Source organism: Ovis aries, chromosome 1 (assembly GCF_016772045.2).
Source record: "Ovis aries strain OAR_USU_Benz2616 breed Rambouillet chromosome 1, ARS-UI_Ramb_v3.0, whole genome shotgun sequence".
Taxonomy (NCBI): Eukaryota; Metazoa; Chordata; class Mammalia; order Artiodactyla; family Bovidae; genus Ovis; species Ovis aries.
Window position 1 is genome coordinate 172451318 of NC_056054.1, and position 288358 is coordinate 172739675.

General features: G+C 38.1%; 1 long non-coding RNA gene across 1 annotated transcript; it reads right to left on the reverse strand.

The window, feature by feature from the left end:
- Positions 1 to 69938: 69938 nt before the first annotated feature.
- Positions 69939 to 235843, reverse strand: LOC132659955 (uncharacterized). Its single transcript, XR_009601048.1, has 3 exons — positions 235544 to 235843; positions 77122 to 77264; positions 69939 to 70810 (listed from the first exon to the last, which is right to left on the reverse strand). It is a non-coding gene; the product is annotated as an uncharacterized LOC132659955 (long non-coding RNA).
- Between the last annotated feature and the right edge of the window lie 52515 nt (positions 235844 to 288358).

The window sequence follows — 288358 nt, forward strand, 5'->3', positions numbered from 1 at the left end:
ACAATAGGTTATCTTTTTTTCTAGTTACAGCAGGGAACAGAGTGAGTGTGTGTTCTGATAGTTGTTGTTCAGTCGCTAAGTCATGTTTGACTCTTTGTGAACCCATAGACTTCAGCACTCCAGCATCCTCTGTCCTCCACTATTACCTGGAGTTTGCTCAAATTCATGTCCACTGAGTCGGTGATCCTACCTAACCATCTTGTCCTCTACTGTCCCCTTCTCCTTTTGCCTTCAATCTTTCCTAGAATCAGGATCTTTCCAGTGAGTCAGTTCATACATCCGGTGGCCAAAGTAGCTTCAGCATCAGTCCTTCCAATGAATATTCAGGGTTAATTTCTCTAGGATTGACTGGTTTGATCTCTTTGCAGTCCAAGGGACAATCAAGAGTCTTCTCCTGTGCCACAATTTGAAAGCTTCAATTCTTTGGTGCTCAGCCTTCTTTATGGTCCAACTCTCACATCTGTACATGACTACTGGAAAAATCATAGCTTTGACTACATGAACTTTGTCAACAAAGTGACATCTCTGTTTTTTTTGTCAACAAAGTGACATCTCTGTTTTTTAATATGCTGTCTAGGTTTCTCATAGCTTTTCTTTCAAGGAGCAAGTGTCTTTTAATTTCATGGCTGCAGTTACTGTCACAGAGATTTTGGAGCCCAAGAAAATAAAATTTGTCATTGTTTCCACTTTTTCCTTTTCTATTTGCCTCCTCAGACAACCACCTTGCCTTCTTGCATTTCTTTTTCTTTGGAATGGTTTTGATCACTGCCTCCTATATTATCTTGCCAATCTATATCCATACTTCTTCAGGTAATCTATCAGATCTAATCTCATAAATTTATCACTTCCACTGTACAATCATAATGGATTTTATTTAAGCCACACCTGAACTGTCTTCATTCTTTCTGGAGTTATTTCTCCACTGATCTCCAGTATCATATTGGGTACCTACTAACCTGGGGAGTTCATCTTACAGTGTCCTATCTCTTTGCCTTTTCATATTGTTCATGGGGTTCTCAAGGCAAGAATACTGAAATGGTTTGCCATCCCCTTCTCCAGTGGACCATATTTTGTCAGAACTCTTCACCATGACCCGTCCATCTTGGGTGGCCCTAGACCACATGGCTCATAGTTTCATTTAGTTAGACAAGGCTGTGGTCCATGTGATTAGATTGGTTACTTTTCTGTAGAGTGAATGTCAACATTCCAGGAATCAGCAAACTAAAATTGACTGGAATGGGTGAATTTAATTCAGATGACCATTATATCTACGACGGTGGGCAAGAATCCATTGGAAGAAATGGAGTAGCCATCATAGTCGATAAAAGTTCAAAAATGCAGTACTTGAATGCAGTCTCAAAAATGACAGAATGATCTCTGTTCATTTCCAAGGCAAACCATTCAATATCACAGTAATCCAAGTCTATGCCTCAATCAGTAATGCTGAAGAAACTGAAGTGGAATGGTTCTATGAATACTTACAAGACCTTCTAGAACTAACACCCTAAAAAGATGTCCTTTTCATTATAGGGGACTGGAATGTAAAAGCAGGAAGTCAAGAAACACCTGGAGTAACAGGCAAATTTGGCCTTGGAGTACAGAATGAAGCAGGGCAACAGCTAATAGAGTTCTGCCAAGAGAACGCACTGGTCATAGCAAAACCCTCTTCCAACAACACAAGAGAAGACTCTACACATGGACATCACCAGATGGTCAACACCAAAATCAGATTGATTATATTCTTTGCAGAAAAAGATGGAGAAGCTCTATACAATCAGCAAAAACAAGACCGAGAGCTGACTGTGGCTCAGATCATGAACCCCTTATTGCCAAATTCAGATTTAAAGAAAGTAGGGAAAACCACTAGATCATTTATATATGAACTAAGTCAAATCCCTTAAGATTACACAGTGGAAGTGGAAAATGGATTCAAGGGATTAGATCTGATAGACAGAGTGCCTGAAGAACTATGGATGGAGGTTTGTGACATTATACAGGAGACAGGGATCAAGACCATCCCCATGGAAAAGAAATGCACAAAAGCAAAATGGCTGTCTGAGGAGGCCTTACAAATAGCTGAGAAAAGAAGCAAAGCAAAAAGCTAAGGAGAAAGGGGAAGGTATACCTATTTGAATGCAGAATTCCAAAGAATATCAAGGAGAGACAAGAAAGCCTCCCTCAGTGATCAATGCAAAGAAATAGAGGAAATCAATAGATTAGGAAAGACTAGAGATCTCTTCGAGAAAATTAGAGATACCAAGGGAACATTTCATGCAAAGATGGGCTCAATAAAGGACAGAAATGGTATGGACCTAACAAAAGCAAAAGATGTTAAGAAGAGGTGGCAAGAATACACAGAAGACCTATACAAAAAAGATCTTCATGACCCAGATAATCACGATGGTGTGATTGCTCACTTAGAGCCAAGACATCCTGGACTGTGAGATCAAGTGGGCCTTAGGAAGCATCACTACGAACAAAGCTAGTGGAGGTGATGGAATTCCAGCTGAGCTATTTCAAATCCTAAAAGATGATGCTGTGAAAGTGCTATGCTCAATATGCCAGCAAATTTTGAAAACTCAGTACTGGCCACAGGACTGGAAAAAGTCCGTTTTCATTCCAATTCCAAAGAAAGGCAATGCCAAAGAATGCTCAAATTAATGCGCAATTGAACTCATCTCACACTCTAGTAAAGTAATGCTCAAAATTCTCCAAGCCAGGCTTCAGCAATATGTGAACCATCAACTTCCAGATGTTCAAGCTGGTTTTAGAAAAGGCAGAGGAATCAGAGATCAAACATCCATTGGATCATCAAAAAGGCAAGAAAGTTCCAGAAAAACATCTATTTCTGCTTTATTGACTATGCTAAAGCCTTTGAATTTGTGGATAACAACAAACTGTTGAAAATTCTGAAAGAGATGGGAATACAGACCACCTGACCTGCCTCTTGAGAAATGTGTATGCAGGTCAGGAAGCAACAGTTAGAACTGGACATGGAACAATAGACTGGTTCCAAATAGGAAAAGGAGTACATCAAGGCTGTATATTGTCACCCTGCTTATTTAACTTCTATGCAGAGTACCTCATGAGAAACGCTGGGCTGGAGGAAGCACAGGCTGGAATCAAGATTGCTGGGAGAAATTTCAATAACTTCAGATATATAGATGACACCACCCTTATGGCAGAAAATAAGGAAACTAAAGAGCCTCTTGATGAAAGTGAAAGAGGACAGTGAAAAAGTTAGCTTAAAGCTCAACATTCAGAACACAAAGATCATGGCATCTGGTCTCATCACTTCATGGCAAATAGCTGGGGAAACTTGGAAACAGTGACAGAGTTTATTTTGGGGGGCTCCAAAAATCACTGCAGATGGTGATTGCAGCCATGAAATTAAAAGATGCTACCTTTTGGAAGGAAAGTTATGACCAACCTAGATAGCATATTAAAAAGCAGAGACATTATTTTGCCAACAGCAGTCCATCTAGTCAAAGCTATGGTTTTTCCAGTAGTCATGGATGGATATGAGAGCTGGACTATAAAGAAAGCTGAGCACTGAAGAACTGATGCTTTGAACTGTGTTGTTGGAGAAGACACTTGGGAGCTGAAACCCCAATATTTTGGCCACCTGATGCGAAGAACTGACTCATTTGAAAAGACCCTGATGCTGGAAAAGATTGAAGGTGGGAGAAGAAAGGGGACGACAGAGGATGAGACGGTTGGATGGCATCACCAACTCAATGGACATGAGTGTGAGTAAACTCTGGGAGTTGGTGATAGGGAGGCCTAGTGTGCTGCAGTCCATGTGGTTACAAAGAATCAGACACGACTAAGTGACTGAACTGAACTGAACTGAATTGTCTAGTGGTTTTCCTTACTTTCTTCAACTGAAGCCTGAATTGTAATAGCAGCTCATGATCTGAGCCACAGTCAGCTCCACATCTTGTTTTTGATAACTATATAGAGCCTCTCCATCTTTGACTGCAGGAAACATAATCAGTCTGATTTTGGTTTTGGCCATCTGGTGATGTCCATGTGTAAAGTCATCTATTGGGTTGTTGGAAAAATGTGCTTGCTATGACCAGCATGTTCTCTACAGAACTCTTAAATTTTGTATGGCTTCATTTTGTACTCCAAGGCCAAACTCTCTGTTGTTCTGGGTATCTCTTGATTTCCTACATTTGTTATTTCAATCCTCTATGATGAAAAGGACACCTTTTTTTGGTGTTAGTTCTAGAAGGTATTGTAAGTCTTTATGGATCCAGCCAGCTTCAGCTTCTTTGGCATCAGCAGTTGGGGCATAGACTTGGATTACTGTGATATTGAATGGTTTGCCTGGGAAACAACCTGAGATCATTTGGGCTTTTTTGAGGTTGTACCCAAGTACTGAATTTTGGACTCTTCTGTTGACTATCAGGGCTACTCCATTTCTTCTAAGGGATTCTTGCCTGCAGTAGTAGATATAATGGTCATCTGAATTGAATTCTCCCATTCCCATCCATTTTAGTTATTGATTCCTAAGATGTTGATGTTCACTTTTGCCATCTCCTGCTTGACCACATGCTGATTTACCCTGATTCATGGACCTAACATTCCAGGTTCCTATGCAATATTGTTCTCTATAATGGAAATTTTACACAGTTGAGTTTCACTTCTGCTTTGGCCCAACCAGTTCATTCTTCCTGAAGCTATTAGTAATTGCCCTCTGATCTTCCCCAATAGCATACTGGATACTTTCCAACATGGAGGCTCATCTTCTGGTGTCATATCTTTTTGCCTCTTTATCCTGTTCATGGGGTTCTCACGGCAAGAATACTGGAGTGTGTTGCCATTTTCTCCTCCAGTGAACCACATTTTATCAGAACCCTTCACTATGACCCATACATCTTGGATGGCCTTGCATAGCTTCACTGAGTTATGCAAGCCCCTTCACCATGGCAAGGCTGTGATCCACACGTTCTGACAGTAGAAACTGATAAATGGATCCTTGAGCATGTAAGTCAATTTACAATTTAAGATGGAAATGGTGGTTCTGAAACTTCAGATTCCTAAATTCTAAAGCGCAATTAAGTACCCTGGGGACCTTGTTCACATGGAGATTCTGAGGCAGTAGCTGTGGTGTGGGGTCTGAAACTTAAACATTTGTGACAAGCTCCTACTTGTTATAGATGCCACTTATCTGAAGACCATGCTTTGAATAGCAAAGCATTAGGGTACAAAACTTTCACCCAGTGACCTTGGAAAAACTATTGGTTTTCAGCCCTACCTCTAGACATTCTGATTCAACAGTCCCAAAATGGGCCAGTAATGCAAGTAATTTCAATGCAGATGGTATTCAGACAACGCTTTTATAAAGCACTGTTTTATGAGCTTATAAAAATTTCTTCATTAGCAGTCTCCTTCTAAGATTAACACACGTTTTCTAATTCCTGCCACCTGGATTTTTTTTTTTTAATGTACCTTGTAATTTCATGAAGACTCAGAATCAGGCTGAAAAATAACACATTGTACTCAAGGTTAAAATGGAATTCAGGAAACACAGCCAAATCTTTTTGTTTGGAAAAAATATGTCAGCATTTATTATTAATGTCTCAGGTGTTCTACTAGAGGCTAGGGTTACAAGATTGTGAAAAATAAACCCATGTCCTCTTAAATAAGGCTGTTTCAACTGAGCAAATATGGACTGAATGCTGAATGAGGCTCTGTGCGAGGTCCAGGGGCATCTCACAGGCTTGCAGGAAGTAAGCTCATTTGTTTAGAAACTGTAACAAAATTAAGGAAGTTTTCTGTTGGGTCTCCTATGACTTCTTCCAAAATTATCCTGGGATTTTTAAAAATATGTGTGTCATATATAGATCCTTTGGCCCATCCGAATTGTAATCACTCAGTTCACAAAGTACAAAGCACATGCTCAACAAGTCTTGATTTTATTTAAAAGAACTGAATTTCTAAATTTCAAATGGTTATTACACTGAATTAATTATTAAATATTAAGATTTGTGATTCAAGCTTTATAATGTAAGTTTTGCTTTTAAATACCTGGTCTGTTTTACTCCTGATATTCAAATTTCTACAATAGCACTGATATTTTCTTCTCTGTGTTAATAGAACCACACTTTATTTGTAGAAGGATGCAAAATCCACAAGGCATTCTTCCATTCCCCTCCCTGATTTTATTTCTAAATAACTGCTATTAGAGCAGAGAAGACAATATTTAAGATTTAATAATGTTGAAATGACCAAACATAAATTCCTTTTTGTCAGACAGCCATGTCAAATATTTTGGAAACAGAGAAAACGATTCCAGTAAAAGTCATTTTAGTTACAAAAAGAGCCTGGTTTCTCCTGGGAAAAGTCTATGGTCTGCAACACTGCTAGCTCAAGAAAGATGAAGACTATTTTGCTTTCATTTATGTTTCAACATGATCAGTTAACCTTGAAAATACCAAATAAATGTCACAGAAAAGAACACAACCTAAAATTCTTAGAGCAAAAATAATTTCAGGTAGATTTCTATAGTTAAAGAAAGGCAGATTGGATGTTGTGACTGATAAGACGTTGAAGAAGTGCTAAACTGTTGAGAATGTGAAAGCAAAAGAAGGATAGAAAGAAAAGTAGAGCCGCACTAAAAAGTATGATTTGTAATTGCTGCCAGAGCAGCATATCAGTATCATTTTTATCCTGATACGTGCTGTATAGTCCTGGAAATTCCCCCTGCTACAGTTCTTCATCTTAAAGGGTTTTCTAAATATGTCTAGAGAATAAAGTTTTATCTACAGTGGATTGTTAGATATGGTACAATTTCATTTTTGTTCAAACTGATGTATTGAACAAACTGATGTATTGAACAACTGATGTATCAGTTCAAACCGATAGACTTCTAAGCCAGAAAATACTTCTAAGATGAGGTTGCAGGGGCATGATGTGTGTTTGTTCTCATTCTAGCTTATCTGGGTAGCAGCCAATAATTATTTCCATTTTAGGTAATGTAGGACCTGAAGACCCACTTCCATCCCCATCCAAAAAGCTAAAGCTGAATTTACATAATTTCCTTTTTAGTGATCAGTGGGAGGGAGGATGATTTTAATCATAAAGCCAACCAAACAGTGGCTAAATCAATGCATACATAAAACCTAAAAAATGGAGAATAATGTTTTAAATAATGGCCATAATATCCATGTGGATATGCCAAACTATAAATTTGAATGTTCAAAACCTTTAAGAATAATTCTGTCCTTCACTGCAACCCTCCCCTCCAATTTGTAGTAACAGTCAATTAATACCCCTGCTATTTCTACTCTTGTGTTCAAGGCATATTATAATGAATGATAGCTATTAAAATCCCCAAGCCTTATTAACCTTTGAGTATTTTGTTTTTAATATGAGACAAACTGATAGAACATTACTTCCCTGCATATGAAGGGGAAAAAGGAAACAGAAAACTTACATTTTAACACTGAAATATGTTTAGAACTAGAATTTGAAATACAGTAATGTAATTATACTGACATCTTTTGTAAGTGATAACACATGATAACACATAATTGAATGGCTCCTGTACCAGAAGAACCACAACTATGGAAAAAGACAAAGAGCCTAATTTATTCTGACTAATCAGGATTGATGTTAATTAAAGAAGAGTGCAAGATAATGACTTCTCATTACCACCTGATAGATGGAAATAGATTGTTCTTCTTCTAGGTAAAATAGCAATTAAGTAACTTTTTAAAAAGGATTTATTTTCAGAAGACTTTCTTCTATAATTGGTGAAGTGTCTGTAAAAAGATCTTCCCACGAATTCATGTAAAAAAATGGATTTCATCAAAGGCTACTTATTCTATAGTATTTATCACTTTTTGTTGGATGTGTACAAGATAAAGACAACAGTTGAAAAGGCAGTAATCGGGACAAAACGGACTTGCATATTTTGTGGAATGTTTCACATTAAAGAACATAATCTAACAAAGTGATTAAAGCTCAAAGTCAAATCCAAATTCCTTCATCAGTCAACTCTGTGACCTGCTCCAAGTGTTCTGACCTCTCTAATGCTTAATTTTCTCATCTGTAAAATTTTAAAAACTATAGATTTTGCTTCATAAGGCTACTGTATTAAATAAAATTATCTATGTGATATCCATTGTACAGAAATGGATATTACATAGGTGTCCTGTTATATTAAAAGACTTTAATGAATATTGGCTACTGTATTAGTTTCGTATTGCTATATAGTAAACCATCACAAACATAGTAGCTTAATGCAAATTTATTATCTCACGGGTTCCTTGGAGCAGTAGTCTGGACTCAGATGAAAGAGACCCTCTGCTCAGTGTCTCCCCAGGGGAAGTCAAGATATTAGTTGGAGCTGCAATCTCATCTGGGTCTCAGGATCTTCTAAGTTCACCATTTTTGGCAGAATTCAGTTTCTATGATTGGGAGACTGAGACCTTTGGCAATTAAAGGCTGTCCATGTTCCCTGCCACATGGCCCGTCCACAATCTGTTTCTTCAAAGCCAGCGGGAGTGCATCTGCTGCTTTTTCCCTCTCCCTGACTTCTTTCATCTCTGACTTCTAAATCCTTTTTAAAGATTTCATCTCATTAGGTCAGGCCCTCCCATGATAATCTCCTTTTGATTAACTTAGAGCCATCCAATTAGGAACCTTACTTACACCTGCTAAATACTTCCTCCTTTGCCAAGCACAGTAACTTAATTACTGATATAATAATAGCCCATTAACTCACAGTTCTCACCTACATTCAAGGGGCCTGATTCTCACCAGGGAGTACAATTACAACTGCTGTCCTACTAGAGAATCCCTTATAATCAGCTCTCTATCCATGGGTTCCACATCCCCAAATTCAACCAACCTCAGATGGAATGGTACTATTAGAATCCACGATATAGAGGGCTGACTGTATCCCTTGTACTACATCATTTTATATATGGGACTTCAGCGTCTGTGGATTTTGATGTTTACAGTTGCTCCTGGGACCAATCCTTTGCAGATACTGAGGACTATGTCTAATTACACATTGTTTCATTGGTTCTTCCCTTAGACTTTGCTTCCTTAAAGGACTTTGTTCTGAGAAAAACAAGAGAACATTCTATTGGATGCCATTATGACCTAGCTTGGGACTGTCATACTTGTTCCCAATATCTGCCTGGTAGAGGTAGGAGTAGAATAGGAAACACTAGGAAAAAATTAGATAAGAAAAAAGATCCCTCTAAAAATTAGGTATCTCATTATGCTGAAAAAATATACTGATGAAAAATATTAATGCATTTCTATTGTTGCAAAGAATAATGCTCTCTTCCCAAAGATGCCCAAGGCATAATCCCTGGAACTGTTGACTGTGTCACTGTTCATGGCAAATGGGACTTCACAGACATGATTAAGACAAAAGACCATCATATAGTCCTATTCTGCACTATGTAGGTGGTAATCAATCTCACTACATCAGTCATTGAAAACAGGAATCCTTTTGGCTATGGTCAGAGAAAAAGACATTATGAAGAAGAGTCAGAGGGATATGTGTTGGCATTGAACCTAAAGGAAGGGAGCCACCAGCCAAAGAATATGTGCAGCCTCTAAAAGCTGGAACAAGCAAGCAAACCAATTCTCTCTTAGATCCTCCAGAGAAAAACCCAGCCCTATAAACACTAACTTTAGCCCAATAAGACCTATATCAGACTTCTAACATACAAAATTTTAGGATAAAAATTTCAGTGGTTTTAGGCACTAACTGTGGCAACTGATTATAAGAACAACAAAAAATTACTATAAATACTAATGAAAATTTTGCAAACACTACTCAGTGCAAAAAAAAAAAAAACACGGTTATTTCAGCAGAGAAGCAAAACACTATGTGGAAAATAAGGAATTGAAAAAGCAAGCCAATTATTGCTCTGTCCTCCTGTCCTAAGGACTTCCCTGTGGCTCAGACAGTAAAGCGTCTGTCTACAATGCAGGAGACCCAGGTTCGATCCCTGGGTTGGGAAGATCCCCTGAAGGAGGAAATGGCAATCCACTCCAGAACTACTGCCTGGAAAATCCCATGGACAGAGGAGCCTGGTAGGATACAGCCCATGGGGTCGCAAAGAGTCAGGAGCCTGTCCTAGCCTATGTCTATTACAACACCTCCATCAGGTTAATTGCCCTCTGTTTCTTTGGAGGGAATGATACTAAAGCTGAAACTCCAATACTTTGGCCACCTCATGAGAAGAGCTGACTCATTGGAAAAGACTCTGATGCTGGGAGGGATTGGGGGCAGAAGGAGAAGGGGACAACAGAGGATGAGACGGCTGGATGGCATCACTGACTCGATGGACATGAGTCTGAGTGAACTCCGGGAGCTGGTGATGGACAGGGAGGCCTGGCATGCTGCGATTCATGGGGTCGCAAAGAGTCGGACACAACTGAGCCACTGAACTGAACTGAACTGAACTGGACACTTAGAACATACAGACAGGTAAAGTGTTACAATGCTGAATGCCTAGGCTGAGAAATCCAATAAATCTATGTTTGAATTCCTACTTTGAGACTTAGAAGATCTGTGACACTGTGATAAGTAAAGAGTTAGATCCTCAGTTTCTTTATCTCTGTGACTGAAGATAATTATGCCCTAAAGGGGCTTCCCTGGTGGCTCAGTAAAGAATCTGCCTGCAGTGTGTTCGATTCCTGGGTTGAGATGATCCCCTGGAGGAGGGCATGGCAATCCACTCCAGTGTTCTTGCCTGGAGAATCCCCATGGACAGAGGAGGCTGGTGGGTGGCAGTCCATACAGTTACAAAGAGTAAGACATGACTGAGCAACTAAGCACAGACACATTCGTCCAAAGAATTGTCAAAATAATTTCTAGTGAATATCTAAATAATAATCAACATATAGTGTATCAGGGGTGAATTTTCACTATTTATCATCATTGTAAAATGTTCTGGTGAGTGACATAAACCAGAGAGAATTTAGATGCCCAAAGTTCTCATCAAGAAAACCACAGAGAGGTAAAGGGAGATGGGCAAATTGGTAGATTGGGATTGACAAATACACCCTATTCTTAATGGGAAAAGAACCCTAAAAAGAGTGGATTTATGTATACATGTAACTGATCCATATATACCTATACATTTGATTAATAAAAATTTTTTAATTCAAGAAAAATAGGGAAAACCACTATAAAGACTCAATCTCAATGCCTATAGCCTCTATTTTTTTCACAATTGTTTATAGCCTCCATTGATCAAACATGACTTACATGAGAGAGTTTCTCAGACCACCATTTTAAATGTAAAGATACATGTTTGACACATTTTCATGCTCATATTAAGGATAGAATTTTGTAACACTCATAGAATCTGGGTCCCAGATATACAAAACACTCTGTTAATAATTTCTGCCAACTGCACAATACTAAATACATATAAAGAACATTATGAAGTTCTTCTGAATGACTAACTCTTAAACTGTATATCTTATCTGAAGTGTCCTGGGTTGGATTCTGTAGAAGCACAGCATAAAATGAAGGTTCTTGTGAAAGTGATTTACTGGAGGTACGCTCTCTGGAGAAGGGGAATGAGGCAAGCAGAATAGGGCAAAGGAAAAGCTAAGCATAAATGCAGTCTGTCTGAGAGACAAATTTCAGCCCAGTGCTATGAGGAGTTACAGAGCATGAGCTGCACCATAGAGTTGCACCCACCTTGAGCCACGGGGGTTATCTGTGCATTCCTGTGTCAGTCAAAAGAGGGCACGTACGAGCTATTAAAAGTCAACAGGTACAGCTGCTAGAGGTGGTGCAGTGGGATGAGGAGATGGGGACAGTCACAATAGCACCTACCACGGAGAAGGATCCCAGATGCCTGCATCAGAACTAGATCTTAAATTACAACATTAAATCACAAACATCTAGAGCATAACATTAGTTTTAAATCATACTTTCCCTAGAAGAATACAAATGCGTAAATCTTGCAAATAAGCAGTTTCAAAGTCTAGGTTGGGGCTGCGGGCAGACTTTTGAAGAAGGACAACTTTAGAACAAACTAATAAACAATCTAGTAAAACATGCATCGCTAATTATGACAGAAACATTGTATTACTAGTTACAATATCAGCTACATGTTCCTCTAGGATATGTCAATATTTTCAAGGAATATAAATCATGACACTCTGACCAACGTGGGGTGGATTTTAAAACCACCTTGTAATGTTACATTTTAAATCAACCACACTGCTTCAAATAAATAAATAAAATCACCTTTTAGCAAAGTTATTCAGAGACATTTAGACCTTTCATGCATCACTTTTAACTATTGTCCTGCTGGATATATATATCCCATGACAAACCAGATGTCCCACACAAAACCTAAGAAGTAGCCCTTTCAACACATCTCATTACTCAGAAATATAAAAACCAAAATAAGCAAAATAATAAATGTCAGTATTATTCAAATACCTACTTCTTGATAAAGAAGGTTGAAAGAAAGAACAGACCCTAACCAATGCAGATATAATTATATCATGTTTCCTAAGAGGCAATGAGCCACTATTTGATATATGGGTTAATATGTTTTGGGCTTTCCTGGTGGCTCATATGGTAAAGAATCTGCCTGCAATGCAAGAGACCTGGGTTCAATCTCTGGGTCAAGAAGATCCCCTGAGAAAGGAATGGTGACATACTCCAACATTCTTGCCTGGAGAATTCCCTGGACTGAGGAGTCTGGTGGGCTATAGTCCATAAGGTCACAAAAAGTCAGACACGACTGAGCAACAGCCATTAAAGTTTCAAACACAAACTGTCACTCTCCACTGTTTCTGATAAGATCTTTAGGTTGATAAAATAAAATGAACTGTTCTTCTATAAATATACCCTAAAATATCTTTTAATAAATATTTTTGTTTTCTGTGGGCTCAAAGAGTGAAATTTTCTAAGTAAATTTTCCTGTTAGCTAAACTTACCTATGGAGAATTGCAGATATATAATTAAAATGATTATCATTTTATTTTTAAAATCCTTGTTCTTTTTAACAAGATAGTGTTGATACATGTAGACTCAGAAATGAGTCAATTATAAAACAAATAATAATTTATTCATATCATTCATTATCACTGATAATAAATTACTCATTATCACTGATCAAAAATAAAAATAACCTCATTTTTACTTATGAATTCACAAGCCACAAACATTAACTTGCTGACATATATATTAATGCAAATCTCAGCATTTTGGAAAATCTATTTCCAGATAGGAAGATGTGGCAAATAGACAGTATATTTTCTATAGCGCAACTAGATTCTAACATCTACCTCTGAAGCTATACAGATAGAGTTGTTTAATAACATCTAGAGAGCAAGACCTATCCTGGGAGTCTCCCTAGTGAATCATCTCATCTTATATTCTTTGTCAACTATAAAGGAATTAAGTGTTTTACTCACTCATAAGTAGGATGCACCAAAAGTAATTGAATGTGGTAATCAAGAATTTGTTAAACCTGTCACTGTACATCATTATCAGCTTCAAATCCAACATAGCACAATTAGTTTACGATAGTTACAGTGGAATCAAGTCCATGTTAAGGTCGAGTGAGTAATGCTCACTCTTCAGTAAATTAAGTTAGACTCCAAGTTGATGAACAGAATAAAGGATGCACATGTAACTGGTGTAAATAAGGTAAAACACAGAATGTGTGGAGTGGTAAATATGTTTCCTGAGCAATGTGGGCTAAATAGTCTTCATTACAGATTCTTAACTAGCTGGCGTGTCATAGGTAGATCAAGGCCAGAGTCTGAAAATAAAAATCTACTTAATTCAGGATCTTGGCTTATGATTGATACATTAAAATCAAATAGTCACATGTGTAACTATCAATAGATGCTATACATTATGTTCTTCTCACTGCTGGAAAAGTACTGAAAATTACAAGTAAGACTAACATACCTCAGTTCAGTTGCTCAGTCATGTCCGACTCTTTGCAACCCCATGGACTGCAGCATGCCAGGCCTCCCTGTCCATTACCAGCTCCCGGAGTTTGCTTAAAGTCATGTCCATCGGGTCAGGGATGCCATCCAACCATCTCATCCTCTGTTGTCCCCTTCTCCTGCCTTCAATTTCTCCCAGCATCAGGGTCTTTTCAAATAACAAACCTCACTGTACCTTAAATTGTAAAGAAGACTTTGGGGGAAAGAATATCCCATCACTCTCTCATATTAGGTTTTTTTTTTTTTAGTTAAAAATTATGGTTACACTCACAGCAAAAAATTTTACTACATGTTTTATGCATTTGTAGAAAATAATTTGAAATAATTGGTAGGGATATGTTTATTTGCCAGGAAATTAAAGTTATATTGGTGTGTGCACACTCCTAAAAGGGTTTAGGTGAAACTATGTGTTTTAGGGGATGATTGGAATTGGCATAAATATTAAATAAAACCTAACAAATGGGCATTTGTTTTACTGATTTGTTTGGGAAGTTCAGAAATAAATACACAACACTTGTGTAAATGCCAGTTATAGCTCAGGTTGACACTCCACAAGTCTGAAATTTAATATCTTTTCATCCAGGGGTTATGTAAATTTTAAATTATAGCCATGGAATGTACAAGCTTAAGATGGTTTGAGACTAGAAATTTGATTAATTTGAAAGTAAAGGACTGGAATGCCCATATTTCCTACCAACTTTACTTCCTCAGTATCACAATATCTAAAAAAGCAAATTAACAGTTATAATGTTTTCTGGTCAGTATGTCATGAGAGGAAAAGATGCTTGCAGTCCTAATGAATGTCTTGTTTCATTTGAGCTAAGGTAAAACAGATGGGTGCCTTTGAATTTCTAGAGACCAGGATGCATACATCTTTTTACATATTTTAGATAATACATTGGATAAAAATTAAATATTAACAAGTTTTCATTTCCTCCATCTGCCTCTAGTGTAATTTTCTAGATTTCATTTATCCCTGTCCCTTCAGTGTATTTTCATCACATGTCACACATTAAAAGATTTTTCTGTGATCATCTTTTCTGTTGGTCATTTCCTGATGCTTAACATCCAGCTTCATTAATCTCAACAGTAATGTCTCAAATGTCTATATATCTTGGTACAGAACTGATTCCTTCTCAGAAAACTTTCTGAAGATAGCTGACTTCACCCTTTTGGATTTGTAATGCTTGCAATAATAACATGAGAGCTCTTGGTAAGTGCCCTGGTGTTTTTCTGATTTTACTTTTAGGCATGCTTTGGGGTCTTCAAATATATTCATGGCCTATTGACTTTTGAAGAAATGTGTGACATTCAATTGTCATTTGGTAAAGGAATTTCTTTTCATTTGCGATTTGGTCCTGAACAGTTTATATAGAAGGTAGACAGTATTATTATTGTTCAAAAAGTTCATTCAGGACCTATTATACTCATAGATAATAATGCCTACTTTTGTGTACTTTAAGCATTTACCCTAGCAATTAAAAAGATAAACCATGTTTAAGAGAGTATCATTATTTTAGGCTATGAATCCATGTATACTTTTCTCTCATCTATGACTACTTAAGACATAATTTCATCTCATCTTTGTTATCTGGGGCTCACTGGTAAGTAGATGGTTGTTTCCCCAGAGGCTATTACCTTTCATGGGCAAGCTTATGGTAGATATATTGGGAGTGTTGCTGCTGCTGCTGCTAAGTTACTTCAGTCGTGTCCAACTCTGTGCGACCCCATAGACGGCAGCCCACCAGGCTCCTCTGTCCTTGGGATTCTCCAGGCAAGGATACTGGAGTGGGTTGCCATTTCCTTCTCCAATGCATGAAAGTGAAAAACAAAAGTGAAGTCGCTCAGTTGTGCCTGACTCTTAGCGACCCCATGGACTGCGGCCTACCAGGCTCCTCCATCCATGGGGTTTTCCAGGCAAGAGTACTGGAGTGGGGTGCCAATGCCTTCTCCGTATTGGGAGTGTAGGGGGACCTTATGTCCAAAATGGACATCATTAGCTACTGATTCTTTCTCCTGCATAAAAATAAAACCAGTGCCTAATGTGAAAACTATTCAGTACTTTCTACAATAATTTTTTTAAACATCAAAGATTGTATATTTGAGTGAGTTGGTTGTACTATTGACTCTGTGTGAATTAATACTATTTAGTGATGGTCCTGTCCTTACTTAAATATTTCAAAAATGTTTTAAAGATCTACATAATTAACACCATCATCATTTAAGTATCCCTTGTGTCTGTGGTATTGTACAATATTCTTTGGATAGACAGTGCAAAATAAATAGATTGATCCTACATTGAGGAATTTATAATTTAATCAGGTGCACATGGATGAAATGAAAAGCCAATAGATAAATTTTATATATATATATATATATATATATATATATATATATATATATATTAGTTCCAGGTGGTATGCTTTTGTCAGGTTAAATCTTTAACAGTTACAGAATACAAATATATTTCTTCATAAAAGCACACATGCCTTAATCACATAAAACAAAGACACTTTAGGCCATTACACAGACCATGATAGATTGCAAGAAAGTAGAGGTGGTATAATAGTAAATTCAAGCTGGTCAGTTTTCCTCAGTTTTTAGCACTAGAAAAATCCCTATATTATGAGTGAGCCTGTACAAGCTCAACACAGACCCTCAGCTTTCAATGCATAAACAAAACTGGCACTTTGACATCACAGCAAGCCAGGGAATAGTTTGAATAGTTTTAAGAGACAAAATCTAAGATGGTTTTGATCATCTCCATTTTTTTTTCAACTACCTTTAATAAAAATTTCCAAAAACACAGTAAAATTGGGGGAAAATTAAGTGAATAGTTTATTCTAGTCACCAAAAATTCCACAATTAACATTTTTCCAGATTTCTTTATCATATATCTAGTCACCTATTCAACCCTCTATGTGTCCATCAACCCACCTATATTTTGAATGCATTTCAAAATAAATTGCAGGCACCAGTATATTTCCCATCTAAACCTTCAGCAAATATATCATTTTTATCTTAAAATGTTTAAGGTTAGGGGTTTCTCTGGTGGTGTAGTGGTTGAGTTGTCTGCCAGCCAATGCAGGGGACACAGGTTCAATCTCTAGCCCAAGAAGATCTCACATACCCAGAAGCAACTAAGCCTGAGAGCCACAGCCGCTGAAATCCACAAGCCTACAGCCTGTACTCCACAGCAAGAGAAGTCACTGCAATGAGAAGTGTGCACACTACCATGAAGAGTAGTTACGGTTACTCTCTGTAACTAGAGAAAGCCCTTGCACAGTAACAAAGAACCAGCACAACCAAACATAAATAACTCTTAAAAAAATCATTTTAGAGTTAAATGTAGTGCCATGAAATGTACAAATCTTAACAGCACCGTTAAGTAAGTTTTGATGGATGTGTGACCTGTATGACCTAATCACCCATTTTTCAAAGATATACTCTTAGTACTTTGATATGAAATATCAAGAGGTAGATTATTACTATCACCCCCAAAATTTACCTTATGCTCCCTCCCAATTAATTTCCACTTCTCCCAGAGAATACCATTATGTTTTTAGTTTTTTCCACCAAAGATTAGGTTACTGGCTCTCCTCCACCTAGTGATATTCTCCTCTTCCCCCTCTCACTGCTGAGATTTCGTGGGACTCTGCTCAGTCATCACTGCTCACATTTACTCTCAGGCAGCCAGGGAGATTTGGAGGTTCAGTTGCTAATACTACCGAAATTGAAAATTTCATAGCCAAGACACTCAGCATATATCTTACAAGGTTGTTTTGAAAAATGAGTGAGATAATGTATGTGAAAGCACATTGTACAGTCCCTGGAAAATAGTGAGCAGGTAGTGAGTGAGTGAAGTCACAGTCGTGTCCTGCTCTTTGCGACCCCATGGACTGTAGCCTACCAGGCTCCTCTCTCCATGGGATTTTCCAGGCAATAGTACTGGAGTGGATTGCCATTTCCTATGCTTTCTTAAGCGATTCCAATCCTTTATGCATTGTTTCACCTCTTCTTCCCACCCCTGCCTCCTGCTTTCTTTCCCTTTCTTGTTCTAGTCATCAGCCTCCTCATCTCTCACCTTTGTGGAATGTGCCACACCCGCTGACAACTGTATGCCCATCTTGGGTCCATGGCACCAGAAGCACTGATGCCTTCACTCACCACATCTGCTTCTTGCCCCACTGCCTCCTACTCTCTCACACACACACATCCCAGTTTTGATTCTCTTCTACTCCTCTCAACAACTCAGCCTTGAGAAAGCCAAGGCAGCTGAAATACAATAGCGGAATCATCCCTGGAATTCATAGATTGTTACAGGGGTGGCCAGATCCCTGACACATCCTCCACCTGAACAAACACCCACAGAAATATCCCAGATATTATGATTCTGAAAATGTAAAGAGAAGAAAAGTCAAAGAAGGACAGAGATAAGGATAGAAAAACATGACACAGTCAGAAGAGGTACAAAGGAAAGCAAATGAAATGGGAATTAAATTAAAAATAAAGGTAGCAGCTTTTTGGTCTGCTTTGCTTTCAAGAACTCAAGGATTGGAAGGCAAAGTGAAAGTCATTCAGTTGTGTCTGACTCTTTGCAACCCATGGGCTATACAGTCCACGGAGTTCTCCAGGCCAGAATACTGGAGTGGGTAGCCATTCCCTCCTCCAAGGGATCTTCCCCAACCCAGGGATCGAACCCAGGTCTACGCCATTGCAGGTGGATTCTTTGCCAGCTGAGTCACAAGGGAAGCCCAAGGATACTGGAGTGGGTGGCCTATTCCTTCTCCAGTGGATCTTCCCAACCCAGAAATTGAACCAAGGTCTCCTGCATCGCAGGCAGATTCTTTACCAACTGAGCAAAGTCTCAGCCTAAAAGGAGAGTAGAGAATACAAAATTGAGTGACAGGTGCTTGGGGAAGGATTGGAGAATGGACTTTCTAGTGGGAAAAGACTAGGAATCATGTCACAATGAGACATCTAAATTATTTTCCATGGTCTTCAGGTCCCTGCTTCTGAACACACCTTCAAGGCACAATAAAGAATGCCCTGGCTCATTGATTAAAGTGAGGCCACTGAACATATTTTTATCTTGTCTAAATTCCTTCTCACTGTTTTCTACTCTTCTACCTCTTTTTTTTTAACTCCCCCTTCCCGTTTCTGATGAACATCTGGATCAGCTATTCTGGGCACTATGCTTTCAAACTTTCTTCATTCTTCAGTCCTTTCCCTTTCTTCAATTTCTGTTTTTATAATTGGCGTCTTTTTTCTTCAGAAGTAATGGCCAGTATATTCGGCAGAGTAAACGGTGTTTGTAAGTCTAATACATATAACTCTTTTATACACATTTGAGAAACTACTACTCTTATCTTGTATAACAAGTATTATGAAAAATTTAATATATGTAAAAAATGATGGAATAAAAGGAATAAATGCCAAGTACCAGGGAACATTGTCACATTTCTTGTGCTCACTCTGCCATGAAAGCAACTTCATGAACACTTTATGATGAAGGTTGGACTGAATAATGGCCCAAATAAAATTTTAATTTTCTTTCATTTTAGTCTTATTGAGCACTTATGCCTGGTCCTTAAAAAGCATAAAATAGTGCTTTCCACTATTCACAAAAAGAATTACATTTGTGTGGATACTATTGTGCAATTACTCCATCGATCTCTTCTGAGACATTCAAGGAGTTTCAAATATAGCAAATCTAAAATGGGACTTTAAATGTTGATGAAGACACTAAACAATAAGCACAAATGGTTTAGGAAGAATATTCTTTGCTGAGAAACAATGGAAAAGTGTGTGTGAAAGAACTGATCACAGCGTCAAAGCTGGCATTTTTCAGGGGAACTGGCGCATTTTCCCATTAAATTTGTAATGACTTGGTTCCAAAGCATATTTAATTCATGGATCACTGCTGCAGTGTTGTGTCAACATGTACTTAGGGAGTCTTCACTATACGGATCACTGCAGTGATAGACTGTAATGGTTCCTTGTCTACCAAGTTAATGCATATTATCACAGCACACTAATACAAGGGTTATTGATAAGACAATCTATAGCCCAATCTCTTACCTTAAAAGAAATTTCTGACAAACCCTTAACATTATAAGTAGGAGGATTAAAAAGAGAACAGAACTAGTTGCTAAGATTTCTTACAAAAACAATTTATAAAACATAAGTTTACTCCAGTTTCACTCTATGTTTACATGATCATTTTAATATTGAGTTTTTCCTAAACTCTGTATTCTTAAATGATATATTCAGTTCTTCTGCTTTTTCTGGCCACCTCTATGGGTAATTTTGTTTGACCATTTTAATAGTAAAAAAAAGTTACTAATTTGAGGTTGAATAACTAGGAAGTAGAATATTCAGTAAATTAGACAGGTCCAAGATAATCTCAGCAGATAAATCATGTGAAATGCTGGGCTGGATGAAGGACAAATTGGAATCAAGATTTCTGGGAGAAATATCAATAACCTCATATATGCAAATAATGTCACCCTTATGATAGAAAGCAAAGAGGAATTAAAGAGCCTCTTGATGAAAGTGAAAGAGGAGAGTGAAAAATTTGGCAGAAAGCTCAACATTCAGAAAACTAAGATGCATGGCATCTGGTTCCATCACTTCATGTCAAATAGATGGGGAAACAATGGAAACAATGAGAGACTTTATCTTGGGGGGCTGGTCAGGAAGTAGCAGAACTGGACATGGAACAACAGACTGGTTCCAAATAGGAAAAGGAGTACGTGAAGGCTGTATATTGTCATCATGCTTATTTAACTTCTATGCAGAGTACATCATGAGAAACACTGGGCTGGATGAAGCACAAGCTGGAATCGAGACTACCAGAAGAAATATCAATAACCTCAGATATGCAGATGACACCACCCTTTTGGCAGAAAGTGAAGAAGAACTAAAGAGCCACTTGATGAAAGTGAAAGAGGAGAGTGAAAAAGTTGGCTTAAAGCTCAACTTTCAAACAACAAAGATCATGGCATATGGTCCCATCATGTCATGGCATATAGATGGGGAAACAGTGGAAATAGTGTCAGACTTTATTTTGGGGGGCCCAAAAACACTGCAGATGGTAACTGCAGCCATGAAATTCAAAGACGCTTACTCCTTGGAAGAAAAGTTATGACCAAGCTAGACAGCATATTAAAAAGCAGAGACATCACTTTACCAACAAAGGTTCATCTAGTTAAGGCTATTGTTTTCCAGTAATCATGTATGGATGTGAGAGTTGGACTATAAAGAAAGATGAGCACTGAAGAATTGATGCTTTTGAACTGTGGTGTTGGAGAAGACTCTTGAGAGTCCCTTGAACTGCAAGGAGACCCAACCAGTCTATCCTAAAGGAAATCAGTCCTGAATATTCATTGGAAGGACTGATATTAAAGCTGAAATTCTAATACTTTGACCACCTGATGTGAAGAACTGACTCACTTGAAAAGACACTCATGCTGGGAAAGATTGAAGGCGGGAGGAGAAGGGGACACCAGAGAATGAGATGGTTGGATGGCATCACTGACTCAATGGACATGAGTTTGAGTAAACTTAGCGAGATGGTGATGAACAGGGGGGCCTGGTGTGCTGCAGTCCATTGGGTCGCAAAGAGTCAGACATGACTGAGCGACTGAAATGAACTGAAAATCACTGCAGATGATGACTGCAGCCATGAAATTAAAAGACCCTTTCTCCTTGGAAGAAAAGCTATGACCAACCTAGGAAGCATATTAAAAAGCAGAGACATTACTTTTCTGACAAATGTCTCTCTAGTCAAAGCTATGGTTTTTCCAGTAGTCATGTATGGATGTGAGATTGGGACCATAAAGAAACTTGAGTGCCAAAAAATTGATGCTTTTGAACTGTGGTGTTGTAGAAGACTCTTGAGAGTCCCTTGAACTGCAAGGATATCGAACCATTCTAAAGGAAACCAGTCCTTAATATTCATTGGGAAGACTGATGCTGAAGCTGAAGCTCCAATATTTTGGCCACCTGATGCAAAGAAATGACCCTAGGCAGTGGTGAGACATATTAGGGTACATTTAGTCAAGAGTTTCTATTGGCATAACTATTAACATAGATTACCGAGAACCCTCTTTTTTATAAGACGAGCAAAGATTCTATTTGATATGTATGTGGAGTATTTTAAATTCTCTATAGATTTAAGTTCAGATTCTCTTCAATTGACAGTTAGTCCAAGAAAAATTACATTATTAAAGTACTAAACAATAACAGTCATAAAGAAATACATGTGCAAGATAATATATAAAAAAATCTTCCCACTTGTTTTTACTTCCTTCTCATCTACTTGTGTTTATAAGACAAAATCCAATAAATAAACTGTGATACACCCATGCAATGGAATATTATTTAGCATAAAAAGTAAACAACTGATTCATGCAATAGCATGGATGAGTCTGAAGTGCACTTGTTTTAATGCATTTTTAACTGAAAGAAGTCAGACAAAGAAAGCTACATAATATATGGTTTTCTTTATATGATATTCTGGAAAAGGTAAGACTATAAGGATGGAAACATGAGTGTTTGCTAGAGATTAGAGGTGGGAAGAGGGTTAGGGACAAAGGAGAAGCATGAGAGAAAACTTTGAGTGATGAAATGATTCTATAGATTATTGGGATGGTAGAAATATATCTCTATGCATTTGCCAAAAAACAGAACTGTTCAAAAAAAGTGATATACAAAATTGACAGATAGCATTTAACCAAGTGGTCAAGAGTAACATCACCAGTTATCCCTGATAATAGTTTGCTGAGAAGTGATATTTTACCAAAAATTTGTAACCTTAATCTAGTCATAAGAACATTTCAGACTAATCCAAATTAAGGGAGAAAATAGTGATCAATACCTTTAAAAGTATTGAGATAATGAAAGGTATGAAAAATCAGAGAAACTCTCACAGACTGGAGGAGCCTAAAGAGACATCATCGCCGAAGGCACAACAGGATCCCAATGGAAGCATCTGCTGCACTGAAGGGACTGTATTTACGTGAGCATCAAGTTGCCATGAAGCTAAGAGAAACCCAGTAGACACAGAAGCATTGCACTGCTTTTATAAAATAACATCCAAATATCTAATGCGATTTGCGTTAAAAGCCATCTAACTCCATGTCTTCTCAAAAGATTTTAGAATTAGAATCCATTTTCTGCTTTATTCCTCAAAGCAATCCGATCAATCAGCTGCAGTAGTTCTTTATCAGTACTGTTGTAATCTCAGCATTGTACGGGCCAGTTGATATACAAAAGGCACAATCAACCCTTTTCAAATCATTACTGTCAAGTTCTAGTCCATAACTCCATTCCTGAAGAGAATCATGGATTTATAGCATGTTGAAATGTGGGAGACCCCAGATTATTTGGTTCAGAAGTTATCAATATGGTTTGAGTTTGAACATTCCCTAAGAAGTCTGACAACTGCTTCAGAGTCAGGATGGAGGCCACGTGAGTGTTACTCAACTCTCTGGTAACCCAGGCTCTTCCCATTTTCAACCACTGCAACCAGATAACACCTAAGTTTCTTTTATTTTGTCTAATTGGACTCTATGGAATTTTTTTTAAATACATAATTCTAAGGCTAAAAAAAATTTTTTTAACCACTTCTGCATGTCAACTTTAAAAAACAAAATGTGAGGGAAAGATGTGTGCCTGTGGTCATACAGTGTTTTAATGGTAGAGTCTAGAATCTAGGCCTCTTAATTCTAATGCACTTTCTTTTTCTGCAGCCTACATCCTAACTTATATCAAAGTCCCTCCGAAATGTAGTAACTAAGACTATTGCAGAGATCTCCTTACACTGAAAAGTGTTCCAGGATCAACTGGGTAATAAAATGTCCAAGCATGATACCAATGTGCAGTGTAATTGTGATTGTCTTCATCTGACTGCAGTGGTAATCAATGCATGCTTTAAATATATAACACATACATAGCTACACAAAGACACACCGACAAGAATGCTTCAGTTTTCCCTTTAATATGCGTGCACTTTGCTTCTTGTTCGACCAAATGAAAAGTTGTGTCTGAGGAAGAAATGTGTTGCTCATCTTACCTCATGAAATCTTAATTTCCCAATATTTCTTGGGCTCAAGAGTGAAACCAACCAATATTCTAAAGGCAATAGCTGATTTTGAAATTTCAGAAGTTCTTAATAGTGAGAAAGAGAAAGGCAGCCCATGAGAGCCAGGTTTTGGCACAGCAGTATTAATCAAGAGCTAGACTAGCACTCCCTGCTAGCTGATGTTATGTTCTTCTCTTGTGGAATATCAACAGTCTCACAGAACACAAACATTGGAGAAGGCCACTCTGAATCAGTGATTTCTCCAGACAAAAATCAAGACCACTGAAAATCATGTCTGATCACAGGAAATATCACATACATTTCCAACAATAAAAATGGCCAAACATCTTTGTATGCTGGGTAACATTAGTTAATGTTGCTTCTTTGCCAAACATAGCTTTAGCTTTGCTTCATTCTTTTTGATTTTTAGATAAGAATTACTAAGAAACAGAATTACCTCTACTTTCTAATGGCATCCAGTACACAGCAAAGCTCTGCTTCCTTGAATCCTTCTAAAAAACAACAGAAGCTGAAATTCTGCAGGGAGTCCCTCTAAAACGATCTTACTAAGATATTTCACGGTTCCCCATGGTACATGTTTCCTCTCATTGCAACAAGTCAATTAACCCAAATTTGTTCAACTACAGGGTGCTCCTGATGGTCCTGGCTGAAAAGTACTGACAAAAGTGCAAAAAGAAGAAATTTAATCACACACTTGGAATGCCCAATAAACAAGTGACTAGAGGCCATTTGAATGTCAGCCCCCTGTTTTAAAACATCCACCTCATTACCACATGGAAAACAACTGTAAAAAATTGGTGTTTTCATTTTCTTCAAATAAATATCCAGGAGAGGATATTGTTGGGTCATATGGTAATTGTGTTTTTAGCTTTGTGAGAACCTCCATACTGTTTTCCAAGTTCGCTGCCTCAACCCACATTCCCATGAACAATTTACTAGGATTTCATTTTTTTCCAGTATTCTTGCCTGGAGAATTCCGTGGACAGATGACCCCGGCAGGCTACAGTCCATGGAGTCGCAAAGAGTCAGACACAACTGAGCAATTAACACATTTTTTTCACATCCTTGCCAAAATTGTTGTTTGTGGTCTTTTTAATGACAGCCATTATGACCACTGCGAGGTGATATCTTACTATGGTTTTGATTTACACTTCCCTAATGATTACAGATATTGAGTATATTTTCATGTGCCTGTTGGCCATCTGTGTGTCTTCTTTGGGAAAATGTCTATTCAAGTCTTCTGCTCATTTTAAAACCAGTTTAAAAAAAAAAAAAACACCTGTTTGATATTGAGCTGTATGAGTTGTTTATATATTTTGGATATTGACCCCTTATTAGACATATTACTTGTAAATATTTATGTTATCATTATATGTAGAATCTTAAAAAAAGACAAACAAGTGAATATAACAAACATAAACAGACTCACAGAGAACAAACTGGCAGTTACTGGTAGGGAGAGACGTGGGTGGAATGGCAAGATAGAGGGAGGGAATTAAGAGGTACAAACTACTATATATAAAATAAATAAGATACAAGGGTATGTTGTATATGGCACAAGGAATATAACCAACATTTTATGATAATTTTAAGTGGAATATAATCTATAAAAATACTGGATCACTATGCAGTATACCTAAAACTAATATGATGTGTAAATCAACTATATTTTTTAAAAAGAAGACAAGTTATGTGGACAAATGACTCAAAACAAAAAATAAACACTGTAGGTAATATTTTTAGGAGAAAACAGTTTGCTTTCATAAGAATAGACTAATTGTTTGACATGAATAGACTGTTGTCTATGAGATCACAAAGATATGACTTGGAATCTCACTTTACACACAGGCTGTTATTGTTTGCTGTGATCTTGAGAAATTCATTTAATCTGTCTAAACTCAGGTTTTTCATCCCTCAAATATAAGCTCCACTGGGACAGAGATTTTGTCACTTTTGTTCATTGCTATTTTCCTGATACCTAGAACAATTACTGAATCATAGTAGATACTGGGACACAAAATAGCATAATACCTGATAAACAGTGGAAGTTTAAAATATTTTTATTGTTAACTATGATGGTAGTGGTGGAATCATGATTTGGGGCATAATTTTAAAACAAAATATTAAAACACAGCTACCAGTCATGTTGCTGTAAGCCACTCAAAACAGGAGGAGAGTTTGAATGACCCTGTTAGTTGCTGCTAGATAGAGTAGTGCCTTTTAACTGATATATAGGCAAAAAGTCACCTCTACTCAAACATAGAAAGTTACAAGAAAGGAACTACAAATATTTTATTCTCACTTCTACATTTCAAACTCATTATCAAAATAAGTTTTGATAGTATAAGATTTATATAATATAAGAGGTGAAAGGAGAATTTTAGAGAAATATAACAAGATGTACATGAACTTAAAACCTTCTCCTACTAAGTTAAAATACTATACTATTGATCACTGTCTAGCTTTTTTTTTCTAAACTTCAGAAAATAGATAATGTTATCCAAGGTTTCTTAATAGGCATTTGATTTGGGGGAGCTTGCTTTCTATATATCCTAAGCAGTTTGGATTTTTCACTTTTAGACATGGGAGTGAAATTTTAAGTGTGTAGGGTAGCAGAATATGCCAACCCTGTATATGTGACTTTGACAGCAAGGTTATTTTTAGCTAAAGGCAACTGAAAAGCAGGTAAAAGGAAAGCTCTCTGTGTTCCCTCTTTCTGCCTAAAAGCAGGACATAAATTTGCAAAGGTATCCCCTTTCTTCCCTCTACCTGGAAGGACAAAATTTAATCACCAGAGACAACTCTAAACCCTTATCAACCCAATGGCACCAGAGGAATCTCCATAACAAACTTTATTTATTAGACTTTATTTTCCAATAGTTCCTCATATATTTGCTTCGCTATAATTTGTTACCCCTAGAAACTCAGTCTTTGTCTTTTCACTTATCTAAAAACGTATTGTTCCTCTGCTAAGATGCTCTACATGCTCAGGTTCTAACCATTCCTTTGAGTTACTCATCTCTGGATACTCTATGTGTAAAGCATAAAATACATGCTAATCACCTTTTGTTTGTTTTTCTCTTATTAACCTGTCTTTTGGAAGTCTAATTTTCAGGGCCCCAGCAGAGAGCCTAGGAAGGTGGCAGGGAAACATTTTTTCACCCCTGCCAGTACTTTAGGAATGAAAAGCCTCCAACTGCTTGCAAATTCTCCCCAAGTCAGGTAGGTGTGTTAGCTTGGAGCTTGTCTTAGCATCTTGTGTAATTACACCAGACTGCAGGGGAGGATCACTAGGTACACAGTCCTTGTGTGTTCTTAAAAGACCCAAAATAGTCAATTCAATCCTAGGTTTCTTCTTCCTCTAATTAGAAGATAATGACCTACTGTTTGACCTCACATTTTCCAAACCAATTTAGGAACCACAAACTACAAAGGATGAGCGCCCAAGGTAAGTGGCTGGCTAAATAACCATTTAAAACTGCCTGAGGTTATCACTGCTTCAATGACAGTCAGATGCCAATCTCCCAGAACAAGCTGTTCTCTGTTTTGATAACTTAGCCTTTTCTAATACTCTTAAACACTCTCTATTTATAGCTGATAACATTTATTCATTTGCTGGCAGCCTCTCCAGAGGAACATTGCCAAATTCAGTCTGTTAAAAGAGTTGTGCCCTACTACCACTCCCTTCCTACCACTCTCTTATTCTTAATGTTCTTACTCATCTTTTCTATTGAATACTCTTCACACTAGCCCTACAAAGTAGGGGAAAAGCTTTTGTCAATGTCTGACTCATGAAAGTGATTTATTATTTTGTGCTAGGCATTGGGTAAATAATAAAAATATGCCACCATCAAAACATTTTGTTCTTCCTTTCCATGTATATTTGCATTCAGAACAGTGAGAAATTCCTTTTCCCATCTGTCTTTAACTATTTGTTTGTTTTGATCCCCCCAAATTTAGGAGAGGTGAGAGAAATTAAATGAGAGAAAGCTATTTCAACACAAGTGGATATAAGGTCTGCAAAGGTAACAGCGAGACACAGTGAGTTACTTAGAAATTCATTAATTCACTGTTTGAATGCTTAGATTAATTGCATCAAAATTAGTGTTTGCCTCTGGAACAACTAGGTGGTGATAAATTTATTAAATGTCTTTTATCCTGACAAATCCTAAATTGCCAAATGTTGCTTTGTTTATGTGTGTAAATATATGCAAAGTAATTCAAACTTTACTTTGAAAGTCTTTAACTTTATCACTAAAATTGCCTGTCAGCCCTAGAAGAGACAATGAGGCAGTTTGTTAATGGTTAGAAGTAGAGTCCAGGGAGACATGATTAACCTGACTAAAGGCAGTGGGGATTCCTACATGTATATCCACATGTTAACATTCATCTTTCATGATCCTCTAAATTATATCTTGCTCCTAATCATTTAGGATTAAAGTATTCTGTCTCATACTGAAAAAGTCCAATTTATTAGTTCTTCCACCTTAAACTTACAGGACCAAACATATCTTAGCAGAGATGAAGACAATGAGCTATTAAATCACTTATTAACAAAATCCAAAAACTGTCACTCCTAAATTTTGTATAGTAGCTGTGATATAAACAAGCTGTGCTATGAACAACCTTTGTAGGCTCAATAAACAATATGTCTCACATCTAATAACAATATCTAAAATGTATTAAATATTTACTCTGTTCTAACCACTTTCAATGCAGGAGACACAAGAGATGCAGATTAAATCTCTGAGTGGGGATGATCCACTGGATTAGAAAATGGCAATCCATTCCAGTATTCTTGCCTGGAAAATTCCAAAAACAGAAGCCTGGCAGGCTACAGTCTATAGGGTTGCAAAAAGTAGGGTATAACTGAACACACACTTATCTACTTAACAAATTTATATGTTTAATTTATTTAATGCTTACAGCAATCTTTCAGAATTTTCCACAGTTTATTTTGATCCACACAGTCAAAGGGTTTGACATAGTCAGTAAAGCATACACAGATGTTTTTCTGGAACTCTCTTGCTTTTTCAATAATCCATCGAATGTTGGCAATTTGATCTCCGGTTCCTCTTTTCTAAAACCAGCTTGCACATCTGGAAGTTCACGGTTCATGTATTGCTGAAGCCTGGTTGGAGAATTTTAAGCATTACTTTACTAGCATGTGAGATGAGTGCAATTGTGTAGTAGTTTGAGCATTCTTTGGCATTGCCTTTCTTTGGGATTGGAATGAAAACAGACCTTTTCCAGTCCTGTGGCCATTGCTGAGTTTTCCAAATTTGCTGGCATATTAAGTGCAGCAGTTTCACAGCATCTTCTTTCAGGATTTGAAACAGCTCAACTGGAATTTCATCACCTCCACTAGCTGTATTCATAGTGATGCTTCCTAAGGCCCACCTGATTCACATTCCAGGATGTCTGGTTCTAGGTGAGTGATTACACCATCGTGATTATTTGGGTTGTGAAGATCTTTTTTGTACTGTTCTTCAGTGTATTGTTGCCACCTCTTCTTAATATCTTCTGTTTCTGTTAGGTCCATACCATCTGTCCTTTATTGAGCCCATCTTTGCATGAAATGTTCTCTTGGTCTCTCTAATTTTCTTGAACAGATCTCTAGTCTTTCCCATTCTATTGTTTTCCTCTATTTCTTTGCATTGATCACTGAGGAAGGCTTTCTTATCTCTCCTTGCTATTCTTTAGAAATCTGCATTCAAATGGGTATATCTTTCCTTTTCTCCTTTGCTTTTCACTTCCCGTCTTTTCACAGCTATTTGTAAGGCCTCTTCAGACAGCCATTTTCCTTTTTGCATTTCTTTTTCTTGGGGATGGTCTTGATCCCTGTCTCCTGTACAATGTCACGAACCTCCATCCATAGTTCATTAGGCACTCTGTCTATCAAATCTAGTCCCTTAAATCTATTTCTCATTTCTTCTGTATAGTCATAAGGAGTTTGATTTAGGTCATACCTGAATGGTCTAGTGGTTTTCTCCACTTTCTTCAATTTCAGTCTGAATTTGGCAATAAGGAGTTCATGATCTGAGTCACAGTCATACAATAAACTGTGGAAAATTCTGAAAGAGATAAGCATACCAGACCACTTGACCTGCTTCTTGAGAAACCTATATGCAGGTCAGGAAGCATCAATTGGAACTGGACATGGAACAACAGACTGGTTCCAAATAGGAAAAGGAGTACGTCAAAGCTGTATATTGTCACCCTGCTTATTGAACTTATATGCAGAGTACATCATGAGAAATGCTGGACTGGAAGAAACACAAGTTGGAATCAAGATTGCCGGGAGAAATATCAATCACCTCAGATATGCAGATGACACCACCCTTATGGCAGAAAGTGAAGAGGAACTAAAAGCCTCTTGATGAAAGTGAAAGTGGAGAGTGAAAAAGTTGGCTTAAAGCTCAACATTCAGAAAACGAAGATCATGGCATCTGGTCCCATCACTTCATGGGAAAATAGATGGGGAAACAGTGGAAACAGTGACTGACTTTATTTTTCTGGGCTCCAAAATCACTGCAGATGCTGATTGCAGCCATGAAATTAAAAGATGCTTACTTCTTAGAAGGAAAGTTATGGCCAACCTAGATAGCATATTGAAAAGCAGAGACATTACTTTGCCAACAAAGGTCCGTCTAGTCAATGCTATGATTTTTTCAGTGGTCATGTACGGATGTGAGTGTTGGACTATAAAGAAAGTTGAACGCCGAAGAATTGATGGTTTTGAACTGTGGTGTTGGAGAAGACTCTTGAGAGTCCCCTGGACTGCAAGGAGATCCAGCCAGTTCATCCTAAAGGAGCTCAGTCCTGGGTGTTCTTTGGAAGGACTGATGTTGAAGCTGAAACTCCAATACTTTGGCCACCTCATGCGAAGAGCTGACTCACTGGAAAAGACCCTGATGCTGGGAAAGATTGAGGGCAGGAGGAGAAGGGGACGACAGAGGATGAGATGGTTGGATGGCATCATCGACTCAATGGACATGGGTTTGGGTGGACTCCTGGAGCTGATGATCGACAGCAAGGCCTGGCGTGCTGCAGTTCATGGGGCTGCAAAGAGTTAAACACGACTGAGCGACTAAACTGAACTGATAGCAATCTTACAAAATAAGTACTATTTTATGCTAATTGTGCAGATAAGGAAATGAGGCCTGAAAATCTTATATATCTTGCCCAAGGTCACACAACTAATAAGTGGCAAGAGACATTGTTGTTGTTTAGTTGCTACATTGTATCCAACTCTTTTTTGATCTCATGGATATAGGCTTCCAGGCTCCTCTCTTGATGGGATTTTCAATGCAAGAATACTCAATTGGATTGCTATTTCCTTCTCCAGGAGATCTTCCCAACCCAGGGATCAAACCCACATCTCCCTCACTGAAGGCATATTCTTTACTGCTAAACCACTGGGGAAGCCCTGGAAGAAACATATTCATGTTTAAACCTAGTCAGACCATCCCATGATTTGCATGCATAATGTTAGACTGCCTGTCTTATAGTAACAAATATGTTCACAAAGTATGTAGGTGCTGCTATGATTAATAAAGTATAAATAGAAGAAAAGCATGTACTAAATCTTAGAAGCCAACAGATATTGAAACTGAAGGCTAATCTGATTAGGTCCTCCAAACCTAACCTGCCTTGCTTGGTTTTAATCTCTTGATATTAAAATAAACTCCCACTAGCGTCCTTATATATAATAAATCTGACTTTTGGGTCACTATAGTAATGGTTGTTTAAGCTGTTTTTCAGGAACTTGGAGCTAGTTCGTGCCCAGTTCAGACCTACTGAGACTACTGGTCATACAACTGGGCTTACATGAGTGTCCTATGAATGACCTTTTGACTTCAGAGTATCAAAAACTCTAACCCAGGACATGCTAAGCCTGCCATTTTCTGAATATTCCTTACATAAAGAGCTGCAAAGCTTGACTATGTTTGTTCAGATGACCAATTACCTGTATTTCTTACATTCAATATCCTTCCCCACACCTCAGACTACCCTGCTTCCTCATCCCATAAACATCCCTAAACCCTATCTTCAGGGAGGTGAATTTGAGATTTGTTCTCTGGTCTGCTCACTTGGCCGTCTCATAAATAAATCTTTTCTCTAGTGCAAACATTAGCATCTCAGTGTCTGGCTTGCTGCACGTCAGGCAAAGGAACCTGGTTCAGTAACAACACCACTGGTATTGCTACTTTTATGCTGCTGTTTCTTGAAATTATATGGCCTTGAAAATGAGGTTTTTGTTCTCAAAAGTCTGGATACTGTGGACGAAGCATAATTCATCATATTCAGTGAGCCTCCCTTTCATCTCACAATAATAAGTTGATACTGAATTCTCCAGGAATAGCCAGTGGGCTCTGGTTATCTCTGGAGAATGAGTGAATATCACCTGGGCAGAGAACAGGGAGAAAAAAATGAAGACTGAACTTCCAAAAGAGAGAGCAATTACAGACTCATGGAGAGAACAAGGAGAGAAGTATGGAAGGTATGGAAGATTCAACACCAGGGTAGGGATTCACATGGAAGCGTGAGCCAATGCCTGTACAGCTTGGATCACCACCAAGGTGAACTGTGTCTCATCCATTGTAAGGCATCTACCCCACAGATGTGGAGTAAAGGCCTTTTGTCCACAGATGTTTTCAAAGTCCTGGATCATTTAGTTTTTGGCTATCCCACAGAATTATTAAAATCACAGTATAGTTACATGAAGGACAGGGAAGTTATAGTAGTCACTCCCTACTATAATTATACAACCATAATGCATATATTATTTTCAATATATTTGAGAATTCTTTGAAGACAAACTTTTAGGGGGCAAATAATAACTGGGACAATTTTCTTATTCTGTTGATTTTTTTTTAAAATTTCTACTTGCTATATCTCTTTCCTAGTTTTCAGAAATGTGGTAAAGATTATTTATCATAATTAATGGAAATACAATTACATATGAAAACAAGAATAAAGATTCCCGTACAATAAATGAAAAAAAATGGTAGTTTTAAATTTTGACTTAGAGTATTCAGGACATGACTTTAATAACATCCAAGGCTTATAGATACTTGCATAATATTGCCATAATGTATATTTAACACTGGAGAAAAAGTGCTGCCACCAACCAAGCCAGCTATAAGAGTCATCTACACAAGTACTAGTCACCATGACTAGCACTGCTGACATGCCATCTTTACCTTGTGATGAAAGTCAGGGAAACAGAATTGATGCACGCATTCTTCCTGCTCGCATCATTTATTTCACTGATCTAGATACGTATTATTAAAGTCTCATAATTTAGCCCAATATTTACCCACTAACTAGTCTATGAACTGCAAGTGATATGAATGAATAATCAGCCTAAAATATGAGTGCTCCCACTCGTTCTATTCCTACTTGTTTCTTTCTTTCTTTCTTTCTTTCTTTCTTTTTTTTTTTTTGCTGGCTGAGCTTTTGTGAGCTCTTAAAAAACGGCTGTTTGATCTAAAAATGTGTTTTATTTCTAGGTAATGGACTATGTCAACTTCCATTTCTTATGGAATCCACGGCAAACAGTCTAGCATAGCAAGACATTTCTTACATTCCTATTTGCTTGTTCTTTCCCACCACACATATTAACACAACCAACATCCCATTCTTTACTTATATCTCTTGACTTCAGCAACTGGGTTTTCAATTTCTATGAATTTCCTTTTATGAAGTACAGACATTTTCTGTAGAATAGTACATTTAGTTTTCCACTCATAGCTTTGAAAGAAGAAAGTGCACCTGTTTCTTGAGGCCTTCTCAGCTAAGTGAACTTGGCTCCATCTTCCCCAGTTCTTCCCTTAGTGTTAGAGGATGCTACAGTAAAATGCACTTGTATTCCATGTAATTAAGGTACCCGCACTCTCACTTTGATGCTGAGAAGATTAAAACTGGGTTTCCAGAATTGTAATTATAAATATTCCCAGAAAAACCAGCCTCAAACTCACGTTGTTATATTAATGTAGCAGTAGATAATTTTTAAAGAAATATGTGTATCATTACTAACTAATCTGGCAAATACTATGATAATTTTCACCCTGATAGGATCCTTTGGTCAGAAGTAACCCAACTGAGGTGACTCTAATGACGGCACCTGATGTGTCAAGATTCTTAGTTTTCTGAAAGTTAGACTCAGTAATACTTTTAATGAATGGCAAGATAAACATATGTTCTCTGGAGGTCAAAGGGCTACAACAGAACAGACACGTGGATCTAGCTCATTAGGAAATGTAATGAAATTTTTTCAATTCTCATTCATTATGAAAAGATAATTAAAGTTTTAAATTATATCAGTCTTTCTGTATCAAAGATATTACAGCCATTATGTTCCCCACACTATTTCTAAACATGTTGATATTTGCTCAGCTACATGATATTTAAATTAAAATGGGATGTTTAAAACATTTGCTTCCTGTGTATACTTCTGGTCATGGAATCTCAAAATAATACAATGCATCTGTACAAGTAAGAATTTTCCAGAGAAACAAAACCAGTTCCTCAAAACAGATATTTATTACGAGGAATTGGTGCATGCAATTATCGAAGCTGAGTAGTCTCACAGTCTATAAGGTACAAGCTGGAGACCCTGGAAACCTGATGGTATAATTCAGTCTGAGTCCAGAGGCCTGAGAAAGAGGGGAGCTGATGACATCAATCCCTGTCTGAGGGCAAGAGAAGATGGGATGAGATATCCCACCTGAAAAGAGACAGGAAAAAAGAGCAGATTCCTTCTTTTCTCCCTTTTGTTCTATTCAGACCCTCAGTGGATTAGATGATACTCATAAAATTTAGGGAGCATAATCTACTTTACTGAGTCCACCAATTCAAATGCCAATCTCAAATTGGCTGGTAAGAAATGCCCTTACCAGCATACCCAGAAATAATATTTAAATCAGGCATCTCAAGGCCAGTCAAGTACACAAATAAAATTAACCATCACACATTCTATTTTATAACTAAAGAGACAGAACACAACTAACCAGCCTTAATCTCTAAGAATATTAGTGATGGCATCAGATGTAGATATTGGGCTCCTCATTTCCTGGTCCAGAGTTCTTTAATACGTCTCTTTTTTTTTTTTTCCCCCCGAAATATCCTATGGATGCTTGTAAATTTAGACATTTTAAGTGAGAGTTTGAGTTTTTAAAATATGGGTGTTTCATCATGGAGTAAAAGGTCACAGCTGCATATTAAATAAGATTTAAAAACAATTTCAACCAAAACCAGCCTTCTCTGTAATGAATAAGAATGAAAAATAGAAATATTGAAAGCATTTGTCTGGCTTGCTTTGCTTTTTTTCCTATTAGTTCAGAAATAATTTGGCTGCAAACCATCACTTCTTCATACCATGCAAGTCTGTTTTGTCCATTACTTTTTAATTGAAAAAAGAAGAATGTTTAAAGATAGAAATAGGAAAGTGAATTTTGTATGTAGACAAGAGTCTCCTTTGTGGCACTTGGGCTTAAAATTAAAATCAATGTAGTAAGAAAAATATTTCAGTAATAGCTCAGGGGTTTGGGTTGTGGTAAAGAGAAAAAGAGAGAAATAAAAGAGGAAGAGAAACTCACAGGAAGGTTTAAGGCCAGAATTATGCATTATTGGCCAGGTTTCCCTTTGCTGCTTTTTGTACTGTGAGGAACTAGACCTGGAAACAATTTAAATGCCATAAGGTCAGACATTTAAAGATACGGTTCCCTAGCAGAGCAGTGGGCCTGAGGGTTAAGCTTTAGGGTAGGTAACCAAAGAGAGAGACTGAAAAAAGACAGCAAACTAGCATAGATAACTGAATACCACAAATCTTAAGCCATTTAGTCTAAATAGATTAATGTGGCTTCCTGTTAGCAGACTATCCCTCTAACAGATAATAACTATAATATCTGAACATGACATAAAATAATAACAACACCACACTGGAGAGTCACAAAAAAGGCAAAAACTAGAAGGTATTTGATTCTTGAAGAAAAAGAAATACACACGGTAGAGCTCACAATTATATTACTTTTCCCCTGAGAACATTCTCAAGACTGAATGAACTGGTAAATAGAACTCAAGCAAAAAAGGTTTGGTTTTTTTTTTCCACTTTTCTTTCACTTTATATTGTTTTGTTTTCTTACTTGAGATGTCAAATGAAGTAATCTTGGCTATCAAAATAGGTGAAAATCATGGAAAGAAATCTCATAAAGAAGAGATTTACAATGGAGGAAGACCCAAACTATTATACGGTCTTATACGGCATTATACGGTATTTTATTATATTATAAGGTCTTCCCTTACACATTTGGTTGTCCCCTAAATGGCAAACTCACAGGGAAGACTTGGAAAAACCTTAGAGAAAAAACAAGAATTAGAAGGCTGAAAGAATTAAGCAGAGATCATAGGTATTTCCTATCACCTAAGAGTTTGAGTACAAATCCTTCCATGTTAGAGAGACTTGGTAAACATCTCAGGTTTTTATCTGACAGTAAGGTTTTTACATAAAAACATGCCTCACAAATTCAAACTGATCAGGCAACTAATTTAACTGCCTGATAGCACAAAAGTAATGCTTTTCCAAGGAAAATAACAGAATCAACAGTCTACACAAATCAGGATTTCCAGGAAAAAATATTAACAAAGAATTAAATAAGTAGAAAAACATAATCAATTATCCCATTCACACACAAAAGTAGTCAATAGAAAAGGACACAATATGACTAAAATGCTGGGATTAGCAGAAAAAAATTTAAAGTAGCTATTATAATTGGGCTCAATGTAGTAAAAAAAAAATATTGGCATACAGTGAATAAAAAAGCAGGAAGTCTTAGCATAGAAAATAGAAACTATTTAAAAGAGGCTAAATAAATATTCTAATTTGAAATTGTAAAATGGAAAATTACAATATATAATATGAAAATTTTCCTGATGGGCATAAGAACAGATTGGAGATAAAAAAACAACTGGACAGCAAAACCAAAGTGATTGAAAGAAATGACATAATCAAAAGAGCTGAAAAATGAAAGACTGAGTAATGAACATCAGATTCTATGGAACCTGTCTAGCAATATCTATCAGTCTAACATATGAAATAATATTAGAAGGAAAGAAAGAAGAAAAGTGAAATTTTAAAAATTATGCTCAAAAAGACTGGCCAAACATTTACCAAGTCTTGTTAAAGTATCAACCTGCAAACTCATAAACCTAAATTAAATCCAATCTGAGTTAATGTAGAGAAAACCACACCTGTGTATATTACTGCCATACTTTTGAAAATCAAACACGAAGCAAAATCTTGAAAGCAGATAGACATAGAGAGTCAGATAACACAATGGAATAAATATATATATGAAATCTGACTTTCACTTGAAGCAATTAAACCCATAAAATAGGGGAACTATATCTTTGATGTCCTATAAAATATGTAAATTCTGAATTCTTTTTTCCACAAAAAAATGTAATTCAAAAACCAGTGAGAAAGTTATTCTCAGATAAGTCAAAGTTGAAAGAATGCATCACCATCAAACATCAGATCTATATAAAATTTAAGAATGGAAAAGGGAGCATATAGGCTAAAATACAATTTCTATATTTGATGAGGGCATAAACACTTATGTCTCCAAAGTCCTAAGGAATCTACCCCCAAATACACAAGAACTGTATTGTTTTTTCTTGGTTGACCTAACAAATTATTAGTCTGAGTTGTGTATACAACAGAAATGTATTTTCTCAAAGTTCTGGAAGCTAGAATTTAAACTCAAGGTTTGGTTTCTTCTGGGGCTTCTATCCTTGATTTGTAGATGGCTAACATATCACAATGCAAGTGCCTACCGAGTGTCGCTTGGTGTATCCAAATTTCCTCTTCTTACAAGGACGCCAGTTAAATTGGGTTTGGACCTACTCTAAGGGCCTCATTTTAACTGAGCCACCCTTTTCAAGGCCCTGTCTCCAAATACAGTCATCTTGAGTTCCTGGAGGTTATACTTCAACATATAATTTTGAGAGACCATAAGTGAACAGATAACCAGAACTAATAAGTGAGTTTACCAATTTTGAAGGGTACGATCAATGGTATTTCAACAAGCAGCAAAAACAAATAGAAAAAATTTAAGACAGAAAAATTCATTTATAAACAGCAGTAAAACCAGAAAATACTTTATAAAATTGACAAAAGATATGCAATATGACATTTTAAAAAAATGAACTGCTCATAAACACGACACAGATGAATCTTAAAAACATTATGGTGAGTGGAAGAAGCCAACCATAACAGAGTATATACAGTATTATTCAATTTACATGAAGTTCAAGAGGAGGAAAATACTACTCCATGGTAATAAAGATTAGAACAATGTTATCTATTTAACTTTGGATTCTCTAGAAAGAAGTTTTCTGAAGTGACATGTATATTCTGTATCTTGACTGTGTTGTGATTAGACAGATATTCATTTATCAAAACTCACTGAATTGTACACTTAGGATCTGTTCACTCACTATATGTAAATTTTACTGAAAATACATATGTGTGTAAAACTGGAGTGACATATAATGCCAGTTTCTAGAGAGGTGGTATACTTAGAAAATTATGAGAATAAGCTTTGAAGTCAGACAAAGAGAATTGTAATCTCAGGTCTGCCACCTTCCATTTTGTAGCGCTGGATGATTTACATAGCTCATCTGGCCCTGTGCTCTCCAGGCAGAAAACGGGGTAGTCACAACATCTATCACATAATTTTCCTGAAGATTAAGTAATATAATGTATGGAAAGTTTTAGAACAGTGACTAGTATATAAGATGTGCTCAAGAGTAGTAAAAATTGTTACAATTAAGATGCAGGAAATTATTTTTTTTAAAGGGGGAAATAGTGGCATCTCACTTAGACTGAATTATTTTCTAATTGTCTTCTAATGCATGATATCCACAAGCAAAGAGAGAGATGGATGGAGGATAAAAGAATAATGGATCAGAGAAGCTGCTGCAGTTAAAGCAGAATGCTAACTAGCATAATCAAAAGAGACTGAGGAGATTCAGTGGCATTTCTTAGGGATATGGTAAAGATTAAACGAGGTACAACATGAAAAGTTATTTCACTAATGTCTGGAATTGAGTAAATCCTCAATAAATGCTCAAAATGAATTTACTTGTATTCACACCAAACTTTTTCCAAAACACAGATACTAATAAACATAGCAAAGCTTTTTTAAAAAAGCTTTATTTTATTCAGAAAATGTACCATAGGAAGCATTCCCTAATAGTTCATCCCAATGAGCTGGCATTCATGTTTTCACAGGATGTATTTGGAGCAGATTATAAAACTCACTTACATGGTTGCCTGAAAAAATTTATTCTATCATATTCATATAAATCCATATATCTGAGTGAAAGACATTTTCCTTTAATAGTTAATTAGTTATAGTTATTCTACTTTAGTTTTCCTCCCAAGTCAAAACATTTTAATCATTCCTATTATTTTTGCAATCTATTATGCTTTGTGTAACAGTTCTAAAGGTTCATGACAATGCTCAGATCTCAGTCAGTTTTATTAGATTTTTAATTTTTAAACTACTGTGAACTGTCAAATAGTTATACTGAATCGCTACTGAAGGACTTAACATAAATTTCTATCTATTCAGAAATTCTCCTCTTAATGATGTTGCTTATCATAATAGTTATTGGAATATTTGATTTCAACATAATTTTTTTATATCCCCAACAATAAAATGATTAAACATAGATTTTCATTCTATTTTTGATCATTTATAGAATAAATCTGCATTTTTCAGTTCAGTTTAGTTCAGTTCAGTCGCTCAGTCATGTCCGAATCTTTGAGACCCCATGAACCACAGCACGCAAGGCCTCTCTGTCCATCACCAACTCCTGGAGTCCACCCAAACCCATGTCCATCAAGTCAGTGATACCATCCAGCCATCTCATCCTCTGTCGTCCCCTTCTCCTCCTGCCCCCAGTCCCTCCCAGCACTAGGGTCTTTTCCAATAAGTCAACTCTTCACGTGAAGTGGCCAAAGTATTGGAGTTTCAGCTTCAACATCAGTCCTTCCAATGAACACCCAGGACTGATCTCCTTTAGAATAGACTGGTTGGATCTCCTTGCAGTCCAAGGGACTCTCAAGAATCTTCTCCAACACCATACTTCAAAAGCATCAATTCTTCAGCACTCAGGTTTCCTCACAGTCCAACATCTCACATCCATACATGACCACTGGATAAACCATAGCCTTGACTAGATGGACATTTGTTGGCAAAGTAATATCTCTGCTTTTGAATATGCTATCTAGGTTGGTCATAACTTTCCTTCCAAGGAGTAAGCGTCTTTTAATTTCATGGCTGCAATCAGCATCTGCAGTGATTTTGGAGCCCAAAGGAACATATATATCAATAATTACTTTAAATGTAAATGGATTAATGTGCCAACCAAAAGACACAGACTGGCTGAATGTATATACAAATGAGACCCATATACATGCTGTCTACAAGAAACCCATTTCAGATAAAGACACATATAGACTGAAAGTGAGAGGATGGAAAAATATATTCCACGCAAATGGGAAGCAAAAGAAAGCTGGAGTAGCAATCCTCATATCAGACAAAACAGACCTTAAAATAAAGATTACAAGAGATAAGGAAGGATAGAATATAATGATCAAAGGATCAATCCAAGAGGAAAACAAAAACTGTAAATACCTATGCACTCAACATAGAAGCATCTCAATACATAAGACAAACACTAACAAACATAAAAGTAGAAATTGACAGTAACACAATAACAGTAGGAGGCTTTAACACACCACTCACACCAATGGACAGATCATCAAAACAAAAAATTAATAAGGAAACACAAGTCTTAAATGATACATTAGATGAGATGGATCTCATTGATATCTTCAGGACATTCCATCCAAATGCAGAAGAATACACCTTCTTCTCAAGTGCCCATGGAACATTCTCCAGGATACCACATCTTGGGTCACAAATCAAACCTCAGTAACTTTAAGAAAATTGAATTCATATAAAGCATCTTCTCTGACCACCATGCTATGATACTAGATATCAATTACAAGAAAAAAACTGTAAGAAACACAAACACATGGCGATTAAACAACATGTTTCTAAATGACCAACAGATAACTAAAGAAATAAAAAGGGAAATCAAAAAATGTCTAGAAACAAATGACATTGAAAACACAACATCTCAAAACCTATAGGATGCAGCAAAAGCAGTTCTAAGAGGGAAGTTTATAGTAGTACAATATTACCTCGAGAAACAAGGAAAACATTGAATAGGACCTAACTTTACACCTAAAAGAACCAAAAAATGAACAACAACAACAACAAAAATAGTGGAAGGAAAGAAATCATAAATATCCAAGCACAAATAAATGAAAAAGAAATGAAAGAAACAATAGTAAAGATTAATAAAACTAAAAGCTGGTTCTTTGAGAAGATAAACAAAATCAACAAATCTTTAGCCAGACTCATCAAAAGAAAAAGAAGAATCAAATCAACAAAATTAGAAATGAAAAAGGAGAGGTTACAGCAGATAATGCAGAAATACAAAGGATTATAAGAGACTATTATGAGCAACTATATGGCAATAAAATAGATAACCTGGAAGAAATGGACAGATTCTTAGAAAAGCTCAATCTTCCAAGACTGAACCAGGAAGAAATAGAAATTATGAACAACCCAATTACAAGCACTGAAATTGAAGCTGTGATAAAAGATCTCCCTCAAAACAAAAGCCCATACCAGATGGCTTCACAGGAGAATTCCATCAAACATTTAGAGACGAACTAATGCCTATCCTTCTAAAGTGAAAGTGAAGTCGCTTAGTCGTGCCCTACTCTTTGTGACCCCATGGGCTGTAGCCTACCATGCTCCTCTGTCCATGGGATTTTCCAGGCAAGAGTACTGGAGTGGGTTGCCACTTCCTTCTCCAGAGGCTCTTCCCAACCCAGGGATCAAACCCGGGTCTCCCGTATTGTAGGCAGATACTTTACCCTCTGAGCCACCAGGGAAGCCATCCTTCTAAACTATACTTCTAAACTCTTTCAAAAAATCACAGAGGAAGGAACACTTCCAAACTCATTCTACAAGGCCACCATCACCCTGATACCAAAACCAGACAACGACAACAACAAAAAAAGAAAACTACAGGTCAATATCACTGATGAACATAGATGCAAAAATCCTCAACAAAATCTTAGCAAACAGAATTCAGCAACACATCAAAAAGCTCATATACCATGATAAAGTAGGGTTTATTCTAGTGATGCAAGGATTCTTCAATATGTGCAAATCAATCAGTGTGATAAACCATATTAACAAATTGAAAGATAAAAATCATATGATCATCTCAATAGATACAGAAAAAGCCTTTGACAAAATCCAGCACCCATTTATGATTAAAACTCTTCAAAAAATGGGCATGGAAGGAATCTACCTCAACATAGTAAAGGCCATATATGATAAGCCTACAGCAAACATTATTCTCAATGGTGAAAAACAAAGCATTCCCCCTAAGATCAGGAACAAGACAAGGGTGTCCACTTTCATCGCTATTATTCAACATAGTTCTGTAAGTCCTAGCTAAAGCAATCAGAGAAGAAAAAGAAATAAAAGGAATCCATATCAGAAAAGAAGAAGTAAAGTTCTCACTGTTTGCAGATAACATGATACTGTACATAGAAACCCCTAAAAATATTATCAGACAATTATTAGACTTAATCAGTGAATTTAACAAGTTGCAGGATACACAATCAATACACAGAAATCACTTGCATTTCTCTATACTAACAATGAAAAATCAGAAAGAAATTAAGGAATCAATCTCATTCACCATTGCAACAAAAAGAATTAAATTTCTATGAATAAATTTACATAAGGAGACAAAAGAACTGTACATTGAAAGTTATAAGACACTAATGAAAGAAATCAAAGACAACATAAACAGATGGAGAGATATTTCATGTTCCTGGGTAGGAAGACTCAATATTGTGAAAATGACTATGCTGCCAAATGCAATCCACAGATTCAATGTAATCACTATCTAATTACCAATGGCATTTCTCCCAGAACTAGAACAAAAGATTTCATAATTCATATGGCAACACAAAAGACCCTGAATAGCCAAAGTAGTCTTGAGAAAGAAAAATGGAGCTGGAGGAATCAACCTTCCTGACTTCAGATTATACTGCAAAGCTAGAGTCATCAAGACAGTATGGTACTGGCACAAAAACAGAAATATAGACCAATGGAACAAGATAGACAGCCAAGAAATAAACCCATGCACCTACAGGTACCTTATTTTTGACAAATATACAAAAATTCTATATTGTATTGTAGAATATAGAATGGGGCAAAGACAGCCTCTTCAGTAAATGGCGCTGGGAAAACTGGACAGCTACATGGAAAAGAATGAAATTAGAACACTTCCTAACACCATACACAAAGATAAACTCAAAATGGACTAAAGACCTAAATGTAAGACCAGAAAGTAAACTCTTAGAGGAAAACATAGGCAGAACACTTGATGACATAAATCAAAGCAAGATCCTCTATGACCCATCTCCTAGAGTAATGGGAATAAAAACAGAAGTAAACAAGTGGGACCTGATGAAACATGAAAGCTTTTACACAGCAAAAGAAACTATAAGCAAGGTGAAAAGATAACCCTTAGAATGGGAGAAAAATAACAGCAAATGAAACAACTGACAAAGCATTAATGGCCAAAATATACAACCAGCTCATACAACTCAGTGCTAGAAAAACAACAACCCAATCAAAAAGTAGAAAAAAGACCTAAACAGACATTTCTCCAAAGAAGACATACAAACACAGGGAAAGATGCTCAACATCACTCATTATTAGAGAAAAGCAAGTCAAAACCACAATTAGATATCACCTCACACCAGACAGAATGGCCATTATCAAGAAGTCTACAAATAATAAATGCTGGAGAGGGTGTGGAGAAAAGGGAATATTCTTGCACTGTTGGTGGCAATATAAATTGATCCAGCCACTATGGAAGATGGCATGGATTCTTTAAAAAAAAAAAAACACAGGAATAAAACCACCATATGACCCAACAGTCTCACTCCTAGGCATATACCCCAAGGAAACCAAAACTGAAAAAGACACATGTATCCCATTGTTCATTTCAGCACTATTTACAATAGCTAGAACATGGCTAGCAACAATAGCTAGCAACCTAGATGTCCACTGACAGATGAATGGATGAAGTTGTGGTGCATATACACAAGGGAATATTACTCAGCCATAAAAAGGAACACACTTGAGTCAGTTCTGATGACATGGATGAACCCAGAACCTATTATACAGAGTGAAGTGGGTCAGAAAGAGAACAATAGCATATTCTAACACACATATACACAATCTAGATAAATGGTACTGAAGAACTTATCTACAGGGCAGCAACAGAGAAACAGGTATAGGGAATAGACTTATGGACATGGGGAAAGGGGAGGAGAGGGTGAGATGCATGGAAAGAGTAACCTAGAAACTTACACTGCCATATGTCAAATAGATAGCTAACAGGAATTTGCTTTATGGCTCAGGAAACTCAAACAGGGGGTCTGAATCAACCTAGAGGGGTGGGATGGGGAGGGAGAGGAGAGGAAGATTCAAAGGAGAGGGGATATATGTATACCTATAGCTGATTCATGTTGAGGTTTGACAGACAACAACAAAACTCTGTGAAGCAACTATCCTTCGATAAGAAAAACTAAATTAAAAAAAGAAATACTTTTGATGAACAAATATACTTAATTTTAGTACCATGTACTTATGTTTCTCTGATCTTTGTGATCTCCAAACAAACTTTTTGGTGTAAGTAAAGAATATGTTGTCCTGTATGTTTAATATATCAGTGAATTCTATTTAGAAAATCACTCCTAAAAAAAAAAAGAAAGACACATGGTCAAGAGAATATGTTTTAGTTTCTTTTGGAAAAACAAGTAGATAAGTAAATGTTTATCTTTAGACAAATTCTCCCTATATAACATCATTAATTTTTGTTTACTTTATTTATTTTTTTTAATTTTTATTTTTACTTTATTTTGCTTTACAATACTGTATTGGTTTTGCCATACATTGACACAAATCAAGGACGGGTATACCTTGTAAATAAATTTTTACCATATATACCTCTGTGTGCTCTATATTAATTTTATTTGTTTTTCTACTGTGTATATCTATGCATATAGATATAAAAGTATATTTGTTATTTATAAAAGATATTTCAATTCAATTCTGATTTTATATAAAATGATGGCAAAAACTCTAAGGGAATTTGCAGTCATATTTATACTCAGCAAAAACATTGTTGTATTAGTTGTTCATGGCTGCATAAACATTAACACAGAAAGAATAAAATTTTAAGAAAAGTTAGAAAAAACGTATAATTCCTTAATTCTACTTTCCAATAAAATTAAACCAATTAACATTCAGTTTTGGAAATATTTCATGAGCAGATCAGGATGACATATGACATTATTCATACAAGCATATTACTAAAGAGAGATTACTTAGGATACTAGTCACCATTCTATTCCTAATGGTGATGTTTAAAAAGAGATAATAATCCCAAAATGGAGTCCTGTGCTAAGCACACATCACCAGACTAAGGTTTAATACCTAATATCTGCAATTACAACCACCTCCAGGAACATAGACTTAACCTATCAGTCTGGAATCTTCTGATTAGCAACAATGAGATAATGTTCCACACAGGTCCTTTGCCATCAACCAAGGGAAGGTGAGGTCACTGCACTCTCCTTTTCCCTTCACCAACTGCCTTTAACAACATTTAAAGAGTTCCTTGGAGCTAAAGCCATTTTTACATTAATATATTTAAGAATTTTCTTTTAAAAAATGTTTTAAATATACATCATGAGAAATGCTGCGCTGGGAGAAGCACAAGCTGGAATCAAGATTGCCAGGAGAAATATCAATAAACTCAGATATGCAGATGACACCACTCTTATGGCAGAAAGTGAAGAGGAACTAAAAAGCCTCTTGTTGAAAGTGAAAGAAGAGAGTGAAAATGTTGGCTTAAAGCTCAACATTCAGAAAACTAAGATCATGGCATCTGGTCCCATCATTTCAGGGCAAATAGATGGGGAAACAGTGGAAACAGTGTCAGACTTTATTTTTTTGGGCTCCAAAATCACTGTAGATGGTGACTGCAGCCATGAAATTAAAAGATGCTTACTCCTTGGAAGGAAAGTTATGACCAACCTAGATAGCATATTCAAAAGCAGAGATATTACTTTACCAACAAAAGTCCATCTAGTCAAGGCTATGGTTTTTCCTGCGGTCATGTATGGATGCGAGAGTTGGACTGTGAAGAAAGCTGAGCACTGAAGAATTGATGCTTTTGAACTGTGGTGTTGGAGAAGACTCTTGAGAGTCCCTTGGACTGCAAGGAGATCCAACCAGTCCATCCTTAAGAAGATCAGTCCTGGGTGTTCATTGGAAGGACTGATGCCGAAGCTGAAACTCCAACTCTTTGGCCACCTGATGTGAAGAGCTGACTCACTGGAAAAGACCCAGATGCTGGGAGGGATTATGGGCAGGAGGAGAAGGGGACGACCGAGGATGAGATGGCTGGATGGCATCACTGACTCGATGGACACGAGTCTGAGTGAACTCCGGGAGCTGGTGGACAGGGAGGCCTGGCATGCTGCAACTCATGGGGTCGCGAAGAGTCAGACACAACTGAGCAACTGAACTGAACTGAACTGAAATATGTTAACTTTTATATACAAATGTAAAATTTAGCACCGACTTGGAATGAAATTCCACATGTTCCACCTTAATGTAACTCAAATTAACTATAGATTTTTGTAGGGTTTTATTCAACATTGCTAGTCTTTATCTTCCACATGTAGATAGAGTCTAAACTTTTCTTAGTATGTGGCAAAGGATCAGCAAGACATAAATGTTCTTTTCATAAAATACCTTAATCCAATTGTCTTTATGAGCATTCTTAAAGCTCAGAATTCTGACACGTTGACTGAAAACACACACACACACACACGCACACACACACAGTGTAAAATCAGTGAGTAGAGTTTATTCAGTCTCTTACTGAGGACTATCACCTGGGAGACAGCCTCCCAGAGAGCTCTGAGAAACTGTTCTAAAGAGGTAAGGGGAAAACGCAGTACATATATGATTTTGGCAAAAGGGATACATGCAACCAAGCATACTTATCAGTAGAAGGCTGCTGCTAGTCGCAAGGAACAGATATCTTAGTTAACGGTTTTAGAACTTTTCTAAGTGTGGGAAGATAGAAGAATTCAGGTTAATAAAATTTTTCTCCTGAAAATATCTATCTGAAAGTCTGGTTCTGCCAGGTTTTACCAGAGCACAGAGAATGTCATTCCTGATCTCCACCCTGAATTTCTCTCAGGATGTGTTGGTGGTTAGTGGCTACAGTGGCTAAGGACTCAGTCCTTGCAGAGCCAGACAGTGAGAGACATTCTTTAGTTGGCAGACTTTAAAGGACTGCATAATAGTGAGTTAAAGATAAAAATCTGACTAACTTCTGTCCTTCTTTATAGTTCATGTTTTTTGCTCTGTTTGTTTTAGTCTACACTACATGTTCTAAGAAACAATAATATTCATGCATTTCCTTCCCATGATCCCACCATAAGAAAGAGAGATGACCTTTGTGCCTCTATGGTAAAAGGGTTTTTTAAAAGATAAAATCATGGCTCTCGTACAAATAAAAAACTAATGCATGTCAATGTTATATTTAAATCCTTCACAAATGAGGGAACCAATGATGTTTGAATTCTCAAAACTGTCACATGCAGGCAATGGGGAATTCTGAATTTACAGATAGATGCAAAACTGGTCAAATATCTATAGGGCAATAATCAGTTAAATTCAACCTGAAACATCTCACTTGCATTTCTGGGGACAAAAAGTATGTGTATTATCAGTTTTCTGAAAGTAGCTATGTAAAACAGTTCAAAGGAAACAAAAGGTAAAGATGACCAAGAGGGCTCCACTAAGCAAAACAATTAGTAATCTTTTTCAACCATTTCAAAGTCCTTCACAATGTTTTTCTGACACCAAAATGTCTCCTTAAAAGTCTTATTAAACTCCTTAAACATCTGTCTTAATTATTTTTGAAGACTATAAGTAGTGCTAGGATGGCATTTAAAGGCTAACACAGTTTATAGAGTATACTGGAAAAATTAAGTAGTTTCCTATATATAAGAGAGAGAACAAGATTTGGGGAGTTTCCCCTAAGGGTGGATACATGTTCACAAGGGAAAAGGTAATCAGTGTTGATGAAGTGGGAAAGTTAACCCCATGATTTGAAAGCAGAGGTCAAAGGGGCACAGTTGGGCCTGTGTTAGCAGGGAGCATGGCTATGAGGGAAAGCACTAACTCCTGCAGAGCAGCTGAGCAACTGAGTTGCTCAGGATTGCAACTCCCATGGCCTATAAATGAGCCCTACTCCTATCTTGCTAGATCTATGTAAGCCCAGAGTTCTTGATTGGAGAAAGGCATCTTAAAAGCCTGATACTAAATTTTATTCTAACCACAGGACTCAGGACTCAGAGCTGGCTTCATTTGACTTTTAAAAGTAGAATAATGTGACTCTTTTGAAACTCAAATATAGTATAATAAATCCATTCCCACTATAATGTTAAGCCTTTGGTTAGTGGCATTACAAGAAAGGATTATTCAGCAGTTACTTTCATATTCAAGGCTGATTTAGCAAAGATTTCATACTTTGGAAAATAAAGCTAGGAAATATATTAAAACATGTAACTGTATTATAGAGTACATATAATAAACTGTTCCCTAAAAGACTTACAATTTTAGGATTTTTTTTCCAGTTATTTCAAGATTAGAGTTTAATACTGGCTTCCCTGGTGACTCAGTGATAAAGAATCTGCCTGCTATTTGCAGGAGATGCAGGGTCTATCCCTGGGTAGGAAAGATCCACTGGAGAAGGAAATGGCAACCTATTCTAGCACTCTTGCCTGGGAAATCCCATGAACAGAGAAGCCCGGTGGAATACAGTCCATGGGGTCTCAAAAGTGTCTGACACAATTTGGCAACTAAATAACAACAGAGGTTGGTAATCTGTTAAGGAAATTTAATAAGATATGTGAATGAATGAGCTTTTCCTATCAGTCTATGGAATTTTCATCATTCATAGAGCCACTGAAAGATAACGCATTTGTAGGAGAGCCAACATATTTCTACTATAGATATTTCAGAAAACAACATGAGTTATCAGGACAATATTATCACCCTGAAATAGATGTAACATCAATTTTATCTGTCTACATACTTAGTGGTTGATTCATATACGCATTCAACAAGTATCTATCCAGTGATTTCTAGATGCCAGACAGTATGCTGGAAACACAGCAATGGACTAAATAGGTAAAGTCCCTGCTCTCATAGAGCTAGTATTGCAGCAAGGAGAAGAAAAAAATGGAAATAAATAAATGAAGAAAAAGTAAGTGTGCAAACAGGGTGCAAATATCAAGCAACTGAGAAGAAACTTTATTGAAATAGTCAGGGAAGGATTTCATGAAAAAGTCAAAATTGAGCAAAATTCTAAAATTGTGGAAACAGAGATATATACAGATTACTAGGCAAAGAGATCTGCAGAAGGGAGATTAAAAGAATACTAAGCTAATAGCAACAACAAAACAACATGTACCCTGAGGAAGGAACATGAAATGCCTGAAATGCTTCGGAACAGCAAAGTGGTAAGTATGGCTGGAGCCCACTGAGAGGAGAGAGCAGCAGAGAATGCAAAAGATCAGGGATCACACTGTGAGTGTTATTGTAAGAAGTCTGAGTGAAATCAAAAGCCATCTCCTGTAACATGTGATACAGCAGTTTAATTCCAAGACTGCTAGACATTTACACAGCATACTCTCCACATATTGCATTTAAATTTGGTGGTTATAAAATATTAACGTGTGGCATTAAATTTGCAAATTATTAAATTGCACTATATGTTAATTTGCTATAACTGAGACCTAAGTATCAGTGATTACAGCAAAGCAAATATGTATCTCTTTCTCATATAAAAGTCTAGGCATAAGCAAACCAGGGATGGTAAGTCAGTTCTTAGTATCAGGGATCCAAGTTCCTAACTTCTTTTCTGTCTTAAGGATTTTCCCCTTATAAATGTGGTCCAAAATGGAGTATGACTGCATCACTACTCTCATGAGTAGAAAAAGAAAAATGTAAGGTTATACCTTTCCTATAAAGGTGTGGGCCAGCCAGTTGTACACATCATTTCTTCTCCTAACCCCACTGGAGACAACTTAGTCACAGTTACCTAAAACTGAAAGGGAGGCTGAGACAGTCTTTATGCTGAGTGAACATGTGCCAAGTTAAAAATAGAAATACTGTTATTAGATAGGAAAAGGATAATGAATATTAAAGAAAAGTTCAGTTCAGTCGCTCACTCATGTCTGACTCCTTGAAACCTCATGGACTGCAGCATGCCAAGCCTTCCTGTCCATCACCAACTCCCAGAGTTTACTCAAACTCATGTCCATTGAGTCAGTGATGCCATCCAACCATCCCATCCTCTGTTGTTTCCTTCTCCTCCCGCCTTCAATCTTTCCCAGCATCAGGGTCTTTTCCAAAGAGTCAGTTCTTCGCATCAGGTGGCCAAAGTATTGGAGTTTCAGCTTCAGCATCAGTCCTTCCAATGAATGCTCAGGACTGATTTCCTTTAGAATGGACTGGTTGGATCTCCTTGCAGCCCAAGGGATTCTCAACAGTCTTCTCCAACACCACAGTTCAAAAGCATCAATTCTTCGGGGCTCAGCTTTCTTTATAGTCCAACACTCACATCCATACATGACTACTGGAAAAGCCATATCTTTGACTAGATGGACCTTTGTTGGCAAAGTAATGTCTCTGCTTTTTAATATGCCATCTAGGTTGGTCATAACTTTTCTTCCAAGGAGCAAGTTTTGAATTCATGGCTTTGAATTTCACGGCTGCAGTCACCATCTGCAGTGATGTTGGAGCCAAAAAAATAAAGTCAGCCACTGTTTCCACTATTTTCATCTATTTTCCATGAAGTGATGGGACCAGATGCCATGATCTTAGTTTTCTGAATGTTGAGTTTTAGCCAACTATTTCAGTCTCCTCTTTCATTTTCACCAAAAGGCTCTTTAGTTCTACTTCGCTTTCTGCCATAAGGGTGGTGTCATCTGCATATCTGAGGTTATCAATATTTCTCCTGGCAATCTTGATTCCAGCTTGTGCTTCATCCAGTCCAGCATTTCTCATGATGTACTCTGCATGTAAGTTAAATAAGCAGGGTGACAATATACAGCCTTGATGTAATCCTTTCCCAATTTGGAACCAGTCTGTTGTTCCATGTCCAGTTCTAACTGCTTCTTGACCTGCATACAGATTTCTTAGGAGGCAGGTCAGGTGGTCTGGTATTCTCATCTCTTTCAGAATTTTCCACAGTTTATAGTGATCCACACAGTCAAAGGCTTTGGCACAGCCAAACTAAAGTAGAAATAGATATTTTTCTGGAACTCTCTTGCTTTTTCGATGTTCCAACAGATGTTGGCAATTTGATATCTGGTTCCTCTGCCTTTTCTAAATCCAGCTTGAATATCTGGAAGTTCATGGTTCACGTACTGTTGAAGACTGGGTTGGAGACTTTTGAGCATTACTTTACTAGTATGTAAGATGAGTGCATTTGTTCCGTACTTTGAGCATTCTTTTGCATTGCCTTTCTTTGGGATTGGAATGAAAACTGTCCTTTTCCAGTCCTGTGGCCACTGCTGATTTTTCCAGGTTTGCTAAGAACAGTTAATTGCCACTGATTTAAGAAAATTCAAATACGTCCTTGTAGCCTATCTTATATCCAATATAATTTAATTTTAAAATGCAATAAACATCCTTTAAAAGCATAGTATAAAGGAAAGAGTACCTGACAAAAGGTCAAGGATATCAAAAACACTATCACAGAAGGCCAAAATACTATCAGAAATCTACCAGAGTTTAGCTGTGTAACCATGAATCAAAACTTTAACTTTTCTTATAGTCATTATGTCATCTGTAGTACTGGATAGCATCTAAACAAAACAGGCTCCCTAATACTTTTGAGAAGTCACTGTTATCAGTGCACAGTTATTCTAAAATGCTGAAACTTACACAATTATATAAAAACTTAAGAGTAGAAATATCTGGTGTCCATCCCAAGGCATACCAGATGTGTTTCTTACAAGCCAATACAATTTGGCTGCATCCTTGAAAGTTTGAAAAATACAAAAATTAAAGTGAAAATAACTTCTACCTCTGCTGAATGGAACTGCATGACTCACTGACAGGACACAGTGACTGGACTGGATGCACCACAGGATACTGGCTGACATCCCTGTGGTCTCAACTGACATACAAGCCAGATGACCTTTCAGCACTGAGACAAGGAATAAGCAGTTTGTTTTTATACAGTCAATGAATCCACTGCCACATATTCATTCAAGCAAAGTCATCAGTTGCAAAGATGCCAGAGAATCCAAAGAAGTGCCATATTTGGGTTTATAAGTCACAACAGAAGCTAAGATTATCTGTCATGTGTTGGGGCTTCTTAGAGATTCTGTTTTCTTCATTGAATGCATTTCCCCACAGCTCATCTGTGGTTCTAGCATCTTGCCACCAGCTTTCCAATGCTAAGAAAACATTCATTCACAGGATCAAAGCCAGTTAGGTCAAAAGTCTGGTCCTTGGCTCTGTCTCCATGAATGCACTAAAATCTCCTCCAGAAATAGAGAAAGGAAAGTGTTCAATCTTCATGTGGTAGCCAGAGTCACAGTTCCCAGGAAAGCCAATTAGTCTGAAAAATCAGTATCCAGACATAAATGAAAAAAAAAAAAAAAGAAATATTCTAGTGCCAACTGATGCTGTAACCTAACAAACTTTAAATAGAAAAAAAAAATTTATAGGGACAGGCTTCACAAAACGAACAGATAAATAAAATTTTACAGAAACATCTCTCCATTTAGGTGCTAACAACCATAATCTATCTAAAACAAGTAGAGTGATTTCATGCTCCTTTTTTTTGGTGGGGGGGGGGGCTACACTTTTTAATTTCACTTACTTTCATTTTAATCTGCAGGGTGAGGACATGACTAAAATAAGTGGTTAAAACACATATTGCTGTACATAATTCAAATGTTCAATGAGAATCAAAGATGTTGCTTTAATGTGTTAATTTGATGGTTTATTTAAAAGGCAAAAGCTAGTTATGATGACAGACCACAAAAGATAAACATTCATACTTGCAGCACTAACAACATACACAGTAAGCTTGACAGCAGATCTCTGTGAATAATCGAGGTTTAGTTCAAGCACTTAGTTTAATATAAAAGACTGAAATATATACTAGTTAGGAGCATGGTGTCTGGTACCACAAATCTGGCATCTACCTGGGTGTTTTGACTTTGTCACTTTTCCATGGTTTCGTCTTCTGTAAAAATGGGTTAATAATAGTACATACTGTATAGGATTGTTAGGAGAGTAGATTGAATTTATCTGTACTGAGGAGAAAGGATCTAGGAAATCAGTCAATGTGAAAGGAAGTGAGGAAGCTGCATGGAGTTCCAGCTCTTAAGTAAACACAGACAACGCACTCAGTCCGCATGGTTAAGACCCAATAGACAAGATGAGATTGGAACCTCCAGGCTAATCACAGACCAGTTTAAGCAGGACAGAGCTTAGCCTCAGAGGAAAGAGCATGAGCAGGACATCATCAGTCAGAAGATGACATAGCATCTCTCAAAGGCTAACAATATCTGAGGAAGCCGCTTAGGTCTCAGTACCTCAGCAGCAGGGCCTGTTGAAGTCACCAATACCACACAGGCTAGGCCCTTAGGCAATAATTTAGACCTGTTATGATGACAAAGAGAAGGAGGAAACAATGTCTTCTCAGTTCAGTTAAGTTGCTTGGTTGTGTCCAACTCTTTGCAACCCCATGGACTGCAGATCTTTGGAAGAAAAGTTATGACCAACCTAGATAGCATATTGAAAAGCAGAGACATTACTTTGCCAACAAAGGTCCATCTAGTCAAGGCTATGGTTTTTCCAGTGGTCATGTACGGATGTGAAAGTTGGACTGTGAAGAAACCTGAGCACCGAAGAATTGATGCTTTTGAACTGTGGTGTTGGAGAAGACTCTTGAGAGTCCCTTGGACTGCAAGGAGATCCAACCAGTCCATTCTGAAGGAGATCAGCCCTGGGATTTCTTTGGAGGGGATGATGCTAAAGCTGAAACTCCAGTATTTTGGCCACCTCATGTGATGAGTTGACTCATTGGAAAAGACTCTGATGCTGGGAGGGATTGGGGGTGGGAGGAGAAGGGGATGACAGAAGATGAGATGGCTGGATGGCATCACTGACTTGATGGATGTGAATCTGAGTAAACTCTGGGAGCTGGTGATGGACAGGGAGGCCTGGCATGCTGTGGTTCATGGGATCTCAAAGAGTCGGACACAACTGATCGACTGAATTGAACTGAACCGAACTGGACTGCAGCATGCCAGGGCTCCCTGTCCATCACCAACTCCCGGAGTTTACTCAAGTTCAAATCCATTGAGTTGGTGATGCCATCCAACCATCTCATCCTCTGTCATCCCCTGCCCCTCCTGCCTTCAATCGTTACCAACATCAGGGTTTCTTCAAATGAGTCAGTTCTTCACATCAGGTGGCCAAAGTATTGGAGTTTCAGCTTCAGCATCAATACTTCCAATGAATATTCAGTACTGATTTGCTTTAGGATGGACTGGTTGGATCTCCTTGCAGTCCATGGGACTCTTAAGAGTCTTCTCCAACACCACACTTCAAAAGCATCAGTTCTTCAAGGCTCAACTTTCTTTATAGTACAACTCTCATATCCATACATGACTACTGGAAAAACCATAGATCTGACTAGATGGACTTTTGTTGGTAAAGTAATGTCTCTGTTTTTTGATATGCTGTCTAGGTTGGTCATAACTTTTCTTCCAAGGAACAAACAAGTTTTAATTTCATGGCTGCAGTCACCATCTGCAGTGATTTTGGAGCCCCCCAAAATAAAATCTGCCACTGTTTCCACTGTTTCCCCATCTATTTGCCATGGAGTAATGAGACCAGATGCCATGATCTTAGTTTTCTGAATGTTGAACTTTAAGCCAACGTTTTCACTCTCCTCTTTCACTTTCATCAAGAGGCTCTTTACTTTTTCTTCGCTTTCTGCCATAAGGGTGGTATCATCTACATATCTGAGGTTATTGATATTTCTCCCGGCAATCTTGATTCCAGCTTGTGCTTCATCCAGTCCAGCGTTTCTCATGATGTACTCTGCATATAAGTTAAATAAGCAGGGTAACAATATACAGCCTTGACATATTCCTTTCCTGATTTGGAACCAGTCTGTTGTTCCATGTCCAGTTCTAACTGTTGCTTCCTGACCCGCATACATATTTCTCAGGAGGCAGTTCAGGTGGTCTGGTATTCCCATCTTCTTAAGAATTTTCCACAGTTTGTGGTGATCCACATAGTCAAAGGCTCTGGCATATTCAATAAGGCAGAAATAGACATTTTTTCTGGAACTCTTGCTTTTTCGATGATCCAACAGATGTTGGCAATTTGATCTCTGGTTCCTCTGCCTTTTCTAAATCCAGCTTGAACATCTGGAAGTTCACGGTTCACATACTATTGAAGCGTGGCTTAGAAAATTTTGAACATTACTTTACTAGCATGTAAGATGAGTGCAATTGTGTGGTAATTTGAGCATTCTTTGGCATTGCCTTTCTTTGGGATTGGAATGAAAACTGACCTTTTCCAGTACTGTGGCCACTGATTAGGCAGTTCTATAAGGAGATAGACATATGTTTTTCTTTCCTTCCTCTAGCTTCAATACAGTGGGCATAAATCTTGGGAAAAAAACTTAATGAATAAAGTATTATCCCCATACTTATAGACCTCATAATTAGTTATTTAGACAAAAGATGAAATGAAGAAATATTGTACAATTAACTTGAGCTTTCATAAAAGGTATTGCTTTTGTTCAGTCCTAAAGTGAAGGGGAAAAAGTGAGTGTTACTCACTCAGTCATGTCCTTTGTGACACTCAGTCATACTCTGTGTGACTCCATGGACTGTAACCTGCCAGGCTCCTCTGTCCATGAAATTATTCAGGCAAGAATATTGGAGTGAGTAGCCACTTCTTTCTTCTAGGGATCTTCCCGACCCAGAAATGGAACCTGGGTCCCCTGCATTTCAGGCAGATTCTTTACCATCTGAGCCACCAGGGAAGCCCTGAAGGACAGGTATGAATTTTTCCAGGCAGACAAGGGAGACAGAGGAATCTAGAAGTTAAGATCTTAACTGAATATCAAGAAGAAATTCTCAGAGGCATGGAAGTATATGGCGTGTTCCAAAAGAGTATTTAATTTGAACTGGAGTTACCAGCTCTAGGGTAAAAGGCTAGTTTCACATTGGATAGTGAATGATGCTCCCTTTATGTTAAGATAAAGAGTAGGAGATTTATTCCATAGGAAATAGGGAACCAGCAAGAGTTTGAATACAGGAGAGTATGATATAGTCAGATTTACACTTTGATCTGTATCACCAATGGTAATATGGAAAATGCACTGGAAGGGAGAGGCTGAGGTACAGAAAGAGGTTCAGTAATGTGAGCCATCAGAACCACATCCATATCAGCTACAGTTATCAAAAATGAAAGACAATAAAAATGATGAGGATTTGTGAGTCCCAAATACCAAAAATTATCTCTCTTATTTTTAAAAAGTGAAGTCACTCTGTTGTGTCCGACTCTGTGATCCTATGGAATGTAGCCTGCCAGGCTCCTCCATTCATGGGATTTTGCAGGCAAGAATACTGGAGTGGGTTGCCATTTCCTTCTCCAGGGGATCTTCCCAACCCAGGGTTTGAACCTAGGTCTCCCTCATTGCAGGCAGACTCTTTACCATCTGAGCTACCAGGGAATCCCTATTTTTAAATAAGACATGCAAATCAATTAGTGGGTAATAATTGTAACAGTAATACCTGATATAAGAAATTTAGTAAAGGAGATAAATACTATTCCAAGCTTGTAAGAGATCATATGCTTTACTAGACTTTAATCTTGCTAAGCATTAGTAAACCATCATAAAACATTAGTTTAGTGGTTGTCTACTCTGTAAAAACCTATGACTGATGTGCTACATAAATATACATATACAAACATTTGTATATCTTCCCTAGTGGCTCAGACAGTAAAGAATCCACCTGCAGTGCAGGAGACTCAGATCCGATCCCTGGATTGAGAAGATTCCCTGGAGAAGGAAATGGCTACCCACTACAGTATTCTTGCCTGGAGAATTCCATGGACAGAGGAGCCTGGCAGGCTATAGTCCATGGGGTCACAAAAGTAGGACTCGACTGAACACACACACACACACACACACACACACACACACACACACACACAAATAGAATGAGCCACATGAATACCCCCAAAAGAGCTGATACTGATAAGTAAATAGAATTATTTGTTAGAGGTTTGATTTCATATTGACCCCATTTTAGATCTCTATTTGCCCCTTTTTTGTTTTCCAATTGGGAGAAGGAAAATACAGTAAATGAGCCATAATTTTTGGCAATGCATATTTAAAATAAGGTCTGCCAAGTTCAAAACTGAAAATGCAGCAGCTGTTTGTCTAAAACATAGGCCAAGAAATTCCTGCATGACTGACAATATGCTTTTGCTTCCAGCCACACAATTTCTGACTGGGCATTCATTTCAGCAGCTGTTGACCAAACCTTGAGAAGACAGTTTCTCTCACTATAGAGGAAAACAACGGTAAAAGAGAAGGATTGAGAGTTGATACACAATAATGGGAGTGCTTCTAAGGAGGAACTCTGTATATTCAATCAGGAGGAAATCTTCATGGATATGGAGAAACAACCGTTCTCACAGTGTGGGTAGATTAGCTATATAGTATCCCAAATATTTGGGGAAGTGCCTTACTTTGTTTGCACAAGAGAACTCCCAAGGCCAATTCATGGTGCCTGAGACTAAGAGATACTGTTTCTTAAAATGTATGGAATGTGCCTTCCTGAGGCTGGCCATGCCCAAATCTCTGTGATGGCAATAGTGGAAGGGGCAGCAGCAAACACTGAGCAAGTGTCTAAGGCAGCACCGTCCCGCACATCAGCCTGCAGCTGTGATGGGACCAGGGCCAAAAGCATTTGTGAAAGCTGTCCAACAGGGGCAATAGCTATTGCCTGGCAAGACGGCAGCCAGCAGATGGAGAAACAATGCCTATGGCTCAAAATGTAAAGAAATTCCACAATGATAACTGCAGTCAATGGCACTGAAGACACAGCAACAATTTAGAGAGTGAAAGCTTTGAGGAGGGGGGCTACGGCTAAGGGGCAACTAAATAACTCTTTCACTTTCTGTGCTCAACTTCAAAACAGAAAGAGAAAAGTCAGACAGGTGGACCTAAAATCACCACACTTAGTACTGATAAATCTGATTGCACAATGTGGCTCAAGATCTGCAGTTAAATGATATTGCTTAGACTTCATCTTATATTAGACATTGGCACAGCTGGACAACAGCAATCCAGAGGCAGACATGGTAGAGAAAAATAACCAGAATTTTATAACCTGTGGACAAGCAGGCTCTAAAAGGTAAGGAGTTTGGCTGGACACACTAGGAATTAAATGTTCCTAACATAAAGTTATCTAGTCTTTCATCTACAGGTAGCAGTGAACAGAAAAAAGACAGAGGCTCTTCGCCTAAACCCACCATGACTTTTCCTCTAGAACAGTGAATTTTTAATTTTCTATCCTTTGTGGAAATATGAGGGGGAAATATTATTGTTAACTATAATAATAATGGCAACTATTATTTTATTACACATTTGTTGTCTACCAGCGTGATGCTTTGTGTATTATCTGATTAAACCCTCATCACAACGTTATGGAGTAGGAAATGGCAACCCACTCCAGGATTCTTGCCTGGGATATTCCAGGGACAGAGGAACCTGGAGAGCTACAATCCAGACACACACGATTGAGCACTGGCATACACACATTCTATCTTATAGGCAGGTGTTGTTTTTAAACCCCACTTTCACTGAGAAGTACACAGAATCTTAGGATTGGTTTCCTCCCCAGTGTTACATAGTTATGAAGAGCCAAAGTCTGGAGTTTGTGCTTCAACCTCTAATGCCTTCTGCCTCCAGCAGGTGAGGGCTGTGCGCTCCTCTGAACTCCAAGGAGAAAAGAGAAAGTAAAGAACCTGCTAAGGAAGTGAGCTCAAGTCTCATGTATTATCAGAGGGCAGGGGAACTAACAAAATCTCTTGGTTTAGTTGTAATCTCCATCCTCCACCCAGATAGTTAGTCCCACTGTTTCACTGTTAGATAAACTGTTTTATATAAGCATCTTCTTCTTTTCCCCACATGTTATTGAGGCATAATTAATGTACAAAAAACTGCATATATTTAATGTATATGATTCGATGAGTTTGAACATAAGCAAACACTTTTGACACCATCACAATTAAGGTGATAACCATATCCATCACCTCCAAAAGTTTTCTTTTGTCCTTCTGCCTTTTGGTCTGTGTATGTATGTGTGCTTTGTAAGAACATTTAATATGAGATTTACCCTTTTAAAACATTTTAAGTTTGCTTACTACATTTTCTTTATCCATCTGGGCACTTATGTTGCTTCTATGTCTTGGCTATTGATTGTGAATAATGTTGCAACAAATATGGCAGTGTAAATATCACTTCCAGATTCCAATTTCCATGATTTTGGCTATATACCCAGAAGAAGAATTGCTGGGTCATATGGTAAGCTACTTGTGATTTTTTTGAGAACCCTCCATACTATCTTCCATAGTGGCTGCCTCATTTTATATTCCCGTTAATTAAAAGATGCTTACTCCTTGGAAGGAAAGTTAAGACCAATCTAGATAGCATGTTGAAAAGCAGAGACATTACTTTGCCAACAAAGGTCCATCTAGTCAAGGCTATGGTTTTTCCTGTGGTCATGTATGGATGTGAGAGTTGGACTGTGAAGAAGGCTGAGCGCCAAAGAATTGATGCTTTTGAACTGTGGTGTTGGAGAAGACTCTTGAGAGTCCCTTGGACTGCAAGGAGATCCAACCAGTCCATTCTGAAGGAGATCAACCCTGGGATTTCTTTGGAAGGAATGATACTAAAGCTAAAACTCCAGTATTTTGGCCACCTCATGCGAAGAGCTGACTCATTGGAAAAGACTCTGATGCTGGGAGGGATTGGGGGCAGGAGGAGAAGGGGACGACAGAGGATGAGATGGCTGGATGGCATCACTGACTCGATGGACATGAGTCTGAGTGAACTCCGGGAGTTGGTGATGGACAGGGAGGGCTGGCGTGCTGTGATTCATGGGCTTGCAAAGAATCTGACATGACTGAGCGACTGAACTGAACTGAACTAGTAGTGCACAAAGGTTCCAATTTCTAAACAACCTCACCAACACGTATTATCTTTTTTTGTTATTGTATTAGCCATCCTAGCAGGTGTCACGTGATAGCTCATTATGTTGATAAACTCTTCAGTGCAAATATATAGATGTATTTTTCATAGAAGTCAAGGATTATTTAATCATACCATATGTATGGAACACATGCTGTGTGTTTTGTTGTGTCTGATTCTTTGTGACCCCATGGATTGTAGCCCACCATGATTACATATTACAAGCACAGGTAAAGAAAAAAGTTCATAAGTATTAATTTTTGTTGTAGCTTCACTTGTGGCTCAAGTAGTAAAGAATTTGCCTGCAATGCAGGAGACCTGGGTTCAGTCCTTGGGTTGGGAAGATCCCCAGGAGAAGGGAAAGGCTATCCATTCCAGTATTCTGGCCTGGAGAATCCCATGGACTACAGTCCTTGGGATCGCAAAGAGTAGGACACAACTGAGCAACTTTCACTTTTCACTTTTCAGCATCACCATCCTTTTAACTATATTTATAGTCTCTATATATTGCTGGTGAGAGACAGCAGTCTATTTACAAAAGCAAATTCTTTTATAAGTATAGAGCAGCATCATGCCAAATGGAAATACTTATGGTCCAAGATACTTAAACTGCCATCAACCTATAAAAAGCAAACCAAAACAGATTATTTGCATTAAAGCTATTATCCTTAAATGTTAAGTCCTTAACATTTGGTGGTAATAAGAGTAAAAATCAGAAAAAAAAATACCTTTGTCATTTGTGGTTTGAATAGTTAAGTAAGAAACAGAAAATATTGGGATATTTTCATGTGTCTGTAAATTTGTTCTCATATTTAATGGCCTTCATATGCTTTTCAAAGCCCTTTTTCAAAATCTGAGCCACATAATAGTCTACTGAATAAACACTTAAGGAGATATTTAGAGCACTATTTGTTTCTTATTTTGGCAGATTAGGAAAATTCAATATAAAAATAGCATATCAAGAAAAGATTAAATTTTTACAAAAGTGCCAATTACTCATCACTGGTCTTTGGTTTCCCCATTTGTCATCCCTGCTAACCCTGTTCTACCCTTTCTGCTGCCTGTACCACTCTCCAGATATGCATGGTCTCACCTGACCAGATTTCTTCTATCACAAAGAGAAATTATCTATTTCATAAATTGATATCTTTCCCTACATAAAAGGATTTTTAAAGATGAGTCTATGGCATGATTGCAAAACTCAAACAAGGCAGTGGTTTACTACACGAAGAATTCTAGACACAAATAGTTAGAAAGAGGAAAATTTTTGCTGGTTCTCTTAAAATTATACCATATAGATGACACCCTATTGCCGCCCTTCCCCAAAAATCAAATCTGATTCCAAGAATATTAGTTGTGGGAAAAGGATTTAACGTGTGTAGGTTCATGAATAAACAGAATAATTGAGTCAAAGGGCTCCAGGAAGGCCTCCTCTTTCCTTAAGTGGCTTTCATACATAGCTGATTGCTTGACAAAATTCCAAAATTAGTTTCATTTTGGTGTATTTTTTAAATGTGCATACCCCTAAGAAAGATAAAATTTTAAGTTTAATAATGCATCCAACCAACATTTTCTAAAATACTTCTCTCTGCCTGACCATGTACAAGGTGTTATGGATATGAAGATATTTATGAAAGGAACTCAGTATAGGATCCTAGCCCATGTAAGCAATTAACTAAAAGACAGTGTAATAGAGGCTGTAACAGAAGAACGTATTCAGAGCTGTGGGAGCATGAAAATGAGAATGTTTGAGTCACTGTGAAAAAGTCTCAGAAGACCTCTTATAAAAGGTGACTTTTTAAATGGATCCAAAATGAGTACAATTTTGATCAGAGGAAACAGACAGCAAGCATGAAGCTGCCGAGAGTTGAAATGATGCAAGTAGGAGAAGAAACAGAATACATGCGCAAAATAATCTCTATTTACACCTTCTTTTAGGTCATAGAGAAGGAAGTAACTATTCTTAAACTCACAGAATATTTGTGCATCTTCCCAAATTAGCACAGTCGTGTCCAACTCTTTGTGACCCATGGACTATACAGTCCGTGGAATTCTCCAGGCCAGAATACTGGAGTGGGTAGCCTTTCCCTTCTCCAGGGGATTTTCCCAACCCAAGCAGTGAACCAGGGTCTCCCAATCCAGGTCTCCTGCATTGCAGGTGGATTCTTTACCAGCTGAGCCACAAGGGAAGCCCAAGAACACTGGAGTGGGTAGCCCATCCCTTCTTCAGCGGATCTTATCAACCCAGGAATCGAACTGGGGTCTCCTGCACTGCAGGTGGATTCTTTACCAACCGAGCTATCAGGGAAGCCCCGCTAAAGACATATCTGTGCATTAATAAATTTATATGCTAAAACATGAGCTGTTTTTACTGATAAAATATATACTAATAGAGATATAGGTAGAAGGAAAAATTACTAGGTATGTTAGTCTACTAACATACTAACATCAGCTAGAAATTTTTTAATTATGATTTTATTATTTTTCACCTTAGTGAGTCCAGCTGTCTACTTATTTAATATTATTGAATGCTTACCAGCTGCCACGTCCTCTTCAAGGCACCGGGGATTCATTGAAGAATTTCACAGAGCTTATATTCCTAAAGAGGATGGAAAATAAACAAGAAACTAATATGTAACAGAATTCAAAGTGTGACGACATTGAAGAAGTCTTGCAAGCAGCTCAGGTGGAATTACTTGCAGAAACTAACAGTCTTCTAGGGAAAAGTAGACCCAAATAATAAAAAAAATAAAGAAGCTTTTGATTTAAGGCATTAGAAGCTTGAGGAGCCAAAATCACAGACATTGGAACCACAGAGAGGTGTGCAGATATCCTGTTGGTCATTTCTTCTCTCAGGCAATTCTTGGAGTGAGACTAAATGCCAAGAATTAAGTCAGGGGACTACACACCCATTTGTGTGTGCAGGTGTCAACTGGCCTTCTTTGAGTCCACCTCTGAGTGACAGGGGCTAGAGAACTAAGTCTGGAAAACTGTGCTATGACACAGTGCTCATTGCTGTTATTAAAAGAATCTGTCCTTGACTCTGATCCAGAAGTTTCATGACTTCTGTTAAGAGGCAGAGAAGTCAACAGAGCTTTGAAAAATCTCATGGTATAACAGACACCAAAAACATGGCTGTCAATGTATCTAGGAGTTAAGGATCCCAGATCCTGGAGAGAAAGGAGATCCAGAAAATTGAGCCGCATGCTGCAGGTTTCACTTTGATACACTTAATGACGCAACATGAAGCAAGAAATTAAGCTAGATACAAAACAGTTGAAATGCAGAATTCATTTTTCTGTAATCTTCCACTGCTAAAGAGACAGAAATTGTTGTCAAAACCAGCCAAAAAAACAAGAGACCTAGAAAATTCCCAGGCTCTCATTGGAATTTCTAGAGAGCTACATATAAGGTAAAAAGAGAGCCAGAGTCTACAACCATTCCTAAGTCTTCTCAGTCCTTTTAGGAGACAATTCTTCATGGTTTTCTTGTATTCATTCGTATCTTCTAAGTAGAGGGATCCACTGTCTGTTTCATCCTATCTTTCAAGAATATTTTTATAATGAATAGCCATGGAGGAAAGAGACAGTATCTGTCTCTGAAGCAAAGGGCAGGCTGTTTAAAAGATGTAGATGTATTCTATACATAGACATGAATCCACAGAGATCTATAGACCTATTCAAATTGTTTATTTTTCTTGAGTGATAATTGGAAATTTTTATTATTCAAGAAATTTGTCCATTTTATATAAGTTGTTGAACTCATGTGGAATGAATTATTTAAGTAGTCTCTGGCTTATTCTTTTAATGTATATAAAGGTCTGTGGTGATGTACCATATACCCCTTTTCATGCCAATATTTACAGTTTACTGTCTTCTCCCCTCTTACTTTGTTAACCTGACTAAAGGTTCACCAATTCTTTTGGCAGTTTTAAGAGACTGACTTTTGCTTACAGTTATTTTCTCTCATACATTTCTGTTTTTAATTCTACTCATTCTTGCTGTTATTATTTCCTCCTTGATATTTGCTTTGAGTTTAATTTCCTCCTTTATTTCTAGTCTCTTAAAGTAGAATCTTAAATTGTTGACTTCAAATTTTGCATTTCAAATGAAAAGCATTAAAAGTTATAAATTTAACTATAAACTGTTTTTCAGCTACATCCCACAAATTTTGACATGTTGAGTTTTATTTTCACTTGATTCAAAATATGTTTGAATTTCCCCTGTGATATTCTCTTTGAACCATGGGCTACTTAGAAGTGTTTATTTTCAAATATTTGGAAATGTTTAAGATATCTTTCTGCTAATGGTTTCTAGTTTAAATCCATTTGAATTGAAAACATACCTAAAGTGATTTTGATTTTTTATTGGTCTATTGAATAATATCTATCTTGGTGAAAGTCCTATATGCTCTTGAGAAAAAATGTGTATTATACTACTGTGATTTGAAGTGTTTTGTGTGTATCTAACAGATTCATTAAGTAAATAATGTTAAAATCTGTTTCTTTACCAACTTTATATATTTACCAATTTTATATAAAGAAACAATCTATTTCTTTACCAAGTCTCTAACTCTGCTAGTGGATTTATTTTTCTTAGCAGTTCTATCAGTTTTATTCCATATACTTTCAACTCTATTGTTAGATGCACAGGTATTTAAGATTACAATCCTTTCATTGAATTATCCTTGCTATGCTGGGAAAGATTGAAGGCAAAAGGAGAAGAGGGTGGTAGAGGATAAGATGGTTAGATTGCATCACTGACTCAATGGACATGAATTTGAGCAAAGTCTGGGAGATAGCAAAGGACAGGGAAGCCTGGCATGCTACAGTTCACGGGGTCACAAAGAGTCGGACACGACTTATTGACTGAACAACAGCTACAAATGAATACTCTCCCCAATAATATTTCTTATTCTGAAGTCTACTTTGTCTGATATTAATATAGACACTCTAGCTGTCTTTTGGTTAGGGGTTTACATTATATTATTTTTATATTTTCATATCCCTTGGTCAGGAAGATCCCCTGGAGAAACCCAGGGGAAACGCAATCCACTCCAGTATTCTTGCCTAGAGAATTCCATGGACAGAGGAGACTGGTGGGCTATAATTCATGGGGTCACAAAGAGTCAGACATGACTGAGTGACTAATACACACACATTTTTCTATTTTTATTTTAATCTATTTCATTATATTTAAAGTAAATCTTCTTGGGATATAATTGGGTATTACTTTTATCCAATCTGAAAATTTCTCTAATTTTTATTTGGTATGTTTTCATAGCTTAAATTTAATGTAATTATTTAAATGATTGGTTTTAAACCTACTAACTTATCTTCAATTTGGTGTTATTATTTAAAAGTTTTTCACATCCCAATGACTGCCCTAGAGCTTACAATATCCACGTTTAATTAATCATTCACTATAAGGAACGTATAACAATAGAACTTAAGCTCCTTTCCTGTCTTTTGTGCTATTGTTGTCATGCAGATTATACATACCATAATATGCAATACTTTGATACAATGCTTGCCTTTCATAGTTATTCTTTATAGAAATTCAAAATAAGAAAAATGAACTTTATATTTCTCTTCATGAATGCCATTCCCAGCACTCTTCTTTGTATAGATCCTAGTTAATGCTATTATGTTGTTAAGACATCTTAGTGATAAGTATTTTAGTCCTTATTTTTGAAGAATGTCCTTTAAGAAATAAATAATAGGCCTGCTGGTAAGACATTCTCTCAGTTCTTGCTTTTCTTGCAAGAGTCTTTCTTTTTCCTTCAATTCTATAAAATATTTTCTTTGAGTATGAAATCTGGGCTGACATTATTTTTTCTCTTTGTCTTAGTTTGAATAGTTATATTTCTTGGTGTGTTTGGAAGTATTTATTGTTTAGCATTCTCTCAGTTTCATAAATTTGTATATTTTATAATTTACTGACTCAGAAAAATTCTTGGTCATTATATCTATTTAAAATTTTCTTCTGCTGTCTTCCTTCTGTTTCTATGATTCCAATTACATTTATCTTATACCATTTACTATTGTACCTTAGGTCTTAGAAGAATTATGCTTTTTTGTTTGCTTGTTTCATGCTTGTCAATTTGGAAAATGTCCTTTAACCTATCTCCAAATTTACTGGTTTTGTTGTTGTTTTGTTTTGTTTTTACTGTATTGACTATACTGATGAATTCATCAGAGGCATTCCTCCCTTCTATAATCATGTCTTTAACTTATTTCATTTCTATTTGGTTATCATAGTTTTCATCTCTCATCTGAAATTTCATATTTATTCATGCACATTGTCCACTTTTTACTCCAAAATCTTAGTCACGTTATTCAGAGTAATTTTAAATCCAAAAAAATGAGTCATTTGATCTGGTTACGTTGATTGCGTTATCTCTTCATAGCATATAGTTGGCTTTTTCCCCCTGCTTCTTTGTTTACCCTGCATTTTAGCTGAAAGTTGAATATCTCATGTAGAGATGACTGTAAATAATGTTTATACCTGGAACTATGTGTGCCTTTTCTCTTCAGATTATGAGACTTTGCATCAGGTTAGTCAAGAACTGAGCTGAGTCTATTTGTTATTATTTTGGTATCTATGGTTACCATTGGGGCACCACAAGCTTCAGGTTTTCTGGTTTTAAGTTGTATAATATTTAGAATGAGGAAGACTTTTTCAGATTTTTTTCCTCAAGATCTACTCACCTCTCAATTTAAGATTTTTCCTTTATGCTTGGAAATGATCTCTCTTTTCCCTTTACCCTTCTGCTGGTATCTTAAAGCTGATAACTGGTAAAGAAGGATGGACAAAGGGGATCAAGGAGTCATTCTCTATTCTGATTTAACTTCACTCTGAGAAAGGCACTGTGATTCCTTGATCTTTTCTGTAGTCATACTCCTTCCCCAAATGTACAGCTCTAAGTGGTCTAGACTCAGGGTGTTTTCCTGTTTCTCCGCCAGTGGCAGAGGCTATTTCATTTTTTCCTTCACCTAACTGCAATGAATATTCACTTCTGGCTGGACGGTGACAGTGTTTGTGCCCTTCCCATAGCAACTTAAGCTTTTACGCCATATAGAAGATAAGAGAGAAGATTCTAGGTCAGGCTTTACATCTTTCCCACAAGAGCAGTTGTTCGCCTCTCCTATACTTTCACCAATACAGAGGCCTTCTCAGGCCTCCCACCCAGCCCCTGGTCTCTCTTATAAGTGCGTGGTGAGGGCTATGAAGATCATACACATATGTGCAATTTCTCCTTGCAACTACAACCTCCAGGTATTCTATAAACTCATGCTAGTCCAAAGTCAGTCTTAAGTAATTTGTCAGAAATTTTATTTGAATTCTCATGAATAGTTTGTATGGGGTTCAACATTTACCCCAGGGGGGAAAATTGCTCATATCTTGTTTCTCCTTCCAGGAAAATAGCTTTCTTCAGATTTTGGATAGTTGATTACTCTACAACCTCAGCTCTCTGATAAATTCAAGGACAAGTGTGCAAAGATAATCTCTTTTTTTTTTTTATTGTAAGGGTAGGAGTGATGGAGTTTCCATCTTTCTGCATCCTAAGCAAAAGCCAGATGATCACTTCTCTTTTTTAACCACAAAAATACAAAGTTCCTTGGTATATTGAGGAAATATACTAATTCCTGCCACTTTTTATAGCATTAGCTTTTCTTGAAATTAATGTATTACTATAAGAAATAGTCTAATAATGACAAATTTATTTGTGGGAAATAACCTAACATTAATTGAAATGTTGAGCTCATACCTGGGGGCTCTATCAAAATACGTCAGTCTGCTGGTATGTATGGCTTCTATTATGGACATATGTAAACAGATGGCACAGAAGTGTCAGTTCTCACATCATAAACTCATGGAGAGACAGACAAGTTAGTGAGACACATGTCCTTTTCCCCTGATACTAACTGTATCACCATATGATAAAATACTTTAAAATTAAGCTTTATAAGATTCTATTTGCCATGGAAAATTATTTATCTGGAAAAAAGTTGTCTTTAGATGAATTTCATCAATTTAACTATAAGTAAAAAAAATAATAATAAATTAGCAAGTACTCTTAAGTTAATACCAGTTTATGTCCTAAATAGTAAGTAAGTGACTCATTCAATTGTGTTTCATATTTTGTCTAAATAGTAGCTAGTGGGATTTACCCTATAAATATTAGGTGCAGTCGGAATAAGTTGGCTTAGAAAAATTTTTTCTTGAAAATCTTGGAAAATAGAGGATTTGGGGGAAATTTGATAAGCCCAGGTCAATTTCCTACCAGATAAAAAGGCATGTTTATAATTAATCTGATGGTGATAAAAAGGCTTTTAATTAGATTTCTAACACAGAAATGGGAAAGGATAGGTTCAGGGTTTGAAACACAGAAGAGTTCAGCCATCTGCTGCCAACTATCTCTTGCCAACATTTGATTTGCAAGTTAAATTATGCCAGCTGATGACATATGACATTTCTCCCTTCTTTAAATATCTTACTCAAAATGAGTTTGCTGCTCTGCTGCTTGGCTAAACACTAAATGCTCTCAAATGCTGAGGTTGGACTTTCAGAAGTCATAACAGATGCCAAAATTTCCTCAGTAAACAAATCTAAATAAAGAAATTTTACTAATCTCATGAGTAACCTCATGCTCGCTTATGTATTATTGTCCTATGACGTGATTTTGAGTTAGACTTGACCTCTGTGATATTCACATATGGAATTTACAAAATTAAAATTTTCTTCACAGTTTTAGGGTAATGAGGCAGAGGAACCAAGAGTCATTTTTCTAGGTTTTGTTCCATATCTGAGCCAAATGGGACAATAGCTTAAAGAAGTCAAAAACCTATTTGAACTGCTTCATCTCTAGCATGATGAGTTTATCACCCAATAAGAGCTGAAATTTAACTTACACTGCAGAAGCTCTCTAAAATTTAAACCATAAAAATACAGCCAAACAATATATTCTTATTCTTTGTGGCCTAAAGTTGAAAAATTCTGTTTCTCTCAAGGTTTTAGGTTTATTAATAGCTATAGTTTTTCCTTCAGAATTATTGATTCAATCTGCCTTGAATTAAGGCCACAAATTTTTCCAAACTTTTCAATTGCTGAGCCTCCACAGAAATCTCCATAGATAATTTTAGCATGACTTAGCTAAACCGACCTATATATGCCAATAACTCTAATGGCATTTGTGTATGTGTGTGTGTATTTGGTGAGACACTGGTCTATATATCATAAAAATAAAACCACAGACATAAATTGGTTTTGTGGTAAAGAAGGAGAACATTTATTTCCTGAAGGAAAGCTTAAACAAGTGACATATAAGTTCTTGACAGAGAAGATGAGTATCCTAGGCCGCTCTAACACAAATTTCTCTACCTGTGATCCACATGTCCACCTGTAGGCAAAGACTTGACGTGATTATATTGCAAATGATTGAGGCTATTGATTACAGCTTTTGTCCCAGTCGCTTGTACCCACTATGGTGGTGGTGGTTTAGTTACTAAGTCATGTCCGACTCTTGCAACCCCATGGACTGTAGCCTGACCAGACTCCTCTGTCAATGGAATTTTCCAGGCAAGAATACCAGAGTGGGTTGCCATTTCCTTCTCCAGGGGAGCTTCCTGAGCTGGGTAATGAACCCAGGTCTCCTGCATTGCAGGCAGATTCTTAAAGTGAAAGTCACTCAGTGTATCTGACTCCTTTTGACCCCATGGACTATACAGTCTAGAGAATTCTCTAGGCCAGAATAACTGGGGTGGGTAGCCTTTCCATTCTCCAGGGTATCTTCCCAACTCAGGATCAAACTCAGGTTTCCCTCATTGCAGGCAGATTCTTTACCAGCTGAGCCACCAGGGAAGCTCAAGAAAACTGCAATGGGTAGCCTATCCCTTCTCCAGCAGACCTTCTGGACCCAGGAATGGAACCAGGGTCTCCTGCACTTCAGGAGGATTCTTTACCAACTGACCTATCAAGGAAGCCCTATACATCCATAAGTTTTAAATCATGACTAACTTATAGCAGCGGCTGCGCAGGCGCAGGAGGGCCTAGAGGAGGTATCCCACGTTGAAGGTCAGGAACGGCGGCAGTAAGGAGATACCCTTCGTCCAAGGTAAGGAGCAGCAGCTGTGCTTTGCTGGAGCAACTGTGAAGAGATACCCATTGGCCAAGTTAAGAGAAACCCAAGTAAGATGGTAGGTATTGCAAGAGGGCATCAGAAGGCAGACACACTGAAACCATACTCACAGAAAACTAGTCAATCTAATCACACTACGACCACAGCCTTGTCTAACTCAATGAAACCAAGCTGTGCCTCGGGGCAACCCAAGACAGGCGGGTCATGGTGGAGAGGTCTGACAGAGCCTAGTCCACTGAAGAAGGGAATGGCAAGCCATTTCAGTATTCTTGCCTTGAGAACCCCATGAACAGTATGAAAAGGCAAAATGATAGGATACCAAAAGAGGAACTCCCCAGGTCATTGCTGCTGCTGCTAAGTCGCTTCAGTTGTGTCTGACTCTGTGCGACCCCATAGACGGCAGCCCACCAGGCTCCCCCATCCCTGGGATTCTCCAGACAAGAACACTGGAGTGGGTTGCCATTTCCTTCTCCAATGCATGAAAGAGAAAAGTGAAAGTGAAGTTGCTCAGTCGCGTCTGACTCTTAGCGACCCCGTGGACTGCAGCCTACCAGGCTCCTCCATCCATGGGATTTTCCAGGCAAGAGTACTGGAGTGGGGTGTCATTGCCTTCTCCGCCCCAGGTCATTAGGTGCCCAATATGCTACTGGAGATCAGTGGAGAAATAACTCCAGAAAGAATGAAGGGATGAAGCCAAAGAAAAAACAATACCCAGCTGTGGATGGGACTGGTGATAGAAGCAAGGTCTGATACTGTAAAGAGCAATATTGCATAGGTACCTGGAATGTCAGGTCCATGAATCAAGGCAAATTGGAAGTGGTCAAACAAGAGATGGCAAGGGTGAACGTCAACATTCTAGGAATCAGCAAACTAAAATGGACTGGAATGGGTGAATTTAACTCAGATGACCACTATATCTACTACTGTGGGCAGGAATCCCTCAGGAGAAATGGAGTAGCCATCATGGTCAACAAAGGAGTCTGAAATGCAGTACTTGGATGCAGTCTCAAAAACGACAGAATGATCTCTGTTCGTCTCCAAGGCAAACAATTCAATATCAGTTATCCAAGTCTATGCCCCAACCAGTAATGCTGAAGAAGCTGAAGTTGAACGGTTTTATGAAGACCTACAAGACCTTTTAAAACTAACACCCAAAAAAGATGTCCTTTTCATTATAGGGGACTGGAATGCAAAAGTAGAAGTCAAGAAACACCTGAAGTAACAGGCAAATTTGGCCTTGGAATGTGGAATGAAGCAGGGCAAAGACTAATAGAGTTTTGCCAAGAAAATGCACTGGTCGTAGCAAACACCCTCTTCCAACAACACAAGAGAAGACGCTACACATGGACATCACCAGATGGTCAACACCGAAATCAGATTGATTATATTCTTTGCAGCCAAAGATGGAGAAGCTCTATACAGTCAACAAAAACAAGGCCAGGAGCTGACTGTGGCTCAGATCATGAACTCCTTATTACCAAATTCAGACTTAAATTGAATAAAGTAGGGAAAACCACTAGATCATTCAGGTATGACCTAAATCAAATCCCTTATGATTATACAGTGGAAGTGAGAAATAGATTTAAGGGCCTAGATCTGATAGATAGAGTGCCTGATGAACTATGGAATGAGGTTCGTGACATTGTACAGGAGACAGGGATCAAGACCATCCCCATGGAAAACAAATGCAACAAAGCAAAATGGCTGTCTGGGGAGGCCTTACAAATAGCTGTGAAAAGAAGAGAGGCAAAAAGCAAAGGAGAAAAGGAAAGATGCAAGCATCTGAATGCAGAGTTCCAAAGAATAGCAAGAAGAGATAAGAAAGCCTTCCTCAGCGATCATTGCAAAGAAATAGAGGAAAACAACAGAATGGGAAAGACTAGAGATCTCTTCAAGAAAATTAGAGATACCAAGGGAACATTTCATGCAAGGATGGGCTCGATAAAGGAAGAAATGGTATGGACCTAACAAAAGTAGAAGATATTAAGAAGAGGTGGCAAGAATACATGGAAGAATTGTACAAAAAAGATCTTCACGACCCAGATAATCATGATGATGTGATCACTAATCTAGAGCCAGACATCGTGGAAAGTGAAGTCAAGTGGGCCTTAGAAAGCATCACTACGAACAAAGCTAGTGGAAGTGATGGAATTCCAGTTGAGCTCTTTCAAATCCTGAAAGATGATGCTGTGAAAGTGCTGCACTCAATATGCCAGCAAATTTGGAAAACTCAGCAGTGGCTACAGGACTGGAAAAGGTCAGTTTTCATTCCAATTCCAAAGAAAGGAAATGCAAAAGAATGCTCAAACTACCGCACAATTGCACTCATCTCACATGCTAGTAAAGTAATGCTCAAAATTCTCCAAGCCAGGCTTCAGCAATACATGAACCGTGAACTCTCTGATGTTCAAGCTGGTTTTAGAAAAGGCAGAGGAACCAGAGATCAAATTGCCAACATCCGCTGGATCATGGAAAAAGCAAGAGAGTTCCAGAAAAACATCTATTTCTGTTTTATTGACTATGCCAAAGCCTTTGACTGTGTGGATCATAATCAACTGTGGAAAATTCTGAAAGAGATGGGAATACAGACCACCTGACCTGCCTCTTGAGAAATCTGTATGCAGGTCAGGAAGCAACAGTTAGAACTGGACATGGAATAACAGACTGGTTCCAAATAGGAAAAGGAGTACGTCAAGGCTGTATATTGTCACCCTGCTTATTTAACTTATATGCAGAGTACATGATGAGAAACGCTGGCCTGGATGAAGCACAAGCTGGAATCAGGATTGCCGGGAGAAATATCAGTAACCTCAGATATGCAGATGACACCACCCTTATGGCAGAAAGTGAAGAGGAACTCAAAAGCCTCTTGATGAAATTGAAAGAGGGGAGTGAAAAAGTTGGCTTAAAGCTCAACATTCAGAAAATGAAGATCATGGCATGTGGTCCCATCACTTCATGGGAAATAGATAGGGAAACAGTGGAAACAGTGTCAGACTTTATATTTTTGGGCTCCAAAATCACTTCAGATGGTGATTGCAGCCATGAAATTAAAAGACGCTTACTCCTTGGAAGAAAAGTTATGACCAACCTAGATAGTATATTCAAAAGCAGAGACACTACTTTGCCAACAAAGGTCCATCTAGTCAAGGCTATGGTTTTTCCTGTGGTCATGTATAGATGTGAGAGTTGGACTATAAAGAAAGCTGAGCACCAAAGAATTGATGCTTTTGAACTGCGGTGTTGGAGAAGACTCTTGAGAGTCCCTTGGACTGCAAGGAGATCCAACCAGTCCATTCTGAAGGAGATCAGCCCTGGGATTTCTTTGGAAGGAATGATGCTGAAGCTGAAACTCCAGTACTTTGGCCACCTCATGTGAAGAGTTGACTCATTGGAAAAGACTCTGATGCTGGGAGGGATTGGGGCAGGAGGAGAAGGGAACAACAGAGGATAAGATGGCTGGATGGCATCACTGACTCGATGGGCGTGAGTCTGAGTGAACTCCGGGAGATGGTGATGAACAGGGAGGCCTGGTGTGCTGTGATACATGGCATTGCAAAAAGTCTGACACGACTGAGAGACTGAACTGAACTGAAATTATAGCTACCAATGGCAAATTCTCTTCAGAAAAGACTTGGTTTCCTGACATACTTGCAACATATATTTCATAGTCTCACTGTAGGTTACATCATTACAAAATCAAATTTCAACACCTTTCTCTCATTCCATTCATCTGATATAAAGCAAAGGCTTCATAGCTTCCATAAAACAAGGCAACATATCAAAATTTCTGTTCCTGTTTGATCACAAGAGGATGCAAAAGCTATGTAATCAACAAATCAGAGGACTTCTCTCATGTTATAGTGGATAAGAAGCAGCCTGTTAATTCAGGGAACATGGGTTTGGTTCCCTTCTACATGCTGTGGAACAACTAAGCCTATGCACCATAACTACCAGCCCGCACTCTGCAGCTTGTGAGCCACAGCACTTCAGTGCTGCAGCTACTGGGGCCCGCAACTGGAGCCTGTGCTCTGTATTACGGGAAGCCACCACAGTGAGAAGCCTACGCCCCACAACTACAGAGCAGCCCCTGTGCTCCCCAGCTAGAGGAAGCCGACGCACAGCAACAAAGACCCAGTGCAACTAAAAATTAACAAACAAAAACAAAAATGTTTTAAAAAGAGAAAAAACCCACAAATCATTAACACAGATAAATGAATAGACATAAGCAAAATGCTGGTAGAACATGAACAGGTAATAGTCGGGTTTTCCTGGGAGGCCAAAGGTGGTGCATAGCAATTGAGATTTTAGGAAAAAAATGACTGGCAACAACACTGAGCAATCTGAACATAACTTGGTTTTAGAGTGTCCTGGTCCTGGAGACCACTGTCTATGTAATCAACCCTTCAATTGTGGCAAGACGCTGAAATGGCCAAAGCAATAGGGATAGGGAAAAAACTTAAGGCAAGTTGCTATATAAATCTGATCCAAAATCATTTTATAATTAATAATTTAACAAATGATATGGCTATATGTTGTTCAATGCTGAATGTCAGTCCTTATCTATAAATTTGCTTCCAACATTCTCAATAGCAGATTTTTCTAATACTTTGGGTTTCAGAAAATGAACCTTCACAGTTCTATCAGATATGCTAAATCCTGAACTCTAGCATCACTCTTCATACCACCAGTATCAATAAAGCACAGAAAAACTATGTACTTGCTCAAGGAGGAATGAATGTGGGCTGTGTTGGGGGGCACATACACTGGTAATGGCAGGTAAAATCTGAGCATCTAATAGTTCTGAGTGCTTAAATATGAATACCTCAGCTTTACCAGTCCTTGGGCACAGCTATTATAACATTAATAGTAAAGCCTTATTTCCTATATTTAACTTCCACCTTTACTTGCAGGTATTCCAACTCCCTATCAGATCATCTTTAGTATTCTCAGAGTTCCAAAAGAGTGTTTGCCAAAATGCCCATTATGGAGCCATGGGACACCAGCCATGCTCTTACTGTCCTTACTCTCCTACCTTTTTATTGTTCTCTATACAGAGTGTGTCAAGGCTGTATATTGTCACCCTGCTTATTTAACTTCTATGCATGAGAAACACTGGGCTGGAAGAAGTACAAGCTGGAATCAAGATTGCCGGGAGAAATATCAATAACCTCAGATATGCAGATGACACCACCCTTACGGCAGAAAGTGAAGAGGAACTAAAAAGCCTCTTGATGAAAGTAAAAGTGGAAAGTGAAAAAGTTGGCTTAAAGCTCAACATTCAGAAAACAAAGATCATGGCATGTGGTCCCATCACTTCATGGCAAATAGATGGGGAAACAGTGGAAACAGTGACAGAGTTTATTTGGGGGGGCTCAAAAATCACTGCAGATGGTGACTGCTGCCATGAAATTAAAAGACATTTACTCCTTGGAAGGAAAGTTATGACCAACCTAGACAGCATATTGAAAAGCAGCGACATTACTTTGCCAACAAAGGTCCATCTAGTCAAAGCTATGGTTTTTCCAGTAGTCATGTATGGATGTGAGAGTTGGACTATAAAGAAAGCTGAGCGCCAAAGAATTGATGCTTTTGAACTGTGGTGTTGGAGAAGACTCTTGAGAGTCCCTTGGACTGCATGGAGATCCAACCAGTCCATTCTAAAGGAGATCAACCCTGGGATTTCTTTGGAAGGAATGATGCTAAAGCTGAAACTCCAGTACTTTGGCCACCTCATGCAAAGAGTTGACTCATTGGAAAAGACTTTGAGGCTGGGAGGGATTTGGGGGCAGGAGGAGAAGGGGATGACAGAGGATGAGATGGCTGGATGGCATCACTGACTCGATAGCGTGAGTCTGAGTGAACTCTGGGAGTTGGTGATGGACAGGGAGGCCTGGCGTGCTGCGATTCATGGGGTCGCAAAGAGTCAGACACGACTGAGCAACTGAACTGAACTGAACTGATACATAAGATTTCTTAAATGTGTCGTGGATGCTGCTGCTACTGTTTTGAGGACACTGCTTTTTAAATGTATGGTTTCCGCTTCTGCTTGACTAGGACTTTAAGGTGCAAAATCCTCTCTGTGATAAAGAAGAAATGTACCACTCCTTCACCCTGTGCAGCACGCTCTCATCAAGGCTACAAGGTATTATTACTTTACCCTTCTCAAAAAGTTTGTCAACGTCTGCTTTAACCACTATTTGATAATTATTGCTCCAAAACTCAAAGCAATTCTGAAAGGCAATGAACTAAATGGCCCAAAACAGGATGTGACTCAGTGTAGACCATCAGTGTCCAACCTCATGTACTTCAGGACTTACCTCATCGAGGCCAGCTTGAGTCCTTTTCAAGAGTAGACAGGGCCAATGAAGAGATGGTTTTCTCTCTTTCTGTGAGATTATATTATTTGAGAAAGATCTAATTCTGCAGCTTCCAGGAGCCATTGACACCACATGGAGACAGTCTAAAAATAAAGCCAAGGAGAGACAACATAGCATGATTTAGAGTTGTGCTCTGTAACAGAGTAACCATCAGCCATGTGTGGCTTTTTATATTGAATTCATTAAAATTAAGTTAAGACATTCATTTCCTCAGTTGCTATTAGCCACATTTCAGGTGGCTGAAGCATTCTTTAAATATCTGCATTCCATCCTTTAATTAATCTGCATCCTTAAATTCCATTTTGGTTTAAGCTAAATGTGAAAGCTTATTTCCCACTCCAGTACTCTTGCCTCAAAAATCCTATGGGAGGAGGAGCCTGGTAGGCTGCAGTTCATGGATTCACTAAAAGTCGGACACGACTGAGCGACTTCACTTTCACTTTTCACTTTCATGCATTGGAGAAGGAAATGGCAACCCACTCCAGTGTTCTTGCCTGGAGAATCCCAGGGACAGGGGAGCCTGGTGGGCTGCCGTCTATGGGGTCACACAGAGTCGGACACGACTGAAGCGACTTAGCAGCAGCAGCAGCAGCAGCAGCAGTGAAAGCTTATTTAAGTTGTATTTCTGACCTTTGAAAAATTTATGAGCAGAAATTAACCCTCGGGCCTATTCCCCAGAGACAGTCAGGAACCATACAACAACCTTCTTACATTTTCCCAATTTCTTCCCATGACCTTTCCTGACAAGACTGAACCTCATCCTCTCCTTTGGAGAAAACACACACATACCATTAAAAGATCTAGGGGCAGAGGTTTGAAAGACAGTCTTCGTAAACAAAGAAAAACAAAGCCATGAAGAAAAGGATTTTATTCAGTAAATACTAATAGATAGTAGGAGAAAGAGCTGTGTGACTAGGGGCTTTAAAGGCAAAATGAGGGTGTAGAAAAGGGAAGTGGGCAGGAATGCAAAATTACCAAACATGATTAGTGCAGCCAGCTGACTCTGCTACCTGACTATTATTAAAGTTAGGATTCTATGCTTCCAAGTCTAGGAGACAGAAACCCTGGACTTACTGTTTATTACATTTCAAAGGAATGGTTTTCATGTCCCTGAGAAAGATACATCCAAGTTATAGGAAATATATCTATATTTTAAAGGTTCAGAGACAGGATTCACAATTGCAAGCCTTTCTTAGTAAATCCTCTATAAAGAGATTTGGTGTTGGCTAGAGCAAACAGTCGGAGAAGGCGATGGCACCCCACTCCAGTACTCTTGCCTGGAAAATCCCATGGACGGAGGAGCCTGGTAGGCTGCAGTCCATGGGGTCGCTAAAGAGTCAGACACGACTGAGGGACTTCACTTTCACTTTTCGCTTTCATGCATTGAAGAAGGAAATGGCAACCCACTCCAGTGTTCTTGCCTGGAGAATCCCAGGGACGGGGGAGCCTGGTGGGCTGCCATCTATGGGGTCGCATAGAGTCGGACACGACTGAAGCGACTTAGCAGCAGCAGCAGAGCGAACAGTAAATTCTTCTAACATCCCTGAGTTTTTCCAAATGAGAACTCCAAAGAGGGCTGGTTGTCCCAGGGAGACGAGGCCTTAGGCTTCTAGAAGCCACATTAAAGTTTGGACAAGTCTCTGAGACAGGGTTTTAAATGGAGTGTTTGAGTGTTCCTTGTAGTTTTCATCACTTAGATTTTTCCAGAATGCATAGCCAAACATAAATTATGTAATTTAATCCACAAAACACTCCTCTGTTGTATATATCATTATCTTCATTTTACAGATAAGGGAATCAAAGTTCAGAGGACTTAAATTACTTTTCCAGGTTACATACTAAAAAGGTGAAAAGCATATTGAAACCCAAATTTCTCTAAAGATTGTTCTTTCCTCATATCACCCACAACTTTGTCTCCCTAGTGATCTCCCTGAATTTTCATACATGTTGCAGTAACAGTTTTCACGGAAGTGCCCCTGCCTTTAAATGACAAAGACTATAAGATGTGAATAGGGAAGAGAAAAACTCACAAAATGCCAGAAACTTGTGATTAACAGACAGCAGGTGTACAAACAGAAAGTGTGTGACTCACATCCATTGTATCTTGTCAAATGGTGTGTTCCCAAAGTTGCTGAAGGGGGGAATTTGATTATCTCTGCTTCCCCAGAAGACTGATAAATTGAATTCAGGCTGCTATTGTTCCAGACACAGGCTGACTCTTCCACAGGATTTTAATCAGCAGCAGCATTATGTAGCATATGGGAGCTATTTGGCTGAAAGGAGACCAACTGTCACTGGTACATCCTCCCAACATGAAAGGAAAATAATAATACGGAATAAAAAGACTTTCTTATCTATGGAACAGCTTCTCTCTAAGAAACTCTGCGGTTTACTGTACTACATCTTCACAACTCCCTATTCAGTGAGTCAGAGAACTACTTGACTGTGATCCTGGATGCTCACCTGCTGATTCCACCATGTTCATCTCTTTCATAACTCTTTCTCTATCCCCATCTATAAATCCTATCACCTCTTACCTATAAATCTCTTCTGTTTTCTAATGATTAACCTTTACCCATTCCTCCTCATCTACATGATCCTGACCTTCATTCCTCTTTCTCACTACTTACTAATTTCTTTCTTTACTACTTTTGTCTTGTAAAAAGCCTAAATGGTAAATCAGGGTTCATATGTGATTAGGACTATAGCTCGATTATAATATCCTGTTATACTACAATGATAGTCAAATGTAGAGGTCACTTTATTCACTCTCTTAGTTACCAAAACTTTTATTGAATGTGTTTGTTTCAAGATTCAAAGGTAAGTAACACATGATTGATCCTTCCCTTCATGCATGGAAGACAAACATAAATAGGAAATGACAACACAATGTACAGTAAAAACAAACAAGGTTAGCAGTGTGGTCTCTGTGGTTGCTGATCCCTAAAGCTTTCAAGTCTGGTTCCAGGGACAGGCTTAGAAACCAAATACCAGGTTTCTTTTTATCCTCTTCTCCCCTCTTTTGACCTTCTGACATGCCTCAATCCCTACTCACCCAGAAAGGTTATAAAATATATTATCAGGGATTGTTGCACATATCTGAGAGAGGCGTTGGCCAAAGTCACCTGTTAATTCGGCATTCTATGTTAAATAACCTAGGAGTAAACAAAGCTCCTGCATATATGTTTTCCTATAGCAGAAAATGTGAAGAATGAACACTGATGCTATTAGGAAGAAAAACAAGATTTTGAAATAAGTGTCAAGACCCTCTTGACATCCTGTATTTATCCAAAATATGAATTCCTAAGTGGTGATCTAGTAAATGTCATTTTCTAGTCCTCAGATAAGAGATAGACTTTTTCAGATGGCAGAGAGAAGGATGGTTGAATGAGAATTGGCCACAAATGATACACTCCAGTGCTGGACCACATCACAAGATGTGATTTCCTTCTTCTGTTTGTAGGCCTAGTTACCCAACAGAAACAACTTTTAGGAATGATGGGAGGTACTTTCTTTACCAAGGTATTGCCATCAAAGTGCTCAAGCTATGAAAAGGACTGCCTAAAGTAATGGGTGCTTGCAAAATAAATCTTACATTGATTTTGTACAACCATGGGAATTCAGTAAAAGAATTTTCTTTAGAAGCAATAAGGAAAAATAAACAAAAGCTCTTCCATTAGCATCAAACCCTAGGAACAATCAGGCAACAGAATAATTCTGAGTGTCTCAAATAAGACCTGAAAATGACTCTAATCACTTGGGATTCTGACAGGAGTGATAATGTTGTTGAGGTTCTATGCTGAGTGTAAAACTGTAGTAGAAAATGGGCTCAAGGTAAGACTATAATATAACCCATAAGCTTTATAGAAGTATATTGAAGAAATAATCTTTTCTTTGCTTCCTCTTTGTACCCAGCACAAAATAGATGCAAGTACCCCACAAGATAATTCTTTTTGTCAAACAAAATGACAATCACATTCAAAAGCCATATGAAAGAAACTAATGAAAAAACTGCACAAAAGGTCCCAAATCCAATTAATAATCCCCCAGCAAATTAATTAATCTTGACTTGTACCAATAATACTGTTACTGCAAAACTGAAACACATTAGGATAACTGACTAACTGCTTCAACAAATACCGCCCCCCTTCCCCCCCCCAAAAAAAAAAACAATGGAATTCTCTTTCTTGCTTACAGGAGTGGGATTTAGGGACAAGGAGGTTTGCACCATGAAATTATTCAAAGACTCTACTCTTTTTAACCTATTGGTTCTTTCATTCTCTATCATTTCAAAGTTCTCCACTGTTTCCCTGACAGTGTCAGGAGATGATGGAAGAGAGAAGGCATGAAGCCAGTGGTGTAGGAGGTCTTGTGGTCCAGGCATGGAGATAGGAACATCACCTCTGCCCACACTCTGCTGGCCAGAGCTCAGTATTTGAATTTAAGTTAGAAAGGCTGGTGAGTTTCACTTTGACAAATAAATAATAGGCATTGTCAGCTTTTAAGGGGAAAAAATGACAAAGATGAGAGTGGAGAATACTGACCATACTAAATAGAAAAGCCAAGAGAGAGAATGAACTAGAGATAGAGAAACCTATTAAGAAGCTATTGCAATACTGTGGGCAGGGAATGATGTGGCCCAGACCAAGACAGTAGAGAGAGAATGAAAAGAAAATAATCAATATGGGGACTGATTTGCTGAGTAAGCAGAAAAAAACAAGTGATGAGTCTTCGGGTTTATATATTTATATAAGTATATATTTTTACATTTGAGTGGTCTTTTAGTTAACTTATGCATGCTATGTTGCATGTTCACTTTTCCCCACAAGAATTAGGAAAATAAAAATTTGATGTGAAGAAATGTAAATCGAATACAGTGTCTGTAAGAAGTCAGGAAAAGCTAACATGGGATCAGAAAACAAACAAATGAAAGGAATGTTTGAGGATTCTGTATATTTCACTGAGGGCTTTGAATCAATGTATGACAGCAAATTAAAGGCCAAAGGAGGAAAAATTATTTCCAAAACATTTCTTCATATTTTTATGTTGCTATTTGTCACAACTGTCAAACATTCAGTTGCAAATGAAATACTTGAATAAATAATTCCATTTTTGGATGTGGCAACTGGTTTGCATACTGCATTTTTGAAGATTCTGTAATGATGTTATTTTTAGTGCTTAGAAGAGGAAATCTGCACCTGGGGAGGCTAACCAATTAATCTGACAAACGATCTAACAGACATTAGCTTTAATCACATTGTTGGTATGTATTATAGGATTTAATAATGCTCAATAAGTTTAAAATACACAATGTAAGATCCATTACTTAGACAAAGAAGGGTGCCACTAACCCCTGGAAAAACAAATACCAGCTTTTTAAAGGCTTCCTGTAGCCTTTCAGCAGTATGTGAGACATAGACATAACACCTGGGCTGGACACACAGTGACTGCATGAGTGGCAACAGCAGCCAGAGTGAGGAACTGCAGGTGAACCAGCATTTCAGTCTCCTTGCACAGGTCAGTCCCTCTTCATGAATCATACTCAGACCTGACTACCAGATAATTCCAAAATCTCCCTGTAGCGGACCGGTCAAGGTAAGAAGAAAGAAACTTGTCTTGGGACCTTCCACACATTTAATTGTTTTTTTTAATTGGAAGAAACAAGTCCACACGTAAACCTCCGTCCTTCAATGCAAAATTTGTAGAGATGTGTTCAAGCCTCTATGTTGTTTCTAGGCAACAGGAACATTTTTAATCAAATTTTCATTAATTTCTCAACAGTTATGTACTAATCTACATGTACAAGTACTCTGTCAAGATGAATTCCTTTTGTCATACATATTCATAAAATAGAACTTGAAATGTTTAAGCACACACATTTCATATACCCCCAATCACAGTAATAGGTTTGAAGAGCAAAACGGAACAGAACAGACCCTAAACAAGTATATGTAATTTCTATCAAGCAACACAGCACCAAATAGTATGTAAGCTACTCTGAACCAAGCACTCTGCACTTAATTTTTCTACATTCAAGTGAGGTTCTAACATTATTCTCAGTTGAGGAAACTGAGGCACAGCTGGGAAAATAACCTACTAGAAGTGGAAGAGTGAATGTAGGGCTGGACTGAAAGCAGGGTCTACCCTCTTAACCACTCAACCATACTGGAGTGAAAGCACAGAGGACTTCACTATCAGAAGTGACACAGGTGGTTTGCAGTATGCGTCGCAGGATCTGGCAGAAAGAAGAGTGCAAGAGATAAAGCAAGGCGACAAACAGAGAGCAGGCCATGAAGAAACTTGGGTTAAAATAAATTATAAAACTATCATGATTGATCCCAATAAAAATGGTGAAAGTCATAAGATCTGGATTTGTGTGATATATGCAAAACAGTAAGAAATAAATGTGAAGAGCTGACTCATTTGAAAAGACCCTGATGCTGGGAAAGATTGAGAGCAGGAGGAGAAGGGGACGCCAGATGATGAGATGGTTGGATGGCATCACTCGATGCACATGAGTTTGGGTGAACTCCGGGAGTTGGTGATGGACAGGGAGGCCTGGAGTGCTGCAGTTCATGGGGTCGTGAAGAGTTGGACACAACTGAGCGACTAAACTGAACTGAAGAAATAATTCAGAGTTGGAGCCTCAGCCAACTGGATCTATTTTCTGTCTTTTGAAAATTAATTACTGCTCGATGGCCCTCCTTTGACAGAGACTGGGAAATAAGAAAGTTCTGTTCAGCTGTAATTAACATTGGTCCTCCTTCATAAACTGCTGCTAAGGTGCCAAAGACTTCTATCTCCACTCTTGTCTTCAGAAGTTTCTGCCAAGTATTGTCTTTACGTTACTGATTGCAATTTCCTCAGTAAAATTTTCTTTTATGTTCTCAAGATCCACTGGGTACAAACTGTCCTACATCAATACATGTTTCTATAAGACAAATTAGCTTCTACTTTCTCTTGATAAACAAAAACACATCTCATAACCCAACATACACAGTCAAAAAATTTTGGCACTATTGCTCATAGGGCTGTAACCAACTCATGTACATTACAACATTTAATGAAGTAACTGGTTTTTATTTAGGAGAACCAGACAACAGGTAATTGAGTGTTGTCACATACAAACACTTGGCGTGTCAAAAGCTATAAATGCACATATCCTTTTTATACTTTCTTAGAGTGGATAGTTGCATAGCTAGATTAATAGATAATGAAGTTAAAGATAATAAGTGGGTAGGTATATCAATAGACCCAAAGTATCCTAGTCTGGATTCCTCAGGAAACAGATCCTGATTCAGAGATGAGCGTGAAGAACAATTATCAAGGAGTACTGTTAGAATCAAGACCTCTGGAAGTAGAGGGAAAGAGCAGTACTGAGCAGCAGGAGAAGTAGTGCTGGGATGCTGGTATACTGAGGGCTGCAGGCGATCACGCATCTCAAGACTAGGATAGCCATTGAGAGACCTCCCAGATTGACACTCATGTCTGATCAGTCATTGAATATAAGCTGCCTCTGGAAGGTATGACCAAGGACAAGTCAGGTGTCTTTAACTGAGACACTTCTCCAAGTGGTCTAAGTTTATACACACATACACGCAATTTTAAAGGTTACTTTCCATTTATAGTTACTACAAAATATTGGCTATATTCCCCATATTGTAGGGGCTTTGCTGGTGGCTCAGACAGTAAAAAATCTGCCTGCAATGCAGGAGATGCAGGTTCAAGCCCTGGGTTGGAGAGATCCCCTGGAGAAGGGCATGGCAACCCACTCCAGTATTCTTTCCTGGAGAATTCCATAGACAGAGGGGCCTGGAGGTAGCTATAGTCCATGGGGTCGCATTATCAGACATGACTGAGTGACTGATACACTCATGTTGTACAATATAACCTTGAGCCTAGTGATTACCAGTGGGAAGGGGGAGGGGCAGTTGCATGTAAGCCTTTTTTTGGTAGCACTCTCTGTTCCCAGATGAGTATTTTATTCCTAAAGGAAGATCTGAATGGCATATCACAGTATTCTCACATAAACATATAGCAACTCAGTGACATATAAAACTAAGAAGCACAGAATTATACTATATATATAAAAAACATTAAATATATATGCATATATAATTATATGTATATTTAAACCATGTGTATACACTAAAACCATGCATGATGATGAATGTCTCAGTATTTTAGAATACTGCTTAGAAGTTGCTTATTCAAGTCCAAAGGCTATCAACTACTAACAAAACAATATAAATCTAATATTTTAAAATTAAAAATCCTGAAAAATTATGTTTCAGCTGTTGTATATAGAAGGTAATTACTATTGACATAAAAATAATTAGTATTTAATATAGGACATGTTTTTCTAAATTTCTTTTTAATTTTTTAATGAAATATAGTAGATTTACAATGTTGTGTTAGTTTCTGGTATACAGCAAAGAAATCAGTTATACATATGCAAATATATATTTTTCTCATATTCGTTTCTATGATGCTTTTTAAAAAATCATTTAATTTATTTTTATTTATTTATCTTTGGCTATGCTAGGGCTCCAGCAGATGCTGCGCAGGCTTTTCTCTAATCATAGCAAGTGGGAACTACTCTTTAGTTGTGGTGCATGGGCTTCTCATGACGGTGGCTCTCTTGTTGAGAGCACCATCTCTAGGGAGCATGGACTTCAGCAGTTGCAACATATGGGTTTAGTTGCTCCATGGTATGTGGGATCCTCCCAGATCAGGGATTGAACTTATGTCTCTTGCATTGGCAGGCAAATTCTTCACCACTGAGTCACCAGGGAAGCCCATATATTTTATCACAGGATATTGAATAGAGTTCCCTTTATTATACAGTAATACCTTGTTGTTTATTATATATATATAAGCATATAATATATAATTCCAAATTTCTTATTTATCCCTCCCCATCTCTTTTTTCCCTTTGATACATGTAAATTCATTTTCTAAAACTGTGAGTTTGTTTTTGTTTTAGAAGCCCATTTGTATCATATTTTAGATTTCACAAATGAATATGATATTTGTCTTTGTCTGACTTCACTTAATATGATAATCTCCAGGTTGCTGCAAATGGTACTATTTCATTCTTTTTTTATGGCTAAGCAGTATTCTAATACTGAGAAGGCAATGGCACCCCACTCCAGTACTCTTGCCTGGAAAATCCCATGGAAGGAGCAGCCTGGTAGGCTGCAGTCCACGGGGTTGCTAAGAATCGGACACGACTGAGCAACTTCACTTTGACTTTTCACTTTCATGCATTGAAGAAGGAAATGGCAACCCACTCCAGTGTTCTTCCCTGGAGAATCTCAGGGATGGTGTAGCCTGGTGGGCTGCCGTCTATGGGGTCGCACCAAGTCAGACACGACTGAAGTGACTTAGCAGCAACAGCAGCATATACTATTAGATACAGTATATAAGATATAGTATATCTTATATCTATATCTATACCACATCTTCTTTATCCATTTATCTGTTGATGGACATTTAGGCTCCTTCCATGCCATGGTTTTTGTGAATAATGCTGCTATGAAAATTGTGTCTTTTTTTTATTGACTTTTTAAGGAAAATTGTATTTTTTTAAATTAGAGTTTTCTCCAGAGACAGGGCCAGAAGTGAGATTGATGGATCATCTAACAACTTTGCTTTTACTTTTTTAAGGAAACTCCATAATGTTTTCCATAATGGCAGGCTCCAACACTGTAGGAGTGTTCCCTTTTTTCTACACCATCTCCAGAATTTATTGTAATTTCTTTGATGATGGCCTTCTGACTGATGTGACGTGGTATCCCATGGTATTTTTGATTTGCATTTCTCTAATAATTACAATGTTGATAATCTTTTCATATGCCTATTTGTCATCTCTATGTCTTCTTTGAAGAGATGTCTTCTGCCCATTTTTTGAATAGGTTATTTGTTGTTAAATTGTATGAGCTGTTTGTATTTTGTAGACATTAAGCCCTTGTCAGTCACATTGTTTGCAAATATTTTCTTCCAGTACATAGGTTGTCTTTTCAGTTTCTTTATGGTTTCCTTTGCTATACAAAAGGTTTTAAGTTTGGTTAGGTCTTAACTGTTCAATCTTGCTTTTATTTTTCCTTGCCTTGGGAGACTCACCTAAGAAAGCCTTGCTACAATTTATATCAGAGAATGTTTTGCCTATGTTCTCGTCTAGTAGTTTTATGGTGTCATCTCATATTTAATTATTTAAGCCATTTTAGTTTATTTTTGGGTATGAAGTGAGGCAGTGTTCTAACCTCATTGACTTAGATGTGGCTTTTCAGCTTTCACAATACCACTTGCTGAATCTGTGTTTCCTTGACTGTAGATTCTTATCCCCTTTGTCAAAGATTAATTGACTGTAGGTGTGCGGGTTCATTTCCAGAATTTCTATTTTGTTTCATTGACCTACATGTAGAGAGCTAGGTTTCCAGCATTGCTCTTTTTCCTCAGAATTGTTTTGGCAATTCTGGGTCTTACAGGGTTTTGTATAAATTTTAGAATTATTTGTTAAGTTCTATGAAAATGTCATGGGTAATTTGATAGGGATCACATTAATTCTATTGATTTCTTTGAGTGGTATGGCCATTTTAAAAATATTAATTCTCCCAATCCAAGAGCAAGGGATATCTGTCCATTTTTTGGAATCATCTTCAATTTCCTTTATCACTATTTTATGGTTCTTAGCATAAAGGTCTTTCACCTCATTTGTAAGGCTTTTTCCTTAACTATTTTATCTTTTTTGATACAATTTCAAATGGGATTTTTTTTTAACTTTTGTTTTCTGATATCTCATTGATAGTGTGTTGTTGTTCAGTCACTAAGTCGCATCTGATTCTTTTCAACCCCATGGATTGTAGCACACCAGGCTTCCCTGTCCTTTACTACTTCCCAGAGTTTGTTCAAATTCATGTCCATTAAATCAGTGATGCCATCCAACCATTCCATCCTCTGTCATCCCCTTCTTCTCCTGCCCTCAGTCTTTCCCAGCACCAGGGTCTTTTCCAGTAGGTTGGCTCTTCATATCAGGTGACCAAATATTGGATCTTCAGCTTCAGCATCAGTCCTTCCAATGAATATTCAGAGCTGACTTCCTTTAGGATTGATTGGTTTGATCTCCTTGCAGTCCAGGGGATTTTCAAGAGTCTTCTCCAGCACCCCAATTTGAAAGCATCAATTCTTCTGCATTCAGACTTCTTTATAGTCCAACTCTCATATCCATATGCATGACTACTGGAAAAACCATAGCTTTGACCATATGGACTTTGTCAGCAAAGTGATGTCTTTGCTCTTTAATATGTTATATCATTTTGTGATAGCTTCTCTTCCGAGGAGCAAACGTCTTTTAATTTCAAGATTACCGGGAGAAATATCAATAATCTCAGATATACAGATGACACCACCCTTATGGCAGGAAGCGAGGAAGAACTAAAGAGCCTCTTGATGAAAATGAAAGAGAAGCGTGAAAAAGTTGGCTTAAAACTCAACATTCAGAAAACTAAGATCATGGCATCCAGTTCCATCACTTCATGGCAAATAGATGGGGAAACAGTGGAAACAGTGACAGACTGTTTTCTTGGGCTCCAAAATCACTGCAGATGGTGACTGCAGCCATGAAATTAAGAGCTGTTTCTTCCTTGGAAGAAAAGTTATGACCAACCTAGATAGCATATTAAAAAGCAGAGCCATTACTTTGCCAACAAAGGTCCGTCTAGTCATGGCTATGATTTTTCCAGTGGTCAGGTAAGGATTGGAGAGTTGGACTGTGAAGAAAGCTGAGCGCCGAAGAATTGATTCTTCTGAACTGGGGTGTTGGAGAAGACTCTTGAGAGTCCCTTGGACTGCCAGGAGATCCAACCAGTCCATCCTAAAGAAGATCAGTCCTGGGTGTTCTTTGGAAGGACTGATGCTAAAGCTGAAACTCCAGTACTTTGGCCACCTCATGCGAACAGTTGATTCATTGGAAAAGACTCTGATGCTGGGAGGGATTGGGGGCAGGAGGAGAAGGGGACGATAGAGGATGAGATGGCTGGATGGCATCACCGACTCGATGGACATGAGTTTGGGTAAATTCCGGGAGTTGGTGATGGACAGGGAGGCCTGGAGTGCTGTGATTCATGGGGTTGCAAAGAGTTGGACACGACTGAGTGACTGAACTGAACTGAACTATTAGCTTCTACAAACCAATCAATATAGAACTCCTTAATTTATTAAATCTTTAAATCTAGTTTATTTATTTTTCAAGAAGAATATTTCTAAGACAAAATAAAGGATAGAATCTTTTTGCAATTACAGACACATAGACACACAGCTTGTGGCTTTAGTTCTACACCCTTAGTCATCACTTAAAATAAACATGGCAAACAAAAGTGTTCACAAATGCGGATCTCAGAATGCTCTGTATCTTTTCAGTGGAAGGCTGATGTATTCTTGAATAAAACAAACAGAATTTTCTGTCATCTCTCACCCAACAGGTTTCTGTCTATCAAAGACCAACAAATAGACCCACAAAACCAAATTCACATGCATTAATGGCAAATTAAGAATAACTTCCAGGTTGTAAGAAACCAGAAACAGAAACAATACAAAGGCACAGAATCAGGGGTGCAAGGAGAAACAAAGAGTTAATGAAGGTAAAATCCTCTTGCTCCTTGGGATCTGCCTCAGGAGCCAAGAAAATATGTTTATTTTCAGGCTGAGTGTTAGTAACTCAGTTATATCTGACTCTTTACAACTGCATGGACTGTAGCCCACCAGGCTCCTCTGTCCATGGAATTCTCCAGGCATGAATACTGGAGTGGGTTTCCATTACCTTCTCCAGAGGATCTTCCCAAGGCAGGGATCAAACCCAGGTCTCTGCATTGCAGGCAGATTCTTTACCATCTGAGCCACCAGGCAGTTTAAACGGACTCTGCAATGTATATTTACTTGGAAATCTTTAGTACAATCTCCAAAAAAATCAAAGCACGATTTTCAAAATTTAGAAACATGAATTAGAATAAGCGAGGAAATATGTTTAACTCATTGATGAAGAAGCCAAGAGGCTATAAAGCAAATTCATTAATTCTATATGAAAAAAAAATTTCAGTGACGTCTAAACACATATCTCCTAAAAGGCATTATTATAGCTTTGCCAGACCCAATCTCTAAGCAGGTTTTTCTTCCTCTTTGACCATCTCAATGAATGCTCTACTGGCTCAGACATCCACTGCTATCTACTGTCTTAATGTCACAAGCCATTTTACCCTGTCTACTGAAGGAGTCTCTCTCCATGCTGAACTGCCTTTCTAGCTTATTCAGGTTATCTCCTGAAATACCTCTCACTGCTTTTGCTACTATTTTGGTCAGAAATTTTTATTTTAACTAACTCAACTTTTTTCAAAATTGTACATTCTTCTATTTTGCAAAATATCTAAATTTGTAAGAATGCATACAATGATACGGTATAAACACTCAGTTCCTTCTCCTTCTTTGATTTGTGTATATCAAAAGTAGAAACAAAATGACTGAACTCAATTTCTGATGGGCTAACACAAAAATTTACTCAAATTATATTCACAGTTTATTCGTGAAAGAACAAAGACTTCATGAGCCTCTTTTATCAGGTGTCTACTTTAATGAAAAATCACCCATGCAAGATGACTTGTCTTCCTTCCATCGGTCTTATAGTGACAAATCAGAGCAACACTTTGGCAGCTACAAAAAAGAACAAATATCGAAGCAAGGAGTAGCTTCAGACTTTTCCTGTTAGTTGATTAGGGAATTACATTATACTCTATAAATAATAAAGCACTCTACAACTTACTCCAAAATTTTTTCTGATTTAAAGTTTCTGACACAGCATGATATGGTTGATTGTTCCAATGAATTTTCCCCCTTAAGTTGAGAAAAACTGCACAACAATAATTACCTAATTAAGATTTGCATAATTATGATTACTAAATTCCAAGAGAACTGTTGTACTAACAGTATAACAACTTATCTCAGGCCAATTAAATTGTGTTTCTTTTCTGCTTTAATTTATTTTAATCTAAAAGAACAATAAACAGGATATGTCTAGCTGATGATTTAATTAACTACTGTATATTAAGAAGTTAGAAACTGTTCTGATGCTGAAAACCTGAATGCCCTTCAAGGCTGGAATCTTCATTCCTTATTTCCTAAAAAGTTTAGGATTTTCACCATTTTCACAAGTAAGGCTAAATTGCAAAATAAGATTACACACAAACACTTTAATGATTCAGAATATTTATAATAATAATTGAGAATGGAGGAAAAAATAGGACAAAAATAACTTTTAGCAAAATGGAAAGGATTATCTTAATGTCTTTGAAAGTCATATTGGAAAACAAAGTTGAAATCCCATTTTCTTTCTGAAATGGACAGACGCATCTGAGGGCATAGGAAACAGGATCAAAAAGAAGGTGTGAGACAGATTTTGTTCAAAGTCTTTGATTTACATAGTTTACAAACATCTCTAAGACTATTCTTGAAGACAACAGTAAGAGAAAAAAGATGTGAAAATTTTCACTGTGTTTCAGTCCAAAAAAGAAGGGGGTGCATGTTTGGGAACGCATGTACACCCGTGGTGGATTCATGTCAATGTATGGCAAAACCAATACAGTATTGTAAAGTAAAATAAAGTAAAAAAAAATTAAAGGTACCATCCAGCACAATTAGAAAAGAAGAAAAACCCCAGAGAAATTTGGAATTAGAGTGGGCTGATTATGATAAAATTAGGGAATTCTTTTTCTATGATGTTAGGTTAAAGAATGTATTGCTTTCAAAGCTGTCAAATAAGAGATCACACAAACATTCATGTTTTATGATAGGGATTCACAGTCTGAAAAACTCAATATCTACAGCTATTCACTCTTGGTTCAATACTCAGTTCTTTTTCACAATATTTCTGATCACATTTAAGCATCTAATTCTTCATTCATCCATTTTTTATATCTTTCTTCATATACCAGTTAATCGTCTTTGAGATAAGTTGGCATAATTCTATATTTCCTTTCCCTTTAAGAATTTTCAGTCTCCATGTGATGCTGTATTGAGCTTAAAATGAAAAAAAAATTTTCTTTCTATTAAATTCAAGAGAATTGCATTTACTTTCTTTAGAACCATCAGTGTTTAGCATTTCAAGAGGATGATGGGTTCACACAGTTTTACAAACCTGTCATCCACGACATTTTAAAGAGATTTGTCCTGAGAAATTTCAAACTATGAAAAAGCTTTGATATTTAACTAAAATATCATCAAATGGAACCTGATCTAAGTTTTATTTTTTAAACATCTCAGATATCTCTAAGCATTTATTTTCTATTTACTATCCCTCAGACTAGTAAATTTTTTTCCCCTTCCAACACCTGTTCACATGCACAATACTCACAGGTCCAATTATTTCAGATTTTGAAGATGGGCTGAAGACAGACTTGAGTCTATACACATTTGCTAATATGAGCTAACACTAACTTTGTTGCTTTCTCACAACTGTTAAAAACACATGTTAGAACTGATGTCTTTGATTATTACCACTGGACTCTAGCAAATGTTTACTGCCTCTCACAGAGAAACCCCCCTCCCACTACTTGTCCCCTTGATATTTTGACTACAACAAGAAAATGGAATACAGTCAGTCTTCTGTGTCCACAGTTTCCACATCCAGGGATTCAACAAACTGTAGATGGAAAATATTCAAAAAAATTATTAGGACATTTCAAAAAGAAAAACTTGGATTTGCTGCGCGTCGCGAAGAGTCAGATATAACTGAGCGACTTCACTTTCACTTTTCACTTTCATGCATTGGAGGAAGAAATGGCAACCCACTCCAGTGTTCTTGCCTGGAGAATCCCAGGGACAGTGGAGCCTGGTGGGCTGCCATCTATGGGGTCACACAGAGTCGGACACGACTGAAGCAATTTAGCAGCAGCAGCAGCAATTATTTACATAGTATTTGCACTGTATTTACAACTATTTACATAGCATTTACAATGTATCAGGAATTATAAGTAATTAGAGATGATTTAAAGTATACAGGAGAATATGTGTAGCTTATATGAAAATACTATACCATTTTATATAAGGAACTTGAGCATCCTCAGATGTTTGTATCTGTGTGCTGTGCTTAGTCGCTCAGTTGTGTTTGACTCTGCTACCCCAAGGACTGCAGCTTACCAGGTTCATCTGTCCATGGTTATTCTCCAGGCAAGAATACTTGAGAGGGTTGTGAGGGTCCTAGAAACAACCCCCGTGGACAACAAGGGATTATTGCACCAGTTGAAACAGGCATCCTTCCTGCTTTCCCAGGAAGAAGCCTCTTTTACAGATAAGTAAACTGACTTTCAAAAACAGAAATTACTTGCCCAACATTGGTAATGAAGATTTGATTAAAAATAAAATGTCTTTTCCTCTATATAGCCTTTATTATTTCTTTCACTTCAAAGGCCCCTTAGTATCCTGGATTCCTTTCTAAATATAGCTCTTTCCTACATTTACTTACAGTGATTTTCTCAAAACTCAGTTAACTCTTGCTTGTGTATTTATGAATAAAATTTTAAGACTGAACAATCTTTGAACTACTGAACTGCTCTACTACAATGGAGTAGTATTGTTAGGAATGATTACTTGTCAACTGGAAAAAATGTGCAACCTAAAAACTGAGAATTATGTTTCATTCAATGGATTTTCTGAAGACTTGGGCCAGGAAGACAGCCTCTCAGATAGCTCTAAAGAACTCCTTCACAGAAGGAGGGGAGGTGCCTGAATAATAGGACTTTTGTAACAAAAACCAGAGTTGGAACATCAAAAGATGACTTTTTTTATGATTACTGTTAATCAAAGAACATAGACTTTGTAAGTTAATAAATTTAGTACTTTTCCATATATGGGAAGATGCAAGAGACTGGACTTGTTGATATGCACCTTTACTATCTAGGCCCAGGATCCTGCTGTTTCCCATCCTGAGTCCACTCACCATTCACCATGAGGGGTGGCTGCAGTGGCGGATGACTTGAGGGCAGCAACATTCTTTGTTTGCTGATATGGCAGGCAATATTCTTTGTCCACATATTTTAACATATATGAGACATTTTTTTTTTAATGACCAGATAATAAAAGATTAAATGTTAAGTCAGGCGGTTAAAATCCAGTAACCCACACTACTTTTTGCCATTTTACATTTACTTTTAAAGGTTTTCTTCTTAAGGCAAGAACTTCTGAGTGTTTACTGTAGTTCCCTTCCCCAAGGCAACATCTCATTTGTCAGGACCTCTGTATTTCTTTCTTGCCTCAAGGAAACAATCTCACTCTGTGACTGTATAGAAGATTCTCTGATTAGAGAAAGGAAGTGAATAAATCATCTGCAAAACAGAGTTTCAAGAATGATTACTCTTTTTGAACAGCTTTTATATTGCAGCATATTTTTGCAGCTTTTTGTTTTACATTTGGAACTTAATATCTCTCATTCTGAACTTCAAATCAAAGGAAATAGGGCACCAAAGAAGACAGATGTTCAGAGCTTAGCAGTTTTAACATGCAGAATATTTGCATACAATTTAGAACTCTGTCAAGCTCACAAAACTCAAAAGTTCAGTTTAAGATGTGTTTGGCCTCCCCTGGTGGCTCAGACAGTAAAGCGTCTGCCTGCAGTGTGGGAGACCCGGGTTCAATCCCTGGTTGGAGAAGATCCCCTGGAGAAGGAAATGGCCACCCACTCCAGTACTCTTGCCTGGAAAATTCCATGGACTGGGGAGCCTGGTAGGCTACAGTCCATGGGGTCGCAGAGTCAGACACGACTGAGCAACTTCACTTCACTTTAAAACTTACAGAAAAGGATACTACTGAAAAGAAGATGCAAATACTGAACCTTAACTTTTTTTCTAATCATTATAAGAATCAATGGAATCTTGTCTTATGAAAGGAAAATCAAAATGGAGTATTGCCAAGAGAGCTCTCTAAAATGGAACCAGGAGGCCCCTGAGGGAGTGTAACTCATAAAAGACTTTTGTGCCTGGATGGAATCAAACCTTTTGAGTACTATTGTCCTAACAAAGGCATCCAGAATATCTGCCAGGAACTCAAGATACTTATCAGGGCCCTTACTCCAAAATAACTCATGATTATTACTAAGGACAAATATTTCCTGACTTTTGTCAGAGTCAATCACAATTATCACCAGGCATCCTGGGTTGGGAAGATCCCCTGGAGAAAGGATAGACTATTCTTGGACTTCCCTGGTGGCTCAGACTATAAAGAACCTGCTTGCAGGGTGGGAGACCTGGATTGGATCCCCTGGGGCGGGAAGAGCCCTTGGAGAACGGAATGGCTACCCACTCCAGTATTCTTGTCACAAAGAGCAGGACACAACTGAGCAACTAAGCACACAACTTTAACGACCTTGCGGCTTTTTGTCTTTATAAGCCCCTGACTATTTCTCTTTCCAGGACAACGCTTTCCCCCCACCAAATTACAATCCTTAAGGCCCCAAATAAACTACTTTCTTATTTTCAGCCCTCTACAATTAAATTCAGCAAGCATTTCATCCCTATTTTACAGGTAGTCATAATTACATAGCTGGCAATGCAAAATGAGGTTTGTCAGCTCTAAAAACAACATGGAATTTTATTTATACTTTGTTGTATTAAAGTTCCTCGATAAAGACCATAAATGGTTAAATTTCTCAAGGTTAAAAATATCAACCAACCAATGATACATTTGCATTAATAAATACTTTATCTCAAGTAATATTAAAGATCGTCCTGGTTGTTTTCCTCTCTGCCTCTCTTTTTAAGAAAACATGAGACTTTCCACTTAAGAGTGTTTCTATTTTTCACAGTATATAAGATTTACAATCCTTCATACACAATTAGTACCTCATAAAATACTATAATTTGTTTCTTCTTTCATCAGATAATTAATGCATACCTATTACAAACTCTATAAGTCGGCCCTCACAGTGTTTACAGTCTACTGCTGCTGATGGGCAGTTATGAAAGGGCCTGAGGGTAACAATGTACAAGGCATACTAGTGCTACAGGAGCCTTTAAGAAAATACATGTGACCTGAAGTCAGGGCCAAAAATGCTTCCTGGAAGAGTTGGAAAATTGAAAAGAAAATAACAGTTAGTTAGGTGTCAGGTGAGAAAAATATCTTTTAGACAGAAGAAATAGCATAAACTGCATATAGAAGCCTCAGGAGGAAAGATAGATGGTGGCAGAATGAGAGAGACATTAGCGCCTGTAATGAAATAATACAGTGAGAGATGAGGCTAGAGAGAAAGCCAGTGAACTAAATATATAGTTTTCACACCAAGTTTGAGCACGTGGTTTCATCTCTATCCTACATCATTGAGAATTCACTGGAGGGTTTTAAATAGGAATGTCTTAGGCTATAACGTGGAGAACAAATTAGAAGGAACAAACTTGGATAGCGTCTTCCCTGGTGGCTCAGAGGTAAAGAATCCACCTGCCAATGCAGGAGACAGGGTCAGGAAGATCCCCTAGAGAAGGAAATGGAAACCCACTCCAGTATTCTTGCCTGGAAAATTCCAAGGACAGAGGAGCCTGGTGGCCTACCGTTCATGGGGTTGCAAATCAGTCAGAGGTGACTTTAGGGACTAGACAACAACAAAACTTGATGATACAAAAATGATTCCAGTTTGAGACAGGCTATATTTGAGAAGTGTCATTTGTGTGAAATTTCAATGTCAGAATCAGAAATAGAGACATATTTAGGATTCACACAGACGATGATCTAAATTGCCCAGGAGAAGATAGAGCAGAACCTGAAAAGAAGAGAACCTGAAAAGACCCAATAAGAAAAGAATAGGGAATAAAATCCTGGAAAGAAAACTGAGAAGAAATGACCAGTTATTTAAGAAATATAAATTAAGGCAGTATAGAGTCATGGAATTCAAGGAAATCAATATTTGATAGGCAAAATGATGGCCCCCCAAAAATATTCAGGTATTAATTCTCAGAAACTGTGAAGTATGATAGCTTCACAAAGGGCAAAAGGAATTTTATAACTGTGATTAAGGATCCTGAGATGGGAAATTTTATTGGATTATTATCTGGGCAAACTCAATGCAATCACAAGGGTCCTTATAAAAGGAAAGCAGAAGCATCAGAGTCAGAGAAGGAGATGTGAAGAGGGAGAGGTGATAAAGAGAGATGAGCCAAGGATTACTAAAGCCCTGCAGAAGCTGGAAGACACCAGGAAATGGATTCTCCCCTAGAGAAAGGGAATGTTGTCCTGCAGATTCATTTCATACTTATGGCCTCTAAGACTATAAAATAATAAATTTACATTGTTATAAGCTACTAATTTTGCGGTAATTTGTTACAACCTGAGTGGGAAACTAACGCACTATGTGGCGAATTTTGCAATATAGAATTCATTGATGGCTTTTGAAAGAAGGGTATTCTTCAGCGGAAAAGTTGTGAGATTGCAGTGTTTTGAGTGATTTAAAAGAGTAAAAGGTTTTTTGGTTTTGTTTTGGGTTTTGTTTTGTTTTGTTTTTTTTTTTGGATCTTCAATTAGGTCTCTGCCCTTGAAGTTTCAGATGGTTTGCTTCTTCAGCTCCAAGTCTAGGATATAAAAGGAAAGAAGAAACCCAAGAAATTCATCACTATATCATTTCTTGGGTCTCAAAATTCCTGGGTAGTCTGCTTTCTTCCTTCTATGTTTCAAAGTTTTCTTATGTTTGTTGAATATATAATGTTCAGTGTTTTTATTAATAGCTGTACTGGGCTTCCCTGGTGACTCACTGGTAAAGAATTTATCTGTCAATGTAGGAAACAAGGGTTCAATCCTTGGGTTGGAAAGATCCCCTGGAGAAAGAAATAGCAACCCACTCCAGTGTTCTTGTCTGAGAGATCCCACAGACAGAAGGAGCCTGGCAAACTACAGCGACCATGCAGTCACAAAGAGTCAGACATACTTAGCGACCGAACAACAGCAGAAATCAAAAGGAACAGGGGCAAAATATCCCAAATTGATTTTTTAATTTTAATTTTTAAATTCTTCTTTATCTGTGTTTACCAAAATTTCTCTACTGAACATTAATTGTTTGTGTTTCAAATAAATGCATTTTTACAAACAAAATGCCTAGAATGTCACATAGCAATCTACATACAAAGTTAAACTTATTTTGCAAAAATTAACAAACTTGAAACTATTAACTATTTAAAATAGACAAATATAATTAATGTCCCCAATCCTATATAATATTTACTCATCAGTGACACCATCTTTCAAAGAGCATTTTCTAAAATATATTCTATATAATGTGATTTACAACATGCTTAGCAACTAGTATGGAACAGACAAAAACTATTAAGATTGATTGCCCAGGAGTTGGAAAGGATTGGCAAGCACAACATAGTGGGCATGTAAATATTTAAATCCCAAGAAAAAGTGTTCCATGGCTAACTGCTTTGGGTAAAAATTATTCCTTCCTCTTGGGAGTTCTTATCAGGGAAATACATATATATTTATCAACATCATTAAATGCAGACTTTTATCATAAAATTATTTTCTCATGAAAAACTTTTTTATGACAACACCTATTCACTGTTTGTAGAATATGCTCTCTCAAGTGCTTTTATGCTAAACTATTATTCTGCGGAGCCATTTCTTATCCATATCTTTTCTACCAGTTGATAATTATTGCCAGTCAAATAGAATGTATTCTGTAAAATGACTTATTCTGTAGCCTAGTCTGTTTAAGAAAAGTGACACATCTGAAATTAAATCATATGAGATATTAACATTTCCCTGGCCTTATGAATACATTTATTTGCGAGATGCATATCAGCAATAAATAAAAGCAGTATATTAGGGAAAAGTGATAGAGGTGAAAGGGATCGGATAGAGCTGAAATCATATATCAGTTTTCTGCAGTGTCATCTCTTATCAGCTAGTAGATGCTCTTTGCTGAAAATTTTGCAGTCAATCTTGGCTCAGATGGAAACTACAAAGTTTAACTAGTGACTCCTGCCGTGACCACAAGAGGAATCAATAAGGGAAGATCTGTACGCCAAGTATACTGTATGCCAAATACAGTAGTTTCTGCCTTTTTATGAACTAATGCTGAATAAGAATTAAATTGCATGTTGATCTAATTCCTCTTTCATATTTGAAGTGATGTTTTGTTTTCAGAAAGAAAACAGAATTTAGAAACTCCCTCAACCCCTCGGCTATTGAAGTTGAGATGAGAACCTACTTCTGCCTGGCAATAAAATCATTTTTGCTTTCACTACATCATATTGCAGTATTTAGATAATACCCGAAATAAAGTTATCCAAGGATGTATAATGAGATATCTCTAGGGGTAATTACATTGAAAAAGAACATTTGAAAATATTTTTTAAAGTAGTATGCAATTTAAACTTTTACTAAACACAGCAAGTACAGTCAATTAATTTTCATCACTTTCAAAATAATTTTATTAGTATCATAAAGTTAAGCATTAAAGATTGCCATAAAAATGGTTTATCTATGTCCCAGGGTATACATACTTAAATCAACTATAACTAAATCCAAATATCTTCACAGAAATTAAGAAAATACTTCTGTGAACAGAAAATGGAAGAGGAACATCAAGCGGCAAATAGTTCTCAAGCTGCTGGCCTCCTTGCTCTGAGTCCAGAAGCAGGAACAAGTACCAGGGAATAAAAATGGTGACGGGAAGAAGAGAAAACTTAACCAGAGTTATTGCTTAGAAACGAGCCGGGACTGGCCTTCTTGGTGCCTAAAAGGAGGCAGACAAACTGTTCCAGAAAATGTAACTGGCATGATCCTATGGGGCCTTCCCCAGACAGACTCCCTCCCCCATATCTTCTGCTTTAGCTCATCTCTGAAGGACCCAGATAATAGTAACTAATGCATATTTCCTGACTTTTTCAGAGGCTAAAGACCACCAGCAAATGAAATTAATGAAAAGAAATTAACTACACTATTTGATGATTATGAACGCATTGCCCCCAGGACCTAATGGAGTCTAAGGATTAATGTTAACTGCCCTGTTAGCTCAAGATCAAAATAATCAGAGAACTGTGCACGAAATGCTCACATATCCTAAAAGGCCCCCTTCCCTCACCTGGCCTTTAAAATGCTTTGCTGAAACCCTTTGGGGATTTCAGGAGTTTAGGGGGCATGAACCCCCAACCCTATTTTCCTTGTTTGGCTCTGCAATAAACATTTCTCTGTTCCAGGTGTGGGGTAGGGCGGGAGGTGGAGGGAGGTTCAGGAGGGAAAAGACATGTGTGTATCTATGGCTGATTCATGTTGATGTATGGCAGAAAGCAACACAGTATTGTAAAGCAATTATCCCCCAATGAAAAATATATAAACTAAAAAATAAACTATTTCTCTGTTCCTAACTCTGACGTTTCAGTATTGTTGGACCTCACTGTACATCAAGCACATGCTCTGGTGTGTGTGGGGACAGCTTACCTAAAACTACCAACTTAAGAAGGAAGGTCATGGCTTCAAAACTGGATCCTAAGCCAAGCCACACTGGACAGGGTGCACTGTCTGTGAAACTCTCCAAAAGCCTTCACAGAAAAAAAAAAAATGAATTGCTGAAGTAAGACCCTCTTTGTGGAAGAGAGTCCAGGAGCCATGTGGTGGCAGCCACAAAACTACCAGCCAAGAAGAGCGAAGAGAGGAAAACGTTATCTCATGGAAGACAGGGTGCTAAGTAAAACTCCACGATATGTGAAGGTAACTAATGCTACAAATAACCCCCAAAACAAAACAAAACAAATACTTTTAAAAAAATATGTCATAAAACATGTGCAGGTAGAAATAAAAATGGGCTAATCAACATTTTTTAATAATTGACAATATAGTCACTGAAATTAAAACTTGATAGGTCAGATATAATATTTTGACTTAATAAATTATTAAATTGGAAGAGAGTGATAGTCACCATGAACATGGGCAGAGGGTAAAATACATTTTAAAAAAAAAGAAAGAAAAACAATGGGAGGAAGAAAGGGAGGAGAGAAACTTTCTAGACCTGGAAAATAATTGCATCTCCAAGACAGATTGAAAAGGAATTTATCCACCCCTCAAAAAAAGGTGAAAGAGAAGCAATATTAGAGATATTATGGCTAATTGTTTTTTCCCAAAATTAAGAAAGGAAAGAGACCTCAAATCAAAAGGACTTCTAATTACCAAACTAGAATTTAAGACTAAAAATTTGAATGGCATAACAGAATTCAAATTTTAAAAGTTACCATAAAGAAAAGACGGTTATTCACCAAAGAATAATAATCGCATTAGCAGAATTTTCATTAGCAAAAACTAAATGCTAGGAAGTAAGTGACATGACAGCTGCAAAGAGCTGAAGGAATTCTACACCAGCTCAACCATCCTCCAAGAATGAGTATGAGCATCCTCCAGCCGGCAGTGTGACAGACTAAACTGTCTGAGAGATTCTTCTACAACAAATAAACTAGATCATGGATAACATAGTTCTCGATGCATGCAGCAGTACTCACCAGAAGCAGGGAAGTCCGTCTTTCCCTCCCTCAGAAGGAGCAAACTGAGTTGGATGTGAGAGTAGTGAGAGGTGAATAAACAAGTTAAATAGCAGAACAAACACAGCCAAAGAGACATTAGTAAAGGTGTATCTGAAAATTCTCCACAACAAAAAGAAATAGAAAGGGACAGAAAATATAAAAATGAAATATATACAGGCATACCCCACTTTAATGTGCTTTCCTTTACTGTGCTTCACAGATATTGCATTTTTTACAAGTTGAAGATTTGTGACAGCCCTGCATCAAGCGAGTCTATGGGCGTCATTTTTTCAACAGCATTTGTTCACTTCATATCTCTGTGTCACAGTTTTTTAATTCTTGCAAAATTTCAAGCTTTTTCATTATCATTATATTCATCACAGTGAACTATAGTAAGTGATCTTTAATACTACTATTGCAAAAATGATTACCATTTGTTGAAGGCTCAGATGATGGTCAGCATTTCTTAACAATATTTTTAATTAAGGTATGTACATTGGCTTTTTAAAGATATAATGCTCTCATACATTTAATAGACTACTTTTGGAAAACCAAAAAAATTATGTGACTCACTTTATTGTGGTGGTCCAGAGTTGAACCTGCAATATCTCCAAGGTAATGAGGTTTATCTGGACAGGGAGGATGGAATGAAAAGATCCAATAAATTCTAACTAGAGTCAGTGAAACTGAGCAGGACCCTGTGGAGATCTTCCCAAGGACACAACCCTCCTGTGTCCCCTGCCTCTTGTTTCTAGAAAATTTTTAACTTCCTAGGCCTTTTCCAAGTTATAAAGAGCAAATAATTTAATCACAGAAATGAGTAAACATAGAAATAAAGGAAAACAGTCAAGCAAGACAAAATAATAATAATTTAGCCATAAAACAAATCAAGGGCCTTTAGTTCCTCTTCAAAGGCTATAGATAATATCCTGAGCCATATCCTTGAGTTGTTTTGCAGACTAAAATTCTCATCAGCTGGAAGAAGTTAACTGCTGACTACGAGCATGTAGATCTGAGAGGCTGGCACAGAAGGTTGATGACAGATTCCTGAAACATCACCCAGTTACTTCACCACTAACCAATCAGAAGGATGTCCAAGAACTGAAAACGCTTAAGATGAAGTACAAAGTCTAGAATTATCATAAAAATTGATTAATAACTAAAAAGAAAAAATTCCAGGTCTGGGTGATTTACCATGCAAGTTCTAATATGGTTTCTAATATGCATTCTAAATCTATCTGATCTTTTTTATTATTATTTTTATTTTTACTTTATTTTACTTTACAATACTATATTGGTTTTGCCATACATTGACATGAATCCACCACGGGTGTACATGCATTCCCAAACATGAACCCCCCTCCCACCTTCCTTCCCATAATGTCTCTCTGGGTCATCACCGTGCACCAGCGCCAAGCATGCTGTATCCTGCGTCGGACATAGACTGGCGATTCGATTCTTACATGATAGTATACATGTTACAATGCCATTCTCCCAAATCATCCCACCCTCTCCCTCTCCCTCTGAGTCCAAAAGTCCACTATACACATCTGTGTCTTTTTTGCTGTCTTGCATACAGGGTTGTCATTGCCATCTTTCTAAATTCCATATATATATGTGTTAGTATACTGTATTGGTGTTTTTCTTTCTGGCTTACTTCACTCTGTATAATTGGCTCCAGTTTCATCCATCTCATCAGAACTGATTCAAATGTATTCTTTTTAATGGCTGAGTAATACTCCATTGTGTATATGTACCACAGCTTTCTTATCCATTCATCTGCTGATGGACATCTAGGTTGTTTCCATGTCCTGGCTATTATAAACAGTGCTGCGATGAACATTGGGGTACATGTGTCTCTTTCTATTCTGGTTTCCTCGGTGTGTATGCCCAGCAGTGGGATTGCTGGGTCATAAGGTAGTTCTATTTGCAATTTTTTAAGGACTCTCCACACTGTTCTCCAAAGTGGCTGTACTAGTTTGCATTCCCACCAACAGTGTAGGAAGGTTCCCTTTTCTCCACACCCTCTCCAGCATTTATTGCTTGCAGATTTTTGGATCGCAGCCATTCTGACTGGTGTGAAGTGGTACCTCATTGTGGTTTTGATTTGCATTTCTCTAATAATGAGTGATGTTGAGCATCTTTTCATGTGTTTGTTAGCCATCCGTATGTCTTCTTTGGAGAAATGTCTATTTAGTTCTTTGGCCCATTTTTTGATTGGGTTGTTTATTTTTCTGGAATTGAGTTGCATAAGTTGCTTGTATATTTTTGAGATTAGTTGTTTGTCAGTTGCTTCATTTGCTATTATTTTCTCCCATTCAGAAGGCTGTCTTTTCACCTTGCTTATATTTTCCTTTGTTGTGCAGAAACTTTAATTTTAATTAGATCCCATTTGTTTATTTTTGCTTTTATTCCCAGTATTCTGGGAGGTGGGTCATAGAGGATCCTGCTGTGATTTATGTCGGAGAGTGTTTTGCCTATATTCTCCTCTAGGAGTTTTATAGTTTCTGGTCTTACGTTTAGATCCTTAATCCATTTTGAGTTTATTTTTGTGTGTGGTGTTAGAAAGTGATCTAGTTTCATTCTTTTACAAGTGGTTGACCAGTTTTCCCAGCACCACTTGTTAAAGAGATTATCTTTACTCCACTGTATATTCTTGCCTCCTTTGTCAAAGATAAAAGTCTTCTATATTATGGAAAAGGAGGGGTGCTTACTGCCCAAATTAGTGAGACCAGTATACTGGTCTGGAAGTTTCTCCTTGATATAGAGATTCAGTAAATATTCTTTTAAAAAAATTATTTATAAACACAGAGATGATAATTCTGGACAAAATACTAACAGTCCAAATCAAACACTGGATAAGCTCTGTAATCTACTAAGAACAATTTAGATTTATCCCAAATTCAAGAATGATTGAACATTATAAATAAAATAATAGAAAAGGAAAAACATGATCATATCAATGCAGAAAAACAGCATTTGAGAAAAAAATAGACACTCATTCAGGATAAAAACTCTTAGCAACAACAACAAAAAAATGAACTTAACCTGTTAAGTCTAACAAAAGCATATTGCAAATGTTATTGTTAAGAGTGGAATTTAAGAGGCATCTCTTTCAAAGTCAGACATTTGACAAAGATTCAACTGCTTTAGTTCAACATTTAGTGAGAATATCTAGCTGGCAGCATCAGGCTTGAAAACGAATGAGTAGCTAGGATTTGAAAGAAAGAGGCAAAATTCATTAGTCATAGATAATTTAACCAAGAAAACTTAAAAAAAAACTGTCTAAAATTTGTAGGAATTAATGAGAAAAGAGTCACATGGTTGGTTATAAGATTAATATTAAAAAATCATTCTTATATCCCATGAACAAACAAGAAAGAGCCTTGCTTGTAAACATAACATTTTATAAAATGTAAAAATAACACAACAGTAGCAAATACTGTAAGGTTCCTAGAATATATCTAACAAACATTGTTTCATGACTCACAGAGAAAAAATTAAATAAGTACAGAAAACATGACAGATGATAAACTGATGAAAACATACAGTGTGTGAATGCACAGGCGTTTTAAAAATATCAATTCTCTCCCAACTGACACAAAGATTCAAATCAATCTCAATAAAAATCATCATAGGATTTGTTGCAAATTTTGAGGTCAGTACTAAAGTGTTCATAGAAGAGCAAAGAGCCAAATATACCTAGAACACTCAAAGAAAAAGGAAGACAGGCTTGCTCTCAGCAAAAATAAAGCTTATTATAATGTTAGATGAATTAGGACAATGTGATATAAGTTAAGAGAAAACCAAATTGCTTAATGGAATGAACTAGAGAGTCCAGAAGCAGATCCATATATAAATGGAAACAACAAATGAGAGAGGTGGCATTTCAATCACTGGGGAAATGAGATTGCCTTCAGTTTACGGTGGTGGTTTTCCACACACAGTTTGCATGAGTTCATGATTTAAATGTGAAAAGCTAAACTTCAGAGTCTTTGTAAGAAAATATAAAAGCATTTCTTTTCATCCTATAATTCAAAGATGATTTTAAGGCATTATGATATTAACTGTATAAAATTAAAATTTCACATTACTTCATAATGAATCATTCAAATGTATATGCATGCTAAAATATTTTTTAACCAATATAGTTGCTTCTGATATGACAAGGCAGGAAGTTTACAGACCATAATAAGCTGATTTTAAAACATTTTCAATAATAAATAATGTTATAGAGCAAATAAACTCAACAAATAAGATACTCTAGGAACATTCAATAATTATCTCTAAAGAAAAGAAAGCAATTTATTTAAGTGACATGTGTTTAAAATAATAAAGGACTAACATGAACTAGAACTGGTATTTTTCATTTTTTATTATTGCTGTTCTGGCATCAAACATGTATTTTCTTTCCAGACCAAATTTTTCATCTCAAAAACCCTCAACTATGTAAATAAAATCTGCTTCAACCCCAAAACCATTCATGCAAACAAGCCAAAATCAAAGCAAGAATAGAAGATAAATGATACCTACCTCCTTCCACTGTATTCAAAGCATTTTGCTATATTATCAAATATTATTACTATGAGATTTGAATCTTCTTTTATATTAACACAACTCCTGGAAATTTTGTCTATTCATTTAGATATCATGCTGGTTAAGGTGACTGAATTCCTTTAGTTTATTAAAACTTTCTTGGGTTATTCAAACCTCATTAATGACCAGTCACTTATGATAGATAACGTGACATCTAATTCATAGACATAAACCTAGATAGTATATGTACACATAATACTGTTGTCGTTGTTCAGTCACCAAGCCGTGTCTGACTCTTTGCAACCTCATGTACTGCAGCACTCCAGGCTTCCCTGTCCCTCACCATTGCCCAGTACAAATAGTCAGTTCTGCAGCACTCTTCTCAACTAGTCTACTAATACTACACTGTCTTTATGCAACACTAAAGTAGATTCTCTTGTTGCAAACTCATGAGTCACTAACATCAGGCATCCAATCAGTTTTGCAAGCATTTGCAGAATATATACACATGCAATTGTATCTTATTTATTTTCTGCTTTTTTATCAGTCTTTCAAAAGTAGCATATGGTCACATAAATGCTGGATATTAGTTTTCAAACTACTAATTTAAAAAAGAACACATGCCAACGAGTGTGCTTAATTCAAAAGTGAGTTTTTAGAAATAATATTCTCCGCTCTAATGCATTTTAGTAACATAACCCACTTATGCCTCTTTGAAATTTTGCCATCTCATTACTTACACCAAAATCAATCTAAAAATATAGATATAGCATTGATCTTTCTTCCAGCAGTGTTGACAAATATTTCATTGCCATTTGCAGCAATGTGGATGGACTTAGAGAATATTATGCTTAGTGAACTAAGTCAGACAGAGAAAGAAAAACATGACATCACTTATATGTGGAATCTAAAAAATAATATGAATGAAAGTATATGCAAAACAGCAAAGACCCAGAGACACAGAAAACAAATGTGGTTATCAAAGGGGAAAGGGAAAGAGGGAGAGACAAATTAGGGGTATGAGTTTGACAAATACAAACCGCTCTACATAAAATAGATAAGCAACAAGGATTTACTGTACAGCACAGGGAATTATACCCATTATCTTTTAACAACCTATAATGGAACATAATCTGCAAAATGCTGAATTACTATGCTGCATACCTAAAACTAACACAATATTATAAATCAACTAAACTTAATTTTTTTCTAAAAAAGAGTAAGTTAAGATCCACACAACTAAGATTACCAGATGCTGGTTGTTATAGTAATCTCATGTGTACTTTGACTAATGATTTTCCAAATATTAAAAACCAAATGAGATTGGTAAATTGGTGGCCATTACAAAACCCACCAGTATTCCTATAAACCATCTGCCCAGCTTTGTTTTACAACAAGCAAAGTAGTCAATTCTGCAGGACTCTTCCCAGCTAGATCACAAACTTCTCAAAAGCAGGACCATATTCTTCCTAGTTTCCTTTCCCTGTAGTGCCTCACACCTAAATGCTCTACATATGATTAACTGAAAAAACAAACAAACCTAAAATAGATATTAAAGTTTTATTATAACTTTATACAGTGCATTGAACCGACATTTGTGTAGAGCTCTACTTCCATTCCTCTTCAATTTTTCCATATGCAAATACACTAAATTTAAATCCATTTAAAGAATACCCCTGAATGCAAACAGATATTCTCTCAGGCACATTATGGCCACCAGATAAAGCATGTCTGTGGCTTGGTTTAAAGCATCCAAAACTAATATCTTTGAAGCAATTTTCAGTTTCTGTTTCTAAGATGAGTGCATTTGATCAAGTTACTGGCCCTTCACAGAACAGTCACAGAGGCATGGTTATGTATTGAACAATCACTTTTGACTAAAGGCTGTTTGGAGCTTTGAGACCTTTTTGAGAAAAGTAAGCTTAGTATTTTAGGTTTCTTTCTTTGTGTAAATAAAAATGCCTTCCCCTATTTAAAAAGATAAATTTTGTTTCATTTGTTTCACATATTGAAGCAGTGCATTCAGAGTAAAAGCTGTTACTGCATATTTTTACTGAGTGATAAGTCACTTGGGATTTCATCAGTAGATCTGTGCTTACGCAAATACCCCTAAATATAATCTAGTACAAGTATTAGCTCACCTAAAAGTACCCCTTCTTTATAATTTTTAATATTCTCAAAATAAACACAGATACAGAAACTAGAGCCTGTAATACTCAAAACCATAGACTTTGCCTGACAGATTGATTCAAATATTATGAATTCTATAGACTTTTCTGTATCAATAGCTTCAAAAAAATCCCTCCATAAATAGAATGACAGAGGAAAGTTTGCTTGCTTCTGTGAATGCTTGGCATAAAATTCATTATATTCTAATCTGCATTCTTTTAGCATCATTTACAGCTACAAAACAATAACAACAACAGCACCTCCAACAGCAAGAAAATGAACAGTGAACCTTGCAATTCATCTCATGTTTATTTATATGAGAACTATATTCATTTCCATGAAATTTTGACAAGAAGCAGCAGTAGCAATGAGTTCATTTTCTTGATTTTTTTTTTAACCTAAACAACCTAAGGGTTTACCCCTTCACAAAAAGACTTTTCTTTGATCATTTTATTAAATTTTAGCTAGGAAATATAGAAAAACTTACATAAAAAGTTACCCTAAGGATTAACTTTATGAGTCATCTTTTACTGTTGCTTGCAAGAGCTAATGTTAGTGTTCATATTTTGAAGTCATTTTAAGTATTATCCGCTAATTAACATTTATTGCATTGATGTAAAATGTACTAAATCATCCTTCATTTGATATTCAAGTATTTCTTTTCTTCAAATGACTACAAAGACACATAGGTGTTTCACATTTTAAGTAGAAGTTAATATTCCAACATAATTGCCTGCTTTGATTTTCTAACAATTGTTTTAAAAAATCTCCCTTTAATGGCATCATATTTGGTATTGAATCTGGAAGAGAATTAAAAGAGAGGGGGAAAAAAGAAAGAAAATAAGAGTAAAACAAGAGAAGATATTTCATAAGTACAAAACTTTTCAACCTGAACTTTAAATCATCCAATTTAATATAAGTTGCCCTCAAGAAGAAAAACAGTGAGAAACAAAAAAACTATTGTCAATAAGTAAAGACTCTATGATATAAAGTTAGAAATTTCTAAAGTACTGAATAGAGTTTCAGTGTCCTCAATATATCAGTCATTGCAGAAAATTGTTTCAAGTCAGTCCTGATTGAAAAAAAAAAGTAAACGCAGCCCATTTTGCTATTATATCCCACAGCCTAAAAAGTTCTGAAGCTACAATTTGAGGTAATTATTCATATAATTTTGAAGTTTATGAAAGGATTCATAGCAGGGTCATTTTAAATATAGCAAACCCCACAGTGCATTAAATATTTGCTTTAAGATTATTTTTTATTTTGTCATGGATCAGATACAACTCTGATAGGAATGATTGAAAATTTATCAAAAGTAGAGATATAGCAACCTGGAAAATATGGAGTTATGGTCCAATTTCCAATTTCATTTACAAACAATTTTCCTCAAGAGATTTATCTCTGTGAAATGTGTCAGAGTATAGAATAAAATTAACTATTTAATTGTACTCTATACTTTGTAGAATTGGCATTCCTGGTGGCTCAGTAGTAAAGAATCCATCTGCCCATGCAGGAGACGTGGGTTTGATCCCTGGGTTGTAAAGATCCTCCAGAAAAGAAAATGGCAACCCAATCCAGTATTCTTGCCTAGGAAATCCCATAAACAGAGGAGTAGGCTATAATCCATGAGGTCGCAATAGTTGGACACAACATAGGCTAATTTAAATGTTACCATTTTTTTTCATTTAATAAAAATACTCATAGAGTATCTACTATATGAAACTGAAAGTCACTCAATGGCATCCACTCTTTGTGACCCCATGGACTGTAGCCTACCAGGCTCCTCTGTCCCTGGAATTCTCCAGGCAAGGACCCGAGATGGATTGCCACTTCTTTTGCCAGGGGATCTTCCCCACTTAGGAATCGAACCTGGGCCTCCTGAATTGCAGGCAGATTCTTTACCATCTGAGCCATGAGGGAAGCCCTAAATGAATAAGTTGAGATACAGAGGTGAATAAAGTAAGATACAGTGGTGTTGTAGTTTAATGGAAGAAACAGACAATCAACAACTAATATACAATGTTAAACAATGTTCTTTATGTGTGTTATGTGAGTACAGAATGGAATAGGCACTAGGGAAAGCTTCACAAGATACATTTTTTTTAGGCTGGATCTTAGAGAATGAACAGAAGGGGAAGAGGGAATATAGAGATACGGGGATTAAGAGGTACAACTATTACATACAAAATAAACTACAAGGATATATCATACAACTCAGGCAATATGGCCAATATATCTATAATAACTACAAATGAAGTAGAACCTTTTAAAATTATGTCACTATATTGTACCTTTGTAACTTTCACTGTACACGCATGCATGCTAAGTCGTTTCAGTCATGTCCATATTTTTTACAATCTCATGGACTGTAGCCCACCAGGTTGCTCTGTCCAAGGGATTCTCCAGGCAAGAGGATCTTCCTGACCCAGGGATCAAACCCATACCTCTTACGTCTCCTGCATTGGCAGGTGGGTTCTTTACAACTAGCTCCACCTGGGAAGACCCATACTGTATATCAACTATACTTCAATTTTTAAAAATTGTCAAAAAAGGGATAAACAATAGTTCACTACTTGGAAAAGAAAGGAAACTATCTCAGTCAAAGAGAATAGCAAGTGTAAAGACAGTGATGCTCAACAGCATGATGATATACAGAATAGTGTATTTATTTACCATAGAATATTTACCATGTGAGGTCATAGACGACATGCAAGTGCTAACAAAACAAATCGGGAAGATGTTTGGGACCATATTATGAAGGACATTTTAAGCTATGCTGAAGAGCTTGTCCTTTATCTTTACAGACAAGGATTCAGGAAAGGTTGAGAACAAAGGACATCGCATGAAATATAGAGAAAGAGTTAAGGATGACTTAAACATATCTAGTTGAGCTACTGAGTACATAATATTGCCATTAACCAAGATAGGAAATCTAGGAAAAAGAGGAGCTTTTGAAAATACAGAAGATAGTAAGTTTGCTTTTATTTAGACAAAATAAAATACAATTTCAAGTAAATCATTAACTTAAGATAAATTTATTACTTTAATAGTTTTAGTTTGGGGCTTTAAAGTAGGAAACAATTTAATGACCTTGTGACTAACATTTACTTGTCTTTAAAACTAAGTCTAAAATTATGTATAATCATGGAAGGAGAAACTAACAAGCATACTTAAAGGTAAGAAATATATAAATATTTAGGGGAAATTTAAAAAAATGGTGCATAAAAAAATAGATCCTTTTAAAACAAATGGAGAATATATTTGTAAATGGAAAATGTGGGCATTTAAATTAAAAACTTGGTGGATGGGTTAACAAAAAGAAAATGATTAAATATAGCTAAGGAAGAATTAGTTACCTGAGAAATAGATAAGAAAAAATTGTCCAGAATGAAGACCAGAGATAAAGACAGATAGAACAAAATAAAAAGACAAGGAGAACAAAATTTAAAAATTCAATATATACCTAAAAGGTATTACCAAAAAAGAAAAAAAGAAAGGCAAGAGAATGATGGAGAGGCACTGTCTTAAAAAATATATATATATCTGGGAAAGTAAACTGACATCCTGTGACAAAACCTGTGGCAAGGATCATTGTGTGACCTCTAACTGACAGTCACTGCCAGCAATCAGTAAGGAAACAAGAACCTCCGTCCACAGTCAAGAGAAACTGATTCTGACAACAATCATATAAGTTTGCAAAGGAACCCCATGCTCCAGAAAGCAATATCATTTGGACAACACCTCTTTTACTGCCTTGTGAGTCCCCAAGCAGAGGACATAGCTAAGATGTGCCCTTGGCTCTCAAAAACTGTGAGATGATGTATCAAAGGACTTACTTCACTGAAAGGAGAGGCATCAAGCTCTCCACTAATGGAAATATGAATGCTGAGAGCTCTACTGTGAAGATGGGTAATGCATAGAGAGAGTGGAGCATCACTCAGCGGGGATACTGGAAACGATCTGAATAGTAAGAATGGGATGAACTGATTTCTCTAGTAACAGTTTGATATGTCTCACCAAAATGATGCCTCAATCCACAAATTTCCCTATGAAAGATATTCAGAATCCATATAATTCTATACTAAGTCTTCTTAGTCACATCTCAGAGCAAAATGCCAGTGTTCAACAGGTTGTGCCAAAAATCCTGGCATATGCCTTGGTAGTTATATCCTTTTCACTCTGAAAACATTCTGAGCCCCTTAACATAGATTTTTGACAATGCTGTCAAAATGAATGGTTATGTATATGCTATAGTTTTTGTTAGTTTTATTTCATACTTTGTGTGATGACTAAAGTTATATTTAATCATGTGCATTTACTCCAGAGTGTCTCACTGCATGTGTCATGATCAAGATACATTACTACCCTTCGAGAAAATCAGTGCAGCCTCTCCATGAAACTATCTTGCATAGGCAGATAAGTCATGCTCATGGTTTGTGGATAGTTCTGCATGATGCTCGTTTTAAGTCAGATTAAACTGCAGAGGTGAGCCAGGGAGATCTTCCAACATCAGAAACTGAAGTGAAAGTGTCAATCCACATCTGGGGTCTGCAGTGATATAGGATGTAGGATATTGTTATTCAACATTATTCATTTAAACTTGCTGTCAAGCACCGTGCAAACGATGCTACATACAGAGCAGTTTAAAGGCAAGGACTATTTTTTGTTAAGGAATAGTAATTACTGTCAATTTTTATTATAACTCCTTGGCTAGTAGAAAATATTTTTAAAATATATAATCAGAAGACATATATGATTATTTATAAAATTTATATGACACAAAAACCATGCAATAACACTCATGAATCCACCTCCCAAGTTTAAGAAGCTGACATTTTTTCTCCTCTGATATAACTGTGAGAATCTGAGAAGTGCCTTGCAGGTACACTCTGATATATCAGTCTCCAAACACAAGACTGAGTCAATTAAAAGCAGCCAAGACCTTGTACCAACTACAGAACAAGATATGTCTCTACTGACCTGTGTTCCATTCCTCTTACCTATAATGCTACCCTTTCTAGTTCTAAAATCAGCTCATCTTTGCTGATCTTTTAAACACAACTTATAGCTGCTTAATGGAATAACCCTTTTTGTCCTTGCATGAATGTGGGTGAGAGACACCTCAATATACAACAACCTAGTCTCCTCATATCAGACCTACTGTCAAGCTCCCTGGTTGAGGATTCCCCCCATTTGATAGTACCCCCTACTCTAAGCTCAGCAGTGCCAGGCTGCAGCAGTAATACCAGGAGTAATGGTGAAACACTGGAAAATACAGAAGAAATAAGTACTCCATGCAGGCTACTATAACAAAAAACATAGGCTGGATGGCTTAAGGAAACTTTTATTTCTCACGGTTCTAGAGGCTGGGAAGTCCAAGATGATGGTGTTATCAGATCTAGTTTCTGGTGAGGGCCACTACCTGATTCATACATGGCTGTCTTGTCTCTGTAACCCCACATGGTAGAAGAGACAAGGGAGCTTTCTGGGATCTCATAAGTGGATGAATCCATGCATGAGGAGTCCACCCTCATAACCTAACCACCTCCCAAAGATAAGGTTCAATCTCCACACTGAGGGTTAGGGTCACAATATATGAATGGGGTGGGGGGGAGAAACACAAACATTCAACCTATAGCCAAACCCCAGCCCCAGAATATTTAATACATAGTGTCTCAGAGAGGGGATATGTTGGTTTCCTATGGCTCCCATACACATTGCTTCAAACTTGGTGGCTTCAAATGACAGAATGATAGAAATGTATTCTCTCACAGTTCTGAAGTTCACAATTATGAAGTCAACGTGTCTTCCAGGGCCATTCTCCCTCTGAAGACCCCAAGGGAAAATTCATTCTTCTTTCTGGTGAATCCAGGCATTCCTTGGCTTATGACTACCTCACTCTGTAGTCACCCTGCCTTACCCTCTTGTCTCAAAATGTCTTCTGCCTCTTAGTTATACTAATCCCTAATGTGACTGTATTTAGAGCTCACCTGGATTATCTAGGCTTAGCTCCTACCTTCAGAATTCTTAATCATGTCTTTTGCCATAATAAGTAATATTGACAGGTTCTGGGGATTAGAATATGGATATGTCTTTGGGGAACCACCATTCAGCTTAGTGTAGAGGACAATCATTGGAATGCCTAAAGTCATATCATTAGCTAACATCAAAAAAACTCTAGCCAGAGTCTTCAGACACAAACCTTAGAGCTGCTGCCCCTGCATGCAGTGCATGCCTAGCCTCTCAGTCATATCTGACTGTATGACCCCATGGACTGTAGTCTGTCAGCCTCCTCTGTCCATGGGGATTCTCCAGGCAAGAATACTGGAATGGGTTGCCATGTGCTCCTCCAGGGCATCGTCCCAATGCAGGGATTAAACTCAGGTCTCCTGCATTGCAGGTAAATTCTTTATTGTGTGAGCCATCAAGCCATCTCCAGGGAATCTTCCCAACCCAGGGACTGAACTGGGGTTCTCCTGCATTACAGGCAGAATTTTTACCACCTGAGCTACCAGGGAAGCCTGGACTTCCCTCCTAGGACCTTATAAAACCTCCCCACAACCTGCCATTGGAATCAATCTCTCCCCGAGATAATTTCCGCATGCTGACACCAGAAACAGTAAAATTGTTTACAACATTCAATAGATCTATTTTCTCAGGATAATCTCACTTTCAAATACTTTTTCTTTTTGGCTTGTCATTTTATAACATAAAACTAAATCATGGATTTTTTTTGGCTCAGAAAAAAATGAGTTCATTTCTGTGATGATAATAATTATCATTATCATGATTACTAAGTTATTCACTTATTGATTAATGTTAAATAATGTTTTTAAATTAGTTCTGCTGTTAGAAAAAGCATTTATTTCTGGGTTTCAGTTTCCTCAGCTACTAACACTATTCAACTATATGCTTTGTTATGTTATAGGAAATATATGATAAACTAGTTTGTGGAAAGGGGGGACATAATGACTAAAAATAACCCACAATTAATAGAAAACATGGAGTCTTATATTTAAATATGTATATATATATATATATATATATATATAAACACATAAGATTTGAAATAACCAGACACTAAATCAAAGAAAACACCTTTTTAACCAGCCAAAGAAAAAAGACAGGTTATCTGCAGGCAAACAAAAACAGACTGTTAGAATACTGCTCATTAGCAGTAATAGAGGAAGCAGACAATGAATCTTCTGAATGCTGAGTTAAAATATTCAACCTAAAATTCTATGCTTAGCTAAACTACAATTCAGAAGTAAAGAAAAATTTTTTTTCAGATTTTTAAAAACTTATCACTCATACATACTTATTAAAGAAATGATTAGAAGACATAATTCAGGAGAAGGTTAGAAATCTATGTTAATAAAGGAAGTTGTAGGATGCAAGAAGCAGTGGTAGGCAAAGAAATTAACAAGCATGAATAAATCTAATCAAGCATTAATTGTTCAAAAACTAACAATAATTACTAATCTGAGGATAAAAATTTAGGAGCAAATCAAATATGAAAAAAGTGACAGCTAATGTATTTCTATGTACAGCAAATTCTTTAATGTGTTTTACATATATTAATTAGTTTAATTCTCATAACAAATCTATGGGATAGTTAGTATAATATCCTCACTAACAGACAGAAAAACCAGGCCAAAGCAGAATAAGCAGCTTGCCTAAAATGTCATAGCTGGCAAATAGAAGATCCAGAATTTGAACCTAGGGAATCTATGCTCTTCATTTGTACCTTGTACTGCCACTATGAATTAGCACCATACAAGAGATATCTTTAAGAGAAAATTATTTAAAATATAGATAATAACAATATATAATATAGAGAAAATGACTAGAGGAAAAGTTTTTCAATTTTCTTGTACCATTTTGGGAGAGATTAGAGATTCTCTAATTAAAATCAGACATTACTAAGATAAATAGATGAAATAAACAAGGTCTTTTACATGTTGCTGGCAGAAAGTAGCGTGGTATTTTTAGATAAATTTGAATATATGTACATGCTATGACCCAGAACGTCTGTTCCTGAGGAACTCTGGTGCACATGCACAACAGGAGATAAATGCATGTATATTTATGGAAACAATGTATGTAATAGAGCAAAACTATAAATATTAAAAAGATGCAAATTGCAGAAAGAATGAAATTAAAATTTTCATATACTCCAATAATGAGGTTTAACCCTGCAGTGAAAAGAAAACTAAGGCACCCATAAGAACAGGGATGAAACACAGTACATTAATATTAATTAAATAAGATATTTTATGAGTCTGTAATAATTTTCTTGGATTTTTAAATAGTTAAAATTAAATAATTTCTTATTTAGGCATGTAAATTTAGGATAAAAGTTGACAAAAATAAGAGAGACAAAATTAAGTTATGGAAATACATAAAGGGAAGAGCATTTAAGTAAATTAAATCTGTTGTCAACGTTCTAGCTCTTCGATAGTTTCACCATCATGAGTTGGTTGGTTCATTACCATTGGGAGGTTCAGTCAGTCAGTTCAGTCACTCAGGTATGTCCAACACTTTGCGACGCCATCTACTGCAGAGCACCAGGCTTCTCTGTCCATCACCAACTTCCAGAGCTTGCTCAAATTCATGTTCATTGATTCGGTGATGCCATCCAACCATCTCATCCTCTGTCATCCCCTTCTCCTCCCACCTTCAATCTTTCCCAGCATCAGGCCTTTTCCAGTGAGTCAGTTCTTCACATCAGGTGGCCAAAGTATTGGAGTTTTGGCTTCGGCATCAGTCTTTCCAATGAATATTCAGAACTGATTTCCTTTAGGATGGACTGGTTTGATCTCCTTGCAGTCCAACGGCCTCTCAGGAGTCATCTCTAATACCACAGTTCAAAAGCATCAGTTCTTTGGTACTCAGTTTCTTTATAGTCCAACTCTCACATCCATACATGACTACTGGAAAAACCATAGTTTTGACTAGACCTTTGTCAGCAAAGTGATGTCTCTGCTTTTTAATATGCTGTCTAGGTTGGTTCACACATTCGTGAATTGTTTGTCATGAATCACACAATAGTGAATTAGAAGGTTCACACTTTAACGAATGAATAAGTCCTTAGTGCCATGCAAGTGGCAGTGATGAGAGTATGTTGATGACAAAGAATTGAGTATTTTTTAAACCATGCAAATATATTTCTTCTCCATGGGAAATACAAAAGGATGAGAAGCCATGGAGTAGTTGGCTGTCTGTGTGAGGAAGACCCATAGAATGAGGAGAAAGCAGTTAAAAATGAGATAACGTTGGGAGCTGGGTATTAAAAATCACGTTTTATCTTTATTCACGGAAGTCATTCTATTAAGCCTTGGTGGAAGAAAAATAATTTCCTGGATTCAGTTTTCAGTTCTGCTACTAAATCACTCTATAATATCATGGACATAAAGGGATAATTGTACTTCATTGCTGTGTAGTGTCTTTCAGTAAAGTCTGTTAATTTCTAATCCTTGTAATATTACACCTGTGAAATTACAGTATAGTAACAGATCTTACTACCATTACTAAGTACCTAACAAGTACTCAATAAAATTTAGACAGCATTATTATTACCATTAATAGTGATGTCATTTGGTGTATTTTTTAAGTATGAGGAAATTACCATCTTATTGTGTTAGTTCTCAACACTATTTAGCATAAGAATTTCATGAGGGTCTTGATAAAATGCAGAATTCCAGGCATGCTGCTGCTGCTGCTGCTGCTGCTAAGTCGCTTCAGTCGGGTCCGACTCTGTGCGACCCCATAGATGGCAGCCCAATGGGCTCCCCTGTCCCTGAGACTCTCCAGGCAAGAATACTGGAGTGGGAGTCGGACATGACTGAGAATTCCAGGGCTAATCTCTGGTTACTCTTGTGATAAGATAGGAAAAAACCTACCCAGACAACTATAATGCAGAATATCCTTAGTCAACACTTTAAAAAACATTTAGGAGGACCAAAGCATACACCAACCACAGTGTGTGCATGCTCAGTCATGTCGACTCTCTGTGCAACCCCATGGACTGTAGCCTAACAGGCTTCTCTGTCCATGGAATTGTCCAGGCAAGAAAACGAGTGGGGTGCCATTTCCTCCTCTAGGGAATCTTCTAGAAACAGGGATTGAAATCATATCTCTTGAATCTCCTGCACTGGCAAGCAGGTTCCTTACCACTAGTGCCACCTGGAAAGCCACCCAGAGGTTAATCAAGAATTTCTGTGTAAAAATATGTATTTATTAATCTAGTCATGTGGACCAAGATCTTTTGTTGTTGTTCAGTTGCTAAGTCATATCCGACTCTTTGCGACCCCATGGACTGCAGCACACCAGGCTTCCTTGTTCTTCACTATCTTGGACCAGGCTCTAGGCATCTCTAACTAATTACGCTATAATCTAGGCTGTTCTAAGAAACTATGTATGGATTCTAGCTCCAAACAGTCAAATTTAATACTGAAGTTCACTAGGAACTTCTGCTCAATTTGGAGAAAGTGCTGAGGGGCCTATATTAGAACCTCATAATGGATTGGATATTGATTATTCAGCCCCTTCTCCAAAAATTTCAAACTCATGTAGAAGATAAGCAGGTAAGCCAGCATTAGTTATTAATAATAAAAGACATCATCATAGAGGTAAAGTTGAAGATCAATTAGGACATGTCTAATTCCAGTCCACACTCCTCACTGATTCACCTTTAAAATGGGGAAAGGTTCTAACAGGATTCACAAAGCTCTGCATGGAGCCTGTGCATACATGCTGTCTTCAGGTCATGCTCTCCCACTCCTCCACTGGTGAGCCATCTGAGGACTATCCTGGGCACAGCAGATGGAGGGGACACCACAAATGCAAGTTGTATTATTTTGCCCTTCTGATATCTTTGAAAGTTATTTTTGAAGGAAGAAGAAAAATGTGCAAGAATAAGCTTATTTAGGATTTGACTGTGAGGGGTTTTTTTTCCCCCTAAATTCTCTGGTTTTAATAATTTTTTATCAGAGTATGGTTGCTTTTTGATGCTGGGAAATACTGAAGGCAGGAGGAAAAGGGGATTATAGAGGATCAGATGGTTGGAAGGCATCACTGACTCAATGGACATGAGTTTGAGCAAACTCCAGGAGATGGTGAAGTACAGGGAAGCCTAGAGTGCTGTGGTCACGAAGAGTTGGACACAACTAAGTGACTGAACAATGGCTGCTTACAATGTTGTGTTAGTTTCTGCTATACAGTGAATCTGCAAAGTGAATCAATTATACATATAGCCCCTCTTTTTTTAGATTCCCTTCCCATTTAGGTCACTACAGATCATTGAGTTCCTGATGCTATAAAGTAGGTTCTCAATAGTTACCTATTTTAAGCTGACGCTCTAATACTTTGGCCACCTGATGTAAAGAGCCAACTCATTGGAAAAGACCCTGATGCTGGGAAAGATGTAAGGCAATACAAGAAGAGGGCAGCAGAGGATGAGATGATTAGATAGCATCACCACCTACTCAAATGACATGAATTCGAGCAAACTCCAGGAGATAGAAAAGGACAGAGGAGCCTGGCATGCTACAGTCCATGGGGTCACAAACAGTCAGATACTACTTAGCAACTGAACAGCAAGTGTATATATATATGAGACAAATTTAATTTTATATATAGTACTGTACATATGGGGAAAATTGGGAGATCGGGCTTGACATCTATACACTACTATCAAACCAGTCAATTCTAAAGGAAATCAACTCTAAATATTTATTAGAAGGACTGATGCTGAAGTTCCAATACTTTGGCCACCTGCTGTGAAGAGCTGACACATTGGAAAAGACCTTGATGCTGGGAAAGATTGAGGGCAGGAGGAGAAGGGGGCAACAGAGGATGAGATGGATTGATGACATCACTGACTCAATGGACATGACTGAGCATACCCTGGAAGATGCTGAAGGACAGGGAACTCTGGCGCACTGCAGTCCATGGGGTCGCAAAAACGTTGGACATGACTGAGCAACTCAAGGACAACAATTATAAAGAAAACCTGGACACCATTATCAATTATTAAAGATCTATAGAAGAGAGGGCTTCCTTGTGGCTCAACTAGTAAAGAACCCACCTGTAATGCGGGAGACCTGGGTTCAATCCCTGGGTTGGAAAGATTCCCCTAGAGAAGGGAGAGGCTACCCACTCCAGTATTCTGGCCTGGAGAATTCCATGGACTGTATAGTCAATGGGGTTGCAAAGAGTCGGATACAACTGAGCAACTTTCACTTTCAGAAGAGAAGCTATAAATGGCAATAGACACCAAGATCCTAAAAAGTAAGGAAAATGAAAGAGTGCCAGAATTCGTCTCAGAGAAGTGCCGTCTTTTTAGTGAGTCAAAGACTTGGAGAAAGGCAAATGGGATAAACTCGCTACTTAGAAATAGTCTAAGAATCCCAAGATGATACCAGGGTGCTTTACTTATGGCTCAGTAAAAAGGGTACATTTCTGTTTGCCATGGGACGGTCCTTGTTAATTTCTGTTGTTCCTGCATAATTATTCACAGTGCCCTCTTTCAACCTCCAGAGATGTTCCAACATGGACGATAAATTATATGGTCATTCTATGAATAAATAGTTAATAGTAACAGCTAATATTCATTGAGCACCAATGTGCCAGGGGCTGTTATGTGAGTTTTGGCTCAGCTACATGCCCCAAAGAAACATCTATATTCTCATGCTCATTACAGCACTGTTTACAGTAACCAAGATATAGAAACAACTTAGGTGTCCATTGACAGATAAATGAAATAAGAAATAGTGGTGTATACATAGAGATATCTTGGAGATATTGTAGGTTTGGTTCTAGAAGCACAATAAAGCAAATATTGCCATAAAGTGGGTCACATGAACCGTTTTTGGTCTATCAGTGCATATAAAAGTTATGCTTACACTATAGTCTATTAAGTGTGCAATAGCACTAAGCTTTTAAAAAGCAATACACAGGGACTTCCCTGGTGGTCTAGTGACTAGGACTCTGTGCTCTCAATGCAGGGGGTCAAGTTTGAACTAGATCCCACATGCCATGACTATCAATAATAGTTCACATGCTACAACTAAATATCCTGTACGTCACAATGAAAATCAAAGCTCCTGTGTGCCTTAACTAAGACCTGGTCTAGACAAATAAATATTTAAAAAAAAAAAAGCAATATGCATACCTTTACTAAAAATACTTAATTGCTAAAAAAATTATAATCATCATCTGACAATGTGGGATTGCCATAAACTTTCATTTTTGTAAACAATGCAGCATTTGAAAGGCATAATAAAGTGAAGACCAATAAAATGAAGTATTCCTTTATAAAAAATAGTGAAAAGTTAGAAATATTTCAAAAATTACCAAAATGTGACACAGAAATGAAATGAGAAAATGCTGTTGGTAAAAATGGTTTCTATAGACTAACTCAATGTAGGTTGCCACAACCCTTCAATTTGTGAAAAACACAGGATCTGTAAAGCTCAACAAAACAAAGTATGCGTACATGCTAAATCACTTCACTTGTGGTCCAACTCTTTGCAACCCCATGGACTGCAGCCCACCAGGCACTTCTGTCCCTGGCATTCTCTAGGCAAGAATACTGGAGTGGGTTGCCATTTCCTTCTCCAGGGGATCTTCCCAACTCAGGGATCAATCCCACGTCTCATTATGTCTCCTGTATTGTAGGTAGATTCTTTACCACTAGCACCACCTGGGAAGCCCAAAACAAGGTATACTCATATATAATGAAATACTATTCAGCCATACGAAAGGAGAAAATCTTGCCATTTGCAATGACATGGAGGACTCAGAGGGTTTTTTTTAATTAATTTATTTTTTATTGAAAGATAATTGCTTTACAGAATTTTGCTGTTTCCTGTCAAACCTCAACATTAATCAGCCATAGGTATACATATATCCCCTCCCTTTTGAAACTCCCTCCCATCTCCCGCCCCATCCCACCCCTCTAGGTTGATACAGAGTCCCTGTTTGAGTTTCCTGAGCCATACAGAAAATTCCTATTAGCTATCTGTTTTATATATGGTAATGTAAGTTTCCATGTTACTCTATCCATACATCTCACCCTCTCCTCCTCTCTCCCCATATCATAAGTCTATTCTCTATGTCTGTTTCTCCATTGTTGCCTTGTAAATAAATTCTTCAGTACCATTTTTCTAGATTCCGTATATATGTGTTAGAATACAGTATTTATTTTTCTCTTTCTGCTAGGTGAAATAAGCCAAACAGAGAAAGTCAAATGCTGTATGATTTCAGTTATACACAGAATCTAAAAAACAAAACAGAATGAAACAAAACAAACAAACAAAAAACCTTGTAGAAATAAATCAGATTTGCGGTTGCCAGAGGAGAGTATTAGAATTTTGGGGAATTAGATGAAGATGGTCACAGGTACAAGTTTCCAATTAAAAGATAAATAAAGTCAGGGATGCAATGTAAATACAGTGATGGTTGTTAGCAATATATACTTCTAAGAGCGTAGCAAGGGAATTTCAGAGAAACATTTCTGTCTCTTTCATCAACTACTCTAAAGCCCTTTGACTGTGTGGATCATGACAAACTGTGGAAAGCTCTTAGAGAGATGCGAAGACAAGACCATCTTACCTGTCTCCTGAGGAACTTGTGTTCGGGTCAAGAAGCAATAGTTAGACCTCTATCTGGAACAACCGACTGGTTCATGATTGAGAAAGGAGTATGACAGGGTTTTCTGCTGTCACCCTGTTTGTTTAGCCTATAAGCCGAGCACATCATGAGTAATGCCATCTAGATGAGTTGCGAGCTAGAATCAAGATAGGCGAGAGAAATATCAACAATTTCAGATATGCAGACAATACCACTCTAATGGCAGAAAGTGAAAAGGAACTAAAGAGCCTCTTGATGAGGGTGAAGGAGGAGAGTAAAAGAGCTGGCTTAAGGCTAAATATTGAAAAAAAAAAAAAAAAGAAAAACTAAGATCATGGCATCCAGCCCCATTACTACATGGCAAATAGAAGGGGGAAAGGTGGTAGTAGTGACAGATTTTCTCCTCTTGGGCTCCAAAATCATGGCAGATGGTGAATGCAGCCATGAGATCAGAAGACAACTGCTTCTTGGCAGGAAAACAATGACAAACCTAGACAGTGTGTTGAAAAGCAGAGACATTACTCTATCAACAAAGGTCTGTATAGTCAAGGTTATGGTCTTCCCATTGGTCACATTTGGTTGTGAGAGCTGGAGCATAAAGAAGGCAGAATGCCAAAGAATTGATGCCTTCAAGCTGTGGTGCTGGAGAAAACTCCTGAAAGTCAAACCAGTCAATCTTAAGGGAGATCAACCTTGAATATTCACTGGAAGGACTGATGTAAGCTGAAGCTCCAGTATTTTGGTCATCTGACTCAAACAGACAACTCACTGGAAAAGTCCCTGATGCTGGAAAAGACTGAGGGCAGAAGGAGAAGAGGGTGTCAGAGGATGAGATGGCTGGATGGCATCCCCTATGCAATGAACATGAACTTGGGCAAACTCCTGGAGATGGTGAGGGACAGGGAGGCCTGGTGTGCTACAGTCTGTGGGGTCACAGAGTCGGACACGACTGGGCAACTGAAGAAAAACAACGAGAGAGTAGATCTTAAAAGTTCTCATCACAAGGAAAAAAATTGTACATGTTAAATTATGGATATTAATCTTGCTGTAATAATCATTTTGCAGTATATACATATATCAAATCATCATGTTATATACCTTAAACTAAAACAGTGTTATATGTCAATTATCATATCTTAGTAAAAGTGAGAGGGGAGAGTTTTGACTTAGTTATCACTTTTTATGCTTGACCACTCATGAAATAGATACCATTTTTATTCTCATTTCACACATGAGGAAACTAAGGCACTGAAAGGTTGAGTGACTTGCCCAAGGTCACAGGAGTAACAAGTAGAGAAGCCTGGATTTCATCCCAGTAGAAGGTTCAAAGCCCATACTTCTAAATACTACTCATACTGCATTTTAACTATGAGATGTGTTCAAAGTAATGATTTTCAACTATGAGGAATGAATTATTTTTCTCCACATTTTACAAATGAGAAGAGAGAGAGAAAACACTTTTCTAAGGTTATAAACTCAAGCAATCTGACTCTAAAGTCTGTGTTCTTAACCTCCATTCCATACTCTTTCCTGAAATATTTCAGAAGCCCTTGGAAACTAGAATTTGCAGGAGGCTGCACATGCATTAGACATCAGCAGACCATTCTTTTTCACTCTTATGATGAGTATTAAAATACCACAATAAAAACCTCACCCTTCTGTAAGAGACACACAGTCTTGCATTTTCACAGTTATGTTTCAGATAACTCAATGAGAAAACCTTGATTCTCAGTGTTATAGTATGTGGGTTAATTCTGGACCTTAAACAGAGACAAGGCTAGGGAAATAACAAGGTCACTACAGGAGAGTCTCAAAGCCTGTGGGTATTCTGTGGGGTCTGCTTCTAAGAATCTTAGGTTTGCAGACTAATTTATCAGTGCTTCATGCCAGGAACCAGGGAGCAACAGCAGGAGAGGTTAAGATCTTCTCTCTGTTATAATTGGTCTCTAATAAGCACACCCTTCTACAGCCACACCTGGAAGCTGCTGTATACAGACACAGCAGTAGCCACCAACTGTAATATGTGACCCACTGTATTTACAAACTAGAAATGCATATTATCCAAACATCCCTCCAGAATTTTTTCGCTTAACAACACTTCGTCTTCTGCATGTTGTGAGACTAGTCATTTTCTGCCAATTAGGCTAAGAAAGTTTAACCCAAACAGCTGTTTAACATCTTTCCTGTAATTTGCTCACTCATTATTCCCTGTGCGGAAGAACAACAAACCAACTGCAGCATGTATGAGAAACAAGGAGGCAGGCTCTGGGGACATTCAGAAACACAAACAAGCATGCACGCATAAAAACACCGCATATGATACCTGCAAATCATCTGAATAACGTATCAGTGGACACATACTAATGTACTAAATCCTATTAGATATGAAGAAAAGTTAAAGAGTAATTTAGTTTGTATTACACAGAAGTCTTTATGTAAAAGCCCAAGAGAAAAAAATTTATTTTATTTAATGATGACACTGACATTTTTAAAAAGTCAACCTGTGATCCTCTCTCATATGTGGTGAGAGAATGACAGTGATGACAAGATTCACAAAGGGAATACCTAGCTCCCACACCTCCATGCCCCTTTATCTCTCTTTCTTCCATTTAGTAAATCTTGTTTCTTCCCCTTATAATCCGCAGTAGGAACTGATCTACACACTGATGTACAAACACAGAGCCCAGAAATACTTTTCCAGTAACTTCAGGGGAATAACCTATGTCTCTAGTTTCCAGACTGTAGTTCCCACACCCAAGCTCACTAGCATGCAAGATCTTTGTTGGGAATGGACTGCAATGGGGAATTCAATGTCAGGTTTACCCAGAAGCAGTCATGTTTCAGAAGATGGAAGGTGAAAATAGAAAGAGGAGGAGTAGGGAGACTATGCTTATTACAACTCTCGGCAAAATAAACTGTTTTTATTATTCAATCAGAGACAGCAGATAAGAATTAAATGAAACAACACAGATTATACCTCAGTGATGGTTTAGTAGAAAAGGCTTGAAAGGTAATTGGATCCAATAGTAACAACTTACTGGTTGTGTGAACATGGAAAAACACTTAATGTCTCTGACTTTAGTTTATAATCATTGAAAGGAGGATAATAACAGAATCTGTATATAATCTGAAGTGTTATTTAACCAGTAAGGGCTGAGTGGGATGATATATATGAAAGTGCTTTATAAACTGTGATATTCTAAAGATACTTGTTTGTGGCCATTGTTATACACTGTTATGAAAATGAATACACTGTCCCTTGGACAGCAAGGAGATCCAACCAGTCCATCCTAAAGGAAATCAGTCTGAATATTCATTTGGAAGGACGTATGTTGAAGCTAAAACTCCAATACTTTGGCCACCTGATGCAAAGAACTGACTCATTGGAAAAGACCCTGAGGCTGGGAAAGATTGAAGGCGGGAGAAGGGGATAACAGAGGATGAGATGGTTGGATGGCATCACCAACTCAATGGACATGATTTTGAGTAAGCTCCGGGAGTTGGTGATGGACAGGGAGGCCTGGAGTACTGAGATTCGTGGGGTCGCAAAGAGTCGGACACGACTGAGCAACTGAATTGAACTGAACTGAACTGAATATGTAGCTATCCTTTGGAATTGGGCACAATTCCTTTCTAGATTTTGTAAATAAGTTATATAATTCAAAAAACTGAAGATTTCTTTAGCGGTAATATATATGTGTGGCTTGGGAGAATGACAGGTATGTTTTAAGTCCTTTAAATATAAGCAAGAGAGTTCTGACACTACTAATGAGCAATTCTTCCTGAAACAAGGTATTAAAATACTCACTAGTTTTCTGCTGATTCCTCTAGATTGCCTGCCTTTAGCCTCCAAGTTTCATTTTGCTTTCTTTCACTCACATAAGGAGCTATTTATATGTCCTTCAGTAACCTATCCAATTTAATGGAAAGATCTGCTTCCTGCTAGTGTCACCAGAAAGACATTCTCCTCGGGAAATCAGATTTCCATCTCTGCTGCACTCAAGCTAAGGCAAATAGAAGCCAGCAAACCTCTGCTCTTTCAATACAGCAGCAGGAACCTGGCAGTTGCTCACAAACAGCTACTTGGCTACCCACAGCATCGCTACAGCTTGCCCACTCCACTAAGAAACAGAGCAGTTTGTTCTTTCTATTTTGTAGTACTTACTGTTTTATAGCAGGCATTTCCTTTTTCTCAAAAATACTGAATTTCTTTCAATAAGACAAATATGTAAAAGAATTAGGGATATACTTTTTATTATTTATTTATTATTATTATTTTTATTTATTTTATTATATATTTTTTTTAAATAAAGTCTCTACCTTCAAACTGGGCTTCCCTTGTGGCTCAACTGGTAAAGAATCTGCCTGCAATGCGGGAGACCTGGGTTCGATCCCTGGGTTGGGAAGATCCCTAGAGAAAGGGAAGGCTACCCACTCCAGTATTCTGGCCTGAAGAATTCCATGGACTTCCATGGAGCCGCAAAGAGTTGGACAAGACTGCGTGATTTTCACTTTCACTTTCACCCTCAAACTACCCATTGTCTGAGCAGAAAAATAAACAGCAAAAATCATTATAACAAAAGGGAGTAATAGATATATGTACAAGGGAAAATAATAGCCCCAGGTTGTTAGCGGTGATATTTTTCTTTGCTTTGTTTTGTTTTTGAGGTGGGGAGTGCTGTCAGCTATCTCAATAAATGGTTTTTTAAAATTTCACTTTGCAGTGTAAATGGGAATTTTCTACACAGAGAAAGGAATTTCAAGAAAAGGTCTATTCATGATTCCAATTGATTCTCTAGAATTAAAGAACAAGAGAGTCCAGGTTAAAAGTGCTAACCAAGAACTCCCATAACATACATCAAGACACATATCACAATGTCTCAGGAAATTCACAACAAAGAGAAGATACTGATATATCCAGAGAGAAAGATACAGGTCACACACAAAAGAAAGGAAATAAAAATGGCATTCAGCTTTTCAAATGTGTTAGAAATGTTTTAAAATATTTTAGGAATCTAGAAAACTATTTGAATAATTTCCAAATTGGTATTCTATACTTAGCCACAATATCAATCAGATGTGATGACAGAATTAAGATTTCAAATATATGCACTATATTTTGGGAAATAATTGCAAAACCACTTCACTGACTAAACAAAAATAAACCAAGAGAGATGAAGATATAGGATAAAGAAAGCAAGGGATTCAACAGAGGAGAAAGGAAAAGGGAATCCAAATGATGAGGGTAAAGGTAGCTCCTGGAAAAGAGAACAAATCTGACTTCATTAGATCTGTTCCTGTTACTTTAACCCTTGTGCTTTGTTCCCTGAGCTTAGACCTTTTGTAAAAGGGGGCTCTGCACCTTTTGTAAAAGAATGTTGCCTACAGTCTGAAATATATAGGATAGCCTATTCTTAGGGTTGTGATCTTTAAGTGTTCATTCATATAGGGATAAAAAGTTGCAGAACAGAGAATAACATTTGTCTTGTTAGAGGTTTACAAAAACATCTTGTCCTGACCTATATAGATAGCTACAAGAACAAAGGGTTCGGACCCCAAGAAATTTGCAACAACTAACTATACCACTCCCTCATCTTGCTTTAAAAAATGCTCTGACAAATCCCTTTGAGGGGTTCACGGGGTTTGGGAGCACAAACCACCCATCTCCGTCCATGGCCTTGCAATAAACCTTTCTCTGCTCCAAACTCAAACATTTCTGTTTGTTGGGACTTACTGTGTGTTGGCCACATGAACTTGCATTGAGTAACAATTCCATGAGAACAGATGTGCAGCAGGCCAATGGAGCAATCAGTACATATTGGAGCAGGGAGTCAGAAAGCTCCAAAGGGATACCTCTAAGGAAAAGGAAATGAGCTGAAGAGATATACTCAGATGTTTAAACACTGAAAAGAGAATAAGATTTCTAACAAAGCATTTGTAAATGAACTGGTGATGAGTACTCAGAAAATCAAGCAAATAAAATTGAGACTAACTCCATGAATATGGACCTAACAGAAGCAGAAGATATTAAGAAGAGGTGGCAAGAATACACAGAAGAACTGTACAAAAAAGATCTTCACGACCCAGATAATCATGATGGTGTGATCACACACCTAGAGCCAGACGTCCAGGAATGTGAAGTCAAGTGGGCCTTAGAAAACATCACTACAAACAAAGCTAGTGGAGGTGATGGAATTCCAGTTGAGCTATTTCAAATCCTAAAAGATGATGCTGTGAAAGTGCTGCACTCAATATGCCAGCAAATATGGAAAACTCAGCAGTGGCCACAGGTCTGGAAAAGGTCAGTTTTCATTCCAATCCCAAAAACTGGCAATGCCAAAGAATGCTCAAACTACCACACAATTGAACTCATCTCACACACTAGTAAAGTAATGCACAAAATTTTCCAAGCCAGGCTTCAGCAATATGTGAACCGTGAACTTCCAGACGTTCAAGCTGGTTTTAGAAAAGGCAGAGGAACCAGAGCTCAAATCACCAACATCCACTGGATCATCAAAAAAGCAAAAGAGTTTCAGAAAAACATCTATTTCTGCTTTATTGACTATGCCAAAGCCTCTGACTGTGTGGATCACAATCAACTGTGGAAAATTCTGAAAGAGATGGGAATACCAACTACCTGACCTGCCTCTTGAGAAACCTATATGCAGGTCAGGAAGCAACAGTTAGAACTGAACATGGAACAACAGACTAGTTCCAAATAGGAAAAGGACTACATCAAGGTTGTATATTGTCACCCTGCTCATTTAACTTCTAAGCAGAGTACATCATGAGAAACGCTGGGCTGGAAGATGCACAAGTTGGAATCAAGATTGCCAGGAGAAATATCAATAACCTCAGATATGCAGATGACACCACCCTCATGGCAGAAAGTGAAGAGGAACTAAAAGCCTCCTGATGAAAGTGAAAGAAGAGAGTAAAAAAGTTGGCTTAAAGCTCAACATTCAGAAAATGAAGATCATGGCGTCTAGTCCCATCACTTCATGGGAAATAGATGGGAAACAGTGGAAACAGTGTCAGACTTTATTTTGGGGGGCTCCCAAATCACTGCAGATGGTGATTGCAGCCATGAAATTAAAAGATGCTTACTCCTTGGAAGGAAAGTTATGACCAACCTAGACAGCATATTGAAAAGCAGAGACATTACTTTGCCAACAAAGGTCTGTCTAGTCAAGGCTATGGTTTTTCCAGTGGTCATGTATGGATGTGAAAGTTGGACTGTGAAGAAAGCTGAGTGCCGAAGAACTGATGCTTTTGAACTGTGGTGTTGGAGAAGGCTCTTGAGAGTCCCTTGGACTGCAAGGAGATCCAATCAGTCCATTCTAAAGGAGATCGGTCCTGGGTGTTCATTGGAAGGAATGATGCTTAAGTTGAAACTCCACCTCATACGAAGAGTTGAATCATTGGAAAAGACTCTGATGCTGGGAGGGATTGGGAGCAGGAGGAAAAGGGAATGACTGAGGATGAGATGGCTGGATGGCATCACCGACTCAATGGACCTGAGTTTGAGTGAACTCCAGGAGATGGTGATGGACAGGGAGGCCTGGCGTGCTGCGATTCATAGGGTCGCAAAGAGTCAGACACGACTGAGCAACTGAACTGAACTGAACTGAACTGAACTGAACTCCATGAAAACAGAATGGTTCGGCTGTAAATAAAATGTACATGTGCATAATAATGCAAGAACCAAGTAGCAGCTATCAGAAAAAAATCAGCACTTAACTGTGGGCTTCCCTGGTGGCTCAGCGGTAAAGAATCTGCCTGCCAAGTAGGAGGTGTAGGTACAATCCGTGAGTCAGGACGATCCCCTGGAGAAGAAAATGGCAATCCACTCCAGTATTCTTGCCTAGGAAATCCCATGAACAGAGTTGCCTGACAGGGTACGGTCTACGGGGTCACAAAAGAGTCGGACACCACTTAGCAACTAAACAACGATCACTTACCTACACTGGAGGAAGAGAAAGCGCACTGAGTATAGCGAATGTACAACAACGTGCAATTCTCATCTTTCAGAGTTGAAAGTAAATACAGAATTTTTTAAAAGGAAGGATAAGAATGCACTTATAAACAGTCAAAGAAACATAGAAAGGATCAATGAAAAGCATTAAAAAAAATGTGGCCCTAGGGAGTAGAAACAAGGAGTTAGGAAGGAAAGACAGAAGTAGTAAGACACATAGAATCATTTAACTCTACAGGTGTGTTCTATGGGGCTTCCAGGTGGCAACAGTAAAGAATCCTCCTGCAGTGCAAGAGCTGTTGGAGACGTGGGTTCCATCCCTGGGTCGGGAAGATCCCTTGAAGGAGGGCGTGGGAACCCACTCCAGTATTCTTGCCTGAAGAATCCAATGAACAGAGGAGCCTGGCGGGCTACAGTCCATAGGGTTGCAAAGGGCCGCACACAGCTGAAGTGACTTAGCATGCATGCACATATGCTTTGTACCACTAAAATCAAATGTTAAAAATAAATATTATTGGAGGTAGACAAGGATGCAGAGAGGCAGCAAACAGTCAATGAAGAGCTTTGTATGCCAGTCCACTGGCTTTACAATTTTTAACTGGTGAGTAATAGAGAGCTATTGAACATTTTTAAAATAGGAGCATTTTAAACATAGGAACATTTAGGAACATTTTTTAAAAATAGGAACATTTTTTAAAAATGATTATATTTGGATTTTGGAAACAGCTTTCCTGTAATGATACCAGAAGGGATAAAACAAGAGGCAAAAAAATCAAGTAGATGTAAATAAGCTAGGAAAAAACCTATGTAAACATGACAGATAAAAAGTTACCATGTTGTCAGTAAACCAGGAACTCTTATATATTACTAGAGGAAATGCATGAAAGTGTACAAACTCACAGTTATAAGAAAGATAAGTTCTGGGGATATAATATACAGCATGGCAGCTATAGTTACCAAAATTGATTTGTTTATTTCAAAGTTAATGAGAGAGTAGATCTGACAAGTTCTCATCATAAGAAGAAAAAACCCTGTAAGTGGATAAGGTAATAGATTTTAACTCAACTTATGCGGTAACTATTCTGCAATATATACATATATCAAAGCATTATGTTGTACACTTTAAACGAATACAAAGTTATACATCAATTATATCTCAAAACTGGGGAAAGAAAGATTGAAACAATAGAAACTAAAGACATAAACAGAAGTTTCAGAAAATGAGAAATAGAAGTGATAAAGAAAACAGAAAAATATAGAAGATATTCAACTCACCATTAATCCCAAACATAGAAACAAAATAAATATCATTTTAACCAAACAAATGACATAAACAACAACAAAAAAGAGAAAAATCTGGCTTTAATGAAGGTAAGGGAACTATCAAACAGTTGTAGAGAGTGTAAATCGCTATAATCTTTCCGAAAGATGAGCAAAAATACTTGTCAAGAGATTATGTGTGGTGCAGAGTGCATTCCTCTTTCTTCCTGAGGTTTCTGCCCTTCCACAATTGCATTTTGCACATGGCTTTGGCACAGCCGTGCAGTAAACCTACCCTAGCCCTCTTAAGATCTCTCACTGCAGCTTCCTTTGACTGACTCATCTTCTATTGCTCTAATTCCAAATTTTCAGGATATGAGTTGATCAGCATTGTTTGTGTGATATACATTCCTGGTTGAAGCCCTTGAATGAAGACAAAGGAGGTTACTAGGTACAAATCTAAGCACCTACTCTTCCAGGTTGTCCTGTGGGTTGGGGAAATTTATCAACAAGGCAGCTGAGGATTGGTGGTTACCTGAAATAGCACTTGGAGATTATGTATTGTGAGTGTGTAGTGGTTAGGAAGACAGACTAGGCCAAAGGTTTCTACCACTTACTTTATCTGGGTGACCTTTGGCAATGCTTAACTTCTCTGAACTATTTCCTCAGTTGTGAAATGGAAATAATAATAGCCAGCTACATGATAGCCATCTACATTGTTGAGAGAACTGACTTATAATAGGCATTTTTCATCATTTTTACTGTAAACAATCTAAGAGAAAAATGATATTAGTCTGAAATATGGTGTAGGGAATGGAGAAGGGGGACTATGCAGAAAGGAAAGCTTAGCTGGACCCTTGGCCCTCCTTGTTTTCCTTTAAGTGTAGCTTTAAAGCATTCAGACAAAAAGAGGAGTCATTTCACTTGGTGTCTAATATTTATATGTATGTTTATAAAAATTCCCAAGGGAATATGCATTTCTGCAAAGACAAACACATGATAATTCCCTTAGGAAGTGATATTTCACGAATCTACATTCTGAGTAAGCTGAAGTGATCTCTCCTGAAATATTTTAGTCTTCAAAACTTTCAGTATAACTTTTATATTGCTTTTTTAATGTTCAGACTATGTGCTAATATTGTTTCTTGATTCATAATTGACCCTAAATCTTGCTCAATATTTAGAAAATGGTTAGTCACACTGACACTTTTAGCAAGTACCCCTGTTTCAGGGACCAGAGGGCAGTTTGATCCTAAATGAGTAATAATATAATGCAAACTTCAGGGAGGTTGCTCTTTGTCAATTCTCCCATTCCTTCCAAATATTTCATTTATTTTCAGAGTTAGAACAGTCTCCAATTTGCCTTTCGCTCCTGGCACTCGTGACCTGTATGTTTTGACTCCACTCTTCTCTAAGTCTCCCAGTCACAATTATATGATTTTGTCACTCTCTTCCCACAGTTCATTCCCCTAAGCCTGTCAACGTCCTCTGCCTCAAGACCTCAGGCATCCATGTGCTTCTCCTGAAAGGTGCTAAAGAAGTTTATCTTAGAGTAACAGTTCTTAAACTATTGTGGATAGTTTAAAATTGTGTTAAGATTGTGGAACCCCTTTAATGTTTGGCTTCATGATTAGAAGTGTCAGATTCATTGTTTAGAACAGCATTTATTAGAAACAACTGATCACTCAATTTTCTTTATATCTCACTGAAGGGAAGATGTATTCATTCAAAATTTGCACATGTGTACCTCAAGTTATAGAAACTCACTCCAGCAAACCAAAGAAACCTAGGCCACAAAGATGTAATGTACAACCCAAGAGCAGAGAGGTTCACAGGTCTCAGAACTGAACAGTATTCTTTTAACCTCTCCTTTCTGCCGATTTGTTTTACTTCTTTTTCTCATATTTGCTAGCTCTCATTTTCCCATCCACCCCACCATCCTAACTAGCTGTCACTCTTGTAGACATAGTGGAAATGTGGCCATAAAGGACCATCCAATACTGAAAACGCATAGAAGGGTCACTGATGCCTCAATTGCCACCCACTCCCCAGCTGTGTCAAAGAGAAAATCACCTGGATAAGCTGCTGGTGCTGCTACTGCTAAGTCACTTCAGTCGTGTCCAGCTCTGTGGGACTCCATAGACGGCAGCCCACCAGGCTCCCCCGTCCCTGGGATTCTCCAGGCAAGAACACTAGAGTGGGTTGCCATTTCCTTCTCCAATGCGTGAAAGTGAAAGTGAAGTCGCTCAGTCGTGTCCGACTCTTCCTGACCCCATGGACTGCAGCCCACCAGGCTCCTCCGTCCATGGGATTTTCCAGGCAAGAGGACTGGAGTGGGGTGCTATCGCCTTATCCGACCTGGATAAGCAGACAAGGTCAAATGCAGTAGTACCACTGGTGCATAGGGCAGCACCTTCAGTGAGTGGGGCAGCGTCAACAAGGCAGAACTCAAGAAAGACTGGCTGATAAGCAATCAACCCAAAGGCTGCACCACTTCCTTTAAAAGTAATAACCATTTGGGGAAACATTTTCCATTTGGAATGTGCAGCTACTAGGTTGGCTGCCCTCCTCTACTGATCAATGGAGGAAAAAATCCTTTGTAAGTCACGTCCAATTAAAATAAAATATTTTTATTTTCAGAAAGAATATGTAATATTTCTTACATTGAGTTTAAATTTTTACTAGGAAAAAAATAAATCTTTATTAAATGAATACAATGGAAAAGAGAAAGACTTCTAGATTCCAGGATAAAATGGCAGACTGAGAACATATATTTATTTTCCTTTCCATGCTCTCAAAATGTTAGAAGATATGTTATAACCACAGTCAGGTTTGGATGAGAGGCAATCCATAGACCAGATATTTTGATGACAGATAAACTATGCAGGGCAGATGAAGCCATAGTTCAGAATATGAAGAGAACAGGTGTCAGCAATTGTAGAAACTGTTCTTTCTAGAGAAACTGTGAGAAGCCTGAAGCTAAAATTTGGCAGGCTTAGAGAGAAATAAATAATGATAGAGAAGCAATCAAAGGAAATGATTAAAAACTGTCCACATCACTGCAACTTGGCTCCTCCCAACAAACTTCCATTCCGATGTGAATGGTGAATGACAGGTCTTGCATGTTCAGTGAGCATGAGGACTATTTTCTAAAGAAGCTAAATCAGTTGCTTGGGAACAGCCAGTGTTCCATGGGTGGGATGCTGTCCCAAGATTAAAGTTGTCCTTATTTTGTCTGAGGGAACCCTGTGGAAGGTATGCTTGCCTGCTTCTCATCTACACACCTTAAAATGAAATTTTTGTGTAGCCAATACCACCACATATGAGCATGCACACGCACACACACACACACACTGAGCACTGCTCTCCTGCATAAGGAAAATGTTTGATGGCTTGATAAATTAACAAATCCACAGCAGAAGGATCTTATTATAGCAACTTAACCTAATCAACACTGTATTTTACTCATAAAGATGAATGGAAACCTAATTACCATGAGACAAACGGAAAAAATCATCAGTACAAAGAAAACTATCAAGAAGAACAAGTCAAATAGCTGATCCTGGAGATAACACAGATAAGAAGGAAAAAATGTGTGTGCAAATACACATGGATAATAAGAAACACAGATAATAATATATATATACATATAAACACACATACATATTATGTATATCTTCAGTTCTGTTAGATAAGATAATAAACCCATGTAACAAGAATGAAATGCCATGAAAAGGAAATAGAGGATATCTAGGAAGGATGCCTTAGAAATTAAACATATTATTACTGAAATTGAAAGTTCAGTGGAAAGGCTGGCTGCTAAAGAAACCTCTTAAAATATACAACAAAAAGACAAAGAGATGGAAAATACAAAAGATCCAATTTCTAACAAATAAAAGTTTCAGAAAGAAAGAACAAAGAAAATAGAGGGGGAAAATATATAGGAATTCAAAATTTCAGAGTTAAAAAGCGATATGAGACTTCTATTCAAAGGTGTCACCAAATGCCAAACAATGAATTTTAAAAGACCTACAGCTAGACATATAATTACAAAATTCTAAAAAACTAGAATGAAGACAAAATGCTAAGAGTCCAGAAAGAAAAATAAACTCAAGTAATAAGTTTCAGTGTACTAGACATTTGTTATGTCCCCGCCCCTCAGCCACAACACAGTCCATTGCCTACGTGTGATTTCAGCTGCATTTGGAGAAGGTATTCCATGGGAACTAGGACACATCGCACAGAAGAGAGCATCCCAACTGAGGCACACATTGTGTCTTTTTCTGCCGGTAAGTCTATTCCAAGCCCTAGGAGCCAGCCCTTGTACTCATGCATAAGCATATTCCAGAGTACAAGACAGTTACACCCAGGAGCAACCTTACTAGCAGAGGAGCTGGTAAATAAGTGATCCAGCTCCCTGTAGTTCCAGAGGATAATTCTACGTGGCATTACATGTCATTCTCAAAAAATCTTAGTGGACTCAAGCCTCTGTGACCCACAGTAGTGACGTCAATGCACCTTAATGCACCTTAAGATTGTCTTTTTCTCCTTTCTTGTCTCACTACTCTCCTGCCTCAGCTCTGTTTCCTGGGATCTCACTGCCAATAAACGGCCTGCACCCAAGTCCTTTACTCAGGCTTAGTTTGGGGAAACATGAACTAAAATTTTGGTGCTCACATGCCTGGTGACAGTGATGAATGAGTAGTTTCAACAGCCACAGCCAGACAGGAGCAAGGTAACCATTACTACTAAGAAGAACTAAACTCTAAACCTTCTTGGCATTAGTTTTGGGGACTATGCAATGGGACAGAAGCTGGAAAAGTCTGCAGAAGACCATTAGGGAAACCAAGAAGGACCTCAAGGAAGCTGTTAGTGAAGGTTTGAATACAGTGACAAAAATGAAGAGCAAAGAAAAAGGGCATTTTTTTATGTAGTGACAGAAAATTTGGCAATGCTGTCACCTGCATTAATGAGGAGACTAGAAAGAGTACCCAGGGGAATTGTGAATGCCTGGGGAAATTTGAGGCAAAATTTCAAACTCTAAGTGGCTTCTTACCAGCTGCCTATGATACAAGAAGAGAAATAAAACAAAGGAAGAACCCTTTAAGTCTGTTTTAGCAGAATTTAAATGAAACATAAAGTGTCAAGCTTTAGGGTATCAAAAAATAAGACTGTTTTTCATCTCTGATTCCTTCAGAAAAAAATTCTTATAATGTGAATTTCTTAAAAACAAAGATCAAGTCATATGGGAGTGTAAGTTCCTTGATATGCCTCGGAAAGAACTAAGACAGTAACTGAAAGACAATTTCAGACAAAGGGCCTTGTAGACCCTCTGTGTTAAACATAAAGGCTTCTAATAATCTGAAAGACATTGTCCATGGGGAACAAAAGATAGAGAAGAACTGGTCCCCGAAAGAGTCATGAGTGTCACTGATGTCTGAAGCAAGTTTCTCAGCATTGGCACTATTGACATATTGCGTCAGACAATTTTTTGTTTAAGGGGGCAGGAGGAGGTTGTTCTCATGTCCTGTGCACTGTGGGATGTTTAGCACTCTTAACGGTGGGATGTTAGAGCATCCCTGGCCTCTACGAAGTAGTCACCAGTAGTATCCCTCCTTGCACTTTTGACAATAAAAGTTACTTCCAGACCTTCTAAATGTCACCTGGAGGGAGGAGATCATTTGAGAACCACTGATTTAAAGCACTGCAGTATAATTTGATACACATAACATCAACAAAGATTTTATTTTTTTTCTGGATGTTTTATTTATTTAATTTTAATTTTTATTTTAACTTTATTTTACTTTACAATACTGTATTGGTTTTGCCATACACTGACATGAATCCACCACGGGTGTAAAAGAATGATATCAACTTGGACTTCAAGGGAGAGAAACAGGACAAAATTAAATGAAAATCTGTCTTTGGCCATCTATATAGAAACCAGTTAATTGCAAACATGGGTTATTTCTATGAAAAGGGCAAGTCTCTCACCAAAAGCAGGGTTTATGGCCAACACCTTTGAATCTGGGCAGGCTGTGTGATTGCTTTGACTAATAAAATACAGTGCAAGTTATGCCATGCTAGGTTCCAGGTCATGGCCTCAAGAAATTGGCAGTTTTCACTTCCTGTCTCTTGGAAAACTTTGAAACTCAGCTGCCATATACTAGATGCTTAAGACATATGGAAAGGCAATATGTAGGTGCCAATCAATAGCCCCAGCTGAACACCAAGACAATAATCAGTGACTACTAACCATGTGTGTTAGCCATCTTGGACATCCAGGTCAATTGTGTCTTCTGATGACAGTAGCAGCCTCTATCTGACTGAAACATAGGAGAGATCCCAAGGAAGAACCACCCAGCTAAGACTAGTCAATGCAAAAAAACCATAGCAATAAGCATTGGTATTTGAAGCCACTAATTTTGCAGTGGCTGATTAAACAGCATTAGATAACCAGCAATCAGGGAAGAAGTTCTGGGTAATCACACTGACTTTTCAGAGATTAAGCTTTTGGTTAATTTCCTCAAGCAATTTTGACCAGCTGAGTTGCTGGCCAAAGATGAGAAAAATCTAGAAAGTGTCCTAGAGGAAAGAGTTCACGAACATCCATCACAATCTTGGGAGCAGTGATTGCACTAGGGACTACAGTTTGTTTCACTAAAGACACTAAATGTGGACTCCTATAAAGATTTCAGCTGGTAATTACCTTGAAATATCAGAAACAGAGTGAACTTATTGTGGAATATCAGGAAATCTTTATACTGCAAGGAGTGAACTTGAGAATGCTGGTGCACTGGTCACACTCCATCAATTCACAGGTGATTTAATTCTCAGCTGCGGTAGACAGGTCCATGTGGAATCAAGCATCTAACATCTACAGCAGCACACATCATGCACGCATCTTTTGTATTTTGCCTTAAAATCTTCTCTGACGTTGTAGGAACTTGGAAGAATTGACGGAACAATTGGCAGCAGTAAGCGGAAGCTTAATGCATCGAGAAAGAAACAACCAGGGAGGAGTGGTAGCCTGCATATTAGTTTTCCATCCTCCTGTTCTCCAGGTGGAAAAATCTGGGCAATGTTATGTACAGTTTTCAGGAGATGCTGCAGGAATTGAGCCCTGTTTCTCTCAGTAGCTATTTTGAGAAAGTAAAAAGTGAAAGTCAAGTTGCTCAGTCGTGTCCAACTCTTTGCGACCCCATGGACTGTAGCCTACCAGGCTTCTCTGTCCGTGGGATTTTCCAGGCAAGAGTGCTGGAGTGAGTTGCTATTTCCTTCTCTAAGAGATCTTCCCGACTCAGAGTTCAAACCTGGGTCTCCCGCATTGCGGGCAGACACTTTACCATCTAATCCACCAGAGAAAGTACCTGTAAGTTAAATTTTCTTCCTTACAAAACTCAATCTCCTCCTCTGACTTCTGATACTTTCAATGGATAACAAAATAAACTACCTATAGCTAAGCCTTTCCCTTACATCCTGCTTTCATCAAGAACTGAAGACAATCAGATTGGTAGCAGACTTTTTAATTAGCGTCAGTCTATACAAGGAACCTAGATTTCTGGGCCTAGCCTATTATCAAGCACGAAAGCAAAACATATTTTATGATATGCAAAGATACATATCCAAAGATACATATTTCTTACCTCCTATGAACCTTTCCCCAAAAAAAAATATTAAAGAGGTAACCTAGAAATTTTTTAAAGTATTCTGAGAAAGTTCTTCATCAGATTTGTGATTTGCAAGTATATTCTCTCCGTTTGGAATTTATCTTTCATTATGACTTGCTTTTGAACAAGGATCTGAATACCCACTGACCTGTCTCTTGCAAGATTCTCATTCTCTTTGGTATAATATATGATTACACACTTTTTCTGTAGATCTATTCAGAATATTTAATCTTGAAGTAGATTATGTGTGTATAATCATTATATTGTATGAGCCCTTTCTTCATTTGCCATTTTGAAACCCAACCTACAAGCAAAGCACTGTAAATTAATTTTAACTGAATTATATTAATTACTGACTTAATAGAATATAAATGTTACAAACTGGAAAATATAGTATACAAAATGATGGTTAGCTAGCTGGTTTAGTCACTAAGTCATGTTGGAATCTTGTGATGTCATGGGCTGTAGCCCGTCAGGCTCCTCTGTCTGTGGAATTCTCCAGGAAGAATACTGGAGTGGGTTGCCATATATGGTATACAAAAGTGAATAGTGAAGGTTGTGAGGGGTATATGGAGAGTGATAAGGGGGGGGCGGTCTTTCATTTTAATTGTATTTATTTATTTATTTTTAATTAAAAGGAGTCTTAATTTTATTCTATTTCATAGTGATATATCTTTAAATAGTTCTAAAAGTATGAAACAAAAAATAAAGACAAGTATCTTAGTAAACAGAATAATTAAAAGCAATAATATTGGTAGCAAAACTTAGGAGGCGATGAGAGATCAATGTTAGTAGATATGAGTTAATTCCTCATCAAATTAAAATGTAGTAGAATAGAATGCGCAGTCCCAAGACATTGTCTCAATAGAAAAATAGCAACAATTTTTTGACACATGATGCAGTTTTAAATTGCTCAAACTTCTATGTGCATGTATTAAATAAATATGCATATTCACATTTATATTAAAATATAATTCTATATTATGGATAGTTAGAAGAGTGTAGGAAGCTGGAACTTCCCCAGCAATCCAGTGGTTAGAACTCTGCTTTCAGTGCAGGGGGCATAGGTTTCATCCTTGATCAAGGAACTAAGACCTTGCATACCACGTGGTGTGCCCTAGATGAATAAGTAAATAAAATTAAAAGCAACTTAAAGCTTTTTTTTCCAAAAAAAGTAGTATGACAAAGTAAATAAAAGGATAAAGAAACAAGGAGTCTTGCGGGGAGAAGCACAAGGCAAAAAGGCAAAGAAAGTAAAAGAAAGACAGGTCCAGCCAGAGGGAGAAAAAGCAGTATAGAAAAAAAACTTGGACTGACAGAAACCCAGTGCAAAAAGGAACATCAGTAATGGAAACTGACTTCCATGGAATAATATTGTCAGCTTGTGGCCTTTTAAGAGATTGCAAGTAGAGATTTTTCAAAAATTTTGAAAAACTACAAAAATCTCATAAAATGTTTTGTGTCTGAAAAAGCAAGGATCCAACTTTCTTTCAAAGTGAAATGCCACTACTTTTGAGAGACAATTTTCAGTTACATGAAAAAAAAAAAAGAATATATCTTTTTATCTATTCCTTAAGAATCAAATGCTGGTGAGTTAACTTATTCAACCAGAACATTTAAATTATTCACAGAGGCTACCATAATCAAACACTAGAGAATTCCTCTGAACACTCTGAACACTTGACTAGACCTTTTCTGCATAATTGTTGGGACAAGAGCCTTTCCAAATATCTCCTTTGTAACTGTTAGCAACAAATTCCACAAATACATCTCTAAGCTCATAAACACTTGCCATACCTCTGACAAGCACCTGCCTCCCAAGCTTCAGTAGTCCTATCAATGTGGTATAGGAAGAAAAAGAGGCAATGATAACTTAATTTTACCATTTGAACTAAATAGTAAGTACCTTTTGAACCTAGAGTTGGAGAGTAGATTTGTGGTATGGGTTGGGAGGAGCAGGTAAAGAGAGGGGCTGATAGGGGAGAAAGGAAAAAGCCAAGAGCAGGTGACCCTAATGCTAATGCTATCAGTTCAGTTCAGTCCAGTCCCTCAGTCATTTCCAACTCTTTGTGACTCTGTGGACTGCAGCACGCCAGGCTTCCCTGTCCATCACCAACTCCAGGAGCTTACTCAAATTCATGTCCATTGAGTCTGTGATGCCATCCAACCATCTTATCCTCTGCCATCCCCTTCTCCTCTCACCTTTAATCTTTCCCAGTATCAGGGTCTTTTCCAATGAGTCAGTTCCTCCCATCAGGTGGCCCAAGTATTGAAGTCTCAGATTCAGTATCAGTCCTTCCAATGAATATTCAGGACTGATATCCTTTAGGATTGATTGGTTTGATCTCCTTAAACTCCAAGGGACTCTCAACAGTCTTCTCCAATACCACAGTTCAAAAGCATCAATTCTTCATCACTCAGCTTTCTTTATGTTCCAACTCTCACATCCATGCATGACTACCGGAAAAACCATAGCCTTACCTTTGTCAATAGTGGCGGCAGTGGTAAAGAACTCTTTTGCCAATGCAGGAGACATAAGAGATGCAGGTTGGATCCCTGGGTCAGGAAGACTCCCTAGAGGAAGACATGCCAACCAACTCCATTATTCTTGACTAGAGAATTCCATGGACAGAGGAGCCTGGAGGGCTTCAGCCCATATAGTTGCAGAGTCAGACACAACTGAAGCAACTTAACACACAAACACAATACCTACCACATTTATTTGCCCATATATATGAAGGAATTATACAGACCAATAAAGAAAAATATATGAATCCAATGTAAAATATCAAAAGATACAAACAGGCAGTTCACAGAAAACAAAAATCAATGACTAAGTTTTATATACAAATTGATGTGCAATCAAGGTAAAAAAGAAGACAGTGAAAATGAAAACCAACTATAGATATTACTTCATATTTCTGAAAATAATGTCTGAGAAGTAACAATAAATGAGAATTTTCATATCCCACAACTACTTTTAGAGCAACTAGCAATACCTAGCAATTAAGGCATACTTATAAGTATATATTAATAAACAGATAAATGATCACATATATTCATAAGGAGATATTCCAAAAAAATAAAATAGCAAAATCAGTTAACAACTTAAATGTCTATCAAAAGAATAGGCAAATGAATTTCAACATAATCATATATTAAAATATTAAACAACAATGAAAATGAATTCACACCAACTGAATATTCAATATGGATAAAGCACAAATATTTGGAACAAAAACCTATATCCTCAGTAGTTCATTTATACAGAGAAGAAAACATGCAAATCAGACTATATACTCTCTCTATATATATATATATATATATATATATATATGCTGCTGCTAAGTCACTTCAGTCGTGTCCAACTCTGTGTGACCCCATAGACGGCAGCCCACCAGGCTCCCCCATCCCTGGGATTCTCCAGGCAAGAACACTGGAGTGGGTTGCCATTTCCTTCTCCAATGCATGAAAGTGAAAAGTGAAAGGGAAGTCGCTCAGTCGTGACTGACTCTTCGCGACCCCATGGGTATATATCGAGCAAAACTATAAAGAAATAGATGAAAAATATTAAAATTAAGTCAATGGTTTACTGGGAAATAAACTGATTCGATTATTTTTTCAATCATTTATTTCTTAGATAGTAAGAACATGCATGTTCCATACATGCAACTTATAAAATTCTTCATGCAATATTTCATAACTTAGATAAATGAATAGAAAATCAGTATTTTTTTTTTTTTGCATGAGAATGAATGCTGTGCAACAGTGAAAAAAGTGGATGACTTGGCCTCAAAATCAGTTTCAATCTCACCTCTCTCTCTGCCTCTGAAATCTGGTCAACATTTATTGCCTGCTTGTTTTTAAATCTTAGTAAAGTTGTTGTTGTTGTTGTTGTTGTTGTTACCTCTTCAGGCCTGTTTAAGAAGACCTATGAAAGGACAAGATCAAGCATAGGCAAAGACTTTAGCTTTTGATGTAAGAAGATATTTCTTCTAAGGAAGGAAAATAAAACATAGTTTTGATACATGCAGTTTGAAATACCTAGTCTACTATTTTAAGCTTGCCGAGAGGAAAACACAATGAGAACAGCTCAAATAAATGGTTTGCATTATTCATTTCAGTATTATTTTCATTTTGTTGTAATGAACTGCATGTGTGATCATTATTTCTCATTTTCAAGATCTGCAGTGAGTACTGCTAAGTCAATTTGTGGATTTAAGTAGCAGGCCAATTACATCAAATACTGCTGGGGCACTGAGTAAATTGAGGAGACAAAAATGTCCATTTAGCTTGCCAACACGAAAGCCACCTCTGACTTTGACAAAGCAGTTTTGATAGAATGGTTGGGTGGGAAGCAAAGCTGAGGAAGAGCTGAAAAGTAAAAAGAAAGTCAATGAAAGGAGACTGAATAAGTTTAGCTACGGAAGAGCAAGAAAAAGTATAAGCTGGTAACATGAGGGCTATGAGAGATTCAGGGAGGATTTCTGGTTTTACTTTTAATGGGAACTAAAAGAATATGTTTTGTACTGATCCAGTAGAGAGACAAAAGTTGATGGTATGGATGTTCCACAACTATTTCAGATTCAACATTTCAAATACTGAATTCATCATCGTCCTACCCCTTCCAACTCCTTCCAGTTAGCCTGCCCTGCTCTCATCCCTTAACTAATTTACAGAAGTCCCACTTACTGCTACCTAAACTAAAAGTTGGAGATGGCAATGACAACCCACTCCAGTACTCTTGCCTGGAGAATCCGAAGGATGGAGGAGCCTGGTAGGCTACAGTCCATGGGGTTGCAAAGAGTCAGACACGACTGAGCGACTTCACTTTCACTTTTCACTTTCATGCATTGGAGAAGGAAATGGCAACCCACTCCAGTGTTCTTGCCTGGAGAATCCCAGGGACGGGGGAGCCTGGTGGGCTGCCGTCTATGGGGTCGCACAGAGTCGGACACGACTGACGTGACTTAGCAGCAGCAAACTAAAAGTCATCCTAGACTGCTTCACCTCTAGCATTTTCCACACGCAATCCATCACTGAGTGATACAAAATTTACCTCCTAAATTATAAACGTCCTTTTCTTCCCCATCCCACTATCAATGTTCTGATTCAGACAACCACTGTCTCTCAGATGCACAGTCTTCACAGCTTCTAGTTGATCCCTCTGGCTCCAGTATTACACTGTAATATCTCCTGTCTATATCGCTGCCTCTGTTGCTGTTGTTTAGTCACTAAGTCATGTCTGACTCTTTTGCAACCTGGTGGACTTTAGCATGCCAGGCTCCTCTGTACATGGGGTTTCCCTGGCAAGAACGCTAGTGTATTGGCGTTTCCTTCTCCAATATTGCTGACAAGTCACTCTCTAACATACATACCAATCATCTGCTTAAAATTCTAGGATGGTTTCCCAACAATAAACCTAATTCCTAAGTTTAGTTTATTGGACATACCATCACTGTTCTTAAGCAAGAGTCCTACTTATGTATGCTGGCTCATAATATATTACTTCAAATCTTCAATTTTTGGCTTAAATTTCCCAATTTGACTTTATTATTACTCTTTAAAAATTTAGCTCAGCATTCGTCTCGCCCTGGTAGATTTCCCCTCCTCACCTTCACTATTATGAACCCTTCCTCTACATCCCTATGGTAGGTAGAACTCTAAAATGGTCCCTCAAGATTTTCTGCCCAATTCCCAGGACCATGAATTTGAAGAGAATTCATTCAAGCTCTGACCAGGTTAATTAATAAAAGGATTTTACAGATGTAATTAAGTTTCTAATTAGTTGACCATGAGTTAATCAAAGGGGATATTATCCAGGTAGGATATATTAGCCCTTTAAAAGCAGAGTTTTCTCTGAATGGCAGTAGAAGAGGAGGTCAGAAAGATTCCAAGAATCAGAAGGATTCAATACACCATTGCTGACCTGAAGATGGAAGGGGCTGCATGATAAAGAATACAGGAAAGGCTACTGAATGACACCCAACAAGGAAACAAGAACTTCAGTACTGCAACAATAAGGAACTAGATTCTACTAGAAACTCAAATGAGACTGAAAGTGGATTATTCACTAAACCCTCCATATAAGAGCCCAGCCTGGCTGTTACCTTGATTTTTGACCTTCTAAGACCCTAAACAGAGAATCCAAGCAAGCCTGTCCAGGTATCTAACTGATAGAACTGGACACTGCTTCAAGTGTGCTAAGCTTGTGGAGATTTTTTAATGTAGCAATTGAAAGCTAATGAAACTCCATAGTTATAGATCCATGTTTGTGTTGGCTCCTTTGCATTTCTTATTTATGGTGCTCTCCTCCTAATTAGTTTGTGAGCTGCTTGGGATGGAAATCATGTTTAAATGATGTTTGTATTCCCAATATCTAGCATTCAGTTCAGTTCATTTCAGTTGCTCAGTCGTGTCCGACTCTTTGCAACCCCATACATAGTAATTGACATATAGGGTAGGAGATGTTCAACAAGCATACATTAAGTATCTTAGGGGAATGTTAATATATCAGTTGAGTCCTATGAGAAGCAAATACTGAGACAGAGTTATGAGCATGATGAATATGTGGATGTGGGGAGGGATTCAGGCTTATGAAGCTAAACGAGAGAAGGTGGATTGATCACAGAAATGCCATTTCCTTCCTGAGAGGATCTTTCCAACCCAGGGCTCGAACCCAGGTCTCCTGCAGTGTTGGCAGACGCTTTACCATCTGAGCCACAAGGGAAGCCCTCAGACATCAATGCATGTATGAAAAAGTCATGTCCAACTCATAGCAATGAGTCTGGAGCTCCAGACCAATATGCACCCTTTAGAGGAGTCCCATGTTGGGCAGAAATGACCAGGCCCAGTACCTCTAACCTACTCAATCGTGGGTCAGGGGCTGCCTAGGAAAAGCATTACCTTGGCCTGAAAGTTGAGATGGGTCCTGATGGTGACAAAACTAGAAGTGTCAGTTAATTGTTCCTCTGGCAAGTGAACAGTAAGTTTTTTCCAGGAGGAAGATCTAAACATACTCCACAGCTACCATAGTCTATGAAAGATGACTCTCTCTGAAGTAAAACAGAAAATAAGCTCTACTCATCAAAGGAGAACTATAAGGCTTTCTTCTGGAAAGAATGCAATAAAGAAAGGACTCCAAAATAATAGTGTTCTAAAATTTAGCTAAGAATCAATCCACTATTTTACAATAAAAGTTGCAATGATGGTTGTATTTTTCCTAAAGCAGAGAATTATTAGTCAATTATAACTTTCTCAAGGTTTTGGTGAAGAAAAATATTTTCACCTCAAGGGCATATCTTCAGCTCAGAGAAAATTTTGTTTTAATAAACACCAGTGATAACTTTTAAAGGAGTTTAGTTTTCTTAGCATTGTTAAAATGAAAGAGAAAACTCTGTTTCCTTAGATCATCGTGTCTGAATTCACATATCTTTGTTCTTACACTGTTTTTCTTATTTGTTTCACCAGTTCTTATTCGGAATTAAATAGGTGTGAATTCTAAGCAAAACTATTCAAAGCTTCTATTATCATTTCACAAGTGCCAAAAAGAACTAGACATTGCTCTTTTTTTTAAGAGGACTGAATATTTCAGAGACAAGGAGGTCTGGCAATATACTAAAGGAAGAGTTATTTTCAAACACAGCTGACAAATCATGAATTTTGACGGTTCTCATGTTTGAAATATCGACTTCACATCAGGGGAAATGTGACAATTAAGGATATATTTTTCCCAAATAGTCTACATTTTTGTTTATGTATATGAGTGTAAAAATTTCAATTGTAAATTGTTCTCAGAAATATAGTTTTAGATTTAATTATATCAAATGACATTTTCCCACCCATTAGGCTGGATGAGACTTAATGTCTTTTGATATCCTTAATGATACTGGTTTTCTCTTAAATCTCCAAGATCTACCTTGGGGATTGGGACACATTCTAATTGGGGTGTCGAGGTTTAATTGTATCATATTATGTTCAACTATATGAACACAACGTTTTAGAGGCATTTGTTAGATTAACACAATTTTTAGAGGTATAATAATTCTAAGAAAAATCTACCTTTAGTCTCATTTACCAGAATTCATTCTAATTCTGACTGAAATTTCCTACTTTCATACTAATAAGCAAAAACTGCCCACCAAAAAAATATAAAAATATCAATTTAAAAATATGTTTTCCGCATCCATAATCAACAGTAAAGACAGAGGCCTAGAGCTCTGTGAGTCTGTGACAAGAACTCTCAACTGCCCTTCCATAATACCACATTTTCTTAATCTTTTTCCATTCCACCCCTGGGTGACCAGTCAGTCTCTTCATCCCTCAAATCTTAGCATCTCTTTATGTGTGCTCACTTTTAGCTGATGGTCTTATTTATTGTTACTTGGAAGAGTAAAGTCATCAGAAGTGGTTTTTCACATACTATGATTTCCACATCTATCAGCTGCCTGCATTTGAGCCCTTGTAGGTACACTGCCTTCTCTCCCATTGCTACAGATGAACAGTCTTACTTAGCTCCTCTATGAGCAGAACTTCCAGTGAAGCACTAGCTCCCAAGAAAATTATTCACACTAGAATATAAACTCAATGTTTTATTTGCATCTCTTTTAAGGCATCTTGATCTCACAACCCTTCTGGAAAATACTCTTTTCAATAGGAAAACTCCTAAGAACATATTCTCCCTATCTACCTTCTCTCCTGTTTTCCTCTCCAGACTTTTGTTACCACTACACCAAAACAGCTCTCATGAAGGTTAGCATTGTTACATCAAATAATCAATTTGCAGATCTTACCCTATAAGCAATATTTTGTCATTGTTGACATAGTCTCAGACACCTCCTTCACTTATTTTTTAGGGAATTCCTCTTCCTTGGTTCTCCTCCCATCACACTAGCTGCCTCATCTTGGTCTTTTTGCCATTTCCTCTTCATCGCCCATGTTGCTAATGTTGGAGTACTCAGGTCTCAAGGCCTTGGATATTATCTCCTCTACTATCTATACACATTTCTTAAAATATCTAATCTATTCTTGAGGCTATAAATTATACCTCATACCTCCTATCCTGATCTCTCTTATAAAATTCAAGACTGTTATGTCCAACTGCTTACTCCCAACACACACTTAGATAGCTAATAGGAATCTCAAATGTACCATGGATAAACTGAATTCTGATCTCATCCCCTCTTGAAAATTGATCTTTCCTAAATCTTCCCCAGTTTCAGTCCATGGCAACCTCATTTTTCTACATGTGTCCAAAAAACCTGGAGTAACTTTGATTCTTCCTTTTTTTATACTCTCCATTAACCCATCAGCAAACCCTGTTGACTCTACCTTTAAAATCCATTCAGGATTTGCCATTTTTCCCACTTCAATTGCTACTCTCCTCGTGCAAAGCTACCCACATCTCACCTCTGAGTTACTGCAATAGACTTAACTAGTCAGCCTGCATCCTCTCTTGAACCCCTGAAGCTTATTCTCAACCTAAGAAAAACCATATTTCTTCTCTGGTCAAAACCCTAAAATAGTTTCCCGCCTCACTTCTATCTGCCAGGGTGCTCCAGAGAAACCAAATCAATAGAACACATTATATAGAAAACTGGAACAAAATAAAGAGATTTCTTCAGGGTTATGATGGAGGCTGACAAGTCTGAAGTCTATAGGGCAGTCTAGCAGGCTAGAAACTCAGACAGGAGTTGATGCTGAAGTCATGAGGCTAACTTTCTTCTCTCAGGAAACCTCAAGTTTTGTTCTTATGGACTTTCATTTGATTGAATGAAGTCTGCCACGTTATCAAGGACAAACTCCTTTATAATCAAGATTATTGGTGCCAGATGCATCTACAAAATACTCTGACAACATCTAAATTAGTGTTTGATTAAATATCTAGGTACTATAGCCTAACCAAGTTGACACATGAAACTAATAATCAAATCCCTCAAAGCCAAAAATCCTTAATATTGCTTTAAAAGCCCTGTGTACTCCATCACTGTGTTAGCTCTGACTTCATCTCTTTTTACTCTCTCTCTCTCTCTTATTCACTCTGCTCAGCCACTTTGGCCTCCTTGCAAGGTCTCAAGCTCATCAAGCACATTCTTTCTTTAGGAACATTGTTGTTTCCACTGAAATATTCTTCCCCAAAGATTTAAAATGCACCTCTTCACTTTGCTCATATTTTGCTCAAACATCACTTCCCTCTGTTGCTTTCCTGATTTATTAGTTTCCATAGCACTCATCACAGTCTGACATACAATGCACTTTTGTGCTTATTTATTTATCATGTATTCATTATGTATCTCTCTCCATTAAGATAAGCTCCAGTAAAGCAGGGATCTTTATTATATTCACTGAGGACAGTGTCTGAAACAATAACTATCCAATAACCCCTTTTGAATTAATTTTTGTTTTAAAACACATCATAGGAATTTCCCTAATGATTACATTGAAGTTTTTCCAGTGAGTGCAGTGAAAGTGATTGGAGAGTAGATTTATAAGCCTGAGCGCTAATGTGGCTCTATCATATACCTTACTTCCTCTCTGATAAATCACTTCCCTACTCCAGGACACAGACTGCCCCAACAGTCAAACAAGTGAACTAATTTACGTTCCTTCCAACCGAGAAATCTCACCTTGTTTCTTTCCTCTGTATCTTATTTAAATAGGACCTCAAGAAATACTACAGGTCAAGAAGCTGGAAAAGTCTATACATCTCTCATGAGGGAATTGCCCCCTACTTGAAGCATAGATGATAAATTAAGATCTACATGGTATAGGGACCTATTTATGCCAGCCAACTAAAAACACCTTGAGATGCTACCCACCCCCACTGCAATGTTATAAACACATATTTCCATAATGGCCTGCACTCTCAGAGGGTCTACTACATACTTCAGAAGCTGAAGGTAGATGCTGAAGTTCCATCTCTTCATAAAGACATCACTTCTTCTTCCTCCAAACCTGAAAACATTCTGTTCTTCTGATTTTATATTTTAGTTCCCCTCCTCCAAGATCCCTAAGCACCTACTGTCTTTCTGGAATAAAGCAGCAGTTCAGTTCAGTTCAGTTGCTCAGTCGTGTCCAACTCTTTGCAACCCCATGAATCGCAGCACTCCAGGCCTCCCTGTCCATCACCAACTCCCGGAGTTCACTCAGACTCACGTCCATCGAGTCCATGATGCCATCCAGCCATCTCATCCTCTGTCGTCCCCTTCTCCTCCTGCCCCCAATCCCTCCCAGCATCAGAGTCTTTTCCAATGAGTCAACTCTTCGCATGAGGTGGCCAAAGTACTGGAGTTTCAGCTTTAGCATCATTCCTTCCAAAGAAATCCCAGGACTGATCTCCTTTAGAATGGACTGGTTGGATCTCCTTGCAGTCCAAGGGACTCTGAAGAGTCTTCTCCAACACGTAATCACTTTGTCTGGAGCTATCCCAAAGTCTTGTGAATTCCATCATCATAGCCTTGCAGTTGCAAGAAGCCCTGCCCTTCTTTATAGAAAGTAACAACCAGTGTCACTAATTGGCAGTTTCAGCAATCTTCAGTGGACCCAATTTTTCTCTCTCCCTCTCTCTCATTCAGACATAGAATTATGAGCATTCCTTGTCCATAAGATTTTAAATCAATGCAGTCAATACTTTACAATTCTGAATGACAATCAATAAAAGAGGCCTGTACAACACTGCCGTGCATCTTCTTTTGCCTGGGAAACTTTCCTTTCTAATAAGAGAGAGAAAATGAAGAATCTTACACAATCAATAACTCAGATGTTGAATCTCCCTAATCCTTTCAACACTAGAAAAGGAGCCATGTCAGTTATAATCATAGTATGAATTTTTACAGGGTTTTCCTTTCACTAGCTTAATAATAGATTCAATTTTTAAACTTCCCAGAAAAAAAGACTCAAAGCTAAGATTCAAAAGTTCAGCTTAATTCTAACTGCAGTTGTAGGCACAAGTAAATTGGTGCTAATGCAAAAGAAATACACAGAGAGCAATTAGAGGGAAAATCTAAGAATGAACATAACCACAAAATGCTTTAATTGAAGTTAATCTCACATTAAAGAAAACCATTATGTGAACAAGGCAAATTAAAACAGTTATTAACAATGCAGATGTGCTTGACAAGCCAGTCTTAGCCTTTCAGGCAATGCAGACCAGTCCTGTGAACTCTTGCCTATCTCCCTCACACCATTTAAAAAAAAAAGGTAAAAATGTATATTTCCAGTTTGAAAGAATACATTGATAATTCTAAATTAGTTTTAATTCTCACCGTTCAAACTTACAAAGATGGAATTAGTAAATTTGAGGCTCTAGAGAAATATTTTATTTTAATTGGAGGAAAATTGCTTTACAATGTCGTATGGGTTTCTGCTGTACAATAATGTGAATCAAGATATATTTTGACTGCTGAAAACTAACTCACCTTTCCCTAGTGGGCTTCCCTCATAGCTCAGTTGTTAAAGAATTCACCTGCAATGCAGGAGACCCCGGTTTGATTTCTGAGTCAGGGAGATCCTCTGGAGAAGGGATAAGCTACCCACTCCAGTATTCTTGGGCTTCCCTTGTGGCTTAGCTGGTAAAGAATCCTCCTGCAATGCAGGAGACCTGGGTTCAATCCCTGGATTGGGAAGATCCTGTGGAAGAGAGAAAGGCCACCCACTCCAGTATTCTATCCTGGAGAATTCCATGGACTGTATAGTCTATGGGGTCACAAAGAGTTGGACACGACTGAGCAACTTTCACTTCACTCTCTCTAGTGTCTAAAATGCCCCCAACACTATTGCAAATTCCTGGCCATTTTTGGATGCCCTCTAAAATCAAGACCTTGTCCAAGACCCATTACATACATTATTTCAGCTCTATACTGTAAAGACACTGCAAGGTAGGCATTATTATTCATATGTTATGGATTAGATACTTAGGTTCAGAAAGGTTACGACAATTTACCTATGGCTATACAGCTAATTAGTGAGAAAGCTCAAATGCAAACTTTGGTCTATCAGAATTCACAACTGATGCTCTTTATACTGCTCTGCATAAAAATGAGTTCCATTTGAGATTCAGTGACAGGGAAGCTTTAAAAAAAAATGTTATGGGATACTGGGACTCTCATGGAAGGACTACAGCTGAAAAATCTCTTACCTCCTTTTCCAGATTCCAGGAAAGCAGCGCCCAGGTCCTGGCTAAGGGCACAGTGAGATTGGCAAGAAAATCAAAGAAAACCTTCCCAGGTCTAGGTATTGAGGACAGGGTTGCTCAGGGGTCAGAGAATAACAAAAAGTGACATTTTGGTCGGCAAAATAGGCATCACGGTTCCCACACCTATGCATTTCAACATCTTGCATCCTTTTTTTGTTTTTTTTTTTGGATAGTGTAACCAAGAGATTGACCCATGCAGAGTACTTCAGAGTTCAGTCCCCAGGTCAGGAAGATCCCTGGAGAAGGGAATACCAATCCACTCCAGTATTCTTGCCTGCGAAATCAAGACATGGCCAGAAGATCCTGGCAGGCTACAGTCCATAGGGTCACAAAGCATCAGACATGACTGAGCGTCTGAGCACACGCAGCACACACACACACGTTAATGATTTTAGTGCTTTTCTATCTGTTCATGGGAAGATGTAAAAACTGAGGACCACTGAAATTATTTATATTAATATCTCAAATGCATCAAAACCATCTAGGCCCAATATCCTAAGCACAGAATGCTTCCTAGTTTTCTCCACCCTGAATCCCCCTCAGGGTATAACTTTGTTGGGCAATTACAGTGGTGAAGGGCTCAATCTTTGGAGAACTGGAATGGCAGGCAACATTATTTTCTTTATTCTACTCTATGGGGGATGATCCATTGCCAAATTTTATCTTCAAAACACCCTTTACACAAGAAGAAACTCAAGTGTAATTTTACTTTCCTCCAAACCCAAAAACTAGTAAAGTAAAAGTGAAAGTGAAGTCCCTCAGTCCTGTCTGACTCTTTGCGACCCCATGGACTGACTGTAGCCTACCAGGCTCCTCTGTCCATGGGATTTTCCAGGCAATAGTACTGGAGGGATTGCCATTTCCTTCTCCAGGGGATCTTCCCGAACCAGGGATTGAACCCGGGTCTGCTGCATTGTAGATAGATGCTTTACCGTCTGAACCACCAGGGAAGTCCTAAATCAAGCTATAAATAAATAAATATGGAATAATACAAAATAAACAATAGCTTTATTTTTTACTAAAGAAAGATGACTTGCTGTGTGAAGATAGTATCAATATGAGCCTCCCAGCTCCTCATTTCAATCACCATTGCTATTCCTAAACACCTTCTATGTAGAACTACTGGGCTCCCACTGAGGAGAAAAGGCAATCTATGTTTGATTTCACATCTAAAATTAAAGTTAAATCAATAGCATCTGTGTTAGTCTCCTATCACAGATCTAACAAATTACTTAAAGCAACACAAATTCATTATCCTATAGTCCTGAAGGTCAGAAGGGCCTTACTGTATATAAAATCAAAGGGGCAGCAGGTCTGCACTTCTTTTCCATTTCCTTTTTCCAGCTTCTAAAGGCCACCTGCAGACCTTGACTCAGGATCCCGTCTTCTGCCTTCAAAGTCAACAGTGTAGCATCATCATTCAATCTCTCTCTCTGCCTCTGACCATCATTTCCACCTGCCTTTTCTTCTTTTAAAGATGTTTGTGCTTACATTTGGCCCTCTCAGATAATCTATGAAAAATCTCCCAATATGAAAGTCCTAAGCTTAACAACATCTACAAAGTTCCTTTTCCCATGTAACCTAACATTCACAAGTATCTAAGATTAGAACAGGGACATCTTTGAAGGGCCATTATTATGCTTAGCCCAGCATATTTGTCTGGATTTTATATTCACTGATCTGGAAATAAAGACTTAAAAGAGTTTATAACAGAACATGCTATTGCCTCTTCTGTAAGAAAAATGATGATGAGAGTACTTTTAAATATCAAAGTTCTTAGTATGATTCCAAGGAGCAAAACTCTTCAATTTGACATCTAAAAAAATGGTTTACATTTGGGGTACATAATGTAATAAACCAAACCATCTTTGATAAGAGGAGAAGAAATTCTACTATAGTAAAAAATAAAGATAAAATTGGAGGCCAAAAGATACAAAAAGTGTGTGTTTGTTGGGGGTGAGGTAGGGATTAGGGGTGGGGGGCTAGTAGTGTATATTACCATTGAATGATGCACTGGCTTGAATTTTAGGCTCTTCTGCTTACTAGCTAGGTGACTATATGTAAGCTACTTAAGAAATCAATGCCTTAGTTTCTCACATGTTAAATGTAGACTGTTTCAGTACTATAGCCATATTTTAAGGCAGTTATGAGAATTAAAGATCATGCCACATAAGTACCTATCACAGAGCTTGGTCCAGTGGAGTTCCTAGGTAAGTAGTAACTGCTCTGTTTCCATTTCTTTTAGCTCTGTTATTATATAAGGAACTCTCCATGCAAGGATGTTTTCCATTATTTGGTTAAATGTACAACATTTCTACTCCTGAATGGAGTCCATCTTCAGAAGAATTCCTGCAGAGCTATAACTCCTTCCATGATAATACTTATAAGAATGCTTGATGAACTGCCCAATAACAAATTAAAGAAATGGTCAAGTTTTGACAATTAATTACACAAAGCTTCAAATGCCACAGTCACAAAACTGAAAACAGACAACTCTAGAATGCTAACTCAGGTAAAGGAATGCCAACAGGAAGATTTATCATCTGTAGGCTATCACAGAGAACTTAAATAACTTTCTGACTTGAGTTAGAGGTCAGTTGAATAAATAAAGAGCTACATAGATCTTACAATGTGAATATAATTGCTAATCTCTTTCTCTAGTTTCTTTCGGTCATTAAGTACTTCCTGACACCACCTCACCAAGTCAGCATTTGAAATGAAAAGTTCCTGACCTAGCTGATCATGACAAGTTACATCAATCCTCAATTAAGCTGGGATATACAGAGCATATCTTTTTAAAAACTGAATGCTAAATATTGAGCAGATAATACATTCCTAACACAAATCTAAAACAAAGCTAATTATAAACAAATATAGAATATTATTTTATAAAAGAAAAAATATTTACAGTTGTTTATAGGAAACACTCTTATTTTTATTGTCAAAACATCTAATGCTGGACTAACAATTCAACAAAACAACATAGTCTCTAGCAGGAAATATATCAAACATGAAAAAAGGGGATGTAATAAAAAAAACAACAACACCTTTCTGGTGTGGTATCTGTGACATATATCAAAATGCGTATGTTTTATTCCAAAATCTATTAACAATTCTACTTGTAAAGTTTATACTCTCATTAAATAGTTATATAAATTGCAAATTCCATCTACAAGCTTTCATATTCATGAACACAATATAAGAATATCAAAGAAAGAATGATTTGCTCCTTAATACCGTTTCCTATGAGGAAATTACCTTTTGGTTTCCTGTCTTATTCTTGTGAAATTTGAATGAAAACCAGAAAACTTTTAATGTCTCAAATTTAAAATAACAGCTAGAGATTAAGTGACATGTATATACTGTCAGCCAAGGCAAAGGAATTCTACCTGTTAAATCACCAGAGAGTCAGTGCATGCTGCCAAAGGCCTCTTAATTTAATCAGTGTGATTTCATCAGAGTCTGGCAATGAAGAATCAGAGTTTATATTCCTTTGGCTGCTGAAACACCAGGGTTTTAACATCTTCATAGAATTGAATCTTCGAGGGATTTATGATGGGAGCCTTTAGCTATCTACAACTCCAAGTTTTTGAAGTTGGGAAAACTATTAAAATAAGAAGAATGTAAAATGGCAAGTTCCTTGATGTGAGGCCTTTGCAGCAGGATATGGTGTTAAATGAAGCTAACCAATTTCCACTTTGTAGTTTTGATAGATGTCCAGAGGGCTTTTTGAAAGAAAAACAAAATGAAAGGAACAAAAGCTGAGTGATCATTTCATCAAGGGACCCTTGGTTTATACTGTAGTTCAATTTAGGCAAGTCAATATCAGAACACTCAAGAAATATGAAAGAATTTCTCCTCCTCAAAACTCATTTCATCTCTCATCCAAGAGCATACCCTAATGTGCATTTTGTCATTTTTTCTGAAGTTGTACTCCTCTTGTATTCCCATCCAAGGGAAAATATTACTATGTCCATCATCGATAGAAGCTTTAATCCATGACTTTATACACAGACAAGTGTGTTTCACATACAGTAAATCTACTTAACAATTTAATTAGTTTATCAACAAATATTTCTGAGCATCTATAGTATATTATGACCTAAGCTAAGTTCAAAGGATAAAACAATGAACCAGACAGGTATACTCTCTGCTCTCCTTGAATTTATAGTTTACATGTTGGGAAAAAATAAACAACTAATTATTCATTTCAATGTAATAAGCACTGTGAATCAGAATAGGGTACCAGGGGAGTTTTTAATATATTTGACTCAGTGGAGTCTCAGAGAATAACTCATTGGATATATGAGCTAATTTTGAAGTGTGAGTAGAATTAACAGGAAGGGTAGTTGGGAATTAGTTGGAGAAGAAGGAAAACTATTCATGCCAACAGAACCCAGAGTGGATTGAAGTGTTGAAAGTTTGAGAAATGAGAGAAAACTAGCATGGGGACAGCCAACAGTGACGAGGGAAGACCATGATGTAAGAAAGAGAGAGAAGTAGCCAGAGGTTAGATCATGGCAGACTTGGAAGTCACATCAAAGACACACGTTTATCCTAAGAAGAAGAAGAAACCATTGAAAGGTGTTGAGCGATACATTGATACAATCAGGCTTGTGTTTTTAATTGGTCACTTTGGCTGCTATGTGGAGAATGGATTAATTACTATTAATGAAGCAGTTATTTCTCAAAGATTCATGAATTTCCCACACTGTACAGCAATAGTGAATCAAAAGGAACATGAATGCAAAAGTTAATTTAAAAAAATGTGCACCAAAAAAATATAAATCCAGAGACTGTAACTGCGATTTGGTAGAATACCACAAAAAACTGTCTTGTTCAAATAACTACTTCTGTCTTTCCCAACAGCGTACATCTTTCAAGGCCACATTTATCACCTGCATTTTGTCCATAATTTATCTGCAGCACCTGAAACTGTGGTTGGCAATGGCAGATCCTCACTAAATACTTACTAAATGAATGAATGAAGAAGCAAGGAAAGTTATTTCCACTTTACACCAGTGGTAATTACATTCCCCATTCTCTTGATGATTTCCATAAACGTCTTCTTTCTATAGAGTCTTCCTCTTCCGCCATTCCTACAGTGTACCGCAGAGGAAGGTAGCAGGGTTTTGTGACAAGATGAGCACAGCGCTAAGTGATGTCAAATAATAACAATGTAGAAGTCAGGAGAAAAGATAAACCAGGGAAACACAAGATGCAAAGAGAATGAGTTAGGATAGGACATTAACTCATTCATCTAATGAGCTTTCAGACCCATTAGGGCCTGGTGACTCATAGCTACTGATGATACTCTGCTATTGTCTGGGTGTTTACACTCTCCAGAATTGATATGCTGAAACCCCAACCCCCAAAAAAATGATGATATTAAGAGTCACATATTTTGAGAAGTGATTAGGTCATGAAGGCAGAGCCCTTACTATTAGTGTCCTTATAAAAGAGACCCAGAGAGATCCCTCACCTCTTAGGGCTCATGAGTAATTATAGCAAAAGGACAGCAGTCAAGGAAGCAGATTCTCGCCAGACACTGAATCTGCTGGCACCATGATCTCACACTTCTCAGCGTCTCTGGAACTGTGGGAAGTGAATGTTGTGATGTTGTTGTTACAGCAGCCCCAAACGGACGAAGACACACCCCTATCTTCAAGAGTTCATACTGAAAAGCTGTCTTAAAGGTAATCACCTGGAAGAGTAGGAAGCTCAATTACATATCAATTATAGCAAAATAACAAAGGCCTCTCCATGGGTGTTGAGACAGCACTGTCATCCTCAGTGGAAAGCACTCAGGAAAGTTGTGTGCAACAGCTTTGGGGTGATAGCTGAGCAGCTCTGTGTCTCCCATGTTTCCTTGAAGCAATGCTAAACGCTTTCCGTGTAGTCAATTTTCAATCAGCCAGGAAACACAGATCCTCAAGCATACATTGCCCATGCACATACACACACCCTCAACACACACACCTCTACACAGAGAGAAAGGGAGAAGGTCCACCTTGAATGGAAACAGTCTGTGAGAACTCATTTGTTTGAGAGGCCTGGCAGGGCCCATAGCACACTGCCCAGAGACCAGCTTTCAAGCCACCTGATACCATAGAATTCTATAGAAAGATAAACTATGATTCAAAAGTGGGACTAATATAAAGGAATTTTAGATCTATAAAGGCTCACCATATGGGTCCCTGAGAGGTATTTTGTAAAAGAATTACCAAAGAAGATACCAGAGAAAGTAGAAAAATGAAGCCAGGAGGAATTATTAAAATTCAAGAAGTAGTGGTAAGTTAATTATTCAGTGTTACTGTAAAGTTTAAATAGGTACTGATTATTAAAACATTAAAAAAAAAATTTAACACATATGTGTGTGGGGAGGAAGGGAAGAGGTGCCTGAGGTGGGGGTGGAGGACAGAATTGGAAGTTAAATGATGCAAACACATCTTAGTTTATGTCTTTTAGGGTGTATATATAGATGCTCAATTAATTTAAATCATTGCTTTAAAAAGTATAAGTTTGAACATTTCTGCTAAAGTGACAAAGGAAACATTAAACAAATAAAAATAGAAGTATCATTTTCAATTTAGGAAATGCAAAACAAAAGCAGGTAGAAAAAAAGCAAACATGATGCATCTAATAAAATCCAAGAATGTGGAGAGAAGAAACAGATATCACGGTGAAGAGAACACACAAAGCAAGACAGCAGATTTTCAGTGGCGACAGTACCTATAAATGTGCTTAAGTTAGCTCATCTGTTGACAGACATTTTCAAATTTGTTAAAACAAGCTAATTAACCACATTCTATTTTTAAATGATGTACCTTTTATAAAAAGGATGAAAGAAAGTTGAAGATAAAGGTGAATGCTAGGAAAATAAATCTGAATTGGCTACAGCACACAAAAGAAAATTCAAAGCGAAAGCTTTAAAAGAGCTTTCAAGCAGGTCATGACATACTGATAAAACAACAGTCTAATACAAAGATATAAAAATCATAAATTTTAACCATCTAACAACATAAATTCAAAACTTATAAAGCAAGAATTGATATTCCAAGGAGACATGGATAAATCTATAGTTCACAGTAGGAAATATAACATATATCAGAAATGAACAGAGAAAACAGAAAATCATATTAGTACAGAGGATTTTCATCCTACATTTTAAAACTCTGATCTAATACACACACACACACGCACCATGAGAAGCTGCATGAAAGAAAACACATTTTTTTAAAGCACATTTACACACACACCAAAAAAAAAAAAAAAAAGATTTTCTATCAGGACATAAAGAAGATAACAAGGTTTCAAAACATCAGTGTAAGTCTTACAAGGGTTATTCATCAGTCATATTAGAAAAAATTAGAAATCAACAACAAAAAATAGCAAGAAAAAAACCATACTTTTTAAAATTGAAATTCACATTACCAGTCATTGTACTATAAAGGAAATTAAATGCAAATTACAAACTAGTTCTCACAAATATGCCCAAGGAGATGTGCATAAAGATGTGTAGGTAATTGTTTTAAACAACAAATAAAATTTTGGATAAAAGTCATTCTTCAATAGGATAAATAAATTTGCTGAATAAAACATGGGACACTTGCACCATGAACTACAAATTATATCTGTAGATACTACCACAGATCCATTTCTAACCTGTATCACTGAAAAAAGCAACTTGCAAAATAATGTGTAGTATATGAGGATATCAACAAAATACAATGCTTACAATCTACATGGAAGTTTTTATATATATATATATATATATGTATGTATGTATGTATGTATGTTTGTGTGTGTCTGCATATACATATATATAGTGTGTGTGGGGGGGGTGTGCACACCCAGTCACATCCAACTCTTTGTGACTCCCTGGGATTTTCTGGGCAAGAGTACTAGAGTGGGTTGCCATTTTCTACTCTAGAGGATCTTCTGGACCCAGGGACTGAACCTGCGTCTTTTGCGTCTCCTGCATCGGCAGGTGGATTCTTTATCGCTGCGCCATCTGGGAAGTGTGCGTATGTATATATATATACATATATATATATATATATATAGTAGTCCATAGAAAAACATCTGATGATAAACTAATCTAACAAAGGAGTAGGGAAAACACATAAATTTAGTTTTCATGGTCAAAGAGGACCTCAACATTTTCTACATCTTATTTCTAGAAGGAAAACATAATCATATAAAGATCTGGTTTCAAACAGATTATAAATTACTTTATAGCTTATTGAACTTTAAGCAATTATAGACAGTATGGAGAAAAGAGAGACAGACTGAGAAAGAGATTTAGTTAAGATGGGGAGTGTTCTTCAAACAGGGTGCTAGATGAGGCATCTCTGAGGAAGCAGCCTTTGAGCAGAAGTCTGAGTTAAGTGAGAAAGTTAGCTGTTGGGAAGACAGGGAGAAGTGTGTGTTAGACGTAAGGAGCAACAAACACAGTGGCCCTGTGGACAGCTTGGTATGTTAGAGGAAGGGCAAGGAGAGCAGAGGGGTAGGCAGGAGACGTGAACTTTGGGGCTTTGTAGCCATGAGGAGTATACATTTTATTCTAAGAGTCACAGTAAACAACTGGAGGACTTGAACAAGGAAAGTACATGATTTACATTTTGGTGTTCTTTAAATAAACTTTACTTTAAAATAATTATGAATTTATAGGCTGTTGTAAGAAATAATACAGTGAGATCCCACGTACCATTTACCCAATTTTCCCCAATTGTAACATCTTGCAAAACTATCGTACTGTACTACAATCAGGATATGGACAATGATACAGTCAAGATATAAAACATTTCCATCACAACAAGGATCCTTCATGTTTCCATTTAAGAGCCATATATCTTCTCCTTTTAACCTGGCAACCATTAACCTGGGCTCTGTTTTTATAATCTTGTCATTTCAAGAATATTACAGAAAGGGAATAATATAGTATGTAATCTTTTTGGACTGCATTTTTTCCCTCTGTATAATTCTCTGGATAGTCATATAAGTTGTTGAATATAATTAATAGTTTGTTTCTTTCATTGCTGAGTCATAATCCATGGTACTAGAGTTTAAACACTCTCCTCTCTAAAACTAAGAGAACTGAATCCTTGTATAATCCATGTAAAGGTTTTTGTGTGAATACAAGTTTTCATTATTTCAGGATGAATGCCCAAACGTACAACTGCTGGGTTGTAAGGAAGTTGCACTTCAGTTTTCCTAAAGAAACTGCCAAATTGTTCTCTAGAGTAACTGTACTATGTTACACGCCCACCAGCAATGTATGAATTACTAATCTTTCTACAGTCTTGTCTGCACTATGTGCTATCACAGTCTTTAGCCATTTTCAGACATTCCCATAGGTGTGCAATGATATCTCATGATTTTAATATCCATTTCCCTAATAATTATGATGACGAGCATCCTTTTTGTGTGACTATATTTTCATCTGTAACCTCTCCAGAGAAATGTTTGTCTCGTGCGCATTATCTAATTGAGTGTTTGTTTTACTATTGAGTTTTAAGGGTACTTTATATGTTGATCTGCTAATTCTTTGATGGGTATATGGTTGGTAAATATTTTCTCCCAGTCTATGGCTTATCTTTTTATCTTATCAACAGGTGGCTGTTTCTTGTTTTGGCAGAGTAAAGGTTTTCATTTTGATGGGGTTCAAGTTATAAATTTTTCCTTTTACAAAGGGTTCTTTTAATACAAATTTAAAGAACTCTTTGCCTAATCGGTAGGGCTCAAAATATTTCTTTATTTTTTCTAAGGATGTTATCATTTTACATTTTCAATTTGTCTTTGATACATTTGAGTTCATGTTTGTATAAGATGCGAAGGTATGAGACACAGATCAAGGTTCTTTTATTAAAAAATGGATATCCAGTTGCTCCAATTGTTGAAAACGCTATCCTTCCTCCATTGAATTTCTTTTGTAGTTTTGTCAAAAATAAGTTGGGACTACATTTGTGGGCATAAATCTGGGTTCTCTATTCTGCTGCATTGAGCTCTATGTCTATTTCTCCACCAATACCATACATCAAGACTGTGATAACATTAGAGTTTTTGTTATAGTTCTGCAGATCATGGAGATGGGCTAATTTTTTTTTAGTCTCTTTCTCATTTTTTCCTCACACTGAGAACTTTCTATCGTTCTGTTTTCAAGTTCACTAAAGCTTTTGTCTTTTCACACCATACTGCTGTTAAGCCAATTCATTAGCTTTTTTTAGAATTTTAGTTACTGTACATTTTAGTTTTATAATTTCCACTGGATTCTTCTTCATATCTTCTGCTTCTTTATGAGATTTACTGACTTCTTTGCTGAGACTTTTTTCTTTGCTTGAGCAAGTTAATTACTGTTCACTAAAGCATTTTCTTTGGCATTGCCTTTCTTTGGGATTGGAATGAAAACTGACCTTTTCCAGTCCTGTGGCCACTGCTGAATTTTCCAAATTTGCTGGCATATTGAGTGCAGAACGTTGACAGAATCATCTTTCACAATTTGAAATAGCTCAACTGGAATTCCATCACCTCCACTAGCTTTGTTTGTAGTGATGCTATCTAAGGCCCACTTGACTTTACATTCCAGGATGTCTGGCTCTAGGTGAGTGATCACACCATCAGGATTATCTTGGTCATGAACATCTTTTTTGTACAGTTATTTTGTGTATTCTTGCCACCTCTTCTTAATACCTTCTGCTTCTGTTAGGTCCATACCATTTCTGTCCTTTATCGGGCCCATCTTTGCATGAAAGGATCCCTTGGTATCTCTAATTTTCTTGAAGAGATCTCTAGTCTTTCCCATTCTGTTCTTTTCCTCTATTTCTTTGCACTGATCGGTGAAGAAGGCTTTCTTATCTCTTATTATTCTTTGGAACGCTATGTTCAGATGCTTATATCTTTCCTTTTCTCCTTTGCTTTTTGCTTCTCTTCCTTTCACAGCTATTTGTAAGGCCTCCCCAGACAGCCATTTTGCTTTTTTGCATTTCTATTCCATGGGGATGGTCTTGATCCCTGTCTCCTGTACAATGTCACAAACCTAAGTCCATCATTCATCAGACACTCTATCAGATCTAGGCCCTTAAATCTATTTCTCACTTCCACTGTATAATCATTAGAGATTTGATTTAGGTCATACCTGAATGATCTAGTGGTTTTCCCTACTTTCTTCGATTTAAGTCTGAATTTGGTAATAAGGAGTTCATGATCTGAGCCACAGTCAGCTCCCGATCTTGTTTTTGCTGACTGTATAGAATTTCTCCATCTTTGGCTGCAAAGAATATAATCAATCTGATTTTGGTGTTGACCATCTGGTGATGTCCATGTGTAGAGTCTTCTCTTGTGTTGTTGGAAGAGGGTGTTTGCTATGACCAGTGCATTTTCTTGGCAAAACTCTATTAGCCTTTGCCCTGCTCCATTCTGTATTCCAAGGCCAAATTTGCCTGTTACTCCAAGTGTTTCTTGACTTCCTACTTTTGCATTCCAGTCCCCTATAATGAAAAGGACATCTTTTGGGGGTGTTAGTTCTAAAAGGTCTTGTATGTCTTCATTTCATCTTTTTTGGGATGTTAATTCTAAAAGGTCTTGTAGGTCTTCAGTTCAGCTTCTTCAGCGTTACTGGTTGGGGCATAGCATAGACGTGGATTACTGTGATATTGAATGGTTTGCCTTGAAAACAAACAGAGATCATTCTGCCATTTTTGAGATTGCATCCAAGTACTGCATTTTGGACTCTTTTGTTGACCATGATGGCTACTCCATTTCTTCTAAGGGATTCCTGCCCACAGTAGTAGATATAATGGTCATCTGAGTTAAATTCACCCATTCCAGTCCATTTTAGTTTGCTGATTCCTAGAATGTCGATGTTCACTCTTGCCATCTCCTGTCTGACCACTTCCAATTTGCTTTGATTCCTGGACCTAACATTCCAGGTTCCTATGCAATATTGCACTTTACAGCATCGGACCTTGCTTCTATAACCAGTCACATCCACAAATGGGTATTGTCTTTGCTTTGGCTCCATCCCTTCATTCTTTCTGGAGTTGTTTCTCCACTGATCTCAGTAGTATATTGGGCACAATTGCACTCATCTCACATACTAGTAAAGTAATGCTCAAAATTCTCCAAGCCAGGCTTCAGCAATATATGAACCATGAACTTCCAGATGTTCAAGCTGGTTTTAGAAAAGGCAGAGGAAACAGAGATCAAATTGCCAGCATCCGCTGGATCATGGAAAAAGCAAGAGAGTTCTAGAAGAACATCTATTTCTGCTTTATTGACTATGCCAAAGCCTTTGACTGTGCGGATCACAATAAACTGTAGACAATTCTGAAAGAGATGAGAATACCAGATAACCTGACCTACCTCTTGAGAAACCTATATGCAGGTCAGGAAGCAACAGTTAGAACTGGACATGGAACAACAGACTGGTTCCAAATAGGAAAAGGAGTACGTCAAGCCTGTATATTGTCACCCTGCTCATTTAACTTATATGCAGAGTACATCATGAGAAACGCTGGGCTGGAAGAAGTGCAAGCTGGAATCAACTTTGCCGGGAGAAATGTCAATAACCTCAGATATGCAGATGACACCACCCTTATGGCAGAAAGTGAAGAGGAACTCAAAAGCCTCTTGATGAAAGTGAAAGAGGAAAGTGAAAAAGTTGGCTGAAAGCTCAACATTCAGAAAACAAAGTCATAGCATCTTGTCCCATCACTTCATGGGAAATAGATGGGGTAACAGTGGAAACAGTGTCACACTTTATTTTTCTGGGGACTCCAAAATCACTGCAGATGCTGATGAAATTAAAAGATACTTACTCCTTAGAAGGAAAGTTATGACCAACCTAGATAGCATATTCAAAAGCAGAGACATTACTTTGCCAACAAAGGTCCATCTAGTCAAGGCTATGGTTTTTCCAGTGGTCATGTATGGATGTGAGAGTTGGACTGTGAAGAAGGCTGAGCTCCAAAGAATTGATGCTTTTGAACTGTGGTGTTGGAGAAGACTCTTGAGAGTCCCTTGGACTGCAAGGAGATCCAACCAGTCCATTCTGAAGGAGATCAGCCCTGGCTGTTCTTTGGAAGGAATGATGCTAAAGCTGAACCTCCAGTACTTTGGCCACCTCATGCGAAGAGTTGACTCATTGGAAAAGACTCTGATGCTGGGAGGGATTGGGGGCAGAAGGAGAAGAGGATGACCGAGGATGAGATGGCTAGATGGCATCACTGACTCAATGGACGTGAGTTTGACTGAACTCTGGGAGATGGTGATGGAGTGGGAGGCCTGGCATGCTGCAAGTCATGGGGTCGCAAAGAGTTGGACATGACTGAGCAACTGAACTGAAAGCATTTTCATGCTTAAACTCTTTTTTAAGGTATTAATAATCATAATATCTCTGCTTGGTGTTGGCATCTATTGGGTATCTTCTTTATTTTAAGGTGAGAACTTCCTTGTTCTTCAAATACGGAGTCATTTTTATTGAAACCTAGACATTGTGCATGTTATGTTATGAGACACTTTATCTTAACTGTCTTATATTTTAGCCATCTTTCTCTGAAACCACCCAGCAAAGAAAGGAGAGGTGCTGACTCGTTACTGCCAGGTGGAGGCAGACATTCAGGTTCCTCACTCAGCCTTCATATATGTCCAAGATGGGGGCTAATTGGTACTCTTAAGCTGGCGTTGAAATTCTATCCCCCCAGCAGAACAACAGTGATAACTCTCTAGTGGAAGAGATACTGCATTGTTATTGTTACTCCCAACCTAGGCTATACTGACACTGACACTGTTTCCTGTTTCTCAGGGCATTCATGAAAGTCACATGGGAAAATCATGAGCTACCAGAAAGTCTCCAAAACTCAATGGAAAAAATCTCTCCCTTCGCCCATGGTCTCTTGAACAGTTCCATACTTGACTCTGGCGTGCCACTAAAATGATCTGAAAATCCAAAGTTACAGTGAGCTCAGCTCACTGCCAAGTAAGCACTTTCCTGAGGCAGGTCTTAAAATATGCTAATAGGAATGTAAAAACACTAAATTTATTTTACATCTATAAGACTCATACTGGAATATTCATCTTCAGCTGTGGATTCCTATCTTAGTGTTTAATGAAACCAAAGGCATCTGGATAAAAAGTTGCAAAATTTATAATAAACAACTGCTTGTCAAGACAATTTATTAATGGTACATTATATGTCAGAGGATGTAATTTTATGCAGTTTAGATGCAAACATCCAGAACTATTATTCACATCTGCATTATCTACTCTGTCTTTGCTCCTCTCCTGAGATGATTCCCTGAGTTCTTCATTCCCTCAGCAGCTGTGAGAATCAGTAAGCTGATAGCCTCTTACTTCTAAGTCCCCAATTGCAGATTTATTAAATAGCTTTGTATAGACTCAGCAAGTCTGGTAGATAACTAAGGCAAATCAACATACCTCAGTAAGGCTCCTCACTCCACAGTGGACACTGAGACCCAGGAAAGATAAGCAGACTATCAAGCAATCCTTAACTATCACTATCCTTAACTATCATTTACTTAGAGCTAATTGCTGGGAACATTTTCCTATCAATACTTCCTTCTCTGGTCACTCGTTTTCCAGACTGATTTGAGGTATAATTAGCTCAATTTCCTTTTACAAAAACTGATGAAGATAAGGCTCAATCTTATCATCACTGGAATATAATTTAGATGTGGTCTTTTAGTTAATGCATACCACCCTTATAGCAGGGAATAAGGATGTTGCTTTTGCCCTCCCCAACTTGCTCTCAACAAACAAGGTGAGGAGACAGTGGGGCCATGAAACTAGGCCCAAGCAGATAAATGGCCCTACTTTTGGACCATTATCTTTGTATCTAGGCCCCTACTGTGTCTTCTCCAGTTGGCCCAATCTTCTTCCAGGAACCACACAAGCATTTCCAAGGTCTATACTCCTAAGGTTATATTAATGACATGACCTTAGGTACAGTCAGGGATGGCTTTAGACAGAAAATGTGGATGAAGGAATCCAAAAATTCAAATTTGAATTTGGCCCTCCACGTAATTATGAAAGTATATTTGTTTAAAAAAAAAAAGAATCTAATATATTTTATTTACCAGTCTGTTGACTCAATTTATAACTTCTAAATATTTAGACATATGGCAAATGGACCTCCATCTCTATATTTCTTTCTGGGATGTTATACTAGTAGAATTAAACTCTAGGCTAAATCTTTGTGTGGTAAAAGTAAATGTCTACAATTATTTGCTAATTATAAGTGACAGGAGTTGGTTCCAATGAGAGTACCAATATAAAAATTCCAACTGTGTATCTTTAAGATCCTGGGAAACATAGGATAATTAAGAATGGAAGAGCGAGAAGTATCTCTATAAAACCTTGGCATCAGAAAACACTTTAAGATTATGGGAGTCCTATCTTCCAAGAAGGATTCCTTCACTCTCTACCCCAAATGAACCAGGTACCTACATCCATGAAATCATTGTATCCTGTCCTATCATAGCACTGTACTATAACTACTTACATGCCTACAACCCCCACCAGACTGAGTTCTAGGACAGAGATACTATTAATCTGGTTTACTACTTTATCCTGAGTACCTTATCAGGCATAATGTACAACAGGTATTCAATTAACATAATTTGAATGACCAAATCAAAAAGTGAACAGATATTCAGTCCCTCACTCATGTCCGACTCTTTGTGACCCCATGGACTGTAGCCTGCCAGGCTCCTCTGTCCAGAGGATTCTCCAGGCAAGTATACTGGAGGGGGCTGCCATGTCTTCTTCCAGAATATCTTGCTGACCCAGTGACTGAACCCTTGTCTCCTGTATCTCATGCACTGCAGGCAGATTCTTTACCTACTGAGCTATCAGGAAATCTGTTCTATCCTAACAGAGATAAAACAGAAAATGGAAAACTGACATTTTCAAACCTTCAAATACTGGGCAATGTGAGGAATGCACTCCTCAAAAAATGAGTAGGAACAGGTTATAACTAGTAAGAAAATATACATTTGACTCATCAGAGAAATAAACTCTGGAGCAAGAAGTCACAGTACTCTGATAACTAGAGTGAAATTTTCCAGTTTGAGAAAGCTTTAATGAGTCCCCTAAAGATAAGACTGGAGTCTAATCCACCTTTATATGCCCAGAATTGAACACAGTGACTGTACTGTAGTAGGTGCTTGAAAAACTTTTGGTGAATAACTAGACTAAGATTTTATCCAAGAAAAAAAAAATGTACTAAACTCAATTTCAATGTTATATAACCATTGGTCAGAATACATGCTCTAATCAGCACTAAAATTCAGTCAAAAGATACATTTTGATTGTGTAATTGTTATCTTTAAATGTACTGGATTGTAAAGTCCATGATGGTAGCTCATGTGTATAAGGAGTATGAATACAAAGATAGTGTTTATTTCCAATATCATTTATTTAAGTGATAGTGTTCCAGTTATCTACAACTGTAAAACAAATCCCCCCAAATTTTGTAGCTTAAAATCACAATAACCATTCTATTATCTCTTATTATTTCTCTGCGTCAGGTATTTGACCAGGGCACAGTGTAAAAAAAATTGCATCTTTTCTATGATGTTTGAGGTCTCAGCTGAGAAGACTTAAAACACTTAAATAACTGAATGACTGGAAGGCAAAATCATCTAAAAGCTCATTCATTCATATTTCTGAAGGCTGCTGCCAACTATAGACTTGGGCCTTAGCTGTAGGTTTATTAGAATTATCTGCCAAAATACTTAGCATAATTTCTCGTGGTTTTCCTGTTTCTTTAGAGCATAGAGAGAGGGTTCTAAGAACAAGTATCCTAGAAATAGGAGGCAGAAGCTCTCTCACCATTTGCTGTTTGAATTCAGAAGTTACGTAGCTTCACTTCTACCAGTCACAGGTCCTCCTAGACTCTCAGGAATAGGGTCAACATCACATTATAACAAAAGCATAAAGAATAGGCGATCTTGCTGCTGTCAACGTGGAAAATGCAACCTGTTACAGTCCACCCTCTGGCCACTATAATTCACATCCCTCAAGCATACAAACCACTTCCTTTGCCTCCATAGACCACCAAGTCTAATCCATTATAGCAACAGCTCAAAGTTCATGAGGGTCATCTAAATCAAGCACATGGGCTCCTTAGCTGAGATTCTCCAACTACAGCTTCCTAAGCACCCTTTATTTCCAGCTGGGAAGGCATTAGGAGACAAGTTAGGCATCAATAGATTATCAGAGCAGTGTCTTTCCTGCAAATGTCTCAGGCAGCAATAGCAGAACAGGCGTGGAACAAGCATTCTATAACTCTCATTCAAAAAGGGAAAAGGCAGGAGGCACACAGTGGTCAGTAGTCACTAGTTAACTAGTAATTCTGAAATCCATCCTGATAATTGTCATTTCCTTAATTAAAACACAGTACTACTCCTTAGGAATGATTTTCCACAACTCTTGGTTCTGCCATATGAATTATCTTTCCTTTTATGTATAAGTCAGCTCATGTTTGCAGCTGAGTAGTATTCTTAAAAGGTATCCTGTTAGAAACTGTGGGAAAAGGGACCAAAAGTCTCTTTTACTTGTACTCTCTCTGTCTCTTTCAGTCCTAGCTGGTGGAGCCTCCATGAAATTAAAATTTCCATGGGATTTTCTATGACTCCTTTTGGTGTTCATTCACTCCACTAGGCAAAAGCTATAACCACAAATCTCTTCCAGATGAGCTTCACTACCTAGCCCTCCTTGAAACACTGCAGTGGTTCAACAACTGTGAGAATCTTGAAGCCTTATTACTTTACAGAGATCTATAAGGCGCACCAATGAAGTCCTTAGAGAGACTTTAGTCTGTCGAAAGAGTCTATGAAGCACCACCTTAGATCTTCCTGAGGTCTTAAAAAGAGGTTATATGTCATACTCTTGGCTTTTTCTTTAGACAATATTTTCCTCACAATGATGCGGATTTGACCTGTATTGGGAAGCCTTTTTTTAATTTTAGAATCATTTCAATTTGGAGAGGTGAGAATGAAAAATAGTTTTATATTTACACATAACTCCTGGCTCCTCATTTTTAACAGCTTGTTTTTTTAGCTTATCTTCTTCTTTTAATATTTTATCATGGGTGGCAAGAATGTCAGTGACACTTTCAACATTCTCCCTGGAAAGTTATTTAACTAGATCATGGAAGGAATTAGGTACATATACTATTTTCCATATACCGCAAGTGACAGTGTCAACAAACTTTTTGTCACTACATAACCATGATTTCTTAAACTCTAGTCTCTGATAACATTTTTTCTTACTGTCCTTTAAGTCCTCAAAAGTAACTTTTCTATGGTCTTTAGGCGCCCATTAGCTCATTCTTTAGGGTCCTTTAGGCTTCATTTTACAGTCTTTCCAATGTCTTTCCAGCTTCTATCTGCCATCCAAAGTCAAAGCCACATGTTTTCATTGCTTAGCTGCTCCTTCCAGTACCCAAATCTGTTCTGGTTTTCTGTTACTAGGTAAATGTCTTATGGATATGTATTACAATATCTATGGATATTTATTAGATCTCACAATTTCTGTGCATCAGAAATTTGAACACAGCACAGACACGCTGGCTTGTTTCTGCTCTATAATGTCTGAAGTTTCCACTGGGAAGACTCAAAGGCTGGGGGCTGAAATCATTTGAAGCTGTGGTCACTCAGGTATCTTGATATTAATGCTGGCTATTAGCTAGGATTATCAGTCAGAATGCCTATATATGGCCTATCCATATGATCTCTTCATCTCCTCACAGCATGATTTGTGTTCAGTCACTCAGTTGTGTCTGAATCTTTGTGACCCCACAGACTGCAGCACGCCAGATCCCTGTCCTTCACCATCTCCTTAAGCTTGATCAAACTGATGTCCATTGAGTCAGTGATGACATCCAACCATCTCATCCTCTGCCTTCAATCTTTCCCCACAACAGGATCATTTCCAATGAGTCAATTTTTGTATCAAGTGGCTAAAGTATTGGAGCTTCAGCTTTAGCATCAGTCCTTCCAATGAATATTCAGGACTGATTTCCTTTAGGATTGACTGGTTTCACCTCCTTGCAGTCCAAGGGACACTCAAGCATCTTCTCCAACACCATAGTTCAAAAACATCAGTTTTTTGGCACTCAGTTTCCTTTATAGTCCAACTCTCACATTCATTCATACATGATTACAGGAAAAATGATAGCACTGACTAGACAGACCTTTGTTGGCAAAATAATGTCTCTGCTTTTGAATATGCTGCCTAGGTTTGCTAGAGCTTTTCTTCCAAGGAGCAAATGTCTTTTAATTTCATTGCACTCACCATCTTGATTTTGGAGTTCAAGAAATAGTTTGTCACTATTTCCATTGTTTCCCCACCTATTTGCCATGAAGTGATGGGACTGGATGCCATGATCTTTGTTTTTTGAATGTTGAGTTTTAAGCCAGATTTTTTCACTCTCCTCTTTCACCTTCATCAAGAGGCACTTTAGTTCCTCTGTGGTTTCTGCCATGAGGGTGGTGTCATATGTGTATCTGAGGTTACTGATATTTCTTCTCCTATCAACAGTGACTCCAGTTTGTGCTTCATCTAGCCTGGATGGCTCCAGCATCATCAAGCTGGAAGTTGGATGAAGTTGCACAGCATGGTGATTGTGTTCAAAGAATAAGCTGTATTGCTTTTTATGACCTATCTTTGAAAGTCACATAGTGTGACACTTGCCTTAGTCAAAGGCATGCCCCAATTTAAGGAAAGGTCAGATGGTGACTGCAGCCATGAAATTAAAAGACACTTGCTCTGTGAAAGAAAATCTAGACAGTTTATTGAAACTGTCCAACCTAGAGAGTTTATTAAAAAGCAGAGATATTACTTTGCCAACAAAGGTCTATATAGTCTAAGGAAATAGATGGGGAAACAGTGGAAACAGTGTCAGACTTTATTTGGGGGGGGGCCTCCAAAATCACTGCAGATGGTGATTGTAGCCATGCAGTTAAAAGATGCTTACTCCTTGGAAGGAAAGTTATGACCAAACTAGATAGCATATTCAAAAGCAGAGACATTACTTTGCCAACAAAGGTCCGTCTAGTCAAGGCTATGGTTTTTCCAGTGGTCATGTATGGATGTGAGAGTTGGACTGTCAAGAAAGCTGAGCTCCAAAGAATTGATGCTTTTGAACTGTGATGTTGGAGAAGACTCTTGAGAGTCCCTTGGACTGCAAGAGATCCAACCAGTCCATCCTAAAGGAGATCAGTCCTGGGTGTTCACTGGAAGGACTGATGCTAAAGCTGAAGCTCCAATACTTTGGCCACCTCATGCGAAGTGTTAACTCATTGGAAAAGACTCTGATGCTGGGAGAGATTGGGGGCAGGAGGAGAAGGGGACGACAGAGGATGAGATGGCTGGATGGTATCAAAGACTTGATGGACATGAGTTTGGGTGAATCTGGGAGTTGGTGATGGACAGGGAGGCCTGGCGTGCTGCAATTCATGGGGTCACAAAGAGTCAGACACAACTGAGCGACTGAACTGACTGACTGATGTTTTTTCCAGTAGTCATGTATGAATGTGAGAGTGGGACCATGAAGAAAGCTGGGCACTGAAGAATTGATGTTTTTGGACTGTGGTGTTGGAGAATTCTCTTGAGAGTCCCTTGGACTGCAAGATCAAATCAGTCAATGCAAAAGGAAATCAGTCCTGAAAATTCATTTGAGGAACTGATGCTGAAGCTGAAACTCCAATACTTTGGCCACCTGATGCAAAGAACTGACTCATTGGTAAGGACTCTGATGCTGGGAAAGATTGACGGCAGGAGGAGGAGGGGATGGCAGAGGACGAGATGCCTGAATTGCCTCACCAATGCAATGGACATGAGTTTGAGCAAGCTCAAGGAGTTGGTACTGGTCAGGGAAGCCTGGCATGCTGCAGTCCATGGGGTGTAAAGAATAATATATATTTCTATATATTATAGAAATGCCTATAATATAGCATAAGAAATGCAAGTATAATAAGAGAACTTGCAGTCATTTTGCTATGTAGAATCTGCCACACATAGTATTAAAAGAAGACTAAGATGTCTATGCTTACATGCCTCCAAAATTTAAAGTGTAATGATATTTTAAGTCCTTTATCTTAAGAATCCATTTTTATATATATGCATTTTCTTTCTGATTTAATGTTATAAAGAGGATTTAGAGATCCTCTATCAAACGCCCTCAGTTTGTTTACACACAAATATAGTAGGGCACAGAGAGTTAAAATAACTTGCCCAAGTCACTAAACTAATTAATAGTCTTTTATCTTCCAGTATAGTTCCTAAGTCACTAAAGCAATTAGTAGTCTTTTAACTTCCAAGTAGAGTTCTCTTCAGGGACCCCACTCCAGTATTTTTTGCCTGGGAAATCCCATGGACAGAGGAGCCTGGCGAACTATAGCCCATGGGGCCACTAAAAAGCTGGACACAACTTAGTGACTAACAGCAACAATGAGTTTTCTTCCCATCATATACCCTGTTGCCTTAAAATGCTTTAAAAAATACTTTCTCATCTATCAAGAGATCTATAATACACAAATCATCAATAATATTGCCAGTCTTTCTGAGAAGTTTTAAAAATGTAGATGATAGCTAAACTATAGACATATAGAGACATATCTATTGCTCATAGATATGTGAACTATTAATTTATTACAAAGGAGCCAAGAACATACAGTGGAGAAAAGAAAATCTCATCAATAAAATGGTGTTAAGAAAACTGGAATGTGCATGCCTGCTCAGTCATGTCCAACTCTTTGCAACCCCATGGGCTCTAGCCCTCCAGGCTCCTCTGTCCATGGGATTTTCCCAGCAAGAATACTGGGATGGGTTTCCATTTGCTCCTCCAGAGGACCTTCCAAACCCAGGGATTGAACCTGCATCTCCTGTGGTGTCAGAAGAGGCACATGTATAAAAAATGTAATTAAACCACTCTTACACCATGAAGTGAAATGAAGTGAAAGCCACTCAGTCGTGTCCAACTCTTTGTGACCCCATAGACTATATAGTCCACTGGATTCTCCAGGCCAGAATACTGGAGTGGGTAGCCTTTCCCTTCTCCAGAGGATCTTCCCAACCTAGGGATCAAATCCAGGTCTCCCACATTGCAGGTGGATTCTTTAATAAGAGAGCTACAAGCAAAAATTAACTTAAAATGAATTAAAGACTTGAGTGTAAGACCTAAAACCATAAAACTCCTAGAGAAAACATAGGTGCTAACCTCACTGACATTAATCTTAGTGATTTTTTGTGGATCCAATTTCAAAGGCAAGAACAAAAATAAATAAATGGGACTACAATGAACTAAAAAACACAGTAAAGGATAACTATCATCAAAACAAAAAAAGCAATCTACTGCATGGGAGAGGATATTTGCAAATCATACATCCAACGGGAGAAAGCAATGGCACCCCACTCCAGTACTCTTGCCTGGAAAATCCCATGGATGGAGAAGCCTGGTAGGCTGCAGTCCATGGGGTCGCTAAGAGTCGGACACGACTGAGCGACTTCACTTTTCACTTTCATGCATTGGAGAAGGAAATGGCCACCCACTCCCGTGTTCTTGCCTGGAGAATCCCAGGGATGGGGGAGCCTGGTGGGCTGCCGACTATGGGGTCACACAGAGTCGGACACGACTGAAGCGACTTGGCGGCAGCAGCAGACACATCCAACAAAAGGGTTAATATCCAAAATATATAAAGAATTCATACAAAAACAACTTATATAATTTAACAAGAAACACAACCTGATTTAAAAATATGAAGAAAATCTGAACATTTTCCCAAAGACAGGTGGCCAACAAAAGCTAAAAGATGCTCACCATCACTTTTATAGAAATACAAATCAAAACCACAATGAAACAGCACCTCAGATCTGTCAGAATGGCTATTATAAAAAAGTCAATAAACAAGTGTTGGTGAGGATGTTGAGAAAAGGAAACTTTCATACACTGATGGTAGGAATGCAAATTGGTGCACTATGAAAAACAGTAGGGAGCTATTCCACATCTGGGTATATAGAACTCAGTGTTCAGGGCAGCATTACCTTAAATAACCAAGATATGAAAACAATCTAATAATCCTTGGATGGATGAATGAATAAAGAAGATGAGGTATATATACACAATAAGATACTACACAGCCATAAAAAAATTGGAATCTTGCCATTTGCGACAACACAGATGGAAGTCAGTCAAAAGATGGAAGACAAAAACCATATACTTTACTTCCATGTGAAATCTGAAAAAAAGAACAAACAAAAACAAATCATTGGCACAGAGGACAGTTTGGTGGTTTCCAGAGGCAAGGAGATTATGAAGCTGGTAAAATGGATGGAAGTCAAGCATACAGTTCATACAACAAAGTTGTAGTGAATGCAGATATCAAATCATAATGTTGTACACCTGAAACTTATATAATGTTACATATTTATTTTATCTCAATAAAAATTAATTTTAAAAGTTTTATCATCTTATAATTTTATAGTTAGAATACAATACAAAGTCACATTTCCTTATGCAAAAAGCTAGAATTTAACTGGTATCTCTGGACCAGCCACAGAAGTTAGTTAACAAATAAAACTTGCTTTCAACCAAAAGGAATATAAACACTTCCCTTATCTTTCTTTCTCCTTCCTCAGTGCAGACTCTGGTTACATGTGTTTCATCTTACCGTCTGCTTTTAAGACCATTTAGGCATTTTCCCTCTGGTAGTACCACTGAGACGTTTCAATGGATAAAGCATGGGTGGACCAATACTGCCTGAATCCTAAGCAAAATCTTTTCAAAAACATACAATTAGCTGATTATTCTTTGTGGACTACTACCATCAATAATCTAGGATTTAATTATTCATTCTCAAAAATAATAAAAATTAAATGAAAACATTCCTATTGTGAAAGAGAAAGAAATACAGACTCCTTTTTTTATAAAGTAATTTCATGTAGCCCTTATGAAAGCTGTAGGAATCTTTAAATATTACAGTAAGCATTCAGCGCAAGCAAGACCCTCAGGTGTGTTAAGCTGCCATCTCCATTTATAGTAACAGGGGCATGCAAGGCAAAAAACATAATTACTCAAATTTGTTTTTAGACATTTATTGACCTTAAGAGTTCAGAGTCTATAAAGTTGCTCTCACCCAAAACTAATCACTGACACTTCATAACTAGAATGCTGACAAATTTCTACTCAGCTGCTGTCAAAGATTGCATAATTATATTTAAGGCACTTTCTTCTAGAATGCTTCATATATTTTGATAACAGTGCTGGAGTCTAATTTTAAAGGTGTTCATTTGTCAAAAAAATATTTTTTCAAATTCTAATTTCTGAAAATAGTGACATGAATATTTAATGCAAATGAAACCTATTAACATGCAATACTGCCTTCAGTCTTTAGAAAGCAATATGCAATTTCTCACTCAAAACTATGCCTAATAGGCCTGAGCTCAGACTGTGAACTACAAAAACACTTTTTATTTAAAAATAGACAAAAATAAATAAAAATAAAATAGCTGACAGTAATAACTTCATACACATTGCTGCTTACCCATACACACTGGAATATTAACCTATTTTTAGAAAACATTAGCAAAAATATTTTATTCATATTTTTACTTACAAAAAAAGCAGATGCCAAAAAATACCCATCTACACCAATACATAACACAATTTTTAATGTAATAAAATTAGTCATCCAATATACTTATCAGTCAGTATTCACACCAGATAATTTTTTAGCCCCTAAACCAAATTAAGAAAAATCACTTACTTAATGGAGAAAGAACCATTTTATCTGTATTGATATTTTACAATTTTAATCGTGAGTTCCTTGGGCAGAATTGTTGGCTTTTTTCTTAAGTGCTTTACAGCTTTGTTTTTAATTGTTGCTGTTAGCGATTTTTATTTGGATTATTAATTCTGTATTCCCTGGTTTGGTAAGTTCACATACAGGAAAGTAATTATTCTTGTATGTTGATATTTTATCTAGACACCTTGTTGAATAGCATGTAAGCTTGAGTTCTGATCAGTTTGTCAGCTGATTCTCTTGGACTCTCTCTGCGACAATCATCTTCAGCAGGTTTTTCAATCACGTCGTTATTGTTTCATTCACCAGGTCTCTGGCACCCTGTTAAATAGCTACAGTAATAATGACCCTTCTTTCTTGTCCTTGTTTTCAATGGGAATCCTGCAAGTAATATTTAACAGGATATGAATGTTTATAGATTTTTATTAAAAAAAAAAAAACCTTCGACATAATGATTACAACCTATCTAGTTCTTGTTTGCTAAAAGATGCATTTAAGTTTTATTTAAAAGGTTTTTTGCATCCTTTAAAATGTCACTATTGTGAATTGTATTCACACATTTTATTGGTGTTGATCCATATTTTGATGGTATTTTACTTATGGCATAAGCATTGAATGTTCATGATATATTTTAATTTCAATGAATTGTTTGATATTACTTACAAATGTTCTATTTAGAAATTATGCATCTACATTTACATGTTTACTTCTGTGAATCTATGTGTTATTGTCTCTTTATAAGGTTTTCAAATATCTTTACTCACTCTTTCTTGCCTTTTATTGAATCAGTCAACTTTTCTTTGCTCTTTTATTTTTACTAATAGTTGAAACATCTATTTCTCTTCTTCTAGTAATAACTTCAACTTTTAAACTACTCCTTTACGAGTGAGTGAAGTTGCTCAGTCGTGTCTGACCCTTTCCAACCCCATGGTCTGTAGCCTACCAGGCTCCTCCGTCCATGGGATTTTCCAGGCAGGAATACTGGACTTTGCCATTTCCTTCACCAGGAGACCTTCCCGACCCAGGAATTGAACCCAGGTCTCCCACATTGTAAGCAGAAGCTTTACCATCTGAGCCCCCAGGGAAGATCCACAACTCCTTTATAATGAATTGTAATTCTATTGTTTCTAACAATGACCGACTAAACTGTGTAATATCATTTTCTCACTAAAAGTTAAGAACATATTTATGCTTTTATTTATCATCCCATTTGCCATGTTGATATAACCTGGAAATTTTTAATTATAGTTAATTTTAGAAAAATAATTATAATTTTTTATAATTTAAAAAATATTATTTTGTCTAAATAATTATAGTCATTATGTACTTGGAATTTATGATAATTTTTACTAATAGTTGCTTATCAGTGCTTCAGTATCCTTATTCTTCCTCTTGGATCTATATTTGTCTTCTTGAAGGAGAACATCCAACAGTAATTCAAATTCTGTCTCTACGTAATACATTTTCTGAAACATTCTACGTACAAGTCAACCCTAGTTCTCTCATACAACTGAATGATCAGATAAAGAATTATACAAAGTTACTTACCTTAAATATATTTTCCATTATCTTTGTGCATCTATTTAGTGAACTTTGAGTTGAATTTCAATTTCAACAATATTTCCTAGAAAAACAGTGTCTTTTAGTCTCCCTCTCTGGAAGCTTTAGGATTTTATCTTTGTCCTTGGTGTTCTAAGATTCATTAGGATGGGGAGTCCTCTGATAGATTTCTTCAAATCCTGCTCAGTCCTTGCAGCAGGTATGGGTTTTAACCTGAAGACACAACTTTTCCCAATTTTAAGACATTTTTGACAGTTCTTTCATTTAATAATATTTATTACCTGCACTCCACTCTCTTCTTCTGATCTTTCAGTAAATGAAGTATGAGACAACTTTCATACCTTTCATCTTTTTCTTTTGTCCTGAATTCTGTAAGAATTCCTCAGTTCATTTTTTCTTTTTTTTACTAAACTCAGTTTTCAACTTTAGGGACCGTTCTGTTATTCTTAGTCCATCTACTTTGCTGTTGTGTGAGTGATTAATTTTTATTCTCCATATAAAATATTTTATTAATTTTTAGGTATCAATATCCTCTTACAGCTCCATGTGTTATTAAATATGCTCTAATAAGAAATCCTTTACTCCTTCTGTTAACAACTCTGTTTCTTTGGGCTTAAGTTGTTCTGTTTACCACTTTTGTTGTCTCTCTTTTATAGTGATGAATTTCCCTGAATATGCGGTGATTTTTTAATTATGTGTCTCTTTCAAAAGGGGAGACCCTCTGTTAGGATGTTTGTGGCAGCACTTCATTGTTTTTCTTTGCTGTACCAAACTCCTGCTTCTGCCCTAGGGATGAATTTATTGCTAACTGACAGAACAGCTAATAGAAAGATAAGCTTTATTGTGTGATTCACAGGCTGTCATCTTTAGCTTTCTAAGGAGAATTTGAGTGCACTTTTGGCCTTCAAATGAAATAATAAGATAGAAAAGACCATTTACTCCATTTGGAAGACAAAAACGATTTCTTAGAGAACTTTGGGTGGAATAATATCACCACCAGATTCTAGTCCCCAAAAAAATAAAATTAGCAGCTCCAAAAAATCCTGCTATCAAAGGAAAAATTATGGTGGGGATGCTACGCTTCAGATATCAGATTTTTATTTCCTGAGGTTGTTTTCTTTAGGCTACTCCATGAAAAGAACTTTGGTAAGAAAAATGGCATTCCGAACCTTTGCTCCTTGCAGAGTCATGAATAAAAAAGCAATTTCAATATGAATTGTTCTAAAATTAGATAAGATTTAACTTTGCAAGAGACACTAGATCAAGTCATTTAATCTTTATGATCTTCCACAGACATTTAGAAACTAAGATTGATCACAGTAACAGGCATATCACAAGATTTTGTGAGCACCAAATAGATGAATACATCTGATTTTATTTTTCATAAACTGTAAAATCTAAAAAATCATTGGCCATATATGCAGTCCTTTACTATAAAAGAGACTACATGTTATTGATTATTATTAAGTTAATTTGTAATAAAATTGTGATATTTACCTTTTCTTTATAATCATCTCTTCCTATCCCATCTCTTTTTCATATAGAGATGAATAGTTAAATGATATTCCCTGATGTTCTTAATATCCCAATCTGAAGATTCAATTATAAATTATGTGTCTTCTTCATGCTTGAACATAAGAATCTCTTGAGTTGCTTGTTACATGAATAATAGTTTCTAGGTATTCCTCTGGAGATTCAGATTCAAGGGGGGGCCCAGACAAACATTTTTCACAATTTCACAAATTAGAATTTGTCATCACAGGTATGTGGAAAACACTGGCCTAAAGTAATGAGCTGTAATGGTTTTCTAAGAGTCACAAATTCATCTTCATCTAGTGCTAACGACAAAAGACAAAAACACGATAACCCAGAAGTAAACGGTCCCATATTTGTCTAAAGTCCTCTGTATGCTCTCATCCTAATGAAAGATAAATTAAATCTGCTTAGAAGAAACCGTGGTCAGGTCTCCTAATCTGTTACATTTATATTATCTCAGGTGTGTGTGTGTGAGTCGCTCAGTCAAGTCCCACTTTTTGTGACCCCAGGGACCATAGCCCACAAGTCTCCTCTGTCCAAGGAGTTCTCCAGGCAAGAATACTAGAGTGGGTTACCATGCCCTGTTCCAGGGGATCTTCCTGATCCAGGGATCGAATCTGGGTCCCCCACATTGCAGGCAGATTCTTTACCATCTGAGCCATCCTGGAAGCTCTATTATCTCACGTAGGTGGCAATAAATTCTATTTTCTAAGACTTTCAGGTAAAAAATAAATAAATAAAAACATTTCCCTTCTTTGTGATAACCCATTCCATTTTTTCAACTATACAAATGCTCATTTATTAAAATCTGACTTAAATATTTAATGTACATAAATTTGCTGTTAGTAGATCAGTATTGCCACTAGAATGTAGAGAATTTTATCTCAGATCTTAAATAAGTTCATAAAATGTTCCCCAAAGTAAGAACTATTCTTCACCATCCAGAAGCTCATATCTTGCTATGACAGGTCAAAGAGATCAAAGAATAGAAAAAAAAAAAAAAAACACCTGAAACCTACATCCACCTAAACAGCTCTACAAACGTGCTGTCAATAATACATGTGGGGATCGGGGCTGGGGAAAGGAATGCAGGGAAGAAGGCCATGTTTTTCAAGAGACAAATGATTAGCATGAAAGAATCAAGCTCAGACCAATACTAGTGCTGTGCAATAATACAGTTCGGGGCTGGGGACATGCAGGGAAGAAGGCCATGTTTTCAAGAGACAATTGTCTTAAAGTCCTGCCTTCCACAGACCACTAATGAATATGAAGAACATATTTAAGGTTCAGCAATTTTCAGATAGCCTAGTGACAAACAACCTTGACTAAATTTGCTCTCAAGGCCCTTTTTAGACGGATAGAGCCCCTGACGTGGTGCCAAGCTTGCTGGCACAGGATGGAAACTGCCTTGATTGTGCTCTTGTCTGCTAAAAAGCCTAGGCCGTTGCCTTCAGCTCCTTTGTCAACAGAAGCCTCTTCAACGGCGTGGTGTGAACCAACCATTCTAAAAATGCCTGCTTCAGTCTTAGAACGATGAAAAGAGAAAAGTAGACTGATTTGGCATTGAGACTTGTGGAACGCAACATTAAAGTTTAAAATATTCATTATAGGCACACATCCGATTTCATTTTGTGACTTTGGTTACTGCACTTTTGATCTCTTTTAGTTGGAGATCTCTTATACAGTTAGATATGTCAACTTGTCACACATTCACAGACAGATCCAGGATTGTGGCCACGATAGCTATTCATTGTTAAAACTGTTTTGTATTATGATATATCATACACACAATGGAAAGTGCAAAAAAGTACAAATGTACAGCTCAGTGAGTCATCACAAAATCAGCTTCTGTGTAACCATCACTAGGTCAACAAACAACACTGCTAACCCTGAAGAAGCCCCCTTGTAACCTCTCCCAAACACTGTGCTTTCTCACCTCCCCAAAGAAAACAACCATCTTGACTTCTAACACTACAGTTTAGTTTGACTATGTTATAAAAAATTTTATCAATGAAATTACACAGTATAGACATTTTTGTATCTGACTTTTCGGGCAAAATTAATTGTGAAATTCATCCCTATTGTTGGCTGTGATGGTAGTTCCTCCATTTCCATTTCTATAGAGTATCTCATTGTATGACTATAACACACTTATTTATCTATACTACTGCTGGCTGGACGTTTATGTTTTTTCCTGTTTAGGACTATAATACATAATGAGGCTATGAGTATTCATGTCCATTGGTGCGAACATACACACACACACACACACAAACACTTTTCTGCTGGATATACTTATCCAATTTCTCTGAGGAGTGAAACTGCTGGATCATAAGGTATTTAAAAGATCAGCTTTAAAAGACACTACTAAGTACTTTTCCAAAGTGGTCACATTATAGTCCCAGAAGCTGTATACAAGGATTCTTGTTTCAGTCATGAAACCCAGTCCAAAATAAATGTAAAAGTTGAGAAGAATTTCTACTATTATTAAAATCTGAGCACATGGAAATGTTGAGAGAAAAGTTTCATTAGACATCTGAAGGCATTCAATAATACTAATGGCTAATGCTTATATACAGGACTTTGTGCCAGACACTGTTCCACTGTTCTAAGAAATACATATACAATGCAGTCTTCACAACAACTCTATAAAATACATACTGCTGCTGCTGCTGCTGCTAAGTTGCTGCAGTCGTGTCTGACTCTGTGCGACCCCATAGACAGCAGCCCATTAGGCTCCCCCATCCCTGGGATTCTCCAGGCAAGAACACTGGAGAGGGTTGCCATTTCCTTCTCCAATGCATGAAAGTGAAAAGTGAAAGTGAAGTCACTCAGTCGTGTCCGACTCTGTGCGACCCCATGGACTGCACTATTATATTATTATTCCCATTTTACAGATGAGGGAATTGGCACAGGAGGTTAAGTAAATTGCGTAGGGTCACCTCAGTCAGTTCAGTCACTCAGTCATGTCTGTTCTTTGTGACCCCGTGGACTGCAGCATGCCAGGCTTCCCTGTCCACCAACAATTCCTGGAGCTTACTCAAACTCATGTCCATCAAGTCAGTGATGCCATCCAAACATCTCATCCTCTGTCATCCCCTTCTCCTCACACCTTCAATCTTCCCCAGCATCAGGGTCTTTTCCAGTGAGTCAGTTCTTGGTATCAGGTAGCCAAAGTACTGGAGTTTCAGCTTCAGCATCAGTCCTACCAATGAATATTCAGGACTGCTTTCCCTTAGGATGGACTGGTTGGATCTCTTTGCAATCCAAGGGACTCTCAAGAGTCTTCTCCAACCTAGCTTGTAAGTATTCTAGCTGGAATGTGAACCTAGGCAACATGTTCTCAAAACCCATGTTGTTGAACTGGTACATTAACAAATCTGGTACATTAACAAAGGAATCATTCACAAAAGTCAATGTCCCTGTAATTGATATCAACCATTAGCAGCCCATGTTTGAAGTAAGAATATATAAATATGGGTTAGTATTTTTCATAATGGCTTATAATGGCTAATTGAAACAAAAAGCAGACATAAGCTAAGACCAGTCTTTAAGAAGGATTTTAATTTTAGAACCCATGTACATAGTCTTTTTACTGCTTTTATAAAATCCTTTGTTTAGACATTCAAACATTAAATTCAAATTTAATGCTAAATTTAACATTAAATTTAGAAATTCCTTCTTTTAGGCCTGCAAATGTGCATTATGTGAAAAACACAATCTTTGTAATCAAGAAGACATAAAAATAAATGCCTTTCACTTGACGAGCTAACTGTAACAAATGGTAATAATGATGATAATAAAATTCTAGGTCTAAGTCTTTCTCATGCTACTCAGGTATCATGCACACACCCCTGCAACCTCACTACCTGGATACCCTCAGTCACAGGTGATGAACCCCTCTCAAGTGGCAAAACCACTGTTTCCAGTCAAGTTCTCTCACACACCACCCTGATGAAATGAATCTGTGTTGTAAGTTAGCCACGCAAGTGGTGGTGCTAAGTACTCAAATAACACTGGTTCCAGTTAGTCTGACACCCTCACTCTCGCCATGCACGAACATGAAATGCTAATCAGACTCAGATTTTGATTCGGAGAGCTCCAACTCCACTGACTCCCCTAATTCTCTCTGTTCCCCAGTGTTCATTCAGCTCTGTGATGGTAATCAATCTTATAGTTCCAAGCCTATGGAGGCCCAGAGAGATCAAACACTGTCAAAGAAGATAGGAATTGGACAACATTCTTGAGTTCCTCTAAGTGAAATAACAGCAAATGAGCAAGGGGAGAAGGTCTCCTTGTGTGGAGCTACCTTCATCTGAGAGGTTGTGACTCCATCGGTACGTATACCTTTCTATTCCTTCCAATTTAAAATGCACCATTTCTAGCCAGCATGCTAGAAAACAAATGCAATGATTATAAAATAATTTCCAAAAGTATATATTGCTCTAAAATATTCAAGGAGATTTATTTCCTTTCTTGCAGAATAATAAGTCCCTATTGTACACACAATAGGATATTTCAGATACATTTTGTTGCATATTTGGCACAATTGTGAATATACATATTGCCTCAAAAACCATTTACTGGAGCCTTCATAAAAAACACTTTTTAATCTTATATACAACAGCATAAATCCCAAGTCTTTTTTATGAATTCACTAAAGTTGTATTCAAATAGAGTAATTATCCTTAAGTACATAAGCTTAAAATATGTAAAGAATATTTGTGTATTAAAGCTGGTAGGTTCCGATTGCCTTTATTTTGATGGTGAGTTACAAATCCTCTACATTTAAAAGAAAATGTGTTTTCAAGCCCCAAAGCCAGAAATCTTTTCAAAACATATTGAATATGAAGTCATATTTCCCTGGTCTATTTCAGTATACAGTACTTGGTAAAAGAAATATTCCAAAGTGGTTTGACTTCATAACAGTAATTGTTTAAAAACTGCCCCAAGGTTAGGCCTGGCATTGCAGATTTTGTCTGGGCCAATTATTATGGTTCTGTTAATGCTCTAAAACACAGTCTATAATGGAAATGCCAACTTATCTGTAGTCCATATGAATGAAATATCTCAAAGTATAGAGTTGATGTGCAACTTCTGTGAAATATGATGATTGCTATTTGCCAATATAACTTCAAAATATATGTGAGCAACAAGAATTGGTGTGAATGCTTAGGGACTACAATTAAAAGTATTATTCAATTCCTTATAACCATTCTTTTATTATATTGCAGCATTTAGTTCATTACAATCTACATCAGAAAGTAAGACAGCCTTCTCTAACTCAATGACATATAGCATTCTATAATTATTACCATATACTAAAATTATTTATTAGGGGCTGGTACATACCTATGTGGGCTTCCCAGGTGGCTAGAGGTAAAGAACCTACTTGCCAGGGCAGGGGGTGTAAGAGATGAGGGTCAGGAATATCCCCTGGAGGAGGGCATGGCCACTCACTCCAGTATTCTTCCCTGGAGAATCCCACGGACAGTGGAGCCTGGGAGGCCACAGTCTATAAGGTCGCAAAGAGTCAGACACCCCTGAAGTGACAGCAACAAGCACATGTACCTATGCATTCTGTGATTCTTAGTAGACATTTTAAACTGTAATTATTAAAAGAAGTAGAATTTGAAAGAGAGATGGTTCTTCCAGTGAGAAAAAGTAGAAATGGCGAGAGAACCATATCAGAAGACTGTTCACCCACTTCAAATTCTGAATGGTAATAAAAGCATGTCCTACCACCTGCCCTAGCAGTTCCTTCCACAGAATCAAGGACAAAAGAAACAGGAAGATTACTGGGGAAACAATATCCTATGCAAATTCCCCTTGCCTCTTCTCCTGCTATCTCTATTCTGCCATTCCAAAGGGTGACAAGATCAATCCACACACGTGTCTAGACAGCATCCAGCTAATAGCAATAAGTCAGGGGAGCACTTTCATTTCCCACTGTGTTGTAGTCAAAGTGCAGAGAGTCTTAAAATTCTGGGGAATAATTTATATAATATAATAAAACATGTGCTACAATTGGATACATGTATATGCATAGCTGAGCCCCTCTGCTGTCCACTTGAAACTATCACAAAATTGTTAACCAACTATACTTCAATGCAAAATTAAAAGCTGAAAAAAAAATCATTAATCTGAATCTTTAATTCTTTTCTGGAAACATACTTTCCACACTGAAGAAAAGCTTGAAATCACATTATCATTTTTTATTCTACAAAATGCTGTCAATCAAGGAACTAGTCATCATCAGATGTATTCTAGCCATTGTGGAGGTTTAAAAAAGAGTTAAATATGTGATCTCTAAGAGTAAAGAATCATACCTAGTTGTTTAAAAAGAGACATATGAAAGTAACTAGAAAATAAAGTGTAGTGTGTATTAGTACACACAAGGATGTTTTCAAACTATACTCGCTTTGGGAATTTAACAAGGAATGCAAGAGCTTAGTCTCAAATGGCCATTGAAGGAAATATATGTATTGGACTGATTGGTGGAGAGGCAAGAAAATATTTCGTGTGGAAGGGAGACTATTTGGAAAATGGTGCAAAATGGGAATAAGCAGATAGAAGATAGAGGTTAATAAATGTGATTGCTTCAGTGAGATGTTTATCATGCTGCTGCTGCTGCCAAGTCGCTTCAATCGTGTCTGACTCTGCACAACCCCATAGATGGCAACCCACCAAGCTCCGTCCCTGGGATTCTCCAGGCAAGAACACTGGAGTGGGTTGCCATTTCCTTCTCCAAAGCATGAAAGTGAAAAGCGAAAGTGAAGTCACTCAGTCGTGTCTGACTCTTAGCGACCGCATGGACTGCAGCCTACCAGGCTCCTCCATCCATGGGATTGTCCAATCATAGTACCTGGTTAATGGAGAGTGTTAAACACAAGAATCTGTAAAGACAACCACCAAAAGGACTGAAGTAGGAAAATGCAGGGTTTACCATAGATTAACCATGAACACAGTGTTACCATGAACACAGGGTAATAAGAAACTAATGATTGCATTGAGTACTTTAAATGTATACAACAAACTGAAAACAAGCTCTAGAGTGAGTGTGTCTTGACTGGACTCCCAGCAACTCTACTTACTAAGGTACCAAGAACAAATATCTAAAATCCTTGTGCAGCAGTTTTCTTACCTAAAATTTTGGTAAAATAAATATATAACTCATTGGGTTATTATGAAAATTAAATGAATTAATACAGGTTAAAAGCTTGGAGTAGAGCAGGCACATCATAAGCAGTCAATAAAATTAAAAATACTATAATTTTATTATTATTTGGAATTATATGTATATATTGCATATTCACACAGGCACAATTTTTTACATTAATTTTCTCATTTTGTAAAAACTATTAACTTGAGGATAAAGGATCGTGACTTTTTCAAAACTACATCCAGTTTGTAAGGTTCAAGTCATAGAATAGGCATACGATAGATATTTCTTGAAGAAAAAACAATATGGAAAGAGAGAGAAAGGCTAATATTAGATATTGATTATTAAGCTAATGGAAAAAATTCAAGAGGGTAAGAAGACTGCATTAACGACTTTGATCCCCTCGGAACTTAGAAAAATGCAATGAACCAATGCCCCCAATGTATTCCAAGGAAATGTATGAAAAATTTCTGAAATGATACACAAGAGCAAACTTACAGCTTAATCATGCTAGGTCTCCCCCAAAATATGCAGAATCACATAGGACATTCAAGAGAAGTCAGGAAAGCTGAAAAGACAAACCAGGAAGGGAACTCTCCAAAGAGAATCGAGTCCTGAGTTTTTAAAAACATATAAAAGCAGAGACAGAGATTTTATGTGGAGAAACAAATACTAGGGATAGCTACTTAGAGAAGAGAGATTTCACATCCTCCACAAAGGTTAGAGGCACGCATGTGTGTGTATGTGTCCTATATATTTCAGAGCAAAGTGAACAAACAGCATATAATAATGAATGTGTCTTGACAAGAAGCCACCAGTGAGTACTATAAACGTGGGAGACACAGCTCTTAGGCCAAAACAAGGACATGAGAATATGGAGGAAGAATGCAGATGAGATGGAGACTGTCTCTGAAATGCTTCTTATACACATGAACTTACTGTCCAGAGTTCCAGTGACTGGAACAAGGTGAAAGTATTTCCAATACAAGGAGCTTGGCAGCGTGGCTGAGACAGCAGGTCACCCTGAGATGCTGCTGGCTTAAATTTATTAGATGCTATTTTCTTTCGATTCAACTTCTTAGTACATGCTCAGAATTCTTAGAAAAAGTGGTATATAGAAACAAAAGAAAGACAAATGAGTCAGTATAATTTTGCAACAAAATCACAAACAAGGGACTTCTCTGGCAGTCCAGTGATCAAGACTCCATGATTCCACTTCAGGGGGCATGGGTTTGATTCCCTAGCCTGGGAACTGAGGATCTTTCATGCTGCACGGCAGCAGCCTCCCCCCAGAAAATCACAAACAAAAAGCAATTATTTAGAATTTTTAATATAGTTAATATAGGACCTCTGTGGCAGAGTCGATCAACCCAGAGATTACCTATGTATACAGAGACAATAAAAGAGTCTGATATGCAGTACTTGGGTGCAGCCTCAAAAATGACAGAATGATATTGGTCTTTTCCAAGGAAAGCCATTTGACATCACAGTAATTCAAGTCTATGCCCCTAAAAACTGATACTAAAGAAGTTGAAGTTTATCAGTACAATAAAGACCTAGAAGACTTCTTAGAACTAACATGAAAAAAAAGATATTCTATTTATCATTGGAGACTGGAAAGAAAAAGTAGAAAGTCAAGAGATACCTGGAATATCAGGCAAGTTTGGCCTTGGAGCACAAAGTGAGGCAGGGCAAAGGCTAACTGAATTCTGCCAAAAGACTGCATTGGTCATAGCAAACACCCTTTTTCAACAACACAAGAGATGACATTACACATGGACATCACCAAATGGTCAATACCAAAATCAAACTGATTACATTCTTTGTAGCCAAAGATGGAGAAGCTGTATACAGTCAGCAAAAACAAGACCTGGAACTGACTGTGGCTCAGGTCATCAGCTTCTTATAGCAAAACTCAGGCTTAAACTAAACAAAGTGGGGAAAACCACTAGGCCAGGCAGGTATGAATTAAACCAAATTCCCTACGAATATGCGGTTGGTGTGACAAACAGATTCAAGAGACGAGATCTAGTTAACAGTCTGCCTGAAGAACTATAGGCAGAGGTCATAGGATTGTACAGGAGGCAGTGAACAAAACCATCCCAAAGAAAAAGAAAAGCAAGAAGAAAAAATGGTTATCTGAGGAGGTTTTATAAATATCTGTAGAAAGAAGAGAAGCAAAAAACAAGAGAGAAAGGGAAAAGAACATACAACTAAATGCTGAGCTCCAAAAAACGCAAGGAGAGTTAAGAAGGCCCTTTTCAATGAACAGAGCATAAAAACAGAGGAAAACAACAGAAGGGGAGAGACTACAGACCTCTTCAAGAAAGGGAACATTATGCCCAAGGAAGGGCACAACAAAGGACAGAAATGGTAGAGATTTAGTGGAACCAGAAGCATTCGAGAAGAGATGGAAACAACACATGGAAGAACTATATGGAAAAGATCTTAATGAACTGGAAAACTACAATGGTGTGCTCAGTCACCCAGAGCCAGACACTCTGGAGTGTGAAGTCAAGTGGGCCTTAGGACACACTGCTGTTAATAAAGCTAGTGGATGCAATGGAATTCCAGTAGAGCTATTCAAAACCATAAAGGATGATGCCATCTAAGTGTTGCATTGAATATGTCAGCAAATTTGGAAGACCCAGCAGTGGCCACAGGACTGGAAAAGGTCAATCCTCATCCCAATTCCCTGAAATGTAGTACAAAGAATGTGCCAACCATCAGATAATTGCACTCATCTCCCATGCTAGTGAGGTCATGCTAAAAATCTTGCATGCTAGGCTTCAGCATTATGTGAACCAAGAACTTCCAGATGTCCAAGCTGGGTTTAGAAAAGGCAGAGGAACCAGAGACCAAATTGCCAACATTCACAGGATCACTGAGAAAGCAAGGGAATTCCAGAAAAACATCTACCTCTGTTTCATCAACCATGCTAAAGCATAGAAATAGTGACAGATTCCCTCTTGTTGAGCTCTAAAATCACTGCGAACAGTGAGTGCAGCCATGAAATCAGAAGACAATTGCTTCTTGACAAAAAGCTGTGACAAACCTAGACAATGTGTTGAAAAGCAGAGACATTACTCTGCCGACAAAGGTCTGTATAGTTAAGGCTATGGTCTTCCCAGTAGGCATGCACAGTTGTGAGAACAGGACCACACAAAAGGCAGAACACCAAAAAATTGATGCCTTCAAAATGTGTGCTGGAAAAGACTCCTTTAAGTCCCTTGGACAGCAAGGAGATCAAACCAGTCAACCTTAAGGGAAATCAACCCTGAATACTCTTTGGAAAGACTGATGCTGAAGCTGAAACTCCAGTATTTTGGTCACCTGTTACGAATAGCCAACTCATTAGAAATTTCCCTGATGATGGGAAAGATTGAGAGCAGAAGGATAAGAGGGTGTCAGAGGATGAAATGGCTGGATGGCATCAACAATGTAATGGACATGAACTTGGGCAAATTTCAGGAGATGGTGAGGGAGAGAGAGGCCTGGCAGACTGCAGTCCTAGGGGTCGCAAAGAGTCAGACACGACTAGGTGACTGAGACAAATCTATAATGAAGTTATGTTGGAAAGATATATGTGAGCCAATAATCTTATCATTCTATAGATCCTACAAACTGTGACTTCGCAACCACTGTATTGCAGTTGGTTCCCTAAAAAGAAAAGAGAGGTTTTGGTGGTGATGGTTTGGTTTAGAAGGGAAAAGTTGAACAAATCCTTGTTTAAATACTCCAGTGTTATCTCTTCAATAGAGTTTCCCTGGTGGCTCAGATTGTAAAGAATATGCCTACTATGCAGGATATCCTTTGGAGAAGGGAATGGCAACCCACTCCAGTATTATTGCCTGGAGAATTCTATGGACAGAGGAGCCTGGTGAGCTGTACAGTCCACGGGGTCACAAAGAGTTGGACAGGATGGAGTAATTAACACACACACACATGCACATCTCTTCGATCAGGCTTTCCAAGACACTCTTACAGAAAATAGGGCCCAGCAATCACTCTCTCAAAGAATGTGTATACCCATTAATTTTCTTAAATTTCTACTTATTTTCTTTTTTACCCAGTGGAATATCAGGTCCATGAAACAGAGGATAGTAAGTATTTTGAGAGGCAGTGAAGCATAAAGATTAAGAGTACACATCTGAGAACTAAACACTGCTTAATGTCTCCATGTCTTGGTTTCCTCACCTGGAAATGAGTTAATAAGACAACTACACTTTAAAACAGTTTCTCAGTCATGTCCAACTCTTTGTAACCCCGTGGACTGTATCCAGCCAGGCTCCTCATCCCCTTATTTTGCAGATGGGGCAAACTGGGATAAAGATAAGTACACAGCATTGCCTATAGTGACATGTTCTTTCCATCATATTATCTGCTGTTGAATTAGATATAATTAAAGAGTATTAAGAAATTTCATAAATTAGTTTCCTTTATATTGAATATCATGGGATCAGAATGTGGAACTGAAAAAGTCATTCATCTGCAAGTTTTATAAAATATAAAACAGCTCCTCAGTCTTGCCCAAACATATGGAAATAAGAGGCACAGATGTCTCAAGCAGTGTCGAGGATGGTGACAATGAAGCAGTGTTCTTTCCCCTACACAAGGCCAACTGGTTTCTGTATAATTTCACTGTACAACTGCGGCTCCATTCTTGAATACTTAAATCAATTTGTGCAGTAATGTAGCAGAGAGGTTGAAAGCATCAAGGTCTATCAGACTTTGGAATGCATTCCAGTTTTCCCATCTTCCAAGTCTAAGATTCTAGGCAGTTTAAATACTTTTTAACTTTAGGACCCCAACTCTCAGTTTCCTTCTCTACAAAATCAGGATAATTTGCTACAAAGAATTTTTCTGAATATTGAAAGAGTTAACATTTGTAAAGTCATTTAATACAATGTCTGACAACTAGTAGCACACACCAATGATAATTATCATGATGTGCAGAAATCCATTCCTCTCAGTACACTGTAATCATACAATGAATATATCTGCATATAAATATTCATACCCACACGTATATTATGAATGAAAACTTGTTACATCTGCTAAATCATTTATTTTTGTATCTCTATGGAAATTACATTTTGAGTTACAAATTGAGTTACCACATAAGAATTTCACATTTGCAAAGCATGAATGAGACCTGTTATTATATAATCAGAATTAAAGATTAAATTTTATAAAAGCTATATTTCAAAAAGTATTTACAATGTTAGGATAGCCCATTAGAGCAACTCATTAAATAGCAAAATTTTTCTCTGCCTTCTTAAGAACAGTATAACCAAATCTCACATTTTATCAGTTACTTAAAATTATCATTATATCAATTATAAATGCCAAAGCTGCTCCTGATGTGGGATATAGAGAGTAAGGAATATGAACTGAAAGACATTCTCAGACACTTGCTTTCTATATAAAGCAAATGACTGGCTTGCCTTTTGCTCATCTGCATTTTTCTTATGAAATTGCAGTGAATAATGTTGAGCTGTCTATCCTTCAGGGAAATAGAACACCACTAACTTTTTGAAGAATAGGTTAATGAATTAAAGAGTGAAGTAATCATCCCTGAACTATTTTACTTGCCCTCCAGAAAATTATCTTCTTTGCTTGTGCTTTCAGTATCTCTTGAGTTGTCAGCACCTTTCAAACCATTTCTTATGATTTCACCATGGGTGTCATTTCAGATCATCCGCCTTGCTCCTCATACTGTCCTCTCCACGCCTGAACCGAATGAACAAACTTGACTATAATTTTGAATTAATGTCTGCAATAACTCTCAGCCCTATAACAGGTGTGAGTTCCAAGATGCTTTTGTGCTTATGGAGCTATTGCTTTCTCCACCCCAATCTCCATGGGGATGGAAAATTGCTTCAAATCCTGATTTATATCCCAGTTTTCTGACTAGGATTGGCTCTGACTCCTCAGCTTCAACGATCATAAGAGGGTTCTAAAACAATCCAATTTTCCCTAGGAGTTGGACCCTCTGTCCGTCCTGCCAACCAACAGCTGGCTAGAATTCTGCTTCAGCCCAGATGGTCTCCCACACAATCCCCTCCACCTGTCTCTACACCACTACTGTGGGAAACTCAGGCTGGGGGACCACAACCACATGATTTGAATCTCGGGATATCAATCCAAGCCCAGATGGAGAACAAATTTGCTATATCAACTTGGACCACAAATCAGATTCCTGCCACCATCCTCACAGGCTGCTGAGGTTTCCGAGCCCTGGAACTCCCTGCTCTAACTTATTTTTCTCCTGCTGCAGGCCAAACAATTGAGAATTCATCATGTCTAGGACATGACCTGTCCTCGACAATTTATTACAATAACTACCTTTGGCAGCCTAATGCTAGCTTCTTTCTCTCTTCTCTCTCTTCTTTCTCTCTGGTATGTTTCATTAAAACAATGTCAATGAACAGTACCTTCAGATGTACCCAGTGTTATTCTAGGATACTTTGGGCTCATTCCTAATGTCTCATCACCAAAATAAAATGAGATTCTCTATAATTATGATACTGAGTTAAAACAATGAAATCTGTACTGTTCATGCTGTATAAAGTCTGTTTGTGACGCACTGCGATAGTTCACTCCATCAACCATAACAAAATACCATAGACTAGGTTGTGGCTTAAGCAATGGAGATGTATTTCCTCACATCTGTAGAAGCTGGAAGTTCACAACCAAGGTGGTGGCAGGTTTGATTTATCCTGAGGCCTCTCTCCATGATTTACAGACAGCTGCCTTCTTGCTGTGTCCTTTTCTCTGTGCAAGTGAATCCCTGATGTCTCTCATGTGTCCAGATTTCCTCTGATAAAGATACCAGTCACGCTGGATTAGGGCTCACCCAAATGGTCTTATCTTAAATCTCAAACACTGCCTCACTGTATTGCACAGGAAACTATATACAATATCTTATAATAACCTATAATGGGAAAGACTCTGCCTGCCAATGCTAGAGACTCAAGAGATGTGGGTTTGATTCCTGGGTCGGGAAGATCCCCTGAGTAGGATATGGCAACCCACTCCAGTATTCTTGCCTGAAAGATTCCATGGACAGAGGAATCTGGCAGGCTATATAGTCCATGGGGTCACAAAGAATTGGACATGACTGAGCACATGCATTCTAATCTTATATTCAGTCTGGAAATCATAAGTCATCAGAGAGAAGCTAAGTGTTCTGACTGATGTGTGATGACGCATGACCTTTCAAGAGTAATGCAGTGGCTCTTTTGACTGAAGCATGAGACACAGTCACCAAGAAACTTTCAGTGTATAAGGTTGAACAGCAATCCATGATTTATAAAGCAAATATTATGCCAGGCTGGCACATGCACTCCTGGGGAAGTGATCTTTTCCTAAGTCATGGGACTGCAAAGAGTCTGATACAACTGAATACAACTTTCTTCTTTATAATGGAAAGAGATATGAAAAAGAACATATACATATATATACATTCATATATACACATGCACACACACATATATATATGCCTGAATCACTTCACTGTATACCTAAAATTAACAAAACATTACAAATCAACTATAAAGTGAAGAACTAAAGAGCCTCTTGATGAAAGTGAAAGAGGAGAGTGAAAAAGTTGGCTTAAAGCTCAACATTCAGACGACTAACATCATGGCATCTGGTCCCATCACTTCATGGCAAATAGATAGGGAAACAAGGGAAACAGTGGCTGACTTTATTTTGGGGGGCTCCAAAATCACTGCAGATGGTGATTGCAGACATGAAAATAAAAGACACTTACTCCTTGGAAGGAAAGTTATGACCAACCTAGATAGCATATTCAAAAGCAGAGACATTACTTTCCCCACAAAGGTCCGTCTAGTCAAGGCTATGGTTTTCCCAGTGGTCATATATAGATGTGAGAGTTGGACTATAAAGAAAGCTGAGTGCAGAAGATTTGATGCTTTTGAACTGTGGTGTTGGAGAAGACTCTTGAGAGTCCCTTGGACTGCAAGGAGATCCAACCAGTCCATCCTAAAGGAGATCAGTCCTGGGTGTTCATTGAAAGGACTGATGTTGAAGCTGAAACTCCAATACTTTGGCCACCTGATGTGAAGAGCTGACTCATTTCAAAAGACCCTGATGCTGGGAAAGATTGAGGGCAGGAGGAGAAGGGGACAACAGAGGATGAGATGGTTGGATGGCATCACTGACTCGATGGACATGGGTTTGGGTGGACTCCGGGAGTTGGTGATGGACAGGGAGGCCTGGCATGCTGCGATTCATGGGGTCACAAAGAGTCAGACACAGCTGAGCGACTGAACTGAACTGAACTGAACTGAACTGAACTGAAGAGGCATTTCAAACTTTTCATCTTGACCTCACTGGAAACCTGTGAAATAATATGGACAGGAAAAATGAGTAAACCTTTATATCTTTTATATTAGTCAGATTTGAGGGTCTGGCTTCCTGAAATGGTCTGGACAATAGTGAAAATAGTTACGGTACTTTGATAAACCTCTAGTTTTTAAGTTGTCCTTAACTGATGCTTCAGAAAGAAATATCTTGGTCTACCTATGTACTGTGTGGTAGTTTGAGCATTCTTTGCATTGTCTTTCTTTGGGATTGGAATGAAAACTGACCTTTTCCAGTCCTGTGGCCACTGCTGAATTTTCCAAATTTGCTGGCATATTGAGTACAGTACTTTCACAGCATCATCTTTTAGGATTTGAAATAGCTCCACTGGAATTCCATCACTTCCACTGGCTTTGATCATAGTGATGCTTCCTAAGGCCCACTTGACTTCACGTTGCAGGATGTCTGGCTCTAGGTGAGTGATCACACCATCCTGATTATCTGAGTTGTGAATTTTTTTTTTTTACCGTTCTCCTGTGTATTCTTGCCGCCTCTTCTTAATATCTTCTGCTTCTGTTAGGTCCATACCATTTCTGTCCTTTATTGAGCCCATCTTTGCATGAAATGTTCCCTTGATATCTCTAATTATCTTGAAGAGATCTCTAATCTTTCTCATTCTATTGTTTTCCTCTATTTCTTTGCATTGACCAATGAGGAAGGCTTTCTTATCTCTTCTTGCTATTCTTTGGAACTCTGCATTCAAATGGGTATATCTTTCCTTTTCTCCTTTGCTTTTCCCTTCCCTTCTTTTCATAGCTATTTGTAAGGCTTCCTCAGGCAGCCATTTTGCTTTTTTGCATTGCTTTTTCTTGGGGATGGTCTTGATTCCTGTCTCCTGTACAGTGTCACGAACCTCCATGCATAATTCATTAAGCAGTCTGTCTGTCATATCTAGTCCCTTAAATATATTTCTCACTTCCACTATATAGTCATAGGGGATTTGATTTAGGACATACCTGAATGGTGTAGTGGTTTTCTCCACTTTCTTCAATTTCAGTCTGAATTTGGCAATAAGGAGAATTAAGAATGCTCAAACTACCACACAATTGCACACATCTTACATGCTAATAAACTAATGCTCAAAATTCTCCAAGCCAGGCTTCAGCAATATGTGAACCGTGAACTTCCACATGTTTAAGCTGGTTTTAGAAAAGGCAGAGGAACCAGAGATCAAATTGCCAACATCTGCTAGATCATCGAAAAAGCAAAAGAGTTCCAGAAAAACATCTATTTCTGCTTTATTGACTATGCCAAAGACTTTACTGTGTGGATCACAATAAACTGTGGAAAATTCTTCAAGAGATGGGAATACCAGATCACCTGACATGCCTCTTGAGAAACCTGTATACAGGTCAGGAAGCAACAGTTAGAACTGGACATGAAACAACAGACTGGTTCCAAATAGGAAAAGGAGTAAGTCAAGGCTGTATATTGTCACCCTGCTTATTTAACTTATATGCAGAGTGCATCATGAGAAATGCTGGGCTGGAGGAAGCACAAGCTGGAACCAAGATTGCCAGGAGAAATATCAATAACCTCAGATATGCAGATGACACCACCCTTATGGCAGAAAGTGAAGAACTTAAGAGCCTCTTGATGAAAGTGAAAGAGGAGAGTGAAAAAGTTGGCTTAAAGCTCAACATTCAGAAAATGAAGATCATGGCATCTGGTCCCGTCACTTCATGGCAAATGGATGGGGAAACAGCTGAACCAGTGGCTGACTTTATTTTGGGGGGCTCCAAAATCACTGCAGATGGTGATTGCAGAAATGAAATTAAAAGATGCTTACCCTTGGAAGGAAAATTATGACCAACCTAGATAGCATATTCAAAAGCAGAGACATTACTTTCCCCACAAAGGTCCGTCTAGTCAAGACTATGGTTTTTCCAGTGGTCATGTATGGATGTGAGAGTTGGACTATAAAGAAAGCTGACAACTGAAGAATTGATGCTCTTGAACTATGGTGTTGGAGAAGACTCTTGAGAGTCACTTGTACTGCAAGGAGATCCAACAAGTCCATCCTAAAGGAGATCAGTCCTGGGTGCTGATTGGTAGGACTGATTTTGAAGCTTAAACTCCAATATTTTGGCTACTTGGTGTGAAGAGCTGACTCATTTGAAAAGACCTTGATACTGGGAAAGATTGAGGGCAGGAGGAGATGGGGATGACAGAGGATGAGATGGTTGGATGGTATTGCCGACTCAATGGACATGGGTTTGGGTGGACTCTGGGAGTTGGTGATGGACAGGGAGGCCTGGTGTGCTGTGATTTGTGGGGCCGCAAAGAGTCGCACACAACTGAGCGACTGAAATGAACTGAACCGAACCTATGTACTAGTATGTTTTGCATATACTACAATCAATTATATTCCCTTAAACATTTTAAGGACCACTTCAAATTGGCAGATGTTTTATGTTAGCCTTGAGTATGGACAAATAGCAGATGACTTCTGTAAGCAGTGTGTGTTCACTAACAACTACCACTAGCATAAAATTTGATAACATCTGAAAAAAAAAAAGACTTGTTTTTCTACTGATTAAAAAAATCAGAAAATGGTCAGTGTTCAAAAATAAGTTCTGTGAAAAGACTCGTTTTCAATTTATGGCTTTTAAGGATTGATTATTCTTCCCACTGGCCATGCCACTGGGAAATGCTAAAGTTTCCCATCCCTGCATTCAGCCCTTCCAGAGAGGGTTCTGTGTAATCTTAGATGGGAAGACCTTTAGAACCCACCAGTGGGAAGCTCCTGTGAGACAGCTGGGACTACCACCTGCATCTGTTGCCACTTCCACATGGGCTGCAGGGATACCTGCCTGGCACACGGCCCACGGGGAACCAAGGAGGAGGAGGAGCCTTCCCTGGTGTTCTTCCTCCCACCATCTTCCTGAAGCTTGCTCCATTATTCATGCTGCTCCCAGCACCTGCTCTCTCCTGTTCCCACTGCTTCTCTCATGTCAGCTCTCTGCTAGACTCAGCTTCTCTTTTTTGTTTCACCCTCAGGCTGCAATGATTTCATAATGGAACTTTGCGCCCTGGGAAGAGTGTATCCGTAGAAAAGATTTCTTGAATTGGACTTGTGGCGACTGTTCAATACTTTTTTAACGTGTGAAGAGGAAGCAAAGGTGATGCACTAAGAAAACCCTTTGTTTTCCCCTCGCTAGTGAAACAGCACAGGTTTCTATATTATTCTTAAGTTTTGTTAAGAACATTTGTGGCCATGGGAGGGGTGAGAAGCAGAGGAAAGTTCAAAAAGGAAGGAAAATTGAGAAAGGAGGGAACTGGAAGGTTTTCAGGCAAATGAAGAGAACAGTTGGTAGGGAGGAGAAGATTTAAACTATGCCCAAGCACAGTGACATTCACTTCCAAAATTAAAACTGTCTGCTGATTGTGGCTGAAAACCCACAACTCTTTTTTTAATCTTATTTTCACCATCATAGTCTTCTCAGGCTGGCGTAATTACCTGTTGGAGTTTCAACAGCATTTGGCAAAACTACAGCACCTCAATTTCAAAAATGTTTGATTTCCAGAAAGAAATCTGAAGTCTCTTTATTTTTTAATAAATGCAGGTGGTTAGCTGTGAACAACTAAATTTTTACCTGAAGAGTGGCATAATTAACCCAAGCATGTTATATTCCCATTGTTAGATGTTCTATTGCTGATTTATTTAGAAATCAGGCTTCATTTAATAATAAACTGGCATTTGAAACTATCTGTTCATAATCCTAGCATCATGGCAAATGCACCCAAGGTGCCCTTTCACAGAATAGCCGTCTGTTGTTCTCACTAGATTTCACCCTGCAGCAGGTGACAGACGGACCACATGAGGATGAACATCGGAGAAAGGAAAAGGAAAAACATCAAAGCAGATATAGTGTGCCTTTAAAAAAATAATTTATGTTTTGATGTCTTGTTCACAAAAAGAGGCAACAATTTAGGACTATTTTATGATAAATGTGGTAAAGTTGAGTAAAGTAGTAGGCTCCTTGATCTCAATGATAATGGGGAGCGGGGGAATGGCTCATTGTGGCTACAGAGGAACAGGTGGGCCTTAGATTGTAGACTCAGAGGTTTAATGTATCAGCTCAGTTGGGGAGAATCTGCCTTGGCAGAGAGAGGAAATGTAACCAAATTCTGAACAGACTGTCTTATAAACCGATTGCCAACTGGTTAACTTACAGTGAGAAACATACTTTTGAACGAAAAAATAGTTTTCTCCAGAATGAAGGCGTTTAAAAAAAATAATGTTTACCAAAATGCAACTATATAAGATTGGACTCAGAGCAAAGTGGGTTAACATGATAAAAACAATAGCACCTGCTCACAGAGTCTCTATCACAGCTACTCAACTCTGCCTTTGCAGCATGAAATAGCCATGGAAAAGGCAAGAAATGGGCAAGGCCATTTTCCACTAAAACTTCATGTTCTAAACAGGCAGCAAGCAGGTTTCAGCTCAGGTCTGCACTTTAAGTCATGCGTGATCATGTATGAGATTCATCAAAACTCCCTGAGGTTAATATTATGCATTTCATGGGTGAAGAAACTGAGACTCAGAGAAATTAATCAACCTGTTACCTGAAGTGACACAGGTAATAATGCTAGTGAATTTTTCAAATAAGAACTTCCTATTCCAAGTTTGATTCTGCTACATTAAAGCTGGCTAGTCTAGGGGTAATTTCATGGAGGCAATAGTAAAGTCTTAATTCAAAAGATTTTTCTTCTAATCTCCAGGTTATTTACATCAGTTTATTTTCCCAAGAGAAACACACAACATTTTAATTCTCAAACTATTATTTTTCTATGAATATTTGAGTATTTATTCTCTGTGGTTCAGTTGCACAAAGAAAATAGCTTCTTAAATTCTTTAAATCTGCATTTTTTTTCACAACTTTGAATCACGAACAGATTTTTTTTTTTTCCCCAATTGGCTACTTAAAATATTTTTGCCTCTTCTGGTTTCAACAAGCCATACTTTTTTTTTCAAAGTTAAACTCCCTATTAGAGATTTTAAAATTTTTCCTCTTTCACAAAATTTACTCTTTTAAGGTAAATGTCCATCTTTTGGTGTTAGAGAAGACGCTTGAGAGTCCCTTGGACTGCAAGGAGGTCCACCCAGTCCATCCTAAAGGAGATTAGTTGTGAGTGTTCATTGGAAGTACTGATGTTGAAGCTGAAACTCCAAAACTTTGGCCACCCGATGCAAAGAGCTGACTCATTGGAAAAGACCCTGATGCTGGGAAATATTGAGGGAAAGAGGAGGAGGGGACAACAGAGGATGAGATGGTTGGATGGCATCACTGACTCAATGGACATGAGTGTGGGTAAACTCTGGGAGTTGGTGATGGACAGGGAGGCCTGGCGTGCTGTGGTCCATGGGGTTGCAAAGAGTCAGACACGACTGAGTGACTGAACTAAACTGACTGAACTGAACTGTCCATCTTTCAGATTTAACCCCTTACTCTTCTCAAGTTCATGTGTGTATGAGAGGGTTCTGACCTTGTTCTCATAGAAGTGGGTGAAAGATACATGAAAGGATGATAGAGAGATTCATTCCTCAGATCCATGAGGTATCACCTGGATCTCTATAGCCTCTTGTACAGAATACATGGAGTAGTCTTCTCCCCAATTGGTGAGTGCTGATGGGCAACTGGCTGCATTATGCTTTTGGGGTGACATGCTGGCACCCCTGGTAGAAACCACAGCATGAACATTTTCACCCAGGCTCAAACTTCTTACCTACTCTTGATCCCAGGTCTCTGTTACCCACCAGCAATTTCAACATCTCTTCATCATTTCATTGAAGAAATCCCAGGATCCTAGAACACCATGCAGACTCTACATAGTGGCCTTATGGCAAGGTCGGGCATAATTACCCTGTGCCATGATGAAATCATCTGAAGTCTAAAGGCTCAAATGCTCATACAGTCTTACCAGAGAAGCATGACCAGCCTAAGTGGACTCAGCCTCCACAAACCCATGGGAATATATCAACTCCTTTGTTTTTTTTCAAATTCAGGCAGATAATAAGAGCCCTTATTCCTGAGCTAGTCACCCTCCTCTCTCTTCTCTCTTCTGCCTTCCTCCACCAGGACAAGCAACATTTTTCTTCTCTGTCTCTCTCTCTGTCCCCACTGGATAAACACCACCTAAAACTGGAACTCTGCAATCAGGTTTTATATTATGCATCATGAAAAGATAAAAGAATCTAGAAAATCCTGTTTTACCAAAGCCAGGCTTTCAAATCTGTTGTCTTCTGTAAGCGTCTATCTTATTGTGTCAGAAGCTGAATATTAATTCACTCTCTTTGATTTCCCCTTCAGGCATTCTTAATCCGTCCCTGAGGTTAATATATTTCTAAAATTGGCTATGAAATTAAATGCAGATGTAACAAACACATTTTAAAAATATGAGTTTTACTATACACTATTACAGTATTTCCCCACTATACTGAAATATTTTCATATACCGAAAATATTTTTCATTGTTCATATTTTGAATTGTGATTCCTGATGACCCAAAGGAATAAATCTGTATTTATTTCCAAATGGAAATGTGTACTCCAAAAAGAATACAAAATTTGAAAATTTATGGATTCTTTTAACAGCAATAATAGAAAACTAACTGCAAAGTTCCATTTCTTCAATAGATTGTATTTGGATTCTAGTCCTCACTCCATAGACTCTTGAAAATAAGAGGGACTCTTGCAGATTAGAGGTAGTGTATATCTAGAAACTATTATGTCAGACAGCCCAGGCAGCTGTAAAATAAGACGTTTACTTGCGACACTTCCATTCCCACTCCCTAGAATTCAAGCCAATGAGTCAACACTTGACAATTCTATAAAATCTAAAAAGTCAAAATTTCAAGTCTCTGAATGACAAGAGGTCAACCTTCTTGTGGTAATAACCTCCTTAACTTTCTAGAGTCAATACCAAAATAATTTCCTCCTATTCATGACATCATAATAATCATCTTCTGTGATCCACTCTATCATTTAACTATTTTATAGGTGGAAAGTTTACTCTGTAACTTTAATTTTTCAAATCTCTTTTCTGGAAGCATGTTAATTTAACCCATTTAAGCATGTTAATTTAATGTTCTTTATTAAATGAATAAGTCAAGCATAATCCAATGATGAACCACACACATATTTTATCATATATCCATGTGCTATAAAGAACTGGCATTACAACAGTTCCATAGTTTTAGAAGAGTTCACTGCCATTATCTCAAATCATTCATCTTCTTACATTGCTTCCACAATGTTTTTGGTTCACCACATAAAGGATTATTATAGTTTTTTTTTTTATTATGCTCTTATCTTTCTCTTTACAAGTCCAATTCCAAATGTAAGGGACAGAATTATTACCTTATAGGTTAAGAATTTTATAATTTTACTGTGAAGTTTTCATTGGGGAATCCTGTGACTATTATATATTCAGACCTGTGATGTGAGTCATGTGGTAATGAGGGGTTTGCCCTAGTTATAATCCTAATTAAAGTTTTCTCCATAGCTCCTTTTTTCTGACCCTTTAATCATTTTTGTGATATTTCAGCCTTTCCAACATTCTTATTCATTACATAAACTCAACAGTCTCTAATGGTTTGATTATTGCTTTATATTTAGCCCAAATGTTCTGACTAACCACTGATTTCATTTTTGCTTTATTACTCTTTTCCTGCTTGCTTTTGATATATATTTGTTGGACTGTCTATTAATTTCTATCCCAAACGTTATTATGAACTCTCATCTCATATTTACTCCTGAATTTATACCTTACACTGTATCTCGAAAATATAACCATTTTTTTTTAGGTTCTAGAAACAAAAGATAAGACATCAACATTACATGTAAGCTACTGATGATTAAGCTATTTCTGACTTAATTCAAATTGTGGTGTTTGGAGAATTTATGTTGCGACACAGTTTTTGAACCTTTGGATGTAGCATGGCATATCAAATACACTTTTTTTAAGACAGTTTATTGTCTCCTGATCATAAGATAAAAGAAATTTATTGTGAGTGAATATATGTATACATATAACTGATTCACTTTACTATACAGCAGAAACTAGTGTTGTAAAACAATTATACTCCAATAAATAAATATATATATATACATATATGTATGTGTGTGTGTATATATATATATAGAGAGAGAGAGAGAGAGTGTTAGCAGGTGTTACTTTCTATTGAGTAGCCAAACTGCCTTATTAAAGGGCCAAGAAGAACAGTAATTTCATGGGAACAAATCAAGTTACACAGAAAAGACTTCCACTTTCCGAGGAATCCTCAACACTTTTAGACCCTGCTGTTCTTAAGGAGAAACACCTGACCCATATTGAAACACCTGACCCATCTCCCACTCTCTTCCACATTCCTTTTCAGGGACTAGGACTTGTGAGGTGAGGTAGTATCTCTCTTCTCCCCCATTATTTTCTTAGAGTTCTTTTGCACTTCCCGCAGTAGAGCATCCTTTCTACCTTGTTAATCATCTCAGGCTATTCAAGCAGACAAGCCTCTGGTTTTCGTAGTGAACAATGGATAAGCATTAACTGGAATTACGTGAATATTTGCATTCATTTTTTTTCTATGAAAACAGAAATAGAGTCAGTCTCTTCCACCGCTAAACTGCCAATGCCTCGCACAGGGTCTGGCTCTGTGACATCTGCATACAAGTGTGTTACATGCTTCACAGCATGATGCTATTCACATGCAAAAAAGTAATTCTTTTGATTCATGTATAGGCATATATGCACTACATTTCTCTTTTAATAATACAAGATGTTTTTATTCTTAACATTCTCAACATTCTGATTTATAAAACCTCTCATACCTTTCTTTCCCTTGGTGACAGGTATGAACAGAGAAGGAAAGTCATTCTGCTTTTTCACATCTGCTCGTTGATTCAAACTCACTCATTTCAGTTTTCTCACCAACAAAATGGTGAACAAATAAGAAACAACCTCTTCCTCATAGTATAGTTATGAGGATTAAACGCAGCAATGCATACAAAGCATTGCTTCAGAGCAGATTTATTGAAAATTGTCTACAGGGCATTCCTAACGCTCAATAAACATCAGTTGCCTTTCTTCTCCTTGTTTTATTCCAGTTACCAAAAGAAATGTCATCTTTTCTGCAACTATCTCATTAGGGTAAAATGAGATTCTCTATTTAAACCTTCTCCGCCTAAGAAAGTAACCAGAGTCACCAGGTGCTAAACACAAACAGCAGTTGTATAGGTGATGGAGAGTTGAAATCAGCTCAATAAATCATGAAAGAATACATAGTTTAACAAAGAAGAGTTTAATTAGAAATTGTAGTACCTCCATCTGCTTCAGTATCTTTTATTGAGTCCAGATTATTATTGCCTGAGGCAGATAAACTTTAGACTAATCTGAATGAAGTGAGGTGTAACATTAATTGTTACATTTGAACTCTTACCAGATTAGAAATTGCACAGCTATACAGATGCCATATAACAGCTTTCAGGTCCTCTTTTAAAACTGTCTATTTTCAAGAGACTATTCCATGTAGAATGTTACAGTTCTGTTAAAAATAAATCTTGCACAGAATAAAATGTTCCCTGAGCCTTTGTTTCATGTGAGAGAAAGGAATACAGCTCTACTAGACTAGTGCATAGCCAGTTCATGTTTACCTTTGCAAACGTAGACTACAGACATGAAAAGACCGTCTTTTGCCATGAAAAGAAAAAAAAAAAACTTCTCTGGAAGAACCAACAAGGACAGAAATACATTCAGAGAAAGCAAAAAAAATTAACTGACATTTAGTAAGTACCAGTCACAAAAACCTCTATTGGTAGGAATTATTATTCATATTTAATAGATAAATAGCCTTGTGTAGGTTAAGTGGAACTCAGCTAGCAAATGGATGGGCAGAGATTTCAGCTCAGCTGGATTGGGATATTTTCCCTTTCAAATATGGTTCATTCTACAACTCCTCCTTGTTTTATGAGCAAAAAACTCAGAGGACTATTGCTAGTATCAAATTGAAATTATAGATGAAAAGCGCTTTGAGGGCTGAAAGATGGAGACATCTAGTAGACATATGGACATACCCTGATTCAGTTTCTCCATTAGTAAAATGGAATGTTATGAAAATAAAATTGGGGAAGTCTTAAGGATGCTTTAGAAAGTCAAAGTATTATAATGCATCTTATTTCTATTCATGCTTACTCATAATAAAGAAGCAGAGAGCAACATGCTGAGGCCCTCCTTCCTTCCCTCTTACCTCCTTACTGCTCTCCCCTCTTTCCTCCTATCACAGATTCTCATGTACATATACTCGAAGACAGTGAAGTCCTTAAAACAAATTTTCAAAAAATAACAAAAGAAGGTGAAGAGAAGGACATTTAAAGTCTTCAAGCAGGAAGGAGCCTGTGTTTCATATCTTGGGGTAGTGTTCTCAGAACTCTTTCAAAACTATAACAATAGCACTACTTATTTGATTTATAAGATCCTTAAGAGCAGAGGTGGAATTTTTCACAGAACTAGAACAAATAATTTCAAGATTTGTATGGAAATACAAAAAACCTCGAATAGCCAAAGCAATCTTGAGAAAGAAGAATGGAACTGGAGGAATCAACTTGCCTGACTTCAGGCTCTACTACAAAGCCACAGTCATCAAGACAGTATGGTACTGGCACAAAGACAGACATATAGATCAATGGAACAAAATAGAAAGCCCAGAGATAAATCCACACACATATGGACACCTTATCTTTGGCAAAGGAGGCAAGAATATACAATGGAGTAAAGACAATCTCTTTAACAAGTGGTGCTGGGAAAACTGGTCAACCACTTGTAAAAGAATGAAACTAGATCACTTTCTAACACCGCACACAAAAATAAACTCAAAATGGATTAAAGATCTAAATGTAAGATCAGAAACTATAAAACTCCTAGAGGAGAACATAGGCAAAACACTCTCAGACATAAATCACAGCAGGATCCTCTATGATCCACCTCCCAGAATTCTGGAAATAAAAGCAAAAATAAACAAATGGGATCTAATTAAAATTAAAAGCTTCTGCACAACAAAGGAAAATATAAGCAAGGTGAAAAGACAGCCTTCTGAATGGGAGAAAATAATAGCAAATGAAGCAACTGACAAACAACTAATCTCAAAAATATACAAGCAACTTCTGCAGCTCAACTCCAGAAAATAAACGACCCAATCAAAAAATGGGCCAAAGAACTAAATAGACATTTCTCCAAAGAAGACATACGGATGGCTAACAAACACATGAAAAGATGCTCAACATCACTCATTATTAGAGAAATGCAAATCAAAACCACAATGAGGTATCACTTCACACCAGTCAGAATGGCTGCGATCCAAAAATCTGCAAGCAATAAATGCTGGAGAGGGTGTGGAGAAAAGGGAACCCTCCTACACTGTTGGTGGGAATGCAAACTAGTACAGCCACTATGGAAAACAGTGTGGAGATTCCTTAAAAAATTGCAAATAGAACTACCTTATGACCCAGCAATCCCCCTGCTGGGCATACACACCGAGGAAACCAGAATTGAAAGAGACACATGTACCCCAATGTTCATCGCAGCACTGTTTATAATAGCCAGGACATGGAAACAACCTAGATGTCCATCAGCAGATGAATGGATAAGAAAGCTGTGGTACATATACACAATGGAGTATTACTCAGCCGTTAAAAGAATTCATTTGAATCAGTTCTGATGAGATGGATGAAACTGGAGCCGATTATACAGAGTGAAGTAAGCCAGAAAGAAAAACACCAATACAGTATACTAACACATATATATGGAATTTAGGAAGATGGCAATGACGACCCTGTATGCAAGACAGGGAAAGAGACACAGATGTGTATAACGGACCTTTGGACTCAGAGGGAGAGGGAGAGGGTGGGATGATTTGGGAGAATGACATTCTAACATGTATACTATCATGTGAATTGAATCGCCAGTCTATGTCTGACGCAGGATGCAGCATGCTTGGGGCTGGTGCATGGGGATGACCCAGAAAGATGTTATGGGGAGGGGAGGTGGGAGGGGGGTTCATGTTTGGGAATGCATGTAAGAATTAAAGATTTTAAAATTTAAAAAATAAAAAACTAAAAAAAAAAAATAATAAAAAAATAAATACTTAAAAAAAAAAAAAGAGCAGAGGTGGAGAAGGCAATGGCACCCCACTCCAGTACTCTTGCCTGGAAAATCCCATGGACGGAGGGGCCTGGTGGGCTGCAGTCCATGGGGTCGCTAGGAGTTGGACACGACTGAGCGACTTCACTTTCACTTTTTCACTTTCATGCATTGGAGAAGGAATGGCAACCCACTCCAATGTTCTTGCCTGGAGAATCCCAGGGACCAGGGAGCCTGGTGGGCTGCTGTCTATGGGGTCACACAGAGTCGGACACGACTGAAGCAACTTAGCAGCAGTAGCAGTAAGAGCAGAGGTGGTATCTTAAGGTTCTTTGTATTCCCAGCACATTAGGATCCCTAGATTTTTGAAAGAGAAAAATGGATTTATAAAGTATAACTAAGAGGCCAATAGGTAGAGAGAAACCAGAAAAGTATGGTGCCAATAAAGGCAAGAAAATATCTTTTTTTTTTTTTTTCAGGAAGAGAATAGTGTCAAACTGCAACGTGAAGTCAAATAAGATATATAGGGAAAAGTTCCTAATATATTAGGCAACAAGGAGAACACTGGTAACCTCAAAAGCAGTAAATTTGCTCAGTCTTCTAATAAGGCCATATTTCACTTATTGAAACAATGTGTTTAAATCATCTCATAACTGAATTATGTGGAAAACCAAGATGCCATATTGAATGCATTTATCCATTCAGCAAACACAACTGAGTACTCACTAGTTCTGGGCAGTAGGGATAAAATACAGATAAATATCATGGACTTTCAGGTCCCATTCATCTAATTTATCATTTTTCTTTTCAAACTTTTATTTGCATCAAAATCATTTTGAGGAACCTTTAGAAAACATAAATTCCTTTGGCTTTTTTCCCCCATGAGTCAATGAATTTGAATCATCTATTGTAAGACCAAGGTGTATACATATATTTTAAGGTATCTATATTTTTATAGGCTTCAAAAAATTCTAATGCACGTGTACCTGTGCTAAGTTGCTTCAGTCATCTCCAACTGTTTGTGACCCTATGGACTGCAGTCCACCAGGCTTCTCTGTCCATGGAATTTTCCAGGCAAAAATACTGGAGTGGGTTGCCATTTCCTAGTCTAGGGCATCTTCCCAACCCAGGGATGGAGCCCATGTCACTTATGTCTCCTGCATTAGCAGGTGGGCTCTTTACCACTAACACTACCTGGTGCTTTAAACCAGTAATACATCATCCATCTAACAGTGATAGTGCAGTTCAGTCACTCAGTCATGTCTGACTCTTTGAGACCCCATGGACTGCAGCACACCAGGCCTCCCCGTCCATCACCAACTCCCAGACCCTACTCAAACTCATGTCCATTGAGTTGGTGATGCCATCCAAACATCTCATGTCCTGTCATCCCCTTCTCCTCCTGTCTTCAATCTTTCCCGCATCAGGGTCTTTTCAAATGAGTCAGCTCTTCGCATCAGGTGGCCAAAGTATTGGAGTTTCAGCTTCAACATCAGTCCTTTCAATGAACACTCAGGACTAACCTCCTTTAGGATGGACTGGTTGGATCTCCTTGCAATCCAAGGGACTCTCAAGAGTCTTCTCCAATACCACAGTTCAAAAGCATCAAATCTTCGGTGCTCAGCTTTCTTTATAATTCAATTCTCACATCCATACATGACCACTGGAAAAACCATAGCCTTGACTAGATGGACCTTTGTTGGCAAAGTAATGTCTCTGCTTTTTAATATGCTGTCTAGGTTGGTCATAACTTTCCTTCCAAGGAGTAAGTGTCTTTTAATTTGATGGCTGCAATCACCATATACAGTGATTTTGGAGTCCAGAAAAATAAAGTCTGACACTGTTTCCACTGTTTCCCCATCTATTTGCCAGAAGTGATGGGACCAGATGTCATGATCTTAGTTTTCTGAATGCTGAGCTTTAAGCCAACTTTTTCACTCTCACTTTCATCAAGAGGCTCTTTAGTTCTTCTTCACTTTCTGCCATAAGGGCAGTGTCATCTCCATATCTATGAGATTATTGATATTTCTCCAGGCAATCTTGATTCCAGCTTGTGCTTCATCCAGCCCAGCATTTCTCATGATGTAATCTGCATATAAGTTAAGTAAGCAGGGTGACAATATACAGCCTTGATGTACTCCTTTTCCTATTTGGAACCAGTCTGTTGTCCCCTGTCCAGTTCTACCTGTTACTTCCTGACCTGCATATAGATTTCTCAAGAGTTAGGTCAGATGGTCTGGCATTTCCATCTCTTTCAGAATTTTCCACAGTGTGTTGTGGTACTAACAGTCATAAGGTAAACATAAATCTATGGCTTCTGTTCCTATCTCAGCAAGATGGAGAAATAAAATGGCCTAAAAAGTCTCAAGTTGAAACATCAGATAGACCGTCATACACAGCTGATCTTTCAAGAAAGGAAAAGAGACTTGACTTCTGGATAGAACATACAGGATTAAAAAGACTTTAGTCCTAATGTATTCTAGATGTAATATATCCAGAAAAAAATAAATAAAAGTCATATCTTCAATGTGACAAACAAGTCCTAATAAACTGATAGCCTCCATATCTAGAGGCAAGTATATAGCCTAGGAACAGCTGAAGCCCAGGTGGCATAGTGGTAAAGAATTAGGCTGGCAATGCAGAAAACGCAAGAGAAACAGTTTCAATCCCTTGATTGGGAAGATCCCCTGCAAGATAAAATGGCAACCCACTCCAATATTCTTGCCTGGAAAAGTCCATGGACAGAGGAGCCTGGAGGCCTATAGTCCAGGGGATCACAAAGAGTCAGAAATGACTAAGCACATACACACAGCCAAGGAGAGAGAGGCTAAAGATGAAGCAATGATGTGGGAATGGGGGAGGTCAGATAAGCCTTGATTGATAGTATCAAATGAACTGGAGTATAGAAAAGTCCTAAGTAAGAGAAAAAATTGCTGAGCCTGACAATTCTCTTCTCCAATTCTATCCTCAAAATTTTGCAAATAAAGTTTCAGTGAAGAAAGGACTAGAAACATAATCCATGCATTCTCATGATTACTGGACTGCTGAGACCTACCAGCATAGAATCCAAAAATTAACCAACATATTTGGAGCTGCAGCCAACTCACTCACAGCTCAAATATTTATGAGACTTAAACATAATGAACCCAATCTAGTAAAAGCTGTGACCTAGTCTCAACTTAACACAGGGAAAGAATTCAGCTCTCTGGACTACAGAATAGATGATATGGTACTTCAGTCTTCCCTTTTTATGCACAAAATCTGGAACAAAATTCTTAAAAAGGCAGGAAATTCAAGTAACAAAGAACTGACTATATAAATGGAAAATAAATAGGATGATGATAGATATACCAAAATCATACTGTTATCTATGTTAAATGTAAATAGACAAAATATTCCAACTAATAGTCACACATTGTCACATTGGATTAAAAAGCCAAGAACCAACTGATGTTGTTTCCAAGAGACATATTTTTAATTTAAAGATATAAATAGATTAAAAGGAAAAGATACAATAATCATTTAAGAAAATGGAAGTAGCCATATGAATACATTAATACAAAATATACTTTAAAGCAAGTGTTACCAGATAAAATAGTTCATTTTGTAGTGATAAAAGTCATTTTATCAGGAAAAAATAATCTTAATGATATATACACCTAATAACACACCATCAAAATACATGAAGCTATCAACTGATAGATAGCATAGGGACATAATCTCGCCAATGGACAGAGCAAGGGTTCCAATGAACTACAAGTTAGAGCTGCTGCTAGGCATTCTGGAATTATGTCCAGGGACCAGCAAGCAAGGAGTTACCACCATATTGTCCTGGGTAGTTAACCATGATCAACAGGAGGAATAGAGATGGTTTTTCACAATGGAGAGAGGGAAGAATACACATGGAATCCAAGTGAGCCACTTGGATGCCAACTGGTACTTTTTGTCCATTGCAGCAATAAACGAACATAAGCAGCAACACTGGCCTGGAAATAATTACCAGAGTTTCAGAGCCCTCTGAAAGGAAGGTTTGGGTCACACTCCCAGGCAAGCCACTAAGAGCCAACAAGGCAAAAGCAGAGGATCAGGGAAGTTTGGAATGGAGAAAGGAAATAGCTTCAGCCCCAACATCAACTGCAGCTATTAGGCTGCACCTTATCTTGCTAGGGCTTCTCTGGTGGCTCAGACAGAAAAGCAACATGGGAGACCCAGGTTTGACCCCTGGGTCAGGAAGATCCCCCGGAGAAGGAAATGGCAGCCCACTCCAGTACTCTTGCCTGGAAAATCCCCTGGACGGAGGAACCTGGTAGGCTACAGTCCATGGGGTCACAAATAGTTGGACACGACTGAGCGACTTCACTTTATCTCACTGACCTGCTGAATGTCCTCTCAGGAAGATAAGCCCATGGGAATCATGGAGTAGCTATCCCTCATCTTGTATGGAGAAGCAGATCTGTGTGATGTAAGGAACAGACTATGACAGTCATAAAAAATGTACCACTCAAATCTCCAACTGTGGGGACTCCAGTTGACTGCCACCCTCAGCTGCTATGCTTTGAATTTACTTTACTGCATCCTAGCCAAGGGCATGCTGCAACTGTGCTGCTCCCAACCAATGACTTAGCACAGAAGGGATGCTAAAGCAAACCCATTCCAGTGATCTAGGACACCTAGGACAGACTGTCTCGGCACAAAGACTCTGCATTGGCCTTGCCAAAACATTCACAAAACTGCACTGCAATCTAAGGCTTGCTTCCTTCCTTCTTTCCTTTTCTCCTTCACAGGGTTAGATGTATCGCAATCAGATGTTCAACATGCCTCTTTCAGCTACCTTCTCATTTTTTATCACAAGGGGAAATTTTCCAATAAATCTCATGAATGACCAATGTCATCTTGTCATCTGTTCCTCAGATGATTTATATCAATGCTGAATATTTAAAACAACATTTATATAAAATTTTTTTCAATTAAATTAAATTGTAAGTTTGATCATTTTTATACCAATAGTAACTAGGTTTTCTAGTGTCAGCTAGATCATAATTTTCAAGATCTTTAGGTATCATAATAACTTATACTAATATTATCTTGAAGTTACCCATTTATAATCCAATATTAATTATTGGGTACCTAGATGATTTCTATAAAGGACTGATTACTGTCCACTTATCACTGAGGATAATTATTTATTTATATGCATTTGCCTATTATTATACACCATATAGTAGCTTTATCTTTTGGAGTACTTCATAAATAGGTTTATTGTGACACTTGAAGGTTTAAAGGAATATAAAGATTTTTTCCTTTATTCATGTACTTTGGTACTGTTAAAAATTCTTCTATGTTACATAGAGTCCTCAATTATCTACCATTCAGTATTCCCTAAGAAATAGAAAGTGAAAGTCACTCAGTCATATCTGACTCTTTGCGACCCCATGGACTATATAGTCCATGGAATTCTCCAGGCTTGAATACTAGAATGGGTAGCTGTTTCCTTCTCCAAGGGATCTTCCCAAACCCAGGGATCAAACCTAGATCTCCCACATTGCTGGTGGATTCTTTACCAACTGAGCCACAAGGGAAGCCCATTCATTTGATTTTCCCTGAGAAATAGAAGTTAGCATCAAAAATGTTAAATATATAAAATGAAAATTTTAATGTAACAAAAAGATCATATAGCTTAATATCAAAACAAACAAGCAAACAACCCAATCCAAAAATTGGACAGAAGATCTAAATAGACATTTCTCCAAAGAGGACAAACAGATGACCTGAAAGCACATGAAAAGATGCTTAATGTTGCAAGTTATTAGAGAAACACCCATCAAAACTACAATGAGATATCATCTCACAATAGTCAGAATGACCATCATGAAAAAGTCTACAGTTAACAAATGCTGGGAAGGGGATGGAAAGAAAGGAAACCCTCCTATACTATATGTGGTCAGTCACTATGGAGAACAGTATGGAGTTTCCTTTAAAAAAAAAAAAAAAAACTAAAAATAGACTTACTGTATGATCCTCCAATCCTGCTCTTGGGCACGTGCTAAGTTGCTTCAGTTGTGTTCAACTCTTTGTGACCCTATGGACTGTAGCCTGCCATGTTTCTCTGTCCATGGAATTCTTCAGGCAACAATACTGGAGTCGGTTGCCATGCCCTCCTCCAGGGGATCTTCCCAACCCAGGGATCAAACCTGCGTTTCTTATGTCTCCTACATTGGCAGGCAGGTTATTTACCACTAATGCCACCTGACAAGCCCACTCTTGGGTATATATCCAGAGAAAACTCTAATTTAAAAATATATTTGCACCTCCATGTTCACAGCAGTACTATTTACAATAGCCAAGATATGAAAGCAACCTAAATGTCCATCAACAGATGCATGGATAAAAAAAAAACATGTAGAATATATATATATGATGTAATATTACTCAACCATGAAAAAGAATGAGATAATGCCATTTTCAGCAATATGAATGGACCCAAAGATTACCATAATAAGTGAAGTAAAAGCAAATAAAAAAGGATGTAAAAATCCCAATCCAAAAATCCTTATCAATATTTTAGGCTAAAGTCAATCCTTTAGACTTAGTTGGTCTATACTATATGGCTCAAGATTTACAAAGAAAATGCAATAAAACATATATAGTTGATTAACAGTGATAGCTCAGTTGGTAAAGAATCAGTCTGCAGTGCAGGAAACCCCAGTTAGATTCCTGGGGTGGGAAGAGCCCCTGGAGAAGGGAAAGGTCACCCACTCCAGTATCCTGGCCTCAGAATTCTGGGCTTCCCTTGTGGCTCAGCTGGTAAAGAATCCACCTGCAGTGCAGGAGACCCAGGTTTGATCCCTGGGTTGGGAAGATCCCCTTGAGAAGGAAGAATTCCATAGGGTAGCAAAGAGTTGGACATGACTGAGCAACTTTCACTTTTATTGATGCATCTTAATAAGGAATTAAACCAGATCTAATGAGACTAGACATTTTTGTGATCAAGAATAAGCTTTAGAGATTATCTACAGTCACATGTGATTAGAGGGAGGAATACTGTCAGGAGAAAAAAAAGATCCCAAGACTTGGAGATAAAAGGGTGTACCTAGTATCCTTTCAGCGGAGTGCTAGGCATCCCTCCAATTATCTGATTCTACAGGAGCATGCACCTTTTATTAACTTTCTATTGACTAGGCAATTTTATAACTTTATAGTGGTAGTGATTAAGCTGCAAAAAACTGATAGCCATGCAAAGGATTCCTAGCAATAAAATAATCCCTATTCATAACAATATAAGTCGATTTTCTTTAGTAGAGATTATAAATCTTTATAACTCAAATTCTCATATGAACCACTTAAAAATTCTCACTGGTTACTTCATTCATATGTTGAATAATAATTCTTGACATATGTTTATTTTAAAATATATAGGCAATACAAAGGTGAAGAAATATTTGTAACACAGCTAATAAGGAACTCATATGGAGAATATATAAAGCACTCCTAAAAATCAATAAGAAAAACACAAACCAAATGGAAAATAAAGAGGCAATTAACTTGAAAAGATTTTTCACAAAAGAAGATACACACACACATGCACATCTATTCATTCCTCTTCTGCCCACCCTCATGAGGTTTGACAGCAAACAACAAAGTTCTGTAAAGCAATTGTCCTTCAAAAAAATTTTTAAAAAGAAAGTAGTAAATCGCTATTATTCTATATTTATCATAACTGCAAGTTTTTCAGTGATTATCTCCCTCTCCAAAGAACTGTGAGTACCTCACTTATCCTTTCCACCGGAAGCTAAATGCTTCCTTCTCACCATGCTTACCTCTTCTTTAATCAGCTTGATTCAAGATTTAGTATTTTTATTTATAACCAAAGTAGCAAATATAATCAACAACATGTATCTGAATTAATTGGAGAAAGTTTTACAAAATATATTAATACTGGAATCTATATCCACAGTCCTGGATATACTTATAAGATGAGTCTCTGGCAGGAATGAATATTCTTTAAAAAGAGCTTCTTTCTACCAAGGTTACTCTGATGCACAGCCTGTGACCATCAAATGAGATCTATTTGCATTTTCCAGGACACCATGAAGCAAGATATCATTTATAACAACACTCTGAAGCTACTCTGGAAAGTAACTTTCTGCAATAAAAAACTGTTAACCTTTAACATGGTATCTTTCAAAATTCTTTTTTGAAAAAATTTTGAAGCAATATACACTCATTATAGGATATTGAAAAAATACAGTTGTTATTTCTTTCTTATTTTTACTTTTTATTCTAATATATATATGTTTATGTGTGTATACAATTTTTGCTTAAATAGATTATGCTTTAGAAATCGGTTTATTCTTCACTTTTTTCATGTACTATTATGTTGTGGGCATTCTCCAATGTCTTTATAAAAATCTACCAACACTTGAATTTTTGTTTTATAATTCACTATAAAGACATACTATGATTTATCTACCCAGTCTACATTGTTGAACATTTATTAGTTTTGATTTTTTACTGAGATAATGATGTGAGATCCTTCAGTGTAAATCTTTGTACTTATTATTATTTCTTCAAAAAAATAAAATAAAATTGTAAAATACTGTACAAAAAAAAGCATATATATAAATACTCTAAAAAAAGGGTCTCAGGAATGGAATTAGTGAAGGTGAACATTTTTAAAGCTCTTCAATACAAAGTTGTTGTATTAAGGTTCTATCATTTATACAGATCTTTGTTTTCCTTATGGAGGTTCACACTACCTTAGAATTTCTACGATCTTTTATAGATCATTATGAAATATATGGTCTTAGAACATTTTCATCTTTATAGACTAGAATGGGGATCCAGGGAAGTAAGACACCTGAACTTCCTTCCCTTCATTACAATTTACTTGCTCTGTGGTCTACAGCAATTCACTGGACAATTTTGTTGAAAAACTGCCTCAAGGTTCTACAGAGTAAGGGAGAATGAGAAAGTTATACCCACATTCTGTTGAAGATTAGAGTGTGTGCTCTGAAATTCAAGCAGACAAAATGAGATAAAAAATGAAGAGTTGAATTTAACACACAAGAGCAAACAAGTGACTAAATCACCTTAGGGATGAAACTGCAAAGAATTACATTTAACATATCTGCAGAAATTTCCAGAAATTGAGCCACCTTGTTGCCTTTCATAAGCAAGCATTTCTTTTCTGTTTAAAAACACACAATTTTTCACTTAACAAAGCAAATTCATTTTAGAAAGTTAATTCCACAATTATTTTTTGTCTAACTTTTATTTAAGGCTACAGGTTATTTCTCTTTTCCTAATTCTTTTTCTAATGTTCATTTAAAGTTAATAAAGGAAACAATTTAATTGTTTTTAAAGCACTAACAATAAAAAGCTACCTGAAGTGAGCTAATCTGCTGCAAGCACAGAGGAGCCTATTTGAAATGGAACATCTTTGGAGTTTAAAATTTTAAATAATCTTTTGGTCATATACAGAAGCCATGCATTCTGAAAACCTTTCTGAACATTTTATAAGTGTCCAGCTCTATGTCAGACAAACACGTAGAAAACTGTAAGATAAATGATCTCTCTTCAAAGGGTTCATAGCACTGTGAGAGAGATAAACATATATAAAAATAATTACAGTGCCATGGATAAGGGCCACTAGGCTCGAAGAAACATTTAGACTGGAATAAATAACAAATTGAGCCTACAGTCAGCCTATGGTATGGAAAAACTTCTCAGAGGAAGTTACTTTTAAATAGATGGTAAAAGAAGTGAAAAGAAGAAACATACTAAAAGCAAAGATAACACATTTCATTAAAAGAACACAGAACTACAGAACATGGACTATATATACTGTGAATGATCAGAAAAGTCTGATTACATAAGACTTTTGTATTAGAATACATTTTTTTGTTGTTTATCTTCAGGTATCACTTCTCCACTGGAATCCTAAGAGTTTATTTAGTACTAGAAATTATTTAATACTTTTGTACAGATACTTTTGCATAACTCTCTCTAAACTAAAACAGATTTTTCAATAAAACTGTAACAAAAACATGAAAAAAAAAAACAATTATTCAATGATTGTGCTGTAACTAGTTAGGCAGTGAATCTCAGGATTTGAGATGGTTGCCACAAGAGCTAAGTAACTGAGAAGAATTCCAGAAGCTTATGGTACATAAAAAAGACACTTCCCCACAGGTCAGACCTGCTGCTAGGAGCAGCATTTCCAGGAGAGCTGAGCAGAGTACAGAAGAGCCTGGAATCCTTCCCGGGTCTCAGTAAATTTCTGATCAGGACTTTGATCTCCTTAGAGTGCGGCATGATGCAAGTACAAAGTATTTATTACTAACTTTTCACAGAAAACCTCTCTCAGAAAAATTTAAGAGCTGAACACTAAAATCTCAACTTAGCAAAACCGCATTCTTTATTTTATGACTAACAGCCTGTTAAATTTAAAAAATATTAAAATGTTACGAGCAATTAACATCTCTCATACTTATGTGGTATTTCTGTACAAATGCATATTAAATATTAAGGTGCATAATGGCTGGCAGTGCTCCAGGGCTCTGCAAAACACAGCACGTTGGCAGCCACCATTTGTCTGCATCAGCAGAGGCTGCAGTTCAGAGACTACCAAATTCTTCTCTCCCTCTCCGTGTGCTTCTATTTGGTTCTTTTTCTCCTCCTCCCCATTGAAAGTCACATTCAATGATTTAATATTTATACTTTAAAATACATTAAAAAGAAATATACGTTAAGCTGATTTGGGGATGCTAGAACTGCACACTTCCTTCCCTCCCTAATATTTTCTAGAATGATGGATTAGCAAGAAAAAAAATTGTCTAGAAAGAAGGGAAATCTAGCCTACCAGATATGGAATTATAGAAAGCACGGTGAAAGGTTAGAAGGAAGGAGCACCTTCCGGTAGTAATCAGTTCCTACTTTCCTAGAGCAGCTTTCCTCTCAAATGGCAGTAGCAAGTTATCTGAAATTCCCAGACTGAGGAAAAGATCTGATGCTTAACAGGAATTCATCTTGTCCTCTGCTGCATGCTTTGGTACATTTAGTCCTCATAACAATCTTAAAAGTGGAAATACTGCACCCATTTTACATATGGGGAAGCTAAATATCAGGGAAATCAGGTAAAATTCACTGCTAGTAACTGATCGAATTAATCTCGGTAGAACACTAAAACACATTAATATTGTCCTCATTTGGGTCACCTCACATGATTTGTCCAACCTTCAGCACCAACCCCACCCTCATTTTTTCCTCACAGACATAGCCAGATGAAATTCACTATGCGTAGATTACTGATATCTGTCCCATAAAGATTCAGTTTGTAGTTATCTTACTCCCTTCTCTTCATCCAGGTCATAACAAATCTATCCCATATCGTCATCAGCAGAGCCCATTAAAAATTCCCACGAAATAAAAACAGAATCTGAGTAATAAAAGAAAGTCTAACCTTTTCCTCTGTGCTTAGTCTAGCTTCACTTGTTCAAAGGTGCCGCGAGCAGAGGCCTCTAGCTCAACGCTTCAGACAGGAACTCCTTGAGGAAACCCAGACACCAGAGCACCTCAACTTTAGACAGCCGCGGGCCCTTCGCAGAGAGGCTGCACCTGTACTGCCGTCTGGAGCATGAGCGGCACAGGTGCCGCTGACGGGAGAATTCTGCTCTCTCCAAGCTGAGATCCCTGGGAAGCAGCCCCGCCCAAGGCCTCCTTTGTGGGAGAGGGAGAGTGGGCTATTGAGCATGCGTGCTAAGTCGCTTCATTCCTGTCTGGTTCTTTGCAACCCTATGGACTGTAACCTGCCAGGTTCCTCTGTCCATGGGATTCTCCAGGTAAGAATACTGGAGTGGGTTGCCATTTCAACCCAGGGATGGAACCAGCATCTCTGTCTCCTGCATTGGCAGACCGGTTCTTTACCCCTAGTGCCACTTGGAAAAACTGCTCTAGAGCAGGGTTCTCCAACGTCCGGGATCTAATCACGCCTGATAATCTGAGGTGAAGCTGATGTAATAGTAATAAAAATAAGTGCACAATAAATATAATGCGCTTGAATTATCCCAAAACCATCCCCACTCCCTGGTCTGTGAAAAAATTATCTTTCACAAAACCAGTCCGTGGTGCCAAAAAGGTTGCAGACCACTGCTCTAGAGCAGGAGCTCTCAAGCATCTTTTCATTCTCTGATCAAAGAGTAAGGCCTTCCTTTCCCTCTAAACTGAACTTGGTCTCCTTCTTTCAGCTCAAACAACACACCAGGCAGAAGGAAGCTTGTTGGAGACTGATTCAGGAGGGTCAGTAGCAATTGGATTTTTTAATTAAAATCCTAGTCCAAGTTCACTTCAAAGGAGCAGACCCTTTCACAGTTCACGCCAATCAAGAGAATCATCAGATATATGTTCAGTGACCTACGTATTTAAGCTCAACTTTTGTGCATTGGAGAAGGAAATGGCAACCCACTCCCGTGTTCTTGCCTGGAGAATCCGAAGGATGGGGGAGCCTGGTGGGCTGCCATCTATGGGGTCGCACAGAGTCCGACACGACTGAAGCGACTTAGCAGCAGCAGCAGCTTGCCTGTTACTTCTGAAATCTTTGAAAGTGAAAGTTGCTTAGTCATGTCCAGATCATATCCACTGGAGTGGATAGTCTTTCCCATCTCCAGGGGATCTTCCCAACACAGGGATGGAACCCAGGTCTCCTGCATTGCAGGCGGATTCTTTACCAGCTGAGCCACAGGGGAAGCCCAAGAATACTGGATAGGGATAGGGTAGCCTATCCCTTCTCCAGAGGATCTTCCCAACCCAGGAATTCAACTCCTGGAAAAGCTCCTGCATTGCAGGCTGATTCTTTACCAACTGAGCTATCAGGGAAGCCCTCTGAAATCTTTATCCATTGTTTACTGTCATGAAAAATATATTTTAATAATACAGCCCGATCTTCTTCTACGACATAGGCATGCCAATGAGATCCACCACTTCAAGTGACCTCCATTCTAACCAAATCTTCACAAATGGTCTAGATGGTAAAGACATGTAGGCAGGTTATATAGCATTTAGTTGTTTTTTTGTTTGTTTTTAAATATATGTTCATGAAGAATGTTGGGTTAAAAACTTAATACTTATTTTTTATCATATGTAATAATCATACAGCAATTATAATTGTTATATAGTAATAATAGTATTAATAACTGTTACCACTTATTGAACCCTTATGTGTCAGGAACTGCTCTAAACTGCTCTAAATTATAAGAATAAACTCATTTAATTTTTTAACACAACCCTATAAAGATAGATGTTATTTTCACCCACATTTGTTCAAATGAAGAAAACGAAGTAAGTTTTATGGATTAATTTGTCTAGGGGAACAAAGTCAGTAATTAACAGAGCTGACTCTTGATCCCAAGGAGACTGGCTCCAAATGCCAAGCTTCTCACCCTGCCCTTTACCACCTGTGCTAGGTGGACTCCAGGTGAAGAACCACAGATCACAATTCAGGCCTTCCCAAACTCATTCTCCCTCTCCTAAAGTCACTTTCTGAGTACTTTTAAAAGATGGTTTTAGATCTGCCTCATGCGGATACTCAAATCATTAAATATTTGAATGCAAATATTTAAAGATACACTATTAGCTTCAGAGTATTAAATGAAGATAGTCACCCCAGAAGAAACTACAGTATAACCAACTCAGCAAGCATTTCTATACAGAGCAGTAGTCTAAGTTCTGTGGTTCAAGAAACATTTCCTCCTCGGAATCTTTATGCCTCCACAGTGCCTTGAACTTGGCTTCACTATTATGTTAATCATACTGAATAAGATTTATTTATTTATTCCCTTGTTTAACTGACTATATTGACAGAGGGCCAAATTTGAAATCTACCTGTTTTTCTACTCCATACACTAATCTGGCAATGTCAGACACAACGTATTAGTTGAGTGAATAAACAAACAATGTCATTACTCTCAGAGGTTTGTGTTATCATCTTAAACATAGTAATAGGTGTTCTATTTCACAATTAAATACTATTAAAATATAATTTAATACATTGATGTTCTCAAAGATTACAAGGAAGAGATTTCTGAAACTTTGCTAAAATTTCTATTTTTGTGTGAAAACAATTCACATTTCAGATTTTCTTTCTTTTTTTTTACTTTTGCTATGCTGGGTCTTTGCTGCTTTATATGGGCTTTCTCTAGTTGCGGCAAGCTAGGGCTACTCTCTTGCTGTGGTGCATAAGCTTCTTACTGTGGTGGCTTCTCTCATTGTGAACCACAGGTTCTAGGGTGCATGGCTTTCAGGAGTTGCAGCACGTGAGCCCAGCAGCTGTGGCTCCCGGGCTCCAGAGAACAGGCTTAGTAGTGTGGCACACAGGTCCAGTTGCCCCATGACAGATCTGGGATTGAAGCCGTGTCCTCTGCATTGGCAAGTAGATTCCTTACCACTGAGCCACCAGGGAAGCCCCAGATTTTCAATTCAACTGGTTTTATTGCAACATTTTAAAAGAGAAAGGCAAAGTATTTTTACTGGTAGTTTGAATTCTATTAATTTGGAAAATATGTGTGTGGGGGGGGTGGAATTGAACCTGAAAAAAATATGTATTTTTTAAATTAAGAATTAGGCTAAATTCTAAAATTTCCTTGAATTTACAAACTATTCTCTTATAACCAACACATATTTGATTATAAGTAATCCTAGTGCATTTTTTAATATATTTTAATGTTTTTTTTCTCTTAAACTTAGGTCAATTTTCAGCAACGTCTTTCTGAGAAAATCCTGCTGAAGGATTGAGGCAGTGAGTGCTGAGTCAGAATGATCTCCCTCTGTGCTTTGGCCAGACTTTCCCATGATTTCTTACAACCCATCATACATCCAAGACACCAAGATTAAATCAGAAAGAACTGGCACACATGTGTATAGCTTCCATATTCCAGGAACTATCTTTGTTTTTTAAATGGATACTATATTCAGAATTGCTGAATAACTTCTCACTTCTGATTTCTGACATCCGATGTAGAATTAAACTACTCACAGCAGTGTATTTCAAGGCTGTCTTTAATTCTTCTGATCCATTAGATTTGCAGGTAGATCAGTTTAGTTCAGTCACTCAGTTGTGTCCAACTCTTTGTGACCGCATGAACTGCAGCATGCCAGGCCTCTCTGTCCATAACCAACTCCTGGAGCCTAGTCAAACTCATGTCCATCACGTCGGTAATACCATCTAACCATCTCATCCTCTGTTGTCCCCTTTTCCTCCCACCTTCAATCTTTCCCAGCATCAGAGTCTTTTCCAATGAGTTGGTTCCTCACATCACATGGCCAAAGTATTGGGGTTTCAGCTTCAGCATCAATCCTTCCAATGAATATTCAGGACTGATTTCCTTTAAGAAGGACTGGTTGGATCTCCTTGCAATCCAAGGGACTCTCAAGAATCTTCTCCAACACCACAGCTCAAAAGCACCAACTGATGGCTGATTTTTCTCCTGCACTCTTGAGAAAAGTTGTATGATTTTTTTTCTTTATTTTTAAATATTTATTTATTTTAGCTGTGTCGAGTCTTTTTTAATATAAATTTATTTAATTGGAGGCTAATTACTTTACAATAAGACCATACAAAAACAACTCAAGAAGCGATGGACACAATTTTAATAGTAATGGACAAAGATTCATGGAAGAATATTTTGCAAAGAATCAACTTTTAAAATTAGGAAATAAATCAAAATAATACATTAATGTCTTGTGTTTGCCTGAAAATAAATTGAGAAAACTTATAAAATTTATTGTTGATATATTTTTTTCTCTAACCAAAATAAAATTAGGTGATAAGAGATTTCTAGTCTCCTGAATAATCAGGATTTTGAGGACAGATAATTGTATTTTTTTAAATATCTCGTAAGAGTATATCTGCTTTGGAATAACAATAAATAAAAATGAAGTTAAAAATAAAAGTAATGGACTGAGGTTCATCAGAACAGGTAGCTTCTTATCTTGGCCAACTGCCAAGATGCCTAACTGTGCCTAACTGTGTGGTCTTCAACTAATCTCTCACTTCTCTGTGTCAAGAATCCCTCCCCATAAACAGGGTTCTAGGATTCATTCATTTATCCCAGATGTTTATTGTACACTTACCATTTGCCAAGCATTATATTATAAACTTTAGAAATTTAGCCTTTATTTGGCTAACTAATAGAAATAACTTGTTTTTTAGGAACAGTTAGAAGTTACTTCCAGTTAGATATTGCTTCCAGAGACCCCAAAATCCTGTCAATTACCTATTCTTTGCAAGGCATCCCCAAGGGAGTTATACATACAAGGAGTAACAAACAAGAATGAAAGCATAATTGTTTTAATGAATTAGAAATGATGATAACAACTAAAAATTTTAATCACGTAGTATGTGTCAGGACCCATTCTAAGCATTTGGCCATGCCATGAAGCCTGCAGGATCTTAGTTCCCAGACCAGGGATCAAACCAGTGCCCTCTGCAGTGGAAGCATGGAGCCCTAACCACTAGACCACCAGGGAATTCCCAGAAAGGTTCTATTCTTATCTCCATTTTTCATAAGAGAAAAGTGAGTTCAAAAGAGTCAAAGATTAACTGACTCAAACAGCTAATAGGTAGCAAATCTCAGATCTGAACCCAGGATTTGAATCCAGAACTTCTGGATTCAAACATTTCCCCACAGTGCCTCCTGTAACAAGATAAGGGCTCAATAATTCAATTCAGAATTCCCTTGTTGGAACTGATCTAACAGCTTGTCCTTAATGTCCACGCTATAAAACTAAATCTGTTTCTAGGTAGAAGGTAACGATTTGGGAATTGATCCTCCTACTGCAAGCAAGTACCACTAGCTTCAGGGTTGCCTAAGGCAACAGGATAGACATGTTGTCCTATTAAGACCAATGACAACTGTGCTGCCTGTCTCCTCCAGCTTCCTAAGGAAGAACTCTGAGGCCACTGAGACTATGCCCCTATTCTCTGCTACCAGCCTGTATGACACACTGCCTAGAAAGATGACCAACAGTATCCTCTGCTCTTTGGTTAGGAAAGCCTTTGCTTTCTTCCACATTATGTCTAGAGAGAACTGAAACCATGCCTGCATTTTGTACATATTTGTCAGTATGTTCTTCGTATGAAGTAATGTTCATATGAGGAAAAATAAATGTCTCTGAATACTTCTCCAACAACCACACAGTTCTTAATTCAACTAACTGGAATCTACAAACTTGTGGAGAAATAGACTCAGAAGAGTTGGCTGGGCTTTCAGCATGAGCCCTGGCTCAGTTATCCCCTCCTTTATATTCCCAGAGGTGGTAAAAATAAAATAAAGTAAAAGACAAGAAATAGCAAAAATGACTTGAACCCACCACTTTGCCCAGCTATACAGAACATAACTACATGATTCTTAACACAAGGACCTGCTCACTTGTAAATTTGACTCACTGGATAGTTTTATCTCAAGCCTGTGGATACAGGAAGGGCTAAGCAGAAATTGAAGCTTTCTGGTACACAGAGAACAGAAGTGTTCCCATTCCTACATATATGAAAAAAGTATTCTTTTTTTCTTCAGAGAGATTTCTTTTTTATTATCTTTTAACTTCATAACAGTAGTATAAGAAGATGGCTATCCCCATTTACACATAATACAATTGTGGAAAATATCTCCTAAGACCTCATTCCAAGTCACATATTCCTTGCTATAGAAACCAGAACACATTCCACCTATAATTCCTAAGACTGGTCTGATATTAATTTATATGTGCCATATGTTTAAACCAATAGAGATTTATGAGAACCTGCTTCAATTCAAATACTTCACTCATTGACACGTTCAAGACACAGAATGACAACAATAAAATGAATACAACTAAGATCCATATAGTCAAAGCAATGGTTTTTCAGTAGTCATGTCTGGATGTGAGCAGTGGACCATAAAGAAGGCTGAGCACCAAAGAATTGATGTTTTCAAATTGTGGTGCTGGATAAGACTCTTGAGAGTACCTTGGACAGCAAGGAGATCAAACCAGTCAATCCTAAATGAAATCAACTCTGAACATTCATTGGAAGGACTGATGCTGAAGCTGAAGTTCCCAATACTTTGGTCACCTTATGTGAAGAGCTGACTCACTGAAAAAGAACCTGATCCTGGGAACAACTGAGGGCAGGAGGAGAAGAGGGTGACAGAAGATGAGACAGTTGGATGGGATCACAGGCTCAATGGACATGAGTTTGAACAAACTCCTGTTAGTGAAGGACAGGGAACCCTGGGGTGCTGCAGTTCATTGGGTTGCAAAGAGCTGGACATGACATAGCAACTGAACAACAACAAAAATGAATAAATGTGACTATACCTGTCCCTTATTTTACATTTAAGCATGTTCTAGAATTTCACTGGATTTGGAGTTTGACTGATTCAACTCAAGGTAGAAACTTTATTTGTGTCTGAGGTCTACCCTTTATTATTCATCCTACGAAGAACCAGACTACCACTGAAGAGAATGCCTGCTCTTATTTAATTCTACAGTTTTACTCTGAATTGTATTCTCGATGTCCCAGGCTAGCATCACCTAATTGAACTGGCTTCTAGATTTCCTCCAGATCAATTATTCTCAGTCATCATCTTTGGAACCATACGTGACACATTCAGGTATGTGTTAGCACCCAAGCTATCACATTGCTGCTTTAGAATTCTTTTATGCAAAAGCTTACCAATTATTGTAGACAGACATTTTTAAAATAATATTAATGACTGTAAATGTGGCTACATTGTCAATGAATGTACACAGTTGTGTTAAATTAAAGGAATGTAACCCAGTAATGGAAAAAGCACTTTTTTCAACAGTTAGTTGCATCAGACTTGGACATATCATACTTTCCTTTATAAGTTAAAAAGCACATAATACATTTCAGGGATAATTATTCCAAATGTCTCCCAAAAGAAGAATACATATAGTATTTTTTCCCCTGCCATAGCACCTAGTGTTCTTGGTGAATCAAATATTTATCCAAAAGACAAGGCTAAAATCTAAATGATACCTTTGATTTCTCTGCCTCCTTTATGACTCATTTATACTGATTACCTCTCTGTGCCACACACACACACACACACACACACACACACACACACTCCTCCACCCTCATTACCTTTGCCATTTATATTCTCATCATCTTATTCAATCATCTCAAAATAGTTTATTGACAACTTTACTATATTGCACCAAATAAAATGCTTGTTACTGGGTTCACAAAAAATAAATGAAAAAAAGCAGATATCAAAGTATAGTTGTGCCAACAGATGCATAATCAAACAATTAGATATAGCATGTTAAGTACTTTAGAAACTTGGAGAAGAAAAAACTGATTTTCCTTGAAGGACTCAGAAGCAGATATATGGTTTTGAAGAATACTAGACTGGGTTGCCATTTCCTTCTCCAGGGGAATCTTCCTGACCCGGGGATCAAACCTGTGTCTCCTGCATTGGCAGGTGGATTCTTTACCCCTGCACCACCAGGGAAACTTAGCCTATTAGCAGTTGCGGCAGTAAGTGGATTTTGAGTTAACTCTTTTAACATAATTATTCTAACATTCTCATAACAAAATGGGCACATCGAAATATAAAAATAGTTGTACTTATTTAGTTCAACTAATCATTCTTAGGAGAATGTTATGAATAAGTACTCATTTAGATGCTTAGAATATATCAGTGAGGAAAACAGACAAAGATCTTTGCCTTGTAGAGTAAGAGAGGTGAGAGAGATAATAAACTAATAAAAAAAGAAATTAATATATTACAATATCAGCATAACTAAAAAGTTGAAGAGGTGAAAGAAGTATGCTGGGTTTGGGAAGTGGGGAAGTTTGAAATTTTTAATGTTGTTATAGGATGGACTTCACTGAGAATATAAGATACGGGCAAAGACTTAAAAGAGCTGAGGGGGTATCAGAGAAAGGGTGATGCCAGTTTAAAGGAACTGCCAGTTTAAAGATTCTAAAGGGAGGACTCACCATGTTCAAGAAATAAAAAGGAGATCAGAATAGCTGGAATAAGAGAAGCAAATTAAAGAATAGCGCAAGATGAAGACAAAGAGTATGAGGGACAGATTATTTGAGACATTGGTTGATATTAGAAAGATGTTAGACTTTATTCTGAATGAAACAGGAATTGATTACAGAGTTTTGAGCAGAATGGCATGTTCTAACTTGCTGTCTTGAGAAGGAGAAAAGGGAAAGAACAGAGATCAAAGGAGGAAGGCAGATTCTGAGCCACCAGGGCAGCCATAGTTCTGAATGACCCAAAGGAAGAGAAGAAAGCAAAAGGGAAACTGGAAGGTATTCTAAAATCAGTGAAAACCCAATATATTAAAATTTTTTGAGATGCCACCAAAGCAGTATTTAGAAAAATACAGCCCTAAATGCCCAAATTAGAAAAGAAGAAAGATCTCAAACCAGTGACTTCAACTTCTAACTAAGAATCTAGGAAATAGGAGCAAAATGAACCTAAAGGAAACAAAACAAAGGATGTAATAAAAACCAGAGCATAAATCAATTAAGTAGAAAACAGAAAAACAATAGAGAATATCAATGAAACAATAGCTAATTATTCAAGGCAATAAGATTAATCGATCTATAGCTATTCTGACCAAGGAAAAGAGAGAAGAAGCAAATTACCAATATCAGGAATAAATGAAGTAAACTACAAGTTTTATTTTACAAGCATAACACAGTAATGTCATGAAAAATTTTATGCCAATAAACTCACCAATTTGTAGTAAATGAAAATTCCTTAAAAAACTAACCACTGAGTCTCACTTAAGAAAAAAATATTCTGAATATCCCCATATCTATTAAAGAAATTGAATTTGTTGTCAAAAAAATTTTCCCAAAGAATACTACCAGACCAGACGACTTCATTGATGAATTTTTCTGAGTATTTTAGAAAGAAATAATACCACTTTTATGTAAATATTGCTTAAAGTTAAAAGACAGGCAATATTTCCCAATTCATTCTAGGAGGCCAGCCATAGATTGAAACTAAAGCAGACAGACATTGCCAGAAAAGAAAATGACAAATCGACATCCCTTATAAAAATAGAAATGATAATTTTTAACACAATTTTAGCAAATTAAATTCAGCTATATATAAAAAGAGTAATATCATAACCAAAAGAGATTTATCACAGTATTTGCAATGTTGATTTAATCATTCAATGTAATTCATCACAGCAACAAACCAAAATGGAAAAACCATATGATCAATTCAATAGACACAAAGAAAGCATGTGACAAAATATCCATTCTTGACAAAAATCCTCACAAAACTAGGAATAGAGGGAATTTTTTCAACTTTATAAAGAGCATTTACAAAACATCTATAGCTACCAATATACCACATATATAACAATATACTAAATAATGAAAGATAACTTTCTTTTCTCCTAAGATCAGGAGTAAGACAAGGATGTCTGCCCCCATCTCTTCTGTTTGACACCATACTGGAGGTTCTACCCAGCATAAATCTTCTAGAAAATTAAATAAAATTCATGTATATTTTTTAAAAGAACTAAAACTGTGATTACTCACAGATGACATGGTCGTGTTCTTGGGAAATCCAATGAAATGTTAAAAAAAAAAATTAAACCTAAGCTTAGCAAGGTCAATATGCAAAAGTCAATTTTATCTCTGTATACTAGCACTGAACAGTTGGTAACTGAAAAAAAAAATGCCATTTGTAATAAAATATATAAATATATAAGAAATACCTAGGAATAAAGGATTAAAAAATCCAATACCTATTCTCCAACACAGAGAATATATAAAATGTTGGTGAGAGAAATTAAAGAAAACCCAAATAAATAAAGAGATGAACCTTATTCTTGAGTCATAAAAGTCAGAATTTTTAAGATGTCAACTTCCTTGGAACTTGATCCTTAGATTCAATGCAATCCCAGTTAAAACCCTACCAAGTTTATTTTTTTCTTTTTTGTATAAATTTACAAAGAAGAATAGATGAATATATTTTGGCATATCCACACAACTGAATACTAGTTAGCAATATAAAGGAATGAATTATTGATATATGTAACAAAAATGAATCTCACACTAATAATGTTGAGTTTAAAATGTCAGACAAACTAGAAATACATACAATGTTATAAAAACTATAGAAAAAAAAATATACCCTTTAATAATGGAAATAAAAACAATGGTTGCCTGGATATAGGTGGGTAGATGGAGAATTGTGAGGGGAAGATTTCAGTGGGACATAGAAAATTTTAAAGGGTAAACAATATGTTTATTATCTTAAATTTGGTAATGATTTCAGGGGCCAGATATTTATGCCATAATTTAGCATTTGTACATTTTAAACATCTACAATAAACAATTTATTGAATATCGATTATAACATAGTACAACTGTTCTTTTAAAAATAGTATAGACTGCAGTTGAAGTGCTACCTTTAAGAAACTAAGTGGAAAAGTAATCAAGAGGAGAGCAAGAATGAAATCTGTAAAGATAGCGTTAGATAGGAACCTGGATTTAAGCACAAAGGCATAAGAATATGAATACAAGAGTTGACAGGTGAGTAGATGCAGCTGGGGGAGTCCTTACAAGTTTTCAGGTGTTTCAATTTTTCTCAGTGAACTAGGAAACATTGTCATTAACTGAGACAGGAGGTGAAGGACAAGATTTGGGAGGTTTGAAGAAAGAGGGGGGAATATGAAATAGTAGTTTAGGAGAGCCTGTAGTTTAGTCTATAGAAATTTAGTATGATTGTCAGGTAGCATTTAAAAACAAAAAAAAACAAAAAACAAAAAACCCACTTGATGCTCATGGCCATGAATTTAAAGTAGGATGGTTTTTCCAGTAATCATGGATGTTAGAGTTGGACCATAAAGAAAGTTAAGTGCAGAAAAATTGATACCTTTGAACTGTGGTGTTGGAGAAGACTCTTGAGAGTCCCTTGGACTGCAAGAAGATCCAACCAGTCCATCCTAAAGGAAATCAGTCCTGAATATTCACTGGAAGGACTGGTGCTGAAGCTGAAACTCCAATACTTTGGCCACCTGCTGCGAAGAATTGACTCATTTAAAAATACCCTGCTGCTGGGTAAGACCAAAGGTGAAGGAGAAGGGGACAACAGAGGGTGAAATTGTTGCATGGCATCACTAACTCAATGGATGTGAGTTTGAGCAAGCTCTGGGAGTTGGTGATGGACAGGGAAGTCGGGTGTCCTGCAGTCCATGGGGTCACAAAGAGCCAGAAATGACCAAGCGACTGAACTGAACTGATTCAGCATGTTTAAGTATGTTTTTCCAGTCAGTGGACAGGGCAAGCATAGAGTAATCAAACTGCTCTTTTAACTAGAGTTGTGTTCTTTCCAAGTAAGTTCAATGAAGCAGGCAAAAAAGAAAAGAACTTAGCATGTATGCAATAAGCATCTATAATGATTGCTCACAGAACTCAGGCCTGGTAAGAGTGGAATGAATGAAATTAACATATTGGAAGGGCTGTAATTAGCAATAATAATATGGTATAGAGAAACACCATATGATAATTGAAATGGGATAAAGGATAAGACACTGGAGGACAGAATGTTGAAAGGATCATCAAATTGAAGCTGGGCTCAAAAGAATTAAGGTAGGAATGATGTTGGCCAAAACATCAAGTAACCAGGTGCTAAAATCTATGAAAAAGGAAGGAGAGCAACACAGAGATCAAGATGACAGCAAAATAATAGAAAGTGGGTGATATAATCAATGACATAATGTTCCTCTTAAGGTTCAAGAGTATGATAACTATGGGAGAAAAACTATCAATAGCTGAAAGACCTAAAGAGAAAGTAGTGTGTTAAGGGCCAGGGGATGAGCATGTGAATGAACAGGTTTCCATTAGCTCAAAAAAAAACATGATCCTGAAGATAGGTGGGGAAAGGGAGCTTAGTCTACAAAGCCTTATGGAGAACACTGGAACTAAAGGATGACTCATAGTACAGAGTCCCCCTTGCATGCCTGTGTGTGTGCTAAATCGCTTCAGTTGTGTCCGACTCTTTGCAATCCTACGGGCTAAGATGTCCAACAAATCAGGGATAGAAGGCATAAGATTTGTCCTGGTGGACTCAAGGTCAATCATGCTGGTGACGATCTGAGTTTAGAGGTAGGGAGGGTTGGCTATCTGGAACTTTCTCTTAACCCCTCGCCATGGAGTCAAAGAAGTCTCTAGAGTGGAATCTCAGTCGTGGGACTAAGTAGGGAACAATCTTTGGGAAGGCATGGCCTCAAGTCACAGTGTATGGGTTTACCTTTGAACCTTATTAGAAAAAGGGTAAACTTACAGCAAATACGCTGATTCATCCTCAACCATTTTTGTAGTGCAAGATGTCTAAAGAAGCCAGCTAATGTGAAAAATGATCAGTCCTAAACTGTACTGAACCTGGACTTTCATCCTGTCTCTCACAGCAGCTTACAACTCAGGACTTTATCCTCTCTAGGTGTTTAGGGAATAGCTGACAGCACAAGTGTAAGAGGAGGAGAAAGAATGCCTTTCTGCACATTATTTGATACTTCTAAAAACAATTTAAAGTAAAATATTTTCACATTTTAGCCTGCATCAAAATATCCTATATTTTGAGGTGGCTATCCTACATTAAAGGGTAGCTATCAAACCCTTTATATCCTAATTTCCTTCCCCTTCTATTCTCACCTTTTATTCCATCTCCCCATCTCCATACACACTACCAAGAACCGTCATTTTACATAACTCAAACTTTCCAAATCCATGATACACTTTTATTGATTTGGACCTTGCTTATGCTACCTCTCACCCTGGATACTGCATCCCCATCCTTTCATCTGCCTGATGTATCCTTACTTCAACGGAATTCAAATGTCCCGCCTCTCCTGGGAAGACTTCCGTTGTGGTCCCACATCATATGCTCCACTCTCGGGGCTGTGCCCTACTTCATGCACACTACTCCTTGGGAGTGTATCACACAACATGCTAACTCTTCCTGTGCTTGTCTCTCCTGCTGGCTACTGAGTTCTTCACAATCAGGAGATACTACTCAACTCTATACCTCAAGGGCCTCAAGGGCTTTGCTGAAGTGACTTGCATATAGTTTACTATTACATATTTCAGAATAGGTGGTGTAGACCAAAGTTAGTCATATGGAGTTCAAGTTTTATAAAAATGTGATTCATATTCACTTTTATCAAAAAATAGTTTATTTATATTTCCAAAAATATTATAAGGCAATGTTTCAAAATTTTCATAAATAGAATCATTTACTTTAGTTTAGTCAACCCTGCAGTATAACTAGAATTAGGAGAGTCAAACTAGCTTATAAATACAGTGGGTTTCAGGGAAAAATCACAGGATAAAATCGTACTCTGTTATCAAGGTGCGATAAAACTCTGCACCTAAATAGCACAGAGGAAGCGAAAGGTTAACTGGAATTTAAACCAAACCCCATTTTAGTAGACCAAGCCTTAATCAAAAGGTGAAACTCAGCATTATACACTACAATGAATACTACTGTCTGAGATCCTGGTTTGGAAAAGTATGATAAGTCAGAGTACCTTTATTAGAATGCAAACAAAAAGTATGATAAATCAGAGTACCTTTGTTAGAACACAAACAGTTTGCAGGATATCAGAATATAACAAGCTAAGGCATAGAAAAAATTTGGTAAGGCATAGTTTACAACATGGTTCAAAATGGTTTTACAGAGTAAAAGCATAAGTCAGATGCAATATTTCCAGGGGGACTAATTAACAACACAGTGTTGGCCCAATGCAGTTCAAGTATGTGGACATTTCAGGAAGTCTCCTCAGGTTTTAAAACTTGTTGGAAACTGAATTCAAGTGCAACACCATGCTAAATCAAATAGCCATTGAATGACAATAAATATAGATCTGCAGAGGTTTCATTTTTAGGAATGAGATTTTATTTGAAATGAAATTTATATTTTATCATTTATTGTTACATTAACAGGAAAGTTAGTGCATAATAAAGTCAATAATTTATTTGAAAGTCAGTAAGAATTGCAAGTTGTCAACCGTTTTAAGAGCTTATGCCAGTCATAATGACAGAAGCAATTCACAGCCTTCTTTGCTGGACACTCACAAAATGTCTTAAATTGACATGCTAGGAAATTCTATTTTCTTTGAACTTATAGTTTATCCCAGAAAATTGGTGTTTCATACCACTGGGATAACAAAAAGCTGCAACCTTTCTATACTGCTTTCTCACTTCAAACCATGTGATCCATATGGCATCTCCAACCTAAGAAAGGCGTGCGGAAGAAATGAGAGGATAAGATTGTTCTCAAGTAGACAGAAATAAAAAGTGACTTTTCTCTCTCTCAGAAAAGATCACCCTCTCATTTCACTGACACTGTATTTCCCACAAATGCAAAATTCTGTATGTTCTTTTAGTCCATCTAAAAACAAACTTCTTACCAAACAGCAAATCATTAGCACTGGTATTTATGAAGTCCGAGATTTGCATAACTATGTGTAGAAAATTGATAATAAAATATAAAGACAGTTCTGTCTATGATTACATTCACATATTAATTTTTTTAATCATAGAAAGCATCACACAGAGATGATAACTGCAATTACCTGAACAGTTGCTACAATCACCAGAAAAAGCAATAGCCATGAATACACACAGTGTGACCAAAACACCCAAACTCAGTACCGGTAGTTAATGCAAAAAGAGAAACCACCACCTGCCGCCCACTGCCTGTTATGAAACGCTTGGACAATAAAAGGCTGACCTGAGGAAGCTCAGAACATTTTAGGTTAAAACTTAGAAGAACCTGGGTTCTCGTAACCTCAAACCTGCCCGGCACACACTGCAGCCTTCTCCTCTTTCCTCTGGCTTCAGCATAATACTAACATTGCTTCCTACTGATGATTTATACCCTGAATCATGGTGACTGCTGTATTATCAGTGCATGTGGTATAATTTGAGATTATCATATTAGCAGTTCCAAGAAAATGGCTGCTGATTTTAGAATTTTGCCTTAGGAAGCTAAAAATATACACACACAACACAGATAATTTCCCTTTTCCCTACAGTGTAAATAGATAAGCTAGAGCTCAGATGTCCTGTCAAGGAACTTATTATTGTCATAAAATGCAAGGGTTCCAATCAATAATATCTTTGACATTTTAGAAGAGCAGCTCAGTAGTGTTCCCACTCACGATAGTCAACTCCACGATGCCGACAGAAAAATTGAAAGAGGCAAAGAGTTCATAGTTCAATGTGCTTGGCTGATATTAGACTGGCCACCTAAAGTGACAGGGGACTGACATCCTCCACAGCTGCTGAGTCAGTAAGTGAAGCAGTATGAAAAAAATAGAAGGGACTCCCCTCAGCCTATTAGAGCTTATTCATTTTTGGAGGATACTCTGACTTCCTACTTCTATCTCTGCATGAAAAGTCCTAAACTCTGAGCAATGTTATTATCCCTTAACTATGATCTTCACTTGGACAGCAAAGAATCTTAAATAGTAGAGCTCCTCCTAAATGAAAGCAATTTAAGTTGCTATTAAATATACTGTGGTAGAAAGGTATAAGAACATACCTAAATATGCCTCCAGTTGTTTTATATTTGGCACAGGGAGATGCTGAGAATTATAATTATCCACATGAAAACTTTATAGTAATAGAAGGTTTCCCTGGAAAAAAGCAAGTATCTATCAACCTGACAACATTACACTAAAATTATCCCAAACTACCCCTTTTTTAACCAAATTGAGGAATAAAATATTTGAATCCATTTATCCCAACAGTAAACATGTGTCTTTAATTGTTTTCTTAAAAGTCTTATTAACATTTTATTGTAATACAGGTTGAACCTCATTTTTATGAATATTTTATAATGGAAAATATGGCTCATGTAATTTCTTTTTCTACTTTGCAGCAATTGGTAAATTGAGTTCAAGATCTTCAGCTATTTAGCAATTATTCTGCTGCTGTACTTCCTGTAGACAATGGCACAATAAGGTGGAAAGGGGCATTAGAAGCACAGATAACTAATAGATCTACTTTGGGACGTGTTTAAATCATTATTAACCTCCCAAGCCATTGATTTTTTTTTTTTTTTAGATTGTCTCCCTGGAGTACAATGGTGCAAATGAAGCTCAAGAACACACTGGTCACCTAATAACCAGAACTAGAGAAGTAATCTAGTTTAATTCAAAATTCAAACCCAAACACCTCTCTAAAGACCCTAAGAGCAAGGCATTCTGAGGAACACAAACGAAGCTGCGTGCCTTGACATGCTATCACAAATAGCTGGAATACAAGTTCCAAGTGATTTCACTGGAGTGCAGAAGAAGCATTTTTTTTTAAAAAGTGAGAGATCATATTTTTTGCAAAAACAAGGAAAGTTTTGTGGCAGATTTGACAATGGAAATGAAACTTGGCACAAAGGGTTGTTCTACAGATTTGTTTAGCTGGTAAATTATTTCTCAAAATAAGCATGAGGAGAAGATAATTCATACAAATGAATTAAACTTTTAGTAGTCCATGTAATCTGTTCGGCAAAGAATGGGCAGAATCATTCAATTCCTGTATTTAATCTTCCTCTTCCTTTATCTCCAAGTAATACTACCTGGTACACAGTGTTCTGCTTATTTTTTTAATCTAGCTGAATATAGTTGAATGGCTAAATATATTTTTATATATTCATACTATAGAATATTATACAGTAGTTGTAAAAAACAGACATATTTACCTGCAGTTAGATGAATAAATTTCCAGAATACAAGTTGGATGGAAAAGCTAGTTGTTGAAATGTTACATATCACATCATATCATATACGTCAAAAACACTAAGAAGTACTTGTTATGATTTACATAATTCTCTTTATCTAAATTCTAAGACCCTAATGCTCAGTTGGCTTGAGGGCTTCCCTGGTAGCTCAGACAGTAAAGAATCCACTTGCAATGTGGGAGACCTGGGTTCAGTTCCTGGGTCAGGAAGATCCCCTGGAGGAGGGCATGGCAACCCAGTCCAGTATTCTTGCCTAGAGAATCCCCATGGACAGAGGAGCCTGGTGGGCTACAGTCCATGAACTTGCAAAGAGCTGGACACGACTGAGTGACTAAGCACAGCACAGCACTCCAGGAAATAAATTTGAAAACCCAATGGAGACATATCCTAACTTTACAAGTTTTCAAACCCAGGAGCAGTATTACCCTGAGAGAGTCAAGAAGACAAGGACCTCCAGAGAGGGTGTTGCTCATTCACTATACCTGGATACAGTAGCCAGGAGTACCCTGAAGCAGAGGGTATTCCCCACACTGCATATGTGGCATTCAGCTCAGCTCCTGACAGGTGCTCTAGAAACACTGGCGATATTCACTGAGAAACTATGAGAGACTATGAATTTCCTGTCTTGAGTTCTCAACCTCATTCTCAGAACTTGCAAGTACACTGATTATCATGTATCCAAAGAATGTGCTATGAAATAAAATGTTACTAATCAGAAGTTACTAATACCAGGTAGCAGGAAAAGAGAATGATTAAAAAGGTGCTGATAGGCCATAGCAATTCCCAAATATAATGTACAGAAGTCCTGTGATCTTCTCCATTCAGAAAACAAGTTTGGAAAAGTGCAAGAAATCATGACTCTGTCTTGAAGAGTCACATACATGCATATTTAAACGCACTATAAAAGTTCTGAGAAGTCATGCCGTAACACGCCGAATTACCTAGAAGTTCATATAAGAAACGAATCGCCAGCCCAGGTTCGATGCAGGATATAGGATGCTTGGGGCTGGTGCACTGGGATGCCCCAGAGGGATGGTACGGGGAGGGAGGTGGGAGGGGGGTTCAGGATGGGGAACACGTGTATACCTGTGGCAGATTCATGTTGATGTATGGCAAAACCAATATAATATTGTAAAGTAATTAGCCTCCAATTAAAATAAATAAATTTAAATTTTAAAAAAATTCAGTAGAGAAAAATAAAGACTTAAAATCATTGTAAAACTATGAGCCATTCATACCAATTTATGGTATATTATTGTCCTATTTTGAATCAGGTGGCAGAGAGGTCTAGAAGAAACTAAAGATCATAAAACCTCATTAATTTGTTCTTCCAAACTTAAGATAATTTGTATTCAGTTGATTGTAAAGTTTCCTTTTATTTAATCCATCAGAAAAGGGCTTGCTAAGGAAATGAAAATCATATAGATTACAGAGATAATGTTTATCCTTCTTAAACTATTCAAGTACTTGAAATCATTTGCATATAAGGAATTAATATGCTCAATACAAGAGACACTTATGTATTCATTAGAGTAATTCCTATGGGACTACTACTTGGCAAGGCTTTGGGTGTGATTAAACATAAATTATACTATATATAAATGGCTAAACACAAGTATCAAACATTCAGAAAAGTTCTATTTATTAACCAGTTAATAGAAGATTGTTTCATTTCATTATTTCTAACTTCTGATTGTGAAGATACATATTCACCAGTCAGATCAGAGATTACAATATGTCCTTTATACTTCTGAAAATTTAAGTTCAGCTTTCTCTGATGCTGCTGCTAAGTCTCTTCAGTCATGTCTGACTCTGTGCGACCCCTTAGACTCCCTTATTTCAAAACTTTCAGAAATGTTCACTGGCCTTTCTCCACTTATTCTGAACCAGTCTTCCAAAGAACCAGTCTTCCAAAGAAGTGCTGCAGAAGCAGCCTGCAAAGAATGGAGCCTCAGTCAGGCTCCACCGACTCAACAACACATATGCGGCAAAATGATGAGTTGGTCGTCCTGAATGAGGCCTTCTCAGCAATGAAAAGACCCTCTAGGATGTCCACGGGAAGAGTAATCTACCTTACTCAAAATGCCATTTTAAAAGATCTTGAATGCTTAGTGTATTTAAACTTTAATGACAAATCCTCAGAGTATTCTAAGTATAAAAGAGAATGACAGGAATGAAAAGACATGGCTACGGTCGAAAAATATCAGAGCTAGAAAGAAAAGCAGAAACTGGGACTAAATCAAACTAAACGCACACCAAAGCAACTACTGAACTTTTTAGTTCTACAAAGATGTACATTTTGTCAAATTGAGATATCAACTCCAAAAAGCCTGACACAAGGTCTCATATATTTAGCTGTTCAAAATCATTTCTTCTCTTCTTGGGCATTAACTCAGAGCAAGTTTTCTGGAAAATCTGAAAACAAAGCAAAACATACACTTTTGCGTTAGCCATTCCCTTTTCTCCCACCCTCCCTACCATCTTTCCCTCCTTCCTTGCCTCTTCCTTCTCCCTCTCCCTTCCTCCTTTGAAGACATGTCTCCCTGAAATGGAAATCGCGCTGCCTCTCTAACCTAATGGTGAATGAAAGCACCACAAAGTTGGCTTTTATATCAGAAAAGGGAATAGACCCAAAGAAAATTGTGTCATAAATAAAATTTGTGGAAGTGTCTTGTAAGTTATAAATGCAAGCATTATTCTTCTCAGCCAGGGGGCATTCAATACATTCCTTCTGATAAAGAATTCCTAAGTGTTCACTAAAATTTTAATGTCTTTCCTGTCACTTATTACTGACAGATGCCATAGGGCATTTTGTCTAAAATTTAATAAAGTCAATGCTCATCAAGAAATCAATTAAAATGCAAGCTGCCTGCAGGCTGACTTCTGCCCTAGGTGATGAGGATGGTGCATTCTCCTCAGACCAAGCATATCTCTATGGTGATTAACCAATTCTCAAAAGTTGCGAGTATCCCAGGATACCGTCCATGACCGCCACAGAACACTAATTAGTTCTTCCAAGCAGAGTGCTATACCACCTTTTATTCATGCTTCTCATCATTTCTCTTCCTCAAAACATATTAGGGGGTGATGACAATATTGCCATTTTAAGGGAAAAATTAAAGAATTTTTTTTACAGAATTATAACCAATGACTGCATACAAATGACACCCAAAGGAAACAATGAAATACCTGTGTTCTCAGTCAGAATGTTTGCTGCTAATAAACAAACAGCAAAAGGATCTTAGGCAACACAAGTGTTCTGATATGAGTGTAAATCATCATCGCTAGGTTACAAGATCCTCAAATAATATTTGCATAGCACTTGACATTTACAAAACACTTTTATATATATCCTCAATTTGTTATCAAAGCAAAACTATAAAGCTGTATTTTGCTATTGCCAATTTAAGCACAAAGACATGAAAACTGAAAGAGGATATATGACTTGTTCAAACTCAAGGAACCAAGCAGAGGCAACACTGGATTCAAACTCAGAATCTAAGACTCCAGGTACATCTGCTTGTCCCATTCACTTATTCTATTGCCTCTGTACAACTCTGTAAGACATTAGAAACTGTAAAGATAATGTCAGGCACAGTACAAGTTCAGTAGTCTTTAGAATAAAGAGTCCAGTAGTCCTAGATTTCTGGATTGAGAATCTTGATTGGGTCCATTCAGCATGAGAATGTCAGTGATAAGGCCTTCCCTTTGGTCCCAATTCCTCTGCATGAAAACCTAAGAGCTTCAATTTTATCTAGCCCATAACACTTAGGGCCTATGTTTAAAATTAAAAAGGTTCTGCTCCTCTAGGCTTGGTTCAAGTGCTGAACTTGTGACAATGCCGAATCCTGGGCCTCATTCCAAGCCTATTAAATTAGAATCCACATTTTCAAAAGGTCCCAGGAGAGGCATATGCACATTAAAATTTGAGGACCAAAGCTCTGGTATAAATCTCCCTGGAATTTACATTCTAGTAGACTCAGGGTCCTGCCACTGTCAGAAGCTTAGGACTATGGGCCAAATATCTCCTAATTTTATGGTGATTAGATGGAACTCTAAATTCAGCTTCTCACTTGATACTCACATCTATCTCAGCATGTTTCCCTCTCAAAGGAGTAAGAAGAACACACTGGTCAGCCAGAGCAAATGAAAGACAAGCAGAGTTGAAGCTAGGTGGCTTGACATTTTCTGCAATAGAATACTGAAAAGAGAATTGGCAGAATGTTTTAATATATTAAAAATATCTTTGTTCAGAGAGAATGGTTTCTTGATTAATGAATTCCCTTATTACCAAAGGAGTGAAGTACTACGTGTCGGTCCTAGCCTTCCACCGCCCTGACAAGCAGCATGGAATAATCTGTAAGCACCAACAAAACATGAGTCATCTGGAAGCTTCAATATATACGTCAGTAGATACTACATCTAATTATGATATACTTTCTAGATGATGCATATTACTGTGAAATGGTGATCTGCCTAAGGAAAATAAATATATTCAGAAGCCTGCATCAGGTTTCAAAAGTTTCTATCATATACAACTAGAAGTCAGCGATAATTTTGGAGATTTCTTCTCAGAAACATAAGATTGTAGACTTAGGAGGAAGGCAGGCGCCTCACATTGCAATGAAACTGAACAACCAGGTGGAGCATCAAGTCCAAGTGAGCACAGCTGGAGGAACTGATCAAATCTGGTGTCAACTGAACACCAACCACATGGAAGATCCAAAAGGAAGGGTGCTGCAGTTAACTACCCACAGCTGAAACAACTAGACCCCGACTGATGCCCCACCTGGCATCAAAACCCATTTTCTTAGCAACAAGGGAAGTCCATTCTAACTATAACTGCTCACCATGAAAACAACATGGCTCAACTCAAACAAGATCCTGCCGAAACTGTAAAATAAAAGTTCTTAAAGAAAAAGCAGATACTGGAATTCCCTGGTGGTCAAGTGTTAGGGCTCTCACTGCTGGGGGCCTTGGGTTCGATCTCTGATTGGGAAACTAAGATCCCACAAGTCACGTGGCTGGACCAGACACAAAACAAAACAAATAAACAAATGAAATCAGGAAGAAGCCTTGATTGATATTAGGCAATTAATAAATACTTGTTTAAAGATCATGAATGAAGGAGTCAACGAAACAACAACAATGGAGACAGTGACTATCATTAATCTCAGCTTTCTGTCTAGAGTCGTCTCTTCTGCTCATATGTTGAGGACATGTTCTTTCACAGCAGCAATGAGGCTCACCAAAGTCAATAACACGGAAAAACTTTTATCTTCCAAGCATCATGCTGGAATGGGTAGCATACACAGAATGAATGATACATATTGTTTTAATTGCAGCCAGTTTTAGTGCACTTAAGTGTAATTTGCAATGCAGGAAATTCAGAAGTAAAGTTATAATTGTCACAATACCTCCTAAAGCCAAGCATGTGCCTTGAAGGAAAGAAGCAAAGTTTAGCCTGTGATTGAAGGAAGAATTGCAAGCCAGGTCACATAAACGTATCCTTACGCAGTATAAAGAGGAGTATTGATGAGCAGCCCCATCTGTTGGGGTCATGCATGTGTGCTAAGTCACTTCCATCGTGTCTGACTCTTTTGCGACCCCATGGACTGCAGCCCACCAGGCTCCTCTGTTCATGGGATTTCCCAACAAGAATACCGGAGTGGGTTGCCATGCCCTCCTCTCCTAGGGGATCTTCCAGACCCAGGAATCGAACCAGCATCTCTTTAGTTTCCAGCATTGGCCAGAGGGTTCTTTACCACTAGGGCCACCTGGGAAGCCTTTTGAGGTCATATTAGCACACAATTATCCAGGTCTCCAGATATGGTATTACATAGATGATATGAGATCCATATCTTATATCTATTGATCTCATAGTTTCTAAACATTACATAAAGCTTTCAAGAGCTCTCAAAAAATTCAGGATTGGAAAACTGTTAATATCAAGAAACACTTACTGAGAACTTGCTAAGTATAAGGCACTCAGGAATATCAGTGGTAGAAGTAAGATATCTGCATTAGCTATAAAAGCAACCATATTCATGAGTACTTCTGTTATGCTCCATTTAAATCACGTTTGAAATTACATTTTGGTTGGAGAAAACGACATCCTCACTACCACTTATGCATTTTCACATGAATCCAACTATATCAGTCACAGGATAGTCCTTGCTAAATAAAGAATAATTAGTTTCTTTTCTAAAATGGATGCAATAATTCAAAAGAATAGTAGCCATCATTTCTTGAGGGAAAAGTGAATTAGCAAAAGGAAAGTCTGTCAGAACATTCACCATGTGATATTAGTAATGCAGTAAGAGGTAACCTCCTTGGGAAGAGGTTAGGGTGGAAATGGAAGACAAATTTACCAGAAAGAAGCATCAGAACACTGGGTGTTTCTATATTCACGAGAATAATTATTAGGGCAATGTATTATGATAAAATATCTGTAGCTCCTGTGCAAATACATCAAGAATTACCAAATCAGAGCAAGTGTATGCTTCATCCAGGACAGTGTTCAGTCTCTAAACATGGTGGTTAGTAAATGTTTACTTGCTGAGTTGAAAAAGAAACCAAACACCTATCCCTAAAGCTGTACACTGCATACCTAAAGCTAGTCCCCAGTGCAGCATCTTGTGCCACAGCAAGCATTTTTGTGAAGAAAACGGTTTGAAAACCTGTTAGCAGAAAATCCAAGGTACAGAAAATATGCAAATCTAGCCAAAGAATTTTAAACTGTTCTTCATGTTATGGGTGTACTGTGAAGACACGGACAAGAAAAAAGGAAACAGAGGTGGGGAAAGAAAGGCAAAAATAGAGGGGAGGGAAAAAAGTCATCCCTATGCACTCTAGTGGCCCCTGAATTTCTAAATTAAATTCAAAATGAAAGTTTCCAAAATAAAGAAATGCCAACCAATATGACTGTTAGCAATAGCAAAATCATCTCTATTACATATTCAGCTTTTTTTTTTCTAAGCTTAATTCTAGAGCCTGAAAGTGTGACCACAGAGGACATAGACTTGAAATGAAAATAATGCCTTTATTAGATGTATAAAGGTGAAGCACAGTCCAGCAAAAGAAGATGACATTGCTGAAAGGATTAACTTTGAAGTGATAAGGAAAAACGAACAGGGGAGGAGAAGAAAAGAATTGGAAGAAATGGAGCAGCAAGAACATTATTTCATGTAAATTAAAATTAAATGTTAAAGGATGACAGTAGTTCTGATCTTGTCAGGCTGAGATATTTTGGTGGCAGACAGTAATAAGAGAATTATAAGCAATTTGCAAACCACAGGTCTGCAAGCATGCACATTTCTCCTCTCTTATGATTATTAATCAAGTTTTTTTTTTTCCACCAAGAAAAACAAACTCCCAAATATCAGTTTCATGAATCCCTGCCAAAATCAGGAGCAGTCTGGTCCCTGCCAGTGACAGACAGCCCCTGCCAACCACAGGCAAAGTTTGGCAATGGCTACATTGCCTTTGATAACATGCTTCCTGGAGCTGTGTTTCAGACAGGTACAGATTGCTGCCCTCTCCAGGCTTTCTCTCTGAAGCAGCAAATGTCCCCTGCCCCCTCCCTGCCCTGGGTATAGCCCTCTGGCCTGGGGTTGTTCATTCCACAGATAGGATCCCTCCCTCACCCAACTCTCTGTCTGTAGGTCCACACAACAAGGGTCTGTTCCTATCTCTTCTCCTCTAATAGTTGATACATCAGCCTTATTCTGTGCCATGAATCTTGACATATATTAATACATTAAAATTATTTCATCCTCAAAAAAAAAATTTAATTCTCAAAACCACCTTATGTGGTTTGCACTACTATGACCCTCACTTCACAGGTGAAGAACCTGAGCAAAGAATGAATAATGACTTAGCCAAGTTACACTCCTAGGAAAGAATCTGAACTCAGGGAAGTCTAAGTGCAGAGCCGGTCCCATTACTTCATGGCAAATGGATGTGGGAAACAACAGAAACAGTGACAGACTTTATTTTCTTGGGCTCCAAAATCACTGTGGACAGTGACTGCAGCCACAAAGCATAAGCTGGAATCAAGATTGCTGGGAGAAATATCAATAACCTCAGATATGCAGAGGACACCACACATGGCAGAATGCAAAGATCTAAAGAGCCTCTTGATCAAAGTGAAAGAGGAGAGTGAAAAGTTGGCTTAAAATTCAACATTCAGAAAACTAAGATCATGGCATCTGGTCCCATCACTTCATGGCAAATAGATGGGGAAGCAGTGGAAACAGTGAGAGACTTTATTTTGGGGGGCTCCAAAATCACTGCAGATGGTGAATGCAGCCATGAAATTCAAAGACACTTGCTCCTTGGAAGAAAAGTTATCACCAACCTAGACAGCATATTAAAAAACAAAGACAATTTTTTAAGGAATCTCCACACTGTTCTCCTTATGACCCAGCAATCCCACTGCTGGGCATACACACCAAGGAAACCAGAATTGAAAGAGACACATGTACCCCAATGTTCATCGCAGCACTGTTTATAATAGCCAGGACATGGAAACAACCTAGATGTCCATCAGCAGATGAATGGATAAGAAAGCTGTGGTACATATACACAATGGAGTATTACTCAGCCGTTAAAAAGAATTCATTTGAATCAGTTCTGATGAGATGGATGAAACTGGAGCCGATTATACAGAGTGAAGTAAGCCAGAAAGAAAAACACCAATACAGTATACTAACACATATATATGGAATTTAGGAAGATGGCAATGACGACCCTGTATGCAAGACAGGGAAAGAGACACAGATGTGTATAACGGACTTTTGGACTCAGAGGGAGAGGGAGAGGGTGGGATGATTTGGGAGAATGACATTCTAACATGTATACTATCATGTGAATTGAATCGCCAGTCTATGTCTGACGCAGGATGCAGCATGCTTGGGGCTGGTGCATGGGGATGACCCAGAAAGATGTTATGGGGAGGGAGGTGGGAGGGGGTTCATGTTTGGGAATGCATGTAAGAATTAAAGATTTTAAAATTTAAAAAATAAAAAACTAAAAATAAATTTAAAAAATAAAATAAAATAAAATAAAATAAAATAAAAAACAAAGACATTACTTTGCTTCCAAAGGTCTGTCCAGTCAAAGCTATGGTTTTTCCAATAGTCATGCATGGATGTGAGAGTTGGACCATAAAGAAGGCTGAGCACCAAAGAACTGATGCTTTTGAACTGTGGTGTTAGAGAGACTCATGGACCACAAGATCATCAAACCAGTCAATCCTAAAGGAAATCAACCCTGAATATTCATTGGAAGGACTGACGCTGAAGCTGAAACTACAATACTTTGGCCACCTGATGCATAAAGCCAACTCATTGGAAAAGACCCTGATGCTGGGCAAGATTGAAGGCAGGAGGAGAAGGGAATGAACTAGAGAATGAGATGGTTGGATGGCATCACTGATTCAACGGACATGATTTTGAGCAAGCTCCAGGAGATGGTGAAGGACAGGGAAGACTGGCATGCTGCAGTCCATGGGGTCACAAAGAGTCAGACAAGACCAAGCAACTGAACAACAACATGGAAGTCTGGTCCCAGAGAGTCCTCTCTTGTAACAATGGAATTATATAGCACCTATTTCTTCTATTCAGCGTTATTTATTCTAGCATTATTACATGAAAGCTACTGTGCTAGAAGCTAAAGATGAGTAAAAAAAGATACAGCATTTTTTTCTTGGGAAGCTGTCAACTTGGGGTGACAGACAAAGAATAAGTGACCCAGTAGTGTCACTACAGTGAAAGTGTTCTAAGGAGAAAAAAACATGGTTAGGGAGAATAACCGAAACAATTGAAAAGAGGATCATACATCTCCAGGACCTGAGGGATGAGAAGGCACCAACCATACAATGGAAAGAACGTGGGCAAAGGCCCAGAGGTAGGAAAAAAGCTTCCCATTTCTGGGAATGTAAAGGAAAGTGGTGTGATGAGAGCAATGCGGATGAGGAGAGAAAGGGGTTTCCACTAGAAAAGGAGTAAATCAGATGGTGCAAAACATTACAGTCTATGTAGGGAGTTCAGTTTTGAAAGTGTTACATATACTTGATCTTGAGCCTCCACCTCTGTGTAAAATCAAAGTATGACTTGACTAGCTCCAAAGTAGCAGACAATAATAGAATCCGCAGAGATATTTGGCAATCTGGGAGACATATTTTCCTAGGCGAGGGCTCTGACATGGGAATTGCCAGAACTACACACCACCCCCTGGTGTGGCAGCAGAACACAAAGCTTATTTCTGAGAAAGAGCCTGAGGCACCAAACCAAAATAAATTCTTTGTGCAGCCAGGAATGGCTTGAAGGAGAAGCCCAATGTCACTGGCTACTAGAATCATGCAGAAGAGCGGAATGGAAAGCCCTGAAATATCTTCTGGTGATAACATGACACCACACTGCAGCAGAGAGCTCTGCACTTCCCCCACCAGATCAGAACAGTGTTACTTTCAATGATGGCAGCAGGGAGCAAGACCTAAGACCGTGGTGACATCCCAGTTCATGGACGGCTGGATGGAAAAAGGACGTCTTGGACCACATACCTCCCTCTGATGCCAGAACATGGATGGCACTTTGAGGAGAAGGCAAGCGAAGGAGGAAAATTCTGAGTTAGCCTCAGTTCACATCTAAAACTGATAGAGAAAGCAAGAAGGTGATAGAGTTTATCTGGAAAATTACAAACAGTGTTTTACCTTTAAGCAGAATATGAATTAATGAGTTTTGAAATGTAGCTCCATTTCTTCAAATACCTAAGCAAACTTATTTGGAAACTTTCACTGACTACAGTAGGAATGGCTTCCTGGCCTTTATCAACCAGTTCCCTTCACAGTCTTCTAGGAGATTCTGCAAGGGGTTTCACAGGGGGACATAAACGTTCAGTCTATAACATCCTCTTTTTTCTCCTTTTTTGCCTCTAACTCTTTAAGGTAGACTTTAGATGGTAGCTTAAATATTAGTTCCTCATTCATTCATTCAAAAAATATTTATGCAAGGCCTGTTACGTGCTTCCCTAGTGGCTCAGTGGTAAAGAATCCGCCTGCAAGACAGGAGATGGAGATTCAATCCCTGGGTCAGGAAGATCCCCTGCAAAAGGAAATGGCAACCCACTCCAGTATGCTTTCTGGAGAAATCCTATGGGCAGGGGAGCCCGAGAGGCTATAGTCCATGGGGTCACAAAAGAGTCATACACAACTTAGAGACTAGACAACAGCAACAACATTATGTGCTAAGTCCTGGTTCTAGGCTGCTGGCAAAATAGCAGACAAGGAGAGGAATAAGGTCATTAAGCTGACACATTAAAAACAGGGAGCAGGAGTATATGCCACAAAAATCAATAACCATGTGCAATGCTTAAAATAATCCTGGGTTATCTGATATAGAACAAATGGGTAAGTACCGTAGTCGTTTCTGTAATTGTAGCAGAAACTAACTTCAAAATTGGAAATCCCATTATACCAAAGTCTATTATTCACATCATTCTACCTTTCGTGAGATTGCAATATCACTCAGTTCAGTTCAGTTCAGTCGCTCAGTCTTTGCGACCCCATGAATCGCAGCACGTCAGGCCTCCCTGTCCATCACCAACTCCCGGAGTTCACTCAGACTCACGTCTGTTGAGTCAGTGATGCCATCCAGCCATCTCATCCTCTGTCGTCCCCTCCTCCTCCTGCCCCCAATCCCTCCCAGCGTCAGTCTTTTCCAATGAGTCAACTCTTCGCATGAGGTGTCCAAAGTACTGGAGTTTCAGCTTTAGCATCATTCCTTCCAAAGAAATCCCAGGACTGATCTTCTTTAGAATGGACCGGTTGATCTCCTTGCAGTCCAAGGGACTCTGAAGAGTCTTCTCCAACACCACAGTTCAAAAGCATCAATTCTTCAGCACTCAGCTTTCTTGACAGTCCAACTCCCCATACATGACCACAGGAAAAACCATAGCCTTGACTAGAGGAAACTTAGTCGGCAAAGTAAATGTCTCTGCTTTTGAATATGCTATCTAGGTTGCTCATAACTTTTCTTCCAAGGAGTAAGTGTCTTTTAATTTCATGGCTAATAGTTATTTAGTTGTAACTCTATTTAACTTGCCACATGAAACCAATTAACAGTGTGGTGTAGGGAGCAATACAGTGGATTAGAAAGGTCAGAGGCTTCAAAGTCGGGAGTTGAGAGCTCTAATCCCTGATCTGCATTCTGCTAGCTGTGAGCCCTTGGTAAGTCATTTGACATGAAACTTCACCTTACCCAACTTCAGTATAGGAATAATAACATGTAACTCAAAGTTTTGCTATGCATATCAAAATAATAATAAAATTAAATACTTTATGTTTGGTTTGATTATGGAATCTCAACTCATTGAATCTGGAATCATTTTACTGTTTTCCCAAATAATACCAGTCAAGTATCTCCTTTCAACCCCATTCCACTCAGGTACAAGCTTCTTAAAGATCTCTCATTCTGCTTACAACATTTTTCAGGATAGCTAAGATTCTCTCATATCTTAAAATTTTCTCTCTTCCACAAAAGCAGGACACATACTAAGAGGAAATGACTAGCAGTGGGGAGGAAGGGAAGTGATCTCCGGAGACATCTCCTCCTCCTTCTAAATTTCAGGGGCAGTAAAAGGAGGCTTGGAGACAACTGACCACTTGAGTGACCACAATGCCTGGTGACAAGTGCACCATTCATTCTCTTTCTTCTAGTTGTTGCTATTTCTCTAGAACAATGATTGCTTATCAACTCCACCTTTGAAAGCGAGATCCAAATGCTAACTCTGTAGGTTCTTGGAGAGTACTTTGGGCCTCCCCCTGCATGCTCCCTCAGTTAGGAGGCCAGGCTGAAGCTAAGTTTATTCCTCCACACCCCATCAGCCACCGCTGTGGCCTCCTCATCCAGAAGTTGCCACACTGCCTAGGTCACAACCACCATGAGCAGTGGTTTTCCTGTACACAGAAGGCTCACATATTTTTACCAAACGTTGTGAACAGAGCTGAGCCTCTGTCACTCACTCACAGACAGCTCTGTCATCTCTCTTCTGCCCTCTATCCAAGTCCAGAACCAGCAGGTAGTAGGTGGGCTCAGTGGAGAGTTGCTTTCAGGACAAAGCTCATCAGCTGTAGCCCTCTTGAGAGAAAGAACTCATGCATTCACTACCAACAACCCCCCATTACCCCAATGTCAAAGTCCCCCAAGGCATCCCCCTCACTTAAGATTAATGCCAAAATCCTTATCATAAGAAGCTTCTGCTGCTGCTAAGTCGCTTCAGTCGTGTCCGACTCTGTGCGACCCCAGAGATGGCAGCCCACCAAGCTCCCCCGTCCCTGGGATTCTCCAGGCAAGAATACTGGAGTGGGTTGCCATTTCCTTCTCCAATGCATGAAAGTGAAAAGTGAAAGGGAAGTCGCTCAGTCGTGTCCGACTCTTCATGACCCCATGGACTGCAGCCCACCAGGCTCCCCCATCCATGGGATTTTCCAGGCAACACTACTGGAGTGGGGTGCCATTGCCTTCTCCGTAAGAAGCTTCTAGTCACAGCAAATTCTCACCCACACCACCACACAAGCCATGTCCCATGCCGTTCCCACCCCTTGCCTCACTATCTGCTTTACAATCATCAAACATACCATGCTGCTCCTCCCTCAGTTACAGACAAAGAGCACTCAAGACAGAGTTCTGAGGAGCACCAATATTTTGTGGTGGGTTAAAGGAGGTGGTTGGTGGTGGTGTTCAGTTGCCAAGTCGTGTCTGACTCTTTGTGACCCTGGGGACTGCAGCACTCCAGGCTCCTCTGGGTTAAAGGAGAAGATAGCAAAGGAAAAAGAGGTGAAATATCCAGTGAGGAAGGAAGAACACCAGGAAACGACACTGCAGAAGCCAAGTAAGGAGAGTGTCTCTAAGTAAAGTGAGTGCTCAACCATATTAAATGCTGCTAAAATGAAGCCCCAGAACTGGTCTTTGAATTAGACCAGCTGCAGGAGACTGAAGACCCTGAAATAAATGTTTTAATAGAGTAGTGAGGACAGAAGGCAGACTAAAGTAGTATAAAGGTGAATATGAGGTGAAGAATTAGATAATCTTTAAGATAATTATACTTGATACTAGGAATAATATTTATTGGCACTTAAATTATTTTAATTTAAAGTGGACGTACTCTTTGCCAGATACCATGCTAAGTGCTTTACAAGCATTTTCTCATTAAGTCCTCACAGTAACACTATCAGACAAGGAAACTGAAATCTAGAGGGAGTTAAGTAAATTGTCCAAACACAGCTAAGAAGCTGTGGCTGATGAATAGCCCCCAATGATACTCAAGTCCTGATCACTGGAACCTCTAATGTTATTTTATAGGCAGACATAAGGACGTGAGTTGGAGATAACCAGGGTTATCCAAATGGGCCCTAAATGTGGTCAGAATTGTCCAGAGAGAGGCAGAGGGAGAAGTGATACAGGAGAGAGGAGACACTATCGTAGCCTCAGCAGAGACTCGAGGATGCTCCACCACTCACTTTGAAGGGAAGGGCTCTCGGGCCACAGAATGCAAGGAACGAAATGCTAAAACCATAGGAATGCAAGGCCTCCAAACGGAGCACTGCCCTGAAATTAAGGACCTTAATTCCAGCCCAGGAAACTGCTTGCAGACTTCTGATCTCCAGAACTATAACAGAATAAATGCACGTTGTTTTAAGCCACTAAGTTTGTGGTAATTTGTTATGGAAGCCATAGGAAACAATGGCATGGCCGTGATCCTTTCTCTAACACAACTGAACAATAAATCCAAATATCCCACATATGGAAAAACAAAGAGAAGGCAGGAAAGGAAAGAAAGAAAGGAAGAGAAGAGAAAAGAGAAGTGAAGGGAGGATGGGGGAAGCAGCAAACACGTGGAGAGGGAGAGGAGAGGAGAGCAGAGGACAGGTCAGAATAAGACTGCAAATATTCTTGAAGTGACAGCAGAGCAGAGCACAGCACCTTCACGTCGGGGAATATTATCCCAACTCAGACTGAGCTGGCATTTGTCCCACAGCTGAGAGTTAGCTCTAGGGGATTAAATCACAGTGCAGGCTAATCTATAAATCCTGTGGCATCACAAATAAAGGGAAACCAGACTGGCGTAGGCCTATACTTTGGAGGTCGATTGGTGCAGTAACTGAACCAGTTACTAAATGGCAATATTAGAGAGTAAGAGGTGAACATTTAAAAAAAAATTATAAAAAAACAAAAATGATTTGTTTCTGCATCAGCAACTCAAGTATGGCCTTAATTTACCTTTTTATTTTTTTTGCCAAGTCACATAGCACATAGCTGGGATCTTAGTTCCCAGCCTAGGGATAGAAACCAGGTCTCCTGAAGTGAAAGTATGGAATTCTATCAACTGGACCACAAGGGAAGTCCCTAATTTGCTTTTAAAGATATATTCTGCCAGTTTTTTTTTCTTTTTATCTTGTTATTACTTATTACTGGATACCATTTGCTATAATTAAATTATGTTGAGACGTTCACTTAATATAATAACCAACTTTCAAAAAGCAATTTTATAAACTTGAATATCTTATTTAATTTCATGTTTAAATAATTTGCTGGCATATATTAATCAGAAACAACATCTCAAAAGATATTCCTTTGAGATAGTTAATACAAAGAAAAGAGGTTTAGAAAGAAAACAAATGATTTGGGTGCCTAAAACTCTCTCTCAAACAATTTGAGACTAATGGCAACTTCTGTCCCTTGGATTCAAGGGTGTATCTGAGAATGATGTAGACTGAATCTATAACCCTGACTCGCTGCGCTCGCACAAGATTCTCTTCCTAGTTGAGGTTAGTGTTACATCATTTTTCCTAAGGAAATTAGATACTTCGTTTTGAAGTTCTCTAAGATTTGGAAGAGATTAGAATAGAAGCATGTGGAGTCCATATATAGATTTTGAATACACACAGAACAGTAATTTTCCAAATTTGCTAACGAGTAGTCCTCATATTATAGAGTTGAAAACTGTATTTTAAGGGAGAATAAAGAATTAGCAGTGATGCAGGGGAAGGTACATTGGTGGGAAGAACTGCATTTAATTCAGTATCTCCTTTTCAAAAACAGAAAGGGAAATAGCAACCAAATAGTACAACCTGAAAAGGTCTTTGTACTGAAATCCATGTAGACAGCATTATCCTCCCTTCTGAAGATTTATCCCCCTTCCCAAAAGGGCGGAAGGAGTGCTCTCAGCTTCTGTCACCCAAAGGCACGAGTAACAGCGACATCTAGTGGCCTATGGTGATATAGGATGGTGAAACAAACGCTCAGCGAGAGCCAAGAGCAAAACCTGGGAACCACAGAGCTACATTCAAGTCTCCTGATTCATGTGGGGATGAAACTGTATTCCAATGGAATCAGTGAGTCCCTTCCCTGGGAAAATGACATTGTTCTGGGTCAACTTTTGGAAAAGTCACTCAGTATTCATTGCTGGGGAATGTGAAGCCAGTAGTCAGATCACACCGCCTCAGTCTTGGAATTGGAGAGGTGGCATCAGTATTACCAGGATTATTTTAAAAAGCATTATCAACATGGATCCAAACAGGTTATGCTTCTCAGATAGGAGAAAGGCAGCTGAATATACTTCTGAATGCCATCCCTGAAAATCTATCCAAAGATACTAAATTTCACTTTTCTTTCTTTCACATCTCTACAGACTATTTTCTCCTGTCAACAGAAGAGGCCACCTCAGGCCCTCCTCTAACAGCTGACACTGGCGCTCCATCCTTTGGGTTAGACCTACGAGCTACACCACTCTGCCCCTCTCTGCCTGGGATGCCAGCCACGGCATCCTTTTGTCTGGTTTCCAGGTCGATAATCTCTCCTGGCATCTGCCTATTGCACCCCTTCCGTCCTCCTCCTCCTCCATCAAGAAATCTAATTCCGAGTTGGCAGGCAGAAGGTCAGAAATCTTTGAAAGCCGCAGTTTCCGTCCCCCACGCCCGGGGCTCGCTCTTGCACATTCTGCCAGATGCCAGCTCACTGCCCTCCCTCCTCGGTCACATCCTGCGCCTCTGCCATGCCCAGGCTGTCACCTGAGTCTCGCTCTCACATCTGCTCCCCTCCCCTTCCTCAGCAGCAGGGCTATCCTTTACTAGTAACATTCCGCCACGCCTGTCCCAAAGGCCCAGCACATCGTGTCATCCATCCTGGGACCAGCAGCCTCTTCAGAGCTCTCGACTCCGGGACGTGCCTCTGTCAGAGGTGTCGAGAGGCCTGGAGCTGGCCCACAGCACCTGGGGAAAGGAGAACTGACAGTCCCCTGAAACCCACACACTCACATCTCTGCAAAGTGGACCAGGTTAAAGCAAAAGACTGCAGGCTGCTATGACAGAAAAGACAAAGGACAAAGCCACACAGAACCCCAATAGATGACAGTTTTATTTCTTTTTACATGTTGAAATGACATATTCAGGGCTACTTTAGAACAGTCTGTCGGTCAAAGGAAAAAAAAATAAATATCTGGCATGATTTTTGCCCACTATGAAAGAATTTTTTAAAACACATGCACTGGGTATTTTATACCTTTTTTTGTTTTAGAGAGGGGACCATGCTAATGTTTAATTTTGAAACCACAAATCGTACGGAAATTATATCCTGAAAAAATAGGATTTTATCTCACTTGTTCTTAACTTCTTATAACCATTATGTCATCACTATCAATTCCCCCCAAAAGAGCAAAGATATCTGAGCTACCTACAAAAGGAGAAAATGACAGCAGGAAATTCGCTAGTGGCCGAGTGGTTAGGACTTGGGGATTTTGTGTGCTGGACCCTGGGTTCAACCCCTGGTCAGGGAACAAAGATTATGCAAGCCATGTGACAGTGATCAAAAGAACCTAAAACCAAAAAAGAGAGGGAGAGGTTCGAAGGCAATTATTATCTATGATAAAAATATCCACTGAGCAGAAGTTGAAAATATGACTCCAAAATCTGTGAAACTAGGAAAATGTTTACTTGTAGCAACTCAGAAAAGATGGATAAATCACTAACTAGTAAGAAAAAATGAAGTTACAATAAAGTTTTTTTAGTATACTTTAGAGATATTATTTTTGTGTCACACTGCTGTACACATAATATACATAATATGTCGTATTTAAAGTGCGGTATACCATATATAGGGCTTCCCTCGTAGCTCAGTCAGTAAAGAATCTGCCTGCAATGCAGGAGACCCGGGTTTGATTCCTGGGTCGGGAAGATTCCCTGGAGAAGGAAATGGCAACCCACTCCAGTATTCTTGCCCAGAGAATCCCATGGAGAGAGGAGCCTGGCAGGCTACAGTCCATGGGGTCGCACGAGTCAGACATGACTTAGCGACTTAACTACTACTACTACTATATCATATATATATTTTGGCTGTACTGGGTCTTTGTTGCTGTGCATGGCTTTTTCTCATATATTACATGAAAGTGTTTTGCTCTTTATTCTTTCTGATAGCAAAGCAGGAACCAACCTAACTTTTCTATTGCCAATCCAGTACTAAGTATACATCCATGTAGAATTTTTAAATATTAAGAGAATGCAATTGCAGTAAATAGATGTTTTAGTAAATTGAATTGTGTTCCCCCCACCCAAAATCCATATGTTGAAGCTATTAAGTCCAGTGTAGTGGTATTTGGAAGTAGAACCTTTGGAGTAATCAAGTTGAGAGGAGGTCATGAGGGTGGGGCCCCCATGACAGGATTAGTGTCCTTATAAGAAAGAACAGAGGATGGCCATGCAATGAAAACCAGGAAGAGGGTCCTCAACAAGAACAAATATGCTGGCTCCTTGATATTGGTCTTCCCAGCAGTAATAACAGAGAAATGTCTGTGGTTTAAACCATCCCATCTATTGTATTTTGCTATGTCAGCCCAAGCTAAAACAGATGACATTTGCCTCACACACTTTTCCATTTCTAAAATCTATAGCCATAATCGTGGAATCTTGACTATGCACCATGAAATCCCCTGATCTACCAAAACTGTCACATGATCAGAAGAAAAGGAAACATCTGTCCTTAAAAGGAAACAGGTAAAGAACGGAGTTGGCATCAGAAACATTCTTTCACAGACTGTGTAAAAGGAAAAAAGAAAAGAATACATATAGAAACAGAGATGAAGAACTGAGGTCTGGAAAGACTGACAATGATTACAAGATTCAGACCTCACAGGGTTAGTATTTGGAACTTGCTTTGTCCTCACGGTTTTTTTGTGTTGCCGAGATGACATCCAGCTTGGGAGGACAGGAAGCCAGTCTGTCATTCAGTGACTAATACTAAAGAGGTGTATGGAACGAACAGGCTTCTGCAAACTGAAAGAACCATGGAAGGTTTCCCCACCTTGACACTGTGAGTGATGGACTGATGGTGAGTGCTTGCCTAAGGCTGCAGCTCTCAAAGACATCTTTCATTATTCTTTTAAAAGTGGTGCATCAAAATAATGCTCTGACTCAAAAACAAAGGATTCATTGAAACCGGTTAACAGTTTGGCTGTAAAAGAAACCACCACTCCAGTGTACCTGAGTTGAAAGCCATTGCTTTCTGGTTATGTAACCTTAAGCCAAGCACTTAGCCTCCCTGAACCTCAGTTTCCATCTTTAATGTAGAGATAATACATGTCTGCAATCTCTTACCTGATGTCCTTAGGACTTGATTTCAGAATTTTTTAATTATATAATGTAGTACATATACTGAATTTTATGCAATACTCATAATGTATGAGATAGCAGTTAGTAAGCAAACATATTGATAACCTTCAGCAAAATGATGTATTGATAATCTACTAGATGAGAAAAATAAAAGTTATTAATACTAGTTTTATGGTGGTTCAAATCTGGTGTTGTTGCCAAAATTACAAAGAGAACTTTCCAATTTAGAGCTTTCTGGGTTTTGTATTTTGGGATGGGCAACTCATAAATATATTCATCCTAGAGTGACTATGAGGAATAAATGACATATGGAAGAAACTCATAAGGTTATGTAGGATGGATTATAAATGAGAACCTAAGGAATTCTAAGGAGCCCAAGCATAAGGGAAATCTCTCCTGAGCATTAAGTCCCTCTCCAAAGATAACCAACACTCAGCTGTCAAGTGACCTGAGAGGCACACTGAGAAGGTACATAGACTCCCTGGTTTCTATCTTCCATTCAGTATTCCCTTCTTCAGACCTATATCTTTAAGCCCTGGGGGAGCTAGCTTTTCTACAGCTTGGGGAAGGGAAGCACATATCAGTGTTTTCTTTTTTTAATATAAATTTATTTAACTGGAAATTAAATACTTTACAATATTGTATTGGTTTTGCCATACATCTAACACTCTGCCCACCTTCTAACTCACTTCTCCCCCTTCAGGCCCTCATGAAAAGGAAAGAGCTTTGTGCATTGGTTTACAGTTTTTAAAATGTGTTGCCTCCACTGACTTCTTTAATCACTACAGCAGCTAATGAAAGGCCAGTCTTAACCTACTATTTGCAGTTAGTATCAGGATCTAGTTTCCAAGCTTTCTATATCCCCTTCAGGTGAAAAGCATTATCACAGGATCCCTCCCAGGGTACAGAAGGTCTGTCTCTTCTCATTTCAAAGCCCATGTCCGACTTCCCAAGCACAGTTTTTATCTCTCATCTGAAGAATGCCTCCAATCCTGTCCAGTGACTCATTTAAAACCATCCCACACTCATCGCCTCGTCAATCCCCCTAGGAATCCACCTTTCCTGAATTCTATCACTATGGGTCTTACAACAGAAAATTGCTTTACCGTTTTAGCAGCAACGGCAGCCATTCAACTACTACTGTGAGCAGAGATCTGCTCTTTCATAGTTCCTGCGAATCTTAATAAAAGTCACAGACACAGATAGATATTAAATCTATCATTTATATGCTCAAAATCACTACATAGAGGTACAGCTTGATTTGACTCTAAATACTAATTTTTTTAAGCCCTGGTGACACCTACTAAGATAAGGGTTTTGGAGAATGAACAATTACTGTGGAAGAATAACCACCCACACAAGTATCTTATGACTTAGACATTATATTTCTTAAACACCTTTTTTAAAAGAACATTGTAAGTCAGGACAAGGGTCATCATTTGAAGTATTTCAGTAACTAATCACAGGCCTTTACAGTTGCTGTCACTTCTGTTTAAATTCAGAAATCAACAATTATGAGCATGCACATGTGCATATATGTTCCTGTGAATTAGCACATGAACATGTAAGCTTGATGCCACAGTGTACTTAAAAGCATTAAAACATAATCTATTCCTATGTTGTTGGAAAAGAATATTTCTAAAGTAACAGTTATCCAAGTATCTCTGACAAAAAAGATTACTTGTATTATTATTAATGTTTCAGCAATTTAACCATATTCTTATTATTTCATGGGCCATAATTCTGATGTGATACCAAATTGCACCTGTGAGCCCACTGTCCTTGTACGTGCAGAGTGTGTAGATTCCTTCCTTATGTTATATAATGCAGTACTATATGGGTTATTGGGCCTCAAAACACCAGGTGGCAAACACTTCGAGAATTAGAGATGCTGTTACCATGGGGACAAGATGCTGGTCCTTCTCAATGCAATCAACGCACTTCCTTTTTCAGAAAAACTATTTCCACAAGAAAATAAATGCGCTCAAAATTCTTAAAGCTCTGTATTTAATAGTGAAAGCAGAGCTGGGCAAGCAATGGAGAAACATTTAGGAAGCCTTGTTTTCAAAAACTTCCTTCTGATTTTTGTGTTCCTCCCCGGCTAGTGCTAGGTGATGGGACCAATTTCAGTGATCTCAGGTTCCACTTCTCAAGTGTCTGTCCTATGTGGTAAATTACTAAGTGGCCATAGATCATTTCTCTTCCTTTTCCTATATCCATTTGCACTTGACTTCTCAGCTTTTGCCACAAAGAGTGAGAATCTATTCCCGCACTCCTTGAATATGGCCTGTGTCATGTTTGTCTGGCCAACAGAATGTAGCAGAGCTGAGAACATATCAGTTCCATGCCTTGGGTCCAAACACCCTGCGCTCCTCCACTTTCTTTCTTAGGGTCCTGCCCACTTCCTTCTGAACACACTTGGGCAAAATGAGGACGATGAGAGACACTGGCTTAGCCATCTCTACTGTCATCCAGTCTAAGCCAGCCACCACCCTCAGACGCAGACCCACCTAGCTGCAGACACATAACTTGGCCGAGTGAGACTAAAAGAATAAACGAACCCACAGAATCATGAATGAAATAAACTTAAGAGTCGTAAGTCACTGGGTTTTGGAGTGGTTTATATAACAAAATGAAATCATGTACCATATGCTTCTTTATTAGTTCTGTCAATTTTGAAGGTCATATGCAGCTGGATTCTTAAAACCAAAGACTAGTCTGGCGTGACATGTGCTGTGCTCAGTTGCTTAGTCATGTCTGACTCTTTGCGACCTCATGGACTGTAGCCCACCAGGCTCCTCTGTCCTTGGGGATTCTCCATGCAAGAATACTGGAGTGGGTTGCCATGCCCTCCTACAGGGGATCTTCCCAACCCAGGGATAAAACCCAGGTCTCCTGCACTGCAGGCAAATTCTTTACTGACTAAGCCACCAGGGAAGCCCAAGGATACTGGAGTGGGTAGCCTATCCCTTCTCCAGGGGATCTTCCTGACCCAGGAACCAAACCGGGGTCTCCAGCATTGCAGGTGGATTCTTTACCAGCTGGCCTACCAGGGAAGCCCTGAACACCTATTAAAAATCCCAAGCCAGTGTGCACAAGCATAAACACATTCCTCACTCTGACAATATGGATGGCAAATAGTTTCCTATCATATATGAGTTCAGAAAAGTCTGAAAAGGAAATTTAACCCAGATAAACAATCCATCCCTCTCAACTGCATATTTACTAAATGAAATCACCTTTGCTCTCCCAAGTATTAACATAAGACAAATATACCGTTACAGATTTTATGGAGAACACACATACACACAACCAAAGAGAAAATTCCATTAATATGTTCACTGCATGCAAAGAAGATCATTATTTTTTTGTTTTATTTATCAGTGGTAGGTGAAATCTAACATAGTGGACAGTAAAGGGTTAAATTTCAAATATTTTAGACTTTAAAATGTTTATCTCTAAAGCAGCCTTATTTTCCTAGAAAAAAAAAAATCTGAATGTCGCTCTTCAAATTTTCTTTTCCCAATTCTGCATGCTCCCCTTTCCCTTCTCTTTTCCCGGCCATGGGCACCCTATAGCCTTGCATTGAGATGGTGATCTCACAAGTTAAAGGACCCAGAATCTTCATGTCACCCTCATGGGGGGGAGAGCTGCCCTGAAGAGCTGTTGAACACTAATTGATGTCGTATAGGAAAGAAATAAATCAATGTTCTGTACGTTAAGATTTCAGGATTTGTAACTACAAGCGAGCAAAGTCCACCATAAAGAAGTTTTAGGGCATGTGGATATACTGACAGGAATGGTCCTGCAGAAGGAGGAAATGGCGTTGATGCAGGAGAGAAAGGGGACAACTTCAGGAGCAACTTCCTTGAGAAGGTGATCCTGAGCCCACTTTCTCAGATAAGACTACAGAGTATGTGAAGTTGGCATACCGGCTGAGGGATGATCAGGGGGTACCTATTTGGTTACTACTATTCTAACCCTATGGCAAGCCACTCCAGCACTCTTGCCTAGCAAATCCCATGGGCAGAGGAGCCTGGTAGGCTGCAGTCCATGGGGTCGTCAAGAGTCAGACACGACTGAGCGACTTCACTTTCACTTTTCACTTTCATGCATTGGGAGAAGGAAATGGCAACCCACTCCAGTGTTCTTGCATGGAGAATCCCAGGGACAGGGGAGCCTGGTGGGCTGCCGTCTATGGGGTCGCACAGAGTCGGACACGACTGAAGCGACTTAGCAGCAGCAGCATTCTAACCCTAAATCAAGGGATAGATCATTGGCTGAGACTGTGAAGGGGACTCCAAGTCTGAGGACTAACTGGATGCTGTGAAACAGTCTTCTAAGGGAGAAGAGAGTAAATGACCAGAAAATTGTTGAATGTGAGGTGTTGTTCCCATAGGCATTGAATGAGTACTACTTTCCTTTTGCTGTTGTTTAATAGCTCAGTTACATGCAACTCTTTGCTACCCCATGGACTGCAGGACATCAGGTTTCCCTGTCTATTACCAACTTCCGGAGCTTGCTCAAACTCATGTCCATTGAGCTGGCGACGCTATCCAACCATCTGACCCTCTGTCATCCCCTTCTCCTCCTGCCTTCAATCTTTCCCATCATCAAGGTCTTTTCCGAGGAGTAGGTTCTTCGCATCAGGTGGCCAAATTATTAGGGTTTCGCCTTTGCCCTTTCAATGAATATTCAGGGTTATTTCCTTTAGAACTGACTGGTTTGATCTCCTTACTGTCCAAGGGACTCTCAAGAGTCTTCTCCAACACCACAGTTCGAAGGCATCAATTTGTCAGTGCTCAGCCTTTTTTATTGTCCAGCTCTCACATACGTATATGACTACTGGAAAAACCATAGCTTTGACTATACAAACCTTTGTAGGCAAAGTAATGTCTCTGCTTTTTAATATGCTGTCTAGGTCATTGCTTTTGTCATTGTTTTTCTTCCAAGGAACAAGCATCTTTCAATTTTATGCCTGCAGTCACCATCCATAGTGATTTTGGAACCCAACAAAATAAAGTCTGTCTCTGTTTCCATTGTTTCTCCATCTATTTGCCATTAAGTAATGGAACCAGATGCCATCATCTATGTTTTTTGAATGTTGAGTTTTAATCCAGCTTTTATCACTCTCCTCTTTCAAGAGACTCAAATTCCTCTTCACTTTCTCCCATAAGGGTGGTGTCATCTTCATATCTGAGGTTATTGATATTTCTCCTAACAATATTGATTCCAGCTTGTGATTAATCCAGACCAGCATTTTGCATGATGTACTCTGCATATAAGCTAAATAAGCAGAGTGACAATATGCAGCCTTGATGTACTTCTTTCCCTATTTGGAACCAGTCTATTGTTCCATGTCTGGTTCTAACTGTTGCTTCTTGACCTGCATACAAATTTCTCAGGAGGCAGGTAAGATGGCCTGGTATTCTCATCTTTTTAAGAATTATCCAGAGTTTGTTTCGATCTACACAGTTAAAGGCTTTAGCATAGTCAATGAAGCAAAGTAGATGTTTTTATGGATTTCTCTTGCTTTATCTATGATCCAATGGATGTTGGCAATTTGATCTCTGGTTCCTCTGCCTTTTCTAAAACCAGCTTGTACATCTGGAAGTTCTTGGTTCACATATTACTGAAGCTTAGCATGAACAATTTTGAGTATTACTTTGCTATCATGTGCAATGAATGTAATTGTGTGGTAGTTTGAACCTTCTTTGGCATTGTCCTTCTTTGGGGTTGGAATGAAAACTGATCTTTTCCAGTCCTGTGGCCACTGCTGAGTTTTCCAAACTTGCTGGCATATTGAGTGCATCCTTTTCACAACATCATCTTTTTTTTTTTTTCATCATCTCTTTTAAGATTAGAAATAGCTCAGCCAGAATTCCATCATCTCCACTAGCTTTGTTCATAGTGATGCTTCTTAAGGCCCACTTGACTTCACATTCCAGGATGTCTGGCTCTAGGTGAGTGATCACACCATCATGGTTATCAAGGTCATTAAGATCTTTTTTGTATAGTTCTGTGTATTTTTGCCACCTCTTCTTAGTATCTTCTGCTTCTGTTAGATCCATATCACTTCTATCCTTTATTGTGCCTATCTTTACATGAAATATTCCCTTAGTATCTCTAATTTTCTTTAAGAGATCTCTAGTCTTTCCCATTGTATTGTTTTTCCTCTGTTTCTTTGCACTGTTCACTTTGAAAGGCTTTCTTATCTTTCCTTGCTGTTCTCTCGAACTCTGCATTCAGATGAGTATATCTTTCCTTTTCTCCTCTGCCTTTTGCTTCTCTTCTTTTCTCAGCTATTTGTAAGAAATCCTCAGACAATCATTTGGCCTTTTTGCATTCCTTTTTCCTTGTTTTTCCTTAGCCATGTTCAGCTGTTTTGCCACACACTTTATCTAAGTGAAGACTTAGATTTAATCACAGTGGAAGCTTTGCCAAGCAGGACTTCTAAAACATAATAAAAAGATGAGGCACCAGAAAAACAAAGGTTTTGTTTTGACAAAGGTTTTAACAGAAAGCATGAGTATGGCTTTATTTCCAGCTGTTTTTGAAAGGAAACTGGAGCCTCTGTCGGTTTCTTCTCTAGGTGACTGTATAGAGCAGGCTCCTTGCCAACCAATGTTGACCATAAAGATTGAGAGGTGAACTTTTGTTTTGTGAGAACCAGTAGAATTTGGGGGTGGTTTGTATGTGTATGTTTGATGTGTCACCATAATAAAACCTAGTCTCTCCTGATTTGTACACACTCCTTGATTCCACAATGTACACAGCAAGAGCTGGGGAGGGAGGGAGATGGGAACTCATCAGAGAATGTGGTCACATTGAGGATACACAAATAAGGGTCTTGGGGCTGCAAGGTGGGCCAAGAGGCTTGGGTGAATTGAAATGACTGAGAAAAGTGAAGATGCGGGGCTTGGTTACATCTTCGGAAAAGGTACATTGTTAGGTGTACTTGTAGCCTCCTTCAACTGGTCTCTCAGGCACACTGTGATGGAGAGACGGGGCCTGTGGTCAGGAGTGAGGAGCAGTGGTGAGAGCTCTGTGACTGGCTCCTACCACCCTCTACATCCTGGTGGGGACAAAAGAAGCATGTTACTGCTATTATATACACTTTTATTCTAACAAGGTATTTTCTCCTTCTTGGGCTTTCTGAATGATTCACATAGAGAATATATTAACCACCCCCAAGAAAGTCAAAACAAACATTTTTAGGAAGGCGAGGTGGAATAAAATAGAGGGAAAAAAGGAAATGGAAGGGAGGTGCATGAGAATCTTCATCATAGTTGATAGAGTTCAACAGGATGATGGGATTAAGTGTCACTTTTGTTTCTTTGTACTTTTCTGAAATTTCAAGGCTTCTGCAAGGAATATAGCATTAAGAGGTGGAAAATATATCATACAGCCATAGATTCATTCACTTCTTCACTACTTCATTTAATAAGTAAATATTTGTTTATTGCATAGTATATGCTGAGCACTTTCATCAGTGCTTGAATTAGAAGCTAAGAAGTTATCGAGTACAATCTGTTTATTTGAGTGGTTGGAAAAACTCAAGAGAGATTATGAGACCACCTTAGTTAGACAGTTAGCAAGAGGACTAGAAAAATAGAGATAACCATCTCTGGTTCTGGACTCTTCTACTTTCACCATTTGAACATCATGTACAAGGTTGTGATTTGACCAACCATATAATCACAGCAGTATACCCCTTAGTAGACAGTCCTCCCATTCCCCTTTGATACACCATCCTCATGTTCCTCACTTGTAAGTTTTGTTTTGTAAATACCATTTCTCTGTTCTGAAACTTTCAAAGAATGTTCAATTACCTCCAAACAAAATTTGGATTTTTTATCCTGACATATAAGGCCTTTTTCAATCTGATGTTTACATATTTCTCAGATATATACTTGATCTGCTCATTGCTCACATTTAAAAAACAATAAATTTATCTATTATTTGTACTCTTCAGGCTCCATGACTAATCTCAGATATTCTCTCATTATTTAGTAATTTCCTCAACAGAAATATGTAGCAGAAGGGGGAGGCAGCCAATCAATGAACACAATTGAACCCCAGACAATCAGTTACAAAGGCTTAAATTCTAGTTTGAATTCTAATTCATCATTTAACAGGTATGTGATATTATGCTTCAAAATCACTGCAGATGGAGACTGCAGCCATGAAATTAAAAGACACTTACTCCTTGGAAGAAAAGTTATGACCAACCTAGAAATCATATTAAAAAACAGAGACATTACTTTGCCAACAAAGGTCCATCTAGTCAAAGCTATGGTTTTTCCAGTAGTCATGTATGGATGTGAGAGTTGGGACTATAAAGAAAGCTGAGCACAGAAGAATTGATGCTTTAGAACTGTGGTGTTGGAGAACTCTTGAGAGTCCCTTGGACTTCAAGGATATCCAACCAGTTCATTCTTAAGGAGATCAGCCTTGGGTGTTCATTGGAAGGACTGATGTTGAAGCTGAAACTCCAATACTTTGGCCACCTGATGCCAGGAACTGACTCATTGGAAAAGAACCTGATGCTGGGAAAGATTGAAGGCAGGAGGAGAAGGGGATGACAAAGGATGAGATGGTTGGATGGCATCACCAATTCAATGGACATGAGTTTGGGTAAACTCTGGGAGTTGGTGATGAACAGAGGCCTGGCGTGCTGCAGTCCATGGGGTCGCAAAGAGTCGGACATGACTGAGTGACTGAACTGAACTGAACTGATATTAGTAAATAATCTTGGCCTCTTTGAAAACCCTGTGTACTTCACAGGACTGCTGTTCATTTCTTTATTTATGAATTCTCATGTAATGAACTTTTATTGCATATTTATCACTCACCACAATCTATGTTATTTAACAAACATTTATAAGAACAAGAAGGGCATAGTCTCTGTGCTCTTGATCAGGAATGAAGTCAATAAGACAGGAAAATGGCATAAGATTATCTGTGATTATAATTTTTAAGGAAGATATTAAAGAACTAATACTTCTTAGAATACGCATTGGAAAATGCAGGTCTAGAAACAGATTAATCTGTGTGACTTGATATCTATCAATGGAAGGAAAGTTATGACCAACCTAGACAGTATATTAAAAAGCAGAGACATTACTTTGTCAACAAAGGTCTGTCTAGTCAAGGCTATGGTTTTTCCACTGGTCATGTATGGATGTGAGAGATGGACTGTGAAGAAAGCTGAGCACTGAAGAATTGATGCTTTTGAACTATGGTGTTAGAGAAGACTCTTGAGAGTCCCTTGGACTGCAAGGAGATCCAACCAGTCAATTCTAAAGGAGATCAGTCCTGGGTGTTCATTGGAAGGACTGATGTTGAAACTCCAATAGTTTGGCCACCTCATGCGAAGAGCTGACTCATTTGAAAAGACCCTGATGCTGAGAAAGATTGAGGGCAGGAGGAGAAGGGGATGACAGAGGATGAGATGGTTGGATGGTATCACCAACTCAATGGACATGGGTTTGGGTGGACTCTGGGAGTTGGTGATGGACAGGGAGGCCTGGCATGCTGCCGTTCACAGGGTTGCAAAGAGTCAGACACGACTGAGTGACTGAACTGAACTGAACTGAACTGAAGGATAAATATTCTTGAAAATGTGGGAACACCATAAAATGTTTGTTTTGTGGGTTAACAAGACAGTTTTCCTGGAAGGCGCTGCCACAAAGTACATTTTTTTCCCATTTCAAGGGACAGCTTGTCCCTATGCAAAGGACAGCTTCTATTTTACTTACAAAGGAAACAAATAAATAAGTGGACCTGGGAGTACATGAAACCAGTTGTTCAATGCCCAGGCCTCTAGAGTAAGCTATGTTAGAGCACTGGCAAGTCCAGAGAATATAAACAGGGTGTGGTATCCAGTAACATTAAAAAAGAAAAAGAAAAAAGGAAATGCAGAGCATACAAGGAAAGGAGATGGATGATGATGAGGCACACAAAGGAAAATTCCCAAAGTGGAGGGCTGGAATGAGAGTGAGGTAAAGTAGCAGGATCAGGACACAAAGCAGTAGGGCGTGGGGCAGAGACTTCCTACAGTGCTTATGCTTAGGAGAAGAATCACAGAGATACACAGAGACAGCAGTTAAGAAAAGAGGCAGGAATGTTGATGTTTAGCAGGAACCAACGCAATACTGTAAAGCAATTATCCTTCAATTAAAAATTAAAATAATTTTTTTAAAAAGAGGCAGAAAAACTGAGAAACTGTAAAGCCACTGGGAAGCTGCAAGCCCTCTCAACATCTGCCCACTATACACAGCACATTCATAAGAAAAGAACAGGAGACAGTGGATCAAAAGAGGAATGCTGATGAAAATAAGGAGGTGATATGACTCAGCACAATTAAATTCACTGCCTAGGGTTGTTGCAGCTTCTGTAAAGAGTCAACAAATTGAGAATGTTGCAACAAAAAGAATTCTCAACCCCAGAAAGCAAGACTGAAATGTTGACATGTCCACAGATTGCTAAAGAGTATTTACCAGCTCTCAAAATGAGAAAAGTTTATTAGTCCAACTAAAACTCAGCTTTGTGTATTTTATGCTCCATTCACCTCCATAGAATCCAGTAAAAAGTTCATGCACAGTGTAAATATTCGTTTTTGCTGCAAGTCTAAAAAAAGAACACCAAAATGATACTGACAAACGTATAGTGGAATCCCAGTTGACTCCAGTGATTATCTGATCAATGGCCTAGAACCCAACCATGCCAGCCTACTTCCTTACCTACTGGCAGGAAAATATGAATGTAAATGTTCATGAGGCTGAATTAAATGACTGAAGACCCCCAACACACACACCAAAAAAAAAAGTGCTATTACTGATACAGAGAGAACTAGGAGTAAAGAGGGAGGACACTTTTGCCAACGAGGTTACCATGAGATCTTTCATTATATCTTTTCCAGGATGAAGAAATCCGGGCAATGAGCTCTTTGAAAGCAGGGCCGATGCCCACTCTAATGAGTGCAGCCAACACCCAGGACCCATTCTGAGAACACACACCTGAAGTTGTAGTATCTCTTGATTGAAGGGTGATTTTTTTTAAGTGGATAATAGTTTGTGAATTGTGCTTATTCCTCAAGTTGCATTAACCCTTTATCAAAGACCAACATGATCTCTTCCTACTCCTTTGATACAAATATGCTTATTGGGAATTTGCTATATCCCAGGCCACACACTAAGGCTGAGGATATAAAGATAAGAAGACCCTGTGCTAGTGTGCAAGGGCTACAGCAACAAGGCACCACAGACCAAGTGGCTTAAACAAGACAAACATTTTTTCACACTTCTGGAGGTGAGAAGTCCAAGTTGAAAGTGTCTTCAGCTTGAATCCTTGTGAGGGCTGTGAAGAAGGGATCTGCTCCAGGTCTCCCTCCTTGGCTTCCCCCTGTATCTTCACCTGATCATTCCTCCACGTGTGCTTGTGTCCAAATTTCCTCTTTTATTGAATTAAAACCTACTCTAATTGCCTCATTTTAACCTCATTTCCTCTGTAAGGACCCTATCTCCAAATACGGTCACATTTTGAAAGTAGGACTTCAGCAGATGACTTTTGGCAGGGACATAATTCAGCCCATAACAGCAACGGTCCCTATTTCAGAACATTCATATTTAATCAGTCAGTGAAGTGCTCCCAGGAAGACCTGGGAAGGCAAAAATATTGTTGCTATCCAACACTTGCCTGACAGAGTTCTACTTCCCAGCAATGAGCTTACCTTTCTTCTATTTATACTGAATTCACTGTAAGTTCTCTGTTAGAGAATTCTAGCCCATGGGATCACAAAGAGTCAGACATAACTGAACAACTGAGCAACAACAAAGCTCTGCTAACTAGCCCCTCTGTCAGAGAAGTAAAGAGAAATTCTGTATTTTCAAAATCCTTGTGGAAGTAAAAATCATCGTGGCTACATTTTGCCAAAAGATATGCATGCATGTCAGAGATAAAATAGTTGTGAAATAACCAGACAGGTCCATTCCATAAAAAGCAAAATGGTTAACTGTATATTATCTACCCTTCTCCTTTATCTCTATAATTCTCACAAAGCAAGTTTATTCATCACAGGACTCTATCCTCTGTTCTTTGTTTCCAGTCTACACTGGGTCCCCAGCCTAGAATATAAAAACAGAAAGTCCAGTTGCATAAAAAATTTTCTGCTTGGACAATAAGGCTTATAAACCAAAGGCATAAGCATCTTAAAACAAACTACTCTTAGTTCACTAATTCAATGAATGATATTTACACAGTTATTAAGATCCATTTAGCTACCAAAAGACATTCCATTTGCACACAGCATTCCATTTCAGCCAAACTCATAAAGTGTACTCACTTGCTGCAGATCAGCTGCTCATAAAGTGTAGAGTCAATTTCTACTTCTGCATGAGCAATGTCAAAAGAGGTAATGGAGGAAAACCTACAGTCTGAGCAAGCAAGCCAGCCCACTCTTTCATTTGCATAAACATACGCATTAAAGAGAAACTTAAGGTCTATTTATTTTACAATTACAAAAGATAACAGAACTTTTTCAGGCTTTTTGTCCTTTAACCTAAATTTGTAACTACTCTACCAGATACACAATATTTAGTTGGTTGAAGATTACTGTTCTTTAGTCATGAGCAAGCCCAAATTTACCAATGTTCTTTCTCACAACCAGATTCATTATCATTCTCTTAAGCCTCTTGTTCCAGTTAATACCATAAAGATCTTTCCAGTTACCCAAAGAAGATATCCTGGAATCATCTTTCACTCTTCTTTACTTTCCATATCTATTCAGTCCCCAAATTTGTGCAATATTACTACCCTCATCCAACTTTATTGGCTAGCCATCATATGCCAGGATCTGAGTTAAGCATTGTGGAAATAAAGACACATAAGAAATGGTGCTTTCTACCAAATAGTTCATACAAAAGTTGAGAGGAAAGTCAGTTATCAACGACAGTGATAGGGGCCATGTCAGACCATGTTTTGAGTGTTTGGGGAGCTCAGAAGCAATATTCTTGAAGGGAGTTTTAAAGAAAAAGAATTAAATAGGGGCCAGGTTGGGGCTGGAGGAGGAGGCGGGTGGCAGTGTAGAGATGTAATCTGAAGAATCAGAAATACACACACATAAAGCAGCATTGGAAAACTACCAAACCCCAGGGTGGCTAGAGCAGAGCATCAGGTGAATTGGCAGGAAACAAAATTGCATAATAAAGCAGAGAACAGATAGAGTATCTTGTATTTAAATTACGAGTGATCTATTAAAGGCTCCTCAGTAGTGACATAATGAGACTTCAGACACAATCAATCCCTGGTCAAGAACTGAGATTCCACATGCCACAACTAAAGATTCCACATGCTGGACAAAAAAAAAAAATCCCATGTGCCACAAATAAGACGTAGCATAGCCAAACAAATATATTTTTTTAAAAAAAAGGAAAAATCATACTGCACAACACTAGTAGTACAGTATAGTTGTTCATATATGTACTCTGGAAAGAAACAAATCTTAGTCTAAACTTACTAATGGTGTAAACTTAAGCAGGTTACCAAACCTAACTAAACCTCAAATTATTCACCATGCAAATAAGATGAAAAATCAAACCTTTTAGAGCTATTGTATAAGATAAATGGGCTAACATACACACTTTGCACACTAGCAGACACACAGTATGCAACCAAAAGAGAGCAACTATTTTCACACCAGTGCCGAATGATTTGCCTCTATAATAAACCTGCAGGGAACTGGACAGGAGAGACCTGAACTGGGACATCTAGGTCTATGTCTTATTATTATTTAACTTCACATAAATTAAATAAATTGAATTAAATTAAGGGCTTCATATAAATTAAATAAAGGGCTTCCCTGATAGCTCAGTTGGTAAAGAATCTGCCTGCAATACAGGAGACCCCAGTTCAATTCCTGGGTCAGGAAGATCTACTAGAGAAGAGATAGGCTACCCACTCCAGTATCCTTGGGCTTCCCTTGTGGCTCAGCTGGTAAAGAATCTGCCTGCTATGCAGAAGACCTGGGTTTGATCCCTGGGTTGGGGAGATCCCCTGGAGAAGGGAAAGGCTATCCATGCCATGCTGGAGAATTCAAGTTGCAAAGAGTCAGACATGACTGAGCCACTTTCACTTTCACATAAATTACTTAGTATCTCCATTTTCTTCTGATCAACTGAGATAATTCTATTTATGTAATAAGTTTGTTTCTGATGTGAGATAATACACTATGTGAATGTAGCTTGAACAGTCTAAAATGATGATATATACAAGATATTATGGTCTGGCCTTGGCATATTTCACTTTGGGCAGCTCTGGTCACACGGTAATAACCATGAATTGCTGCACAGAAATAGCACCAAAAGAGCAGTGGACTCAGATGAGGTTGGGGAGTACAGAGGAGCTGAACTCTAGCCTCAGGAACCCCACTGACCTGTGACCCAGCGCCAGCCACTTACCTGTTGGAGTCTCCACTTCCTCATCAACAGCTTAAGGGGCTATATTCCACACCATCTAAACCACTTTATTGCAGATCCAACAACCTAATTAGCTTCGCTAACTTTAGATGTTCAATATTCCACACTTTCCTTTAGGCTAACAAAACGCTCCAAAATGAAGCAAAGGCAGGATTTACTACGGGTCAAAAAGCTTCTAACCCAGAGTCAATGCAACCTAACAGTATTTAATTTTTTACACGCTTTAATCTGTGATGACATTCAAAAATGAGCAGATTAAATACAATTATCCCACCAGAACACAGTGGTCAGGCTTCACCCCAAGAGGGATTTTATGTAGCAAGTTTTAACTGAAATAGGGTATCTTGTAAAGATTCTGGTTAAAACAAGATTAAAAGTAGCTGGTAATAAAACTCAGCAAAGGAAAATGAACAAGGGACATGCTCTCTATTTTTTTAGTATTTTTCGAACAGATATAGAACAGTTATTTGCTATTATTCTTTACTACTCAAGTGTCATCTCCCTGCAATATGTTGAGCTTTTTCCCATTGGCAATATAATCAGAAAAGATATTTAAAAAAAAAAAAAAAGGAGAAAAGGCTAAGGGTAGATAATGCTATAAGAAAAATTATTTTCTGGATGAACTAGTAAGACACCAAACTCTCCCATTATGTTCTGAGGTTCAAGAACCTGAACTGTAAACCCAGTGAAAAGCTGCAGAGAATTTTATTGCTGTTGACATGATTGCTTACTTTGAGTTGTTTCTCTGAATGAAAATTATTCTCCCCAAAAGAAAAACTGGCAAAACAGCTAAATTAAAGTAGAGTTCTTCAACTTTAGCAGTATTGCATCCTAAACTGGATAACTCTTTGTTTGGAGAGGCTGTCCTCTGCCTCACAGGATGTGGAGCATCCCTGGCCTCTGCCCACTTGGGGCCAGCAACACTCCCCCACCCCGAGTCATGACGGTCGACCATGTTTCCAGACACATTGCCAAATGCCCCCTGGGAGATAAGTGCTCCCATTATGAACTGGTTTAGACAAAGTCCACACAGACTTGCCCAGTTCCAAATCTGTATCACCCACCTGCCATTATCATTTTGAGAATATCCTTTACCCATTAAAGAAAAAATAAAGCAAGACAGTTACCAGTGAAGTAGGGATTTTTTTTTTTAACATGGCTCCTTCTTAGGAGGGGTGTTCAAATGACAGACCACCAGGGCAATGGCCAAGAAACCATCCATTCCACACTTTTGCAGTCACAAAAGATAGGCTGGGATTGTCAGAAACACCATGGAGAAGATGGGAAGCCGGAGGCCTGGGGTACAAATGCATGTGTGTATTTCAATCTCTATTTCCCATTTTGATACATGTAATCTATGTGTGTTAGTCACTCAGTCATGTCCAACTCTGCAACCCCATGGGCTGTAGCACACCAGGCTCCTCCGTCCATGGAATTCTCCGGGCAGTAATACTGGAGAGGGTTGCCATTTCCTCCTCCAAGGGATCTTCCCGACCCAGGGATCGAACCTGTGTCTCCTGCGTTGCAGGCAAGATTCTTTACTGTCTGAGCCACCAGGGAAGCCCATATGGAATCAAGGGGACTATTTTCTTTCTCTTTTTCCTTTTTTTAATGATCTTGTGTAACATGCTTTCTCTACATGTCTCTGTTTAACTCTCTCCTAAAAAACAATCTTGGAAGCTAAAATTTGTCATCAAAAAATTCTGGAAGAAAACACATGAAATTGTTAGAGCATTTGCATCTGAAAAGGGGGAGATATACGGGTAGGGGTCTCTAGACTGTTTTTGTAACTTGTGGCTGTACTGCATAATATGTGGTATCTTAGTAACCTGTGCCCCCTGCAAGGAACTGCAGAATCTAGACTTTTTTTTTTCAGATTTATTTTTATTGTACTGTCTGCCATGCTATTTGAACATTTAACAGCTTCCATGAATTTGTTTTCAAATTTAAAGAACTAGTTACCAAAATAAATTCAAATTATGATTTGCCATAGACAGTAGTACAGGATAAAGTGGTTTTTAAATTAGAAGGCAGCTGCCAACACTGATTCCCCCTATAGATAGAATAGCAATTATTTAGGTCTGTGATTTGAAAGTCTGTAATATTTTTCCTGAATGACAGAAGAGTTACCACTGCCTGTAGCATGAACGATGCAGAGAAATAGCAGGTGAACCTAAAACTGTTGCATAAAATAGAATCCTGGGTCACTATATTAGTAATGCTATGTTATGGGGAGGGAGATTCTGAGTAGTCCATTGCTTCTGAGAATATATTCATAAATTCTTGCAATAATTCAGGCTAAAGCCTTGGATTACATCTATGTTAAGCAGGGACTTTCATATTACATAGACCGACTATGAATTCATTGTGAGTCACTGATTAAGAACTATACCACATGTAAACGCAGCATAGTTGCAAATATATTTTAGCTTCTGATTAATAGACACACCTTATATGTTTGTACCAGTTTAGAAAATGCAACACATATTTACTTAGGGCCTACTCAGTACCCAGCAATGTGCTGGACAGGAGGATATAACAGTGACTCAGACAGACATGGCCCTCTCCTTTATGGAACATCCATTTAGTTAAAATGTAAGAGAACTGTTAACTTTTAAATTCATGCATTTGTAAAAGTGTCATTTCTAATGAACATTTACTTTGCTTTTATTATTGAAAAATATCTTAAAAGCAAAAGAGAATGGAATTTTTAATAAAATAGAGCAGAATGTCTCAATTTTTTTTCATATAAAACTGTTTCCATAAAATGTCCCTCAAAAAAAAAAATCTATGGTTAAAAAGTTGGTGAAACAGCACATACCATATAATATATAGCTCTCTTAGAGAAGTGAAATGTAGTTAGCCAGAAATTCTTGCATACCAGAATCCCAGAGTATTTATTCCCACAAAAAGAAGAGACAAAGAGAGAACATGGGAAGAAGGGAAGAGAGGGGCAAAAAGGAGGGAGGAAAGGAAAAATAAAAAACAAAACACAGCATAGATGATATTAAACTTCCAGGGTTGCTTCTAAAACATAAAGTTTTCCTACTGGGAATGTTCTCATATATGAGCTGGGGTCACAGGCAATCCCTCAATATCTCTGGGGTTTGGTTCTAGGACCTCCACAGATACCATTATCCCAGGATACTCATGTCTCTTTAATAAAATGGCATCCTGTTTGCAGATCATCTGTTTACACCAAAGTATACTTAAAATTATCTCTGGATTACTTATAATACCTCAGTTCAGTCCAGCCGCTCAGTCGTGTCCGACTTGTTGTGACCCCATGGACTGCAGCACACCAGGCCTCCGTATCCAACATCAACTCCCAGAGTTTACTCAAACTCAAGTTGGTGATGCCATCCAGTCATCTCATCCTCTGTTGTTCCCTTCTCCTCCTGCCCCCAATCCCTCCCAGCATCAGGTTCTTTTCCAATGAGCCAGCTCTTTGCATCAGGTGGCCAAAGTATTGGAGTTTCAGCTTCAACATCAGTCCTTCCTATGAATATTCAGGACTGGTCTCCTTTAGGATGGACTGGTTGGATCTCCTTGCCAAAGCATCAATTCTTCAGTGGTCACCTTGCTTTATAGTCCAACTCTCACATCCATACATGACTACTGGAAAGACCATAGCATTGACTAGATGGACCTTTGTTGGCAAAGTAATGTCTCTGCTTTTCAATATGCTATCTAGGTTGGTCATAACTTTTCTTCCAAGGAGTAAGTGTCTTTTAATTTCATGGCTGCAGTCACCATCTGCAGTGATTTTGGAGCCCCCCAAAATAAAGTCTGACACTGTTTCCACTGTTTTGCTATCTATTTCCCATGAAGTGATGGGACCAGATGTCATGATCTTTGTTTTCTGAATGCTGAGTTTTAAGCCAACTTTTTCACTCTCCTCTTTCACTTTCATCAAGAGGCTTTTAGTTCCTCTTCACTTTCTGCCATAAGGGTGATGTCATCTGCATATCTAAGGTTATTGATATTTCTCCCAGCAATCTTGATTCCGGCTTGTGCTTCCTCCAGCCCAGTGTTTCTCATGATGTACTCTGCATAGAAGTTAAATAAGCAGGGTGACAATATACAGCTTTCATGTACTCCTTTCCCAATTTGGAACCAGTCTACTGTTCCATGTCCAGTTCTAATTGTTGCTTCTTGACTTATAATACCTAATACAGTTATGCTACATAACTAGTAAATAAAATGGAAATGATCATGTTAATTGTTGCTGGCATGCAGCAAATTCAAGTTTTGCTGTTAGAACTTTTCAGATTTTCTTTTTCAATCCATGGTTGGCTGAATCCATAAATGCAGAACCAGCAGATATGGAAAACTGTGTGCGTGTATGTGTTTGTGTGAGTGTGTGTATCTGTATAGAGAGACATATAGCTATAGATATCTTAACAAGAGAAAGGAGAAGGAAAAGAAAATGTGTAGGGTAAATAAACATGAATGCATTAAAGACAGTGAGAATGAATGGATTGGTAAGTGGGTGAAGAGACAGACCAACAGAAGACAGATAAACAGATAATAGATAAGAGGGGGAAAGGATCCTGACAAGGGCCCAGAGAAAATGTTTCTGAGCAGCTGCTTTACTCAGGGATGTTTGCTTAGCAACAAATCACATAAACTATGTTTATCTCTTCGAGAATATCTATAGTTAAGATCCACAGCCTTCTTAAAGTGTCTGAAATCAAAGAGGTAAGTTTGGGAAACATATCAACAAAGGCAGGCTCAAAGCAATTCTCTCTACTAGCACTGCACATATCTGGACCAACAAGGCTCTGTAAGACCTGGCATTACATTTTGCTCCAATACTTTATACAGAACTTGTGAGATTTTGTATTGCTATATGCCAAGCACAGTGTACGGCATAAAGTATTCATTCAACGAATGTTCATTATGGGCTTCCCTGGTGGCTCAGATGGTAAAGAATCTGCCTGCAATGCAGGAGCCGTGAGTTCCATCCCTGGATCAGGAAGGTCCCCTGGAGAAGGGAAATGGCTACCTATTCCAATATTCTTGCCTGGCCAGATGAGCCTGGTGAGCTACAGTCCATGCAAACATAATGCTCTACTCATCTGCTTGTAAGCATTATGCACCCACATTTTGCTCCAATATTTTATAAAGAACTTGTACAATTTTTTGTGACTACATGTGGAGCATAGTATATGCCATAAAGTATTCATTCAGTGAATATTCATTGTTATTTAATTAAAGACAGTACTAGTTAAAATTTCTATCTACATTGCAGGAAATGTAAACCATGACAGACAAATGAAGGAAGACAGTTCAAGAGTGAGTTTTAAGGACTGGCTTCACCTATAAAACCAGTTGTCCTAGTAATGATCAACGGTGAATTCCCTGCAGTATATACTACCCCAAGATACAGTTCGATGGTTCAAATCCTGATGTTGAAAGTCTCATGTGAAATTGGGTGAGATGATGCTACATACAAGTAATATCAGCTGTCAGGGGCTGGGTTGAGCTGGGCTTGAGCCCCAGGTGTTAGAGGGGTCAAGTAAGAAGACAATTCAAAATGAAACAGTCAAGCCATTAATCATGTATAGTGCCAGTATGAGCAAAAGGTCAAACAGGGAAGGTGCCAGCTCCCTCACTGTACCACTTTTCCCCAAGAACCAGCCCCATGTCAGGGCCTAGGGGATAAGCCCGGATGGAGAATCATCTCACTGCCAACCGAGTCCAAAATAAAAGGCTCTTCAGGTTTTTACGTACCTGAGGGCCAGGAAGAAGAGGGAGAGGGAAGGGCTAGAAGTGAAAAAGTACTAAGTACTGGGTCAGATGGAGAAAAAGTGTTTTCAATCTTCCCACCTCCTCCCCTAGACAGGAGGTCTCTGCAGAGGCAACTAAGAGTGGCTTCTGCCAAAGAACCCTAATAGAAAGATCTCCAAATGGAGGTGCCTAGGCTGGAAATACTGTTCACACTGTTCATGGGGTTCTCAAGGCAAGAATACCGAAGTGGTTTGCCATTCCCTTCTCCAGTGGACCACATTGTGTCCAGCAAACTGCAGCCTCTGCTCTTTACCTTGGCAGAGGGATATCTCCTCATTGCAGCCCCTCCCAGCCTTGAACGTGGAATAGCTCCTCTAGGCCCTCTGGCACCTGCGCAGCCACGGCTCCTTGGACATGGGGTTGCTCCTCCCGGCCGCCACCCCTGGCCTCGGGCGGGGGTAGCTCCTCTCGGCCAGAAGTGGACATGGAACAACAGACTGGTTCCAAATAGGAAAAGGAGTACATCAAGGCTGCATATTGTCACCCTGCTTATTTAACTTATATGCAGAGTACATCATGAGAAACGCTGGACTGGAAAAACCACAAGCTGGAATCAAGATTGCCTGGAGAATTATCAATAACCTCAGAAATGCAGATGACAGCACCCTTATGGCAGAAAGTGAAGAAGAATTAAAAAGCCTCTTGATGAAAGCGAAAGAGGAAAGTGAAAAAGTTGGCTTAAAGCTCAACATTCAGAAAACAAAGATCATGGCATCTGGTCTCATCACTTCATGGGAAATAGATGGGGAAACAGTGAAAACAGCATCAGACTTTATTTTTGGGGGGCTCCAAAATCACTGCAGATGGTGACTGCAGCCATGAAATTAAAAGACACTCCTTGGAAGGAAAGTTATGACCAAACTAGCCAGCATATTGAAAAGCAGAGACATTACTTTGCCAACAAAGGTCCATCTAGTCAAGGCTATGGTTTTTCCAGTGGTCATGTATGGATGTGAGAGTTGGACTGTGAAGAAAGCTGAGCACTGAAGAATTGATGCTTTTGAACTGTGGTGTTGCAGAAGACTCTTTCGAGTCCCTTGGACTGCAAGGAGATCCAACCAGTCCATTCTGAAGGAGATCGGCTCTGGGATTTCTTTGGAGGGAATGATGCTAAAGCTGAAACTCCAGTACTTTGGCCACCTCATGCGAAGAGTTCATTGGAAAAGACTCTGATGCTGGGAGGGATTGGGGGCAGGAGGAGAAGGAGACAACAGAGGATGAGATGGCTGGATGGCATCGCTGACTTGATGGACATGAGTCTGAGTGAACTCCAGGAGTTGGTGATAGACAGGGAGGCCTGGCGTGCTGCAATTTATGGGGTCGCAAAGAGTCGGACATGACTGAGCGACTGAACTGAGGCTGTAAATGCAGAAATGGTTGAGAGCATGGCGAGCCAGGGGGCTGGAACCTCAACTGCATTCCCTCCAGACACTTGCAAATATATTAGCCATGCACCAAGCCTGGTGTGAGGAAGGCAGCTTTGCGTGGCAGTCTTTGTTATTCCTATGAAAGTGAAAGTCATTCAGTTGTTTCCAACTCTTTGCAACCCCATGAACGATACAGCCCATGGAATTCTCCAGGCCAGAATACTGGAGTGGGTAGCCGTTCCCTTCAAGGAATCTTCCTGACTCAGGGATCAAACCCAGGTCTCCTACATTGCAGGTGGTTTCTTTACCAGCTGAGCTACCAGGGAAGCCCAAGAATACTGCAGTGGGTAGCCAATCCCTTCTCCAACGTATCTTCCCAACCCAGGAATCGAACTGGGGTCTCCTGCATTGCAGGCAGATTCTTTACCAGCTGAGCTACCAGGGAAGCCCTATGGTGAGGGCCAAATAAAAGAAAAGTCACACAGAGGATTATGGCTGGGAACTGGGCTCCCTATCATCCACCAACAGCAATCAGGAACTGAGATAGGTAGAAACCGAGAGATTCCACAAGCCCACTTGGTCACACAGCCTGAGAGCCTGGTCTCCTTCAAGGGGCTGGAGGAAATCCAGGACTTTGAGAAGTTCTTTTCTAGGTGAGTCTCTGCCAAGCTCTGTCCTGTGTCAAGACACTGAGCCTGGTGGTCCACTGCACATATATACACATACACACACACTCACAGAAACTAATCAGGGCAAAGGAAGAAGTTCTGAGACAGTTCATAAAATTATCCATGAGCCAGAGGGGTCTTGAGACTAAAAGCACTGGTATTATGATTCTCACAATAAATTTTAGAATTAAAGAAAATCTAGTTTCATCTTCATTACATTCATCATCACAATACTTTACATCTATGGATATGATATAATATAAATCAAAATGGTACGTTCAAAAGATGTAGCTCCTGTCCTGAAACAATTTATATTCTACAGACACACTCAGACCCAGGGAAAAGGCCTGAGAGAATGCGGCTGTGCTGGTTAATGCCAACAGTAATCACCTAAATAATCAACAGGAGTCCCCATTTAAGGTAGTTTCATGCAATAGTTTCTTTTAAAGATTCAATAGGCATTCTTTAACTACAACACATACACAGATTTTTGGACAGTTGCCAGGGTCCAGCCCGAGTGGATCCAGGGTGATTCGAAGGTAGGGATGGAGTTGGCATCCTTGGAAAAATACATATTTTAATTACAGATATATAGAGAGATTAGAAACGGATAGTGTAGTAGGAAAATTAGTGGAGAAAAAGAGGCTGAATAACTTGGTTTATGTGGAATAGCATCCATGCTCCAGATGGGAATTCAGCCAAAGAAACGGGAAGCAAGAAAGAAGCGACATGGGGGAATCAATCTTTCCAGAAACTGATCCGATTTCTTTATTTTTGGATTTGCTTATATACCTTTTGTTACACATAGGGATGAATACAGAGTCACGTGGGGGTCAGCAGTCCTGACCTTTATCAAAATCAGGTGCTTCACATAAAAAGGTCTTAGGGGTTTTACATCATCTTCTGGCCATGAGACCTGCTGACTTTTTATGATCCTTTCTTTCTGATAACCAAAAACTTATTTCTTCCAAGCGTGTTTTTTCTTAAACCAGGCACCACCCTCCAAATAAAGTTACATTCTTATAGGGTGAGGATGTAGTGAGTTACAATCAAGAAAGGAATTTATTTGACCCAAGGTTAACATGATTAATCTTAAAGGTTAATACTTATTTCTCCTATATGCTTAAAGGTTAATGCTTATTTCTCCTATATGTTAGTTATATTCATTATAAGGACAGGGAATATGGAGATTTAGCAGCAAACATCAGCCCAACAAATGAAAATCCTTTCACCAATGCTCCCCTTAAGATCTATTTAGTCTTAAGATAGTGATAAAGTTACATTTTTATATAGCAAGGACACAGTGATTTATAACAAAGTACAGTGACCTATTACAAAAGAGAAAATTCATTAACTCAAAAAGTCTAGTATTGCTAACCTTAAAAACTACTATATTTCCTTTTCTATAGTCCAAATACATTGATTAACATATTCCCAGGTGCCTAAGGATATGGAGGCCTGGCGGCAATCACTGACTCAACAATGAGAAAAGCCCTATGCTAATTAATACTCTCAAAATACTCCAAACTCTCTGTGCTGTTTATGGTTGAGAGGTATTAAACAATCATGTGCAGGAGTATGGATAATCCTGTCACACAAGCTAGTCTGTCAGCAGAGAGGTTTGACCTGAGACACCCTTGTCACATCCAGGGCAGGGAATTAGCAGCAATTATTGACACAACAAATGAAAAAACCCTTCACCAATATAATTCCTAACCAACTCACTATACTGACAATTTCCCAAAAGAATTTGCCTTTAGTAAGTCTAAAACATCTCATGCCTCTCAGGTTGGGAGGCTATAAACAATCACATGTGGCCAGACGAACCTATACAGGCGGGCTAGATAACCTTCAGAGGAGTCCATAAGCTGAAACACTCTTGTCACGCCCAGGAATTTTTATTGACTTGGAGCTGCACGTTAACTCCTTCTCCGAGAGAAATGGTGATGGGGGAGAGCCTGTAAAGTCAGAGGTGTAGGTGAGAGCATAAAACAGACTCTGGTTTTGGGGTTACATGCTCGGGAACAGGGGGTTTCCTGAGGCTTGATCATGCCTTTGCGTATGCCAAGCCTCCTTCCTCATGACCTTTGCCGTGGGTGGAGTTCCTCACACTGGCCCCCAGCAGACAGTAGACCTTTAGTTTTGCTTGACAGACCAAGAAGAAAGCTATGGAGTGGTTTATAATATCAGCCTTGAACAGTGATTCTGGATAATGTATGGGGTACTTGAAACAATAAATCACATTTTAATGGGATTTGTAATGAAAATGCCATGGAAGGATAATAGTTGAAGGGTCTCTGTCTATGTAACTAACAAACAGTAGTAATTGTTGGTGATTATTTCCAGAGTCGATGCCCTATATAAAAGCACGGCATGCAGAAAGAAGTGTGTAATCCTGATATTGTCCCTGGTAATAGCCTGATATCCAACACCATGTGCCTGGCAGAGGGAAAAATAAGTGTATGAATATTTAGATAGGAAAGAGAAAATTATGCCAGTTTCTAAGTCACTCTTTCCTGTATCTCTTTTCAGAAAGTAATTCAGATGCTCTGTGTTGTTGCTGTTCAGTCACTAAGGTGTATCCGACTCTTGGTGACTCCGTGGACTCTATTGCCAGTCCAGATACTTAGGTGCTGCCTATGGGACAGGAGGGAAGGAATACTGCCTTGAAAATGACCACCACATAAGTCATGTAAGTTGGGATAAGCTAAAAAAATTTTTTTTTTAGTTTTTCTTCAAAGGAGATGTTATTTTTCTGACAGTTTTATGGTGCTGTTTTCCACAAACATCATCCTTAGCCCTGGCTCTCATTTTACATTCTGGAAACCATTCCCCTTCATTTCACAATCATCAAAAAATGAGTGGTATCTTCTGTATGCACCATGTAGCGATGCCATTGTATCTAGGGATTCCCACTGAATTGACAGGCTTTCAGTAAATCTCCAGAAGTATCTCATTTCAGTAAAACTATGAAACAGATGAGATTTAGGTCGAACCAAAGAGCCACAGCATTACAAACCCTGCTTGGAATAAAGTTTCCAAGAAAGCATCAGTTAACCCATTCCTGAGTATCATTGCTGTAGAAGAAAGCCTTCACTGATGATTCTGAACACTAAATTGTTCAAAAACAGGCCAAAGGATTTCAGAAAAAATGCAAACAACTCTCTATTACAGATAAAACAATGTATTAAATAATCCACGTTAATTCTTACTTCATTCTTTACACCATTTAGTAAGAGTAGATTTTATGGGATGCGACAATTCTAGCAATCATGTTACTAGTACATATATAAGCTGGAAACTGGATTTTTCATAAAGCTTAAATATTCATCTTGGTAATTTTAGTAATTGCATCGTTCACTCAAAGGAAAATTTCTATTCATTTGTCTTTCTGCATATATTTGCCCTCCTCCTGTGCCATAGTTCTGCAGTGAGAACTCTTAGCAAAAGCACAATGTATTGGCATAGAGAATGTAATTTTGCTCATTATTTCTCTTTTTTGTGAAAGAGAAATTTTCCCCTGGTATTCAGATATTTACTTCAATGTTTTTCTTAAAAAAAAAAACCAGAATCATTTGAGGGCAAAAGGAGGTCTTATCTTTCAGCATTTAGTAATATAGTTTGATAAATGTTATATTCTTTATTCTAGATAAACATTCATGGTGTCTTAAATATAACCAAATTAAAAAAAATTTTATCTTATTTTATCCTATTATAAATCTGACATTTTCAACATTTACTTAAAATTTTTAGAAAACATATCCCAAGCAGCTATAAATTTTAAAACCACAGTCTCACAGAGCAAATGGGACACTTATGTAGTTCATTGTAATACAAAGCCAGAAAGTGTTTTCAGTAAAGTCCAAAGTACTTTCTTGTTCTAAGGTAGAAAAGTTCCACTGTTTGACAGGCTCAGGATAAGCTCATTGAGAATATCAAATTTAAGACAGGACTTAGAAATAAATTTGATTTCAATATAATAGTATTTACTTCATTTTTCTTACTTTATATGATAAAAAGATTCAAAAATTCTATCAAAATATAAAAAAGAGGAGGGCAGGAGTCATGAGTTATTTTTGACCCTCTGTACAATGTGCACAGTTGATTCTATTTTTCACATAACAATATGTGAAGGTGAAGAGATAATATTCATAATTATTGGAAGGCAGGTACTACAGAAGAAAAAGTATTACCTTTACCTACATATGCACTCTGTTGGCTGATTTGTTAGTTTTCAAGGAACAGCCTGCTAATCTTTTATTGATTGCATTATTCACAAAAGGATAAATCCCTGATGAAAAGTCCACCTTACTGAAATGAGCCTGAAATAGAAAGATTTGCATGGATGGCCTCATAGAGAGGTGCAGGCTAGCCAGAAACCAAGGAAATCTATCATAACACTGCCTCTCCTAGTTTTCACTTTCTGATCTCACAAAATTCCAAAGGTACTGACAACAGCATTCATTTCAGCAAATTTAGCATGCCCTTTAAACTACCACAAGTTAGATGCACAGTACAAGATACACACAAAATACACGTTAAAAGTATTGGTTGGCCAAAATTTTCATTCAAGTTTTTCTGTCACATCTCACAAAAAAATCTGAACAAACTTTTTGGCCAACCCAACATATTTACCTCATCCTTGAATGATATATTCATTTTAAATGCAATACCTCGGGGCTCCTAAGAAGGATGGATTTAGGAATCAGAGGATAATACTTGATGCCTTCCCTTCCCCAGATCTTAACAGAGTAACCTCAATCTAGTCATTCTTTTCAGCACAAAAATGCACTGAGTGCCAAGTACTGTTCTAGGCATTAAAGATGCAGAGTTTACATTCCAGTGAGGGAAGCAGACAGCAATCCATGCACATAAGTGAATATGCACATTGTAACTAAGTATAAAGCACAACAGAGTGAGTGAGTGAGTGAAAGTTACTCAGTCGGTCAGACTCTCTGCGACCCCACAGACTGTATAGTCTATGGGATTCTCCAGGCCAGAATACTTTCCCCTTTCCCTTCTCCAGGGGATCTTCCCAACCCAGGGATCGAACCCAGCTCTCCTGCATTGCAGGCGGATTCTTTACCAACTGAGCTACAAGGGAAGCCCCAACAAACTATAAAGAGACACAAACCCAGGTCAAGTGACCAGAGAGGTGTTATATTATAGACAGTGCTTGGAGATCTCACTAACAAGCTCCCTGTGTGCAGGGACTGAAGAAAGAGATTGAGCAGGCCCAGAATACTGGCGGGGGCGGGGGTGGAGATGTCCCACCCAAAATGGCATCTAACGTATTCACAGAGCAACAAGAAGGTGCTGGTAGCTGGAGCTGAGAAGATGTGGGTTCAATTCAGTTCAGTTCAGTTGCTCAGTTGTGTCCGACTCTTTGTGACCCCATGAATCGCAGCACGCCAGGCCTCCCTGTCCATCACCAGCTCCTGGAGTTCACTCAGACTCACGTCCATCGAGTCGGTGATGCCATCCAGCCATCCCATCCTCGGTCGTCCCCTTCTCCTCCTGCCCCCAATCCCTCCCAGCATCAGAGTCTTTTCCAATGAGTCAACTCGTCACATGAGGTGGCCAAAGTACTGGAGTTTCAGCTTTAGCATCATTCCTTCCAAAGAAATCCCAGGGCTGATTTCCTTCAGAATGGACTGGTTGGATCTCTCTGCAGTCCAAGGGACTCTCAAGAGTCTTCTCCAACACCACAGTTCAAAAGCATCAATTCTTTGGCACTCAGCTTTCTTCACAGTCCAACTCTCACATCCATACATGACCACAGGAAAAACCATAGCCTTGACTAGACGGATCTTTGTTGGCAAAGTAATGTCTCTGCTTTTGAATATGCTATCTAAGTTGATCATAACTAACCTTCCAAGGAGTAAGCGTCTTTTAATTTCATGGCTGCAGTCACCATCTGCAGTGATTTTGGATGAGGGTTAGGAAATGGGATCAGAGGAGGAAACAGATGTTACTGCCCACTTACATTTTCAGTTTGTTCTTTTTCAGGTACAGTCTCTCTAGTGTAATATTCTTTCAGACTGTTTTTACTTTCTTTATTGTTCTCCTTCCTGAGTACAAAGTTTAATTAATTACAGTGAATATGAAAGGGTTTGAACTCACCAGTGTGAGGGCAGAATTGGTAATGAGATGTAAAGATATCACGGATGACTTCTGACTCTGCTAGAACTTTGGGCTCCAGGCTGCTTCTTTTCAGGAGTCATTTTCAAACCCCTGCCTCCGAGGGGGATCTTTTCAGACCCTCCCAGGCCCTCGCCGGGTCATCCTCTTAGTTTGCAATCCAAAAATAATATGTTCTCCAGATATGTGACGGTCCTTCAGTGTGGAAGTCAGCCAGATTAACCTACCCAGGGAATAAAAAAAGACCTATGTCTTGCATGGTGTGCATTTCAAAGAGGGGCTGGCCCAGAGCACAGTGGAGAAGGAATCCAAAGGCCTCCTATGAATGGTGACCCTGCTCTCTGGAAAGGAGCACCAGGTATGAATCATCAGAATCCTGCTCTTCTGCTTCTGCTCAGAGATTGTTCTACTCCACCTGCTGCTCCTGCTGCTGCTGCTAAGTCGCTTCAGTCGTGTCCGACTCTGTGCGACCCCAGAGACAGCAGCCCACCAGGCTCCCCCGTCCCTGGGATTCTCCAGGCAAGAACACTGGAGTGTTGCCATTTCCACCTACTTGTAGCCAAATGGGGAACAGAGAGCAAAGGGAACAGCAGTCAAAAATTCCCCTGTCCTAAGTGTCATGAATCCTCCATACAATAGAGAGATGGGAGCTCTCTAAAGAATGTTAATATTAATAGAAATGCAAATTTTACTTGTGATTATCATCACATCTATATTGGATGAACAGTCCAACAGACTGATCTTACAGCTTCAAACTTGTTTATGTAAATGCTTGGGTCAAGAGTAATGAAAATACCCTTGCATAAAACTATTTACAAAAAAAATAGATTAGAGATGATTTAAGATCCAAATGGTAAAATGTGAAGCAACATAAAAATACATAAAGAATAAAAATATAAAGTATTATGCAATAGAGGTTTGGAAGACTTTCTGAAATCAGATTCAAAAGTTTAACTATATAAAATTTAAATGTATGATCATAAAAGGTTGCAGTACCAAAGTTAGAAAACAAATGACAGATTAGGAAAAATATTTGCAATGTATATAACAGCAGAAGGATTAGGAGTCAGAATACATTTGAAGAACTCCTACAAATCAAATCATCTATAAAAATGGTAGAAGTTAAGAAATATGAATAGATCACAAAATTGGAAATAAAGTACAGAGATGCTCAACTTTTATTCATTAGGGAAATATAACAAGATACATATTTTTAGTCATACTCCTGCTGCTGCTGCTAAGTCGCTTCAGTCGTGTCCGACTCTGTGCCACCCCATAGACGGCAGCCCACCAGGCTCCCCCGTCCCTGAGATTCTCCAGGCAAGAACACTGGCGTGGGTTGCCATTTTCTTCTCCAATGCATGAGAGTGAAAAGTGAAAGTGAAGTCGCTCAGTCATGTCCGATGGACTGCAGCCTACCAGGCTCCTCCACCCATGGGATTTTCCAGGCAAGAGTACTGGAGTGGGGTGCCATCACCTTCTCCATTTTGTCATACTAACTAATGAAAACTAAAGGGTTTGGTAATATTCAGTGTTGCCAAGGTAAAGAAATGAACACTCATTTTTGGAAATGTAAATTGTACAAAGGTTTTGAGGTATGATTTGACAGCATCTATCAAATTATTAAATGTGCATTTTCCTTGATCCAGTAATTAAATTTCCAAGTGCATGTGTGTGTGTGTGCTAAGTCGCTTCAGTCATGTCTGACTCTGTGCAACCCCATGGACTGTAGCCCCTCAGGCTCCTGTGTCCCTGGGGAGTCCCCTGTCAAGAATACTGGAGTGGGCTGCTATGCCCTCCTCCAGGGATATTATTGACTCAGGGATCAAACCCAAGCATTTTCAAAGCGATGCTAGTACATATAACAGAGAATCACACACAAGGATGGTCAGCGTAGTATTGCATCTAATGGTAATAAGATGGAAATATTCTAAATGTCCATCAACAGGAAGAGAGGCAAATAAACTATGGTGTAGCCCACACTCTGGATACTGTATAACAGTTTCTAAAAATTAGGGAAATCTCTTTAGTGGTTTTTCAAGCTGGGAAGGGTTCTGGAAATTAATGTCTAGGGACATTTTTGGTTGATCCAAATAGCAGGGGTGGCGGTGCTACTGGCATCCAGTGATGAGGTCAAGGATGTTGCTAAACATTCTACAAAGCACAGGACACCTTTCCCCAAACAAAGAATTATCCAGTCTCAAATGATAGTGCCAAAGGTTGAGGAACCTTGCCTTATACTAACACAGAAAGAACTCCGAGTCACCATGGTAAGTGTAAAAGGCAAGCCAGACAATAACACAGTATAATAATATAGTATTGTTACACTTTGTAAAAACAAAATCAAAATTCAAAATCTTCACATAAAAATCTTGTGTTTGTGTATAAATATTGTTTTTTTCTGGATAAATAGATATCAAAACATTATTTAATTTCTAGGAAAAAGGAAGACTGAGTATAAAGTGGATAACAACTCTACATTTTTCTGTACAGTTTGAGACTTCCCCACTAAGCTCATTTTAAGGTCCATCTAGTCAAAGCTATGGTTTTTCCAGTAGTCATGTATGGATGTGAGAGTTGGATTATAAAGAAAGCTGAGTGCTGAAGAATTGATGTTTTTGAACTGTGGTGTTGGAGAAGACTCTTGAGAGTCCCTTGGACTGCAAGGAGATCAAACCAGTCAATCATAAAGGAAATGA